The sequence below is a fragment of the Suncus etruscus genome, chromosome 2 (genome assembly GCF_024139225.1).
Source record: "Suncus etruscus isolate mSunEtr1 chromosome 2, mSunEtr1.pri.cur, whole genome shotgun sequence".
NCBI lineage: Eukaryota > Metazoa > Chordata > Mammalia > Eulipotyphla > Soricidae > Suncus > Suncus etruscus.
This window is the reverse complement of record NC_064849.1, coordinates 96,558,290-96,846,647: the sequence shown is the minus strand read 5'-3', so window position 1 is coordinate 96,846,647 and position 288,358 is coordinate 96,558,290. Positions and strand designations below refer to the sequence as shown.

Below are 288,358 nucleotides of genomic sequence, written 5' to 3'. Positions count from 1 at the left end.
TGTGAATGAATAAGGGAACTGGAAAGCCTGTCTGGAGTACAGGTGGGGGTGAGGTGGGATGGAAGGAGATTTGGGATATCGGTGGTGGGAATGTTGCACTGGTGAAGGGAGTTTTCTTTACATGACTGAAACCTAATCATAATCATATACGTAATCAATATGTTTAAATAAAGAAAAAATAATAAGAAGAAAAAAAGAGGAGAGATGCTGGCAACATATACTGTGGTACCATATACCCAGACAACATATTTGCCTACTTTTCATTTCTTGAACCAGAGTAATGAGCAGAGAAGGCCTAGAATACAATCCAGGAGCTGGTTCTGCTTCTACTACAAGGAGCAAGGGGAAGATCATCTTCCATTACTAACTGGGTTTCCTTTCAACACTTTTGAACTGTAGTTAACACTGGTCTTCCTCCAGGGTTTTCTTTCTTGCACCATCTCAACATTGCTTAACCTTAATTTTGATTTATGCTCCATGTCTTCTCTTACCATCTTATTACCCCACAAAAGTAGCACAAAATAATGTTATGAATCTCTTTCATCCCTCATATGATCTAAATTGATTCTTTCCTTAGGACTCCATAACTCCAATCATATATGATATGATAAGATAATATCTATTACTATTAGATCCTTTGATTTAAAAGGAGTAAAAATTTTCTTAGTAAAGGTAAAAATAAAGAATATATTTACCTTCATTTTTTGTTACTTTACTGTGTCTTTGCAGGGAGTTGAGGATATAAATGATGATTCTATATATTTATTTAACTGTAGTTGCTTATATACATGAGCTACTTTACTTGTTGGAATAATCACTATTAAGGAGTCAAAGGTGGCATCTTTCTTTGACCAGATCTTACGTGCTTAAATTCTGTATATTTGCATGTGCCTGAATCATGTTTTTAATTTTGGTTCTCTCCGGGTTTTTTGGGGGGGTGGATTGATTATGTAGAAATGAATTAATTCACAGGACTAGTTACCATGCTTCCTCTTTTCTCTAGATACTGAAAGATTCAGAACAGACTTAATATATTAGACTGTAAAAAAATGTACTACTTACATTGTAAGCCTAAATTGCATATTCCAAAGTTATGGGATTAGGTACAGTCTAAGAGTAAAGTGACGATACTATTTTCCATTTGGAATTGTTTCTTAGACAAAGTGTATTAGTCACATAGGACTTACATGAGATAAGTGGGAACTAGACCATGCAGCAGAAATAAGATTTTCTGAATCTTTTAATTAATATAATAACCTAAAATTTCTTCACTTCTCACTTTAAAAAGGAAACATATCCAGTCCAATACACAGTCTCTAAATGCTCTATTTGAACAGCATGAGTAACAGCGGAAGGAAAATTTTTAGATAGTAAGCTTCTAGTATATACTATATTTAAAGAGTAGAGTCAAAAGATAAAGTCAAACTTATTAGTGGAGAAAAAAAATAGGTATGAGCTGGCTACAAATGGCATAAAATGTTGATGTTTTCCTTATAATATTTATTCAATTGTGGTATAAATAAAGATTTTCAAGCTGTACCCTGAAACAAATAACACCTTCAATTTCAAATTAGAAAAAAAATTTAGTCCATGTTTTGTAAATCAACACAACTTTGTAATTAAAAGAAGTTAGCTCTTTCTTGCAAAATGAAAAATTCTTTTGGCTTTTGGGAGACACTTCAAAATGCTCAAGGGTTATTCCTGGCTTTGCACACAGGAATCACTTCTTGTGGGATTTAGGAAACAATATAGGGTGTTAGGGATTGAACCTGGATCTGCTGTGCAAGGCTATCACCTTACTTGCTGTACAATCTCTCTGGCCCCACAAAAAGTGACTATGTTTAAAAATTTGGAGAACAAATATTTTGTCTTGGAAAAAAACCTGTAGGGGCAGTCAAGTTTATAATATGCTTCATTGAAAAAAATGTTTTATTCTCTCATTCATCAGACTTTGCCTACCTCTCTTTTATTTGGTTTCAGGCCACACATGGGAGGCACTCAGGGGTTACTCCTGGCTCTGTGCTCAGAAACGGCTCTTGGAAGGGTCTAGGGACCATATGAGATGACAGGAATTAAGCCAGGGAGGGCACACACCCTCCCCACTGTGCTACTGCTTCAGCTCTAGACTTTGCCTGTCTCTTAAATAAACCTCTTCTTAGTCTATACCTAGCTACTTCTTGAATTTAAGTTGTCAGTTATTACCTACATTCTATAACTCCAGTCCCAATAACAACAGTAATTTTCAGTGTACTAAAAATTTCATGTTATTAACTTTGATAATAACCTTTGATTTGAAGAACAAAATAAAATATTAGTCTAACAAAGTTTTAGCAATCTGAGATCATCAGAATTTTTAAGGTAAGACACAGCTATGGCTAATATTAGAGCTTAAAAAATAGTATATGGGAGAGAGAGAACCAAGAAGATTGAAAAGAAAATCTGGTTTCCATGGCATTTGTTGGCTTTTTATTTCTATAGAAGAAATGCCCTCAAGATTTATCATCTTAGGACAATCATTTTATTTATCCTCTGATTCAGGAGAAGTTCAGCTGGGGTTCCTCACTTGTGACCTTGCATGCAGTTACAGTCCAATCTTGGCCAAGATTCCAATGATCTGAAAACTGCAGTGGACATCAAAATAACTCATTCACATGACTCTCAGCTGGCACCGAAACCAAGAGGAATTGCACATGGTCTGTCTGTGTGGTCTTCTCTTCTTACACTTTGACTATTGGTTCCAAAGAAGAGGGTAACAATGAGAAGCATCCAGACAATCATGTGCCCTACGAAGCAAGGCAAGATTTACATGATTTTCCTTTTCTAGTCCTAAACCTTAGAGTCACTCTCCTTGCATTCTATTAATGGCAAGGCCACTCTCCCTGCCAAGAGAGGAGCATTAATTACTAGGACACATCTGTGAAAAATAAATGTCAAAGAATGTATGATCATATAAATATGCCAAAATATGGTTGATTAAAATTCAGTTTATCAAAGTTCACAAGAATTCTATTCAAGGACTATAAAAGTGGACAAATATGCCTTCGAGATATTTCCTATTTACTTTTCCAAGGCTATATTAATAAAGCAATTTTTTTCATTGTTTTCATAGGGAAAGATAACAGTTCTTTCCTATGACTCTGTTTATAGGTGTACACACAGTGAAATTCTTGCATAGATTAAAGATACTGTTTTATTAGCAACAAAATCCAGGAGAAAATTTTCCATCTGCTGTTTTAAGTTAGAGATATTTTCTACCAGATGTGAAGGTTAAGTGCAAGTGGTCAAAAGTATCATGTTATCTTTCTGAATTGTTCTAATCCAAATATTTGTATTTTTAATGTAGTTTTGAAAGAAGACACCTTTACCAAAAATATTCTGGAAGCAAAATTATTGCTCATAAATTGTGATGCAACAATTGCACATGTGAAGAAATCTATGTTTTTGTTTGATATGCTCTGGATAAAAGATAGAATCTTACAACTTTGACAAGTACTCTTAGCAATTGTTGGTTTGTAATGTTTTATCTACATTTTAGTTTTCTGGGAAAACTTCAAATCTATTTTGATTTGTTTGATATAATATTTGAATAATGGTATTTGTTCTTGGTCATTCAAAAAAATTGACTTGTTTTAAGCTTGGTGGAAAAGTACTATAATAGTTTTTAATTTTAAGGTGAGGTTTAAATAAGGTTAAATAAATCAAAAACAGCAAAAGGGTAGAATAATTACAGTGCTGTTGTTTTTGGTCACTACTGACCCAGTGTTTCTCAAACAATAAAGTATGTACAAATCATGCAGAAAACAGCATGTGAATTCTTGTAGGTTTTGAATAAAGCTGGAGGATTTGCATATTTAAGTTTCCAAGAAATATTAGTGCCACTGATTAATGATCTACTAAAGCAGCAAGAGGTAATATAATTTGAACTAGGAAGCAGAAAGGAAACTACGGGCAGGGAGCTGCTAACATACTATATGTGGTAGGTCCAAGATTGAACCAGATTCACTGTATGTATGCAAGGCAGTGCCTGAATCTCTCCACTCTCTGGTCCTGAAGGCTTATTTTTTAAAAATCAATTAGCTTTATCAATGGTACTATAGATGAAAATACATTTCTACAGCAATGCTGATAGATTTTACTAGTTTTAGTAAAACAGAATTATGTGACATATAAAGAATTACATTTGCTCATTCCTATCACTTAATGTAGTTTTTAAAAATCCAGAACACTGCTATAAAACAGGAGAAATTTCATTTTCTCAGCAATAAAAACAAAGCTGATTATGATTAATGGTTATATATATAAAATTTATGTAAACTGCTAATATTAATAAAATAGGTTCAATAAATTCCTAGACTAATAATTATAGTTTCACAGACATAAAAATAAGGATTTTATGTATTTCCTTTAAAATACATATTTTATTAGGATGGCTTATTAAGTAGCCTCTAATTAAGTTGTTTCTATTTTTCACTATTTACTAACACTACATTAAAATTATGAATTGTGCATTTATCACAGATTTTCCTATTCTCTCTTAAGAATAATTTTTGTAATAGATGCTAATAGCTCAAATGATAGTTTTATTTCTAATTTTCTTATGTATACTAATGTTATTTCAAAAACACAACATAAAATAGTGCTTCTAATTTTTACTCTTTATAAATCACTACATTAATCTCTGCCAATTTACCATTTGATAAATGAGACTTTTTAATACTGGCAAAATTGCTTTTTAAAAAATAGATTCTCATACTCAGTTAATGGAAGAAAAAATCAGAAGAACATTCCTGGAAAACAATTTTTATCTGAGTATTTAGAGTTTTGATAAAGATGTAACCTTTGACCTGTTTCTGAGAATTTACCCTAAAGCACTAGCTGAAAATCTGAAGAAATAATCGCAGACAAGAATGCTTATTCATTTATAATTTTAATTTTAATGGCAGATCTTGGAAAAGGAATCTGTTATGTTAATTTTGCTATGAATATTTAAATTACTAGGTAAGGGTTAACATAATGTTTAGAATAAAGGTAAAATACACATACATTAATGAGATAAGTTACATGGATCAAATATGAAATAATTTTACTCATGTTTGGGCAAACAGAAAAAGGAACAAATAAATGAACAAAATAATACTTAGATTCTTACTATGTAGAATCATGGTGTCTACAAAGAAGAGCAATGGGGAAATGGATTGAATAGACTGGTAATGAATGGAAACTAGATTTTCAGGGAGTGATTGTAAGGAACCCTAGAGATATGTCAGAATACAAAGGTGTGTGTGTGTGTGTGTGTGTGTGTGTGTGTGTGTGTGTGTGTGTGTGTGTGTGTGCGTGTGTGTGTGTGTAAAATGGAGTGAATTAGTAAACAGAACAAAACAAATTGATAGCAGAGGCAAAGTGGAAAAGGGAAAGAGGAAATTTGAGGGCCCGGAGAGATAGCACAGTGGTGTTTGCCTTGCAAGCAGCCGACCCAGGACCAAAGGTGGTTGGTTCGAATCCCGGTGTCCCATATGGTCCCCCGTGCCTGCCAGGAGCTATTTCTGAGCAGACAGCCAGGAATAACCCCTGAGCACCGCCGGGTGTGGCCCAAAAACCAAAAAAAAAAAAAAAAGAGGAAATTTGACCAAAGTAGTCAATTGCATAGTTGAGGTCAGAAATTCTATTACAATGCAGTATAATATAGGGATTATAATGTAGTATATGAAAACTTGATGTTTTAAATTAGTGTTTACAATGAGAATAATTTAATATGGGACATAAGTAAAGTTTAAAAATAAAAATAATATATAAAACTTTACATTTACATACCTGCAAAAATGTTGTGTGAAAGAGAATGCTCAAATCTTTACAGTAGCTGTCCAGTCAGCAGTGAAATTTATAGTCCACAACTCAATGACACTCTTTTTACATGAAATACAATGTTAGTGTCACCTCTGGAGTTTTCAGTGAGAGAACATTGGTGAGATAATTGAATTTTTTTCTCACCTTGACTCCAAGCTTTTAATCCCTACTGGCTAGTGTGAGGACACCCAAAGGGAATTTTCATGACAGAGATACAAGACTAACAGTCAGCTCATGTGGTGCCTCAAATTAAAGAGCTGAACATCTATGCCCAGAGCTATTCTTAGAGATTTTAGGGAACAAAACAGATCAACTGTGGTATGGCTTACTTGTTAATAATAAAAAAATACTGCTACAAAATGGAACTAGTGTGCTATTTCAAATGACACATGATGTAAAAACTGAATCTTAATCATGTTTCAATTAATAAAATATACTAGCCTGAAGATTACATTGTAAATGGTGGATGTCTTTGGGGGTATCTGCCCAAATAGCAACAGGAAATCTTTAATTACCTTACCCCTTTTTTCTGGAAGACTATGTGTCATTCTGTCTTCACTTGAGAGATGTTTGGTCCTTATTGGCTCCCTTTCCTATTTGTATCCACTGAGTCTCAATGTACTGAGAACATTGCTCCTGTTCTGCTCTGTGTACTAGGCATTGCTAATTCAGAGAGAGAAGCTGCTGCCTGTGTGTGGCTTAATCTAATCTTTTCCTCCCAGCTCATGGAGGCTGAAAAGAACTTGTGATCACTCTTTTGCAACTTTTCTGTTGATAAAGTGCTGTGAGTAGTGTAGGTCTATGGGGAAAAGCCTCATTCCATGAATCTACAAGGACAAATGACTCTATCATTTCTCTTATGTGCTTGGTCTGAAAAGTACCAGGAAGAACAAATGGAAGGATGTTTCTTGGAAAGCATATTAGTATAGTAGGTAAGGCTATTGCCTTGCACTTGACTAACTTAGGTTCAATCCCCAGCATCCCTTGGACACTGCCTCTGAGCACTGTCAGGAGTGATTCCTGAGTGCAGTCAAGGAGTAAGCTCTGAGAACTGCCAGATGTGCCCTTCACCACATCCCATCAAGAAAAGGCATCTAATCTAGCTGAGATTCATCAAGATGAGATACTGTGTGACTTTGGATTCTCAAATGTATTCACAGCTTGGAAAGAAAGAAAAAAAGAAAGATAAAGAGAGAAAGAAAGAAGAAAGAAAGAAAGAAAGAAAGAAAAAAGAAAGAAGAAAAGAAGGAAGGAAGGAAAAGAAAGAAAGAAAATATAAAAAGAAAGAAAATATAGAAAGAAAAAAGAAAGAAAGGAGGGTAGAAGGGAGGAAGGAGGAGAGAGAGGAAGGAAGGGAGAAAAGAAAGAAAACGGGAGGAAGAAAGGAGAAAAGTATGGAGGAAAGAGGGAGGGAGAAAGGGAGGAAGAAAGGTAGGAAGGGGAAAAGAGATAAAGGAGGAAGGAAGGATTAGGAAAGAGGAAGAAAGAAGAATTGGGAAGAGTAGAGAAAGAAAGGAAAGAAGTAGGAAGTAAGGGAGGAGAAAGGAAGAAAGGAAGGAAGAAGGAAGAAAGGACCAAAGGGAGGGAGGTAAGAAGAAAGGAAGGAAGGGAGGAAAAAGGGGAAGAAGGAAGGAATGAAGGAGGAATGAATAATAAAGGAAGGAATGAAGTAGGAAGAAGGAAGGAGGGAGGAAGGAAGGAGGGAGGGAGGAAAAGAGAGAGGGTAGGAGGAGGAAATAAGGAAGGAAGGAGAAAAGGAGGGAAGAGGGAAGGAAAAAAGGAGGGGATAGGGAAGGAGAGAAGGAAGGGAGAGGGAAGGAGAGAAGGAGGGAAGGAGGGAAAGAGAAAAGAAAGAGGGAAGAGGAAAGAAGGAAGGAAGGAAGGAAGGAAGGAAGGAAGGAAGGAAGGAAGGAAGGAAGGAAGGAAGGAAGGAAGGAGAGTTTCAGGTTCAGTGTCTCTTTTCTTTTCTTTTCTTTTCTTTTTTTTTTTTTTTTTTTTTTTTTTTTGGTTTTTGGCCCACACTCAGGGATTACTCCTGTCCTGGCTATGCTTTAATAAATTATTCCTGGCTTGGGGGACCATATGGTACACCTGGGGGATCAAAGCACGGTCCGTCTTGGGTCAGCAGTGTGCAAGGCAAATACCCTACTGCTGAGCCATTGCTCCAGCCCCTCTTTTAATTTAAAAAAATTTTTTTAATTGTTTAATCTGTTTATTTTCCATCGAATACTAATATTTAAAACTGTGTTTGTGAGATTTGATACAAGTGTTTGGTTTTTCCCCCCATAATATCTTTATTTAAGCACCTTGATTACAAACATGATTGTAGTTGGGTTTAGTCATAAAAAGAACACCCCCTTCACCAATGCAACATTCCCATCACCAAAGTCCCCCATATCCCGCCCAACCCCACCTGTACTCAAGACAGGCATTCTACTTCTCTCATGACAACTATTATAACAATGTCAATGAGTGAGAGAAGTAGAATGCCTGTCAGGGTCTCTTTTTAATCCCAACTAGCAAACCTATTATTTGTTCTGTGGTGGCAAGACTGATAAATCTCTTCTGCCCTGGAAAGGTGATCCAGTGGCAGGACTCCATGCTGCCATCTAGAGGAACTCAGTAGAAGTTCCTGAAATCTTTCTGCACTTCACAAACAAAGCTTGCAGAAACAGATGAGTGGATTAAGATATTGTGGTAGCATGGAGGTAAGGCATTTGCCTTGCATCCCAGAAGGTCGGTGGTTTGAATCCCAGCACCCCATGTGGTGCCCTGCGCCTGCCAGAAGCGATTTCTGAGCGTAGAGCCAGGAGTAATCCCTGAGCTCTGCCGGTGCGACCCAAAAACCAGAAAAAAAAATAAAAATTAAAAAAAAAACAAAAACAGATATTGTGATATATAACAAGAAAGTCTTTCCTGGAATAAAAGCTCAGGGCAAAAAGATCTTGTAGCCTGACATTCTTACCCCAAATGCACCAGCAATATAATACAGCACCATTCCTTTTTGCAAAGGCATACTATAAAATGGGGGGGGGGGATTTTATATATAGAAACAAGATCTTATCTACTAGAGATAAGAACCCATACATTTTATAATTCAAGGAAGCCTCTCACCCTGAACATGTGTCATGTGGACCCAACTTAGACTCCATATGACCTGGCAGCGACCATCCAATCCTAAGACCTAGACCTCAGACACAGAACCAACACCATTCCCTGCAATAGCACCAGGACCCAAACTCCCCCTGGGAAGTTCCCAATACCTCTCTAGTACCAAGCCAGTTTTGATCTGAAATCCTGAAAAGAGGAAACGGCAATAACTTGATCCAAGTGCAGAACATCCTAACGATAAGATTAAATCAGAAGACACGTGGCCTTTGACCTATGCAAAGACCAAGATTAACAACTACCTAAGACTGACATTAACAGCCAAGACTGAGCAGTACTTACTCTGGGACCAATAAAAATGACACTAGCCTAGGCTTAAGCCAAGGATCTGTACAAAAATCAAGATCTCCAATCCCAGAAGTCTGCAATGGAATAGAACTTCTGGAATCATAATTTAAAAACTCTATTTCCAAGCTTTGCCCTAGGATCTGTGCAAAAACAGAGACCAACAAATATAAAAGTCTAATCACAACAATAGTGATGGAACAGAACTTCTAGACCTATAAATACTATTTCTAGGCTTCATCCTATGACCTGTGTAAACACCAAGACATTGAGTTAGAGAGGCTTAATTATATAATTTACAACTGAATGGAAAGATGCCTGGAACCATAAAAAGACCTTGGGGAGAGAATAAGAGCATGTACAGAGCTTGTAGTTGTTCTCATGACAGTATGCTTCAAGGGTGGTGAAACCAAAAATCTCTTAGGCCAAGGGAATTCCCTTTCTAACTTCCTCAATACTTACTATGCCTTTGCAAAAGAAGAAGAAGAAGAAGAAGAAGAAGAAGAAGAAGAAGAAGAAGAAGAAGAAGAAGAAGAAGAAGAAGAAGAAGAAGAAGAAGAAGGAGGAGGAGGAGGAGGAGGAGGAGGAGGAGGAGGAGGAGGAGGAGGAGGAGGAGGAGGAGGAGGAGGCAGAGGAGGAGGAGGAGGCAGAGGTGGAGGAGGAGGCAGAGGTGGAGGAGGAGGCAGAGGAGGAGGAGCAGGCAGAGGAGGAGGAGGAGAAGAAGCCTTTTTATAGTTGCCAGTTGGGTTTTTTTTTTTTTTACTTTTTTTGTTTGTTTTATTAGTTTTTTCTGTGTCGTTGTTGTTGTTTTTGTTTTGTCTTTTTTGTAGTTGCTGGCTTTGGTTTTTGTTTGTGTTTTTGTTTTTTGTGTTTTTTGTCATTGCTTGTTGTTCTTTTGTTTTGTTACCTTTTTCTTCTTTTTTTTTTCCCCTTCCCTATTCTAAATTGATATTTATCTTTTGTTTGTTTCTTTGGTTGGCTTTTGGGCCACACTCATTTAACACTCAGGGGTTACTCCTGGCTATGAGCTCAGAAATCACTCCTGGCTTGGGGGAACCATATGGGATGCCAGGAAATCGAATCTCAGTTCGTCCTAGGCTAGCGCTTGCAAAGCAGTCTAGTGCCACCGCTCCAGCCCCTAAATTGATATTTGTAACACCTAGAAGGACCCCTTCTAGTTTTGGCTTTTTTCTTTCTTTTTTTTCCTTTTCCTTTTTCTATATCTCCAACAGAACCATATTGCTTGAATCATCCTGTTCAGCTTCATAAATTGAGGGTGAAAATAAATGGTACCAGGTCCAGACACTTGCATGAACATTTAGTGGAAATAAAAAATGATCAGATCTGAACATCAAACCCAAAGTCAATGACAACAGAATCTATATCTAATCCACAACAAGCTGTACAAGTGTGGGGGGGGTAAAGGAGGGGGATATGGGATGCATGCTGGGAACAGGGGTGGAGGGACAACATCGCTGGTTGTGAGAATGCACCTGATTCATTGTCATTATGTACCTTAAATATTACTGTGAAAGATTTGTAATTCACTTTGGCCACAATAAAAATTAAAAAAAAGAAAAAAGATATTGTGGTATATACATACATGTGTATATGTGTGTGTGTGTGTATGCATATATATACAGTGGAAGACTACTCAGCTATTTGTTGCTACTGTTGTTGTTGTTGTTGTTTTTGGGTCACACCCAGCTGCGGCAGCACTCAGGGTTTACTCCTGGTTCTGTGCTCAGAAATCGCTGCTGGGCAGCACTCAGGGTTTACTCCTGGTTCTGTGCTCAGAAATCGCTCCTGGGAGGCTCAGGGATATGGGATGCTGGGATTCGAACCACCATAGGTCCTAGATTGGTTGCGTGCAAGGCAAATGCCCTACCACTGTGCTATCTCTCTGGCCCCCTACTCAGCTATTTTTAAAAGAGGAAATAATAAAGTCACTACATGAATCTATAGAGGGTATCATGTTGAATTAAGTCAGCGTAAAGAAGAGGAGCAAGACAGAATAAATTTTCTGTGTGGAATATAAAGAAATAGAGTAAAGGTATAACAACTGGCTAATAGAAGAAAAATCCTGAAAGTTAGTTGACAAAATTGAATTTACCAAGAGGGTAATATGGGAGGAATGTAAATGAATCTAGAGATCTCAATAAAGGGAGTAAAGTCCCTCTACCACAAGTTTACTGTGGGAACATTATATACCTGAAAGTCACTATGACAGTATTATATAGCATGGTGCCTAAATGTTAGAAGGAAGAAAATGTTTTTTTTTTTCCTTCAAATATTTCTTTTAAAAACTGACTACAGAGCTTTACACATTTATTAACTTTATAAAAGTTTTTTGTTTGTTTTATTGTTTTGTTTTTTGGGGAGCTACACCTGAAGATGCTCAGGAGTTATTCCTAGCTTCATACTTAGGAATTACAGTTGGCAGTGTTTGGAGGACCAATCTGATGCTAGAGAGCAAACCAAAGTTGACTGTATGCAAGGCAAGTACCCTATCTGTTGTACTATGACTCTAGCCTCTCTATAAAAGTTCTTATTTGAAAGAATCGAGGTGTATATCTCTAATTTTTAAAATATCATTCTGAAGCCGCCCAAAATGCATATATACAAAATATTCCAGAGCTCCTGTCAGCACTTCTCATGGTAAGTAAAAGTATTTGAGTAAATTTTCCAACAAAAACAACTTAGATTATTCAACTTTTCTTATTGTTCTGAAATAGAAATAAAAGGAAGATAATAGAAAATGCTTCTCACCTGGGGTTAGCCCCAAGTGGTCAGTATTATTGTTTTCTGTATAACACAATAGAAAAGACTTGTTAGGAACTGGTTTGGAAAGACTGTATTCTCCCCCTTTGTTTCTAGTAAAAAGCACTATGATCAAAATAAAAATTATATTAATAATAAAAAAAGAAAATATAAAAAAAAGCCCATTACATCATTAACTGTAGAGTTTGGGATCTGACTAACAACATGCGTGTTCTACAAAGCTAATCTTTCTCTAAAATTCTACTCTTGTAATCCTGTAAGAAGCTTTAAGGTGGTGCCATGACCTTGTCTTTGGACAGGAAGAAAGACAACATGTCTTTGAACTCAGAGAATAATCCCTCCTACCTCAACAAGCTATAAGTGCATATAAACAAAGGAATTTCCTCTGCAACTCTGATGTTTAGCTCTTGTGATATATTTAGTGGTAGGAAGTTAACCTCTGTCTGACTTTAAAAATATTAAAGCTAGGGGGCCGAAGAGATAGCACAGTGGTAGGGCGTTTACCTTGCAAGTGGCCTACCCAGGACAAAGGTCGTTCGAATCTTGGCATCCCATATGGTTCCCTCATGCCTGCCAGAAGTAATTTCTGAGCTGAGAGTCAGGAGTAACCCGTGAGCACAGCCAGGTGTGGCCCGAAAATAAAAAACATATATATATATATGTGTGTGTGCGTGTGTGTGTGTGTATACATATATATGTATATATACGAATATATATTAACGCTATTATTTTTTCTGAATAGACAATGCTTAAAGACTTATTGGTTACATGAAAAGCAACTTTCCAACCACATCTGACAAACTGAATTTTAAATCTAACATGGAATACTAAGGCCCTAGTTTTGAAAATTAGCAAAGAAATAATACCCTTAATTCAAATTTAATTATTATAAAGTACTTAATGAGGTGCTTTCAAAAGCATTTGGGTTATTTGGTGAGAATGGAACAGATTAACTAAATGAGTCCTTTTTTTTTTTTATAAATTTAATTAAATTTTCCCAAAATAAAAATGTGGTACACTCTTAATATTTTGTAATATTTTGATCACAACATACCTCAAATGAATTTTAAGTGTATTAGGACAGCATTTGGAAATTATCTAAGGAGGTAGAATGACTGTTTGTTATGTGTATTATTTGAATGTACTGCCAACAGTTAGTATTTAGATTTATAGCACCATGAGAACATTGTTTCAAACCTTGAGGGTATCAGCCAGTAAGGGTAAAACCTCTTCCACCTTCCAAATATCAGCCTCTGTGAAGCATTTCTCATGACAGTGTCTGAATCATCTTCATTCTTCTCTCAGTTTAAAACTCCTTAGACTTATTGAGCACTAACAACATTCTGTATTTGGTCCATGGACTCATTTGAACTCCAAGTTCTAGTGTCTTTTCCTTTATTTGGTAATGTAATCTGGTTCAAATAATGCATATGCTTCCTCTTCTGGGCTATTTTTTTTTTCACAGTTTCTTACCCTGGGAGCTCTCACTAGTTACTTAACCACTACATAGTCATATGACACATAATGTAGAATAAGCACTTTGCTAAGAATGTTCATATCAAGAAATAACAAATATGATGGCTCTGGAGCAATAGCACAGCACATCCAGCCTGGACCAGCCAGGGTTCAATCCCCAACATCCCATATGGTTCCTGAGCCTTCTATGAGCAATTTCTGAGTGCAGAGCCAGGAGTAACGCTGAGCATGGCTGGTGTGACCTAAAAACAAACAAACAAACAAACAAAAACAGATATGAACTAATTTTTTCATTAGAGAACTCTCATAGGAGTATTGCTATTGTTTTCAATTCAACCATAGAGATCATGTGAAAAATTATGTGAATTGGAAATCTGGGGTTCAGTTTAAGCAGGCTGATTCCAGAATCTTTACACTGAACTGTTAGGAGTCTATTTAGGAGTAGATGAGAGACAGGATGTGCTCCAAACAGTAAATTTTAAGCAATAAATATACATAGGTGCCATAATAGACAATGACCCATATTTAAAACACAGTTATTAATGAATCAAAAAAAATGGAATCACTAAAAACTGTTGTCCACTTTGTTCTGTTTTCTACTTATTCTCAGTTCTTCCTTTGTTTTATTGTTTTATTTCCAGTCTAATTTCCAACCACTTTTGAATTAAAAAATTGTTCCTCGTGTGGAATTTCAACCATTACAGAGATCAAATGAAATGTTCCAAATCATTATATTCTATTTTTGGGTTAGCTCTATATTGAAGTGCTTCTAGAAGGCTCTTTTCTCTGAATTTTTAGTCATCTAAAATTCTCTTTCTCTCTTTCACTTTCTCTCTCATAAATACAAACACACACCTCAGGACTCTTTATACTCTTTTAGGAAGTGTAAATCACACAATATTCTATTCCATTGGTGGGGGTGGTAGAGGAATTTTAACCACATCCAGGCAGTGATGTTCAGGGACTCTGCTTGACTTTGTCTTCTGGAGTGAACCTGGTGATTTGTGGAGGATGATATTTGGCTCTGGTGACAGAACCAGGGTATCTGCTGAAGGAGCTCATGCTTGACAATTGTTTTCTCACCTGTACTATCTCTCTGGCCTCAGTACACTCTCAAACATTAAAAAGAATTTCTGCTTTTGTGGGTAGAAGTTCTACTGAGATAGATGTAGAATTGATATTATAGTAGAAAACCTTAATGCTCATTTAATTATTCATTAAAGGGATAGTGATAAACTATAAAATATTAAGATAAATAACATATTTATGAAGAAACTAACTCAGGTAAAATATTTTATAGGAAGAATGGAATTATTTTGCATTTACAAATGACTTTTGTCTGGCTTAGGAGAGGACTGGTTTTCCCATCACTTCTATGACTTATGTACTCAATCTGACATAATATTCTAAATCGTATCATTTCTGAAAAATTCTGTCTGTATAGATGAAGATGAAAAGGTAAATAATATACTAGCATTATTAGGAAATTTTTATTTTACTTTATAGATCACCAAAAGGTCTTTAATAACATTTTATTACTCTGGTGTAGACAGAGAAGAAGCAAAAATATGGTTCTTTTGGCTTCTTGTACTGCCTGTCATCTTCCTTCTACAAAGTGATAAAAGGAAAACATAAAGTAAGCTAAGATTTTCTATATTAAGAGCTAAAATGCACTGTGACACTTTTCCTTAATTTTTAAAAAGAAGGGACTTCCTTTTTATCTTTTAAGAGAAATGAATTTTTTTCAGACCAGAATCTCATTAGATAAGTGAATATGAAACTGATTTAATAAGCTGCTTATCAGTTTAGCCTAGGAACATTTAACAGTAATATTCGCCATATATTTGCCTTAAAATGTCATAAGATTTTTCAAGAAAAAAATTATACAGAAGAATGCTTTTAATTTTAATGTTGATAATTTAGTCAGAAACTAATTGTGACCATATAAAGAGAAATAAAACAGTATATATTTCATACTACGAAATCCGCCTTCACTAGTAATAATAGTAGTAATAGTAATTGCAATCAATAATAGCATGGTTTTATGCCTTGTATAAATTAAGTATATGATATAGCAGAGCTTCCATTTTCTCATGTCTGTGCTGGTATTACATTAGATAACTGCACTCTAAAATTTGAATTTTATGTCAAGCAAATTGTAGGCCTCAAGAAAAGTAGAATTCCAGAGAGATAGAATTGGGGCCAGAGTGGTAGGACGAATGCAGTTCGATCCCTGGCATCCCATATGGTCCCCTGAGCCAGGAGTGATTTCTGAGTGCAGAGCCAGGAGTAACCACTGAAGGCCACCAGGTGTGCTGCCTCCCACAAAAAGAAAACTGAATGTAATTTTTTTCCAACTATTATTTTGGTATGTTAATTAGTCAAGGTCCAGAGGGTAAAGTAACTAGAGGGTAGAAGTGAACTAGATTATAGAACACCAGATCCTAAGTAAATAAACTGCATCTTCATCATCTTTCTAAACTTAAGTAACTGTAAAAATAAATATCTATTACCATGAGTTTCCATATACCACTCTTGTAATTTAATTTACTCAATTTGAAAAAAATAATTTAAATTAAAACATATTTTGAACTTGAATAATACTCTTCTTTAATAATTTTATTTAGTTTAATAAATTTTGTAAATATTTTTATTTCTTAAGAAATGGGCATTGAATTTCAAAATCCTTCTTTGCTAATGACTTCCTTTAGGCAATACATTTTCCTTTTTACTTGCATCACAGACACTATATATATACTTTTCTCATTGTTACTCAATTTCAATTATTATTATTATTATTATTTTTGTTTTTGAGTCACACCCAGCAGCACTTAGGGGTTACCCCTGGCTCCATGCTCAGAAATCGTTCCTGGCAGGCTCGGGGGACCATATGGGATGCCAGGATTCAAACCACCGTCCTTCTGCATGCAAGGCAAATGCTCTACCTCAATGTCATCTCTCCTGCCCCAATTCAATTATTTTATAACTTATGTAGTAATTGTGTTATTAATGTATTGATTGCATAGATAAAAAAAGAGTGCTGTGTACATTTGTGTGCTCACACTTGTGTGCCTCTAATTTTCATGTGCATATTTTGTTGAGTAAAGAGCTTTTAAAAATTCTTTTTTGGGGGGTTGGGGGGTTTTTGGTGGGTGGGGGCCACACCAGGGATTACTTCTGGGTCTGAGCTCAAGGAACACTACTGGCAGACTTGAGGGATCATATGTGGTGTTAGGGTGCTGGTGACTGAACCAGAGTTGCAGTTTGTAAGGCAAGAACCACACCTGCTGTACTATTGCTCTGGCCCTGGGTTTGTTTTGTTTTTATTACAAGGCAATACTTTATATTAACATTCAACCTTGATGCTGAAAGCTAATTTTTACTTTGGGTAAGTGTAAAAAGACATATTTTTACATTATAGTGTCTAACAAAGTATTTCATTTCCTTAAAGATCTTCTGTCCTGTTTTTCTTATTTATCTCTTAACTTCTAAAAACTACTAATTTTAATTACTATCTCCACATCTGTGCTTTATTTTTTGAATATCATATTTATCACACACATGGTGTGCAGATTTTTGAACTAATTTCTTTAATCTAAGGTTCACCACATCAACCATATAATTTTATTGATTAATCGCTATTTGTTTTTATCATTGAGTAATATTATAGTATTTTAGGATACCACAATTGATTTATCCATTCATCTATTGAATTACCTATTGGTTACTCCCAAGTTTAGTAACTATGAGTAAAGATGCTGCAAACACTTATGCATAGATTTTGGTATGGGTACAATTTTTAGTTAATTTGGAAAAATATCAAGGAGTGGGATGATTAATGGTATGGTAAAAGCATGTTTAGTTTCTAAGAAGTGTCAAACTTTTCTAGAGAGACTATTATTTTTTCATCCCTATTTGCAAAGAGCTAATGTATTTGTTTCTCAACCTTACCAGCATTTAATGTTCCATGTGATTTGAATTTTGGCTATTCTCATAGGTATACAGTGATATCTCACTTAGGTTTTCACTTATTACATATGTATTTAGACTGAATATTTTATGTTCCCTTCCATTCATATGTTGCTATTCTAATTTTCAATGTAAAAGAATTTAGGCCTATCTGGGAAGTAAAAAATTCATGAGGGTGAAAGCATTTTAGATGTAGTAATGCCCTTGTAGAAATCTGAGAGATAGAGGCAGGAACATGGACAAAGACAAACACACACACACACACACACACACACACACACACACACACACACACACACTTTAGAGACAAAGATTGTGGAGCAAGGGTAAGATAACTCTCTCTTTCTCTCTCTCTCTCTCTCTCTCTCTCTCTCTCTCTCTCTCTCTCTCTCTCTACTGTGTGAAGATACAGCAGCAGATACAGGCAGAAGAGGACAGAAATCAAGTCAACTATCACCTTGATATTGGACTTTTCAGTATTTATAAATATGAGGGGAAATATGTCCTTAAGCTATCTAGTCCATAATATTATAACAGACCAAATGGACTACAATGTATTTGAGGTTGATATCTCATTATAGGATTAATTTTCAATTGTATATCTTTAGAAAATTGTTTCATATTTTTAAATTAAACTACTTATGTTTGTTTTGTTGAGTTTTAAAAGTTCTTTGGCAAGTTTTAGATAATAGATCTTTTGGGGGCCTCTCCAGGTGGTGCTCAGGGCTTAGTTCTGGCTCCATTCTCAGGAATCATTCCTGGTAGGGCTCAAGGAACTGATGCAGTGCTGGAGGATTGAACCTGGTTTGGCTTCATGCAACTGTATTATTTGGCCTGAATTTATCTTTTGTAGAGCATTTTCAATTTTAATCAAGTCTAATTTGTTATTTATCTTTCATGGATATTTCATCAATATTTTCTTTTACTTATTTCAAAGGGCTTTATAGTTCTGCATTTTACATTTCATATCTGGTCCATTTGGGGTTGACTTTTGAAGTTAATAATAGGATGCAAAGTGATGAATGAAAAGTCTGAGTTGAGATTAATTTTTCTATGTGAATGTTTCGTTCTTATAGTAGCATATACTAAAAACTTTTTGCTTCATTGTATTAACTTGACTTATTTTTGTTTTTAGCTGGGGGTAGAGTGGAGAGAAATGGTGGGGGCTATACCCAGTGGTGCTCAGAGCTTATTCCTGGTTCTATACCCAAGGAACTGCATGCAATGTTTGGAACCAACACAGGTTAACCCTGTCTGTCTCACTCTACCTCTCTAGACCAAGTTTTGAGTTTAGAGGATGGAGATCATTATAGAAATTAAAGAGAGTTACTTTGGAGTAAATTCAGTCCCAATAGGAACATAAAGAATTATAATTTTACAGATTATTGTAGGAGAATTAATAGCCTTTGTAAATTTCCTGAATGTAGGTAATGAGATGAAATATAAATATAAATCTATACATATATTTTATATATATTAATTTATTCTTTTTTTTGGGGGGGTTGGGTTTTGGGTCACACCTGGCAATGCTCAGGGGTTACTCCTGGATCCATGCTCAGAAATCGCTCCTGGCAGGCTCGGAGGACCATATGGGATGCCGGGATTCGAAACAATGACCTTCTGCATGAAAGGCAAACGCCTTACCTCCATGCTATCTCTCCGGCTCATATCCTCATATTCTGAGGATAATATAGACAGCCACAGGAAAAGCTAACACTAACACTATTGTAAATCAAAATAGCTTAATATTAAAAGAAAAGAAATGCCTGTGCAAGGTACATGAATGTACAATCATGTACAATAAAAGGGGTGCCAGTAGGTATCCAGAGAACAGCATATTTTAAAAATTTAAATAAAAGAAGATAAATATTTATTGAATGGTAAAATGTATAATTATTTTAGTCGTCACTTTTGTCTTTTTTAATTAAAGCAATTATTTGTTCATGTAAGATAGCATGTTAATTTTTCTATTTTACATTCTGAGGAAAACTGCAACTTTTAGAAATTTATTCTTCTGCAAAATCCCTGATGTACTTATGATTCTGCACAGAACACCAACATCGCCATAAGTGAGAGATATAAAAACTCTTTTAGCAAAAAAAAAAAAATCTTAACAATAGAGAACTTCTTTAAGAGATGTTTAAAATTGGAATACCTGCCCTTCCTGGAGCAGGATTTTTGGCTAGCACGGGCGGGCAGCTGGCAGGCCTCCGTATGTGCCAGCGGCCTCTTGGCCCGGCTTAGGGTAGGGGGGCTCGGACATGGGTCACCCGACCCCCCTCTCCCCCTTTCCTCCGGATCTCCAGGTGGGTTTCTGGAAGGAGCTGATGGGACACCCTGGGTTTTCCCCACTCCCTGGCCCGGTCCGGACTCTGGCCTAGGGTGGGGCTTAAATCCCCTTCCTCCGGGCTTGGGAGGGTCTCTCTCCCTTCCTGGAGCAGGATTTTTGGCTAGCACGGGCGGGCAGCTGGCAGGCCTCCGTATGTGCCAGCGGCCTCCCCTCCCCCTTTCCTCCGGATCTCCAGGTGGCTACAGAGGTTGGCTAAGGGGGTGGAGATTGATCTGGGGGGTGGCAGATAGCTGCTCAGCTATACTCAGTCTGTCACTGGCAATTCCATACCAGTCTACATTTTGCAAACCGCGTGGGGGCTAGCGCCCCCGCGCGAACATATGCTCCTCCCAACCATTAGTATCCCATATTTACTCTTCTTAACTTCAGTAACAAACAGTTCTATTCTCTGACCAAAGACATACAGTAATCTAACAAATCCCAGAACTACTTAGAAGGACAGAAATTGAACACATATTGAACACATATATCTTTTGAATATTTTATGGGTATTTTCTTTAACTGATGTATCTCTCTATATATTCCTCTACTATGATGTTTCTATCCACTTTTCATCTTGTCTTTTCTTTGTAAGCTGTTCAGTAAGGATTGTTGGTGGAACTGTCCCTCAGTTTGATGCCTATGATTGAACTATGTCATGGAAATTGCTGGTCTTGTTCCCGTTGCCTCCAGATGCACCAATAACGCTTCACGGCATTGATCCTTGTTTGCATAGACACATTAAAATGGGAAAACACCATACATACAGATAAGTTCTTATCTAATAAATCTCAGTACAATGTACCTTACACCCTGAACATTGATATAATGACCTGGCACAGGCCTCAGAAGAATGGGCATCCTCCATTCACGCCAGAACCAGGCAAGCTATCTACGAAACATCCAAGGTCTTTTATAGCAACAGCTGGAAGCAGTCCTCTACCAGGAAAGACTCTACCAAGGGTCTGACATCGACCTCCTAAAAAGAGACTTCCGTTTACACTGAGAAGACTTGACAACAACAATGACCTGCTCTACAGGACATGGTTCTCTCTATTGCCCCATAAGTGTGAGGTGAAATGAGAGGATGCTCCGCACCATCCTGACTACAATATGGGATATGCAGATTCCAGGATCTTTAATACAGAAGCATGATACCAACAACAACAGAGACTAAGTGAGGAATGGAGGTGTATTGCCACTACAGAGGATGACTTGAATTGGACAAACTAGTGTGCCTGGAGCCTAGAGTCAGTCCTGTGCCAGGAAACTTCAGGGGTAGGGTCTCCTTGTATTTAGACCATAATTTGCCTTTCCATATCCCTTATGTTTTGGTGGGCCTATGCAAACAAATGCCACTTTAATACTGTTTTTTACTATGTTCCCTTGACTCCAATCCTTAAGAAAAACAACCCACTAAAACTTTTGAGGCTAACTTAAACTAGTAAGCATGTGCATGGAACTAGAGAAATGTACTTTGCCCTCAATGTTTAAGGAGTTATATAAGTCTAATGTCTTTAGATTATATTTTGTGCTGCTAAGTATGTACTACAACTGGGGATTTGAGGGACAAAGCAATTGTATTGTACATGGGTTCAGTTTTGTTTTTCTTAATGTTCTTTGGCTGAAAGTTCAAGGCTGGGATATCATCGATGGGACTACCGAGAATTCTGTTTATGGGTGATTGGGCTTCCACTATAACTTTACCCTGTCCTCTTTCTTTGCATCTTTGTTGTCATAATTAAAATAATAAAAAAATTAAAAAAAAAATAAAATAAAATTGGAATACCTGAGGTAACAAAGTAGCAAGTAATTAGTAAACCTAGTTTCATTTAATGTATCAACCAATTAATATTGTGTTAACCAATTCTTTGGATCTAGACAAAAAATTAGAAATGTTTTCATATTTCAGGGTAGGAATGCAGTGATATTTAAAAATTTACACTATATTCTGAAGGTCATTTGTATTTAGTTTATCTTAATTATGTTTATTGGTGTCATATCTGTGTTATTGTTTATGATTCAAGGTCTCTCTGGTTTATGCAGGTGTGACTCAGTATTCTTGCTTTTACCAGACATTGATTTTCTCAAAAAATTGTAGTCCACCATAACCCTAAGGAAGAAATTTCTATAGAAATCAACCAAGTATTCTAATCTTAAAATCTATCAGTGTTTTGCATCACTAAATCCCTTGTTGCCTAAACTCACTCTTGCATGAATTTTCATGTAATGTTTTATTCTTCAACAATATTTCATTTAGATTTCAGAGATGCAACATAAGGCAATAACACAATTAGATTAGAATTGTAAAACTTATATTACTCTTTTGAGGACTCTCAGGCCTATATAAACCACATAAACACACATTTTTAATTACCTTTTCTTTCTATTTTCAGGTATAAAGTCCTCTGTGATCCTCCTATGCCTATTAAACAGATGCTACATTGTTCTTTTTGTTTTTTCAGAGACCATGGGGCATGCATGTTGCCATTGTTATGATAACTGGTTCTCTCTCTCTTCTCTTTCTCTCTCTCTGCTTATTTCCAATGATTTTTGTATAATTCCTATGAGGAATCTGGAATTCTATAAAACTAAGGACCTAGAGTTGAAAAGAAGCTTAGAAGTCATCTAGTTCAACTGATTTAATAAATATATAATAAAATTGAGTTATAGAGATATGAATGATAATAATGTCCAAATGAGTAAATATAAACTCTGATGTCAGGAATCACACATATTTTGTTATTATTAAGTTTCTTTTTCTTTACATATAATCCAGCCATCTGCATGATTACCTTTAACCTGCACTGTAAATCCTCAGGATCTTACTTCCTAGGAAGTAAGATGTTCATTCAGCCCAGGTTTAACAGAAGTCTCCAAAGTATATTTGGAAAGAATGTGGCTTCTGTTTTCTATCCCTCTTGAGCATAAAAGTATTTACAGAAAAATAATCCATATAATCCCTATCTTTTGTATATCCATTGCCAAATAATCCTCATAAAATTTTGGCATTTAAATTTTATAAATTGTAAATCAAATAATAATTTTTTAGGAATTATGAACTAAGCAGAAATACTGATAATTCATCTATAAGATATCTTCATGTAATTTGGTACTAATAGAAAACCTTCACTGAGAGTTGTAACCCCAACCCAGTATCATTGGTTTAAGCTTGACAAAAAACAAAAATAAATACCATTACTTATGGGGCCAGAGCGGTGGTGCAAGCTGTAGGGCGTCTGCCTTGAGTGTGCTAACATAGGATGGAGTACAGTTTGTTCCCCCGGAGTCCTATATAGTCCCCCAAGCCAGGAGCGATTTAGCCAGCTATTTAGCTATTTAGTGATTTAGCGATTGAGTGCATAGCTAGGAGTAATCCCTGAACATCACCAGGTGTGGCCCCAAAACAACAAACAAAACATAAAACAAACAAACAAAAAAACCCGTTACTTGTGTTTTGTGATGTTTTGTATTAGCCGAAGAAAAATACACAGGTAAAAGAAGCTCACCACAAAGAGTGATGAGCTTAGTTAGAGAAATAACTACATTGAGAACTATCCTAACAATGAGAATGTATGAGGGAAATAGAAAGCCTGTGTAAAGTACAGGCAGGGGTGGGGTGGGGAGGAGGGAGAATTGGGATATTGATGATGGGAATGCTGCACTGGTGATGGGGGATGTTCTTTACATGACAGAAACCCAATCACAATCATGTTTGTAATCAAGGTGTTTAAATAAAATATTATTTAAAAAGTTATTAACCACACTTTCCTCAGTATTACTATTACCTTAATTTCTTTTTTTTTTTGTTTTTTTTTGGGGGGGCCACACCTGTTTGATGCTCAGGGATTACTCCTGGCTAAGTGCTCAGAAATCGCCCCTGGCTTGGGGGCACCATATGGAACACCGGGGGATCAAACTGCTGTCCTTCCTTGGATAGCGCTTGCAAGGCAGACACTTTACCTCTAGCACCACCTCAACGACTCCTATTACCTTAATTTCTATTTTTCTAAAGTAGATATTACTATGGAAACATAGCAGAATAATACTGTTTATGGAAGATTTTATCTAATTCAAATATTTTGTTTCCAACTGTTTCAACTCACATCTAAGTATTAAATTCATCTAATAAAATTTTCAAAGATGGTTTAATAACTAAGCAAGTGATTCCACTGTGGATTTCTATAGCCTATGTTAACCCTGCAGTTTTATAACCATGAAATTGCTAACCAAAATTGAAAGGTTAAAGCTTATATTTACTAGTGTTTTAAGTTAATAGTATTAGCTTTTTAGTATTAGTGATTTAAATTGTTAATAAATCAGATATAAAATTAAGTTGCCTTCTTTGTCTTCAAAATTGAGTTATAATAATAACTGTATTATAGTAGAATGCCAAAAGAAATATTAAATTGTGATTGAATAGAAGAGACTCAATAAAATAATTTTGTGAAAATTTCATGTGTTACAATAATTGTACTTTAAATACAAGAAGCAACTTTTTTGGAAAGGATTTTTTTTTTATTTCTTTGTTAACAAATTGACTTTCTTTTGAAAAATATTATATCTGAAATTTTCCAAGAGTAAAACATTATATCCCATGCCAGGCTTCCAGATGACATAAACCCAACTGCTCTGGTTAAGAGGACTTTCTTTATTATCCTATTTTACACCCCTTTTCTCTTCTTTCCTCTTTTTTTTTTTTTTTTTTTTTTTGGTTTTTGGGTCACATCCGGTGACTCCTGGCTACGTGCTCAGAAATTGCTCCTGGCTTGGGAGACCATATGGGACACTGAGGGATCGAACCGTCATCCTGGGTTAGCACATGCAAGGCAAACCCCTACACTTGTGCCACTGCTCCTGGCCCCTTCTTTCCTGTGTTTTTCCTTACTCCCTCCATCTACACTCTCTCCTTCTCTTTCATCTTTTTTTTCCTTTTCCTTTACCTCTTCCTCTTGTTATCTTTGTCTAGTCTTCTCAAACCTTTAAAGGAACTGATAATTCATATACGCTCAGATCAAATTTCCATCTGTAATCTCTCATTTATTCACAATTTCCATAACATGATTAAGCTATTTTGTTCTAGGGACCTTACCTGGCAGTGTTCAGGGCTTATTGTTGGCTCTAAACTTAGGGATCTTTCTGGTAGAGCTCAGGATATCATATATAGTGCCAGTTTTTGAACCAGCTTGGCTGCATGCAAAGTAAGTATCATAGTAAGGTATTTTAAAAACTACCCAGTCAACACAAAATTATTACTAATGTTTTTAGATGAAAAGTTTTGTGTCCAACTGAGTTTTTACTTTTTTCCCTTTGTTACATTTTTAACTCTTGTGTTTGTGACTGGAATGTAAAAAGCCATAGTGCATCAATCATCACTAATTTTTCCTGCCCATTTCATACCAGAAGATTCTGTGGACTTCCTTCTTACGTATAACACTGAGCAATTCATGACAGTTCAAAATGAATATCAATTGTAAGAGTCCTACTAAAGTTTAACCAGAATTTCTTTTTTTTTAATGTAAAATTTTATTTGCAAAGTCAGAATTTGCTTCTGTAAAATTTTAGAAGGAATAAAAGTATAATTGGTCTCTCCCACCTTCCTTATATCTGTACCCTTTCATTTATTTAATAGATCTTTCATTACACTTTACGAGTCCCTGCATAGTATTCCAATATACATATATCCTAAGAAAATTGTAGATAAGTATAATATAAATAGGATGAAATATAATATCTGATCACTTAAATCTCCAATAGTCTTCATGTCAAGAAAGGACTACAGGTTTCAAAACTTAAAAACTCAAAGAACTGCAATCTTTGAAGTTAAATGACAAACATTTCAGCTTTTATAAATTTTGTTGTCAAAGTGGGAAAACCCAGCAGAGCTCAGTTTACCATTCTGTTCTGGAGATCAAAGTTAGTACCTTGAACACACATGGTCCATGGGGTTTCTTACATAAAGGTGGCCTGTTCATTGTATCAGCAGCTGTATTTTTATTTATTTGTTTGTTTGTTTGTTTGTTTAGGATGGCAGCTTCTCAGCCTGCAGCATCCCCTTGAGGAAATCCACATTGAGGAAAATATTCACTGAGCACCTCAGAGGCCGGTTTGCTGGCCTGGGACTTCAGGGCTTGCAGCATGTCCTCAAGGGCACCAACATACTTTTCCAGGCGCCATTCGTCGGGGTCCCACTTCTCCGACGCCATCGCCTCGCAGCGGCATAGCAACTGCACCAGGTTCAGCTCCAGTCTGGACGCGGCCATCACTGCCCCCGGCTGTAGCCAGAGTTTTCCGCAGGTGCCATCTTTGGGAAGGGCAGAAGTCAGCAGCTGTATTTTTAAATACTTATTCATTCTCAAGCTGTACAAAGATCTCAGCATTTCTTTTCTTTTCACTCTTTATGTAATGTCTTGTACCCACATATGCAAAGATATGTGCATATCTTTATAAAGATTTATTTACATACCTAGCAATGTGATATGGAAACTGCTAGTTGCTAGTTTGGAAAGGAAAAAAATTTTATACTTCTTCCTGATTGTTGATCTTACACATTATTTAAACGTAGTATCAATAGACTTGCTTCTGTGAATATTTCATGTGATTAAAAATCCTGATTTAAGTAATAAAATAAATGTAATTTTAAGATTATAGAATTTAAGAAATTATTGCTTATCTATTCTTGGCTACTTTAGCTTACACTGTCTGATTTCTTGCTAGCAGTCAAAATCCTGTTTAGTTTTTGGAGATAAATATCTTTAAATAGAACTTATTATTGAGTCCAGCAGGAATTTAATATAAAAGATGATACATGTGGTTGACATCAAGTATTAGTGCTTGAACACTGTATTCCACTTTCAAAAAGCTAATTAGGCATAAATAATAAACTTTCTTAACAAATATAGATACATTCCAATTATTATTTCTTCATAGGAGGCCTTAACACATCTAAGTAGTTGAAATAAATTTTTTATTTTAACTTCGTGAAATACAGTTGATAACTAAATGAAAAAAGAAGTTAGCTGTATGCTTCATTTAAGTGTCTCCATTCTCTTTGGTACAGCTCATTCTAGTTTTATTATGCATATAAAGAATTCAATAACTCAGTTGGAATGTAGTGTGGTAATTGCTGGTAGTCAGAGCAGATATAAGCTTTTAGATTTGGCTCCCTAATGTAATTCAAAGTCACATTATTTAAAATATCCATATTAATACTAAATAATTCAGTACTATACAAAGGCTCACATAATCTGATGACACAGTTTTTCTCCTTGAGGACTTAATGTACTAAAGGTAATGTATTCTGAAATTGTGGAAGACTAATTTTACTATGAAAATTTGTACTTGTGGGTTCTTTAAGTTCTTCTTCAAATCCTATTTATTATATACTCTTCAGGGTAGTTATAAAAATATTCTCCCTGAAATTTTACTTAGCTCTATCTTCACTATAAACTTAATAGAATTTTTTAGAGGTTGTAGACAGATAATAGTCAAAAAGAAGAAACCTGTTTAAAATTTAAAAAAAATCTCTCACAGAAAATTTATTGCCACAAAATCGTACGCACACAGACAAATGTCCCTTCCAACTTTTTGACATTCGATAAAGAAGTACTGTGAATAATAAGGAGACTGGAAGCCAGTCATATTCAAATGTCTAGTTTAAAAATTCTGTAGCAGAGTTTGGCAATACTAGCTCAAATATATAAATACATCACCAGAAATTTATAGCACCCTGTAGATTTTCTTGCTTTTTTTTATTTTTTATTTTCATTTTCATTTTTTTTGGTTTTGGGATCACACCCTGACTGGGCTCAGGAGTTATTCCTGGCTCTGTGCTCAGAAATCACCCCTGGCAGGCTTAGGGGGCCATATGGGATGCCAGAGATTGAACCCAGGTTGATACCAGGTTGGCTACATGCAAGGCAAACATAATATTGCTGTGCTATCACTCTGGCCCAATCCTGTAGATTTTCATAAAGAATATTTTTCTTCAATTTAAAGTGCTTTTATTCATTCTCAAATATTTTGCTTCTAGTTCTTTTGTGATTTGCTCTTTCTTGTGTAAAACAACTGCAGCAGAGATGTAGTGTTCGTTTATATGTTCTTTCTTCTGGAAATAAAACAAGAGAAAATTAGCAACCTTCTGTGACTTTAAACTGTGGATTTGAGGGCCCGGAGAGATAGCACAGCGGCGTTTGCCTTGCAAGCAGCCCATCCAGGACAAAAGGTGGTTGGTTCGAATCCCAGTGTCCCATACGGTCCCCCGTGCCTGCCAGAAGCTATTTCTGAGCAGACAGCCAGGAGGAACCCCTGAGCAATGCCGGGTGTGGCCCAAAAACAAAAAAAAACAAAAACAAAAACTGTGGATTTGAAATGTTACAATTGGTAATATGCAAGAGTTTTGGTAATTTGGTAATCACTATGAATATGGAGTATGTAATTTCCTTCATCTTTGCTTAGTGAAAGGGAGTTATCTGGGTTTAAAACTGTTCCACAGGAAAATAATCATAGCTCAGTGTTTTATTTCTGGTGTTGCGATATCTCTTCTTTTGTTTTTAAATAGATTCCATTGTACTGCTGAGTACATCTGTTCACACAATGCATTCGTGTTTTTCTGTTCAATCTTAAATATTTATAATGTTTTTGTAATATTTTGCCAATTCATACATCTGTGTCATCTTCATTTCTCTTTTCCTTCTAGCTATAGGTCACACTTTCCTGCTTCTCAGTTATGTGTTTGAAACTCATGACACAATACTGAGACTAAATAGGTTGATCTTCCTACTCATATTTCACTTTTTATTCTATTAGGCAGTTAATTTATTGGTAAGTCTGCTTTGTGTTTACCACAGGTTTTTTGTTTAGATTTCTAAACCATCATGCTATAGTTAAAGTATATTTACAATAAAGCAAAATGAGATGAACATAAGTAAAATATAATTACCAAAATGAAATAATAATAATTAAAAAATAAAATGAGATGGAGAAATAGTGTGTGGATTATAAATAAAAACAAAGTCCACAAGTTAGGTGAGGATGCCCAGGCACCCTGTTTCTAACCCCTCAGGTGGATGGGTCTGATGAAGCAGGGTAGTAGCTGCGGAGAAATAAAATATAACAGTCAGAAAGATATTCATTGGAGTCAGCTCACTTTATTCCTCATGGCTTTTCTCTGCCATGAGTCTCTTTGCCATCTGCTTTCTTTTCTGAGCTCTTCCTGACCTGTGCTTCTAAGCCATGTCTTTTCCCCTGTCCTACCTATCCCATGTCTCCTCTCTCTATCTGCCCCAAATCACATTTCTTTTACTATCCAGAACCCCACCCACCAGTGACATGGGAAAGCTTTGGTCAGGTTGCATTAGAGAATTTCTTTGAATTTTCCCAGAAAAGTGGATGCACAAATGGCTTATGAGGAAATGAGAGAGCACACAAATCTATGTGGGAGAACAGTGTTCTAAATTTAATGTGAAGAATAAGGGGTATGTATATATGAAGGATTTAGCCAGTCACAATTTTTTCTATGGTATGAAAAGAATGCTTTCCTATGTTAAATTATAGCATGACTATCTTGTAAATGGAAAAACAAAACAATTCACATGGCTCCTGATGAGTAGATTCATTTCAAGTAAGAATTCAGAGTTCAAAAGAGAAGATAAATAAATCTTAACATCTTAAAGCAATTCCTGTCTGGCTAGTCCTTGATATCAATACTGCAAGGAACATGTTTGTCCTATTTTCTGAGGGAACAGGCTATGTTTTAGGGGCTAATACAGATAACTAACTTTCTAAGGTCTGACTAAGAAATAGTTTTTAGGAGAAAACAAATTTATATGAAAGAGATGCAAATCTACCTGGTGAATGTTTTCTCAATACCCAATGCTATTTCCTGGACAAAACTTTGGATGTAAGTTCTGAGACAAGAATTAGTTAGCAAATGTTCAGTCTTACAGAGATGTCCAAAAGGCAGAATATTGTTCAGTCTTATAGAGATGTCCAAAAGGCAGAATATTCCTTTCTGTTTAAAACTAAAAGGGTAAAATAAAAGTGTGTTGGCACTACAGACAATGTATTGGATTGGACGATCTAGCTTGCCTGGAGCCTAGACTTGGTCTTGTGCCAGGAAACTTCAGGGGTCTGGTCTCTTTGTACTTAGGCCAAGATTATTTCTTTCCATGTCCCTCATATTTTGGTGGGCCTATGCAAACAACAATTGCCACTCTAACACCATTTTTACTGTGCTCCTTTGACTCTAATCCTTAAAAAGAACTCACTTAAAATTTGAGGTTAACTTAAGCTAATATGCATGTATATGGAAATGTAAGAAAATACTATGCCTGTAATGTTTAAGGAGTTACGTAAGTTTTATGGCTTTAGATTGCCTTGTGTACTGTTAAGAAATATTATAATGTGTTACAATCTGGGGACTTGAGGGACAAAGTAATTGTACATGGATTCTGTCTTATTTATCTTAATGTTCTTTGGCTGAAATTTCAAAGTTAAGATATCAGCAAGGGGACTTCTGAGAATTATGTTATGGGTGATTGTCCTTCCACTGTAACTTTACCTTGTCCTCTTTCTTTGCACCCTTGTTCTCATAATTAAAAATAAAAATTAAAAAAAAATAAGCACAGAGAAAATTTGGATAAAGATTTATGGAAATAACTCATAGAAATATTATTTAATGAAAATAATTAAAATGTATTTAATGTCAAATAAAAATTCAAAGAAAAATTATTCAATGTCAGAAGAAACATAAACATACAATGGTAAAATCATATCAATTTCTAAATTAGAAAATAAAACTATGCTAAACCATAATAGACTAAATAGACACATGCATTTCTATAATCATGCTTTCTTAGTTAATCCCTGGATGAACTGAAATTTCTCTGAGACATATGTAACTTACAATGAACATGACTAACAGTCTTTTGTCCATTGGTACATTCATTTTGCCAAGATAGTGAGAAAAAAAAAAAACCTGTCTTACTCAGAGGTCTCCTAAATTGCATATCATTAAAAAATTTTATTTTGCCAAATATGTCTCTACAGAATTTGTTCAAATCATTAAAATAAAATAAAATAAAATGTGGTAAAAAAAAACTAAAAGGGTATATAGAAGACAAACAGAAATAAAGTTGGTTTTGGTGCTAAATTTTTCAGGTAAAGAGAAATTTATTCAAGGCTATATTTGCCTGTAAAATGCCCTTATGTTAGGATGTAAAATGTTTAACTATAATACATACAGTAGAAGGGAGAATCATCTATAGGTATATTAAATGTTTGTTATAAAGGAAGCAGAATATCAGTACCATAACATGAAACTCATTGTGAGATATGTTTTAGGAATTTTTGTCCAGCCATCCACACTGTGGGGGCGGGGTACTTCCCAGCAGGAAGGCCCTGTAATCCAGATGTATTTTTACATACCAAAAAAGAGATTAAGGAAATAAGAAGTTGGGGGAAGGTCCTTTGTTAAGCTTTTACCTAGGTTCACTTTACAATAGTGTAGTAGGTATGAAGCTAGTCTTGCATGTGACTGAAGCAGGTTGGATGCCTGGTACTACACATGATTCCCCAAGCCCCACCAGGAGTGATCCCTGAACATCACAAGGCACTGCATTACTTCCAGAGCATTTCTGGGGAGAGCTCTTGACTTAGAACTGGTAGTCTTCCCTGAGCACTATTAGGTATGGTCCAAAACTAACTAAACAAATAAATACACAAATGAATAGAAATGTAGAGTTCAGTGAATTTTGGGCATTCCACAATTCATCAGAACTAATTTTCTGGAAAATATTTTTTCAGAGAAACCAGAATGAAGCTGTAAAATGTTAACACTGATTTAGATAAGCTTGTTACAAAGCATAGTCAGTGGGAGGGGCTAGGTCAAGTGTGATGCTGCTATTATGCTAATAGTTTAGTTACAATCTGCAAAAATTGACATAATTTACTGGATATGTTTAAATGTATTGATGAATTTAAGACTGGATCTAAAATAGCAAAGTTTGATTTGGCAACACTGATAACAACTGATGAGAAAACAAGAATTCTGATAAATTAACTTTGACTTATTTGTCTGTTATAGAATATGACTCAGTTATTCTCCTATGAGACTATATTATTTTGTCTTGATTTTAACTTGATTTTGTTTCAGGGATGATTACTCCCTAAGATGGTAATATTGATGTTTCCCTGAGAAAGATGCAATCCATACATCACAAATCATGTGGGCTGGGTAGAGGCACATGGAAGAAAAGGTCAGGCTGATTTTAATAGCAAAGTCTCAAAAATTTTGAAATAGTTTTGCAGTGTCATTGTTATTTGCTGCAAATCACTGAAGCTGAATTGTCTATGATTATGAGGACTTAAATTAGCACTTTGAGAAAGTATTCATAAAGACATTAGAGGATTGCAAAACTAACTTGTTAGACAAGCTGTGGGCAGTTAGTAAGGGTTAAGTATCTTAGATAAGAGTCCAAATAAAGTCACTTATTTTGAGCTTTGGGTATAGGGAAGGGAATGAGATAGAGATGGAAATGAAGAGGAAAGGGAGGGAATAGTATGTCTTGGTGAAAGTGCTGATGAACAAGACTGACTAAATAAGAAGGAACCTATCATTAGTAGGGTCAAGATATAGAGTTGAGGAAGCTGAGACTTGATAAAGAACTGTGAGCAAGTTGTGCAAAGAGAATTCATAGAACAGTACTGCCTCCATAATTTAAGGAAAGTTAAAATCAGAAGGCCCACTGGACTCCCCCAGCATGGATGGCGGAGAAAAGACCTCAAAGAGAGAATGCTTCCTTAAAAAGTGAGGGTAGTATTTCTTAAGCTTAGTAATAGTTTCAAATAATAGTTGCAAACATATATTTGGCCTAATAATAATCTCCCTGCTGCTGTGCTAAGTATCTATATAGTTGAGCATTTACTTCCAGATGACAAAATTTTTACATACCAACATGGACTTGATTAAATATCATTTTACCTGGGAAAATCAGTATCAAGAGAAACATAAAAATAACTTTGCAATTATCAAAGTAAAGTTAGTCTTTTAAAAGATATTCTGCTCACTCAGATGAATAAAGCCCTTTGTAGGAATACCTGGAAAACTTGCTAATCTTTTAATTTATATCAGAATTGACACCCAAGGCCCAGCCTAGGAGTAAAAATCTTTGAGATGTTAAAGTTTGCCCTTAGATAACAGAGAAGCCTCTGACTCAACTCCCCTGTGTCTTTTAATTGGAACTTATTATTCAGAACATTTGTAACCCACACTAAAGGCCTGTGAATTATCTGTTGTGAAGACACTTATAGATCTAACAGTATGTACTGATAAGCTTGTTGCTATCAAGAAAGTACAAATATTTTTTTTGGTTTTTTTTGTTTGTTTGTTTGTTTGTTTTTTGGTTTTTGGGCCACACCCGGCGGTGCTCAGGGGTTACTCCTGGCTGTCTGCTCAGAAATAGCTCCTGGCAGGCACGGGGGACCATATGGGACACCAGGATTCGAACCAACCACCTTTGGTCCTGACTTGGCTGTTTGCAGGGCAAACACCGCTGTGCTATCTCTCTGGGCCCCAAGAAAGTACAAATTTTTTAACCTTGCAGGAAAGCAGATGTAGATAGTCTCTCACATGTAAAATTCATGTTTTAATACACCCTGTAGCATTCAATAAACTGACACACAATTATGATCCACCACAACAACTGAGTGTGTCTCCTTCCTTCACTGAACCCTGCACCCACTTTTCTGGGAACCCAGAGAACTCCCTGAAGTGTCTGGACAAGGAGGCCATGGCAGATCAGATTGAAATTAAGTCCTAAAGGAACTTCAGTGGACTCTTTATATTCCAGGACAGTATTCAACATTGTGGCACACTTACTCTTGCTACATAATGTTCTCTAACAGTTTCTGTTCTATTTTATTTTATATTGTTTCATTTATAGAGAATTCTGATATGACAACTGAAGGAATTAGTTGTCTGCTAATAAATTAGGTCCCACCATTCTGATCATTTACAAAAATAACTACAATGAATGAATTGGGAGTTTTATCTAAAGTTCCTATATGGATTTCTTACTGGCACTGTAAAAAATTATAATAAAGTTTCTTAATATAAATCACACACATATATTGCATATAGCATATTTAAAACAACTCACATATATATATAGCTTTGGAAGGCAGAGATCAAAATTAGTTTTACTGAGATAAAATCAAGATATTGGCAGAAGCACTTTATTCCTTCTAGAGGCACTAAGGAAAAATCCATTACCAGATCTTTCCCTAATTCCAGGGGCTGCCTATTCTCCCTGACTTGTGACCTTTAATCTTTACATCATACCAACATCCCCTTCCACCATCACATCTCACAGCTCCATTTTTTATTCTGATCCTCTTGTCTCTGTTTTATATCAATACTTATGTTTCAATTCAGAATAACTCAGACAAAATTTTGCATGCTAAAAACATTGGTTAATTTATTCTATGGAAGGACCCCCCCCTTTGCCATTTTGGTTAGGTAAAATAGTTACTGCAGACATCTAAGGAAGCCATTTTTTATCTGCTTGCCCTTAAGACAGCTTTGTCCTATACTTTTCTAGATAAACAAGAATATTCATACCCTTTACAAGAATCTGATTGTTATTAGTATGATTTTATTTTCTGTCTGTACTTGCATAATAACCCTATAGTCAACATTTTTCAACAATGAACGTTTCTATAGTGCAGAAATCTGATCATGAATTAGCAATATGTCTCAGACTGTCATAGACATCCTTATGACAAGTCATAAGATGTAGCTATAATCTCATCTGAAATTATGAATGGGTTGGGATCCATTTCTAAGTTTCTGATATTGTTGGTGATCCCCAGTATCTTTTATTTTAGTCACTTCATAGGGAAGTCTCACAAGATGAAAGATGAATTCTTCCAAAAGAATAATTCAGGGGAAGGAGGAAAGAAATGCCCATGATGGAAGTCAGTCTTTTTTTTTAAAGCCACTTAATTTTAGAAGTGATATATCATTTTAATTCTTTTGTTCACTAGAATGGAATCAATACTGCCAATGCATATTGAAGGGAGTGAATATCAGGAGGTAGAGATCACTGAAAGAAAAATTAGAAATTGCTAATTACAAATGATATACTATCTCGACTGTATGATCTTTAATGCCCAAATTGCAAAATTCTTTTTGCTTTCTCTGTTTTCAAGTCTTCTAATTATAATTATGAAAAAGTAAATCTAGAAAATTAAAAAATATTTTAAATGGAGAACTTCATAATAGGGGCTCTGTAATTGTATAATTCATTGATGAAGTGGGGAATGAATCATCCTGAATCTCAATGTTTTAGTTTAACATATTTTTAAATCTGACAATAGAAGGTGGAGAGGAAATATGTAGAGAAAAACACCTTAGTGGTTTTATTCAAATAATATGTAAATAACATCAAATTGTGAGGCAGATTATTTCTTTAATAACTAGAGTCTTGAGATAAGGAAACAAAATCTTGCCTATCTATTCTACACTTAATGATCTTCTGGATTACTTTAAATAAAAAATGACACAAAATGTACATTCCTCCCATTTCTTGTTATGTTTCTCTGATATTGAATAATTCAGTACAACCTAGGCATAATGTTTCATCATTACAGTAACAATCTAAGTTTTAACAAACAAATTTTCAATGAATTACTGAACGTTCTCTGCTGAAGAATTCCTGTTTCCAGCTACTGAAGAATTTTCTGTCAGACTGGGAGCTGAAAAGAGGTAAAGTGATATGTAGAATAACCCTTCAGTAACCATATTGCAAATCACAGTGTTTAGAAGGGTAAAAAAAAGGAGGGAGAAATGGTGGAATGTTTGCTATAGAGGCAGGCAGGGAGAAGGGCAAGGAGGAAAATTGGGGTAATGATGGCAGAAGAAATGTGCATTGGTGAAGGTTATTGAACATTGTTTGATTGAAACTCAATCATGAACACCTTTGTAACTGTATATTGTGGTGATAGAATTAAAAGTAATTGTAATTAACTGTATTTAATTTTTAAAAATTAATTAGTTTACAAAATGGTGATTAATGTTATTTATTCACTGAGAATTATTCACATTGTTTCCTACTCTTATGCCAGGGAAAAGTAATTCTGGCATTTTAGGTCAGCACATAGGATTAATTTATGTATTATATTTATATTATTCATAAATTTATTTTTAAAAGCTCTATAGGAAAGAGATATATTGGGAATTTAAGATAGAACACAAAATACAATAAACTCAACCAGTTGAAGTTAAGTATAAAATCCAAAGAAGTTAAATGGTACAAAGAATAAAGTAACAAAAGACAGCAATGTAAATGTATATGAATATAAATGTAAATAAAATTAATCTTAAGGAAGCTGATTGAAGATTTGAGAAACACATGCTTTAAATAAAAAGACATATACTTTTAAATAACCATTCAAAATATTTAAAAGAGGCATCAGGAGGAGAAAAAAATCAAGTGAGTATATTATTATTTATGACCTTTATGTATATATTTACATTATTATTAATTCATTTTATTTTGGTTTGGTGGGTACCATGACTGGCTGTGATCAGGGTATACTCAGGGTATACTCATTCCTTTTGGTGCTCAGGGGACCATATATGGGTTCAGGGATTAAACCTGGGATACCTACTTGCAAAGGCAAAAGCTTTATCCACTGTACTATTTTTCAGCCCATTTATATATATTTAATATACAAAGGTTTAGTCTGTTACTATTTTATTACTGCATATCTCCTTGAATTATCCATGTTGCAATTAAACTCCTTCAAACACAAAGTTAAAAATATCTTAGTAGAACGTAGCTTTTGAATACATTGCTTTTTGTACCATTACGTAGTTTCACCTTTTATATTTTACAGCTTGTAAAGTGCCTAAATAGCTCTTTGAGAGAAACAACAGTTTCTATAGATTGACTCAGAAGCATTTTATTCATTGTGTTAGTTAGAGTCATTGCTGGAGCTGGTTTCTGAGCTCAAGCATATTCTGCAGTGCAGCCTGGAGTTTGACACCTGTATTGTCTACCTTCCAATGTATAAAACTTTATGAAATTTATTTCCCCAGCTAGATCGGCCTTTAAGAATCTTATAATCTTCTGAACTCAAATCATTATAAAGGAGGTATATTGAAGGAACGTATTGACCTCCATCCTGTTGCCAAATAAACTTGCTCAGAGTTCCTGCTATGTTGGGAAAGAAGAAACTCATGAGATATAGATTTACATGTTAAGTAAAACCAGCAATGAGCTAAATACAAACCAGAAAATAAGATCATTAAGTTGTCACCTCTCAAGAAGATATAAAAGTACTAATTATCTGGCCAGAGTGATAGTAGGGCCTTGTACGTGACAGACCTGGGAAGAACCCAGGTTCGATTCCAGGCATCCCATATGGTCCCCCAGCCTGCCAGAAGCGATTTCTGAGTGCAAAGGTAGGAATAATCTCTGAGCCCCGCAGGTTGTGTCCCAAAACAAAAACAAAAAAAGTACTAATCATCCTAATTGTTATACTAATTATCCTAATTGTTGATTTTGACACAACACCAACACAAAATTTGTATACTTGTTGCATTCTAGGCTCTATCCCAGATGAATGACTGATTCTTTCATGCATTTTATGGTAGTGGTAGCAATACAAAGTCATTTTCTGCAAATCAACAGCCAAAACCACTGTCATCAGAATAAAGAAGATCCTTAGATTTCTTGAAAGACAAATGGGGTTGGCGGTGGGGATCTCTTCCATCAAGACCTCTTGGTCTTAGGAGTCCTTTTCCCTCTCCTCTTGTTCCCAATCCCAACTTGTTGCCTCCTGGGAAGTATCTGTGCAAACTTGGGGATGGATCTGGGAGTCTTTTGTCACTGTGCATCCAGGATGCTGGTGCAGGAGAATGTTGAAAGGGGAAAGTGGCAATGGAACTGAAGCACGTTCCGTTCTTACTGGCCAGCAGGGGCCGTAAGGGCAACTTGTTGGTCCTCGGACGACGGGCTCTGGCGTCCCTCTCTATTTCTCTACTTCTCTCCGGTCCCTAGTTGCGCCTTGGTTACGCTTTCTTAACAACAGTTGCCCATAGCAACGGGAGGACGCGGACCTGAAGGCTGCTTTTCCCGCGCCTTCCTTGCACTTGCTGCGAGTCCGAAGTACAGCCTGCAACATGTCGGAGATCCTGTGCCAGTGGCTCAACCAGGATCTGAAGGTGTCCCAGACCGTGTGTGAGTGACCCTGCCCGGTCCCGCGGGGGTCTCCCTGATGGTTGGTGGTGGAGGGCCTGGCCGAGTGGAGCGTTTGGAAGCCCGGGCGGGCCAGAATTGGGAACCAAGTTTGCAGAGTCCCAGCTCCCGCTGCTGCAGCCCCACAGCCCCGTCCCTTTGGGACTTGGGGCTTCTCCCAACCCCGCTCTTCGGCTCCCGGGCTTGCACAGTTCCCGTTGAACCCTCAAAGCCGCCGAGATTCACACTCCATGTGTGGGTCCAGTTTTCTGCTCTCTTCCTCTGTCTCCTCGCTGCTCTGAGTCGCTTTAACCCACCCACTTGTGTCCTATATGCTTGTCCTGGTTGAATTTCTTCTTTGCCCTTGTTATCCAAAAATCCAAACCCACTTTTCGTACCTAACTAGATGGAAGAGGGGAATGCATGTACGCACTGTGTTAACATACACCCTTTGTTAACATACAGGCTGTTTTAACTCAGAAGTTACAAGCGGGGTTATTTCTGATTATAGTTCTGGGTTTTTTGTTTGTTTTGTTTTTTTCCCCCTAAAGTTGACCTTTCCATTAACATGATTTCATCCTAACCTTGAAGTCACTCCCCAAAGTTTCATAATCAGCCCACCACTGAGATAACTGCTAGCCCAAACTTTTCTAAGTGTGAACAATTCCAGCACTGTGCCATTTCTCCATCTCCACTGCATCCTGTTGTTTCTTCAACAGGAATTAGCTTTTTCAACTGTTCGGGGTTTTGCCCAAGGCAAAAACAGACCATTCTGGTCTGTTTTTCCAGAAGTATTTTTTATATATTGCCAATTTGCTACCAGAGAAACCAGACTGCCAAGCTGACCTTAGGCTATCCACAGCTTTTGCCTGATCTAGTGGTGTTTCTGCTGAGCTGTTGTGTTTTTATTGTCAATATTAACATCTTTAGTATTGGGATGCCTCCAGTTTAATTTCTTGAAGAAAACCCAGACTTTTAGTCAAACCGTCACCCAATCATTTACGTCCTGGGGAACTGTAATAAGTTCTTTCCCAAGATTTATTGCTGTTCCATTGTGTGATTGTTTCTCTACTAAAATATAATACTGACCTCAGAACAATGTTTAGCCTTTTTTTTTTTGTTTTCCCATCCTTCTCTCATGATCAGAGCCAGAATGCAATACCATGCTCTTAAAAGGCTCTACCAAAGAGACAATTCCGGGCCTGGTTTGGCTTTAAAATCAAAAGTTTATTGGGGTCGGAGCGGTGGAGCAAGTGGTAATGCGTTTGCCTTGCACAAGGCTAACCTAGGACAGACCCGGTTAGATTCCTGGCATCCCATATGGTCTCCCAAGCCAGGAGCTTTTTCTGAGCATATAGGCAGGAGTAACCCCTGAGCATCACCTGGTGTGGCCCAAAAAACAAAAACACCCCCCCCAAAAAAAAACCCTAAAGTCCACATTCTTTACTCAAGTTTTCATGGAAAGTCTGACATATTGAAACACTTTTGAGAAAAATACAATGAATTTAAAAACATGAAAACAGTACTACGCAACAGTGGTTGTAACTTAAGTTATTTAGACTTTGGATTTGGAGATGAAAGAATGATTTCACTCTGTAAATATTTAAAAAACTGGAAGCCATTTACCTAAAAATTTTAACAACATAAGTTCAATTGGAAAAAGTCCCCATGCTGCTTCCCTGGTGTATAAATCTGGAAGTTGTTCGTTCAGATAGCTGCTGTGTTCTCTATTCCAATTATCCACAACACATACCCATACTTGATCCAAAGTATAAGGGGAGTTTCAGAAGAGACACAGTCCCCGGGTACCCAAGTTCCACATTGTAAAGGAGTTTCAAACTGTAAAGAATTGTGTGTTATTAGGAACCAGATAGGATTTTCTTAGGAAGCAAGCTGCCTATTGTTGATACCTGTTTTCTTTAGAAGATCAGCTCACAGGCTAAATAGTTTAGAGACACTATCTTGAAAATGGGTGCATCTTTCTGGGAAAACAATTTGAAGCCTCTGAATAAACGTTATGTTAAGGACAAGATTATAGTGATGGACTTTTCAGGTTAGAATTATTTATCTTCCTTTGGGGTTGGAGAAATAGTATCGCAGGTTGGACACTTCCTTTGCACTTGGTGGACTGATTTGGTCCTTGACATTCTGAATGATTCCCTACTTCCCAGTACTTTCTAGAGTAATTCTTGACTGCAGAATCTAGAATAATTCCTGAGCATTACTGGGTGTGGATCCAAAACAAAACAGCAACAACAAAAATAATTATTTACCCTCCTCTGACTACATAATAGTAAGTGCAAGTCAAGATTGGAGTAATAATGATACCTGACCAAGTTGGATCAAGACTAATTGAGATTATAAATATAAAAAGCATAAAATAGTTCTGAGGACAGTAAGTGTAAAAATCTCCTATTTTAAAAATCATACGCAAAAATAAACAATCAATAAGTAAAGGAGATATAAACAAGGATGTATATTGCCACATATATTTTAGGGTCAAAGAAAAGAAAAAAATGAAATGATTTTTGATACTGGATTGTTCAGATAAATTTTACATGATAAATCATTATACTATTATTAGAATGGATGAGCTGTTTTCTATAATTTTTGGCCTAAATATATTAATTTATTTTCAGTTAAGAAAAATTTAGTTATTTGACTACTGTAAATGTATGCAAACTAGTAAACACACAGTTATGAATATGCACATTTGTTTATGTGAGCATAGAGAAGTATGTGGATAAATGCTGATAGTCATGAATCTTTATGTTTGTGTACAATTAGAAAAAAATTTTATGCATGTATGTATTGATTACTTTGTAGGTATTGATTACCACTATGGGAGAATAATTTTGCTAACTTTTTTCTACACTGCTATTTAGTTGTTAAATTTAGTTTTTTAATTAAAATATTAATTTATTTTTAAATAAACATATATTTTTTTTAATTTAAAAATAGTGGGCTAGAGAGATAGCAGAGCAGGTAAGGCACTTGACCTTTCACGTGGCTGTGCCTGATTTGATTTCCCACACCCTATCAGACTTGACAACCAAAAGGAATGATCCCTCAGACCTCAGCGTTTACCCACTTCCAAATAAATACAAAACCCTCATGCTTTTGAAAATAAAATTTAATATAGCATTACAAATGAAGTATGGAAAAGAAAATTTGGGGGGGGGGGTTGGGCCACACCCGGCGGTGCTCAAGGGTCACTCCTGGCTGTCTGCTCAGAAATAGCTCCTGGCAGGCACGGGGGACCATATGGGACACGGGATTCGAACCAGCCACCTTTGGTCCTGGATCAGCTGCTTGCAAGGCAAACGCCGCTATGCGATTTCTCCGGACCCAGTATGGAAAAATGTACAATATAGACAATACCTAATATAATTAAAAACATTTAATAAATTAAATTAAAAATATTTAGGGGCTAGAGAAATAGTGCAGTGGGCAAGCCATTTTTCTTGCACAAGGCCTACCAGGGTTTGATCCCTGGCACTACATAATGATGCCACTGAGCAACCACCACAAGTGATTTTTAGAGCACAGAGCTGAGTCAGGAGTAATCATTGAACACCACCATTGACCAAAACCAAAAGAATACATTTATCCAGAAAAATTTTAATGGAAATATAATGAAAAAGAAATGACAGTAATGTTACTTAGGGCTTAGATCTAAAATTTCTTAAGGATATGTTATATTTCAGGGTTGGACCTAGGTTCAAGCCCTGGTATCCCATAGGGTCCCCTGAGCCTGCCAGGAATGATTTCTGAACACAGATCCAGTAGTAACCCCGCAGCACCCCTGAGTGTGGCCCAAAAACTAAAAAAAAAAAAAAAAAAGAATGTTATGTTTTAAACAGGCATTTACAAAACTTTGAACAGGTCAACATAGATGGTGAGCTGTGTTCTGGGCTGGGCAGAGGTTGTTTTATTTACACTCCCCACCTTCAAATCTATATAACATATTCTCCCAGATGTACTAATGAATACATGAAGTTAAGAGAGGAGAATAACGTGAGGATCATTCAACAAACAGATTCTATAATTCAAAACTAGATATTTATCTTCTCTAAGGTGCATGTGGAATATTAGTTTATATTAAGGAAACATTAAAGCAAAGAGCAATTAAGCCAAAACCTTCAACTCCCCCAAATATGTTCACCTGAGCTCTCCTTGTAAGAATCTGAAGTTATAACATCCAAGGCATAACCTAATTTCTAGGTGATTAAATAACAAAGGTGAATCTAGTAGTGTTTGTTTTGAAGTGGTTCAGACCACTTGTTACTTGATTAGTACAAAGTAAGCAGAATGCAATCCCTGCCTTCACAAAACTGCAGACTAATTTATTCATTAAAGAGGCAGCTAAAGCTGATTGACATAAATTTTTCTGAAAGGCAGAAGTCAATTTGGATAAAACCTATGATAGTGAATTTTGAGTTGCCTAAACTACCCTGAATATCAGCAGTAAAAAAAATAAACAATTAGATCTGAGTTACACTAATCCTCAACTGAGAAAAGTCTCCTTATATTTAATGAGTTCCTAGGCATCTCCAGAGACTTGATTATTCTCAACATATGAAGATTCCAATCTCTTTTTTACCAAAGCTAAGGAGTTTCAGTGAGTTAAATTTAAATAGATACATTCTTTTAGAAAATGATCCTTTGGTGGGTATGTTCATAAAATACCTTAAATTGCAAAAAGTTTCCCAATAAAAAATAGCATCCAAAATTCAAGTAATTTTTATAATGAAAAATAAGCCACAAAATGTTATTAAAATATTTGATGAAATTTTCTAAGAATCATATTATTTTGAGGCTGGAGCTCTTGCTCAGTAAATTTTTAGCCTTGTATAGTGAAAGGATCCAGGTTCTAGTTTCAATTCTGTATGCAATAAAAAGCAAAAGATTTCCAGTTTGGGGGCCAGAACAATATTACAGCAGATATGGCATTTGCCTTGCACAGAGCCAAACCAGGTTTGATCTCCAGCATCCCACATGGTCTCCTGAGCTGTCCAGAAGTAATTTCTGAGCTCAGAACCAGGAATAACCACTGAGCCCTTCTGAGAGAAAGCCTAAATCAAAACAAAAAAAATGAATCCCAGATTCTAGAATATGCCTTTCCTTTATTTGATAAAACTATTATTAATATTCAGTATAAGAGGACTACAGTATATGAGTATACATCAGACTGTCATACCTGTGTGTTCTCCACAAATGTGAATTTCCCATGCTACACAAAACAGGTCCTTTATAAAGCATTTATATAAGATAGTATTTAGCCATTTTTATTCTAGGTGTAGCATTATTGAAAGTTTAATGTGCCTTATGATAAAGTTGTTTCAGCTATCTTAAATGTTGTAACCAAGATCCAATAAAGAGAAAAATGAGAAAACCAAGTCTTTCTATTTTGGTTTAAAATATTTAAAGTAGAAATAATAATTGAAAATTCTAGTTTTGTAAGAATAAGAATAATTTTTATGTATTTAGGAAGGTATTAAATGGAATTATAAATAAATATTTGTGTGTGTGATTGTGTGTGTGTGTGTGTGTGTGTGTGTGTGTGTGTGTAGCACAAGGTCTAACATGTGACCCAGACACTGGATGTATAGTATTTCAACTTTTTTTCTACATTTGACTTTAGAACTATGCTTACAATAGAGCCTGACAATAACTGGCACTTAGTAAATATTTTTTTTATTTGGCATTTTGTGAATGAGGCAAAGCTGAAGTATTGTTTTTGGTTGAACCTATGACTTTACTTATCTTGAGAAGGTTACCAGAGTACATTAATTCTATTTTATTCTTTCAGAAGCTCTGTTTTATGTCGTTAAGCAAATTCATAGGGCTAATTTTAGTTTCATACTACAATTCAATTTTGCTGATTTTTAAACCAGGGTACCTATATATATATATATATATATATATATATATATATATATATATATATATATATATGTATGTATATATATATAGAGAGAGAGAGATGAAACAGATAATTTTAATGATTGAATGTAATGTGCCATATTGGTAGGGTAGTAGACACAGAAGATCAAATGTATAGATAACTTTGCTCATGCATGTTCATAAATTCAATATTACCAAGAAAACCTCTAAAAAAGAAAATATATGATATATAACATTGCTTCCTTATAAATATTTTATGTAAATATTGGTGACAGATTAAATTAGACCTAATCTACACTAATTAGGTTGGATAGGATTAAAAGATTTGGATTCTGTTCTCCCCTAATGTTAGAGAAAGTCTATTCATTGGTGATTTCCACTGTTCTCAGCTCTTTGAAAGCATATGAAATTGCAATATTTATAAATTTTTTTACTCATTAACACATACATTTTATGAGTAAATTCACTGAATTATATGATTATAGTTTACATGATGTGTGAAAATTTCAAATTGACAAATTATTATAAGTTTTGAAATATAATTTATACTACTTGATATCGGGGATGTTTTACTAAGGATTTCATAGGTGGTTGATTTTATCTGTATATATTTTAGTTTTGTTTTTCATTTTAGAGGTTATATTTTCTATTTGTCATAGATTCTAAGATGTTTTATTTTTCTTTGTACAGTAATTCTTGATTAGTTCTTATGTCATTTTTTCAAAAGTATCAGATTTTACTTTGCAAAAAACAGTACAGGGATTAAATATTTATTTGCCAATAGTATTTTATAATGTTTGTAAGATTTTCTTGGGTCATATCATGCCATATCATGCAGCCTTGGTTCTGAAAGTGAATCAGCTTCTTTGAGGATATGTTCTGAGGTTTGTTTATAGCAAAATAACTAGATAGTGTAACATCCTTTGCCTGACTTCTTTTTTCTAAACTGGGTATAATTAAACTGCATGTTTCTCATACATGAGCATTCAGTAATTAGGAAATATTCTGCTGCTCATGTACTGCAACAGATTTGCTATTTTGGGAACATTTTAGCATTTTCCTTGATTAAATTTTACTGTCACAGACCAGAAATTGAGACAACAAATTTAAATGATGTAGACTATATTAAAAGCCATTGTCAACATTTTAAGATAAGAAGTCACAAGAAAAGAATAGTACTTGGGATTTGGAGTGATAACATAGGGCAGGGTGGACCTTTAGTGAATAGAATTGGATTTCTTGATTTGGTGGAGTCAAAGAAAACATACACCATGGGAAAAACTGGGGTATGTCTCAGTAAGAGAATGTTAGAAGAGACTCCCAGCATCTGTGAACACAAATGTTCAAAGGGGCATTCAAAGAATCTGTGCTTGGTTCTGAATTATTTCCTTTCAAGCAGCATGGGAATGCATGACCAACACCATTTTTTATGTCTTATCTAGGAGGAGGGGAAAATGATTCAAGGAAGAGTCAGGGCTGGTAGGAAAGCCAATTCAATATAACCAGAACATCTTTTGTGTTTTTGGACAATATAATTTTGAAGTATACAGACATTACAGAAGGATTTTGCTTTGTTTTGATACATCAGGGTCACAGGGAAGGCTTGTCTGCTGTGCTTTAAAATTGATTGTACCCAGCAGGAAAATGCCAAGGCTAAGCTAAGTGCCTGCAGGGCCATGACCTAGAAACACAGGTCTGCTGGGGCCAAGGCAGTTCCTAACCCTTAGCAGCTCCTTTTGTTCCTCTCTTAAGAAGAAAGTCAATTTACTTGGCTTTTCATTTATAGATGTAACTTATTTTGCTGTATTTAAAAGTTTTTCCTGGCTTACTGAGGGGTTTTGGTTTTACAGCTGCTGCACCATGGCCACCAGGAGAATTAGGAACCTTCTGGCATTACTCTTGACATTTTAAAGGTGGATGATAATGCAAGCTAGGATCTTCATTCTTGGTGAAATTGGAGCTAAAACTTTCACTGTATCATTCTTTGATGTAAGCTTTCACCAAAAAGCTATTTGTTAAATGCCCAACTGTATTTATTGCAAAACCAAGCCAAACCCTCCTCCTTTTCAAAGCCCATAAAGGCACCATTAGATTTAGGTGGTAGTGTTAGATTAGGGCAGTCGTGTCCCTTAGTTAGGAGGGCAGCGTCCTTGGGCTACATAGAAAAGGTACATCCTAGGCAGTACGATAAAACTGACACAGTTACAGAGCTCATGTGTGTCATGTATTCTGCTTTCTCCAAAGGGGGTTGCTTCAAGAGACATGTAATTACCTGTTCTCTCTGATCTCTCTACAGTGAAATTGGAGTGTCACATTTAGTCACACTACTGGAAAGACAGATGAGCAAGAGAATCAAATCATCAACCCTGACAGAATGTACCATGTTTTTAAAGGGAGAAGATTCTGTCCTGAACAGTTTTAAATTTATGACAAAATTGTTCTGCTTAAGATAAAAAATTTTACTGGCTCAAATGATAGAGCTCATGACTGGCCTGGAACAGACTCTGAATTCTGCTCCCAGGACTGTGTTTTCCACTGCACCCAGACCCCCAGGAACATGGGGGAATGTCCTCTATTAAAAAAATTACTAAAAATATTTACAAAATCTTCGGTAACAGGTGCCAAACTTTAAACTTCAGAGTAAAGATATTGTCCCTTTTCTACAGTGGCTGAAAAAGTTTTAGATTACTGAAACTTTCATTTTCTTGGGGTATGAGAAAGTTTTACTAAAATGATTCATAGGTTAATTCATTTTTCTCCCTGATGGTTTTACACCCATCAATTTCTTTTTCCTATTATAAACTAAGGATACTATAACCCTAGGCAGAAGATTCTAATTCTAGGTAGTTCAGGAGGCCATCCTAAGCTAAATTGAATGTGTGGGAATCATTGACATCTCTTCAACTATCTTCCTAATTATATTTATTCAACTTAATTACTAAGTATTTTTGGGTGTATAGTATACTTGGAGAACAGAGCTTAGGAAAAGTCTCAGTGAAAGTTATCTGGGCTTGAGTTGGTGGGCTAAAATTAGATGTACAAAGCATTGTTTTATATAGTAAAAGGTACTTTTCTGCAAAAGATCTATGAACAGTGACCCTAATGAAATAATTCACCTTATCCTAGTGCAGCCACACATCAGTTCTGCAAACCTTAAAGCATTGCATATGTTCATAAAGTGTTATCCATATTTATTTCATCCCCTTATTGTGGCCAAATAGAAAAAAGAAAATTATCTGAGTTTGTGATACTGTGATGGCACACATTGTATTACCCTTTTATTGCTATGGACTGAAAGACCCTGTAGACACATGTTGGAAGAGTTCTAGAGAAATTTGAAATCATTTGAGAAATGCATAATTTATCCTATTATAACATACATTAATTTTAAACCCATCTTTGTATATTGACCTTTAATATAATTTAAACCTCTATTTTCATAAGAATATATATGTGATCTCAAACTGTGAACATGCTTAAATCTAGCAAATTCCACTTAATACATATTGAATTTTTTCCCTTCACTTATCAGTCTGTGTATGCTTTCTGACAGTAATAGTACCAAACAGTTCACCTCTAAACTTCAAAATTTCCCTACAGCACATACATTTGGTTTTCTTTTTATCTAGAGATGTGGAGACAGAGCAGTTTGTCAGAGGCAGCACAGCTAACAAAGGGAATTATTCCTCTTCACTGTCTTTATTACTGTTTGAATGAAATAGTTAAAGTACTACAAACTCCCAAACCACTAATAAAATTTTGTTCATGTCCTATAGGATTTATTTAAAAAGGTGCTCATCATTTAGTTAAATTTCCATTAAAGCAAGATTAAAATGAATCTTAAGGTTTAAAACTATTAGATTATACATCACTTGGACACGCTTTGCTATCACAGTTCATAGTTTTATATAACTGAAGTTTTAGAGTATATCTGAAAATAATCCTCAGACTTAGCTTTTACATGTAAGTATTTATTTATTTGGTTTGTTATGCTTTGTTTAATTTTCTCAGAAGTTGTCTTTTCTTTCAAGATTCTCTACCTAATTGCATACCAAATTATATTTCCTTGGGCATCCTTGTAAAATGTCTAATAGTAAACTTCATGCTTTTGGAGGTAATTCATGGCATTTTGAGTTCAAGCTAAATAAATTATAGCTTTATTTTATGAATACATACATTATGAAAAATGTATGTACAACATTATGCTTATTTTTTATCTCTGTTTTAAAATTCAGCTCCCAAGTCATTTGCAAAGGCATTTTCCAATGGCTATCTAATTGGAGAAGTTCTGTACAAGTTTGAGCTTCAGGATGATTTTTCAGAATTTTCAGAAAGCAGGTTAGTGAAATTGTTCCTTAATTTAAAAAGGTCAGTTCCTTTGGCATTTGTATATTTTAGCCTACAAAGTCAACTTTAAAGAATCATCAAATATGAGATTCCTTCCTAACTTAAACAAGCCAAGCAGACAATTGGTTTGAAAATTGTTGTTTCCTCGCATATCCAAGTCCCAGTATTTCAAATTAGAGTTATCAGTCTGCAGCAAGATCAGATTCTTAGATGGGGACCCATTAATATCTTCTTTATCTCTTCCATCTTAGGCCTCATTACTTTCTAATTTGTTCATTGCTTCTGCTTTCTCTTAAGAAGTAAAACAGCATATAGTGTCCTGGACATTAAGTAATTTTTCCTGTATTTCAAAAACATAGAAAAAACTTAATAGTGCTATAATACATAGTATATTTTGTTTTTAGTGATTCTTGGGATATAATTTACATACAATAATTCATTGTTAAATAAACAATTCTGTAGTTTAAATTATATTTAATTGTACCCATACCACAATCACTGTCTAATCTATTTCCCATCTATGGATTTGCCAGACCTTTTATTTTTCTCAATAAAATCATAAAACACGTAACATTTAGTAACTTGTTTTCTTTCACTTGGGATAATATCTCTGAGGTTAATTTGTGTTTAACTTCATCCTTTGTGTTGCTAACATCAGAACTTCATTCCTATTTGGTGAACTGCTTCAAATGGACACAACACATTTTGCTGCTTATTTCAGAATTGATAGATGAGAATGTTTTCCTCTTTTTAACTATTATGAGTAACGTTGCTATGACATTGTACTTTATACAGAAAAGTTTATTCCCTTTTAAGTATCCTTAAAAGGTATTAAAAAGGGAATGAAATGAAGCAAGAATCTCTGTTATATGGATAAAAACTATGCATTTATATTTGATAGAACAATTAAATTGTTTTTCAACACACATGAATTTGCAAGTATAATTGCATGTACCTAACATTATTGTAACATTCTCTGTGTTATTACAACATTAAAGTCTTTCTCTGCCTTTTTATTTTCCCCACACCCTGATACCTGGAAACCACTGTTTTTTTTCCCATAGCCATATATATATTTTTTAATTATGAGAATGGCATATGGTTGAAATATAACAGTTTGAGGAGCATTTCTTCTGATTAATAGCAATATATTGGATGTATCGCCATTCATAGTTTTTGAAACAACTTACTTTATTTTTAGGGCATGTAATTTAATAGGAAGGAAAGATAAGTGATAAAGATTTTTATACCAGGAAAGTAGCAGCGATCTACATAACCAGGTCCAATGATTAGGGAATTATCTCTAATACTTTTAGATTTTTTTCTATAAAATATAAAAGTAAATAAAGTCTATTGTTTTATAACTTAAAGTTATATATTGGAAATTACTTAATTTTAAAAAATAATGAATTTTGAGAGTCCCCTTTGAAAAATATCTTTAGTTCATTGTGTACATGGGAAATTATCACTACAATATTGTAAATAGCAAACAGTACCTCAATTAATAAAAAATAGTTTAAAATATCTTCAGTTCATCTCACAGGGTGAAATTATCATATTAATTTAAAAGATAGAGATCAAAGTAACATGGATTTTGTGGATAGCTGCTTCTGCTCACCCTGTAATATGCTTTCCCTCCCTAGCTACAGGGCAGCAAGGAGAAAGCCCTTGGAGAATAATAATTGCAAGTAGAGAGGGAGAAGTCTTTTCCCAGAATACATTCCTTATTCCTGCAGAGGTCATTACTTACATCATATGCTCTGTCTCCAGAGCAAAGATAATCCCAGTGGTTTTCCTGTGTTCAAAAACAACTGTTTATTCTTCTCTGATATTGGTAGCTCTTATTCCACAAGATAAGACATCCACCACTTTAAAACCAACCTTGATATATTGGCAGAATCTTGATTATTTGGAGATTTAGAATATATAAACTATTTCCAGATAGAAATACCATTAAAACTGGAAATTTTTGCCAGGCTATTAAAAATAAAACAAAACATTTTAAGACTAATGTGTTACAGAGCCATAATATTAATTGGCTGCCATCTCATCTGGAGCTATGATGTACAAAGCTAGAAAAGGACAAGTATTCCCAATTTTAGAGGGGTAAAGGGCTAAGCTTTGATAACATTTAGAAATAATGATTGTTGATGTTCTTCTTGGATTATGATGCCACTAGCCTCAGTAGGCCCAAGTACAAAGCTTATAAATAGGTTAATTCCATATCTCCCCGAATGCATATAGAACAAAGCTTAAGGGAGTGGGGTCCCTAGCATGTAACTTACAAAGGATAGGAAGTAGTGGTATCAGTTTTCTATTTTAGGAGAGTAATTGAAGTTATCAATGTGAATATTCTCTTTCATGATCAGACTTTATAACATGGTTCATTTTTACTTTACTTTAGGTAAAAAGTTTTCAACGCAAACTTAAGGTCGTTTGAGGGTGGGAATAAATTGCAAAACTGGATATGAGAAGACTACAGAAATATTTACTTTCTGTGCTAAGATTTACTTGTAACCTATATTCTCTCTTTTAATGATCTCTAAGCCATTGTCTCTTCATTTAGATTAGTTGAAGTTTGGGTAATATAATGTCATATTTTAATGACATTATGTTATTCTAATGACATTATATTCTAATGACATAACAGTACTAAATGTTTTGTTGCTATTAGAAGACCAATAGTACACTGAGAAAATAGGGTGATTCTTTACAGCAAATGATTAAAAACAAGAATTAAAAACAAGAATTATTGTATTGAAATTTATTTGATAGTGGCTACTTCATGATACAGAACTTTTATTAATTTTAGAAACTATTTTTTTATATTTTCTTATTCTCACTTCCTTATAGAGCATAATTTTAATTTATAAATTTTAGGAAACTCACAATCACCCAAATATGGCATTCACATGCCATGTACATGTGTCTTCTTTTTCATGGAAAAGATCCTATGGCTTGTATACAATTTTAGTGATACCTATAATATTTTAAATGGCCTAAAGTAACTAAATGAGTACAGTCTCTTGAGAAACAGTATATTAGCAGCAGTATATAAAGTTTAAATATTAAGTGATCTCTATAGAGTTTGTTTTAGAAGCTCTAACTTTTAATTCTGGTCGTTGACTTTCATTGTGTCTTATCTCCAAATAATTTAGAATTCAAAGTGAAATAATGGAGTAAAAATATAGTAGAAAATTGTAGGGACTCTTAGACACCTCTCTGCTCTAAAAGTATTATTTGAATGGCTGAAAGTGGGACTTAGATTTATATTCAAGTATATTTCTCCATTAAAGACTATTATTGAATGTTTCAATGGTAAGGTGAAGAGAAAATAGGATAGTGGCCAAACTAATATTTGCATTCAGGCTGATAACAGAGGAGTGTAAAAATTTAAATGCAGTACCAAATATATATATATGTATATATATATTATATATAGTACAGCAGTTATTGCCTTGCTCATGACTAAACTGCATTAGGTCTCTGGCATCCAGGATTTTCCTGAGTGCAGATCCAGGAGTGAGCCCCGAGCAAAACCAGGCATAGTCCAAAAACAAAAACAAAAAACTAGAAATATGTAAGTACTAGAGAGCTTCTACCTCAATAGGCTGGAATACATGCTTTGCATGAGGGAGACTCAGCTTTAATCCCTGGCACCACACAGGCCCCTAAAGAGAGCCAAGAAAGGAGATCATTGGAGGGGGAAAGAATGGGAGGTAATAGGGCCCGAAGAGATAGCACAGCGGCGTTTGCCTTGCAAGCAGCTGATCCAGGACCAAAGGTGGTTGGTTCGAATCCCGGTGTCCCATATGTTCCCCCAGTGCCTGCCAGGAGCTATTTCTGAGCAGACAGCCAGGAGTCACCCCTGAGCAACGCCGGGTGTGGCCCAAAAACAAAAACAAAAACAAAGGAATGGGAGGTAACATAGGGGCCAATGGTCAGAGAAAAATGGACATGTTCCGTAGTAAAAATTAAAATCATTATAGAGCAACCCATACTGTAGGTAGGACACTCAAAACTGGCTGTTAAGAAGTGGGGGGGAGCGTGGGAGGGAACCTGTGGGGGATGCTGATATTGGTGGTGGGTGGGTTTGGAGTTGGACTAGTTTATGCCTAAAAACCCTATTACAAAATACTTTTGTATTAGGCATAAATGGTGCCTAAATAAAACTATTTTAAAAAATAGACAAACAGTAAGGAGCAACCTCTAAGCACCAGGAAGAAAATAGTCCCTGATCACCACCAGGTGTGGCTCCAAAACAAAAAGAACAAGCAAAGATTAAAAAGCATGGGGCATCTTTTGCCTTCTTTCTGTCACTGGATTCATAGCTAGTTCTATATTCTATATCATTTAAAATATCTATTATAACACTTTCCTCAGTTATCAAACTTTTGCTTCATTCACCTAATTCTTCCATGGTGAACTGCTTAAGGACAGGGACTATGTATAATTCATATATGTAATATATAATTAAATTTAAATTTATACAAATACATCAAATTTAATTTAATTTTGGCACATAGTATGACTACTAATTGAGAGTAAATTAATAAATGATTAATGAAATTTCAGAATAACTTTTAACTTGTCACTATGTTGTTATTGTTTGTTTTTTTGTTTTCTGTTTTTTATTTTGGGGGGGCCACACCATTTGATGCTCAGGGGTTACTCCCAGCTATGTACTCAGAAATCACTCCTGGCTTGCGGGCACCATATGGAATGCCAGGGGGGAATCGAACCGCAGTCCATCCTAGGCTAGCACTTCCAAGGCAGAGGCCTTACCTCTAGTGCCACCACTTTCGCCCCACTATGTTATTATTAAAAAATAAATCTAGAAAGTCATTATAGAGTCTTAAAGCAATAAGAAAAAAAATTATACAGTGAAGTTTATATCATTCAGAAGATTGTTTAGTTGATATTCTTTACCATTTTTGATAACAGAATGTCAATCTATTATTAGCCTTGAGAAGACAATATTAAGGTTTATTTCTGACTCTAGAAGGATATCATTTTAAGAATTAATAATACTGGTTCATGGTAATATGTCACATATTTGTCATTCAATTTTAACTCAATGCTGTTGTCTAATTATGACATTTTAATACTTAGGATTTCAAGTGCAAAGCTTAATAATTTTACTCGCTTGGAGCCAACACTAAACCGTCTGGGTGTGCAGTTTGATCAGAACATAGCCCACAGCATCATCACAGAAAAGCCTGGGGTAGCAACAAAACTTCTGTATCAAATGTACATTGCTCTTCAGAAAAAGAAAAGAAGTGGACTGGCTGGTGTGGAGATACCAAGTGTGCAACCCCTGGCAAAACTTCAAAATATGAAAAGTGAGGCTTTCCGAGATGTAAGTACATAGGAGAAATTATAGCTATATTGACTTCTCAACAAAACTTTGGGCACATTATGTCCCTAATATGTATTCCTGGTCATACTTGGGTTTTATTTTTGTTTGTCTTTTCCATTTATTTATCCAAACTTGATGTCTTTTTAAAATCCCATCTGCATGATTAATGGTTTGTCAAATAGTTTGTTAAATATTCTTAGTTCCCAGCATTTTTTTTTTGTGGTTTTTGGGTCACACCCGGCAGTGCTCAGGGGTTATTCCTGGCTCCAGGCTCAGAAATTGCTCCTGGCAGGCACAGGGGACCATATGGGGCGCCGGGATTCGAACCGATGACCTCCTGCATGAAAGGCAAACGTCTTACCTCCATGCTATCTCTCCGGCCCCAGTTCCCAGCATTTTTGATGCCTTTTGTTCTCTTTCCTCTTCTATTCCCATCATATCTTCTCAACTATTGCTAACACTTACTAATACATTTCTTGATCTTTAGGCTTTCAACTAGAGGTTAATCAAATGCTAGATCATGCTTATTCAAATTTTTATTACATTGGATTTCTTTGATTTGAAACTCTTATTTCTTACATAATCTGAGTCCAATTTAAAATAACATTCAAAATGTTTCAATAAAGGATATATTAAATCAACCTTTATAACTTAATTTCCTAGTCTTAACATAAAAGCCTTTGATTCTTCAACATTGACTGGCAGCTTAAATAGAATTTGTATATTCACTTTCTCCCATTCCCATTAGCCTCATCTCTCCCACGCAAATTCACCTCATCTCTTCTCTCCTCCCCAACCAACTTTATGTAGCTTTCCAAATGCACTTGGCATCTTGCTGTGAAATTCATAGGTCACAGATAATTTTACTCCCTGATACTAACCTCATTTCTCACTCTCTGGTGTTAACCTCCTGATATTGTCTAGCCTTTATCATATGACCTCATACAAATTTTATTTCTTAAAAACAAGTGATATCCTAGTACAAGATTTTGAACACTAAATTTTTTTAAATATGTCAATTAATTGACACTTTTTTTTATTTCTCTAGTTCCTTTGTTCTTTCCTTTATGTAAACTATGTACAACAATCTTTCCAGACTTGTAGAGGAGTTCTACACTGATGCAGTACACTAAGTTGAAATGAAAAAAAACTTAAGTCCTAAAATTGTAATCACAAATAAACAATGATACAGTAGATAAGGGTCATTTATACTTCCAGAGCTGTCTATTCTTAACAGACATCCTTACAAGCATGGGAGCAGAATAAACTCAGCACCCATGGAGAGATAGAAATTATATATTAAGCTTACAGACCAAATAATAATATTGTACCTGCCTTCCTCTCTTACAAACTGATTAGCTTTAAGCCAATCCCTGGAACACTTTCTCAACTGCAAAAATAACTTGCCTGAGAGTTTGGTTTTCTCATAAGTTTAAAAACACAACAGACAAGAAAGTTATTTGTTTTATTATTTGCTTTTGTTTTGGGCCCACACTGGATGTGCTCAAGGGTTACTCATGGCTCTGCTCTCAGAAATCACTCCTAGCAGGCTTGTGGTGTCATATGGGATATAGGAGATCTTATTGGGATATATCTTGTGCAAGACAAACTTCCTACCTGCTGTGCTATCTATTGCCCCAATCCCAAGAAAGTTATTTCTACAGTATAACACAGTCAACAGTTAAACTTGCTACAGAGTTATATAGTTGCAACCAAAACAAAACACTGTTGGATTTTATGTTGATCATGGATGACTTCATGAATTAATAATTCAGTAATTGAACAAATATTACTCAGGCACTTAGACAATGAACAACGCAAAGAAAAATATTTCCAACCCACTTAATGCTTCCATTTTGTAAAGAGAAACATTTCAGCAGTTTGTTAATTGTATTCAGTTAAGTAAATTTATAATTTCAATAGAGTAGTGTGAATTGTATAGCATTGGAAAGGTGAGGAATAAAAGGAGTATGATCAGGTTTTTACAAAATGTGGAGTTAAGGAAAACACAAGAAGAAAACCTGAACGAAAAGCTCGGGAAGAATCATATAGTTGCTTGTTGAAAAACTGTAGTATGGGACCAGAGAGATAGCACAGTGGCAGGGTGTTTGCCTTGCACGCAGACCTTGGTTTGATCCCCACCATCCCATATGTTCCTCCAAGCCAGGAGAGATTTCTGAGCACATAGCCAGAAGTAACCGAATGTCACCAGGTGTGCCCCCCCCCAAAAAAAAAAACCCTGTAGCATTTGCCACCTTTGAAGTGTGGGAACACCAAGTGTGAAGAGATTCTCTGCAGAGAAAACAGTAAGAAGTGAGTCAACAGTTCAGATGGAGGAAGGATCTTAGAAAAGAAACAGAGAAGCCTTTTTTTCTATTACTGAATGGAAAAAATGCAGGGGTCTATTCCATAGCAATATTAACAACCACTAACAATCTGTTCAACAAATGGTATATCAGAAATGTCAAGTCCTGTCCGTGGTGTTTACACAAAAGTCCTATATATATAATATATTTATATATGTATATGTATATATTTGTTCTCTCCATTTTACAGTTAATTAGACTGAGATGTAAAGAAATTAAATGATGCCCAATTACATGAAACTTATTGGTGGTGGAGCTAAATGCAAACCTAGGCAGTTGGATGCTAGAATTTCTAACACTAGGGCTATAAGATCTGTGAGAATTTCCTGCGTAGGGCGGAAAAGGCATTAAAGTGCAAATGCAAATATGTGTTGAAGTGGAGAGAGATAGTATATTCACAGTCTTCGTATCTTTGTGGCCTGTGTGAAGGATGAGGCAAGACTTCCTCCTTTTAAACAGTGAGAATAGCAAGAAGGTGTTTAAGAAGAGCTCTAACCCAGACAATTTCAGGGAAAAATATTCAAGTGAATATTCAAGTGAAAAAAAAAATCAGGTGTGAGACTATTTTGTTAGAAAGAATCCCTATCTTTTCTTTTGTACTTATACCATTTAAGAAAACCAGTGCTTTTAACTTATTGAAATGTGATCAGTAATAATTCATACCATTTTTGATTTTCAAGACAAAATTTGTTTTGTGCCTACTCTAATGACAGCTTGCTCTTTATTCTCTCTCTTTAAATGCTTCTTTTTAGAGACTTAGAAACCTGATTCCACGCCAAACTGATTTCAATCTGATGCAGGTTTCACACAGGTTTCAAGAAAAATATAAAAAGAAGGAAGTGCACATGCAATTTGAGAAACTTGAAAACTTTAAACAAATCAAGGAAGATCAAAGATGTGTTGATGTCAACAAGGTTTTATACAACAATATTTCTAGACACTCAATAGTGCATAGTATATGATTCGTAATTTATGCCTATAGTACACATTGCATAAGAATTACTGTCTTAGAAGTTGCATGTTCTCTTGCATGAACCATTGTCTTTCCTGGTTTTCCCTTTCCCTCACTTTTCTCCTCTCCTACCCATTCTTGCTGACTCGGCAGGATAATGCAATTTTCTGAAAGAAATGAATGCATAGATGTTTTTGTGTTAAATAAATCTCTTGCTAGCTGTCCAGCTAATGCTATACATGTCTCTGTTATTAAACACAGAGAAGCTATTTTCTCCCTGTTTAGCCTCTTTTGTACCACCTTGGTCTTTTTGCCATGTCCATTTTCTCTCTTCCAGGCAAAGTGGGTGGATTTCTGCTCGCTTTGCTCAAATCCCCAGCACCTCTTTAACATCTTAACTTTTTCTGCTTTCGCTCCCTCCCCTGTGCTTCTCAAATTTCTCTGAAAACCTTTAATGATCTCCTGAACCATTAAGAGCACGTGATGATAACACTGTGTGGAGTCATTTAGGACTTTAAGAGAAATTCCAGTGGCTGGGAATAAGAAATGTGTCAACTATAGGCAAATAAATTTATTTCTCTCATTGCACTGTTAAATTATCTTTAAATTTAATATGTTTATATTTAAAAAAATATATCCCGACTGTAGTCTGCTCCTTTGAGGGAGATAGGAAAAGTTGAGGGACAAACTTTGGAAGAGTTTTTCATCTCATTATGTATCAGAGAAGGGGTAAGATCTAGGTTTCTCTTTGGCAATGCTCTTTACAGAAGAGTGTTGAAGGGGAGGTCAAGTACTGAACCCTGCATGGAACAACATCATCACTTTTATGTGCCAAGTCTAATGTACAATGTCTCCAAATACCTCTGGTAAATGTATAACACTATAAAATATTCTGAAATAAAATCTGCTAGTTATGATAGGAAGCAAATAGAACAAAAAGGGGAGCGATGGCGATGGCTTCTCTTTCACAAGATAAAATATAAACATGGCAATTAAATAAAAATTCAACTTCTGGAAAGTGAAATAAAAATAAAACAATTTTATGCAAGTTCTGACATCTTAATTGTAGATTACAGTCTCTTGTCTTTGGATGTAGTAGTTAATGATTTTATGTGCTTTATTATAATGCTTTAGTAGTTAATTTGTGATTTATTTTATTATTGCTTAGTTTGTTTTTCAGATATTTATTCAATTTTCATATATTCTTTCTTGCTTATATTTTTTGAAAATAACTTCTGTGTATAATACTTGCTATTGTAAGCTGGAATTGAGAAAAATAATAACTACGGTGGAATTGAGAAAAATTATATTTTTCTATATATTGGGCATACTTTTAAATATTATCACCTAGAATTAAGATATACACATTTAATAGACATAATTTGAGAATTCAATGATGAAATCATGACTCTAACATCATAATTTGATACTATAGACATTAAATTAGAGAACAGAGTATATTGCCAACTGCCTTCTAACATTATATAAATGTAATACATTGTTCAATGGTTAATTACTAAGTATTAAAAAATTTTATTTAAAAATTAAATATATGTGTACCAATGCATTCATAGCATTGCTTGTTTTTTCTGATGACTTGAATAACTAAACTAATATATATTGGGTTTTCAGCAACGTTTGAGCAAAAGACGGCAAAATGAAATAATGGCCCAAATCCAAGCAGCTATCATACAGATTCCTAAACCTGCACCAAATAGGGCTCTCAGGGCACTTGATGCCCAAAAAATGATGAAAAAGAAGAAAGAGGCTGAAGTAAGTGATCATCTTCTAATAGTGATCCATGTTTATATTAGTGAAAGAATGATCTTTACCTTTAACATACAGAGAAACCTCCCCCAGCTTTTATTCCTCTTTATTTTATCTCTTCTTTTGTCACATTTCTTCTCAGAATTTCTCCACTTCATGCATACCCAACTCATTCATTGTCTACTGTTGTTTGTTTAAAAATATAGAATGTAAATTTAGGCCAAGAATGGCAGCTTTCTATTAAAAGAAAGCCTGCCTAAACTGCTCTGTCTCTGACAAAATAGAAGAGAGTGGGTGTTGTCGTCATGGCTTCTAGCCCCCACAAAGTAGCCCGGAGCAATTGAGGCACACATGCCATGTATATCTCTCTTCTAATTTGATTTGTATTTAGTTTCTTCTTACTGTATTATACTGTATTTTTCTGTGACTTGTAGAAAATTTAAGTGATATGCATGGTAGCAGTGTATTTAAATTAAAAAAATTCTACCTAAGTGATATATTATTACATCAAACCAACTGCCAATTATTTCAATAGGATATAATCCTATTATATCACACAAGAGCCATAATTTGTTTTAATACTAATTCCTGAAATCTGCACTTCATACTGTGTCAGTGATAGCTCATTATGTTTTTGTGTGGCTTAGGAAAAACAATAATTGTTAACATTTATTATGTCTATATATGTTATATTTTTTGTTCAGATTGTAAGTCGTATTTAACATTATTTTTAATTTGTAAATAGTTTTCTAGGTACAGAATATTAGATTTCCCCATTTTGTAGTTTAGCAAACTTAGGCTAAAATAACTGATATGCGTTAGCAAAGTTCATGATGTTGGTAGAGACTGATAGATAGCTCTGATAACTAAACCTATTGTATTAATTATACATGGAGCCATTATTCTTTGTTTTGTTCAATATGAAAACAATATACTGCACTTGAATTCTAAATATTACCCCAGATATTTTACTAGACTCCATTTAAGGTAAATCATTTCTTCTATTTTCTTGATTTGATTAGCTTCATTAATTAGGGTATGCAGTAAGAAGATCAGGTAAAATGAATTTTCCGAAAGCAACTTGCATAAATAAATTGTATGAAAAACTCCTGAATTATTTTAATGAATCATTTATATCTTAAAATGCATTTTTCCCTTAAAACACTTTCAAATAAGAATGTATGATCTGACTAATAATCTTTGTTTTCATTATATGCACTTTAAAATGCAATGTTAGAGCTAAAGTTGTGAACTGATTTCAAGTTATGCATTGTTTAAATTTATATAAATACACTTAGTCAAGCATGTAAAAGACAGAAATTACAGCAACATTCCAAAATGTAGTATTTTAGACCTTCCTTAATTAAACTTAAAAGTGCATGCTATCTTACAAACTTTAAAGACTATGGTAAATAAATATTCTGAAAAAGAAAACTGATAAGTAATTTTCTTTAAAGGATGTTGCCAATGAAATTAAGAAGTTTGAAGCACTAATAAAAAAGGATCTTCAGGCCAAAGAAAGGTAGGATGTGATCCATTTTATTACAAAATTATTTTAATTAGAAATATTTTAAATATTTAAATATTTTAATCACAAAACTATATTTTATTTTACCTATGGCTTTTGCATATTTATAAAATTTACCTGAAATAGCCATTCCAAAGATATTTTTCACCTTGAATATTATTTATTAAGGGTATTTATAGGAAAGGAAATGACTAAAATACGGTTAACAATTTTTATAAAGCTTAAGTGGATAGTGGTTGTCATGAGATGTGAAATTAAATTTTATGCTATCTTTATGCTTCTAAGTTCATGTGAATATTCAAAACGTTCATTGAAATTGCTTCAGATTACTATTAATTTAATTTGTCACAGTAGATCTCTTATTAGACTCTAGTTTGGTTTCTCTCATTTTGCATCCTCAGCCTTTAACACGAGACCCAGCAATAAAGAGTGGCTAAATTAATTCATTGCACAGAAAAATATCTGTCATTAAGACAACTTATTTGGTGACTCCATTGTAAAAAGTGCCAGTTAATGGGGTGTTACTTTCAGACTACAATCTGCTTTCTTTTGGAGGTCACCAATTCATAGTAAATACAAAGGAGCAATTTGAGTTTGTCATATTTTCAAGGGCTACTATCCAACCTACATCTTATTGAATATAAAACAAATCATTATATAAAAAAAAAGAAGAGGGATGTGGTCACTCTGGATCAGGAATAGGTGTTGAAAGAGGTAAAGTGGCATGCATAATACCTTATCGGTAGCAGTATCATAAACCACAGTGCCTAATAAGGGAAAAAGAAAAAGGAAAAAATTATTGCCAGAGGCAAGTTGGGGGTAAGGAGGAAAACTGGAAATGTTGGTAGAGAGAAGTAGACATTGTGACTGGATTCATGTTGTAATATTTTCCACCTGAAACTCTAACATGAGTAACTGTAAGTTATCAATTCATGGTGATTTAATAATATTTTTTAAATAGAAAAAAATCAAATTATATACTTCCCTTTCAGAGAGTTATTTTTAAGGGAAGAGAATAAAATCAAATGAGAATAAAAGATGGGGGGAAATGATGAGGAAGGCCCTTGTGGAAGGAACACATATAATACCTTTCATCCTACTCCCTGCAGAAATTTCTCTTGTCCTGAGCTAATCCTCACCCCCATTTATTAGTTTTGCCCAGACATAAAAAATAAGAAACACAACCTAATCTGACCTGTTTTGTCACCTGTTGAACTCTTCACACCAACCCCAACCTTGGTTCTTGAACTTAGATATTTTTTTAATTTTAATTTTAATTTTTGAGGCCACACCCAGTGACACTCAGAGGTTACTCCTGGCTATGTGCTCAGAAATCACTCCTGGCTTGAGGGACCATATGGGATGCCAGGGGATCGAACCAAAGTCCATCCTAGGATAGTGCACGCAAAGCACTTGCCTTACAGCTTGTGCCACGGCACCAACCCCAGAACTTAGATTTTTTTTAAAACCTATTTCATTGGTAGCATACTCTGAGGTGAGAAAGAAGTGATATCACTGGAATCATTCTTTTGATGTACTTAAATTCTTCTTGCCACTAATGGGATTGTTTGTAACTCCTCTGCTAGCCTTTTACTAGGACCCTCCATTCCTAATTTAGCAAGTATTAATTACCAAGTTAATACTGAGCATGGTAGCATTTTATCATCCCTGAGCCATCATCTATTTTGATTGATTACTATCCTTGCCATGTCAGTTATCAAATGTTTTAAATAACCTGTCTACAGTACAACTGTGGGTATCCACCCTGCCTCTACTACCAATCCAGCCCAAACCCAGTAGCCTTTTTTTCCTGTTAGTGTTAGAAACACCCTAGCAGGCGTGGGTTAAGCTAGAAGATTGCTTTTTTTGTGTGTAATCATCAAAAGGTAGACAGCCTAGGGAGCTGTTGCAGTCTCAAGGACATCATAACTAATAATATCATCCTTTAGTTCCAGTGTTGTGCAGTTGTCCCATTGTATGATTCTTATCCTCAAGATACATGCCTGATACAAGATGAGAGTAGCATAGACCAAAAATTTGGATATTACGCATGTGAAATAATTCCATTAATAGATTTCTCAGAAGTCTCCCATAACATTTAACCTTAATTATTGGAGGGCAAAATTCAGTCACTTGCCAATGCTACCAGACAGTAGACTAGAAAATGGTGTTTAGCTGGGTACACCTGAATACAGTTGGAGCTCCATTTTGAAGGAAAATGGAGAGGACTAGAAGTGTCTATTACACATTTGTTCTTGGCAGAAGTCTTAACCTGGTGTCTCCAGAGATTTCCTACTGGAGGGGGAACCTGCAATATTGACATCCCTTCTTAGAGAAGCAGAGTACGACTAGGTATCCAAAGTCACCTCAACAGTCATCTGTTGTGAGCAGCCTCTGCTGAGAATACAAATTTCTTTCTGTGTGCTGTACAAGAAAATATTCTCCTACAGCCTCCACTGAAAAACGTTGGGAAGTGCTGGTCTAGAACAATGGCTGTGGTGCAATATGGATTTTCTTGTGCCCTTTTTAATAATCCAAGCTTTATATTTGTGTGCTTCATTCTGAAATTTTAGACTCAGCATGATCTGAAATCCCAAAATTCTTTCAGAAACTTTATACTGCTTATTCCTAGAAAGCACTAAAATGTGATAGGTTGGCCCAAGAAGCAGCCTCTGCTGCTGTATCTTACATATCCCCTTCCTGAAATAGTTCCTCTGGGATCTTATATCAGAGGTTCTGTTTTTTTGTCCTCTTTTGGGAGAAGGAAATAATTTCTTAATCATACTGATGCAAAAGGTTTCATGACTACATTTATGCACTTGTACAATTTTTCCTTTTTCTTAAGACAAATAATAAAAGATAGCTGTTTCTTGAGCTAAAGTTGTTGATGACTGCACTTAAGAAACTCACATCTAATTCATATAGCAAAATGGCAGGCTACAAAATTAACATGCAAATATCAATTACCCTCTTATACACAAATAATGATAAAGAAGAAATAGACATTAAAAAACAATCCATTACAATAACACCACAAAAATTCAAATGCCTTGGAGTCAAGTTAACTAAAAAGTGAAGGATCTATACAAAGGAAACTACAAAACACTGCTTTGAGAAATAAGGAATTGGAGACATATGCTTTGTTCATGGAATGAGAGGATCAACATCATTGAAATTGCAGTACTCTCAAAAGCATTATACAAATTTAATGAAATCCATCTAAGAATACCATGACATTCTTGAAATAAGTGGATCAAATACTTCTGAAATTTATTTGGAACAATAAACACCCATGAATAGCTAAAGCAGCCCTTAGGAAAAAGAATATGGGAGGCATAACTTACCTCAACTTTAAATTGTACTGCAAAGCAATACTCATTAAAACAGCATGGTACTGGAATAAAAACAGACCCTCAGATCAATGGAATACATTTGAGTATTCAGAGAATGACCCCCCAGACATACAATAAATTAATCTATGACAGAGAGGCAAGAAATGCAAAATAGAGCAAGGAAAGTCTCATTAACAAGTGGTTTTGGGGGGAGGGGCGGGGAAAAAAAGTGGTTTTGGAATGACTGGTCAGCCACTGCAAAAAATCGAACTCAGAACTCTAATGCCATGAACTAAGGTTAAATCAAATGTATTAAAGACTTTGATAGAAGAAAATGTAGACAAAACACTCTATGACATTGAGACTGAAGTTATCTTTAATGAAACACCACTGTCCAAAAAAGTGCAAGCAGAGATAAACAAATGGGATTATTTTAAACTGAGAAGCTTCTGCTCTTCAAAGGAAACAGGAACTAAGGTACAAGGTTATCCACAGAATGGGAGAAACTATTAACCCAAGACCCATAAGATAAGGGCTTAATATCTAAGATATACAAGGTACTGACAGAACTTAACAAGAAAAAATATCTAACCCCATCAAAAAGTGGGGAGAAGAAATGAGTAGACACTTTCTCAAAGAAGAAATACAGGTGGCAAAAGGCACATAAAAATGCTCCACATCACTAATAATCAGGGAGATGCAAATAAAAGCAATGAGATATAATCTCATGCCATTTACTGGCATGCATCACAAAGAACAAGAACAACCACTACTAGTGTGGATGTGGGGAAAAGAAACTCTAATTTACTGCTGGTAAGAGTGTTGTCTAGTCCAGCCTTTCTGGAAAACAATTTGGAGATTCCTTAAAAAGCTGAACATTGAGCTCCATATGATCCAGCAATATCTAGGATCACAAAAACACAATACAAAAATGCACTCTGCATGCCTATGTTCATTGCAGCACTATTTACAATATACAGAATCTGGAAACAACCTAGATGCCCAATAACAGATGAATGGCTAAAGAACTTGTGCTACATCTATACAATGTAATATACACTGCTGTTAGAAAAATTAAAGTCATGAAATTTTACTATGCACGGATGGACCTGGAGACTATTATGCAGAGTGAAATAAGTCAGAGTGTGAGAGATAAATACAGAATAGTTTCACTCATCTATGGAATTTAAGAAAAAAAACAATATATTAATAATACCCAGAGATAATAAAGTTGAGAGCCAGAAGGACCAGCCTATGATATGAAGCTTACCACAAAGATTGGTAAGCATAGTTAGAGAAATAACTACTCTAACAACTACCATAACAATGATTGAGAAATAGAATTCCTGTTTTGAAGACAGGCAGGGGCTGGGGAAGGAGGAAAATGGGGGGCATTGGTGATGGGAAAGTTGCATTGTTGAAGGGGGTTGTGCCTTTTATGCCTAAAACCCAATTACAAACAGGTTTGTAACCATAGTGCTTAAATAAATTATTATAGATAAGAAACTAACATCTAGAAAAATGGATATTCATGAAAATAAAATGTAGCTTTCTTTATGAAGATCTTTATTTGAATATGACAGTATATTAATAGACAAATAAAAGACAGAATAATATTAAGCATATTTTACAGCATAAAGGCAATGGAAGAGAGCTACTTACTCATGCTCAATCCAGGGAAAAATCTTTGAAAACACATCTAGGGAAAATATAATAATTTTGATGAATGATTAAAATTTATGACAATTTTCATAAATATATTAACTCTTAATAAATCGGGTTAAATTTTATCCTCAGCATTGCTGTGACTGTTACTTACATAATCTGCTCAGTGATTTAGGTGACATTATAAAACCATAGGTAGATTCCCCACTGATAAAATAACTGTGATTTTAGCGTACAATTTTTATAATTATATTATGCTGGTATAATGCTTTTAGTAGATTTTGAAATTAATAGACATCAAATACCTGTCATTCATATAAGTCACAGATACAGAAAATAAAGAACATAAGAACATAGCATACTTTTCTTATGAGCTTCGTGTTCAGTTGGGAGCCACAAACCTTTCAGTGGATTTTTTCTCCTCTACTCTCTTGACTCTGGATGTTTTGTTTCTTTCTTGTTTTGAGTCAAGATGAGGACTGAACTATGATATGTGCTATATATGTTTATTATTTAATGAAAATGAAATAATGATGCTTTCATAAAGTACTTTTCATAAAAGTACTGCATCCATATTAGAACTGATTGCAATTTTCTATACAGCACAGTAATGTGTTATTGTCTTTTGAGTAATATGTCATGTTTTAAATAAAATAGCTTATAACTTTAAACAATAATTATTATAGTATTAAATTGATCATTTTTGTAAGCATTAAGATATCTCTGCCATTGTTTATTGTCTCCTGTTTATTTTTAAGAGCTATCAACGAGAAGTTTTTTGTCCTTATTTACATAAAAATGTATCTTTTAATATTAACTTCATAATGAATACATAAATGTTATTCCTAATCACAATTTGTCTCACTTAACTGTGCTTGCTTTCTACTGGTGATATCTCACATATTCCTCCTGGTCCTCTAATTTTGGACATGAGTCCTGAGTTAGGTGCTCTCATTTACATCTCCAGAACGTAGGCAAAATGTGACATTGAATCTGAGCTTACTGGAAGGAATGGGTGGTATGATGCACAAGTTAAATTTTACACATGTGACTTACAGTAAGATTTGAGCCTCTGCCATAGGCAGTCAAAAAGTTATAAGGAGTTCATTGGGCAACTTTCATTTGAGGAAAGTGTAGCAGATGGAGTCAACATTTCAGCATGTACAGAATAGCTTGACTTTGATATACTGAGTCAATTCATAGAATTGTGCCTTCCATGACCATTGTATTATTAATATTGTTCCTTATCTTAACTCAAACAGTGGAGGCAAGATATTTGTAGTCAACATGAAGCATAGGAAGAGTGAGAGGAGAGAGAGAAAAATAGGTGCGAATGAGTCATAAAGGGAGCTAAGCAGATGGGGTTTATTGTTGGAGTTTATTGGAGTTTTAGATATTAATTGAAATCAAAATCCTAAACTATGGTCAGTCTAATAAGTCATCCTAAAATTATAATATTGGCTTTATTGAAATTAAAATCCTAAACTTTGGTCACTCCTATAAGTCATCCTAAAGTTCTAATATTGGCTTTATAGTATTACTTGATAGAACACTCAAAGAGCCTGCTAAGTTCATCCTCCTTTGTTACCATAGAGAAATGTTGATTGCATAACTTTAAAATATAAATTGAAAATTATTTTTTTAGTGCATCCAAGCCTTCTTTAGATGCATCAGGTCAGACAGCTACTGACTTGTTGAACACTTACTCTGATGATGACTACATAAAAAAAATCCAAAAGCGTCTAGAAGAAGATGCATTTGCACGAGAGCAAAGAGAGAAAAGACGGAGGAGACTGTTAATGGATCAATTGATAGCCCATGAAGCACAAGAGGTAAGAAAGTTGGAAACCATTTAATTAACTACTGAAAATTTTAGAAAATGCAGTGTTCTATATGTACATATATGTATCTTACAAATGTTACTTTTTATTCTTCTTTAAATGGCAATCCTCCAATCCTGGTAGCTAATATACTTAAGAAAATAACAACTTGCCTGATACTTTTACTACCAGCATCTAGAATCTGGTGGTAGTTTTTACTAAGCCACTATGACATAAAAATACAAAACAAACAAACAAAAGAAAACAAACAAACCTGGAACTTATGTCAACTATGTGTTTCTACTTTATTTAGGGATGGTTTGGAATACATGACAGGTTATTACCATATCTTGGCTATTGACTGACTGACTATATTGTGACTGATTAAAGGGGTGAAGACATTCTGTGATACAAGTTCTTGCAACCCCTTGTCTTTTTGATAACAGTCATTCCAACAGGGGTTGACATGGTAACTACCATTCACTTTGCTTTGCTCTTCCCAGGTGACTAGTAATGTTGGGTACTTTTTAAGACTATCTCATTTTAAGGAAATTTTTTTCAGGACCTTTGTCCACTTCCAAACAAGGAAATTTACTACTATTGAGTTTACTATAGAGTTCCTTGCATGTTTTAGATATTAATTGAAATAAAAAATTTTAAATATTTTCTTCCTTTACAAAGTTTGCACCTTCACTTTGTTTTGTTGTTTCCTCTGGTATGTAGTAACGTTAGTGTGATGTGATTTTGTCTTTTTCTTTGTTTTTGTTGCTTGAGCCATTGGGTCTTATTTTTTAATTTTCTAAGAAATTTTTTCTCTATTATTTTTATTTTTATTTATTTATTTTGGTTTTTGGGCCACACCCAGTGATACTCAGCGGTTACTCCTGGTGTTGTGCTCAGAAATGGCTCCTGGCTCAAGGGACCATATGGGATGCTAGTGTCTATCTTAGGTCAGCCACTTGCAATTCAAATGCCCACTCTGGCCCCATCTCTATGTTATTCTTTTTTTTTTTTTTGTATAATTTTTTGGTTTTATTTTTAAGATTATAGTTTTTATATTTTTAATGAAATGCTATTAAGAAAGTTTGGTTTTCATAGGATACTTCTAGAAAAAGAATATTTACTCATACATTGTCTTTTTTAATATCATAATAATTTTTATTTTCACTAAAGTGGATTACATATCTTTCACAATAATATTTTAGGTACATATTAACATTGAATCAGGGGAATTCCCACCACCAAAGTTGTCCTCCCTTCAGCCTCGTTCCCAGCATGCATCCCATATCCCCTCCTTTACTCCCAGGGCTGCTAGTATAAGTGGTCCCTCTGTGTCTAGCTTATTGTAGATTGGGTATCGATTCTGTTGTCATTAGCTTTATATTTGGTGTTTAAGTCTGGTCATTTTGATTACTACTTAGTGATCATACAACTGTTTGGTTTTGGTACCCTCCAATATTCCCCCCTCAATTTGAGAGGCAGATCAAGATGGTTCAAGTTGGGGCCGGGCGGTGGCGCTAAAGGTAAGGTGCCTGCCTTGCCTGTGCTAACCTTGGACGGACCGCGGTTCGATCCCCCGGTGTCCCATATGGTCCCCCAAGCCAGGAGCAACTTCTGAGCACATAGCCAGGAGTAACCCCTGAGCGTTACTGGGTGTGGCCCAAAAACCAAAAAAAAAAAAAAAAGATGGTTCAAGTTATGTGGTTCTGTTTGAAGAAAAGAAAAATAAAATAAAATGGGGTAAAAATCAAACAAGTACAAATGGGCGGAGTAGAGGCTCTAAACATCAATTTGAGAGAAAAAAGGGAAAAAGAAAGAGAAACACACAACAATACAAAAAGAAAAATCAAACAAAAAATTCAAAAAGCACTACAGCAATAAAGACAAGCACAACACAATAACCACAGTCCTGAAATAAAAACAAAACAGAGCACAAAAAATGAAAACAACAACAATAGCAAGACCAAAAACATTATTTTGTGCTGCTTCTTTTTTTTCCTGCATAGGCACAGTAACTATTGGAAAAATTAGAAAGGGAATTCCCTTGGCCTAAGAGATACAGGGTTTCTCTGCCCTTGAAGTATACTGTCCTGGGAATAACTACAGACTCCATATATGTTCATTTTCTCTAAGATTCATTTCCATAGGTCCTTTTGTGGCATATGGAAAATTTCTGCTCCATCAATCGTGGATGACAAAATAAGACCCCTGTATCTAGAGATCTATCATTTATATAGTTTCAGGTCCTATGAGTAACCTTAGAATAACCTTATGAGTTACTTATGAGTAACCTTAATCCATTTTTTCATTGAGTTTTGTATATTATGTAAAGTATGGGAGCATTTCATCCTTTCTCTTATGGATATCAAGTTTTCCAGTATATTGAAGATTCCATACTTTTCTCACTGTGTATCCTTGGCACCCATCTTGAAGATTAGTAGAATTTACATATGTGGATTCATTTCTAGGCTCTATATTCTTTTGTTATGTCTGGTTTTATGTCACTGTTATATTATTTTTTATAATCTAATCTTATAATGTAGTTTTGTAACATAATTTGAAATCAGAAAGTATGATGCCTGCACTTTTGTACTTTTTGGTGGGTCACACCCCATAGCACTCAGGGGTTACTCCTGGCTCTGCACTCAGAATTTGCTCCTGGCTTGGGGGATTATATGGGATGCTGGGAATATAACTTGTTTCTGTCCTGGGTCAGCTACATGCAAAGCAAATGCCCTACCTTTGTGCTACCACTCTGGCCCAACTTTGTTCTTGCTCAGAATGTTTTAATTCTTTGAACTATTTCATGGTTCCATATGAATTTAATATTTTCCTATTTGTGAAAATTAGAATTTTATAGATACTTTATTAATTTGAACACTTTAGCAATGTTCCCAGTTACCAGTTATGAAACAATATTTTCTTTTACTATTATTCTTTTTAATGGTATTCTAAATGGTTTTTAGGGTTTATTTTAGGTTTATTTTAGTTCATTGTAGTGTAAAGAATTGGAACTTATTGTTATGTGCTGGTTTTGTGTCTGAAAATTTTCTGATTTTAAATTAATTCAAATTTTTTCTTGGAGTCTTTATGGTTTTCTACAGATACATCATGTCATTTGAAATGACCATTTACTCTTTTCTTTCTAACTTAAATATTCTTTTATTTATTTTTCTTGTCTAAGTGCTTTGACTAGGACTTCCAGCCCTATGAATAGAAGTGAGAAGAGTGGGCATCATTTTTTTATTCCTAAACTTATTAGTTGAGCAGCTAAAAATGTTAGCATCAAACTGTTGAGTGTAATTTAATTGAAGAATTGGCATACATAGCCTTGACTAGGTTAAAATAAATTCCTTCAATATATAATTTGTTGATTTTATCACAAAGGAATGCTAAATTTATTCAAATTCTTTATTTCTATTGAGATGACAAGAAAATGAATTTCTTAATGAAATCAACAGAAAAAGTTATTAGTCTTCTCACTTGGATCATTGACCTACTAGTGTAGTTCAATGGTTCATTGAGCTATTGAGTTGTCCAGTAGTTTTCAAAGTATGATTCCTGGATGAGAAACGTCAACAAGGATCCTTTACTGATACCAAAATTTTGTTACTGATTGATTCTCATTATCAACTCTACTGAATCAAAGACTCTGGGATTAACAGCCTGTCTTATTTAGTGCAGCTGCAAAATGAGTATAATTGATACTTAATTCATTATAAGAACGTATTTATCAAGCCTTTCCTATGCTGTAGGTCATTGCATAGAGCCAAGGATACAACAGGGAACAAGAATAATGAGAAATTTCATCTTAGAGAACTTCCTTTTTGAAGGGAGAATACAGAAATAAATGCATTAGTGTAAAGGTATAAAATAGGTGAGGGAATGTGGCATATGGTAATAGAATCTGGGTTTGGCTTTGAGATGTTTTCTGGAGGAGGCTTATAGCACATAAGTCATAAGGAAGAGTCAAGAGCTAGATACTGACGGTGGACATAGTTGTGGTGAGATGAGAATAGGTCAAGTTTAAAGCAAAGTTTGAAATAGTAGAAGGTAAACTACTTCCAGAGAGACAGACATGTTATAAGATTCCATGTTTTTAATCTATTATATGATCTGGCAGGAGTTCCCAGAGGCCAAATCATATTAAGTCCCATAAGCCAAAAAAGAAGAAAATAGAGGATTTTATTCGAGTGTAAAGGAGGTCAAGATTGATGATATTAAATTTTATTTTAAAAATATCACTCTCGTTTTGATCTAGAAACAAGATTATAGAATGGCAAAATAAGCTATACCAGGTTCAGAAGTAGCACAGTGGTTCCATGGTACAGCCCAGTTTTGGTTCCTGGCACTACAAGGACCCCTGAGCATTTCTAGGGGTACTCCGAGAGACCCCTAAGTACCTCTGGGTGTGATACTGGAAGCCTCAGAACTGCCTGAGTGACCCAGGTATCCCCCAATTCCCCAAATTCCAAGCAGCAGATCATCTTCTGGCCCCTGGATTGAATTCCTGACTTGAATGACTGAGAGAATCTGGTGAGACCCCTAGGCCTCTAACACCATTTAAGATGGCCCCTTCCCAAAATGATCCCAGATTATATTTAGGGCAGTGGCAATGATGATGAAGGGAAGTGACTACAGGAAAAGTTACTTGAGAAATAAATAGGAATTAATTATCAAACATGAAACAATGAAAATAAAAAACCAGATGAAAGGCCAAATAAACAATGTCAGAGTTGTGAAAGACTAATCTAACTAATCACATCTGGTTTGTGCACTGGTATTAACAGAAGAGATATAAGACAGAGAAGTGAAAGTATCCATGAATTCTGCTTCTTAGTGAAAAATATTACAAAGCCCAACTACATTTTGTTGTGCTAAAATGTTATTTTTCAATCAGATTCATAATGATCTTTACCAAGTCAGCTTGATAATCTGTCTTTTAATTAGAAGAATTATAAATTATAAAAATAAGATCATTTGAAAGTAAGTTTTAAGATAACTATCTTGTCTGTGCAAAATCAGAAAACATGTCACCCTTTGACCTGAGCAAAAGCCAAGATTGCTATATACAGATAACTGGTTGTTACAACCAGGACTCGACAGTACACATCCTGGGACCAACAACAACAACAGCAACGAAAAGCTCTAGCCTAGCTTTTGGTCTACGATCTGTTCAACAAACAAGATCTCCAACTTCAGAGGTCTGATTGAGACAACCACAACTGAACGGGTCTTCCGGAAACATAACGAAAGACTTTATCCCAGGCTCCATCCTAGGAGCAACATAATGACCAAGACCACCAATTACAGAAGATTGATTAAAATGACACTGAAGAAGCAGAACTCCTAGAACCACAAAGAAAGAGTCTATCATAAGCTCCATTCCTTGAGCTGCACAGTCACCAATATCTCTAGATACAGAGGTCTGATTTTACCATCCAAGACGAAGCAGTAGTCTTCCATACACCACAAAAGCACCGAGGGGAGAGAAAATGATCATGCAAGGAGTCTACAGTTAATCCCATGACAGTATACTTCAGGGATGGAGAAACCTTGTAACTCCTAGGCCAAGGGAATTACCTCTATAATATCCCCAATACTTAATGTGCCTATGCAGGGGGAAAACAAAACAAAACAAAAAAAACACAAAATAATCATCTTCCCACACATTTATTTATTGATTGATCGATTTTTTTGACGTCTTTATTTTGGTGTAGATATTGAAGTTGATATCTCCAATTTTATTTTATTTCATTTCATTTCATTTCATTTTATCTTATCTTTCTCTTTCTTTTTGCACCCCGGCATGATTTGATTTCAGAACCAAGACTATTGTGTGGTGCTTGTCTTTATTGCTGTAGTGCTCACTGGATATTTAATTTGATATTTCTTTCTGTATTGTGGTGTTTCAATTACCTTTTTTATGTCCTCTCTCAAACTAAGGTTGAAAGCCTCTAGAAGGTCTCCGCCCATTTTCAAAGTATTTGACTTCATTTTTTAATTTATTTTTTAATTTTTCTTATTTTGTACCCCATTCTATTGCTTTTCTTTCCTTCAAACAACCACATAAGTCGATTTATCTAGCTCCACCTCTTAAAGAGGGAGGTACCAGGACCAAACAGATATATGACCACTAATAGTAAGCTAGACAAAAAGGGGTCCACCTACTCTAGCAACCTGGGGGGTGATGGAGGGGTATGTGGGTTGCAGAAAGGGAACTGGGATGGGGGGAGGACAAATTTGATGATGGGTATTCCCCTTATTCAATGTTAATATGTACCTAAAATACTACTGTGAAAGATATGTAAGCCATTATGATCACAATAAAACTTTAAAAAAAAAGATAACTATCTTGTCTGTGCTGACCCTGTTGGCCAGCAAGGGTCAAATTCCATCTCCTCAATGTATTCTGGTGTTCAGGGAACTGGGACATTTTCCTCCAGCTGATGACCAGAAAAGAATGGGTTTCAGGCTGATGACCAGAGACAATTTATTCCCTTTTATCAAGCTTATATAGGGCAAGAGAGCTGGGATAATTGCAAGGCTATAGCAGAAGAATAGCCTGGGAGTAGATGAGGCACCAGCTAGAAAATAAGCCTGAACAACAATAGAGTTTAGGAATGGCCCTAGAGCAACTCAGTTTTAAATAGGAATTATATCCTTTAACCCAAGCTAACTCTGAGGGAGGAGGGACATCCTGAAATCAAGCCCAAATAATCATGGGGGTTGGTGCCCCTCTTTGCTATCCTTCCTCAAGTGGTGGTGTTTCTAAAGCTTTTAATCTCAAGGAGAATCCCCAGAACAATTGCTCTATGGGTTCTTTTGGAACTAATAGCTCTACAGAGGTTCATCTACCAGGCAGTTCAGGAACAGCATCACAGCGGGCTAACCTACAGCTATTATTTCAAATTTCATTAACTAGCAGTAGGATTTGAACAAACTTCCCAAAACCCATATTTTGGTTTCTAAATTTGATGGTACTATTTTTATGTTAATAATAAGCATAGCCCTGATATTTATCTGGACAATAGGGTGAATTAATACTTCCTTGGTTACCTTGCTTTCCACCAGGATAGAAAGTAACATTTTATTAACTTTTAAAGACTCCAGCTAGAGTCTTTTTCTGAGTTCTAGCCATATCAGTGACATGGAAAGGCTCTACATATTTCCAGACAGAGTACTTTGTCTCTGCGAATCCCTTTCTGTATCTGGAAAAACATACTTTTCAAGAACTAGCATGCTGAGGCATGTATGTCACCCCTAGCTTCCACTCCTTTCCACTGCCTCCTTTCCCTCCACAGAGGATGCCCAGCCTCAGTACATATGGCATCAGTACCACAGTGCCATAGCAGGGACAGAAAATCTCCACTCACCCTTCTATCCTCCAGGGTACAATTGGTTTTGTAAGTGCTTGAATTTCTTCATCATAAAGAAAATCTATCTCTTTGGGGAAGAATGATATGAATAACATGCCAGCATTAGTACTGGTTTTTGCTTCTTCCTGCACATACACTCAAAATATTTCCATGTATTCTTTTCTAACCTTCAGAAAAGGATTGGGATTTTTTTTTTCAGGTAGAGTGGGTTATTTTCCCTAACAAAGGCTTATGTTGAGCATATGTGGGAACCTGACACTTGTGCTCAGGTTGGTATCTTGCTTAATGATTCATAATGAAAAGTAGTTACAACTGAAATGGTAGTGGTGATTTTTAGGATAGAAACATACTTTTATTTTTTTTTTGGAGGAGGAGATTTTTGGAGAATTGATGAGGGAAAGGATAGAGAGGAACTAATGTCCCTTAAGACATGAGGTAGTGTCAATAGCTACACAGTGGAGTACAGGAAGACTTAAACACATAGAATATAGGTAAAATGGACTACAATTTTAAAAATTGGATATGAAGAGTGATAAGAGAGAAATAAACTTAGGATGACTCTTAACTAAGGCCACGGAGTTAAAAGGTTTTTAGGATTATCTGCTGGGAGGGAGAAATGGTGGGTGGAGGAGCAGGTGAACTACTGAGTTAATTGTAAGACTTTTAAATTTAAGATTCTGCATGAAAAAAAGAAATGAAGACGTTCAGTCTAGGAGGCAGATTTGACTATTATTGGTATGCTCTGGTGGTTCTCAGAGTAAGACCTAGACCAGTAGCATCAACAAACTACATTTACAAATTTGACTTGATAAGCATCTTGTCTAGTTTGAGAATTCATGACACTGCAACTCCCAGAATATTTTCTATTTTATTTCCTTGGAACTTCATATCAGTACCAGACCATTTCCCACTTCGTGTTTTGTTTCTTGATTTCAGGCCACACCAGGAAGTACTCAGTGTGCTCCAGGGATCACTCCTGGTGGTGCACGGGGACTATACATATACAATACCAGGAATTGAACTGGGGTGTGCTACATGAAGGCAAGCAGTGATGCCTGTACTATCTCCAACTCTTTCCACTTCTGAAAACAAAACAAAACAAAACACCACAAATATTCAGCTTTCTTGTAGTGCCTCATTCCTCTACAAAGATTTGCAGGAACATCATAGGAGAAGAAAACAAAAGTATAGCCACATTTTGACTATGTACCTAATTCTTCACCAAATGGTTAAACATAATAAAGTAGTGGTATATATGACTCTGTAACTTGTTCATTGTAGACACTAAATTCCTGATTGATACTATGGGTTAAATAGACATTTCTAGGATACTGTGATCATCTAAAATATCTTTATTTTCATATTCCAATGAGACTTTTAGAAAAGGTCTATGTATAAAATGTGAACTATCTATACAATGGAACAAAAGTTGATTTTCTACTTTTGGGATCGTAGCTTTGATAGTTTGTCTTCATGAAGTGTCATTTATATAACACTGACTCAGCCCTTCAACAGTAATTCCTTTTCATCTTTTATTTTAATCATATAATCATCAAAGTAGTAATCAAAATGTATCTTACTAGTACAGTTTGTTCTTCATAAAGGTCAGAATGACCAGATCTCATCTCAAATTTCTTTGCTGCTTAAACACAGCCAAATGTGGAAACTGTTCTATATTAAGCACAGAATTCACTTAGAATAATAAAACAAGGTTATGTATATGTATGCATATATTTATATACATAAATATGTATATTTACTTATATATAAATGTTTATAAATACAGTATTTATTAGGAATGTTTATGTTTTTATATATGTGTAAACACACATATATAGATATAACTGGCAATTTGGGCTCGACTCAATGGCAGTTTTCTTTTGTGGGTCTCAGCTGGACTGGCTCATATCTTTGGTCAACTTGTGGATCATCTAGGAATGGTTGGCTTATGAGAACTATCTAGTCTTCCTGGCAAGACGAGTACCACACCATTCATTCGTTTCTGGTCATTCAGTTTCAGGATGACTAGAGTAAGCTCATGTTAGGAGTAGCAGTGTCACATAAGAAAGTCAGATTCCAAGTGTTTTAGTCTGTGTCTTTGTTCTTGGGGTTTTCATTAAGGTCCTATTGATCAATTTAAGTCAGTGAATGGAGTTCTAGCTTTTTGATGGGAGTATCGTCAGAATGACATTACAAGGCTTAAAAAATAAGCTAAAGAACATGTGTCTATTTTTACTTTCTACCTCATCCTTTATATTGGATCTTGAAATGAAATAATTGATTAAAATTTAAATTTATAATGAACTTATAATGAATTAAAGTTTTATAATGAAGGAGGTGTAGTTTCAAAGCTGTTTATTATTTTGCTCTTCTATTCTATATGTCTTATTAATAGTAAAATATTTAATGTATTATAGTTGAGTTTTATTTTTCAGATTTTGTTCTCATCAGAAGGTGCTCTGAGCTTTTCCTGGCTTTGCAAGGTTTTACTGTCTGCAGTATCTCCTGGCTCAGAAATCACTCCTGGCAGGGCTTGATGGACTAAATTCAGTACCAGGATTGAACCTGGGTTCAACAAATTCAAAGCAAGGGCCTTATTCACTCTACTATCTTTCAGTCCCTACTTGAACTACTAATCATTTCCATGCTCAGAGTTTTGACATTTGTCACAGTGTTACTGTTTTTATCTTGTACTTGCCAAATTTACATAATTTTCCTTTAATCTCATAATGGAGTTTTGGAAGAACTTTTCCCCTTTTTTTTTTTTTTTTTTGAGCCACACCTCTTTGATGCTCAGGGGTTACTTCTGGCTAAATGCTCAGAAATTGCCCCTGGCTTGGGGGGACCATATGGGACGCCGGAGGATCGAACTGCGGTTCTTCATTGGCTAGTGCTTGCAAGGCAGACACCTGACACCTTACCTCTAGCACCACCTCTCCGGCCCCAACTTTTTCTTTTTTTATTTTGATTTATTATTCATTTACAATGTAAAGAAGTGTAACTTAATAATACTTCAGATGTGTATTGAATTCATGACACCACCATACCACCCAAGTTTGTTGTTCTCATGCCATCAAAAAGATTACCCTTCCTCCAGTTTTCTCCTATTTTAACTGGTAATCATCGCAGATTTTACCAAGTCTAGTTTTTTGTCTTTTCAATTCTTTGCAAACTGTTTTTTTCATCTAAATAAACCATCCTAATTACCTTTCATTTCATTATTTCACTTAGCATAATCAATTAAACTTTGATTCATTTTGTTCCAAATGCATACTTAACATACCCTTTAATTGGCAGAATAATAGTCCACTGATTAAAACAGGCATATGTATGTGGGATATTATCTTTGTCTAGTCTTCTTTCAGTTGAAATTTAAGTCAATTACATGTTTTTGCTATTTGATACTAATACTTGGAGATGGAGTGCAAATATCTTTGTATTAGTGTTTTCATGTCTTTAGACATATACCAATATGTAGCATTGCTGAACTATATATATAAATATATACGTATATATATAATTTTCCCATTTTTAAAAAGAATCTCTATAACACTTTGCATTGAGTCTATACTAATTTACATTTCCACCAATGATATAAAAAACTTAGTTTCCTTTTTTTCTGTATGTTTGCTCTTGTTTATGCTCTTTTTGGTATAAAGCACTCTCACTGATGTGATGTATATCTCTTTGTTATTTTGATTTGACTTCCCTTTTGATAACTGAACAGCATATGAATGTCTTCTTTGGGTCTTCTATTTAAGCTTTTATTTATTTTTAGTAGGTTTCAATTTTTAACAGATATGTTAGTTTATATAGTTTGGATATTAACCCTCAATCAGAATATTATATAGAAATCAATTTAGTGAAGAGGTCATTAGAAAAATTATCATTAACAAGGTGATTTTTTGCCTCAATAGTTGAATTATTGAATATTAAATGAAAAACCAAGTTTTCAGATACTACTCTAGTTTTTCTCCTTGATTATTTTAATTACCTCCTCCTTCCACATGATGTCTCTTTTAGACAAAGTGAGAGAGCTTGAATGAGACTTGGAACAAAACCTATTTATCTAAAATACCCTCATTTTACTCCCTAAGACATAGGTCTCGAAAACTCTCTTGAAAACTACCCAGTTCAAGCCACACAGATATTTAAGTAACAACTGACCTTCCGCAGGACCTCTTATTCCCAGATTTATACCTTTGTGCCACTGTTTACTTGCCAGTGTCCGTAGTATTTTCTTAAACTGAACAGCCAAGAGCTTGGTTCCTGGCTTTTGTTTCAGGCTGCACTCACTTGGATTTTCTAAGATAAGCAATAATGGCATTTTCATTTCTCCTTTCCAGAATTTTCACTATCCTTGTTCTCCAACTTATGCTACCAGATTTTAGTTTCTTCTCACACAGAGTTGAGTTGCTGCCATTGGGGGAATTCTAGTCAGTTTGCAGATTTCAGCTAGATAGTGGTCCCATGTCCTGATAATTAGATGTCAAGTGTGCATATAGCACAATTCCAGATTTATAAAAAGCATGGTAATGAATTAAGAAGTAGATCCCTTGCTTAGAAAACTTGTCAAGTAGTTACGTAAGTTATTTTTTTTTATCAGATTTTAAGGAAAGTAATAATTTATTTAAAGTAAGTGAGTTGCCAGGCAGTAACCAATCTATATAACAATACATAAGTTTTGTTGAAATTGCTTTTGGGGGGCAACATCCACTGGTGCTCAGGGCTCTGTACTCAGGGATCACACCTGGGAGGTTCAGAGAACCACATAGGGTGCCAAGGATCCAACCTTGAACTGGCCAAGTGCAAGGCAAGTGCCCTAACCATCCTACCTAATCTCTAGCTTCCTTCAATTTTTATCATAATAGCTTGATTTTTGCCCAGGTAGAGTTTGAATCAGACGACAGGTGATTACTAGCACCTTTTCAAGCATCCTTTAAGTATAGGCATCTTAGCTCTTAACAAATCTTTGCCTGTCCCAATGATGTTTTCAGGAAGCTTATCGCGAGGAGCAGCTTATTAACAGACTGATGCGGCAGTCCCAGCAGGAGCGTAGAATTGCGGTGCAGCTCATGCATGTTCGGCATGAAAAGGAAATTTTATGGCAGAACAGAATTTTCAGAGAAAAACAATATGAGGAACGACGGCTTAAAGATTTCCAGGATGCTCTGGATCGAGAAGCGGTAAGCATCTCTCTTAAAATCTTTCTAAATTGACTCTTGATCTTTTCTCCAAGTCAGGGGTAACAGATCTGTGGTTGTAAGCCACTTACACCGTATTTTCCAGTGTATAAAACGAATGGGCATATAAGACAACCCCTAATTTTGCAGTTAAAACATAGGTTTAGTCCTATATTCGCTGTATGAGACAGAGCGTTCCTGTGCTGCAGCTGTATGTACCACAGTGAGCCAATCACAACAAGCAAAGGCTCAAAGGTTATACTGTAATAGACTTCCTCTCTGCCCCTGGCCAATCTGAGCAGGCTTTTTACAATGTAGATTCGGGTCCAGAACATTGTCTAATTTGCATGCATCAAAAGCCTGCTTGGATTAGCTGAGTTAGAGAGGCGGTCCGAGCAGCCTTGCAGTGATTGGTGCAGGATCGAGTAGGAAAATTTGTTGTGTGGCAATATTCAGACAATTTTCGTTTAGCGGCATATTGAAACATTTTTCGGGATACACTCGGCATATAAGACAACCCCCGATTTTCTGTTTACCTTTTTTTGTTTCAAAAGTCATCTTATAGGCCAGAAAATACGGTACTTAGATTATTTTCTTTTTTTCTTTTTCTTTTTTTTTTTCCTTTTTGGTTTTTGGGCCACACCTGGTGGTGCTCAGGTGTTACTCCTGGCTCTTTGTGCAGAAACTGTTCCTGGCAGGCTTGGGGACCATATGGGATGCTGAGGATTGAACCCAGGTCTATCCCGGGTGGGCCCACGTGCAAGGCAAATGCCCTATGGCTGTGCTATAACTCAGGCCCCTAATCAAGTTAATTTCATTGGCTCTATTTTTTTAACCTGTTTTATCTGATCCTTTTTTTTCAGGGGAGGACTGGTGTTTGGGTTTTAATCTGACTGCTCAAAGCTAACTCCTGGCTCTATCCTAAACAGTGATTCTGGGGACTTTATGTGATGCTAGGGTACCCTTGGGTCAGCTGCTTGCATTGTTTTATCTCTCCAGTCCTCATTTCTCTGCTATTTGATCTACTACAAACTAAACTGGTGTAATTACAGTCTATTTACTTACTACATTTTATCTCTTTACTCTTGATTTTTGTGAATAACTATTTAATGCTCATCATCATATAAGCCCAGGTGTTTCTGGTCATTTTGCTGATCTGGAACTCATTTTCCTGTATATTCCTTAGGATATATGTTCATGGGAACAATAATCCATAGTTCTTGTGTATTTGTCACAGTCTTTCGTTTTGCACTTGTCAGTTTTGCTATACTTAGCATCATTGGTTCACTTTTTTTCTTGAGTATGTAAATTTTATTGTTTTAAAGTATAAATTATTGATAATAATCTAGTTTTAATTCCTTTAAGTCATTGCTCATTGTTTTTTCTATATGCATAAGGAAATTTATTTTTTAACTCTACTAAATTTATTAGTTTAATTTATGCTATTTATTTACATGAATATTCTCAGGAAGGGTGAGCACCTCCAAACTACCCCCCTTTTAACAATATATATTTGATCTTTAATAAACAATTTCTTAATTTATGATTAAAAAGCCAAGATTTCTTGGGTCCATATTTTGTACTGATCCTTTCTCATTAATATAGTGCCATTTATCTGTGGTCCTCAGATTTATTGTATTTGAAAATGATATATACAAACACACCACCCAAAGATCTTGCTGAAAGATTTGCTATTGGCCATAATGATATTATTCTGTCTGTGCTATTTTATAGCTCTGAAAATTAAAATGTACAAGTATTTAAAACATAGTATATACATGTATATATTAATCCAGTAGCCAAATAGATTTATCTATGAGTTATATGGGTCATTTCTTATTTATTAGTGAGTGTATTTTAAATTTATTCAATCCATTAGTCTAGATTTAATTAAAGACATAAAAATTAACGAATTTTAGGTAACCTATCTCCACTGTAATAAAATACACATGCAATCTAGGTAGAAGAGAAAATCTAACAGAAAATAAGAAGCCAATGCTTTACTAGTTTCTTGATTTCTACTGTAATAATCCACGAAAATAAAAAAAATGTTGCTAAAATTATTCATTTTAGAAATGTCACTTGGAAAGCAGCATATTCCAGAGTTAAGAAAAGGGTACTTAGCCTAAATGTGAAGGCCAGGGAAACATACCCCATGAATCTGAGCTCTTCAAGTGTCTTTCAGAAGATGAATTGTCAGGATAATTTTCATTTCTCTTTTTTGATCAGGTAAATTGAGTGGCATTTGTTTACATTAAGTTTTGTGCTTAGGTTGAGAGATAGTATATCAGGTAGGGCTTTTGCCTTGAACATGCCATCCCTGGGACGCCATAAGGTCTGCCAAGCCTGCCAGGATGCCTTGCTATTCTTGGAAGCCCATATGATCCCCTGAGCACCTCCAGCCATGATTTTTGAGTGCAGAGCCAAGTATAGCCTATGAGAATTGCCAGGTGTGGCCAAAAATACAATCAAACAAAACCTCCTAAAGTGTTGTGTTAAACTAATTTTTCTAAGCGCATTTGAGAAAGTAATAATTTTTTCACAAATCAAGATAAGTGACTTGTAAAAAAAAGCATTAATGACGGGTCTGATCTTGCTGTGCATTGCTTCTTATCTGGAATTAAACTGATTTCAGAAAATTGAATCACTCAGACCTGTTACAATCTCAGAGACCACACTTTTGAGTTCCTAAACCTGAAAAAAAATTACACCCCTTTCATCTCACATGGTTGATTACCCGTTCCTGAAGCTTCAGAATCTGCTTCCTTGCCACTCCTCATGCATAATTTCACAGTTGCCTCCAGAAATGTTGAAGGTACCACCCACCTTTTCTAACAGTCCTGCCTGGAACATGAGTATGAACCATAAAATGTTGAATCAAAGTTTTTAAATTAATTAATACAAATGTTGTCGCTTTCTCCTTTAAGTTAAAGGAAATTAGCTTATAAAGTAGATTTTTGTTTCAGTATTTCAGAATAAAAGCAGCAATATTTTACTGCTTCATTTTACAAAGGACAAATTTTCAGAAATAATTATTTTTAGGTTTTTTTATTCTCATTGTTTAGATGTTTGTAGTGTGAGACTTCTAGTAGTACTCTTAAATATGTTAATATTTTAAAGTTTGATAAAATTCATTATTAACATTAATTATGTTGACTTCTACTATATAGGCACTGTGGAAAACTCATGTTTCTCCTACATCTTGGGCCAGTTTTTCTAGGCCATCTTTAAAGGCTTATTGTCATGTAAAAAGTATTCAATTTTTGAGTTCCTTATGCTTAATCCTAGGCCTCTTTTCTTCTCTATGTTGTTTCTCTTATGTAATGTCTCATTTCCAACCATAGAGGTAAAATTTGTGCAATTAACAAATAATGAATTCGTGTGTCTCATGTCCTCTGAGACATAGAATCTATGACCAATTGTTTTCTGAGTGTGTGTGTGTGTGTTTGTGTTGTTTGGTTTTGTTTTGCTTGGGGTTTGTACCTCGCAATGCTCAGGGTATACTTCTAATTGCACTCAGGGTTAACTCCTGGATGGCTCCAGGAACTATTTGTTCTTTCAGCCACATGCAAGGCAAACACACTACACTCTGTACTATCATGTCCACCTGGGTCAATCTCCTCTTATGATTCTCATAAGGAATCATTTAAAAAATTAAAAAACAAAAACAAAACATTAAGAATCTTGGAAATACTCCCAGGTCAACTTGTTAAAACCCAATATGTGATCCTTCTCACCCAGTCTCTCAACAAATCTTCACCTCTCAAAAAGTAGCATCCCATGAATTCAACTAGGTACATTACAAAATACGCAGACCCACTGAAGTTCTGTTTCACTGTTTCACTTTCAAAACCCCTTGCCTCAAGCACCATGAAGTACTGCTGTGTTCATTTACAAACTGCCTCTTCAGCCTCTTCAATTTATCTATGTTCGTCTGTGTCTACACCAACCCTTTCAATCTAGTGCTGTTGCACTGGCTGCTTTCATCCACTCCTAGTAGATGTAAACTGACAACTACAATCGGGGTACATGAGTACCAAAGTGTCTTTTTTTCCCTTTAAACCATCCAAAGCTATACTCCAATGTTCACCCAGATAGATAGTGACCTGACTCACAAGGCCCAGTAACCAAGGAAACACTCCCTCTCTCACTTCTCCATGTGCCTCTCCAGAGACCTGTGTACTTGATCTTTCTTGTATAGATAAGGCCTTTGCTCTGTACTACATAGCCCATTTCCCAAGTGATGTTGACCATGTGTATCAATTATGTATTTGGATATTTATTTGATGATAATTATTTGGATGATTCTTTGATTCTTTATAGGTCACGGCCTATAATCACCAAGGAGGCAGGAGCCTTGCTTGTTTTATGCATTCGTGGTTGCCCAGAACCTTTTCCAATGCCTGATACTTTTAGACATATGATAGGGCTTGGGAGGGAAAGAGGGAAAAAGAATATTGTAATTAATTTCTTTGCCATAGTTTTTATTTGGGCTTGTTCTTAGATTAAAAATGTTCATCTCTTCCATTTAAAGCAACTGGATATCTATTGAATAATTAGGTAGTTGCTGATCCCAAATTCCTTTGTTAACGAAATTCCTTTGTTAATTTTTTTAAATAATAATGAAATAAAGTACTTAACTTTTGAGCATTTGCTTTGTGTCAAGTATTAAGATATGTTCATTACATGTTATGTATACTGGTAACATTAAGCTAAAGTAGATACTGTTCTAATCTACATTTTACATGCAAGGCAAATGAAGCTTCAAAAGCGCAGGGTCAGAGAGGGCTGGAGAACAATCAATTCTAGGAGTCTCCGAGGGTCCAGTCTCAGAATGACTGAGATTTGCTACCTCCCACAGACTTCCTTTTTCTGTTTTTTTTTTTTTTTTTTTTTTTTTTTTCTCATTTAGGGCTCTAACCCAGTTTACTGTGATGCAACAGGAAATTGTGGTGGGTTCAGCACAGAGGATGGGGTCTGAGGGGGGAGGTTGAAGGCTAGAAAGGAGGAGGAAAGGCAGACTGGGGGAGGGGATGGAGACAGGTCATGGTGCGCATAGGTTTTAAGTTCTCTATGTCTTTTAGAAATTCTATGCTGTTTCCTGAATAATTTTAGTTCCAATTTCCTAGACACCCACATGGATTTTATAGGCAAGAAATAAGAGATAGACTTAGGACCTATTATAGTCATAGGCCTTTATATAAATTCCTTCTGTTCGTTTTTTATCTACGTATTTCTGCCTATACTATTCTTTCCTCTAAACTTCATACTTCATGAGGTGGGTTGTACATTCATGCAAATTCCTGAGCCTGCCAAAAATACAGAATGGTCCTTAGTGGTGACCTAAATTGGTTTCTTTTCCAACAAAAATAAAACATGCAGAATAGAACAATAATATCTAACCAAATAAATCTTTTAAAGTAATATCTTGTCACACATTTAGTCCTTTGTGAATAATATCATAATAAAAGTATTTGCTATGAAAATATGGTTCAATAGTTCAATAATTGATAAGGCATATCAACATCTTTTTTCTTTCTAATGAAAAAGTGAAGGCATAGAGATTTTCCCATTGCCTAAGATCTAGCTAGACCTTGAATTCTATGCACAAACTGAGCTTTTCTTAGGAACAAGATTACCTTCTTTGGATATTTCACTGAATTATGTTACAGGAGGCAAATCTGTTATCTAGATCCTGTTAGCACATGACAGGATTTCTCAAGTTACTTTTATAAAATTTAAAAAGCAATAATCTCTCATTGAACTCTCAGTAGGTAGGCATTTCTCTCACTTGGCTGGGTTAGGTATGACCTTTGAATGTAGAAAAGATTTTATAAGCAAAATCATGGTGCAAACCAAACAACAGATGAGGATAAACTAAGCATCCCATTTATTCTGCAAAAATAGAAATATTCCAATGGTGGGATTTTTTTCAACACCTAAGATGCAATATATAATTAATTCACATTAAAGTTTCCATGGTTAGGTAGTTTTTTTCTATACTGTATTTTGGTGATAAAATAAGATAGAGGTGGAATATTTCTAATAATTGTCTCAGCTTTATATTCTGTACTTAATATATTCAAGATAAAGTGCTTATACATGTTTAATTTTCCTCTTGCTTAAAAAAACTTTTTAAAATTTTGAGATGTTTTGGCTATTAGAATAGTGGCTTTATTTTTACTTCAATTATCACCCAATTATAGTTATTTAAAAATGTTTTTGTCTTCTTAGGCTTTGGCAAAACAAGCCAAGATGAATTCTGAAGAACAAGCCCTGAGAGAGAAAGAAGTTCATGATCAGATTGCAGTGGAAAGAGCTCAAGCTCGTTATGAAAAACATTATGCATTGTGTGCTGAAATTTTGAACCAAATACTTGATTTGTCTACTAAAATAGCAGATTATCGAATGTTGACAAACAAGTAAGCATTGTTTCTAAAATTAATATTGTATAAGAGCTCCAGGGAATTAGGATAAGATTATAGATACTAGATATATGATTGTTGATAAGAAAAATAAACAAGTTGAAAATAGAGAAATAAAATTTTTATATCTTTAAAGACTTAAATAATAACCTAAGAAATGGATTTCTGGCTACCTTGTTTAGGACTTACCTCATATATATAATATATATATGTATATTTGGATACAAAGTTTATATATATAAAATTCATACATACATAAACTTGGTATCCAAATTCTCTGCTATTGATAAGGAAAACTATAATCACTTATTTAAACAGGAGCTTCCTAGAGGGATGGCACCATTTAATGATTAATTTGCTCATAATTAAATTTATTAATTAAATGCAAATTTGCTAATTTAAATCTATGTGTTAACTAGATTTAATATTAAATAGATTTAATGATTAGCAAATGCAAATTAGGATTGACAAATTAGAAATGCAATCATACAAAAATTGAGAGTATTCTATCATCTTGTACCTAATACTTTTTCCATAGTTCCTACACATTGCCATGTTTCTGATATACTGCCATATAAAGAATTAGTAAGTGAAATAATTTAAGGATGAGCATATTTTTGAAATAAAGTGAACAAGGTACAAGGTTTTAAGAAAAAATTCTAAAAAAAATTAAGAAAACTAAGGAACAAATATTTTAAATTACATTTTAATGTAATGCATTTTTTGTTTATGTTTTAGAAATAGAAATACTTATTGGGAAGTAGATTAAAAAATTAAAAAAAAACTCCCCAGCTGGGAGGAAATATAGTTTAGGACTGAGTTATATAATACATATTTGAAGTTCAAAAATTATGAGGATAAAATTATTCTTTTTTTAAATTTATTTATTTAAGCCTCAGGGTTACAAAATTGTTTATTGTTGGGTTTCAGTCAGACAATGTACATCATCCTTCACAAGTGCACCCTTTCAGGTTCTGATGTCTCCTGTTTCCCTCCCTATTTCTATGGTAGGCAGTTTGCCTTTCTCTCTTTTTCTCTCTCTCCTCTTTTCTTTTTGATACTGTGGTTTGCACTGTTAATAGAGGGGTGCCTTGCCTGTTAGTTTCTCTACTTTCAGTGCTGAGTTCTTGTGCAGAGCAATCTATTTTAACTACCATTGTCCTAGTAGAACTTTCTCTACTCTAGTTACACTTCTCTTACTCTTGTCTATTTATAAGAAGCTAAACCTTTAAAGTGTTAGAATAAACAAGTGAAAAAATTATGATAAAAAATAAATAAAATTCCAGAGGATAGTAGTAGGAGTCAAAGGTTAAAAATGGGGGCTGGAAGGGCCGGAGAGATAGTACACCCAGGACCGATGTTGATACGAATCCCAGAATCCCATATGGTTCCCAGTGCCTGCCAGGAATTATTTCTGAGCACAAAGCCATGAGTAATCCCTGAGCACCGCCGGGTTTGACCCAAAAACAAAACAACAACAAATAGGGGCTGGTGAGATACTACAGCAGATATCGTGCCTGCCTTGTATGTGGCCAACCTGGGTTCTGTTTCTGGCATCCCATATGATTGCCCTAAGCACTGACAGGAGTAATTCTTGAGTTCAGAGCTAGAAGTAACCCCTGAGCATTTCCAAATGTGACCCCAAAACACCTTCCCCCCAAAAGGGGAAAATAAATTAGTAAAAATAGAATTAAAAAATAAAACAAAAGATCAAAGGTAGAATATAAAGCAACAGGAGCTGACTGTTCAAGCAACAGAAGTGCCTATAGAGAAAAAAATAGCTAGGAAGTTGAAAAAACTAGGAAGCTTTTGAAAAAGAATCACAGTTCTTATTGAAATACTACATAATAAAGATAGCCTTACTTCTCTCCAGCAAAGGTCAGAAGGATGTCCAGCCTATCGCCTTTATGGGGCTGTAATGAGAACTCAATATACCCATGGGATGGTGCCTGAGAAGACAATAGAAAGCATAGATTTCCTCCACAGCTAGCACAAATTGGACACCTTCCTCTTCGCAGAGGTGTGTGTGAGGAGGAAGTCCTGCTTAGGGAGAGAAGATGCTCACAATGGCCCAGCAGCAGCAAGGTCATTTGTGGAGATCAGAGCAGAGGAAGTAGTATTGCTCTCTCCTCTCATGAATAGCAAGAATCACTTTCCTTGGAAAGGTAAAAAGGCTAAGTGGGACCTTCCATATAAATTTGTCAATAAAATAATACTGTCATTGATCTCCTTGGCTACATTGTTGGAAAAGCAGCTAAGGCAGATGCAAGATCCAGAGTCTTGCAACATAGTATGAAAAGGTATAAATTATAGTTTAACTACTGATCAACCACCCATACCAAAACCAAGAGGAACTGGAATCAAAAGTAGGAAGACAATATTGAAATGCCATAATGTGTTTGAGTTGTGCAGATCCCTTACAGAAATATGTTTTTGAATGCTACCTTAATTGGAATTAGGCATTGCAGATTCACTTTCTTTAGATGAGTATAGGGTGGGACCTTAAATAAATGTAGCTGATGATCAGATTCAGTGAAGAAGAGAAGCAGAAAGAGGCATATGGCATGATAACAGGAGGACAAAGCTCTGCAATTTCATATCAAGAGCACCACTGAGCCTCTTCACCCAGTCTTGGAATAGTCTGGGAGAAAGATTTGGTAAAGGATTCCTCAAATGTCAATTCTATTGGCTTTTGTTGAGAACATTTGTGGAGACAGTTTCAGTAGTACAGATAGGCTGGGAACCAAAGTAGTTAAGTGAGTGGTAATCAACTTTTCTACAGCCATCTGAGAGCCTTCTTTATAGTCCATATAGTCCACAATTTCTATGCCAAATAGATGCCTTAAAATTCAACTTACAGAGTCTAAGTTATACTAGGACATTCTAAATGTCTATATTTGATTTGATTATTGTAGTATTGCACAGAAGTATATAGTAATGTGTCCTCTATTACTATATAAATTGCATTCTAAAACGTAATATAGAGAACATGTAGGTTATATAAAAATGTTTTGAATGAAAAATCACATGAAATGTGTTTTCCCATTTTATTACTCTTGCAACTTGACTGCCTCCAAGTTTCTCATCAGACCCTACTATAAAAAACCTGAAAAATAGTGTTAGTTTACAAGGTATGAAGTGACAATAGATATCCACATATGGTTTTTTTCTGTTAAATATTATATGTACATGTAAACCAACTGTCTTTTTAAAAGGGACCTGGAAACTGATCACTCTCTATTGTGCTTAGAAAAACCCAGAGACCAGAGAATTTATGTTACTTCTTAAGGTAGCACAATCAATTTCTGTCACATCTGGTCATCAAAGAATCTAAGTTTTATGATGACATTCAATATTTTTAGATAGATCTGTTAATGCCCATGTTATAAAATTGCTAAACATTGGAAGATGGTTTTAAGATTCATTCAGACCAACTAAATTCCAACCATCTTTCTAGTTTTAAAAATATAAGAGCAAGATTGGAATCTCTGACTTCAGACAGCAGATACTGGAAGATTATTAATATAAACATAAAAAGGCTAAGGTCTAATGTATATTTTTGGGTTTCTTTTGGGGGGCCATTCTGGTGGTGCTCAGGGGTTACTGCTGCTGTGTGTTCAGAAATCACTCCTGGCAGGCTTGGGGACGATATGGGCTGCCAGGCATTGAACTTAGGTCAGTCCAGAGTCAACCGCATGCAAAGCAAACACTCTACCCACTGTACTATTGTTTCAGTCCCTCTAATGAATATTTTTATATTTTATGTATTACATATACTATTAATAATTATTTAAGTAATATCAGTTAATTATATTAAGTAATGTATATATTTACACTCATCAATGAATTATTGATTTATATTTTATAGTTTGATTCCAGCTAAGATGATGAATGATTGGAAGGAGCTATTCTTTAATGGAAAACCCATATACGAGCAAGCTTCTATTAACACTCTGCCAGCTAAAATCACTGGAGATCAACTAGTAGAACTAGAGAAAAGGGACTTATTGGACCAAAATGATTTTGATGACTATAAGGTATAATGATAGAGTCTAAAGAGAGCATGCAACTTAATAAATGTTTCTTGTCAACATTAATTTGTGATATTTAATTTTATTCGTATTTTTATAAAAAGTTTTTGTGCCTATATTTTCCCTTGGTTTATTGTGTATACTTGTTATGTATTTTTCTGTCCCCTCTTGTTATGTATTTTTAAATTGCATAACATAATTTTTGTCTTTTATTATCTGTTTCCAGGAATATTAAACAAAGTAGTCTGAAAATAACCCATCAAATTGCATTGATAGGGCAGAGAGATTTGGATATTTTTTTAATGCTCTAACATACTCATTTATGTTTTTTATTTGTTTGTTTTTGTTTTGGGGCCACACCCAATGACGCTCAGTGGTTACTCCTGGCTATGTTCTCAGAAATCACTCCTTGCTTGGGGGACCATATTTCCACCAGGGATGGAACTGCGATCTGTCCTGGGTCAGTCTCTTGCAAGGCAAATGCCTTACCACTGCACTATTGCTTCAGCCCCATTTATTTTTCTTTATGTAAACTGTCTACATTTAAAAGTACTTTTTTAAAAAGAATTTTTATTGTGACCAAAGTGAATTACAAATCTTTCACAGTAACAGTAATATTTAAGGTACATGGTGACAATATATCAGGGCCATTCCCACCACCAGTGTTGTCCTCCCTCTACCCCTATTCTCAGCATGCATCCCATATCTCCCTCTCTTGCTCCTCCATTCCCCAGTCTGCTAGTGTTAACTGCTTCTCTATATGTACGGCTTATTGTAGATTGGATATTGATTCTCTTGACATTGACTTTGGGTTAAGTGTTTGAGTCTGATCATTTATTATCTCTACTCAATGTTTATATGACTGTTTGATCTTGGTACCTTCCATTTTCCCCCCCCCCTCAATTCATGAGGCAGAACATGTGGGGCCAGAGAGGTGGCGCTAGAGGTAAGATGTCTGCCTTGCAAGCGCTAGTCAAGGAGGACCCCGGTTCTATCCCCTGGCGTCCCATATGGTCCCCCAAGCCAGGGGCAATTTCTGAGTGCTTAGCCAGGAGTAACCTCTGAGCATCCAATGGGTGTGGCCCCCCCAAAAAAAGATGATTCATGTTATGTGGTTCTGTTGGAAAACAAAACAGCACAGACAAAAAAAAACAAACTGGGAGAATTCCTTCTAGAGTTTATAAATATTGATTTAAAAGAAGAAAGGGAAAAAGGAAAAAACAAACAAACAAAAAATAAAGAGAAAAAAATCAGCATCTACCAAAAAAAAAAAAAGAAAAAAAGACACCCAGCTACTAAAAACAATCATCATCATATAATAACCACAAAACAAAAGTAAATTTTAAAAAAATGAAAGAAGAAAAAGAAGAAAAAATAGAAAAGAGAAGAAAAGAAAATATGGTGTGACAAGGCTTTGTGCCTTTTTTTTTTCCACAGGCATAGTAAGTATTGGGGAAATTAGACAGGGAAGTCCCTTGGCCTAAGAGATACTGCCATGGGAACTACCACAGGCTCCATATATGCTGATTTTCACACCCCAAAATCTTTTTATGGTGCCAGGAAACTTTCTGCTCATTGTGGATGATAGCATCAGACCTCTGTAACTAGAGATCTTGTTATTTGCATAGGTCATAGGAAGAAGTCTAGATAGTCTTTCTTTACAATTCTAGAAGTTCTGTTTCATCACTGTTGTAATCAGTCTTTTGTAATTAGTGGTCTTTGTTTTTGCTCAGATTCTAGGACAATGCCTAGGGTAGAGTTTTTCATTATGGTTCCAGAAGTTCTCCTCAGTTGCAATTGTCACAGTCAAACCTCTGGAATTAGAGATCTTGGTTTTTGAATCCTAGGCCAAAGCCTAGGCTAGGACTTTCTTATTGGTCCCACGATAGGTTCTGACCAGTCATGTTTGTCAAAGTCAGTCTTCTGTAGGTAGTGATCTTGGTTTTTGCACAGAGGAAAGGATGACATGTCTTCTGATTTAATCAGACCAATAGGTGACGAGCTAGGACAACCCTTTCTTAAATCAAATTGTTGCCATTTCCTCATGTCAGGATGTCATATCAAAACTGGTGCAAGTTGGCGCAAGAGCAGTATTAAGAATTTCTCAGGGAGCAGTTTGGTTCCTGGTGCTGTTGCTGGGAACTGTGTTGGTTTTATGTCTAGTATCCGGGGTTCTGGATTGGACGATTGCTGTCAAATCACATGGAGTCTAAGTTGGCTCCACAAGACCCGACTTAGGGTAGGAGGTCCCCGTGTATTATAAAATGTATGGGTTCTTATCGCTGGTAAATAAGAGCTTGTTTCTGTGCATAGGATTTTCCCCTTTTTAGAGTGTCTATGCAAAAGGGGATGGTGCCATATTATATTGCTGGTGCATTTGGGGGTAAGAATTACAAACTACACAATCTCTGTTCCTTGGTTTTGACCTGAGCTTTTATCCCAGGCAAGACTTTTTCTTGTAGGTTTTTGTGTCAAGCAGAACCAAAGCAGGTGAAGTTAAGGAAAAAAAAAAATATATATATATATATATACATATATACATATATATATAAGAAATAAATAAAAATAAATTTGAAAAAAATGTAGTTAAAGAGAATAAGTGGTAAACGAAGCTGACTAGGAGGTATTATTACATAGTTATTAAACATACAGATGAGGGGCCGGTGAGGTGGCGCTAGAGGTAAGGTGTCTGCCTTGCAAGCACTAGCCAAGGAAGGACCACGATTTGATACCCCGGTGTCCCATATGGTCCCCCCAAACCAGGGGCAATTTCTGAACACTTAGCCAGGAGTAACCCCTGAGCATCAAATGCATGTGGCCTGAAAAACCAAAAAAAAAACCCATACAGATGAAATATAGACATCCACATTAAGTCTTTTTAGATATTCTTGGGCACATTTTCATCCCACACTGTGGTCCTGTTGAGTTTGAGAAATGACTTATAGCAGTAAGGGATCAGGTAGTGTCCTTGAGCTGGGGGTCCTTCTAGAGCTGAGTCTGGTGGCATGCAACAGTCCACATTTGGTGTGGGGGTGAGGAGAAGGGCCACATAGTATGAGTCAACAGGAGTGTTGGTTGTAGTTTCTTTCTGCGTCTTGAGATTTGGGACTGAGAGTGTGTCCTTTCACTTTGGGAGCGTGGTGGTGGTTTATTGGGGCAGGAGGTCGGTTTTGATACCTAATGAATTAAGAACTGAGGGTAAAGAGGGTTAAATAAGGAGGGATCATTTAAAAGTAGTTTTAAAGGGTATTTCTTAAGTAATTAATCTAAAATATATATTGAATTTAGATGCAAATGAAAAAGGAGGTTGTTTATGAATAGCATAATTCAAACACAAGTTTATTTAGATTAAGGTATTGGATGCAAATACCTTCTTTTCAGAAGAGTTTTGTGGTAGAAAAGATGCCAAATTAACATAACCAACTGCTAGTTGTGTAATAATGTGGCCACTGTCTTTAAAATATTTAGTTTTTTTATTTAAGAAATAGATATAATTTACCTACCTTAAAATTTGTTGTTGTGAAACATTTTATAGGTGGTAAATGATTACCCAGATAACCTTTTGGGTGCAAAACTGTACACATGTTTTGGGGTATTTTTCCCCTTAGTACTCTTTCATTCTTACCCAACTTACTTTGCCTTTAGTTTGAAAAGAGTCACATTAATACTGTTGGGTAAATGGTAGATGTTTGGATTGTTCAACAAGAATGGGATGAGGGAGAGATAATTAGAGTCCAACCTAATTGTTAGCTAATACTTAGGAAGCAATAGTTGTTGAAAGGATAAATCAATAAAAATGAGTAAATTACAGAGTCCAGAATGATACTATAGTGGGTAAAATACTTGTCTGGCATCCCACCTACTGTCCCCCCAAGTCAGGAGTTATCTCAGAATGCAGAACCAAGAGTAAGTCCTGAGCAGTGTCAAAATTGCCCCCCCAAATAAAGCAATACAAAATGAATAAATGTCTGTGAAATATGTAAATAACACAAATATTAAAAGGCCGAAAAATAAGGTAAAATATGATTTAATTAAATGAAAAGTTAAATGCATACCTTATTTCAATTGAACAAACATGTTTCTATCACTTAAAAGATTATATACTCAGAGATTACTAGAACATTAAAAGATGTACAGATTCATTATGCAGTGTTATAGTACGTACTAGATCCAATATGTCAACCTAAAAAAAATCATGCTTCATAGCAAAATGCTTTGACAGTATCAGATTATGTGCTAGAATTTCCATTGCAGATCAAAAAGTCATTTTGTTTGGCAGTTTTTGCTGATTAATGGGGTATTTGTTTCTAAGTTGTTATTTCTTAAACAGCTCTATCTTCTCTATTCTTGATGCAGTCATAAATCAGGAGATCTGCTAGCCTGCATCTTTGCAAAGATTTGTCTAACTTTTCTCTTGTTTGGGAAATCATTACCACAGAAACATGCTTGTCTTACCCACATCCTGAAGCATCTGGTACATTTCTTTTGCAAAAAATTGTAAGCTTTCACATTATCTTGTTTATAGATTTTGCTGTTTTATGATTGACATTAGGAATTTTTCTATGCATTTATATATTTTGTCATTTTATTTTACTGGATAACGAAAAACATATCATAAGCAGTAGGAAATACCATAATTTGTCATATTGCTATTCCTTATTATTAAAACTAATGTTTTCTTAGGAACTTACTGATTTCTCTTCAGGAATTCATTGATCGTTCTTCATTTGTATAAAATAAATGTAGTACCCTATAAAATAAATATCTGCTTTAAATATTATTCCCCAAGAGTCAGTATTACACCTTCTGGCTGAGCTAATGAGAAGTATTCTCCATATTTATCATAGGTAAAATTTGTTCAGTATTTTAATCCTTCAATTATATTTGTAACTTAGAAATTACTTGTCAAAATTTTATATGTGATGATTACAGACTCAGCAAATTAATAAGACCTTTATGTTTTATTCTTCTGAGCAAATAGTTCAGACAACATGACCCCTTGTAAAAGTATGCTGTCAGCACCCCTCAGGGCTGCTAACCTTGTGACCTCATGCTCAGTCAATGTGATGGAAAGAGCCATGGTGTTGTAAGCCATTACTAGAAACAGCTTGCAGCATGACTTACTGAACCCAAATCTTCTTCATTCCTGTCACCTTCAAAACAACTTATTCAAGAATTTTGGGTTTGTGGTCTTCATGACCTATTCATAGTTCAGAAAAGTTTGGCACTCTACACTGAAGAAGCATTGTTTATTTCTCCCTTTTCTTCTACATCATTACCACACCCATCAACTCAGTATTGACAAACAACTCTCTCAGAAATCTTCCACTCCACTGTCATTTGGTGTCATTGTTCCCTCCCACTCATTTCATTGAATAAGTATGTGATAATTTTCAGGCGCTTATTTACAAACTGGACCTTTTTTCCTTCCACATCCAGTGCCCCTCCTTACAAACTGGACCTTTAACAGTCTTTTGCTGTTACAAAGCTGTAGAAAGAAGCCTTGTAGGTGTAACAATTTGTACTTGTCCTGCAAATGTGTCTGTGAGATATACTTCCAGAACTGGTATCACTGAGTCAAAGTCTATTTGCATTTGTGATTTTTTACAAGTTGTCACCAAATTTTTCTTCACAAGGATTGTACTAATAAAAATTTCCACCAGCAAAAAAAAAATTATATTGTTAGCAGACTTTGGTTTTGGGGTCATACCCAAAGCTATTCAGTCTATACTCCTAGCTTTGCATTCAGTGATCAATCCTGGTGGGCTCAGGGGACCTTTATAGGGTGCTGGAATTTGAACACGTGTCAGTTATGTGCCAGGCTAATAAGTGCCCTACCCTTTATACCTTTTCTCCATAGACTTTATGTGCGCTCTCCCCGCCATCCTTAAGGACTGATTATTCTTTTTTCAGCATAGAGTTTTACAATTTTGTTATAATAAGCTATAATTTTTTAATAAATTCTTCTTAAACTTTTTAAATATTTTAGATGTTGCACCTAGAAAATGGCATAAAATCCATTTTTGTTGGCTTTAGTATGCGACGGCTGATTTTTTTAAATCTTACTCATAACATTATTTCTAAGTCATCACCTTCCTGTTAAAATTTGTTACAAAATGAGGGAGCTATGTAGTCCAGGAATTATTTCTTCATAAATAACATTTGTCTCTCTTTAGGAGGTGGCAGAAACAGCATTATCAAGCAATTAGACCCTGGAATTCCAGACAACCACACAGAATTACAATGCGTTATTTAAAGTAAAGTTGATGGTGGTGGATGTGGGGAAGACGGGAAGCCTTTCCTTCATCTGATGTCTTCATTTGCACTTTTTATAGATATATGTGCCCCCAAGTTGAGTTCTCTTCTCTTTGGACATTCACTAACCTTGCCAATGTCAGTTAAAATGTCATGTCCACACTCCTGGTTCCTCTGTAATCTCTAGTGGCCAGATTGTTTGGTAGGAAGGCAAGTGTGGCTCACAATATTGGTGATGTAGAAAAAGACTGTCACGATCTCTCAGCAGCCCCAGCCAATCTTTTTAACTTATTCAGAGACCAATTTGAACATGGGACTCTTCCATAGATTGTGCCATTCCAGGACAGCTGCTGTATTACAAGTTAAAAATCAATTGTACTTTGGCTATCTGCTCTCTCCTCTCTTCCTCCTGACTGAAGGTGCCAAAAAGGCAATCCTCATTCCTTCCATTTAACCTACCCATTAAACACATTCCCTTACATTAGTCAAAACCCCCATAGGGTTACCATGTTAAATGATATGAAATCCCTATAAGTCGACATAATCAACCACATTTTCTATTTCCCTTGAGAATACTAGGTTGATTTAGCATTTTCACAAGATTAGATGGTTTCTTTATATTCCCTTGGGTCGTTTGTTGGTTGGTGGAATTTTTAGTAGCTGGAGTAAAGAAATTCAGGGAAGGCAAAATAAAACAGACACACTGAAGGCTTACAAGGTATAGCTTAGAAGTTTCCGTTGAAATATTATATTTTTGATTGTCATAGTCCCTAAATACACTTATTAGACTATTACTGGTAGACTTCACGTGCAGTCTTAGTAATGATGTGCTTTTATGGTTTTTATTTCTCTTTGTACAGGACAGAACTGACCCAGAAAAAAATTAGCCAGAAGACCTAGCGCCAGCATTTGAATTCTTAGAACTAGAACTCAGTCAAGATTTATTTACTTTGCTTACTCAAAAAGAAACAAAAGGGTTAGAAGTAGGTTCAAGCCAAATCCTTTCAGAGGTCCAGTGTTTAAAACTAAGATTGGGTAAAAACCAGACTAAAAAAGAAAAACAACTAACAGCTTGGAGGTTAGGCAGAACTAGAAAAAGAACACTTTTTAGAACAATGACTTAGAACACTTTTTAGAACAACGAGGTCTCCTAGTCAGTGGCCATAGAGCTGGTATTTGTAGGGTTTTGTTTTTGTTTTTTTTTGTGACAGCTATGTGTATATGGTTGGGTCAACCCAATTTGGAAGACTGAACACAAATATCCAGTTAGAAAAAGATTAAATTAACAAGATAACATACAGCTAGGCAGAGTCAGACCTTCGGACACATTTATCAGACTAACATTGGCTCCTACAGAAAACTTAAAATCCCTACCAGAATTTTTACAAAGTTCCCAGTTAAAAATTGTAATGAATCATATTTTAATAAAGATGTTTTTGCTGCCATGAAAAGGATGCACTGTGGGCCTGAGAGATAATACAGGGGGTAAAGTGCTTGCCTTGCCTGTTTTTAATACCAGTTCAGTCTTTGGCATCCTACATGGCTACTTAAGCACCACCAGCTGTGATCCCTGATCATAAGGCAGGAGTAGCTCTTGAATACCACTGGCTATGGCCCCAAAATTCACCCTCCCTATAAAAAGGATGAAACTAATTTAATGGAATTTTCTCAGAATCATACCAGGAATTGTGGCTTCTATTAGCTAATTTCATACATGGTATACAAATTTTCACTTATTACCAACTGAACAGACCCTTTCCTTGTTATTAACTCTGGGTCAGGTGGTATCAGTCTTATGTGGATCCAGGTTCTGTCTGTCTAGATTGATCCACATGAACCATGTCTTCCTCTTTAAAAGGGTAGATGAGGAAGCTCTACACACTCAATTTTTAACTTTATAGGTGGTAAGAAATAAAAACAAGGTATTTTACTTCAGTCCAAGGGTAATTGTAGATAGATAACTAAGCCTCTAAGTTATCTTTTGAGAATTTTTTGAGGTTCTCAAAATCTTAGAATCTTTTGAGAAAACCAGGTAGTATCACCAGCAGCAGCATTTAACTACTTGAACAATTTTTATATTCTTGGAAAGAACTTGGGAATAACACATGGATGTTTATAGCCTTGGCCCTGGAATATGTATTTCAGTCTATATTCAAATACAGTCTTTTTTGGTTTGTTTTGTTTTTAATTTTTATTGTGACTGATGTGCATTACATCGCATTGTTTACGGTACATAGTGACAATGAATGAAGGGCATTCCCACCACCAATGTAATGCTTCCTCCACTCAAATACATAGTTTTTAGCTAGATGCTCAAAATGCCTTTAGTCAAGTCAGTCGCAGAGACCAAGAATGCTGACATAGGAAGTAAGATGAAGGCATGACGTAGTAAGAAGCTTATGACAGACCTAAAATTGAAGTCTAGGTAATCATAAAGTACCTCAAAGATGATACAAAAAAGTAACATGATCTGCAAAAATAGTAGAAGAGGTCTTGTGGTCTTAGGAACTTAGAATTCATTTTCTGGAGCAGCAGTCTAGGTCAGTTAATGAGAACAGTGCTAGTGAACTGGTTGTTGCTTTTAGCCAAGGCAAAGGTTATTCATGGTTATAATTCCATGATCTCATCAGTAATTGAATAACTAATAATTTGTTTATAGAGGTTATCACCCCTTGGTTTTGGTGAGTCACAAATATTATAATTATATATATAATATTACAGTTATATATATATATATATATTGGTTTTGGGGTCACACCGGGCAGCGCTCAGGGGTTATTCCTGACTCTACACTCAGAAATCACTCCTGGCAGGCTCGGGAGACCATATAGGATGCTGGGATTTGAACCACTGACCTTCTGCATGCAAGGCAAACCCTTTACCTCCATGCTATCTCTCCAGCCACCACTGTCCTTCTGTATGCAAGGCAAACTCCTTAACTCCATGCTATCTCTCCGGCCCCATAATTATAATTTTAAAAATGTGTAATTATGGTATTTATACAGGTCATAAAAATTAATTAATTCTTCATAATATGCATAAAATTTACATTAATAAAATGTTATCATGATGCACATCTAGTTAGAAGTATTGTGTTGAATCAGAAGATTTTACTTTGTGATGATAATGCCCACTAAGGTAGATATCTATAACAGTATCTTAAGAACTAATAAACTTATATTATCTTATAAAATTATTACTTGTTAATTACATATTTCTTCCTAATTATATACACTAAACTATATAAAATGGCAATCTTGTAAAAAAATGTCTTTGTTAATATATTAGTGACTCTCTTTAAGTCAAGTTAATTCTGCCCTAAATTTACCTCATTATCCAGTTGTTGTTTTCTATCAGGTATGAGATGTTTAGCTTGACTTGGTTTATTAGGCATTTTATCAATCATAGTTTTAAAGTAAGATGTGTTTTTCCATATCCTTGATTTGCTTATTGACACTTATCAGACTTTAATTCTTTCTATAACATAAGGATTCCGTTCTCACACTCAGCATTCTATCCCATTGTGCTTGACCACATTCTAACCACAAAGTTATAGAGGGAAGGAGAGCTTAATTCTGATCCCTTGATGAGGAAGCATGCCTTTCTGGCTGGGATGAAAGCTGAATTCAAATGTTCTCCATTAGACAGAAATAGAGATACTACCACTTCTCTGTTTATTATTGTTATGTATCAAGACAAAAGCCAAAGATAGAGACAGAATACTGAGAGTAGAAAGACCAAAAAAGGAATTTACATACCAAGAAAAACCCATAATATATACAGTATATTTATCAAATGAAACTCTCTAAGCCAGAAGTTTATGGAGACAAAAGAGAGGAGGGCTGGAAGTTACAGCCCACTTCATGAACCTCACCACAAAGAGTGATGAGTTTAGTTAGAGAAATAACTACATTGCGAACTATCCTAACAATGAGAATGTATGAGGGGAAATAGAAAGCCTGTCTAGAGTACAGACGGGGATGGGGTGGGGAGAAGGGTTATTTGGGACATTGGTGATGGGAATGTTGCACTGGTGATGGGGGGGTGTCCTCTTATATGACTGAAACCCAACCACAATCATGTTTGTAACCAAGGTGTTTAAATAAAGTATTATTGAAAAAAAAAGAAGAAAAACTCAGTGAAATGAATACCTCACCAAAAATACTCTGTCCTGCTAGATTATTATTAAGATTTGAAGACTAATACAGAGAGCTCCATGGACAGACAACAGTTTAGGGAATTAATAGCATTGAAACCAGTTTTACAAGAAGCATTAAAAGAGTCCTTCTCTAGAAGGATGCCTCTCATGTTTTGCTTGTTTGAATTTTTGCCTCCCCTTTTTTCTTTTCTTTTTTTTTTCTCTCTTACTTTCAAACAGAAATGCATAACGTGAACCATCTTGCTCTGCCTCACAAATTGAGGGGGAAATAATGGAGGGCACCAAGACCAAACAGTTGTATGAACATTGAGTAGAAATAAAAAATGATCAGACTTGAACACCAAATCCAAAGCCAACTATAACAGAAACTATACCCAATCTACAACAGGCTAGACACAGAAGGGACCACTTGTATTAGCAGCCCAGGAGGCAAAGGAGGGTCCATATGGGATGCAGGCTGGGAACAGGGGTAGAGAGAGGACAACATTGGTTGTGGGAATGCTCCTGATTCAATGTACCTGAAATACTACTGTGAATGATTTGTAATCCACTTTGGTCAAAATAAAAATTATTAATATAAAAAAGAAGCATTAAAAAAGCTTCTCTAAAGACAAAGTTCCCAAATATGTGTCTTTGAGTATGGCTCTCACTATGGTTGCCCTCTACTAAAATAAGGAAGGTATGTTTATTCCTAACTTGCTAAGAGATTTTATACATTTTCAATAATGAAATAATGTCTTATTGATATTGGTTAAAACCACTTAGCAATCAGTCATCACAAATTGACTTTTACTGACTTATTTTCTAATAATTCTACTACATTTTTTGAAAGTAATATGAAATAAATTTTTTATAAACATGCCAAGGAGGCAGGCTGGTGGGTGAAAAATAACCTGGCAATATTGATGTAAAAACAGGGACACTGATGGTGGGAGTTGTGTTGAAACATTGTATGCCCAAAACAACACTATTATGAACAACTTTGTAAATCACAGTGTGTAAAGAAAAAGAAAAAGAAGAGATCGATAGATACTTACTGAAAGAAGACATATAACTATAAAATATTATTTGAATATTTATTTGACTTAATGTTGGTAGTTCATTTTCTCTGCTTTCTAATAGAAAATTAATATTCATATTATATCTTATATAGGTTATTTAAAGCTTTTACATGTTTTTGTTTTTCATATTTATTTTTAATTTTAACTTTATTAATATTTCACTTTTAAGAAATATTTCACTTTTGGGGTGGTTTGGGTTTTGGGTCACACCCAGTGGTGTTCTGGAGTTACTCCTGGCTTTGTGCTCAGAAGTCACTCCTAGCAGGCTTGGGGGACTGTATAAGATGTCAGGATTAGAACCAGATCTGTCCCGTGTTGGCCATGTGCAAGGCAAACGCCTTACTGCAGTGTTATTGCTCCAGCCTGGAAATATACTTATCTCACTTTTAAGAATATTCATTGTTGTTGTTTTTCAGAACTTTCATGGAGAATGGACTATAGAAGGAGAGATGGCTGATAACATACCAGCCTCCAACAACTCTATATTGGGTCATATCATTCACAGGCTAATTGACAAATCTTTTCCTTCTAAAGTTGAATCAGAAACATCTAATTTACCTTCATTTGCATTGAAAGGGTGCTTACTGGGAAAAACATTCAGTGGAAAAACTACTGTTCTAAAGTTTCTACAAGAAGGTAGAATTTGTTTCTCTTCTCTTTTCCATTATATTCTTTTTACTTTGTATTTGCTATATCCATAAAAAATGTGCATGAGTGTCTGCTCCTAACTGTTCTATTGGTAAGCCGTTGTAAAGTTTTGTGTAAAGTATTGATCATATAATTAATTTTAAGACATACTTTTAGTGGTATTGAGTCATAAAGTAGAAATTTCCTGTATATATAATAATGATTCCTGTTTAATGAGAAATAACAAGTCAATCTTTGCACATAAATTTTCCTTACTTTACCAATTGATGAAGTAATGTGTCATAAATACAAAATACATGCACTTAACTTTTTTAAGTATTTTAATTTATATCTGTTTAGTTCTCTTGTTCTCTTTAGTAAGCTTTTAGCTTCTTTGTAGAAACTCTTTTAATTGAAAACACAATCACAGATTAAAAACATAATGTGGTTAATTGGAGATTATTCAGTAATACCTACCAGTGTTTATTCTGAAAGTTAGAATTTGCATTGAATATTATAATCCATCTTGTACCATTATCAGGCAAAAAATGATAGGTAGGAAATGAATGAGATATTAAATGCTTCTCTCTAAATAGTTTAAAGGAATTATAGATACCATTTTATATCCATTAAGATGACTAAAAATTTTTTTAAGCATAGATAAGAGTATAAAGAAATAAGGCTTGAAGGACAAAGGCTTTTGGGCTGGAGCAATAGCACAGGACAGGGCATTTGTCTTGAATGTGGCCGACCTGGGACGACCCGGGTTTGATCCCCAGCATCCCATATGGTTCCCCAGCCTGCCAGGAGTGAGCATAAAGCTAGGAATAGCCCCTGAGCGCTACCAGGTATGGCCCCAAAAACAACAAAAAAGAGCATAAAGAAATTGGAAATATCATGCATTGGTAGTGGAAATGTAAAATGGCACATGCAGTATGCAAAGATGTTTTATGACTCCTCTTTAGTTTAAATAACAAAATTCCAAATAACCCTAGCAATTGCAACAGGGCCGAACTGGCCATTGGGAGGACTGGGCATTGTGTGGCCGTTTGGGCACTCGGGCTCAAAAAGGTTAGCCATCATTGCACTAGAGCATATTACCAAAAGGATTCAAAATGAAATTTATATAGGAATAGTCACTAGAAGACTAATCTGGTCAATAAACTAGTAATAAATGTCCATCTAAATTTTTATAATCTGAATAATAGATATATTCACTAGAAGACTAATCATATTGGTCAAATTTACTAGTAATAAATGCCAATCTTGGGGCTGGAACATTTTCCTTGCATGTGCTAACCTAGGACTGACCATGGTTCTATCTCTTGGTGTCCCATATGGTCCCCTAAGCCAAGTGCGATTTCTGAGCACATTGCCATGAGGATCCCCTGAGCATCACCGGGTGTGGCCCAAAAAACAAAAATTAAAAAAGTCAATCTAAATTTTCATCATCTGAATAATAGATATGAAAATGTGTTATGTTGCTACAATGGACATACAGCAGAGACCTGTACAGCCACAAAAATGGAACTAAATAACTGGTGCAAGATATGACTTAGATGCAACTGGAGTGAATATGTGATATATGAAAGAAATCAGACACAATAGGCCATATATCATATAAATTTATTGATGGTATCTATATTCAGATTTCCCTAGGAAAATTCTTAGATACAGAAGCAAGTTCATTGTTACTATGGGGAGGAATAGGGAACTAGGACATGGCTGCTTAAAAGTATAGGGTTTCCTATGGAAGCAATTAAAATTTACTGGAGTAATATTATGGTGACTGTTGAACACATTGTAAATTATATAACGGCATTGGAATTGTATGTTTTAGAATGATTAAAGTAGTTGATTTTAGTGGATTTTATGTGAATTTTGCCACAATAATTTTAAAAAGCAGATTGAGTAAAAAATAAAGTTTTTAAAGGCTCCAAAAGGGTAATGTCATAGGGTAGAATCCAATCAGCAGGACAATAGTGTTGATTTCCTAAATGAAAGGCTAATAATAGAACTGTCTTTTGTACGTAGAATTTTCTATTCAAGTATTGTCTATTGATACTCTTGTCCAAGAAGCTATCCAAGCTTATCATTTCGGAGAAAAGCCCATTATGGTCCATTCAGCTGAGAAAGAATCAGAAGAGGACATTTTAACTGCTCCTCAAGACAGTGGTAAAAATGCCCAGGCAAGTGATCTGTTTTCTTTTCTCTACCTCAGCTATTACATATTAGAAATTGGTTGGAATCAAAGAGATAAGCTAGCCAGACATTGATAGATTTTCTATAAAATTCCAAGATGTAAATATTTCAAGTTTTGTGGGTAAAATCCACATGATTACAATCACTGATCTCCTTTCATCCCTCTACATACATACTCCAGCTTTTCATGAGTGTTCATTTTACATCAAAAGCAAACTGTTAGGTTACACTTTACTTCACCTAAAACAAAAATCATCTCTGGTTCTTTTGTATGTTTGTTTACAATTTAACCCCAGAGAATGTCTTATTTGTAAACCTGAGTAGAACTGGCTCAGGATAGCCTGAGCTATCTGGCCTTACTGCCACACCCGGGGGAGAGAGTGGTGTCTCTGTACTCAATAAAAATGGCAGTTCTGGCAGGCAGATGTGTGGAGATACAAGGTAGAAGATTGCCAGGCTATAAGTTTTTCACCCTCAGCCTGGTCTGGATTATTTCATGCATGACCCTGATTCAGACTCATTTGCCCAAGGTTGGAGATCCAGTATGTGGGGTGATTTTGCAGTAAATGTTTTTTGCTTTGTGCCCACTGCCCACCATTGAATATAGCCTTGTAAAGAAAAACCCATCTGAGTGGGTGCTAGGAGGTGAGAAGCATAAAAGGGATGAAATTCAAACGAACGGAATGAATAGCAGTGTTCTGAGAAACTTTGCCAATACCAAAGTGAAATCTCATTAGAGTCCTATAGTGCCCAGTAGCAAAGTTTCCTATTTTGGGGGAGACCACAGCTGTCCCTGAGCACTAGCTGAGGTGGACATTGAAGGGGGCATGAGGGAAAAGAGGTGCCTGGCTTATTACCCAGGTTCATAGAAGTATCCTGCAATGGGAGTAAAACAATCAGCCAATCAAATTTTGTCTAAGAGCTATAGTTTGCAGACCTCTATTCTAGACTAGTAGATCAATATTAAGAGCTGAATGTAGGAAGAAGATCGTCTCTTTATTGTCTGCATGATCAAAAGCACCACTTTCATCAAATTTCCATCCATATTCCATCTTAAATTATTTGCAATATTATCTAGAGTTATTGCACTAATTTTCCTAAGCAGGAAATAGGAGAGTGTTGTCCCACCTTGAGACTCATGATGTACCTCATCCCTCCCTATCCTCATTGTACAGAAGATAGTGAAGACTGTAAGCAGAGTTGGCTTTGAGTTAGATAGCTTGTTGATGATTAGACTGTTACTGGGGTGCCCAACTCTATAATCCAATACTCTGTGCCGTACCTTATGCTATTTCTTAACTGGAACAAATTAGTAGAGAATCTTATCCAGAGTTTTTGCATGTGTTTCACAATAAATGTATTTAACTATAAGTTAATTACTGGGGGGAGATTTGTATGGTTTTTATTTAATGTGGACTACCTCTTCAATGTTGTGGAATTCTATAAATTTTAGTTAATGAAGTGATAAGCCAGTTTGGTGTTTTATTTATTATTTCTCTTATGACTATTTCCAGTGCTTATGCTTTCTTTTTAAGTTGTTTTTCTGAAAACTATATATTAAGTATAAATATTTATATTAAATATATATATTTAATATATAAATATATATTTATATGTATATATCCTGTATATTTTCAAAATAGCAATTGCTATATTTATAGAGAAATTGAAGGTCCTTTGAGGGACAGGTGATTGGATGTTTCTAAAGTACAGTATTATCAATTTTTGTTTAGTTCATATATCACTAATGTTGCATTATAATAGTACAATTTTATTATCTACAACCTAAAGCAAAAATAGAAATAGGAGGGAAATAGAATGCTATTAAAATATGACTTAAAATTTCTCTGTGTTTTCTCTCTTTAGAGTTCTTCGAACATACTTTTAACTAACTTAGTTTCAGATGTATCACTAGAAACTGAAGATAAGACAATGCTTAGTAAGTAATATATCAAAATACTTCACCCATTGCTTACACTAGAGAGAGACAGATTACAGTTATGTAAGAGCATATACTTATGCCCAAATATGCTTTCTGGGAAATAACAGAGAGAGGAAGAATTGTCTTTGTGGTCACTTGTCAGGCAGAGAAAAGTAAATAAAAAGTAAATACAAAACTTTATCCTCAATTAGGGGAGAGATGAAAATTGGAAGGGAACTTTTTTCACGCTCCTTCAAAGAGATACTCAGTTTTGTTGTGGTTTTCAGAACATCTGGGGTAAATCAACTTCATTCTGCCTGGGTTTGTGGAGAGATGTTAATTCATTGTTCCTTCTCACCTCTCATTGTGGCTGCTGTTTCAACTCACTGTATTGAGGGAGGCTCAAGGTCTGGTCTCCCACACCCATCTGACCAATGATTCTCTGGATTGAATTTATTCCCAGTTTAGACAAAGCAAGTGAAATTCTCACACTTACAAAGTTATCCCCCCTAGGACCTCGACCTTAATCTTTCAGATACTATTTTGTAGAACCATTGAATAAGAACCACTTTAAACCTTAAGTATACTTTGAGCTTGTGTTTTGAAGGCTGGCAATGGTTTCCTTATGCTCTAGCCTGGAGTTCAGATCCTGCTGAGCCATCACCATTGTTGTCATTACCACTGAACAATGTGTAGTAATTATTAGCAAGCAGCTCTCTCGAAGTATTTGAGTTTTTTCCAACCTCTGAAAGAACATACGCTCTCCCTCATTGCAGTTGTTTTAAACAGGGTAATTGGGTTGGCTTTTTAAACTATTATTAATAATTTATGACATAGCTTGTTACAATAGTCTGATTAATTATAAACAGGCTCTCAGATTTCCTAGTTTTCTTCATAGAATCAAACTAAAAATGCCTCTGGTTTCTACTTTAATACAAGCTAATTACCTCTAACTTTATAATATAGGAAAAATGTTGTGCATTAAGAGTTTACTAGTGTTCTCAAGAAACTTTTTGCTTAAAAAGAAGGAAGGAAAAGGAAAGAAGGAATGAAAGAAGGAAGGAAAAGGAAGGAAATGGAAGAAGAGAAAGAAGAAAGAAGAAAAGAAGGGAAGGAGGAAGGGAAGGAGGAGACAGGGGGGAGGGAGGATGAGGAAGGGAGAGCAAAAGGTAGAAAAACACAAATTGTGATGCAGTATACCAGTATACCTAATGATTAGGAGTGAGCCACACTGAAGGGAGGAAGCAAAAGCATCAAATCAGAGTGTGACCAGGATCTTCCTGGTGTGGTGAAATGAAGGTGAGGATTCTATTACTTCCTGACTCTAAGTGTCTCAGGAATAGCAGATCCATAGCCCATTTATTCAAAACTGTAGATATCCAAATGTCGATACTGTTGATAATTATAAAGGCTGAAGTTTGATCTGTCTACAATCCTTCTATTACCAGGTAAGAATGGAATGAATATACCAAAAGATACAGAAGTCCAATCAAGTGAAAACATCTCTGGTGTATGTACTCTTATTTTGGCTACTAGTATGTTGAGATATATCATGAATTAAAGCTTTTTACTTGCCTTCAAATAGAATAAAAATGTACATTTCTCAGGGCAGGAGAGATAGCACAGCGGTGTTTGCCTTGCAAGCAGCCAATCCAGGACCCAAGATCGTTGGTTCAAATCCAGATGTCCCATATGGTCCTCTGTGCCTGCCAGAAGCTATTTCTGAGCAGATAGCCAGGAATAACCTCTTAGCACCGCCAGGTGTGGCCCAAAATCAAACAAACAAAAAAAATGTACATTTCTCTTAAGATATTTAAGAAAATTTAGTAATAAATATTATATTAGCAAAGTAAATTTTCTATGTTCTTTATGATCTTGATCATTTTATAATATTGATATTCTAAAGCAGTAAAAACTACTGCGAGTTTTTTAAATAAAAATACCGAATAATTTTTTAGACTTATACAAATTTGCATTATCTATTTTTTTGCCAATTAATTTGACTTTTATACATATTTTATCTATCTTTAAAGACTTTTTCTAGTCTTTTGCTTAGTATTACTGATGCCTTTAGAATTTTAAAATAAATGTTTGAAAAACTTTTACTATTAAATAGATTAGCTAGATTAATCAAGTAGGATTTTATTTACTTCATTTGTATTATATTTAATTACCTTTATTGTGCATTTTATAATGAAAAGAAATTTTATAATATTTAAAATTCAAAACTCATTAAAATTAAAATATAGGAATGTCTATGGGAAGATATACCTCCATATATATATATATATGAAGATATATCTCAAACTAAAAGGTATATATTTATAGTTACAAAGTTTACAACAAATGGGGAGAAAAAGTGGGTTAGAGAAAGTGATCGAGGTGAATTATCATTTTATTCTGTGTATTTGAAATATAAATTAACATAAACATATTTGTGTTTATTAGTTATAAGTTCTTAAGTTTTATTTTATATTTAATTCAGAAGACATCTATTCATGACGTTGTTGATCAGTTATGGATGACAATGTAAAAGTTTCTGATAAATGTGTTTTTAGACAATCTTTCATTGTGCATTGTTCCAGAATAGTCTTACATTAATTTAGTGACTTTAGACACACATAAATCATAGTGTGCATTTTATGTCTATTGAGGTTCAAATCTCTTTTTTTTTATATCATTTTTTCTTTATTTAAACATCTTAATTACAAATATGATTGTGATTAGGTTTCAGTCATGTAAAGAACACTTCCTTCACCAGTGCAACATTCCCACCAACAGTGTCCCAAATCTCCCTCTATCCCACCCACCCCCACCTGTACTCCAGACAGGCTTTCCATTCCCTCATTCATTCACATGATTATGGTATTTCTCAATGTAGTTATTTCTATAACTGCACTCACTACTTTTTGTGGTGAGTTTCATGAAGTGAGCTGGAAGTTCCAGCCCTCCTCTTATTGTCTCTGAGAATTGTTGCAAAAATGACTTTTATTTTTCTTAAAACCCATAGATGAGTGAGACTATTCTGCGTCTCTCTCTCCCTATCTCCCTCTGACTTATTTCACTCAGCATGATAGGCTCCATGTACATCCATGCATAGGAAAATTTCATGACTTACTTCATTTCTCCTGACAGCTGTATAATATTCCATAGTGTATATGTACCACAGTTTCTTTAGCCATTTGTCTGTTGAAGGGCATCTTGGTTGTTTCCAGAGCTTGGCTATTGTGAATAGTGCTGCAATAAATATAGGTGTGAAGAAGTTTTTGTATTGTATTCTTGTGTTCCTAGGGTATATCCCTAGGAGTGGAATAGCTGGGTCGAATGGGAGCTCAATTTCCAGTTTCTAGAGGAATCTCCATATCACTTTCCATAGAAGTTAGACTAGACAGCATTCCCGCAAGCAGTGGATAAGAATTCCTTTCTCTCCACATCCCTGCCAGCACTGATAGTTCTCATTCTTTGTGATGTGTGCCAATCTCTGTGGTGTGAGATGGTATCTCATCGTTGTTTTGATTTGCATCTCCCTGATGATCAGTGATGAGGAGCATTTTTTCATGGAGGCACAAACTTCTACAGACAATTATAACACAATATCATCTGCGCATATAATAATCATTTTAGTTAGAAAAATACAGCAAAAGAAGACAAAAAGGCAATAGAATGTTAAAACCACTATAATATATGTTTACTAAAACATTTTATGTGATACATGAGTATTCTTATTTGGAATAGATCTGTGAACAGAGTAGACATTTCTTTGGAGTCTATATTCAGGTAGAGGGAGTTTTATAATAAATGTAAGCATATAACTAAATGAATACATGATTCATTCACTAATAATGATGTTTAAAAACTAAATAAGAAGTACAAAAACACAGGCCACGGAATGTAAGAAAAGCTGCTGTATTAAATGGGGCCAGTCTTGAGATAATGGGAGTAATAGATAGAAAACTGATAGAACTACCCAATTACAGCTAGGAAAGAATTTCAGGCAGAATATCTGGATCACAGACATGATAAAGAAGTAATCTGGGCACATTAAAAGAGGATGCTAGATAGAAGACAGAAAAAGAAGACTTCTATAGACAATGTTTATGACATGTGGAATAAAGGGAGGGGAAGCTTTGCTGCGGACATGTTAGCATTCCTAAGCAAAACCTTAGTGGGTCAGATAAATTCCCACTGGGAATAGGCGGGAAGCACGAAGTGGACGAATATGAAATATGAAATAATGATACCACACGCAGTATGTGTGGGGTCAACACATCTCTGGCAAGAGTGTGACAAATTTAATTTTAGGCAAAGGAGTATTTAAAGGGAAAAGAGAGGCAGTCGTAACATGAAAGGAATGTAATGTACATCATTTGATTTCAGAACAAATACACATAGCTTTTGGTGTTTTAACCTTAGAATAAAAGGAAGACTAAACTCTTACATATCAAAGAGGTTTCTGGCTTTAGGTGTTATTACTGATGTAAATTAAGGGATAGCAGGAATCCTGGTTTACTCCTGATAACAAATATTCTTAACCTAAGGAAATAGTAATCTAGCTAGGGGCTAAAACCCACTTCCTATGATCTGATAATAGAAAGAGAATAACACTAAAGAGAGGGATACAATAATTATACCTAGTGAAATAATCTAATTCTACACTGACCAAACCTGTTTGCAAGCAGGTATATAAAGTGACAGAGAGTTCCCAAGACAGAAATCATTTGCTTTGAGGCTCAAAAGTAGGGAGAGAAGACCATTGCCTTGAAGATGGTATGTCTTGACTTGGCCTTCAGGGGTAAAGACTGACGGAAAGAGAGGTAGCTGGTGAGCTTTGAGTTGCAAATATACTAAGCCAGCAGGGAACTTCTGGCAGCTTGCTTTTGGTATTGAAATTCCTCTGTGAGTGTAGAAAATCTAAAGCCAAATTTCTGTAGTAGAAAAGAGACAAAATTCAAATAAAGAGAAAATGTAATGTCACAGAATTATAGCCAATAATCCACACAAAGGTTCAGTAATTGACTTGTCTGAATAGGCCTTTTGGCAAATAATTCTTGGGAGGAAAATTAGACACTGCATCAGGAAGGCAAAAGCTACATCTGGTGCATGCCCCCCTAAGTGGGTGACAACAAAACTTTACAGGGTTTTGAGTAGATATGCATCTCCTCTTGACATATAATACTTTTTGACTTACAAATTACTTTGGGGAAATATTTTTTGCGAATGGTATTTCTTTATTAGTTTAGTCTTCTCATAGATAATATTAATGTTGATCAAAATAGAGAAATTAACTGAGGATAAAAAGCAGAATCATAAAAGCAAAACAGTAATGAAGTCCGAAGTTAAAAGTTTAATTGAAAATGTGTGAAATTCAGCCAGGGACAATAAAATAACTTCTTTTTTAGGAGCCATGTCTAAATAGTTTATCCATCAATGGATACCACAACATCAGTGGCTGGAACTCAGTCAAAGGCCACAGGTCTTCCCCCATTTAAAGCATTATAAAAAATGTGGAGGAATGCCAGAACAATTAAAATAAGGCAGATTGTGGGAAAAGAGCTATAAAGGACAATTCCCAAAATCTATATGTACATTTTCATTAAATACTTGGATGCTTCCAGAATTTCACTCAATGATCAGTACCTTCACCAGAAAATATGACCAGTTTGATTTTTGTTTTCCTTTATATATCTAGCATCTGAGTTTTAAATTAGTTGCCCTTATTCATTCATTCATTGCTTATTTTCACAGCTCAGTGTTCGGGCAAGCCTTGGTGAAAAATCAGAACGTTTACTGAAGAAAGGAAAAAGCATTTCTGATATTTTGCTAGTTAGCATCATGGTAAATGCTATTAAGTATGTATTATATTTTCTTTGCTTGTATCTATTTCTTATCAGATAGAACTATAAAATTGAAAATTTTTTATTTTTATTATTTAATATGTACTATTACTCATCATATTTGAACACATAAAAGAAGGTAAAGGTATATCATTTGTAAACCAATGTTTTAGTTCCCCTCTTTAGTCAAATTTAATTAAAGTATCTGCAAATACAGATTTTCTCATTTCAAATCAATTCTTGGGTGAATTCAGGAGAAATGAACCAGATACCTTGAAAAAATCAAGGTACAGATTATGGAGAGAAACCCTGACTATGTGATTACAGGCCATTGTTTTTTCTCCTTTGCTGTTTCTGAAAAAGGAAGTTAACGATTCAATGGTTGTATAGTATGAGGCAGAAAAACAAGAAATTTGAGGATGCAAAGTAAAAGACTTAACATGTATGCATAATGAAGAGATCATGTGTGATAGGGATTAAAATAAAACTGAAAATTAGGCATAATTTTGTAATCTCTACTTCCTCCTTTTTAAGAATGAAATCTTCTCAACCTTCCTTTGTGATTCAAAAAAGGGAAAAGTGGAAAGAAAGCATAAAATCTTGATTGATCCATAAAATAAAGAAATGAGGTTGAGCCAGAAGAGAATGAAAGACACCAAAAATAGTATTAAAGTTTTGAGACCTTAAGATGTCTGAGGACATAGAATTGGGATATCTGAGTTTTGGGGGAAATACTGATATTCAGAAAAGACACACAGGAGGTTTTATTTGCAACTAGAATGGAATTCACCCTTTAGTATTTTCTTGAGCCCTTTTTAAAAACTTACTGCCCCAAGGGCCAAAGCAATAGCACAGTGGTAGAGCATTTGCCTTGCATGCAGATGACCTGGGATGGACCTCCATTTGATTTCCCAAATCACCTATAGTCTCCTGAGTCTACCAGGGAAGATTTCTGAGTAAAGAGCCAGGAATAACCTCTGAGAGCCACCGGGTTTGGCCCCCAAACCCAATAAATAAATTAATAAAATAGTAATAAATAAAATGAAAACTTACTTCCCCTTAGTTTATATGTAGATTAAATAATTTGCTTTTTGAGTGAAAACCTGAAGGAAATAGGCTACTGGGAAGCTTCACTCAAAGCTTAAGTTCAAAGGGGGTCTCATTCTAGTAGTTGTTGGAAATACAATAGGACTACCCAGAACTAAAATAATGTATGAGTGATCATGGAATGCCTTGTTTGAGGAAAATTCTATATAAATAACATGGACTGATCTGAGCTCTGGGTTTGAGGGAAATAGTGTCTGCACTCCACTTAGAGATCTCTACTATCTTCTTGCCATGTTTGTACCAGCAACATTGACTCCTGTATATCTTTAGAGCTATGTCACCAGTTTGAAATTCTTTTATGTAAATTAAACTCTTCCTTTTATCAGACCAACAGACAGACTGAGAAGAATAAAAAATAAAGCTGTGGAGTTCACTTCTCTTTCCCTCCATTGAAAGAGACAGATATGACTTCTAGGAAGATTTCCCATGGGAAAGCTTTGCATGTGAATGTCTTTTTCAAAAGTAAACTCCTTTAGACATTCACACACCTTCCAATGAAGTCAAATCTATTACCAAAGATAAGTTTTAGAGTGGAATATTTTTATTCTCAAAAAAAAAAAATCAAAACTTTACATACAAAAACTAATATCTCAATTTTGCATAAAAATTAATCATTGGTGTGCTCACTTCGGCAGCACAAATACTAAAATTGGAACGATACAGAGAAGATTAGCATGGCCCCTGCTCAAGAATGCTACGCAAATTCGTGAAGCATTCCACATTTAAAAGAAAATTAATCATTGGCTAAGGTTTTAGGAGAATGAAGTTCAAGGTTATTCTCTCTTCAGATTGGTTTTTCAATTTAAAGTATAGAAATAGGTCTTGGCTTGCCCACCCACTATTGAGGATGCCCATTGAGTACAAAAACCAAGAGCTACAAAATGTTTCTTTTAGATTATAGTGTAACTTATAATCTAATTAAAGAAAATAAGAGTCAAAGTGTTGTATAAGTCATGAAATATAAACATTACCAGTTTCCTGAAGTGAACAAGAATTAAAGCTCAGATCTGACTTCCATGCATTCAAGTGGGGTAGGAAGCTTCTCCTGATTGGTGCTTGATATGTGACACTATGTATAAGTTCTGTGCTAGATTTTTAAAGATGCCTCTGTTCAGTTAATTCTCACAAGTATGCACTGACAGTTTATATTATCCCCCTTATAAATAAGAACACAGCTAGAGAGGCAGAATAGCCTATAAAACACAAACTAGAAAGTATACCTCACACTCTCATAATAGCAAGATATATTATCTTTAAAGTAGTAATTCAAAATTGTGAAAAATAAAAAGATATGGGAAATAAGTTGTGGCCGAGTTAGTTTTAAATATTCTCTCTAGAAACCCTGGACTATATTTGGAAGGAAATGGGGAGATACAGAGTTATATTAATCCAGGAAGTGATTGTGGCACATTAGTAAACCTAATTTTAGTGGCAAAGTAATAAAACTCATGCTGAAAATGGTGGTTGTACAACTGAAGGAAAGTCAAGGAATATCTGCCTTGCATTGCATTCAGCCATAGCCTCAGTTACAGTCTCTAGTCAGCTACCAGTTTAGTCCTCATTTGGTCTCCTGAACACCGCAAGGAATGATCCCTAAGTACAGAACAAGGAATAAACCCTGATACCAATGAATATGGTACAAAAACAAAACTAAATAAAAATTAAAAGCAAGATTAATCATGTTATTACTTCCAAAGTATTTGTGTCTCCCATAATGTTAATGGTCTGTCTCTCTCTCTCTCTCTCTTTTTTTTTTTTCAATTTAGTCAGATACCTATGAATCAAAGTTGGATCCTTGATGGTTTTCCAATGACATTAAACCAGGCAAGGCTTCTGGAAGAAGCTCTCACAGGCCACAGCAGACTCTTCCAACAAGAAACAGATAAATCACCAGCATCTGTGTTGGCTGTTGATCCTACAGCCTCCAAAGAAGTGACTCTTCATCCTTCAGCATTTGATTTTGTCTTGTTGTTAAATATTTCTGATACTTGTTCACTAACTCGCATGAATCAGATCATGGGTAAGCTGGGTAGCTTTTCCCACCTTTTCTTCATATTCTTTCTTCTTATGAGTCTTTTTATGAAAGTTTTTATGGTTTATGAAAGCTTATTTGATTCAGTGAATATTCCCTTTACAGTTATTAGAATCTATTTCCTTGTAAAGAATTAACTGTCAGGAGCCGGAGTGATGGTGCAAGTGGTTAAGGTGTCTGTCTGCCTTGCCCGCACTAGCTTAGGACAGACTGATCATGATTAGATCCCCCCCGGTGTCCCATATGGTCCCCCAATCCAGGAGCAATTTCTAAGTGCATAGCCAAGAGTAATCATTGGGTGTGGACCAAAAATAAAAAAATAAATAAATAAAAAAAATTACCTATCAGAACACAGTTGCTGTCTGCTTTGACTACTAGTGTTATAAATGACAAATAATAATTCTGTACTTATCAGTAATTCTGAGTATTTCACACTTGTGAATCTCGTATACCATATCTGCTGCAAGAAAGGATCTGGCAATAAGTGTTCTCTGAAGTAACCCAGAAGTGCCTGTATCAGTTGAGTAAAATCTTTGCTTAGTGAAACTGAATAGGCTTGCATAAACCATTGTTTATTTAGTGACTTTAATAAAATTTAATGTTATTTTATTCCAAAAGTTTTGCATAAAAGCACATATACTTGAGCACTGACTTTAATGCATAGGAGGTAATTAACCTTAAGAAGATATTTCATTGATCTAAACCAAACTCACAATTTAGAAATTGGACATTTTCATGAGCTTTAGTCCCTTTTAACAATCTGCTATAATGACTCATAGATGTTAGGGAAATACTTTATTCGCAAAACAAATACTTTAATTTTTAAAGTAAATATTATTGGTTTATTATGAAATCTAAAAGATGAAAACAGACAGTCAAAAGAAGAGTTATGTAGGGAGAGGTCTGGAAAAATCCCAAGTTCATGTAGTTCTGACCCAATGGAATTGTTATGGTCCAGAGTAAAGAAAACAAAACTTATTATGTCAGCCACAAGTCCCAAACTGGCTAGCCAGGGCTGTCTTCTAGAGGAGACAACTCGTGCCAAGGTCACAAACCAGTTTATATAGGAAAAGGATAAAGAGGTTCTAGCTTCTGATGATCTTTAAACCAATTAAATGCTCTCTAGGATAACTTCCTACAGTTCCCTCATGTTCTTTCCAGATAGGCTACCTGGTATGGCCAGGTAGCTTGAGGTAGAGTTAATAGAAACTTAGGTCTGAGAAATAGAAGCCTAACAGGTTTACTATTGTGCTCCTTTAAAAAATAGCATCCCTCCTTCTTCAGAACCCAGAGCCCCACATAATTAGTAGGTGGGGAGTTTGTGGGGTAGTAAAGGACTGTCCCCCATTCTCCTGACAAGTGGATATGGTGACCATCTATGTTCTACACTTTTGTTGAGAAATTATGCAGAGGCTCCATTGTGTAATATGTTTTATTATATCATTGGACATTGGGATTTAATTCAGCCCCAGTTCCTTTCCTCTTCCTGGAAAATTAGCGAATAGTACTAATAGTTCCTACTATTTCTCACTGCTTCTACTGGCAACCTAGCCCTATTTTTACAGTCAACTCAGTAATATCACCTTATAAGGTACAGAGGGGTTTATTATTAATATACGAGTGGCGATGGCAGGTCTCTGTGTTGGCCAGTTAGTCCCAGGTTCCTTATTGAGTAATCAAGATGCTGAGACTCAGAAGGTAGAAAGGTATATTGTAGGGAAAGGGGAAGGAATTCACCATGTGGGGAAGGAATTATCATTGGACTAAGTTAAGTATGGCTTATTTTGTGGTAGAATTTTATAGGGAAACTGAGTCTTCATGTAAACCTTTAAAGGTTCTTTTCATTGCAATCATTATCAATTGATAAGAATACTAAAAACAATTTAAGAATTCTAGAGCACCATCTGACTGGTCTGAGTTCTCTGGGATTGGCTACTTACTTGTTTTAGCCATTTATATTATCTTATCTCTCTGTGAGCCTGAGCTCTGAGGCACAATTCTATGGTCCTGAGGAATTGTTAACTCCCTGTTTATCAGAAAGAGTCCAAGAATTTACAGGAATATTAAAAAATGTAGGATGGGGGCAATCAAAACAATGGGAATGCTCACAATTGGCAAGGGAAAACAGGCTTTTCTTTCATTCTGAATAATAAAGATACTCCTTTTGACACTAGCACTCAAAAAATTACAAAGATTTAAAAACTCCTCAGTCAGAAAAAACAACCTCTTATATATAATATGCACATATTATAACACAGTATAATAGGGATTAAGCCAGAAGTGTTAAATACTTAGAAAAGAACCTGGTACATGAAAATATATAATGGGATAAATGCATCAGAAAAAATATGAAAGACTAAAATTAACAAAAAACTATTAGATAAACTTTTAGCAGAAGGCTGAGAATTATATATAGGACATTTTACAGTATTTGATTCTATAGGGTTTGTACCCTTCAACTCTTCTGTAATTTTATAAGAACATAATGGACAGTTATTTAAATAAGTATAGTAAATGGATATGTGAATTTTTTAAATCAGGATATGATTAATTTTACTTTTTGACATATTTATTCCAGATATTATATTGCTCTATTTATGACAACCAAATTTTCATTAACATCTATGTAATAATTTGTGGTTGTCTGTAAACAAAACTATTGTACACATTCTCATTTAAATCATAACATTTTATTGGTACTCTCATTCATTGAAGAATTTAATGATATCCTGTTTACTTGTTTAAACAATCTAAATTTTTTTATCTTTGAAAAATGCTCTATAACAAATTATATTCTTTTTTATTCTCTTATTACTGCCATTATTATTAATACAATATTATTCAGATCAAGGAGAGATCTTGTGAATTATCTTTTCTGATGCAATTCAAAGCATGAACACTTAATTTGTTTTCAGCTGCATTTCTCTGTATTTTGAGTTTGTGTTACTTGAGATCTTTTTTTTATTGTTTACCTAAATAAGATGACAAAACGAGATGTTTGCTTCAACTGTTGACCACAGTCATTTAAAGTAGACACTGTGCATCAGATCTCACAAGGGAGAATTTGCTTCTTTTAGATGAAAGAGTCTATATTTCTCTCGCTCTGATTCTATTACATCCACTGGTATACTATACATCATCAGGGAAGAATTGTTTTTTGGCTGAGAGCACTGCCAGTTCTAAACCATCTGACGTCAGAGAATGGGCCTGAAATCAAGATCAATCTGAGTACAATGTAGACATGATAAACTATTATAAAACACACACACACACACAAACCTTTAAGGGATGACAGAGATCCTAAAAGAAGTCTATCCCCCTTCTTGTGGCTCTTGGGAAAGCATTCTATTGTGTGTTACAAGAATAGAAGGAAATTAGTTGACAAGAATCTTTCATGAAATGCAACTCAGCTTGAGTTTCTTTAGTTCCCTGTCAAAATTCAATGGTATTTGATACTAATAAATATATCAAAGCTATTATTTGCTTCTTAATTTAAGTTATTTTTCTTTTTTTCCTTCTTCTTTTTAAGAGATGGGGAAGTTAAGCCATACCCAGCAATTCTCATAGGCCATTTCTGGCTCTGCTCTCAGGAGTGACCTGTATGTTTCTTGAGGAGCCATATGTGCTGCTGGAAATTTAAACCTGGTTGTAACTACCACAGCTGCATCCTCCTGTCTGATCTTTCTAGTGTAAGACCCTCAATTTAGACTTACAAATGTAATTTGTCCTTTGTCAACATCACAGACATATACATGAAATATATTGTTCAGGGACCAGAGAGACAGCATGAAGGTAAGGCAAGTGCCTTGCCTGCAGAAGGTCAGTGGTTTGAATCCTGGCATCCCATATGGTTCCCTGGGCCTGCCAGGAGCGATTTCTGAGCATAGAGCCAGGAGTAACCCCTGAGTGCTGCTGGGTGTGACCCAAAAAACCAATATATATATATATATATATATCTAATCTGAAAATTAGTCTTAAAGTACAAAGTGAACTTTTCTTTTCATCACATGTTGATATCACCTATTTCTAGGTCTAAAGTAAAGTCAGTTGGTGCCATAGAACTAGTTAAACCCTGAAAATTGGCATGAAATTATTGATAATTATTTTTATTTTTATTATAACTACATTCAAAAAATGTGCTCACAACTTTGGAAATTAATCTTTAGTTTTGTATTCAAATAATTTTTAAAATCATGCTATTTCCTATTTTACAGTTTCCTTAAAATAAGATTTAAGTACCTTTTAAAAGATCATTTTGCCAATTACTCCTCTCATCTTAATACTTCCATATAAACTGCTAAGCAAATAAAATGCTATCATTCTAAAATGTCTTATTCATCCACATATCCATTTGATATTAGCTCCAATATTTGCTAACGATTAATTTCAATGCTAAGTTAGGTGATAGTAGAAAAGAGTTAAATTCTACCTCCAAAGAAATGAATGAAAATTGTAAATAAAAATTACAGTGTAGAGTTGTGGCTTTATCATAACAGTCACCAGCCATGCACAATTGAATATTAAAATTGTAATTCCTCAGTCATACTGATTACATGTAATGTACATGAGTACTAGTGACAGCCCTTACCAGAGATCACAATATAAAATGCTTCTATTATCTGAGAGAGTTCTATAGAATAAAATAAAGTGATGAGGGTTAAATGTCTCCACTAGTAAATATTTACTTTGCATTTTAATTTTCCAAGAACAGGTAGTATAGAAATGAAAGATAAGTATTTATCTTCAAAGAGTTGAAGTATAGTGTGAGAAAAAGTTAAATAAATTGATTTATCTTCATGTAGTAACTTTTGTATTGCAGTGGACATTTTGTCCCTTTCTAGGTGAGGGATCATTTACCAAAGAAAATGATAAATATCAAAATATGCATTTATATTACTGGGATGTGAGCCAGTACCAATGAAAGAGTAACAAGTCCTCAGGAAGACTAATAGGCAGGCAACTAAGGGCTGGAAGACTAGTTCCAGGCCACCTAAAGTGTCTTGTGCAAGCTAAGGCATTTGGACTTCACATAAAATTATGTGAAGATAATTTGTAGCTACATGATAATCAATTGATTTGGAACCTGCGTTATTTGAGAATAGTACTCAGGGACCAGGGAATTCTTCTGGAGATACTTTGCCAACGGGATCAGTTGATTCATTGCTAGGCCCCAAGAATGTGCTCCTGTTAGATTCTGCAGTTCTGATTACCATCAGGGCCATCCTAGGTATGTCTGGAGACCTGCTGGGTTATACTAGGCAGTGCTTGAGTATGTCATGTAATGCCAATGATTGAACTGGGGTCCCACATGGGCAAAGCATGATCCTTTGTACTCTTGAGTCCTTGAGCTGAATTTTGACCAAAGAAATTAGTGAGGTTAAAAGACACAAGGGAGGGCCCGGAGAGATAGCACAGTGGCGTTTGCCTTGCAAGCAGCCGATCCAGGACCAAAGGGGGTTGGTTCGAATCCCGGTGTCCCATATGGTCCCCCGTGCCTGCCAGGAGCAATTTCTGAGCAGACAGCCAGGAGTCACCCCTGAGCACCGCCGGGTGTGGCCCAAAAACCAAAAAAGAAAAAAAAAAAAAAGACACAAGGTTATATATTTTCTCCTTAGAGATACTAATTGGTAATGGTACAGTCTTTGAGAAAGATGAATATGACCTAATATTAAGATAGAACTTAAAATTATTAGGCAAGGGAGTGAAATTGAATTGTAGCTATGCAATTATCTTCAAAAATAAAGAGAGGTCAGGATAAAGCTGGTGCAAAGGGTTGTGGGAACTGAGGTCTTGGATGATGTTGGAGAGACACATAGAGATTATAGGAACGGTAAGAGGACAAGATAATCAGGCCCTTAATATCACAAGATGGAGCCCTTTAGAATGATCAACAAATCCAGAATGTGGCCATGGTAGTTATTAACCTACGTGGGGAAGAGACTAAGGCCAAGTTGGAATTTGGGGAGAGAAGAGTGATGATCCATAAGTAGTCTTGAGAAATATGAAAGAGTAACCATGAATAGGTGCATACGCCTGAGGAAAGCTCCCAAATGTCTACCTAGGTGTCAGTAGTTTGAGGGCTTTATATATAACCTAAAAGCAATACTCTATATTCTAAGTTTATTTCCTCTTTTTTTTGCATAAATGTAGATAGAGAACAGTTGATTTCTTTATCCTGAGAAGGTCATTCATTTTCTTAAGTGCAATTAATTAGATCTTTAGTATTCCCTTGCATTATTGAGTAATTCAAATTCCTTTTAATCCAGTTCAAAACTTTATATACTCTTCATGATTTTTCCATTTACCTTATGAGTGTACTGGACATTGTATCACTCATTATTCCCAAATGGTATTCAATTAAAGCTGTTTAAATTGGCTTAAATTGTTTCTGTTTTCTTGTTAATTTTGTTCTGATCGGTTCATTATATCCTGTCTCTTTTACAAGGATATCACAAAGTCTAAAAAAGAACAAATATTTTATTCTATTATATTGACAATTTTATTTAAGGTCTTCATGTTATTTAATTCTTTTTTATACCATAGTATTATAATTTCTTTCCTAGAAATAATCTTTGCCTCATCAGAGTCAATCTTGAGGTTCACTGCATGACATTATAACTAATTCTGGTCCCTGAACTATTTTCCTATGCATTGTATTGAATATTTAAGGTAATATTGAAACAATGCAAGCTAAAAGGTTTAATTATAGTGCATCAGAAACTTTAGCAGTGCTATAGTGTAATTTCGAAAGGTTTAGTAAACTGTAATTTTGTAATTTTCATATCCTAGCTGAAAGTACTTTAAACAAAACTCCTCAAGAAGATCTCAGTCAACGTGTAGCTGCTGAAAAGCAAGATGGAAATGAAGATAAGAACTTAAGAGCCCAAATACAGCATAGGTTAGTTGAAAGCGCACTGTCCTGATTCTTGTTTTTTAGACTTAAAACAAACTGACATTTTATGCTTTGTAATCAGATCTAAAAAAATGAAATATTTCCTACTATTAAGTATTTTATAGATTTTACAGATTGGACAACTTGTCATTATAGAAAAATATAAAATATAAAATCAAAATTAGTCACTTATGAAATCTTGAGGAATTTAAAAAACATTAAAAGTGAACATTAAAAGTGAATAATTAAAGATTTCTACTCTCAAGAAAGACTAGAAAGTTTTTAAGAATCACCACAAGGTGAATTTTACATAAAGCAAGTCACTATAAACCAGCTAGTTTTGCTCAAAAATCTCTTCAATTTTCAAGAAACGTGTAATAGCTGGAGGTCTCAGTTACACATCAACGGTGTACTGAATTATTCTACAATGAGTGCAGATGGTGTTTCCTTATGTTCTGTTACAATAATACTGAACTTCTCTAAAGGTTCTTGAATCATTGCCATTTTTTAATCTTATTTGGGGAAAATAATGTTTGTATTGAGCATAGTAAGCACTCTAAGAATTGAGATAGCATCCTGAAATAGATGAGGGAAATGATAATAAGATCAATGGTAGCAAAGATAAAGGTAATGTGGGCCAGGGCCATAGTACAGTAGCAGGGCATGTCTCTTGCATGCAGGCGAGCTAGGTTCGCCCCCATGGCATCCCATATGGTTGATGAGCCCTACCAGGAGTGATCCTTAGGAGTAAAGTTAGGAGTAAGCACTGAGCATGGCTGAGTGTGAATCAAAATCCAAAACAAATGAAGAAGACAAAAATAATATAAAAACAAAAAAAGGGATGGGTACTTGTATCCAACTGAAGCACCAGCTTGCTCTGTCTAGAAAGGCAAATCTGTGAGAACCAATAGAAAAATTCTGAGCTTCTGGAACCCATTCATTATGATTCAGGGACTGAAGGCGTTTTTGTTAAAAATAAAAAAGACCTCTAAGAATATATATTAAAAAAACATTTGAGTAAAATGAAATATTAAATCACATTATGAAATATATACTCTAAATTTTCTCAACTCTTAGAGTATTTTATTGAAAAGTTACATTTTCTCCAAGATTGGTTGAGACTTGATCCTCAAAGAGTTCTCAGAACGGGAAAGCTATTCCCAGGTCCCTGTCCCTCAGGGTGGGAAAGCAATCCTGATAATATCTATCAGCAGCAAATAATCCACACAAACAGGAAGATAAAAACATGATAAAGTCGGACCCAGAATCCTTTGTCAGCCTGCAAGTAGCTACACAAAACCAAGAGCCCACCAGCCGGCTGCCCCAAAGACCCTGACTTCCTAACTAGTCACCTATTTATTAGGATCTAAACAGTGCCCCCAACCTGGAAGGTCATAGGTAGGAAAGCAAGCAGGGAAACGAATATTGAGGAGAAATATTATGAAAGCCTCCATATACTTAACATTTTATATGCTCAATACAAACATTATCTACTTAAAAATGCAATCAGTTTGGGATATTTACAGAAAACTCTATTCAGAATTGTAGGTTTCTTGGACAACTGGCCTTCATTGGAGCAATGGTTTACAGAGCCAAAAAACATTTTGATACCAGTCAATGCTGAAATAGATGAACAGTCTTTATGCCAAAAAGTGAAAGAAATATTTATGGCTGAAATGGTAAAGAAAGAGGATGAAGGTAATTCTCTTTGATCATAATTTTTATGATAAAAAGTGTGGTTATAATAAATTTAGGAGGAAATGAAAGTAATTGTGAAGTTCTTTTCTTTATTTGAATTTTATTGTTTGTGTCTTCTGCCTTTGATTTTAGTTCTACTATGTTTCTTAAAGAAAATAATTTTGTGTCATTTAATAGATTCAAGTCATCTTTTTGAATGTATTTTTATGCCAAAAATAGATCAGTAAAAGTTAACAGAGCATAAAAATATTTGTTATAAGAAAGATAAAGATTTCTATTTGCTAGACTCAGCATTATAATTAAATGGAATCAATTATTTTAGAATGAAAATACTAGGTAGTATTTTTTTCCAAATATGTGCTGGTATGAATGTATTGATTATTAACTTTTCAGTTATAAATAAGCTGGCTTCTAGGCACATTAAACCACCCTGAGCTTCCTTCTTTACCCTCTAATTAATAATTGTACAAAAACTTTTCATAGTCCTAGTGAAATTTAACATATGCTGCCAATGCCAGGCTTCAATAAGCATTTTCACTTTTGAGAATTTATAAGAAAAATATACCCTTCCTTTTTGCTTATTTTTATTTTTATTATTATTATTTTAATATATTTATATTTAAACACCTTGATTACATACATGATTGTGTTGTTTGGGTTTCAGTCATGTAAAGAACACCACTCATCACCAGAGCAACATTCCCATCACCAATGTCCCAAGTCTCCCTGCTCCCCACCCAACCCCCACCTGTACTCTAGACAAGCTTTCTATTTCCTTCATACATTCTCATTATTAGCATAGTTCGAAATGTAGTTATTTCTCTAACTAAACTCATCACTCTTTGTGGTGAGCTTCATGAGGTGAGCTGTAACTTCCAGGCCTTCTCTCTTTGTGTCTGAAAATTATTATTGCAAGAATGTCTTTCATTTTTCTTAAAACCCATAGATGAGTGAGACCATTCTGCGTCTTTCTCTCTCTCTCTCTGACTTATTTCACTCAGCATAATAGATTCCATGTACATCCATGTATAGGAAAATTTCATGACTTCATCTCTCCTGACAGCTGCATAATATTCCATTATGTATATGTACCATAGTTTCTTTAGCCATTCATCTATTGAAGGGCATCTTGGTTGTTTCCAGAATCTTGCTATGGTAAATAATGTTGCAATGAATATAGGTGTAAGGAAGGGGTTTTTGTATTGTATTTTTGTGTTCCTAGGGTATATTCCTAGGAGTGGTATAGCTGGATCGTTATGGGAGCTCGATTTTCAGTTTTTGGAGGAATCTCCACATCGCTTTCCATAAAGGTTGAACTAGATGGAATTCCCACCAGCAGTGGATAAGAGTTTCTTTCTCTCCACATCCTTGCCAGCACTGATTGTTCTCATTCTTTGTGATGTGTGCCAATCTCTGTGGTGTGAGGTGGTACCTCATAGTTGTTTTGATTTGCATCTCCCTGATGATTAGTGATGTGGAGCATTTTTTTTCATGTGTCTTTTGGCCATTTGTATTTCTTCTTTGTCAAAGTGTCTGTCCATTTTTTCTCCCCACTTTTTGATGGGATTAGATGTTTTTTTCTTGTAAAGTTCTTTCAGTGCCTTGTATATTTTGGAGGTTATCCCCTTGTCTGATGGGTATTGGGTGAATAGTTTCTCTCAGTCAGTAGGTGGCTCTTGTATCCTAGGCACTATTTCCTTTGAGGTGCAGAAGCTTCTCAGCTTAATATATTCCCATCTGTTAATCTCTGCTTTCACTTGCTTGGAGAGTGCAGTTTCCTCCTTGAAGATGCCTGTAGTCTCAATGTCCTGGAATGTTTGCCTACGAGCTGTTCTATATATCTTATGGTTTCAGGTCTGATATCAAGGTCTTTAATCCATTTGTATTTTACCTTTGTAGATGATGTTAGCTGGGGGTCTAAGTTCAATTTTTTGCAAGTGGCTAGCCGGTTATGCCAACACCACTTGTTGAAGAGGCTTTCCCTGCTCCATTTAGGATTTCTTGCTCCTTTATTAAAAATTAGGTGATTGTATGTCTGTGGAACATTCTCAGAGTATTCAAGCCTATTCCACTGATCTGAGGTCCTGTCTTTATTCCAATACCATGCTGTTTTGATAACTATTGCTTTGTCGTAAAGTGTAAAGTTGGGGAAAGTAATTCCTCCCATATTCTTTTTCCCAATGATTGCTTTAGCTATTCTAGGGTGTTTATTGTTCCAAATGAATTTCAAAAGTGCCTGATCCACTTCTTTGAAGAATGTCATGGGTATCTTTAGAGGAATCATATTAAATCTGTACAATGCTTTGGGGAGTATTGCCATTTTAATGATGTTAATCCTGCCAATCCATGAGCAGGGTATGTGTTTTCATTTCCACATGTCTTCTCTTACTTCTTGGAGCAGAGTTTTATAGTTTTCTTTATGTTATTTATTATTTCAATTTAATTGGGAACTATAGTTTCTTGGTATAATTTTTTAATGATCAGAGTTAATAATGTCAGAAGGATTCTAAAATTGGTTCAGTAACATGTCGTCACTCAATTTATGACTTAACTATTATCTATCAATTATCTAATACCCACATAGCATAAAAATATAGGCACAATTAACAAGAGAATTTAAAAGCTCCCATTAAAGTTACCCCCCACACACACTCTTGTGAATCCTTTAAAAAAAAGAATGTACCAAGCCATTAAGAGATACGTTCAATTACTTGACAGTCAGAAATCAGACTGTGAGGTAGGAGGATGCCTCATAGATTTTAGTGTCTTTACTGGGAGAAGAAAAAGTAAACAAATTCTAGGAGTGAAAGCACAGTGCCTGAAATATCCCTCAGTACCACCTGTAAATACCCCCAAACAAAAAACTGCTATTGATGCCAAATTGCATTTTCAAACACCTACAAATTTACATTAGCTTGTTTTTGCTGGGGATCAGAATCAGTCCAACCTGTTCCTAAAGATTAGATATGCCAACACTGATTACATTTCAAGATCTGTTGGCATGGAAGGAATTTGTTAAGTCATTTCCTTTTTTCCCCTAATTTTTATTATGCCACTGTGATTTACCAAGTTATACATAAGACAGTCATTTCATAAATTAATTATTCAAACACCAATCCTACTACCATTGTGACCTTCCCTTCACCAGAATCCTTAGTCAACCACCCACCACCATAGCCTGCCTCCATGCAAGCACAAATTTACTTCATATTGTTTGTTACAACACAAAGGAAACTGGAATTATCAAATCTTAGACCAACACAGGTCAATTTGAAACAATCATTATATCTCTCCATAGTAAAACTGAAGTCATTGTTTAAGGGTTTGATGGGCTGTGGATTTGTGCTAAATGAGTCTTCTGTGCTAGGTTAAGCTCACTGAGGTGGGTAGATTATTATATAATTTTCCCATCAGATTCCCTGTGATACAACTGGGCTGACACTATAAGATAATGAGGTATCATGTGGTCCAGGATTTATAGATCTAAAACAAACTAGGAGGTTAGAAAGCCTGATACCATTAGGAGTTGTGCTCTTTTTGTTGGAGGGTGTCAGAGCTGGCATTGGGCTGCAAGGAGGGGTATCTGCCCCCTACTTTCTGATAATGACACAGAAGTATCAGCCTGACTAGACTACCTGGTAAGTATAGGCAGCCATTATTTTCTTCAGGCAAAGTCAGCTACTTTAACAAATATTTTGCCCTCAAAACATTAAATATTATTTCCTGGATACTCAGACTGGAGGGCATTATATATCCCAATTAAAGGAAATAAAAGTAGAAAGATGTGGGGGATACTTTTGTATATTCTGATGTGGGTTTTAATGGTCTAATAGACTGTTATGGAGAAGGCGGCAGTTTTAGTATAAAATCTTCTTGTTTTTTTTTTTTTTTTTTTTTTTCATTTTTAAATCAGTCTCCACAGTAACTACATGTGACACCCTCCCAAATAGTCTGGCCCTATACACAATAGACCAAGGTGGGGTAAGGGCAAGAACAAAAGAGACTCAGACTATTTCACTTTCTATTTATTTGTATAAATTATTTCACTTTAAGCAATTATCATTCAATTCATACTCAGAAAAAAAAGTAACATTATCCACTTTGGAAAAAAACAATCCTTGCTGCATCCTAGCATACAGCAGCAAAAAGAGTAACCTGAGAGCACTTGGCTTTGTGCACAAAGAAGAAAGCATTCCAGAGCAGGGTGGGCATTCTCCCCAGAATCCTGCAGGGTTGCTGAGGCCACTTATAGTGCAAATGTCTACAAAGACAAGGGAGGCCCTGAAAAGTACACTCCGTTGGAGAAGTTGAATCTGAAATGGCAAAGGACCTAGGAATAATATCCCCCAAATAAATGCAAACCAGACATGATACACTCCTCACAATTCTCTGCTAGTAATCCCTTTGCCTGGAGCACTCCATCAAAAAGAGCCTCATGGTAGACTAACTCCTCAAGTCTTTGCCTCAATGCTGCCGCCTCTGTGGACCTGCCCTGCTTGGCATTCTTGTTTAAAACTTAAAGGAGCCCTCATGATCGCCTTGACTCTGTTTTGTGTTTTTCTCCTTCATGTATATCACTTTCCATGCTCTGATATAATTTACTAAGTCTATGATAAATTACTTCCCACCCTAGTAATCAGTCTAAACTTAGATGTTAGGATGTTTCTCTTTGAGACACAGAGCTCAGATATACTACATAGTACTGTGTGAATGGATGAATTAATTGGTAATATTCAACCGAGTGATAAGCTCTATTTAAATTATTTTATATCAAGGGTGCTGGTGCTGTACCTTTTCTGCTATGCTCCCCATCTCCACCTCTCCTGTCATATTGCTCCTCATCTTCTCTTTACATTTCTTTCATCTGTTTTTTCCACTAGAAATGTTGAGATAATTCTGTTTTTATATTCCACTATATTAGTTACTTCAAAACCATTATATTTGCCTTTTCTCAGAAATCGACCTACCTGCCACACACACACACACACACACACACACACACACACACACACACACAAACATACATACATCCTTCTTACCATCCCTACCTCCACCATCAGAAATCAGAGAAATGGAATTTCTAACTTAACTATAAAATTTAAAATCTTTAAGGACTGAATATCTTAAGGGAGAGTATATGAATATGAATTTAGTATTAAATCTATAATGACAATTTATATAATCGAGGTTTGTCTTAGTTCATCTGAAAACACACAGGGTCTGGAGTCTATAATAACCATTACTTGTTCTTACCTTTTTGAAGTGAAGGCATACTTAGAAAAAAAGGAAAATGAGCTGAAAGAAGCTGTCCAGGAAGAGCCTTCTACACCTCCAATACCTTCTCCTGAATCAGAAAAAGAGAAGGAAATGCCTCCTCAGGGTGAGCGTGCCAGAACGTTGAAAGGAAGACAGCCATCAGGTGATTGATAGGATGACTTACTACCCTCTTTTTCAGTTTCTAACTTTCAATAGGAAAGAAGATAAACTTTAGTGCCAGTCTACACTGATCTAGATTCAGACTTGAAGCATATGAAACAAAACTTACCTACTCCATTGAACATGGAAAATACTTTTGTAGTAACCCCCAGCCCCCAGGAGGTGTCACTGAGTTCAGTTGTTTTGCTGTGCAGGTGGAATGAAGGGCTTCTCTCTCCTGTGTCTATTTACTGCAGTGTGACCACAGATGAGAATAAGAAAGCCACAGAGTAATAAGACGAGAGCATAAGGCAAATCAAGGACCTATTTACTGAAACAACCTAGTTCTAGAACTTTAAAGAATGTGTCCCTCTTAAGAAACTGAGCATTAGTATAGCCAGTTGTCCACAAGAATAAAGGGACAACAGCATGTCAGAGACCAGAATTTAGATGTCAATGTTCATCTTCAGCTCTATAGAAACAAGTTCTTAACAATACAGTCAACATACGTTTCTTCATAGAGTATATATATGAATGAAGAGTTTGAGTCTGGAAAGTTTTAGGTTACAGTCTTTCTGTATCTTAAACCCTAAGGGCTATGAGTCTAGCAGTAAGTGGTAGACAGTGAATACAAAGACAAGTCAAATGCCCATGGCTGTAATTCAGGATGTTGGGAGATGCCAGTATGAATTTGCTATATGACTAGGAGATAAATGCAGTTCTAATTTCTGGGTTCATTGTCCCAAGGAGCTGGTTGTGTACTCACTCAAGTTTACTCAGATTTTCTTGATCCTGGGTCATGTCTATATGTATGAACTACATAAATTTTTCAACTCAGAGATATTTGAGATAATTTAAAATATTCATGTATTTATGTTAGGGAACCAGAGTGATAATACAGTGAATAAATAGGGATCATTTCTTCCATGCAGCTGACAAGGATTTCATCCTCAGTACCACATATTCTGACCCCTGCCAGAATGATCCCTAAGAGAGCAGAGTCAAGAATAATCCCTGAGTACTGCTGAGTGTTTGCCAAAAAAGATACTGATTAAAGGGATTAAAAGAAATTACTCATGGGTTGGGTGCATATAAGGCATGCACAAAGGCCAGCACCACCTGTCCTCCCAGACAAAGCTAGATGTAAACCTGGAGTCTCATAAGACTACTTGTGTGGGCAGCACTGCATCGGTTCTAGCACAAAATGAGCTGATACAATCTGGCCAAGTTTGGATGGCTAGAAGTCCCAGGCCCACTGAGCACTGTTTAGGACACTTCCCCATTAAAAAAGTAGACATCTATTAAGCAAATTAATTTGAAGATTTTACTAAATTATAGTATAGTCATGATTTACTGAAGGGAGAGAGGGCTTATCTAAAGACAAAATTCATGAACTCTAAAAGAAAACATTTTTCATCATATGGACAATAAAACTATGAGTAAAAAATATATGCCTTTCTCTGTAATTAAATATGAAAAACACCAACAGTTTAATGGTCTGTAAGAAAAATAGAAATCTTTAAAATGTTGTTTAGAACTAAGAGAAACAGCTTTGAAAGCTGCCAAGTGAACCTGTAGCTATTTAAGACAGGCCTCTAATCTGTGGTCATAATTCTATCTTCCTCATCCTTGCCCAATTCAGCCTGCTCACAATAAGGAATATCTGTGTAATGGAACCATTTTCTGAAAGTAACTCTGGTGTTTATGATTAGGACAGAATTAGTTTGTGATTAAAATTTGTTTGCAATCTGAAATATGTACTTTTGCATACTATGAATTGGAAGAATAATAAAGCTATTGTTGATTCAAAGAGTTTGTACCTGTCTTTTTTACTACTGAGCGCAGGATTAGTACCTGATCTTTAAAAACATATGAAAGAGATCATCTTGAGAGTCCTAACTACAGTTATGCCAGCAATATGGCATAATGGCAAGGAGATTTCCATGCATGTTGGTTTGCTAGTGGGTACCAGTGTAGTCCCCACTACCATTACAGCTCAAGAGTGTAGAGTTAGTTAACTTTAGGCAAAAACATTTCCAATAATTGGTGTTTTTCTTTTCTAGAAATAATTTGTATTTTCTTTCACATGAGAGCATCTTCCGAACCCAAAACTTAAAGTTTTGGACATGCCCAACTCAAACTTCCAATTATCATATTTTTAGAAGTTAAGATAAAAATAATTATTTACTTAAAAACAAGTCTCTTTGGAAATAAGATAAAGAAGGCATAGAGCACTGAACACTAACATTTGTTCTGTTCAAGTCTAGGTCTACCTTGTCTCTGACTCTGTATTCTAGAGTTACTTCAGCCACACATTGGATTAAGTTAGAAAAGTGTCATTACTGCCTTCCATAAAGGATTTAGAAGAAAACTTACCACCAAATAACAGAACTCATTTTAAATTTAGTCTTTCTCAGGGTGACATAAAATAAAATTATGTGATCCTATCCATGTTGCCATTTAAAATTATATTTAAATATTTGGGAGTCCAATTTGGAGCTGGCCTTAAAAAAATGACTTCATAGAGTGCATTGCTGAGCCCAGCTGAAATTATATTTGTTCATACAATGTACAATTTCATGTCAAAAAAGTTTCTATTTTTGACTCCTTTTCTCTATTGTCTTATAATACACTTCAGTGATAGTTAATTTAAAAAAAATTTTTTTTTTGGATTTTTGGGTCACACCTGGTAGCGCTCAGGGGCCACCCCTGGCTCCATGCTCAGAAATTGCTCCTGGAAGGCTCAGGTGACCATATGGGATGCCGGGATTCATACCAATGACCTTCTGCATGAAAGGCAAATGCCTTACCTCCATGCTATCTCTTCAGCCCCTAATTAAAAATATTTTATTAAAGAAAATAGGAACTTGTATAGACTATTTTAATATTAAAATTTTTGTTTTTGGTGTTTGGTATTTTATTTTATTTTTTAAACTTCCAATTTTTTTTTTGTTGGAACACCTGGTGATACTCAGAGGTTACTTCCACTTAGGATTCACTACTGGCAGGCTTGAGGTCTATATGGAATTCTAGGGATTGAACCCTAGATGGCGACATGTGAGGCAAAAATCCTACCTGCTATACTATATCACCACAGTCCCTATATAGACCATTTTAAAATTATTAAATGTGTTTCTTTTTAAAAGGAAAGATAATTGCAATGTTTGGATAGTATTTATTTACAAAACTGTAGTTCTACTATTTGGAAGTTAATAGAAATTAGCAACGTTTTGAGGTTAATTCATCTATTTTTCACTTGTCATAATTTAAATTGGCTCTTGGTAGTTGAATCTAAGTTGCTAATTAAATAAAATTAAATAATAAATGATGTATGTTATTAATTTAGACATTCTTATAACTATAACTCATAAGTAGAAAGAATGGGTCAGATGAGGTCTCTCCATTATAAGAATTTAAATGCTCCTTCAATGAAGAAAAAGAAAAAATTTAGCTGCGACTAAGAGAGGAAGGTTTTAAACTTCATTAGTGAATAATGAAGGATGTAATAATTTTTTTCAACAGGATTTCAGTTGTTCCTTCCCCCCATAAAGTTTAATTTTGAGCTAGGTTCCAGAGAATTCAGTATAAAAAAAAACCCAAACCATCCTTTGATTGCCAGTTAGTCAATAAAAAATAGAATTGTGGTAGTTACCAGTCAACCATGCATGAAATCTAGAGAAGTTCAAAGATACACTAGACCCAGAGTCTTACTATTTAACTCTTCTTCAGGGTAATTTCCCATCATTCTTGTGACAGAGACAGGTTTTTTTTTTTTTTTGCATTAGAATAATTTAGTTTAAATAAAAGTAGATAAAGTCAGATACTTCAAAAAAAGTCACTAACTTTTAAACTTCTGGACTAAGACTTATAATCAAACCCAATGTTACATGTCAATGTTAAGTCAAGGCTAAACTTCTGTGTGCCAAGTAGAATAGCATTATCAAGGTCATTCAAGAAATTTCAATTCATAGTTTATATTTACATTAATTTTAACTCAAGTAAAGAACTGAGCCATTTTATGTGGTTCACAAATGTAACTGTGAGAAATACTATTTGTTATTTCTTTACAAATATTATAATTTAGTCTAGCTACTGAGGAAAACTATCAATGATATTTATGTGTTAAATTTTGTTTAGAACACCAGCTGAGTAAGACAGCCTCTCCTCGGGAAGAAAAAAAAAAGAAAGGTGATCCTTCACTAAAAAGAAAAGGTACAGCAGACAAGGATAGATTTGATAAAATGTAGTTATGGGTTTTATAGATGTCTCATTGAAAATAGCGATATTTGTATAGTAATGTATATTAAATACCTCTTTCCCCCTTCAGAACTCCCCCCTCACATACTTAAACCATACTTTTTGCCAAAGAAAGTAACTTCAGTCTATTATCATAGGTCCTGCTTGAAAAATATTTGTGAGGAACAATAGAATGCAGAGCTAATGTTCAGAATATCCATTTATTGTAGAGCTTGGACCTTTTATGCTTAGATAAAGCTATTTCATCAGAAAGCTATAGACTGAACCAAATTTGGAGGCTCTCTGTATAATTGTTTCAAACAAGATGTACTTCGGTATCAAGTCCTTAACTTCCTCCACAATGTAATATAGGCAAAATTTTGCTTATACCCATAGTAAATCAGTATTACATTTAGTTATAATTTTATTTTATTACTGAGTAGTAGCACAGTTTACAACAATATTGTGTTTTTGATATGTGAAGTTGCTGAATCTCCACAGGTGCTCCTCTAGTCCATAGTGTACCAAATCTGTCACCTATATCCCTTATAACCAGCCCCCAAACTTGGTGACCTTTATTTATTGTAAGAGTCTAGTGATTTGTTTTATTTGCCATGTCTTCCTTAATCTGACAATATGTCCCAAATATCAGTGGTTCTTATATAAAATGAGGACTAAAAATTTTCTGTTAGAATCAAGGGGCAAAAAACACTGTATTTCTTTTTTTTTTTTTTTTTTTTTTTTTGGTTTTTGGTTTTTGGGCCACACCCGGCATTGCTCAGGGGTTACTCCTGGCTGTCTGCTCAGAAATAGCTCCTGGCAGGCACGGGGGACCATATGGGACACCGGGATTCCAACCAACCACCTTTGGTCCTGGATCGGCTGCTTGCAAGGCAAACGCCGCTATGCTATCTCTCCGGGCCCCAAAACACTTTATTTCTAAGAGTACCTATATAATAAACTTCCTAAAGGATACATCATTTTTATCTATTTTCATTTCTATTTCATCTCTGTATAGAAGTTTACAAATTTGTGTCTCAGATTTAAAACCTGTGCACGCACTTAGCTCTTAATCGCTGCCTTTTCATTTCTCTGATCGTTTTGACCTTTTCTTTTGTCTGTTTCCTGACCCTAAATTAATATTTTTAATTTTCTACTTTAATACTCTGTGAAAGAGGATAGAGTTTTTAAAGCAATTGGTAGAAGAATAAAAGTACTGACTCTAAGGAATATATTATTAGATCTATGCTGAAGCTGCTACAGTAGTCAGTTAAAGATTAAATACATTATGGATATACAGACATCTCACTTGTCGTGGTGCAATAAAATAATTCTGACATGAAGGATATGCCTTTCTTTAACTTTTCATTACAAGTTGCTAATGTAATTGAAGTCCAGCAGTATGCAATATTCACAGCACAATTTGCTAAGAAAAAACTATTTGAGATATTTAAAGGTAGATAGACATATTAAAAAAACTCCATGCAAATTTTCTGGGGTTTGTCTCAATATTAAACACTTATTTTAGATGTATGAAACCCTGAACTTTATTTCTAGCATCACATATTCCCCAGTACACGCACACACACATAGATACAAGAACCTCATTTTTCTTTGATGATGGACTTAAGTAACATGAACCATTTGGTGAGTTAGAACTGAGAAAGAAAGGTTAGCTACAATGATAAAATTTTGTCCACACTTAAAATCTTACCTGTGTACTAATAGAATAATTCTTTAATTTACCTTTTATGGTCCCTTGTTTTCTCATTGTAATCAAAAGATGAAGGATCTTTGTGGGAAATAAAAATTAATTGACCTTGGCACATTAGCTAGTAAATATTCAAACAAGACATAACAATTTACATTCTCTGAGAGAATCCTTACAATTTTTCACATTTTATAAATTCAGAAAAATACAAGTTCAGCCAGTCCAAATATATTTATTGGATTTGTGTGGGTATCACAATTTAACACCAAGGACTTTCAAACATTTTATATTCTTATTTGATTGAAATTCTATTGTGTTTAATAATATTTGAAATGAATGAACTCTTAATCAAAATTAAAGAGTCATTTTGTTATGTAAAACACTAAAAATACTATCGTGTTTCCCCCAGAGTAAGACATCCTCCAAAAACAAGACCTACTTAAAGGTTTCCTTCTGGGTGAAATATAAGGCATCACTTGAAAATAAGGCCCACCCTAGGCTCTGTCTCTAAATGAAAATTAATTTTCTGTAAACTGGTTGCTAGAATGTCCCTACAGCCTGGTGTCTGTAGGATTCACAGTTTGTCTGGTTTGTGTTGACAACTACTATACTACTATATAATACACAGGTAATAAATTTTCTTTATTTTCATTTAATAATAAATGTGCACCATACTCTTCATGGAAGAATAAGACATCCTCTGAAAATAAGACCTAGTGCATCTTTGGTAACAAAAATTAATGTAAGACACTGTCTTATTTTCGGGGAAACAGTGTATAATTTGAAACTAGGTTTTCCTTTAAATTTTTTTTTGTTTATTTAGTTTGGGGGTCATAACCAATGCTGCTCAGGGCTTACTCCTGCCTCTGACCTCAAGGATCACTCCTGGCAGGGCTCAAGGGACAATATGTGGTCCTAGGGATAAATCTGGGGCAGACATGTACAAGACAAACACTGTAGTAATTGTACCATCTATCCTTCTCTGGGTCTTCTTTTTAAAGAGAAAGTCACTTCATTTGAATATTTGAATAAACCATGTGTATGAACACTTGCTTATTTACTTCACAAAATAGTGAATGGCTTTTATACTTAAAACCTCTTATGATTTAAGGAATTATCATATTTTTCCTTTCTTCAGACATACCTATTTCTTGCTGGTGGTATCTTGATTTATACAATTATCTGTATATTATGCTGATATTTGCCCTTCTTCCTTCAAATCTTGATGTCAAGATGCAGATTGCAGTGTACTTACATTGGTAAAGCATATCTTATGCTATCAATACATTTTCCATAGTTTTATTATATTTCTTCATAAAACAGTGACACCTTCACATGACTTTAATCAGGAGTTATTAATGAAGTTTTATATGATGAGCTAAATTCAGAAAATAATGCTTTGTGCCAATTAAAAAGATTTTAATGATTTAAAAATGTTTATCACCAGTGCAACATTCTCAACATCAATATCTCTTCTCCTCCTCCCCAACCCCTGCCTGTATTTGAGATAGACATTTTACTTAACTCATTAAGATAGTCATGATAGTTGCTAGTGTAGTTATTTTCCTACCTGCACTCACTACTTATTGTGGTGAGCTTCATATTGTGAGCGGGTCCTTCCAGCCCTCATCTCTATTGTCTCTGGGCATTATTACAATAATGTCCTTAATTTTTCTTAAAACCCATAGATGAGTGAGACTATTCTGTGTCTATCTCTCTCCCTCTGAATTCTTTCTTTCCTTTTTTTGGTTTATTTTTGGAGGGGACGCACCCGATGATGCTCAGGGGTTACTCCTGGCTATGCATTCAGAAATTGCTCCTGGCTTGGGGGACCATATAGGCACTGGGAGATTGAACCAAGGTCTGTCCTAGGTTGTTGTGTGCAAGGCAGATGCCCTATCACTTGTGCCACTGCTTTGACCCCTCCCTCTGACTTATTTCACTCAGCATAATAGATTTTACGTACATACACATATAAGAAAATTTTATGACTTCAACTCTTCTGATGGCATCATAATATATATACATTCATATATGTATATACATATATATATTCCATTGTATATCTGTACCATAGTTTCTTTAGCCATTCAACTGTTGAAGGGCATCTTAGTTTTTTCCAGAGTTTGACTATTGTAAATAGAACTGCAATAAATATAGGTGTGAGGAAGGAATTTTTGAATTGTATTTTTGTGTTCCTAGGGTATATCCCTAGGAGTGGTATAGCTGGATCATATGAGAGCATATGGTATCATATGGCATAGCTGGATTATATGGGAACTCAATGGTGATGGGGGGATGTTCTGTTTATGACTGATACCCAACTACAATCATGTTTGTAATCATGGTGCTTAAATAAAGATTTTATATATATATATATAGAGAGAGAGAGAGAGAGAGAAAGAGAGAGAGAGAGAGAGAGAGAGAGAGAGAGAGAGAGAGAGAGAGAGAAGCACAATAGGAAGGCTCTGTCTGAAAGTTTCTCTAGATGGCTTCTCATAGAAAATAAAAGATAAATCACTTGCTGACAATTTTGCTTCACAAAAGTAGAAATAGAAAGTAAACTCCACCGGGATAATGATCTTTACTTCTTAATTTGAGGAATTATACACAATGGTTTTTTGTTTGTTTTTGCCATTCCCAGCCATGCTCAGGTTCCTCCTGTCTCTGCACTCAGAAATCAATTCTGGAAGATTGGAGGGACTGTACAGGATGCTGGGAATCGAAGCTGGGTCATCCATGTGCAAGACAAATACCCTATCCACTGTGTTATAGCTCCAGCCCCATGTATACCTAATGTTCAGGAGAATGAAAGACATGTATTTCTCCTATAAAATAATAAATGAATAAATAAACAAAAATTTTACTTCAAAAGTAAAATTTTTTACCAGTTAACATCCCTTAAAAGAATGTAAGAGATGTAATAAGTAAAATTCCAAAACATTTCAGTCACAGAATTCTCTATTTAAGGAGTATCTAATAGAACTAGAGTTGTGAAATAACCATTTAAAATATATTGTTCTTTGTTCTTTTTATTACTACTAGTATTAGTATAAATAGTTACAGGTCCTACATGTCCACTTGTTAAAAAATGAATGTTATGTTCTAAACAGTCAAGTTATTTAATGGAAAAACATGAGAGAAGAGACATAAGATACAAGTAAGGTGAAATTCAATTTCTTTGGTGCACTATAAAAAATGCCCTCATAGCTTGGCCCTTAAACCAGCAGCAGTTTCCTCACCTGGGAACTTATTAGAAGTATAAATACTTGGCTCCACCCCTGAGCCACTGAATCTTGGATTCCTAACATTGTCTTCAATTTGTATTTTAATAAGCTACCTAGGGAATTTTAACAATCACTGAAGTTTGAAAAAGCACTATGTTGTTCCCCAATTTATTGTTCTGTTAGAGTCAGTACAGTATCAGGAACATTCAGTTATTTTTATGTATTATACATCATATGCCATTTACCCAAATAATTCCAGTTGGAGTCTAATTTTAAAATGTATATAATAATTCTTTTTAAAATAGAATGAAGCAAAATCTTACAGTGAGAGTTAGTATGTCAGCTCAAGGACAATGGGAGGAATATGGTAATTCATTAAATTCAGGAAATCCTGACAAATAACACAACAAAGATAACTAAAAAAATAATAAGCTACCGAATTCACATTTTCAGATAAGATATGTATTAATTCTCTATAAATAAATTAACATATTGAGGATTAATTACAATAGTTGTTAATCACATAGGACCTTAAATATAGGAACTGTAGTATTAAATGCCATGTACATGTCTCAAATAGATTTTATAACAAATATAAAACACTGGGTTTTATCCGAAGATTGACACTACACATCAGAAAATTTATTAACTTATTATCATGTTTCATATAGCAAAATACAGTGACAAATATCTTTTATGTTTATTTTATTTTTTGACAGTCATCTTTTATAATGTAAATCAAGACAACAATCTACCTCATACATAGTGCTTTCCACAAACCAGGCATTTTAAAATATATATATACACCTTATATAGTATTGTATATATAGCTATAATTTATATAAATAGTTTATATTTATAAATGTTATAAAACATTTTTATAAAAGTAATTTCATTAGACCATCAATATACAATTTTTAAATTGGTCATTGACTATACAAGGTAATGATGTGTTAGAAATTGTTAACCTAGGACTGAATAGTACAGGGGTTATATATTCCTTGTATGTGGCCAAACTTGTTTCAAGTTTCACCATTACATATGTCCCTTGAGCCCTATTAAATAGGCATGGTCCCTGAGCACAAATTCAGGAGTAATCCCTGAGCATCCTGAGCATCACTGGCTGTGGCAAATATATATATATATATACAGGTATATATATAAAAGAAATTTGTAGCCTCTGAAAAAGAAAAATTAGAGCCTCTTCACTCTTTGGAAACCATAATTTACTCTCATATTAACTTGCACCACTAAATTGCTTATCAGTTCCCTAGATTTTATTTTACTATTTTAGTATAAGCAGATTAAATAATAGCATAATCTTAGGTATGAGTCCCTTAATCAACATAATTCTCAGTCTATAGTTTTAAAAATATTACAAAGAATAGAAAAAGTTAATTAATAAATGTAGTGAAATCTTAAAAATCAACTAAAGCCAAGTAAATAATAGTATAAGAGCTGCTCTAAACATGTAAATTTTTGTGTACCAATCTAATGAACTCATTTCAATACAAACTACCTCAATAAACACTAAAATGTCTGACAGTGAAAAGCATAGACTAGCGTCAGCCTGCCCAGACTTAAAATCAACAGTGACCTACGGCAAGAAACTATTTGGCTGAGTGTGCTTCAATTTCCTCTTCTTTAATGTAATATAATGAAATTACTTCTCATGAGGCTTATATGAGAATTATGTAAAACACTGTAGGTAGAATATGGTCTAACTTAAAGAAGACAGGGCTAACTAAATATGAGATGATGATGATGTTGGACCCAGATCAAGTTGCTCACAACTGTAAACAGAGGAGTTTCCTTTGAAAAGTGACTTAGGAAGTTTCCAGCCCTTAGCATTGATCTTAATGATTCTAAAATAATTTTCCTAAAGACCCCAAATACTTTATGATTGTCTACATTCATTGTCTTCAGTTGCACATAGAATCAGAACATGGGTCTTAAGATATTGGTGAGATAATACATATCCCCTATGAACTTTTACAAATAGCTTCTTAATTATGAATTGTGAATTATGTTCCTTGTTCTCATTTCTGGCTACTTAGCTACCACTGAATTCCCCTTCTGTGCCCAAAGATGTTGCAACAGAGCTAGTATTATAAACTTATTATTGGCATTTAAAGGTTTGTTCAAACTTCATTAATGCCAAAACAGTAAGAAATTACTTACTATTAACCAGTGTATCTTATCTACAAAGGTACTTACTAAATTTGAAAGTATGGTAGTTTTCTTAATGTCCTCATCTACTGATAAAATTTAATCTTTTTTATTTTATTTTATTGAAACCATTGTAATCTATGTAGTCCTTCATAGTTAAATTTCATATACTCAGTGAATCAGGGCCATTTCCACTACCACTGTTGACCTCCCTCTATCAATGATCCCAGTACCACCACTCTTTGCCTCCTAACCTGTCAGTATAACAGGCCCATTTAAGTTTAGATTGTTAAAAATTGGGTCTCTTAAGTCTATTGTTATTGACTTTGGCTTGTATATTTAGTTCTGTCCTTTTATTTTCTCCATCAATGCATCAGAGACCACTTGGCCCCTGGATTCCATCTTTTTGTTTTTCCTTTCTTCTTAGTTTTAGAGAAAAAATGCAGAAATATGTGGTAAACAAAGTAATCTGTGTCCCAAGGTTCTAAGAAAAAATCAGGAGCCCCTATTTAAAAGATAAAAAAGGAGGGAAAAGGGAGAGAAAAACAAAAGAAAAAAGGGGGGTCATGGGGAAGTTTATTTTTTTCAAAAGCACAGCAAAATATGAGGGAAAATAGAAAGGAAAAATCTTTGGCCTAATAACAGGGACAATCTACCCATGAAGCATTGTGCTATAAAACTAACTACAGCCTCTGGAAATACTAACTTGTTTAACCCCAAAGTCTGCCTTTGTGTTCCCAGTAAAAGTTCTTCTCAATCACTGTTGTCATAGTCAGGTTTCTGTAATTAGAGATCCTAGTTTTTGTACAAATCCTATGTTGAAATCAGGATGTCATGGAGCATTTTCTGGTTTCATCTCACTGTTAGGTGGTGGTACAGGGAGCCCTGTCCTGAAAAGCAAGTTGTTGCTGTTTCCAAGTTGTCAGGATGTCATATGAATCCACTCTAGAGCAAGTCAGGGCAACATTAGGGCCTCCCCTGTTGGAAGTCTGATTCTTGCTGGTATAGAAAACCTTGCCAGTTTTATAGATGGGATCCAAGGTTCAGGGTGAATGCCATTGTCCAATTGTCTTAAACCTAAACCAAGTTACTATGACAAAGCAAAGAGAAAAGACCCCCTATAATATAAAATTTATAAGTTCCTATGTCTATTAGATAAGGACTTGTTTCTATACTTAAGATAAAATCTAATCTTATCTTTGCTGAACACCATTCTTTTATTCTGTTGTCATCTTTATTTTATTTTTTCTTAAAGATGATTAATTCTTCATTCAAAAAAATCATATCTTTTCTTGTACATATTTTTATTTTGACTTTTGTTCTAGTTCCAAAGGCTCTGAGTTTGTAACTAAAAATAAAAACTAAAATATATTTTCTACATACAAAACATTGATTGCTTTTCAAACATTTCATCTATAAAATATTATGGTAAAATGGGACTCAATGACTCAACTTTTAAGTGAAATCAATTATCATTTTAAAAAGTGGATATTTCATTTCTACTATTACTTAATACATATTTGTTCAAAAATGAAATTTGTTCAAAAGTGAGATGTATTTTAAATTTTTATTCATTTAAATAATTTATTCCTAACACTTTTATTGTTAAAAATTAGGTGAAAATGTAGTGGGTCCAGAGTAAATATTTAAAAACATCCAAGTAAATGACTGTTACTTAATGGGGAAAAAAATACTCATTTCAAATTTCAAACTCACTTACAAATTTCTCCTTCTTAGCAAATCTTTTAAATAAACATATCTTAGGTGATCGTAGTATATTCACTTTTATTTTAGTAAATATCCAGATGAAAGAATGAAAAATCATCCTATAGTAAATTATATAAAATTACATTTTATAGGTGTGAGCAAAGATCTTAAATGTTTAATATAAATAAAAAACATCTAGATCCAACCTCAGGATCCAAACTCAGGCCTGTGGATAATAGCCACTGCTTTTAAATATTTAAGCAGAAATTACATAAATGCACAAGTCATAATGAGCAATTTAACCTCAATTTGTAAGCAATATGTTTTTATCTAGCATAAAATTAAAAGATATATATGTATATATACTTTTCCAAACAGCATTATCGTTAAAGAACATACACAAAATATATGGGCAGTAGAAAGTGCTCCAGCTCTTCTAGGCATCTAGAAACTACACATAAAATTACTGTAACTAATCTGAAGAAAATAGAATTTAAACTGAATAAAATTCTATACTCTAAACCTGGATTGTTTAAGGATATGTTGGTTCTTTCAGAGTTAAAGTACATTAATCAGCCACAAATTTAGTCAAACCTTAAATGTGCCACTTAACTCTTGACAATGGCAGAAAAAGTTAACCATATACTACTTTTGGATTTGAAACTAAAAAGTAGATTTCTCTTTTTTTTTTATCCACCATCCTCCTTCTCTACTCCTTTCTTCTCCCCTCTTCCCCCTCCCTTCTTGTCTCACTTCTTTCCCTCTCCTCATCCTTTTTCTCTCCTCTCCCCTCCCCTACTTACCTCTTCTCTCCCCTATTGTGCTCTCCCCTCTCCTCTTCTCTTCTCACCTTTGTGTTCTCTTCCATACACTCTTCTTTCTTTTCTGCCTCTCATTTCCTCTCCTTTCCTCTCTTTTCCCTTTGCCCTTCCTCCCTCTTTATTTCCTCCCCTCATTCCCTCTTCTCTAACCCCTACCCTACTCCCCCTTCTCTCCCTCTTCTCCTACCCTCCTCTCTTTTCCTCTTCTATATTCTCTTCTCTCTTTACCTCTCCTCTCTTCTTTTCTCCTCTTCTCTATTTATACAAAATTATTCTATGAGTATGGCACAATTACCTTTAACTATTCTTCCCTACTGTGGCTAGAAATATATTTCTTCGCTTAGCAACTCTGAGCATCATGTATGGAATTTGGGGACCTCTTCTACCTTCACATCTCTCACACCCTGACTTTCACAAAATCTTTTTCTCTTTTATCCTTTCCTGGACTTTCAAGAATGCCAAGAATATCATTCACACAACAGTCACTTCCTTCTCTTTTAGAGTGGAAATTATAATTTGCCAGTGCTTGCAATAACAAAATGAAATAGAGTCCAATTTAGAGTCTAAACTTCATAAGAACCACATGTTCACTGCGGAAGCAAGTGTAAACATGATAATAAATTATCAAGTTACTTTTTATAGCCAGTTGTATGTGAGCAGTGAAATTGCTTTAAGTAAAATGTGTATTGGTATTATTGGTTAATGGGGATGATGGAGAAAGAAAATTGTGATTTTTTTTAAATTTGACTAAGTTGCCCAAAGTTGCTTAAAATTAGTAAATTATCTGAGTGCATTGGAATTCTGTTTGTTTATTCATAAGTACCTTGTACCATCCTTCTAATGGAGTGATTCAATGTGTGTATCTAAGGTTCTCCTAAAGGGAAATCAGCAGGAGCGAAAGCACCTGTAAAGACCGAGGCCTTAGAACTACCACCCACACCATTAAAACCACCAGCGCCTCAGCCAGGATCAGAAGATTGGGTCTATGTGAATGAACCAGTTCCTGAGGTATGGTGGCTTAGATTCATGCTCTTAGATTCTATTCTTTCTCTTGTTCCTAGTGATAAGTCACACTACCATTTGTAACCATTCCAAAGTCCATTTATACTTGGTAGGATTTCTATTCATCAAATGCAAAGGTGATTTTTGTGTGCTTAATTGAGCCACATCTCTTCTCAAACCCCTTGAGCTCCTGAGTCATGGTTTGAACTATTGTTGAATGCTGAAACCAGAGGACCAATTTTCTCCCCAAGGACAAGCAGAAATGCTGTTTCCTAGAATAATGACTTCCTCAGAAGATATATCCAGAAAATTATAGTCACACATCCATGTTCTCATGATCACTTCTGAATTTTTAGAAATAGAGGGACTTCTTTGAAGTTCTAAACTAATGCAACTTAAGAACAGACAGAACAGACAGTTATCCTGACAAAGAACTTTAAATTTGTGTGCTGGAGATACATCAGAGAGTCTGGATTGCCATCCAATTCTTTCTCTGACAATTACAAAATTCTATTGCTACCTAAGAAGGTTGAGTCCCTTTAGCAGTTATACAAAAATCACACACAATGTTCTTTCCTTTAAAACATTTTAAAAGACAAAGAGATCTATAAAACTGAGTGCCTAGCTGCTTCACAGCAGTTCTCAAGAATATTTTCTCTTTTGAACTAACAATCTGTATCATGCATCTGAGACCTAATCAAGAATGGCAGTGATTGTGGCATTGCTATGGTTATTATTAAACTTGTCTAGGAAAGTATCTTTAGTCTGCAGTTAGACTATAAACTTAGTGGTAGAGGGAGAATAGGAATGTATAGAATAGCTCACTGTATTTAGTTTAGAATCAAAACTAGTGTCTGGTATGCAACAGATGTTTTATGGAGTTTTCGTGGATTAATTAGAATTGAGAAGGAAATTGAAACAAAAACAGTTGAAGATGAGAACATTAAATGATACAGATATTATATCACATAGCAAAAAAGTTTAATTTTAAATAAATATATTCAAAAACTATGGTAGCTAGATATAGACATTCTAGGGAAAGAGATAAAATTTAAATATTATTTGGCCAGATATGGTAAATGAGAAAAAAATCCTAAATTCCTTAAATCCAAACCTTAAAATTTTTAGAGAAATAGAAAATAAGAGAAAAATGCATAGGAGATATTTTTTTAAAAAAAGAACAATATTGACAATGAATTATAAGGAACAAACTCATATAGATTTACTAGTCATCAGAATTCTGGCAAAAAACAGAAGCTAATTTTTGGAAAGTTTAATATGAGCCAAACAAGGAAATCTTTAAAGGATTGCCACCATGGAATAAGGGAAAACTAGGAATCAGCATGCCCCTAAGCCCAAGAAAGTGAAAGTCTGGCCCACATCTTTGAACATTTGCAGAAGAGGTATTTGATGGGACCTGTGACCTTGAAGCAACAAGGATACAGTCAATCACACTGGCATATCAGAGCAGAGCAGCAAGATACACAACCAAACTATTTCTTTCTACACTAATGTCTCTGACCCAGAAGTTAAGTGGTAAGAAACTTTCCTCGATTTCTGTTAACTTTCAAGGCACTAAAGGTTATGAATAAAGAATGGAAACTATCACAGAGAGACAAAGAGAAGACATGCAGCAAGAGAGATCTCTAATTACCAAGGCAAGACCAAATAAAGAACACATTTTTGCTTTGTCTGGGAGTGGAATAGAGTTAGGAAATACAGCAAACTGCATCTGTTGCTTTTCCTACTTTAAGCATCAACACATGAGCTATAGAGTATATAGGCAGATGCCAAGTTAAATGTAAATTTTACATGATCAACTAATTTAACTGGACATGCAGTGCATATCATTTAACCTTAGTTCTATATTCTTCAAAGATTCCAGATCTACCTTCACATAAACATATTAATGGGGAGTAATAAAAGGAAGGAGGGGGAAGAGAGGAGAAGAAAGGAAAGAAAAAGGAGGAAGGGATGGGGTGAGGCAGGGGAGGAAAAGGAGGGGACAGAAATATATTGTGCCATTCAGTGAGCACCTGCCATTTGCAAATTTTGTAGTAAATGTTGAAATAGAAAAGTAAGCAAAGTTTATCCTGAATACCTATCTAGTTTTTATTGACCCTTATATTCAAAGACCATAGGGAAGACTATGAATGTGATATTTTACAAAGGGCTCAACTACAGATCAGAAATAAAAACTACAAAAGCAAAAGAAATGGTGGGACCTCACCAAGCTGTTTTCAAGACAAAATCCTGACTCTTCTCTCAAAGATCACTCCTGGTGTGCCTTGGGGGACCATATGAGTTACCAGGGATTAAACCTGGGTTAGCACCCTGCAAAGCAAGCTGTATTATTTCTCCTGCCCTAGAAGGGTAGGGTTTTGTTTTGTTTTGTTTTGTTTGTTTTTGCTCAGGACAAAAAATTTCTAGTAAAATGACTTGAATGATATTGAAGAAGATGACTTGAAGTACCTTGTTTAATGTATGTATGAGCTTTTCATACTTAAATACACAGATGAAAGCAAATGATAAGTTTGTAAGCTTATTTTGAATATAATACATACCTACAATCCAATCTTAACTCAAGTTGTTCTTGGTTTTGATTGTATATTGGAATCCTTAAGTAGAAATAAAAGGAACATTCTGATCATCCTGGAGTATACAGCAAAGATAAAACCTCTGGGGAAATTCAGAGAAATAACTCATCATTAGCTTGACATGAACATGATATTCTCCATCGTAAGTAGTTTTCTAGCTTAAGAAAAATGTGATATCTGTGAAAATTCAGTTAGTTTACTTAATAAATGTTTCTTCATTATTTTCCATGCCCCAAACTTTGAATTAATTATCTAAAAAGGGGGTGAAAAAGACAAGCATTACTTGTCTTTATGAGACTGATCTTTCTTCAGATCAACAGAAGCAAATCAATAAACAGGTAAAATTCATCTCATCACTCCTGTCATGAAAGAAGAATAGAACATTAAAGAAGCTCTACATAACTTCATATGGTTGCCTACTAGATGAAATGGCATCTGAGCTGATTCCTGAAAAATTCTTTGGAATTTACAGGAATGCCTGAGAGGAAGCGAGAGCAGGATAAATCAATTTTTCAGAGACTACTTTGAGATGTTGCTGCTGCATCTGGAGTTTCTTGCTAAATACTACCCTCTTTACCCAGTCATGTAGAAAACTTTTATTCTGAAATGTTTTATATGCTTTTTCCATTTAACAGGAAATATGTTCATTTTTAGTACCTTACTGGCAATTAATTGAAAATACTTATATAGACAACATCAAAATAGTACTCAGACATTTGAGAGAAAACCAACATACTATGATTGCTCAATTGTATGATATAAGGTAAGTCAAGTATTCAAAGTTAGAATTAAGTGAGAATGTTCTAACTTATAGGCAATACCTAGAAACTCTATCTCCTTCTGTGACTACCTTACAGAACAAATTTCCAGAGATTTCTAAGACGTCCAGATCACAAGCAAGATTTTGTATCCCAATGGCAGGCTGACTTCAACTCTCTTCCTGATGACCTGTGGGATGATGAGGAAACAAAGTCTGAACTACACCAGAGAGTAAATGTAAGAGAATTTTGACTGGCTGTTCCAGAGGCTCCATATTCTCAATAAATTTTCTACAAAAACTAATTTAATCTCTTCTTAATTCCTGTGAAGTAAGGATGAGGAGGGAAAAGACTTGGGCATTGTACTTACCTACCAATTTTCAAGAGCAATGGCTCTCAGATACCTTGTATTCAGGATAAGAAATAATGAATGAGACTGAAGCTTCTGGAATGTGGAAACGATGCCAGTAAGACAAGAGCACTGTTGGCCTCTGTTTTGTAGACTCCTAAGTCTAATTTTTAGCTATGTAACTACAGCTATATCTATGCCTGGTATTAAGCACATATCTATCTTTAATGAGAATATAAGATTGGTTGATGTTAGAACAGAAATGTAAGAACTTCCTGAAAAAAAAAAAACAGAAAGTTGCCTTTATTTAATGGATTGTCTAAGAAAAGGTGCCAGATTGCATATATTCTTTTTATCAAGCACAGTTCATGGTGCTTAATAGACAAACATATTTTACAAGCTAATAAATGAGACATTATCTTGATATTTAAGAGCAAGATCTTTGATGTATCAGAACTCTGGTTTTAGTCTATAATGTTAAATACTTTGGGTTTCTTGTGTAAATTTATAAGTTTTCCTATCCTGAAATTTTTCTCAAAAAGAAAAAGAAGGGGCAAAAAAGAATTTTTCCTCTTGCTGCTATCTTAAATATAGAGTATTAAAACTTGAATCTCTTGGGGCTGGAGCGGTGGTGCAAGCCATAAGGCGTCTGCCTTGGTCACACTAGCCTAGGACGGAGGGCAGTTCAATCACCCAGTGTCTTATAATGGTCCCTCAAGCCAGGATCGATTTCTGAGCCCATTGCCCTGAGCATCACCTGGTGTGGCCAAAAAGCCAAAAAACAACAACAACAACAACAACAACAAAACCACCCTTAAATCTCTTTTTTGTTTTTTTGCCCATTCCTAACATTTATTTCTTTTCTTTAATATAATTTTTATTTTAATCATAGTGGCCTACATACCATTGACAATAATATTTTAGGTACATATTAACATAAAATTAGAGAATTCCCATCACCGAATTGTCCTCCCTCCACTTCCGTTCCTGTCCTACCTCCCATATCCTCCTCCCACACCCCCGGGGCTGCCAGAATAAGTGGTCCCCTCTGTGCCTAGCTAACTACTTAGTGGTCTTACACCTGTTTGGTCTTGGTACCTCCCTTATTTCCCACTCTAGTTGGGAGGCAGGACTAGATAGTTCAAGTTATGTGGTTTTGTTTGAAGAAGAGAAAAGTAATAAACTGAGGGCAAAATCAAATACGCTAAAAATGGGCAGAGTCCTTCTGGAAGATCTCATCCTATTTTTGAGAGACGAAGGGGATAAAGGAGGTGGAACACCACAACAGTACAAAAAGAAGTGCCAAATAAAACATTCAGTGAACACTCAAACAATAATGATAAGCACCACATAAAGGCCATGGTCTTGAGATAAAAAACATGGCAGAGCACATAAAGGAAAAAAAGAAAAGAAGGAAAAAAATAAATATGAATGGAGACAACAACTTCAATAACCACACCAAAACAAATAAATTGGCAAAAACTAGATAAATAAATAAAAAAAATTGTGCTTTTGCCGTTTTTTTTCTTTTTCTTCCCTCCTGCACAGGCACAGTAAATATTGGGGTCATTCTAAAAGGAATTCCCTTGGCCTAAGAGAAACAGGGTTTCTCCACCCTGGAAGTGTATTGTCATGGGATTAACTATAGACTCCTTTCAGGTTCATTTACTTTCCCCTTGGTGCTTTTGTGGTGTGGTGTATGGAAGACTTCTGCTTCGTCCTGGGTGATAAAATCAGACCTCTGTATCTAGAGATCTTGGTATCTGCACAGATCAGGGAGTGGAACTTATGATGAAGTCTTTCTTTGTGGTTCTAGAAGTTCTGTTCCCTCCGTGTCATTTTAATCCGTTTTCTGTGGTTGGTGGTCTTGATCTTTGCACTGATCCTAGAACGGGGCCTGGAATAGGGTTTTTCGTTATGTTTCCAGTTGCAATTGTCTCAGACAGACCTCTGGAATTAGAGATTGTGGTTGGTGTGCAGGTTGAGCTCAAACCCTAGACTAGGGCTTTTTTATTGGTCCCAGGATACATACAGTCCGGTCATGGTTCTAGCAGCCGGTCATCTGGCATTTGGACAGGCCAAAGGGTGACAAGTCTTCTGATTTTGTCTTATCGTTAACTGATGAGGTAGGATAACCTGCTCTTAGGTCAAGTTGTTCCCAGTTTCCTCGTTGTCAGGATATCATATTAGATCTGGCACTTATTGATGTCCGAGCAGTATTAAGGATGTCCCAGATGGGATTTGTTTCCTGTGGCTGTTGTGAAGAACTGTGTCATTTCTGTCTGGGATCCAGTGTTCAAGGCTGGATGGTTGGTGTCTAATCACCTGGAGTCTACGTTGGGTCCACGTGACATATTTTCAAGGTGAAAACCACCTTTAAATTTCTTATTCTCTCAGAGCTGCTTTACATAGCATGAGCAATGTTATACTCCATGATCCAGCCTTCTATTCTAAATAATTTATTGCTAGTCCCTATACCTTGATATCTATCCTAGCCTCAGCTTTGATCTAAGAGCCAACAGTTCAATATTGAACAAAAAGTCTCCATCCCTGCACACACATTTTTGCACTTGAATGGTCTATTTGAAGACAAAAATAGTCAATGAATAAGCCTACAAATGGTGCAGAGAGCATTGATAGTAAGAACTATGTAAAGAACAAGAAAACTAAGAGAGTTGTGACACCACTTTGCACAGAATGGCTGCAAGATGACATGGCAAAATGATATTTGAGTAAACTCAGGGGAGAATATATTGAGAGAATTCATGTAGAAACAGGGAAGTGAGACTGTCTCAGCCCCACAGAAAGGTTGAAAGCTTACTGAAGGCAGAGGAGGACTGTTTGCAAAATAGCAAGATAGACAAACTGACTGGGGTGGTTGAGTATGGCCAGAGTGATTAATGACCAGGCCATCAAGATGATAGGGGAACAGATTATCTAAAACCTTTAAGATCATTATTAGAATGTTGCCCTTTATCTGAAAGAGAATTAGGTTTAAAGAGAAACTAGTAGATGATGAAAGGTTGGATGTTGGAACATTGGATGATGATCAAAACTTAACTATCAACATATTTTTTAATAAATTTTCATGGTTGTATATCAGACATATAGTGACACAGTCATTTCTATCACTAGTGTTTATCTCCCTCCACAAAAGTTCCCAGAATGCATCCCATACCTCCACCCTTAGCCCTCTTGACTACCAGTATAACAGATCCACTTTAAGTTTAGATTGTTATAGTGTAGGACTCTTGATTTTATTGTAGTTAACTTTGGCTTTGGTATTTAGTTCTGACCTCTTTTTTTTTTTCCCAATAATGCACCTGAGATCACTTGGCCTCTGGGATCCATCCATTTATTTTTTTTCCATTTTTCCAATTTGTAGAAAGACAGAAATATGAGGTAGAACAAAATAATTCCTATCCTACGTTTCTTAATTATTATTATTTCTTTCTATCCCACATTTCTTAATTATGAAAAAGAAGTCCATTTCTAGAAGATATAAATAAAATTGAGATTATAAACATATTTCTAACTTTGTATCTCATAGTGATTTAATAAAAAAATAAAACAACAAACAAATATTTATAGTGAAAAGCCAGGGAGATAGCTCAGGGCTCAGGAACACATGCCTCAAACATGTTCAGCACCAAGTGTCCCACCTATAATATCTCCTTTTGCCAATGGGGTAACCCATGGCCTCAGAACTGCTTGGTCTATTGCTCAAGCATTGCTGGAAGTGGCCCCCAGGCCACTGAGAACTGCTTGGGAGGCCCCCAAATTGTTTTGAATTAAAAAAAATTAAACAAAAACATCTGATGATCTAAAAGTGGCAAAGAGACAGACAAGTTGGGAAACTAAAGAAGCTATTATGCGAATTAAGTGAAGGCATTATGATGACTTGGGGGTCTTTGGGGACATTTATAAAGACAGACACAGGATTTTTGTTTTATTATAGAGAGGATATTTGAGCTTTGAATTTAGTATCTAATAGTAATTTTCTCTTCTTTCTTTTATCTTTCTTTTCTTTTTTATTCCTTTCTTCCCTCCTTTCTTCCTTCTTTTCTTCCTTCCTTCTTTCTTTCCTTCTTTCCTACACCCAAGTGTTCAGGGATTACCTCTGACTCTGTGCTCAGTGACCACCCTGGGAGGCTCAGAGAACCATAATGGGGTGTTAGGGATCAAACCTGCGTTGGCCTTGTGCAAGTTTCTCACCCACTATACTATCTCTGTCTCCTTAACAATATTCCTTTCTTATCAGGATTTACGAGACCGCCTTTGGGACATTTGTGATGCCCGGAGGGAAGAGGCCGAGCAGGAGTGTGTGGATATCATTAATGACAACTGGTTACAGGATTTGACTGAGCTCACAATCAACCATTACTTCTCAATGATGCAGGTAAGTGCAGACAGTTTGTGGTGACATGAATACTTCCCTCCACTGCATGGCAGACTGCTGCCTGTATTCCCCCCAAACCCCAACAACCTAAGCCATCAAAGCCTGGAAAGCTCTGCTAAGGGCACATGCCATACCTGACTCTGTAGACCACTGAGTCCTGAAAAGAAATCTGTGTGTACACCAGGAAAAGTCTATCGAAATACACAGATGAGCAGACTAGGAGCAGGTTTGATTAAAATAAGATAACAATTGCTCTGGGTAATATAAGGTAGGTGTTAGTTTATTTCAAGACTATTCTCAACAATAGGGAGAAAGGGTCCAGGCCAGGTGTAAATACCCAGCCTGGTCAAGAGTAAGGGTAAGGGTAGAGTGTTTGGTTGTCACTTATTGAGTTTTGCCAGTGGACCTTTTCTACAGGAAACAGTGACCTATTCTTTCCTGACAGGAAGGGGTCTCTTTCTAGAGCTAATGCCCTTCTAAGTTAGGCTCCTGCACACCTGAGAAAGTAGAATAGACAATGGGTTCATTTCTTCAATGAAATGGTGTGCAGGTCTTTGAAAAAACCAATTTGGGATTCCAGAACTGAAGTTTTTATTTTTGTTTTAAATAGTTTTGCATCTGAAAGGAAAGAGGAAGGATCTGCAAATAACAACTTTGGTTTTGGTTTTGGTGTGTGTGTGTGTGTGTGTGTGTGTGTGTGTGTGTGTGTGTGTGTGTGTGTGTATCTTTGGGCTTTCTTTAAAGCACCTTTTCTAAAGGAGGTCAGAGCCTAGAGTCAGGAAGAAACTACTCAAGTGGGCTGGGAGATATAAAGCAGTCAAGGTACTTTCCTTTCATGTAGCCAGCCATGGTTCAATCACTGGAACTTCATATGGTCCCCAGAGCTCTACCAGGAGTGATTCCTGAGTTCAGAATCCTGGGCACCACCAGGTGTGGCCCAAAAAACCTCAAAGTCAAAGTAAAAAAAAAAAAAACAAGTAAAAAGGGGAAAAATAAACTTAGTTGTCATGGTGAATTTATATCTACATGAACATTATTTTTTCTATGATTATATTGAACTAACTTAAATGAAGAGATGGTGCAGAGAAATGGCAAAAACCCCAATGGGGAAATTTAGTTGACAACTACCAGAGCCAGTGCACAGTGCATGATCTCTTAAGTATCTGTTAAGCAAGTGACCAGGATGAGCACCTCCAGAATTAGAAGGATGATGGCCAGGTGCTAATTGGATCTCAAGAGGCCTGAAAAGTCAGTAGTAACACAAGCAGTTTCTGCTCACTAATTACTAGCTCTGAGATGCAGAGATACAGGCACCATTTCAGGAAAGGAACCTATCAATAACAATATTTTGACTCATGGTACTTCATTAAAATGGGAAGGGAAAAATGAGAAGAAAATAAAAGGATACACCCTCAACTTTTCCCATAAGCAACCAAAGCTAGTCTGGATGGCCTCACCAAGATGTTCATTTGGGCAAATAGATATTGATTCTTGGAACAGGTTGTGACAAAAGTTTATGACAGAAGTAGTGAAGGCAAAAAGAACTGATTTATTCACTAGTCTGAGCAATATGGTATAACCTTTACATCTCACTGAATCCTGGAAAAATTCTGCTTTTGAGAAAACAAATTCATATCTAGCTAAGAAAAAGTAAAGGGAGGGTGGTAAATAACAACTATAATTTATTAACCTCTACAGGTAAGATACAATAAAACTTCATGGCAACCAGAAGCTGTATATTCTTTTATGTCCTACATTTCACATATTAAAACTATAAAAGAAATTATTTACTCAGTGCCTTTTCCCCTCAAAAAAAGAGAGATAGGGGTCCAGAGTTATGGCACAGAGGTAGGGCATTTGCCTGCAGGCAGCTGACCCAGGACGGACCTCGGGACTATACCCATCATCCCATATGGTTCCAAGCCAGGAGCAATTTCTGAGCACATAGCCAGAAGTAACTCCTGAGCATTACTGGGTGTGTCACAAAAATTAAAAAAAAGAAGGATGGATCTTAGATTTGGACTGAGGGATCTAACTCCAGAGATGGATTTATAACAATTATATTATCCCCAATATGCTGAAAGAATGGAAAGCCGACCACAATGAAAAGAGTTTACTCTACAATGACCAGTGGGATCCTATTAGAAAAGCAAAAATTAGAAACATATTATATTTCCACTCAAAAACTTTCCAGAAATTAATAGACTTTTTTAAAGAGAATTAAGGTCAATGGGAAATCTTGAGCAGCACTTGCATATATTTGTGGAAAACTAGGGTGGAGGGAATTTTTATGAAAGTCTTCAGTGGCCTTTGGCATTGGGAACAGCTTGACAAATATTTTCCAAAGTGTGTTCCATAGAAAATGAGCCCTACTAAATGTTTCACAGATCAAGGTCTCAATGATGAAATGATGTTGGGAGGTACTATATGCTCTGGAGACTGAAAATGTATACTAAGACATCAAGATGGCACCCTGCAATAAAGAAACTCTGTATTAGTATGTTGTTCATCTTGGTTCTCACAACCTTTTCCTGACCCTGGCCCCTTCCAACATTGTTTCCTTGTGCCCACCCTGTCCTACTGGTTGGCCTCCTCATTTTATGCCACGAGACTCCATTTATGAGGTTTCACTTGTGGACTACTTGGAATATCCTGAGGAGTCCAAAGGGGTGCTATGATCCCTGGATAAGAAGTTTTGTGTTAATAAACCAGGATTCCTGAAACTGCATGGTATTTTAAAGAAAGTTTTGTATGTTATAGCCCAAGCTGGGTTATCAATAGCAGCCTATAGATACATTTTCTGTGCAATAAATTTAGAAAATGTCATAGTAAGACTTATTTCAAAATTAAATGACAAGGGGCCGGAGAGATAGCATGGAGGTAAGGCATTTGCCTTGCATGCAGAAGGACGGTGGTTCAAATCCCGGCTTCCCAATATGGTCCTCTGAGCCTGACAGGAGCGATTTCTGAGTGTAGAGCCAGGAGTAACCCCTGCTGAGCACTGCCAGTTGTGACCCCAAAAAACAAACAAAAAAAATTTTTAATTAAATGACAAAAAGAGTCACTCTCAATTTTATTAATGTAAGAATCCTGATATGGCTTCTTCACTGTTAATAATTTGATTTATTAATCAAGTTATGGGCTTTAAAATATATGAATATTCTATACTAAATAATTATATAATTAAATAATAATTCTAAAAAGATTTGCCACAGGCATTGACAACAACACTGCCTCAACATCAATTGTAGAAAATAGGTCCTGCTACACACAATCATAATTAGGGCACAGGACAGCTCTTCCCTAAGTTGGGGGGAAATCATGTCCTGGTCTCTAAATTTCTTTTCCATATAGTGCAATGCTTTTAATGATTTTAATGATATAATAACTAATACATTTTTATAATGTCAATACTTTTCTTCCATCCCCTCGTTATTTATCAACATTCAAGTTGTACAAACTGTTCGCATGTGTATGCTATTCTATTGCAAATGTAAATTATACATTTTTATGAGTATCATTTACAATACCTATTTCCTTCACTGTTTTAGCATACTAAGCAAATGCTTGTTGTCAAACTATGAGTTTAAGTGCACATGTGAATATTTTAAATCACACTTTTGTTTAACTCTGCTAGGAAAGTAAATTTTCATTTTCTTCATCTTTTAATCAAACAGGTTTGAAAAGTTATTAGTGTTGAAAATTCATGGAATGTTTTTAAAAGTTTATGTAAATTTTAATTTTATAACATTGCTATAAATGTAAATTAATTAAATTAATTTCTTCGCATCTCAGTAATTTGCTGGAAAAATTTAATAAAATAAGCGACAGCCTTCTAAAGAAGTCATCTGACTTGCTCTTTTCTGCATTGACAGCCTAATAAAGGGGCCTGGAGAGATAGCACAGCGGCGTTTGCCTTGCAAGCAGTCAATCCAGGACCAAACGTGGTTGGTTTGAATCCCAGTGTCCCATATGGTCCCCCGTGCCTGCCAAGAGCTATTTCTGAGCAGACAGCCAGGAGTAACACCAGAGCACCTCCGAGTGTGGTTCAAAAACCAAAAAAAAAAAAAAAAAAAAAAAAAAAAAGAAAGAAAAGAAAAGGAAGCCTAATAAAACTGTTTTTGCCTTTTGTGGTACACTATAACACAAAAGGAATCCTTTGCTCAATACTGTAAATATGTCCATATGGTCTTTATTGTTGTTTTCTTAAATTAATGGTGACACTAATTGCTTGATAAATGTTTTCTTTGTAAATATCCTTTGGTTATATTCAGTTAGAGGTTTTGTAGAGTAGTTTAGTTTTTGTATATTTTTTAGGCTCTGTGACTTACAACACTGTCAGTTATAAAGTTTCATACTTGCAATGTTCCAACACCACCACCACATCTTCTACCAGAGTGTCCCATCCCACAACCTACAACCTGCCCTCCCTAACCCTCCACAATGGTGAGCTCTGTTCTTTAGATGAGTTCTCAGATTTTGTTATCTTTGGCCATTTGTTATCTCTCCCCCATATTTCTTTCTATCCTGCATATGAGAGAGGTCATTTTGAATCTATCTCTTTTCAGATTTAGTTAAGTCAGCATGATACTCTCTATTTCCATCCACATAGTAACAAACTTCATGATTTTGTCTTTTCTTTTTTTTTTTTTTTTTTTTTTTTGTGGTTTTTGGGTCACACCCGGCAATGCTCAGGGGTTTTTCCTGGCTCTGTGCTCAGAAATTGCTCCTGGCATGCACGGGGGACCATATGGGACGCCGGGATTCGAACCGATGACCTTCTGCATGAAAGGTAAATGCCTTACCTCCATGCTATCTCTCCGGCCCCGATTTTGTCTTTTCTTACAACAAAGTTAGTATTCCTTTGTATATATGTACCACAGTTCTTATTCAGGCATCTATTCTTGGACACTTGGATTTTCTTCTGTATTTTGGCTACTGTGAATAGTGCTGCTTTGAACCTAGGAACATGGATGTCTTTTATGAATAGAGGTTTGATGCTAACTGGAATTTATGGATCATATCAAAGTATTGTTGTTGTTGTTGTTATTGTTTTAAGACAATATTTTTCAACCACTGTGCCATTGCACACAAGTGTTCCTGAAATATTGTCTGGTGTGCTGTGGGAAAAAATTCCAATTTCATCCGTAACATAGCTTCAGCTCACAAATAGACCAATCTAATGATTGTGAGCCAAAGCTGCATGTTATGGACTATAAATGGCTCTGGTGTCACTGTTACACTGACAGGAAGAGACAACGCAGTAGATCTCCAATGCGCTGAAGAGCTCCGATGGATCTGTACTCTGGAGGATTATCACGGATGCAGTACAAAAGAGCACTGAGTGATGGATCTGGAAGAGACATGAGCAGAAGAACACTGACTGATGAATCTGGATGGAGACATGCACAGAAGAGTGCTGAGTGTGATGGACAGTGGCTATCTGGAGAAGACAAGTGCAGTAAGTACTGTGTGACAGTGAGACAGGAGCCGATACTGCAGTTATGAACAAGCTTTTGACTAGGAAAGAACTGGACTCTGAACAAAATTCGAAGCCAGGTAAGAGCCCAAGTATTAAAATCAAAAGAAAGCAAAGATGGTTAGCCCAAGTAAATTCTCTGGCACAAGCTATATTTTATTTGGATTTAGTTTCACCAGAGATGCAAAGAAACCAACTCCACTCTGTGTGGTGTGTGGTGAAAATTATCTAATAGTGCTATGGTCCCAAGTAAACGCCATCTCAAACGTAAAACCCTTTGTTTCAAAACAAAATGCGGACTTTTATGTTCTCCTGCTTGAAAACACAGAGAAATGGGCAACTTTCATGAGAAAAATCACAAAGGTAAATAAAAGAGCTCTTAAATCTAACTATCAAGTTTCTGAATTTATAGCCATGTCAAAAAAGTCACACACTGTGGCAGAGAATAAGACTTCCCGCTTGCAAAGTTATTGTAGAGGAGATGCTTGGACCTGAAGCAGCTAAGGAAATAAGGCAAAGTCCCTCTCTCGGGCAATACAATTTCCAGATGTATTAATGACATGTCTGCAGATATCAAAAGTGTGGTTTTGGAAAAGATCCATATTAGTGAGAAATCTGCATTGTAACTTGAGGAGTCGACTTATACCAGTAGACATGCTCAACTCTTGGACAATATGTATTTTGTGGATGGTGAGGCAATTAGAGAAAACTTCTTTTTTTTTTGCAACACATTGCCAGAGAAACAACAGGAGAAAAAAAATTTTTGGGTCATATCAGAATACTTTGAACAAGGAGGACTTAATTGGGAAAACTGCATAAGTCTCTGCACCAATGGAGCTGCAGCCATTGTCAGGCACACCAAAGGCTTTGTAAGCAGAGTGAAGAAAAGAAATCAAGATGTGATTGTTATGCATTGTTTTACACCATGAGGCCCTCATAGCCAAGACTTTACCAGCAGACCTAGTTCCTGTGTTGGATGATGTTGTGCGCATGCTAAACTTTGTAATGGCACGACCCGTGAAAAGTTGCATGTTTGCAGCTTTGTGTGAGAAAATGGGAGCCAAGCATAAAACCTTGCTGTTTCATACGGAGGTCCGGTGGTTGTCCTGAGGCAAGGTCTTGATTCCTGTGTATGAGCTGCCGGAGGAACTTAAAGTGTTTCTGACAAATGAGAGGTCAGATTACGCAAAGCTGCTTGCAAGTGATGAGTGGTTTGCAAGGCTGGCCTACCTGGCAGATATTTTTCATCATCTGAATGAACTGAATATACGAATGCAAGGCACAAATGAAAACCTGTTTACAAGTACAGATAAAATAAATGGATTCTGTTCAAAGGTGCTACTCTGGCATCAACACGTGGAAAGTGGCAATCTTGAAATGTTCACGAACTCACCAAGCAATGGCAAGGTGTTCACACCGCTGCACTGTGTGAGATAATAGTTAAACATTTAAAAACTCTCAAGAAGGAGAAGTTGTCATTTTATTTCTCTTCAGTCTCCACTGAATGCCTTGACTGGATTAGGGACCTTTATAGCTCAGCATCAGTTGGTGGAAACGACATGACTTTACAGGAATAGGAGAAACTAACCAAAATGAGACAAAATTGTGGTTTCAAGCTAAGATATGCTGATCTACCTTTGGACAGTTTTTGGTTGGATACATCCCCATTCTGGCAATCAAAGGTATTTTGACATTGCTCCCATCTTCCACTACATATCTGTGTGAAATGAGCTTTTCAAGACTGATTGCTATAAAAACTAAAGACAGAGAGAGAGTGAGAACTGTTGACGAAGAGCTACATCTGTGTCTTTCTTTGATTCCTGCCAGAATATCAGCTTTGTGTTCAGCCAAACAGGCCCAGGTTTCACACTAAGTGAACAGAAATATTAAAAGTTATAAAATACTTTATTATTTCATAATAAAGTAATTATAAAAATTTCTTTGTGTTTATTTGATTGCTATTTAAGAGAATTACTTTATATATAGTCAATATAGGCACAAAGTTAAATTTTTTTAACATTTTCTAATGGTGGTGTGCCTTGTGATTTTTTTTTCATGAAAAAAGTGTGCCTTTGCACAAAAAAAGTTGAAAAACACTTGTTTTAAGAAATGGTTTTTGGGAGTTGGCGAGGTGGCACTAGAGGTAAGGTGTCTGCCTTGCAAGCGCTAGCCAAGGAAAGATCGCGACCGTGATTGGATCCCCCAGCATCCTATATGGTCCCCCCAAGCCAGGGGCAATTTCTGAGTGCTTAGCCAGAAGTAACCCCTGAGCATCAAACGGATGTGGCCCGAAAAACAAACAAAAAACAAAACAAAACAAAACAAAACAAAAAAAGAAATGGTTTTTTAGGAAAGATGTGTTATACAATTAACTATATATCATGAAATACATCTCATAGGCTCCTGGGAGGGTCTTTATACCCTCCCAGTGCTGGTTTAAGTAACTCACTATTTATAGCAAGGTCAAGATCTTGTATATATTACTAAGGTGAAGCACAGTTACACCAAATAACATAATACCAGATTGGAAAACTCCTGGTCTGTACTGCACAGCATCTCACTCTAGCTGCATTTCCTCATAAGAAAAAGTGATCTAAAAGGAAAGACAGGGATTTTCTGATGAACAACAGCAGCCCACTCTGCCACTGATACCCTTGATGTATCTCCCTCAGGCACCAGCTGGCAGAACCAACGGAGGGTTCTATGTTAGTAAAGTACCAAAATTCTCAACTATCCAATAAGCAAGAACCTAAACAAAAATTAAAAGTATTCACTATTACTTTAACTTACTATTTGACATTTGTCACAAGTTAAATAGTCTAAGAACAAAATTTAGACATTATTAGTTCTTTATATTTATATTCTATTATATTACGTTATATATAATATACATAATATATATTTTATATTATTACATTTTATTATCTATATTCTATGTGCCAAACCTTTGATATAGCCTAAATATAAAATGTCACCAATGATAATACTCTCAAATGTTTGTTAATGTAGTGGTTGGTTTAATACCCAACACATAATTCTTTATGTCAAACTAATGAATAAAATGTACTACTTCAAAGATTCTACTTACTGTAGTCTTTTGTCAGAATTTCAAGAAGCATAAAAAGGACATTTCAAGTGGAATTACACTCAGTAAATATATGAAATGCAATGTCACTGGGTAATTTTAATTTTGATGAAATTTTAACATTTTTTCCTTTCTTAATTTTCAGAAAATTGATTTCAACCTGCATTTTAAAATAGTACTTACATAGCTTATTTGGAAAATATGTATGAATCAGCTTGTTCTTGAGTATTAACATTCGTTCTTACTATTAAAGGCAGAACTGAACCGTTTCCAAGATACAAAGAGATTCCTTCAGGATTACTATAGGGGAATGGAAGGCAAAATCCCAACAGAAGACAGTAAGAAATTTACTCGAGTCCCACTGATCCAACCAGAAAACAAAGACCTTACAGAAAGCCAGGTTAGGTAAGGAAGGCTATATCATTACTCAGTGGAATCATGTGAGTATAAAGATTTGTGATTGTTAAACTGAATGCCACTAGAAAGACACATTTCTGTATTTGAGAATCTAAAATCCAAAGAGTTCTAAGAACTAATTTTCTCTCTAACTTCCATGTAAGTATCTATATGCATTATTTTATTCCATTTATAAGAGTATTTACTCATTTTACTGCAGAACTATAGTGCATTTTATTATGAAGAGATTCTAACAAATTTTGCTAAGTAGAAACATATTAAAATGTATAGTAAATTTAAATTCTGTATTCCAAAACACTTTTGACATCTAGGGTTTTCCATAAAGGAAAGATATCTTAAAGTTCAGTTTACTATGTTTATGTGTATATGTGTCTGAGTGTGTGTGTGTGTGTGTGTGTGTGTGTGTGAGAGAGAGAGAGAGAGAGAGAGAGAGAGAGAGAGAGAGAGACGGAGGATAAAATGGTACATGCTTTTAACGAGGCATAGTTCAATTTGATTCCCATTATCACATGATCTCCAAATCTGAGATCAACCCTCAAGCACAGAGCAGGATTATACACTGACTACAACCTTGTGTGAGAAAAAAGTAACTATGAAGAGGGTGGGAAGGAAAGAAAATATATTTTTGGAATGATATACAAAGACTATAGTTTATATTCACTTAGAAATGGGTTATTTATTGAAGATAGCATACACATTATATTTTACAAGCTGGCTTAGTCAATACATATGTTGCAAGAGTTGTACAAACTAAACATATAGTCTATAGATGCTTTGAAGTCATTTTTTTCAAAGCTAATTCACTTAATTTACTTATATAATTATGACATGTTAATCACTAGTTTTTATCAAGTTGATAATTGACTTGTTTGGGAAAGTCATCTTAATCCTTTTAACCCTAGCTTTTCTTACCTTTTAACAAGTAGGATAGTTGTGAAGTTTAAAGAAAAAAAAATTGCTCAAAGTTTGGGAAAGGTGGGCCATTCCAAGCGTGCTCAGGGATTATTCTGGGCTCTGGGTTTAGGGATCACATGATGGGGTTAAGGGAACCATGTGGGATTCTGGAGATCACACCCAGGTTGGCCATATGCAGACAAGCATCCTGCCATACTAACACTCCAGCCACAATTTCCTCTCAAAATCTTATATCTGGTCTAGGAATCAGATTTGTGGTCTAATCCCAGTAGCAAAATTATGATTACTGTATGAGGTAAACTTACTATCTGTCCTCATTTATCTGCATTGTTTTAATTGTTCATATGACTCGTGCTTGCTTTATTTGCTCTACCCTTTCTTTTCCAAGATGTATTTGACCTGAACGCTGTGTCCTGGGGTCTATTTTTTTCTCTCTTTGGATTTTTTTTCCATCCCAGGGGTCTCAAACTCGAAGCCCACGGGCCCTTTGCGGCCCTCTGTATAACATTTTGTGGCCCTGCCCTAGAGGAATCTTTTTTGATTTGTTTTGTTTTAGTTGCTTGGGTCACACCCCCCAATGTTCAAGGCTTACTACTGACTTTACACTCGAGGATCACCCTGACTTTGCCTCCTGCGGCCCCCAGGTAAATTGAGTTTGAGACCTCATCATGTTGCTATTAGAATAATAATTTTGTACGGGGTCTGGGAGATAGCATGGAGGTAAGGCGTTTGCCTTTTATGCAGAAGGTCAATTGTTCGAATCCCAGCATCCCATATGGTCCCCTGAGCGTGCCAGGAGAGATTTCTGAGCATTGAGCCAGGAGTAACCCGTGAGCACTGCCGCGTGTGACCCAAAAACCAAAAAAAAAAAAAAAAAAAAGAGTAATAATCTTGTGTAAGAAAAAAATTCAGAAGGAAGAGTATGCTCCTCTCCTTGCTAGTAATGTAAAGGAACTGGATTCAGCAAGCTGCTGGGGGGAAAAACGTTGAAATTAAAAGCAATAAGAAAAGACCAAAGGCAATATAAACCGTGAGAGTCATCAAAAGCAGTCAAGGTTTAATGTCTAGAGTAGTTGCATATTCTGTTCTTATAAAAAGTAGCAAGTCGGGCATAAAAGGGAAGTTATTAATGTTGGTTAATAAGATGAAGCAGGAAAAAGAACAGCAAGTTCTTATTTTCTGCAAAACAGCTCTGCACTGATATCAACCTCAGATACTATTTTATTATATATAAGACCCTATAAGACCCATTGTATCAAAAAAAAAACCAACTAAACTAGTAACTGCAATCTTTCTTTTAACATTTATCAAGAAACAAATGCAGAGTTAGCAATTTCACATTACCTGACATTTACTCTTACAACAACCTAATAATGTTAATCGTAACTGACTGTAAGTTAATAGCAAATGATCAGGAGTTACTAGTAAATAGTAGTAACCATAATATTAATTTGTCCATTTATTTGTATTATACCAGAAGAAACAAAGCCTCCTAACAAATCCTAGTCCTTAACTACTGCTAGCAGTAAAGAGAGCTAGACAGGAGTGTTTTGTTTTTCAGTGAGTAGATTCTAAATTCAGATGCTTTTTCTAATTGATATTCTGCCACCACTGTCCTCCAAAGGAAGTTGTTGAAAAGTGTGTGCTGTCCTTTTCTAAACATTTAAAAGTCATCACACAACCTTTAAATTAGGCATCTCTCATGTCTCAGTGATTGAGATCTATTATTTTATTATTATTAACATGTACACTGTCCTCATGGATTGACCAAGATAAAGTAGCAGGTTTCCCAAGTTATTGCCTTTATAGATAGGGATACTGTTACAAGTACTCTAATAAGCTGAATCATATCTAGGAAGTCTCTTTGATGCCTCATGACAAAGCCAAGTTGTAGACTGAAGTTCCTGATCACCTCTGAACTACTTTCTGCCCCTTGCAATTTAAATCTATTAAAGCAAATGTTCTTTTGCTACTCCTAACTCCAGTTTCAAGGACTCCTTGGGACTCTTCGCCACATACCTTTTCCAAGTTGAAAGGGCACTTTGCATTTTATATTATCAATGTGGAATCCAATTCTGGGAAGCTTTTGACCCTACAGTTCTTTCCCTGCTGGTGCTGTTCTCCCCTGACACCCAAGTCTTGTTGGTTTCACACTAACAGTCCTCATGCCTGGCATATTCTGATTTCTTACTGTCCATCTTGAGAAGTCAAAAGATTCTAGTTATCTTGAAGTGATGTATAGGGGCTGAGGATATTCTAATATTAAGATTACGATGCATGTGTTTTATGCACCCAGCCCAGATTCAATCACTGGCACCATACATCTCCTAGTGCCCTGGTGACCCCACCTCTGTTGAGCCCCAACATTACTGCATTCTTGGTCCTCACATTGTAACATTGATCCAGTTAGCCAAAAATCATAGAGAGTTGTCCCTAGGCCCCCTGAACACTGCTTGGAGGGCTCCTAGTCAAGAATTAATGTCTAGCTCTGTTTGGCTTCCTGTTTCATGCCTACTTATTCCCTTGATAGAAGTTGATGATCTGGATAATTTTGAACATTACATTTTTTAATATTTGCCATTTGTTGCCCGTTCCTTTTTCATAACCACTAAGATTTAAACCTGAAAATTGTATTTGTTTCCCCTTGTTAATAAGGCTTTCTAATCTACAAAAAGATACAGCATCAGTTTTCTTTTATTTTTTTTTTCTCTTGTAAAGAGTTCTGTCAGGAGAGCCTTGAAAATTGTAATTAAAAATTTCAAAAAAGTAGCATGGTCTCAAAAATAGAATTTTCATTAATTAAATCTTTCTGTATCTTTGTTTCCATTTGTTTTCCAAAGACTTCCTCTAGTTCCTCGAATATCAATTTCTCCAGAATCAAGTCAAACCAAACCCAAAACAAAAATTGAGTTCTCTCTAGATAATCTAGAGACAAACTATGAGGCAGATGAGAAATTAATAACAGATACATGGCAGCAGACTTCTTTAGCAGTGTCTCAGATGGTAAGTAGGGCTTAATACTACAGTTCCTTCTGGTAACACATGAAAGTATTATTTTTAGATATTTTAATTCCTCTGGTAAGTCAGTAAGTATCAATGTTGGCAATATGTTATGAATTGGTATGATTTTTTTACACAATGTTTGTTAATAAGCATAACAAATTTTTACTGCCAAAACTTTCTCTTTACCAGAAAGAAAACAAGAAAGATTGAATTGCAATCTGCAAATGTTTGAGATCAAAAAAGAGCTAAGCAACATTATTTTCTATTCTAGGACAGGATCCCCATTAAAGCAGCCTAAAGGGCAAAAGGTCTATGTAGGAGTTTATAATGTAGCCAGTACAGCTAGATTTTCTAAGAAAGGGGAAGAGATTTTTATGTGAAACTGTCCAAGTTATGCCTGGTAGAAATAAAATCTAAATTTTAAAAGTTTATAGAACAAAGAGCAAAAAACAACACACAAACATCTAACTTGTAAGTTTCTGGCTCACAACTTTGACTAGGCAATCTACTTCAGTCATCTTTAGGTCAAGTATTGTTGTCCTCTCTACAACGGAAAACTAATATCAGAAGGACTTAAAATGCATTCAATGTCACCCAGCAGGTAAGTCTCAGAGATGAACTTTGGTCTTGGGTTTCTAAGATTTCAAATTGAAATTTGTGTTCATTTCATCTTTGAGAGATAAAGTACTGATAGTTTATTCATATAAGGAACCCATGCCAAATCAAAAGAGAAAGGAGCAGAGATTTAATCCAAGCTGAGATTTCACTCAAAACAGTAGGCTTTGATGATTATTGTTTCCTCACCTTCAAATCCTGAGTTCTCCAATGACATTTTCATTGTTGTTCTATGCCATCTCCTTGTTTCCCTGAATATCTACAGAACGATAACTTCAGTCAATGATGAACCACACATATAATGGCAATGCCCAAATTCCTCATGTCTAATGGCTTCCTAGCCCATCGAATTAAAAGCAGTAAAAAAAAAAAATCATAGGTGACTTTTTAAAGATGTCCTCTTGAGTTTTAATACCAGCAAAATGAAGGAGAGCTATTGGGGAATAATCTTACAAGCGCTCTAGGATGTCCTCACCATATTTAGTTCCCTAAATCTACATTGCTCAGAACACATCACTGACCTGAAACAACTAAGGTTATATTTCATTTAAAGCAATGACAATTTATCTTAATAAAAGATTAAATGGAACTGTAGGGCAGAGCCATAGCACTGCCAGTAGGGCTTTTTCCTTGTATGTGGCCATTTAGGGTTTAATCCAGAGCATCTCAGATGGTCCCCAAACCTACCAGGAGTGATTTCTGAGTGCAAAGCCAGGAGTAAATCCCAAGTGCCCCTGGGTGTGGCCCAAAAAACAAGTTCAACTTTGTTTATTTTATTAATATACTGCAATTTATTTAGCGAGTTTGCTTTAAAATATACTTGGATTTCCACTTTGGTGCCGTCATGAATTCTGGTCTGAACAACATTGTTCATGTTCACTCATGTGCATACGAACACAATTATGCACATGTGTGAGTGTAGGAGTATATAAACTTTCTTTAATGTCAGTGAACAATACTTCAACTTTCCCCATTTTACAGAAGCAGAATAAATTAAGTGACTAGACATCACAAATTATGTCTGCAGTTTTACTCAGTCTTTCCTTATGCCCAAACCACACAATTCTTTACCACTTAATTGTTTTCAGCATGAACAAATCAACTCACCTTTTCCTCTTTCCAGAGCACTTTAGCTTTTCTTGGCTCATTGCCTTCCCATATACATTTTCAAACAACTTGTTAAGATCCATGAAAATATTGACTTGTAGAATTTTTACAGAAACTATTTATTAGAATATAAATATTTAATTTCTTACTCAGTTTTATTAACAAATTATATTATCAATAAATTTTTTTGTTTTTGTTTTGTTTTGTTTTGGGGTCATACCCGGCGGTGCTCAGGGATTACTCCTGGCGTTATGCTCAGAAATTGCTCCTGGCAGGCTCAGGGGACCATATGGGATGCCGGAATTTGAACCATCGACCTTCTGTATGAAAGGCAAATGCCTTACCTCCATGTTATCTCTCTGGTCCCTCAAATAAAATTTTTTATCCATAGAAGTTATCATGGTATTTTTTTAATTTTATATTATTCTAAAATATATTGATCAGTTTTCTAATGTTGACATTATATTGAATTTCCTGGAATAAGTCCACTTAGAACAAATAATACATTATAATGAAACAGCATATTTCTTGTATAATTGCTTAATTTTGGGACTAATTTTTAGGATTATGAAATCTTTGTTTATGAGTACAGAAAGTTATCTATAGTTCCTATCTGTCTAATACTGTCCTGAAAACACTTAATATACAGCTATAAAAAAATAAACCTCATAAATCATGTTAGAATATAGTTCCTCTTATTTTTGTTTTTGGAAGATTTTATAAAAACTGAAAATCTTTATTTCTGAGCTAGTCTCTGAAATGTGACATTTGCTAAGAAATAAGTCTATAGTTTTGTAGGAAATTTATAGAAGGATTTTTGTGATCTCCTTTCACCCACAGATCCATTTTTCCATAATAGTATAAGATACTTTAATTTTCTCTTTCCAGAAGAAACTTGGATTTTTTTAAAGTTATATTTTGCTTTAAAAGGGAAAATTTTCCACTTTCAATTTTTCAAACTAGGCATAAAATTACAGAAAATGTGCTCTTAAATTTGTATAAATTACCACAGTTTACATAACCTCCCTGTTAATTCTGATGCTGACTGTTATTAGTCCTACCTTACACATTTACCATAAGTAAATTTATCAATTAATAATCATTTATTTGAAGAACTAACTTTATGGGGTTTTTTTTGTTTTTTTGGGGGGGCCACACCCGGTGACTCTCGGGGGTTACTCCTGGCCTATGTGCTCAGAAATCACTCTTGGGGGCCGGAGAGATAGCATGGAGTGGAGGTAAGGCATTTGCTTTGCATGTAGAAGGATGGTGGTTCTAATCCCAGCATCCCATATGGTCCCCCAAGCCTGCCAGGAGTGAGTTCTAAGCATAGAGCCAGGAGTAACCCCTGAGCGTCACTGGGTGTGACCCAAAAACAAAAACAAAAAAAAAAAAAGGAAGAAGAAGAAGAAGGAAGAAAGAAGAAGAAGAAGAAGAAGAAGAAGAAGAAGAAGAAGAAGAAGCAGAAGAAGAAGAAGAAGAAGAAGAAGAAGAGAAGAAGAAGAGAATAAGAAGAAGAAGAAGAAGAAGAAGAAGAAGAAGAAGAAGAAGAAGAAGAAGAAGAAGAAGAAGAAGAAGGAGGAGGAGGAGGAGGAGGAGGAGGAGGAGGAGGAGGAGGAGGAGGAGGAGGAAGAAGAAGAAGAAGAAAAGAAATCGCTCCTGGCTCGGGGAACTATATGATACTCCAGGGGATCGAACTGAGGTCCTTCCTGGGTCAGCTGCATGCAAGGCAAACACCCTTCCACTTTGTTATCACTTCAATCCCAAGAACTAACTTTTAACATTATTAACTCCTTCTACTTTTTTTTCCTTTATTTTATTCTAATTAGTATCTTTGGATCAATTTAGTCTTCTCTAGAGCTTTGAAATAGAGGTTATTTACTTGTTTTCTTGTTTTACTATATTTACTTGCTATAAATTTCCCTGAGACTTGCTGCCATGATATCTGAGAAGTTTTGTTATGATTATTTTCTTATTATTTTCCAGTTTAAAACATTCTAGAAGTATATGTTTAATTTTTAAATTAAATTAATATTTTAATTTTATTACTTTTATTTATAGATTAATTACCTTTTAATGGAGGTGACTCTTTGTGGTACAATTTTTATAATAAATTTTATTATGAAATGTTCTGTGTGTATATCTTGAGATATATTTATACAATGGCTACACTTTAACCTTCTACAGTTTTAGAAATATAGCTTAATCTCTCTGTGTCTTTCTTTCATTATCCATACCATGGGAGACATTCTACTACCTTTACTTTCTAAAATTGTTGCAAAGATTCAGTGAAATAAAGTACATACATCATTTTTAGAAATTGTAACATAATTCTAATATGTCAGATTATTTCAAAGTTATATTCTTTAATGATTTTTGCAAACCAAATAGAAAGCTCAGGAGAAATATTTTATCTCTAGCCTTTATATCCTGAATTTTTATGTGTTTAGAAGAGATTTATAACTTTAATGTTACATCATCTTCTGGGAACTTTGAGTTCTAAATATGACCAAAGTGATTCAGTAAATTATTGCAAGGAAAATAGTACCAGCTGAGATCAGTTAAATTGCAATTGGAAATCCATTAAAATAGGTTTTCTTCTACACAGCGGTTTTACTAAGAGTTACCCATTGAGTATTCTATGTTAATTTTTAGCAAAATTTTACTTAATTAGCAGATATGCAATGATTTCAAAGAAATAACTCATACTTAACGCCCACAATGCCAAGGGATTATTTCTAGAGTTTCTCCAGCTTTAGAAGCTAGATTGTTGGATGTATTGTGAACTATGTTAATTTTTTGAGACCTAAAGGACTTGGAGGTAGGTGAACCAGAAAAACTATAAATGATAGCAATTATCATCATCATCATCATCATCACAAGATTGTTTACAAAGGAGAAAAATCCAATTTTAAAGGAAATTGCTAACTTACTGTGCTTTACAAGAACAAATTCAAAAATGAATTGCTTGCAATTTAAGGGATAAATGTTAACAAGTTTGCTTTCAGCTTTACCAAGAATTTGAAAGTACAGTATGTATCATGAAATCCATTTTTTTATCAAAAGGGCATCTGATTTAAAAAAAAGTTTACTCTCTGAAGCTTTCCTGTATCCCACAAAGATTATATTGACATTGAAGAAGCTGTAGCTATAGTCTAATAGAATATTATTTTCTGAAGCAGTGTCGTTAATAATTATTTCCTGGGTATCCCCTCCGAGCATGGCAGCTATAAAGAATTCCAAGAAATAGAACTGGGTCAGCTCTTGGGAGTAATAGAGCCCATCCAGAAGGTAGAGATGACAAGCTCATAGAACAGTTGAAGACACTTCCCATGAATGTTCAGTATGGCAAGAACTTGGAGGGGGCAGAAATTGTTTGGTCTAGTTCACTCACTTTGTTGGTGTTTTCTTTAAAGCTAGATACTGTGCTTCTTGTATCTTTTCGTTTATACCCTTCCACCTGCCTTTTTCTTCTTACCTCTCAATCAATTGTCCCCAGAAATAATGTTGCATTTGTCATTATGTAAATATATAAATGCTATATACTACATATGTCTACAAATAACAATTTTTATTTATTCAATTGACATTTTTATTAGTAAATACATCACTGTGAACCTGCAGTTATTAACCAATTGTTTTTTATGGAGATGCTAAGGTTACAAGTCATATGTGTCTAAGGTTTCAGCCTCTATGGAGCTGTCTTGTGGTGTGCCAAGGTTTACTTTCTTTCTCTGAGGACATTGTTTTCTCAGCCCTCACTTTTCTTGCATTATACCCAGAGATGCTACTCATCTGCAGGAGCATTTGGATCAAAGAGGGCAGTCATTCCAAGTACAAGCACAGCCCTCAAGAGTAGTATTCTTCACTGCCAAAAGCTCAAAATACAACTGAGTGTAGAGATGGAGCAATCTCTGCAGAATCTACCCTTCCTCACTGACCGCCTGCTTCAGGGTGACCACACAACTCATCTTAGAAACCAGGACATTTGGGAGAGTAACTGGAAGGGTCTGCTAAGATGAGAAGAAGCTAAAAGTTTTCAGAGAAGAGAAAGCTAAGAATCTATTATGAGGCTAGCTGGTGTAAAAGGCCACCTTCAGAAATGGCACATCTGGATCAGAGCAATAGGACAGCAGGTGGAAGTATATTTCTCATTGACACTTTCAGATTGTGACAACTTCGTAGTTCTTCAAACATTTTTTTTTTGGCTCGGTGTAGGTTATGGGGGTAGCAGGGAGTTGCTTTCAAGTGGTTCTTGGGAAATCCTGGGACTTTCCCAGAGATTCTCAGAAAACCCTGACCAGTAGTTTAGTGTAAGGCCCAAGGATACCATGTTGCTCAAAATCTGTGCTACCAGGACACCCAGGTAAGCCTGGCAATGCACTAGGTCCACAGCAATAGGAATGCAGTCAATCCATGTTAAGTCTCCAGCACCAAAAATCATAATGTAAGCCCCACCAGGAGTGAACTCTGAGCACACAGACAGGAATAAGCCCTGAGGTCTCCTAGGTATGGATCCAAAACTAAGTTAAAGGGTATTTCTCTCTGGGATAGTGTATATAGAGGGAAAGCTCAGAATTCAAATGCGTACAACCCATAAATTGCATGAATTCCTATAAATTGGTAGGGGTGCTTAAAAACCCTTACACATTTTATGTTCAAACTACCGACTTGAATAGCACCTATAAGCAGACACTAGCAGGATTAAAATTTCATGGAGAGATATGATTAGGAGGAACTGTCTTAAAAACCCTATGGATTGTAATAATATAAAAATAGTAATGACAAAAATGAATATTGAGAAACACTGTATAAGGGATGCTCTATTCCAAAGGCCAAGAGACAATAGGCATCTGGAAGACAAGGCATTTGCATACAGAGAGTATAGGCATAAACTCTACCTGCATTTGATTCTCAGCACACGTAGCTCCCCAGTCATTGCTGTTTGTACCCCTGGATGCAGCTATGTGAAGTAAAGTGTGGGCCTGTAGAACTAGTGCACTGCCAGGCTCACCTGGGTATCCTGGCATCACAGATTTTGAGTAACATGGTATCCTTGGGCCTTGCACTAAACTGCTGGTCAGATTTGCTGAGAATCTCTTCTCCCTGCCACCCCCTCACACCATGCCTGGCCAAAAGGGAAAAAGAAAATGTTTGAACAACTCTGAAGGTGTCAATGAGGAAAACCAAGAATGTTTTGCAATATTGAACTGGCAAAATTTAAGAGTCTTTAAATGGTTGCAGAGAAATCACTTTTTGGCATGGATCAGATTTTCACCTGAGTAAATTTTCCACTGTGAACTCCATTAAGTCTGATGTATGGCAGGACTTGCTTGTTTGCAGTGATGAGGTCCTAATGGAACTGGGTGATGATAAAATTCAAATAGCTCTCATATTTTGTAAACATCACACTCACTAAGATACTGCTCTTTTATACAACCAGTTGGCTGCTGAAATCCATCAAAGACTAGAAGAAGAAAAAGAAATCCAGCAGGCAGAACAAAAGGAGAGATCTCCTCCAGTGAATATAAATAAAAAAGGCAAAAAGGAGTCACCCAAAGCAAAAAAAGAAGAAAAAAAAGGAAAAGGTATTTATTTATTCAGAGCCTGTGTTGTCCAAACTCAGAATACTTTGGCCTTTACTTTGTAGGAAAGAGGCATTTAACCCAACTAAAATGCCATTCCTTCTGTTTAACTTGAAGACCTAGTCCTCTATAAATTAGGCTGTTGCTTGGCAGATAATAAGGAATCCAAGTCCAGCATAACCAGTTTATCCATTAGCCTAATGTATCCAGAGTAAAAATCAGCCTCAAAAACAGTTTTGAACATGTTAAAAGGGTCCTAAAATGGCTGCAATCTGAAAACTGTGCAGCAGGAGGCTAATAATTGCTCTAGAGACCAAGAGCGGGTGTTGTAAAAAGACTGAGTTTCAGATGCAAATTAATTCAAGCAAGTACTTCTTCCTTCTGCTTGGAGTCCTTGTGCTGTGATCTCTGCCTTAGAGACATGATGGGAAAAAAAAAAGATAAAAAGATAAAATGTTTGATCCAGGGAAGACTTCCCATTAACCTCTTTTAATTCATTTTTTTTTTTATTTTTTTTGTTTTGGGCCACACCCATTGACACTCAGGGGTTACTCCTGACTATGCTCTCAGAAATTCCTCCTGGCTTGGGGGGACCATATGGGACTCCAGGGGATCTAAGTGCAGTCTGTCCTAGGCTAGCACAAGGCAGATGCATTATCTCTAGCAGCACCACTCCGGCCCCAACCTCTTTCTTTTTAAATTGTTTTATTTTAATTAAATAATTTCTTTATTTAAACACCATGATTACAAACATAATTGTATATGGGCTTCAGTCATAACAAAAACACCCCCCTTCACCTATGCAACCTTCCCATCACCAATGCCCCCATCTCTTTCCTCCCCTACTCCCCCCCCACCTGCATTTGAGACAGCAGATCCTCTACATTCCCCACTCACTGACATTGTTATGATAGTTCTCAGCGTAGCTATTTCTCTAACTGCTCTTACCAGTCTTTGTAGTGAGCTTCATATCTTGAGCCGGTCCTTCCAGCCCTCAACTCTGGGAATTTTTCAATGTTTTTAATTTTTCTTAAAACTCATAGATGAGTGAGACTATTCTCTGTGTGTCTCTCTCTCTGACTAATTTCACAGAATAGATTCCATGTATAGAAAAATTTCATGACTTCATCTCTCCTGACAGTTGCATAATATTCCATTGTGTATATGTGTTGCAAGTCAGTCCCTGATGGGGTTGACTGATGGAGGGATGAAGGATGAGGCCTTTCTCCTCCAGCTCGGACCACATATCTGTTACCCTGTTCAGCCGGTGGTTCTGAGGTGAATGCGGCGGGAAGAAAGCCAAGAGGCAGTCAGGCTTCCGAAGAAAACAGCTCTTTATTCCGTGAAGAGGCCGAAACCAAAGGCCCCAGAATAGGCCCCAGGAAAAAAGCCCTTCGCCTTTCACAGACCCTTGTTTTATACCCCAGAATCAGGTACCACCCAATGGTGGGAGCAGAATCAGGTGCCACCCTAGGGTGGGAGCAGAATGCCAGGTCACACCTTAGGGTAGGGCACAATCACCAATCAGGGTAGGGTCAGTAACATAATAATCCCATTGAAATGTTTACATACACAATATATATGTACCACATTTTCTTTAGCCATTCATCTGTTGAAGAGCAACTTGGTTGTTTCCAGAGTCTGGCTAATGTGAAAAGTGCTGCGATGAATACAGATACTCCTCGATTAATGACCAAGTTCCGTTTCAACTTGGTCGTTAAGTGAATTGGTCATTAAGTGAGGAGCTGCATGTACCATATACAGTAATACTGTATATGCATAGTACTTGACAATACAGTATTCTGAATAAGTAAAATAATGAGAATGAAAACTTCCACTTGCTTTAATTTGCATAGGTTGTGTAATTTACACAGAGTACTGCAATGTATTACAGAACATAAAGTTAGTAAAGTAGGTACATTGAAGCACCAAAAACCACAGTATTGTACTGTAAAGTGTACAAGGTGAAAAAAGGATATTTAAAATAAAATAAAATAAAATAAAATAAAATAATGGTGAAGAGATGGTCGTAAGTGCGAGCAGTTGCTAAACAGGTAGGTGTTAAGCGAGGAATATTTGTATAGTTGTGAGGAAGAGATTTTTATATTGGATTTTTTTGTTCCTAGGGCATATCTTTAGGAGTGGTAAAGCTGGAGCAAATGGGAGCTCAATTTCCAGTTTTTTGAGGAATTTCCATATTGTTTTCCATAAGGGCTGGACTAGATGACATTCCCACCAGCCGTGAATGAGAGTTCCTTTCTCTCCACCTCCCTGCCAGCACTGATTGTTCTTATTCTTTGTGATGTGTTCCAGTCTCTGTGGTGTGAGATGGTACCTCATTGTTGTTTTGATTTTCATCTTCCTGATGATTAGTGATGTGGAGCATTTTTTCATGTGCCTTTTGGTCATTTGTATTTCTTCTTTGAGAAATTGTTCATTTCTTCTCACTTTTTGATGTAGTTAGATTTTTTTCTGGTTAAGATCTGTCAGTACCTTGTATATCTTAGATATTATCTGATGAGTACTTGGTAAGTAGCTTCTCCCATTCTGTGAGTGGCTTTTGTATCCTAGGCATTATTTCCCTTGAAATGCAGAAACTTCTGAGCTTAATGTAGTCCCATTTGTGAATCTCTGTTTCAACTTATTTAGAGAGTGCTGTTTCTTCCTTTAAGATGTCTTTAGTTTCAATGTCCTAGAGTATTTTACCTCCGTGTTGTTATACATACCTTATGATTTCAGGTCTGATATCAAGTCTTTAATCCAATTCAGGGGTCCTCAAACTTTTTAAACTGGGGGCCAGTTCACTGTCCTTCAGACTATTGGAGGGTCTGACTATAGTAAAAACAAAACTTATGAACGAATTCTTTTTTTTTTGTTAATTCTAAACATGGTATTTCTTTTTTATTTAAACACCATACTTATAAGGTTATTCATAATACAGTTTTTTTCACAGATAAAATTGCTCATGATTGAATTACAGTCATACAATGTATAACAACATTCACCAGTGCACATTTCCCCCTGATAGTGTCAACAGTGTCTCACCCCCCCTGATGCTCTCTTCCCTCCCAACCAACCACCCTCTCCCCCTACTTTGGAGCATGCATTTTACTTCACACACACTCTCTCTTTCCCCTCTCTCTTTCTCACTCAGCATAACACTCTCCATGTCTATATATGTATAAGCAAAATTTATGACTGCATTTTTCTAGCAGCTGCATAGTATTCCATTGTGTAGATATATCACAGTTTTTTTTAGCAATTTATCTCTTTTTTAAAATTTTTTTTATTTTTTATTTTTATTTTTTTAAAACTTAAATATATTGCTATTTATTGAAAATATTTAATTCTACATTAGCATATAAAATTTTATTGATGAAAGCTTGATTTTAAGTATCTTTAATTTTCTTTTTTTTAATATAATTTTTATTTTGATCATAGTGTCTTACATATTGTTGACAATAACATTTTAGGTACATATTTACATAAAATCAGGGGGGATTCCCATCACCAAATTGTCCTCCCTACCCTTCCGTTTTTGTCCTACCTCCCGTTTCCTCTTCCCTCACCCCCAGGGCGGCTAGAATATGTGGTCCCCTCTGTATCCAACCCACTGCTTAGTAGTCTTGCACCTGTTTGGTCTTGATGCCTCCCTTATCTCCCCCTCTAACTGTAGGCAGGACTAGCTAGTTCAAGTTGCGTGGTTTTACCTGAAAAAGAGAAGATAAATAAACTGGGGTAAGAGTCTAATACTCCCAAAATGGGCGGAATCCTTCTAGAGGCTCTCATCATCGATTTGGGGGATGAAGGAGAGAAAGAAGGTGAAACACTCCACCAGTACCAAAAAAAGTGTCAATTATCCAGTGAGGACTCCAGCTATATCGATAAGCACCACAAAAAACAGATGAAAAACAAAACTAAAAACAAACAAACAAACAAACCAAAAACACGCCATGGTCTTGGAATAAGAAACATAGCATAGCACATAATGAAAGAAAAGAAAAGAAGAGAAAAAAATAAGTATAATTGGGGACAACGATTTCAATAATCACACCCAAACAGAGAAATCGACCAAAATAGCTAGGTAAATAAAAATAATAATAACAATAATAAATGAAGGTAAAAATATATATATATATATAAAATAACCAAGGTTTTGTGCTTTTTGTACTTTTGTTTTTTCCCCTCCTGCCCTGGCACAGTAAATATTGGGGTCATTCGAAAAGGAATTCACTTGGCCTAAGAAATATGGGGTTTCTCCGTCCTTGGAGTATACTGTCATGGGATCAGCTCTAGAGTTTGCTCAGGATCATTTATCCTCCCGGTGGTGTTTTTTTGGTGTGTGGAAGACTTCTGTTCTGTCCAGGGTGATACACTCAGAGCTCTGTGTTTAGAGGTCTCAGTATCTGCACAGATCCTGAGGTGGGACTTATGATGGAGTCAGTCTTTATGGTTCTAGAGGTTCTGTTACCTCAGTGTCGTTTTAATCCATCTTCTGTGGTTGGTGACCTTGGTCTTTGCACTGAACCTAGGATGGCACCTAGGATAGCGTCTTTCTTTGTGCTTCCAGAAGCCCCATTCTGTTGCAGTTGTCTCTGTCAGACCTTTGGGACTGGGGATCATGCTTATTGTGCAAGTCATAGTTCAAACCCTAAACTAGGGCTTTTTTATTGGTCCCAAGATGTATACTGTCTGGTCGTGGTTCTAGTAGCCAGTCATCTGTAAGTCACGATCTTGGCTTTTGGACCTACCAAAGGGTGCCTAGTCTTCTGGTTTTGTCTTGTCGTTAGCTGGTAAGGTAGGCTAATCTGCTCTAAGGTCAAGTTGTTCACATTTTCCTCGTTGTCAGGATATCATGTTAGAGCTGGCCCTTGTTGTTGACCCCGCAGTATTAAGGCTGTCCCGGATGGAGTTTGTTTCCTGCAGCTGTTGTGAAGAGCTGTGCCGATTCTATGTCTGGGATCCAGGGTTCAAGGCTGGATAAATGGTATCTAATCATCTGAGGTCTAAGTTGATTCCACATGACATATTATCAAGGTAGGAGATATCCCTGTATTGTAAACAACTATGAGTTCCTATCTCTAGTAGATAAGAGCTCTTTTTTTATAAGTAAGATTTCCCCTTTATTTAGTGTGTCTTTGCAGGGGGAAGTGGAGCTACGTTGTATTGTCGGTGTAGTTGGGGGTGGACAGAGGGGATAACAGACACAGGTCACATACCCAAAAATGATAAAAAAAATAAAATAAAATAAAATAAAATAAATAAAAATGTATGTGCTCGCAAATGTATATATAGGACCAACATTTAAAAAAATAAATAAATAAATTTAGGGGAAAAAAAAAAGAACTAAAATGAGTTAGCGAAATTTTTAAAGGACCAAAGTGGTGCAAAAGACTACCTTACATTTGGGTGAGAGCAGGTAATGAGGTGGTGTATTACAGGTCTTATGCCTATGTTGGAAGTACAGTTTTTCCCATTGTCTTTTGGGTTTTTCTTGTGATGTGTGGGTTCCCAGGCATCTTCCTATCACACCCCCTGACCTTCTTCAGGTTGGTAAAAATTTGCGGCAGGGAGGTCTTGGAAGAGTTCTTGCATTGGGGATACTTTTGGACCTAGGTCCGGTTTCAAGAAACAGTCCACGTTAGGGGGAGTTGGTAGGGAGGGCCTCGCAGCATGAGTCCACAGGGGAGTTGGCTGTCTTTTCTTGCCTGGGACGAGGTGTGGGTTTGACTGGGTGTCCCTTCTCTTGGGTGCTGGGTACTGGTTCGTTGGGGTAGGAGGTCGATCTTGTTGCCTAATAGATTAAGGACTGAGGGTGAAGTGTTTTAATATAGAGGGAGGTCTGGATGGGATTGAGGGGTGGAGGGATAGTTGGATTTCCAGAGGGGGGAAAGGGTAAGGTGTATGGAAGGGGTAGGGAGGGAGAAAAGAGAAAAATACATTAGAAAGAAAGGGAGAAGAGAAAGGATAGAAAGTAAAGAAAAGAATAGAAAAGAAAAAAATAGCTAAGAAAGTGGTGAGAAGAGAGGAGAAATAGCAAGGGAATGCTAGTTTGCTTGAATGTGTTCAGTGAATAGAACATGTAGTTTGGGCCAGTACGTCGCTGTTACTGCTTTGGTGGTCTGACTGGTCACGTGCTTGAAACCCTAAAAGAAGGTAAACCTAGAGATAAAGTGTATGTTAAAGAGTTTTCTCGGGGCCATCTCATAGTGCAAACTGGGCATGGTATCTCGTGTGGTATCCCGAGCTGCCAACTTAGCTTGTCCGCCCTTTGTATCCAAGAACGCCTGTGGACAGAAAAGCTGAGAGGTTATTTTAAATATAGTAAGATAGAGGCATTAATACGTATTTTTATGGGATGTTTCCATTGGAGTCAGTGGTTTGGCATAGTATTCTTTACCTGTGTTCCTGTATACGATCTCTACAGGATTATTATGGGCCATTATTGTAGAAGGTTGATTACGTACCTGTTCTCTCTATGCTGCTGTTCTGGTGTTGCTGTTTTCTTTGTGGTATAATGTGTAGTCGAGAGTTTGTGTTGTTCCTTTTTCATGTGTTTTGGGCACTGTTCCCAGGTATATGTTGACTATTACAATGATTGGAGTTTCTACCCTGTTAGACCCTGTTATTTGATTGTTAAGTATTAGTTGTGATTGAGATGTATGTTCTATGTGCTTCAGAATAGTGCTACCATTCTGTGTTTATCTTTTGTCTTCTGACTTACTTCGTTTAACATAACATGATCTAAGTCCATCCACGTTGCTGCAAAATCTGTGATTGTATCATTTCTGACTGCCATGTAATATTCCATTGTGTATAGATACCACATCTTAATGATCCATTCATCTGTTGTTGGACATCGAGGTTGGTTCCAAGATTTGGCTATTATACTGAGTGCTGCGATAAATAGTGGGGTGCACACGTATTTTGGAATGAATGTTCTTCCAACTTGGGGGTATATACCTAGGAGTGCAATTGCTGGGTCAAAAGGGAGCTCAATTCTGAGTTCTTTGAGTACTCTCCAGACTGTTCTCCATAGATGTTGGACTAGGGGGCATTCCCACCAGCAGTGGATGAGAGTTCCCTTCATACCGCATCCACGCCAACAAAGATTGTTCTCAGTATTTTTGATGTGAGCCATCCTCACTGGTGTAAGGTGGTATCTCATTGTTGTCTTGATTTGGATCTCTCTGATGATGAGTGACGGTGAGCATGTTTTCATGTGTTTGTTAGCCATCTTTCTGTCTTCTTCAGAGAAGTGTCTATTCATTTCTTCTCCCCATTTTTTATGGCTTTATTTGGTTTTGAGGGGCTCAGTTTTCTGAGTGCTTTGTAAGTTCTAGATATCAGCCCTTTATCTGATATGTCTAGTGAAAAGATTTTTTCCCATTCTGTTAACTGTCTTCTTGCATTAAGTAAGGTTTCTTTCGTCATGCAGAAGCTTTTTAGTTTGATGTAGTCCCATTTGTTTATGTTTGCTGCTAAGGTTCTTGCCATTGGTGCTCCATTCTCAAAGACCTTTTTGATATATAGGTCTTCGAGTGTTCTCCCTATTTTATTCTCGATAAACTTTATAGATTCAGGTCTGATTTCAAGGTCTTTGATCCATTTTGAGTTGACTTTTGTATAAGGAGTGAGGTATGGGTTGATTTTCACTTTCGTACATGTGGTTTTCCAGTTGTACCAACACCATTTGTTGAATAGGCTTTCTTTGTTCCATTTCAGATTCTTGCCTCTTTTATCAAATATTAGTTGGCTGTATATCTGGGGGTTTATGTCTGGGAATTCTGTCCTGACCCACTGGTCTGAGGTCCTGTCTCTGTTCCAGTACCATGCTGTTTTGATTACTATGGCTTTATAGTATAGTTTCAAGTTAGGTAAGGAGATTCCACCCAGCTTCTTGTTTTTCAGTATGTGTTTGGCTATCCTGGGTCTTTTGTGGTTCCAGATGAATTTTATGAATGATTGTTCTAATTCTTTAAAGAATTGTGTCTGGATTTGGATAGGGATTGCATTAAATCTATATAGGAGTTTGGGTAGGATAGTCATTTTGATTATGTTAATTCTACCTATCCATGAGCATGGGATGTTCTTCCATTTCTTTAGATCGTCTTCAATTTCTTTCTGGAGTGTTTTGAAGTTTCCCTGGTATAGGTCTTTCACTTCTCTTGTAAGGTTGATTCCTAGATACCTGATATTTTTTGATACTATCTTAAATGGAATTGTATTTTTAATCTCTCTCTCCTCAACTTCATTTTTTGTATATAGAAACGCTACTGTCTTTTGTGTATTGACTTTGTATCCACCCACTTTGCTGTATTGGCTGATAGTTTCTAGGAGTTTTACTGTGGACTCTTTAGGGTTTTTGATGTATATCATCATGTCATCGGCAAATAGAGATAGCTTGTGTTCCTCTTTCCCTATTTGAATTCCTTTGATTCCCTTCTCTTGTCGGATTGCTATTGCTAGGACTTCTAAGGTTATATTGAATAAGAGTGGAGAGAGTGGACAGCTTTGTCTAGTTCCTGACCTTAGTGGGAATGCTTCTAGTTTCTCGCCATTAAGTATAATGTTGGCTGTAGGCTTTTCATATATAGCTGTAACTATCTTGAGGAAAGTTCCTTCTAACCCTATTTTGCTGAGTGTCTTTAACATGAAAGGATGTTGGATTTTGTCAAACGCCTTCTCTGCATCGATTGATATGATCATGTGGTTTTTGTCTTTCATGTTGTTGATGTGATGTATCAAATTGATTGATTTGTGTATGTTGAACCAACCTTGCATTCCTGGTATGAATCCCACTTGGTCGTGATGTATGATCTTTTTGATGAAGTGTTGGATTCGGTTTGCTAAGATTTTGTTAAGTATCTTTGCATCTACGTTCATTAGTGAGATTGGTCTGTAGTTTTCTTTTTTGGTGGTGTCTTTGCCTTCTTTGGGAATGAGTGTGATATTAGCCTCATAAAAGGAGTTGGGGAGGATTCCTGTTTTTTCTATGGTTTGGAAAAGCCTATGGAAAAGTGGTAGTAAGTCTTCTTGAAATGTTTGATAGAATTCACCTGTAAATCCATCTGGGCCTGGGCTTTCGTTCTTAGGGAGTTTTTTAATTACATCTTCAATTTCCTCTGAGGTGATTGGTCTGTTTAGGCTTTCTAGATCTTCCTTTTCCAGTCTTGGAAGAGGGTGTTTGTCTACGAATCTATCGATTTCTACTGGGTTGTCTAGCCTAGTTGAGTATAGTTGTTCATAGTATGATCTCATAATATGTTGTATTTCTTGGGGTTCTGTTGTAATCTCTCCCCTTTCATTTGTGATCCTACTGATTTGGGTGTTTTCCCTCTTTTTTTTTTGGTGAGTTTTGCCAATGGTTTGTCTATCTTGTTTATTTTTTCGAAAAACCAACTCCTGGTCTCATTGATTTTTTGTATTGTTTTCTTAGTTTCGATGTTGTTTATTTCTGCTCTGGTTTTTATTATTTCTTGCCTTCTGGTTGTGGTTGGATTTCTCTGTTACTGTTGTTCCAATTCTTTGAGGTGATCTTTTAAACTGTTGGTTTTGTTATTTTCTTGTTTCTTGACATAGGCCTGTATTGCTATGAGTTTCCCCCTAATTACTGCTTTTGCTGTGTCCCACAAATTTTGACATGTTGTCTCTTCATTGTCATTTGTCTCAAGGAATCTTTTTATTTCTTCCTTGAGTTGTTCTTTGATCCAGCAGTTATTGAGCAGCATGTTGTTTAATCTCCAGGTATTAGTTTTTCTCCATTGTTTCTTCTTGACATCAATTTTGACCTCTGTTGCATAGTGATCTGAAAGGGTACTTCTAATGATCCTTACCTTTGTGATCTTATGTAGGTTGGCTTTGAATCCTAAGACATGGTCTATTCTGGAGAAGGTTCCATGTGGGTTTGAGAAGAATGTGTATTCTGCTTTCTGGGGATGGAGGGCTCTATATAAGTCTATTAGCCCCAATTCTTCTAGTTTTTCATTTAGGGCTTTTATTTCTTTGCTATTTTTCTGTTTGGTGGATCTGTCTAGTGGTGATAGTGGAGTATTTAGGTCCCCTACTTTTATCACATTTCCCTTCATGTGTTTCTCCAGATTGGCCAGTAGTTGCCTCACATATTTTGCTGACCCTACATTGGGTGCATAGATATTGACCAGGGTTAGTGTTTCTTGGTCTAATGTTCCCCTGATCAGTAAGTAGTGACCCTCTTTATCTCTGATCACTTTCTTGAGGTTGAATGCAATTTGGTCTGATATAAGAATAGCTGTCCCTGCTCTTTTTTGTTTTCCATTGGCCTGAATAATTACTTTCCATCCTTTGATTCTAAGCCTATGCTTATCCTGTAGCTGTAGGTGTGTTTCTTGTAGACAGCAGAAGTCTGGTTTATTTTTCCTAATCCAGTTCTCTACTATGTGTCTTTTAATTGGAGAGTTTAGTCCATTAACATTTAGGGAAATTATTGAGAGAGAGGACTGTTGTGCAGTTGTGTTGTGTAGGGTGGTTTTTGTTACAATCGGGGGTTTGGATTGTGTAGTTCATCTCTGAGTAGGTTGTTTAGGATCGGTTTTGTTTGCACAAATAGCTCTAGTTCGGTCTTGTTTGAAAATGTTTTTAGTCTGTCCTCCCATATGAATGATAATTTTGCTGGGTATTGGACTCTAGGTTGGAAGTTTCTTTCATTCAGTCGTTTAAATATGTCATTCCACTGTCTTCTTGCTTGAATTATTTCAACTGGGAGATCTGGTTTGATTCTTATGTCCCTACCTTTGTACTTGAGGTTTTTTTCTCTCTTATTGCCTTAAGAAGTTCCTCTTTCTCTTTGTTTTTTGCCATTTGAATTACTATATGTCTTGGTGTCGGTTTATTAGGATCTATTTTATTAGGGACTCTCTAGATTTCTTGGATTTGGCCTGAAGTTTCATTCCAGAGGGTGGGGAAGTTCTCTGCTATTATCTCTCTGACTACTTGTTCTTCCCCTTTCCCTATTTCCTCCCCTTCTGGTATACCCACGATTCTTAGATTGTTTCTTTTGTCCTTGTTCATTAGGTACTGGACTTTTCCTTCCAGTGCTTTGCCTTTTATTTCTTTGTTGGTTTCTTGTTCATTTTTTTGTTTGCAGTTTTCCTTCGAGTTCTTCAATGTGTTTCTCCAACTCTGTGTTTCTGCTAGTAAGGCTTGTTACTTTGTCTGTTAATTCCTTCACTTCTTTTTGTATGGACTCTCTCATGATCTTTAACATTTCTTCTTTAATTTGGCTGATTCGTTCTTCCATAGATATCTTATACTCTTTAGCTAAGGTTTCTCTCATTTCTTTTATTAATTCTTGTGTTTCCTTCCTCATTGCTGCTTTTAGGTCGCCTTCTCATGGATCTGTGCGTTTTGGCGGACTTGGAAACTTGTTAGGGTTTGTCTCTGTATCATCAGATCTTAGGGATCTCTTTGATTTACCCATAATTCTTTGGTTTATTGGTGTGCTTTGGAGTGCTGTTCCTTCCAGTGTCAGCCTGTTTCTATCACCTGTGGTGTGGGAATGGGTCCCCTCCCTGAGGATGGATCTAGTGGTACTATTGGGTGGGCTTGCTGCGGTTTGGGTCCTCCTGTGGTCTTTCTGTGGCCTCATTTGTTGCTTTGCCCTATTGTTGTCAGCTAGTGCTGATAGGTAGGAGATAGGTAGGGCACGTTCGTGTGGTTGGCGTGGGTGGGCATAGCTTCCCTACCTTCCCAGGGGCAATGGAAAACCAGCAGGAGCAGGGTGGTCTTCTGTAGCTTCCCTACCTTCCCGGGGGCAAGGGGAACCCGGCAGGAGCAGGGCGGCCGTCCACGCAGTTGGCGGAGTCTCCCTACCCTCCCTGGGGAAGGGGAACCCAGCAGGAGCAGGGCGGCCGTCCACGTGGTTGGCGGAGTCTCCCTACCCTCCCTGGGGCAAGGGGAACCCGGCAGGAGCAGGGCAGCCGTCCACGCGGTCGGCGGAGTCTCCCTACCCTCCCAGGGGCAAGGGGAGCCCAGCAGGAGCAGGGCGGCCGTTCACGCAGTCGACGGAGGTTCCCTACCTTCCCGGAGGCAAGGGGAACCCGGCAGGAGCAGGGCGGCCGTCCACGCGGTCAGCGGAGTCTCCCTACCCTCCCAGGGGCAAGGGGAGCCCGGCAGGAGCAGGGCGGCCGTTCACGCGGTCGGCGGAGTCTCCCTACCCTCCCAGGGGCAAGGGGAGCCCGGCAGGAGCAGGGCAGCTGTTCACGCAGTCGGCGGAGGTTCCCTACCTTCCCGGAGGCAAGGGGAGCCCTGCAGGAGCAGGGTGGTCGTCCATGCGGTCGGCAGAGTCTCCCTACCCTCCCAAGGGCAAGGGGAGCCCAGCAGGAGCAGGGCGGCCGTTCACGCAGTCGGCGGAGGTTCCCTATCTTCCCGGAGGCAAGGGGAGCCCGGCAGGAGCAGGGCGGCCATCCACGCGGTCCTATGAACGAATTCTTATGCACACTGCATATATCTTATTTTGCAATGAAGAAACAAAACAGATACAAATACGATATGTGGCCCGCAGGCCATAGTTTGAGGAACACTGATCCAATTGAATTTGACCTTGTTGCATGGTGTTAGCTAGAGGTCTGAGCCTTTTTTTTTTTTTTTTGGCAAGTGGCTGACCAGTTTTGCCAACACTACTTGTTTAAGAGGCTTTCCTTGCTCCATTTTGCATTTCTTGCCCATTTATCAAAGATTAATTAATTGTATATCTGGGGAGCATTCTCTGAATACTCTAGTCTATTCTGCTGATCTGAGGGTCTGTCTTTATTCTAATACAAAGCTGTTTTAATGACTATTGCTTTGTAATATAATTTAAAGTTGGAAAAAAGTGATGCCTCCATATTTCTTTTCCCAAGAGTTGCTCTAACTATTCTTAGGTGTTTATTGTTCCAGATAAGTTTCAGGAGTATTTTATCCATGTCTTTGAAGAATGGTATGGGTTTCTGGGAGGGGAAGTGAAGCATGTGCGTGGTCAGAAGCAGAGATGACAACGGTTCCTCCTCCTAACCCTGCAGGACAATTCTGTCCCACAGGTCAATGGCGGGTTGTGTCCACCCCTTAAAGAGATTGCATTAAATCTGTACAATGCCTTGGGGAGTATTGCCATTTTAATTATGTTAATCCTTCCAGTCCATGAGCAGGGTATATGCCTCCATTTCTGCATGTCCTCTTTTATTTCTTGAAGCAGGGTTTTGTAGTTTTCTTTGTATAAGTCTTTCATATCTTTAGTGAAGTTGACTCCAAGATATTTGAGTTTGTGTGGCACTAATGTAAATGGGGTTGTTTTCTTAATGTCTATTTCTTCCCTCTCATTATTGGTGTATAAAAAGGCCATTGATTTTTGTGTCTTAATTTTGTATCCTGCCACTTTGCTATATGAGTCTATTGTTTCTAGAAGTTTTTTGGTAGAGTCTTTACCTTTATCAAGGTGATATTAGCTTTGTAAAAGTATCATGTTATCTGCAAACAGTAAGAGCTTGACTTCTTCCTTTTTTATCTGGATGTCCTTCATATCTTTTTCTTGCCTAACCGCTATGGCAAGAACTTCCAGCACTATGTTAAATAGTAGTAGTGAGAGAGGGCAGCCTTGTTTTGTACTGTATTTTAGAGATAAGGCTTTTAGTTGATCTCCATTGAGAATAATATTTGCCATTGGCTTGTGGTAGATTGCCTCTACTATACTGAGAGAAGTTCTTTCTATTCCCATCTTGATGAGTTCTTATAAGAATGGGTGTTGAACCATATCGAATGCTTTTTCTGCATCTATTGATATGATCATATGGGTTTTATTTTTCTTTTTGTTGATACGATGTATTGTGTTGATTGATTTATGGATGTTAAACCATCCTTGCATTCCTGGGATGAAACCTACTTGGTCGTGGTGAATGATCTTCTTGATGTGACATTGGATCCTGCTTGCCAGAATTTTGTTGAGGCTCTTTGCATCTGTGTTCATCAGGGATATTGGTCTTTAGTTTTGTTTATGTTTTGTTTATGTTTGTTTGTTTTTGTTTTGCAGCACATCTGCCTGGTTTTGGTATCAAGGTGCTGTTAGCTTCGTAAAAACTATTTGGGAGTTGTTCTGATTCTTCAATTTCATGAAAGAGCCTGAAGAAGATTGATAGAAGTTCCTCTTGAAAGATTTGAAAGAATTCATTAGTGAATCCACCTGGGCCTGGGCTTTTGTTTTTGGGGAGACTCTTGATGACCATTTAAATTTTTTCAGTAGTGATGTGTCTGTTTAGATATGCAATATCATCCTGGTTTAACCCTGGAAGATTATAAGAATTTATCCATTTCCTCCAGGATTTCATGTTTTGTAGCATAGAGTTTCTCAAAGTAGTCTCTGATTACCCTTTGAATCTGAAGTATCTGTAGTGATCTCCCCCTTTTCATTCCTAATCGGGTGTATTAGATTTCTCTCTCTGTTTCTTTGTAAGTTTTGCCAATGGTTATTAATCTTGTTTATTTTTTTTCAAAGAACCAACTTTTGCTTTCATTGATCTTTCAAATTGTTTTTTAGTTTTTCATTTAATTGATTTCTGCTTTAAGCTTTGCTATTTCCTTCCACCTACCTATTTTTGGTTCCTTTTGGTGGTCACTTTCTAGTTCTGAAAGCTCTGTCATTAAGTTTTTTATATATCCCCTCCTTCCTTTCTGATGTGTGCTTACAAGGTTACAAATTTTCCTCTTTGTACTGCTTTTATTGTATCCCCAAAACTCTGATAATATGTGACTTCATTGTCATTTGTTTCCAGGAATGTTTTGATTTCTTTTTTGATTTCATCTCAGACCCACTGGTTGTTCAGTAGTGAACTGTTTAGTTTTCAGGTGTTAAAGTTTTTCTTCTGTGTTTCTTTGTAGTTCACATCTAATTTCAGTGCCTTTTGGTCTGTGATGGGAGGTTATATAATTTCTATCCTCTTGACATTATGGAGATATGCTTTATGGGCCAGCACATGTGGTGTCTATCCTGAAGAATGACCCATGTGCATTGGAGAAGAATGTGTATCCAGTTTTCTGGGGATAGAGTGGGGATAGACATATATATATATATATATATATTATTCAGATGTGTTCCTTGTAGGCAGAAAAATGTTGGATTTACCTTTTTAATCCGCTTTGCCACTCTGTATCTCTTTTTGTTTGTTTTTGTTTTTGTTGTTTATTTTTGTTTTGTTTTGTTTTAGTTTGGTTTTTTTTTTTTTTTGGTTTTTGGGCCACACCCAGCGTTGGTCAGGGGTTACTCCTGGCTGTCTGCTCAGAAATAGCTCCTGGCAGGCACGGGGAACCATATGGGACACCGGGATTCGAACCAACCACCTTTGGTCCTGGATCGGCTGCTTGCAAGGCAAACACCGCTGTGTCATCTCTCCGGGCCCACTCTGTATCTCTGAACAGGTGCATTTAGTCCATTGACGTTGAGAGAGATAATTGTCATGGGATTTAGTGCCATCTTTGTGTAGACATTTAGTGTATTATTGGTCTTTCTTTCCTTAAAGTAGACCTTTCAGCTTTTCTTTTAGGGCTGGTTTTGAGTCTGTAAAATTTCTAAGCTGTTGTTTATCCGTAAAGCCATGCATACTTCTTTCAAACCTGAAAGTCTGGCTTGGCGTAATATTCTAGGTGAAGCACTCATTTCATTTTATTGTGACACTATATCCCACCACTGCCTTCTGGCCTTGACGTTTTCGTGTTACAGGTCTGCTGTAAATCTTAAGGATGTTCCTTTGAATGTAATTTTCCTTTTTGACCTTGCTGCTTTCAGTATTCTATCCATATCTGTGGGATTAGTCATCTTGACTAGAATGTGTCTTCGGGTGCTTTTCTTTGGGTCTCTTTTAGCTGGTATTCTTTGGGAATGCAGTATTTGGTTGCATGCTGTCTAGTTCTGGGAGTTTCTCAGTAATGATTTCCTTAACTGTTGATACTTCCTGGGGATTTTCTTCCTGGGTCTCTAGGACTCTAATGATTCTTACATTGTTTCTGTTGAATTTATCAAAGACTTCAATATTTATATGCTCATATTCCTTGAGTATTTTTTTTATTGTCAATCATTTGCTTTCAGGTTTTTTTTTTTCAATCTCTTCTGCTGTATTGAGCTGTTCTGTATCTCATATTCCAGCTCATTGATTCTGTCCTCAGCTTCTGTTACTCTGTTGGAGAGGCTTTCTATTGTGTTTTTTATTTCATCTACAGAGTTTTCAGTCCTGTTATTACAACCTGGAGTTTTCTGATTTCTGTCTTTGTGGTCTGTTCAGCTCCATCTATACTTTCTTTGAGTTCTATGAACCTCTTCCATATTTCTACTCTTAAGTTCCTTATCTGAGAAGCTAATTAGGTGGTAGGCATTTTTTGGATCATCAGAACTGCCATCTTCATTTAATATTTCTGATGTTGGCTTGCATTGTTTCCTCATTGTCATGTTTGCTGTGTGTTTTTTTCTACGTTTTATGGCGGAGTTCATTTACTAGAGATTCACTTCGCTGCCACACTCCTCAGGTGTTGGTTTCAAACCCGCAGCAATCAGGCGCCCTCAGTAGTGGCAATTTCAGAGCACTTCAGACTTCCTTCGGGGATTCTGTGCTGAGTTGGTCTCAAACCCGCGGTGCTCAGGTACCCTCAGCAATGATGTTGGTGACCTGGACTCACCCTGTTCAGGCATGTCCAGGGCACCTCAGTCTCTCAGCTTCCTTCCCAATAACTTCATTTGTGGCAAATTCTACCATAAACTTTAGCCTCCGTTTTTAGGCTACTAATTGAACAGTTTTTGACAAGGCTACAGCTGAAGAAACAGAGGTACATGGGCAAAAGTCACTCCACCATAATGGATCATAGTAGTTGTTCAGTGCCTACTACATACAGTATACCATGTTGAATACTATACAAAGGTGAATTAAACATACAAACATGGTCCCTAATTTTCAAGACTAGTAGTCTAGCAGCAGAGATAAACATTTGACACCTCCCTTTAGGCTCTATAGACCCACAGGCTCTTTTTGCCTCTCATCTTAAATAGAAACTGGTCAAGGATATATGCAGGCAGATATAACTTCTGCCTAGGCACAAGGGATACAGCAAAGGACAGGGTATCTTGGCAAGCTCTCCCTACTCTGTGAAGGCCAGGGACAGTTGTTAAAGAAAGAGAAAATGGAAAATGAGTGACATCTAAGCATGCAGGGGTGGGTAGAAGTAAAGGGTTTGGTATGTAGAAACAATAGAAAGAGTTTGATTCTTCAGAGAACATGTGTTTCAATAGCATGTTGTCTTCACCCTTGGGTATGATTTTTAGCTTTAAGAGATAAAGTCAGTAAAGAAACAGCACTGGGATTTATCTTGGCAGAAGCTGTTTTGGTTCAGTTCCTTCTGATGGGTTTCTCTCTCCAGTAATATTTCTGTCCTGCCTTTCTATGAAATGTGCCGCTCAAGGACTATAGCTTAGCCTTTCCTTTAGAAGTGAGAAGTACAAATCATTGTTCCCAGTTCTGAGTCCCAACCACAATCTCATAAGAGATATTTGGTTATCCTTGTAAAATATTCACCAGTCCCCAACACAGAAGGCCACCTCACTTAGGGGTCTGAAAATGTTTCCCAGATTCCATATATGTAAACAACCATGAGCAACATTAAGAAAAAGTACTGAGGGGCCGGAGTGGTAGCACAGTGGTAGGGTGTTTGCCTTTCACATGGCTGACTCAGGACAGATATCCCCAGCATCTCATATGGTCCCCCAAGCCAGGAGCAATTTCTGAGTGCAGAGCCAAGAGTAACCCCTGAGCACCGCAGGATGTGGCTCAATAAAGAAAAGAAAAAGAAAAAGCACTGAAGGGCTGCAAGAGAGTTAGTACAGTCAGTAGTACACTTGTCTTGCATAAAGCCATCCCAGGTTTGGTCCGTAGAATCCCAGATAGCCCCCAAACATTCAAGGAGTGATACCTGAGCACAGTCAAGAGTGGTCCAAACCCCATAAAAGGAAAAATGCACTGAGGGTAAGGACATCTCTATCAATAATTCAAAGCAAATAAAGTATAAAACACCTACCAGGAATATGCCTAATGAGTCCACCTCAGAAAGTAAAAATAACAAAATCAGAATTAGAAGGAGTCTTAATTTACTTTACTGGAATAACTGATTGAGCCCAATCCTTTAATTTTATAGATGGTAAAAGAGAAATCCAGATATCTACCATTGAAGCTAAGTCTTTTATTACAATTGCTGGTTTTGCCATGATTCCTTTGTTTCATTTTGCCTTTCTTTATAAGATTTAAGCTCCTTGTGACAGCCCCTCAAGAAAGATTTACAATACTATAAAATGAGACTGTAATTCAAATCACACATTCGCAAAGACTAATAAGTTCTTTTAAACTCTCTTTTGGAATCACTGCAGAAATTGTAACTCAGTGATAGTTAAAAGAAATTCAGTAGCTGAAAAATATTTTTGATTTTTGAGTCATAACCAGCAGTACTCCACCAGTTTGCTCCTGGCACTGCACCCAGGAATCACTCCTGGAGGTGTTCAAGGGACCACATGAGGTGCTGGGAACCAAGCCTGGGTTGATCATATGCAAAGCAAACACCCCACTCATTGTACTCTCTCTCTGTCTATACAATAGATTTTTGATCATGGCAACATTTTAGCCATAACTTCTTTTAAGTTCTTCTCTGGTTTTGATGAGGGCATAGGAAACACTTTGCTAGTGTTACTGTACTTATTCACATGGCATAAAGGCATCCACATATATTGGGATTTGTTCACTTCTGTTACCATACTCTGATTTGAATCTCTTTGAAATATAAACTTGGGTCATAGCTATACTTTCTGCATTTTTATTTTCCCTTGCTTCTACACAGGTGGGACAGGGGAGTTGATATACCCAGTCAAGATTCCACAGGGAGAATTCTTATGGAAAGATGATGAAAAATTCATTTAGCTTGGATTAGTGATGTCCAAATACCGGACGCATTCACTCACTCACAGACTGCCAGCTGATTCAGCATGTTTAATTGTCATTTCAGGTAAACAACCAGTTTCAATGGAAACATCCCCTGTAACACTTACAGCTGAGGAGCTAGATGAAATGGAAAGGAGAAATGAACTGAGAACCAAAATAAGGGAAGAACATTTTGCTGCACTGCAATTTGAAGGTAGAAGTTGGAAAGAACCCCAGTGATCATTTTCTCTATACAATAGATGTTAGGCTAACCTACATAGTAAACTCATCAATTGTCTTAAACTATATGTGAGAAACAAGGTGAATCTGATGAAAGTGCAACATTTAGTTGTTTGAATTCATGTTAATTGTAGGAGAACTAGAAGTGAATATTGTATTATTTTCTGCTGGTGTTTCCAGTGAAAAAAATCCAGGTAAGTGATAGAGGAGCACTGGCAGTTTAAGTTTCAAAGAACTGAAACAAAGTATGTTAAGGAACCTATTGATTTTTTTTTCTTTTTTTTTTTTTTTTTTTGGTTTTTGGCCCACACCCGGCGGTGTTCAGGCGTTACTCCTGGCTGTCTGCTCAGAAATAGCTCCTGGCAGGCACAGGGGACCATATGGGACACCAGGATTTGAACCAACCACCTTTGGTCCTGGATTAGCTGCTTGCAAGGCAAACGCCGCGGTGCTATCTCTCCGGGCCCGAACCTATTGATTTTTATAGTTAAAAGGAGGTCTATATGAAGTAATTCTTTTAGGTTATAATAATAATTTGGTTATCTCACTAAGAAAATTATTTTTAAGGAATAACAAGCCATAAAGGATTGTTCATTTACAGAAGAACCAATCATAGATCAAAAACCTTTAAGGACCTCTTTTATAACAAAAATTCCACATGACACATTGTCCGTAGGATTTTTCCAATTATTTTATAATCCAACTTAAAATATAATTTTTTTCATTTTGTTTTCTGATGTTTTGTTTTGGGGCCACACCTGGCAGTGCTTAGGGGCTTTTCTTAGCATGGAGTGTGGTGACTTCTCCCCAGTAGTGCTCAGGAGGCTATATAGCATCAGGGATCAAACCTGGGCCTCCCAGAGTCAAATTATGTGCTCTAGTTCATTGAGCCAAATATTCATCTGGTTCTCAAAATGGAGTTTTGAAATATTAGACACTAAACTAGAGTATCTCAATTTTAAAGAAAGTGTGGTCAATAAACATTAGATGACAAATACTTAAAAAGCAACATTTGGTAAACTGGAATATTTTAACTTCTCAATGACAATTAATGTTTAAGGTCATTCGTTGTTTCTTCATCTCTCTTTTTCACCCCTTCATCGATTTATTTTTATAAGTGTAGGAATAAAATGTGGAATATTTTTTCCGCAACAGCAGAAAAAGACAAGCACATGAACCTCCTCTCTGTCCCCATAACCCAATTTCAGTCATTCTCAGTGTACTTCATCTTTCCTTGCATTTCTTTCAGTATATAATGCTTAGGGCAGCTAGTTTAAGATGTTAAAGGTTGCCTGAGATTCCGCAGAAGCATGGCAGGTTTGGTGGTAGTTGCAGACATAGATACACAATCACAAAATAAACAAATTCAATTTACAAGAATAGAAATAAAAACATCACTTATATTATGATATTGGGATGGATATTTAGGACAAAGGCAGAAAAGGGGGCATCAAGAAAGTAATAACCAGAGTATAGTAATTTGGTCAAATTAGGGGGAAATGTGGCTTGGAAAAATTTCTTCATTTAAAAATAAAGTATCATTAAATAGTAACAGTATTAACACTTTAGGCATATGCCTGCCACGAGAATGCCAATATCCTGCCACTATTCTCACTAGTAATAGGAGTTTGAGACCCCACAGACAAAGAAATCCCAAATTAAGTAGCATTTGAGCCCTGGATGGCATTCCATATTGTCTGGGGACGGGAGAGATTATACATACCAAACAGATGTGAGGTAGTTCTCACTTTGGTCTGCCATACAAATTTTCTACAAGTCTATCAAATTACTGATGGGTACAATCTTATGTTAATTAGATGAGCATCAGCCAAGCAATGATTTGAGACTGAACATGTCTAAGGGTGCTAGGACAGAATTTTCAATAACTCTTCAGTGTTTATCCAAAGTCAAATGGCTTTCCTTTCCTTTTAAATTGTCTAAAGACTGTCTTAGAAGATGAATTAACACTTGAACAAAACTGAAAATAAAACATAGATATGTTGTAGAGGGGTTAAATCAGGATGAGATAAAAAGAATTGCAGGCAAGTAGGTTAGGAGGAGATTTGAAGCATATTTGAGCAAGAAATCAATGATGAGGGGGATGTGGAAGTGGCAATAAAAGTGCCATGTTCCTGAGGGCATTTTGGATGAATATTAAGGAGAGATGCCACTATAATGAGATGTACAGGTGAGGCAGGTCATTTCAGAGAGTTTGGAGGTGAATTTAGATTTGCTAGGGGCAACAAAATTTAGTGAGAACCTTATTGTAATGACAGAACAAGCAGTAAAATTGGAAAAGGTCAATAAAGTAGATTAGATATTTTAGAAGGAAAATTTTCAAATCTTGTTAAATGTCAACAACAGAGATAAGCATTGGGATTTAAAGGTTTTATCCCAATATTACCAGGGCTGAGAAATACAATGGCTTATCGAGACTAAAGCAAGGAGATCATCAAGTGATTTTAGACACTCTCCTTTTTTGATATTCAGATATTATTTATATGCAGCTTCCCATTCCGATTTGACAAAATATGTCTATAAGATATGGTAAGTGTAAAGAACAATAATGTCAAATAATACTGATACACATTACATTTTTGTTTCTCAATGATTTATTCACATTACATTTTTGTTTCTCAATGATTTATTTATTGATATACTGAATGAACATCCCAAAAGGCTTCACAAAGTTATTGTTAGTCTAAAATTCAAATTGGTTAATACTTATAAAGTAAACTATATAATAAGTATGTGCAAAAGAAACCACATTTAAAAATTCTCACTTCTATTTTTTTAAACAGAGACAAACACACAATTTCGACTTCAACTGATAAAGACAAAAGCCTTGGTTTTCCTTAGAGATTTAATAACAATGGCAGTTAATGTATATAAGCAAATGGAATATTGGTTTGCTCAAAGGTACTTGAAAGAAATGGCCAGGTAAGGGACTTTTGGTTTCTTCCCTACCCTCACTTCCCAGTTTTGTACATTTAAGTTATATAGTCTAAAGAGAGTTAACCTTTATGTGGAAAATGATTATCATGACATTTACTTTTAGCACTCATCATATATAGATGAAAAGCAAGAGAAATAAATGTCTTTATTTAAGATGGAACTCTTACATTTTTAAACTTTCAAATATACTGTACAGTAGTGTTAGCTATAGTCTTCATGTTTTATATTAAACCCATAATATTTATTTACCTTATAACTGAAAGCTTTTTCTTTTGATGTTCCTCATTCAAAGCCCCCCACCCAGATTTGTTTGTTTTAAAATTTTGATTTTTATTTGTTTGACTTCAATTTCTACCTATAAGTGAGTGAGGTTACAGAAGAATTGGTCTATTTCTTACTTGTTTACTTGGATACTTTTTTCTACTTTTAGTCATTAGATATCATTATATGAAATCTTTGGCCCATTTTTTAAGTTGGATTGTTTTTGTCTAATTGACTAAAAGAGCACTTTATGTATTTTAATATTAACAACTTGATAATGAATAATCAATACTTAAATGGTTAAGAAATATTTTCCTCTTTCCATAGGCTTTTGTTTCATTTTATTGCTTATTTTACTGTGCAGAAAATTTTTCATCTTATTTTTTGGTTATTTTTCATTTTTGTTTTTATTTTATTATTTTATTTTTGTTGTTTGTTATTTTGTTGTTTGATACATAACCACCCACCAAAAATAACCATTGACAAAATTCCAGGGCATTTTTTTATCTGTTTTCTTCTAGATATATGGTTCCTAGTGTCATTATCAGTCTTGAATCTATCTTGTTAATTATTGTAAGTGTGTAAGTAAAGATTCCAGTTTCATTTTTTTACATGGAAATACTTGATTGTTTTTTCCAGCACTAGCTTGTGGAGACAGTCTTTGTGCCATCGATCTTTTTCTCAGTGAACTTCCTTATTGTCCACAAATTAAATCTATGCCTACTCACTGTATGTCCACTGCTTCATTTATAAAACAAAACCTTCAGCAAAGCTATTTTACTGCCACCTTGTTTATGATATACTATATATGTATTGTAATAAATTTCAACTAAAAATTTAGTAGGATACAAATGTCAAGTATTCTCAGAAACAAATACCAAGTAAAATGCAGTTGTGAAGGAATGTTTATTCCAACGTTTGATTTATCTTCAGCTAGTTGTTTATAGATGTTGTTTCATAGTTAAACACAAAACCAAAAGCACCCTATCAGAATGGTGACTTTGAGCAGAAATACCTACAAGAATTTTCTATTAAACAGTTATATTATCAGCATTATAAAACAGTGTTGATCAGTTCCAATTTTTCTCTTCCTCTTACACATTAAAACACACTCCATCATTTTTAAAATTTAAGGCTCCCATCTATATGATCAATAAAATTAAAATCTGCTTGTCTTTATTAGGATTCATATTCTCAGATTTATGGTACATATTATTAATATATTTTAATTACATGAAACTTAAAGTATTTTATATTGTTATATTTCAAGTTATTACAATATATGAAATAGATTTTTATATATTTACATAACTATAATGATGCATATATTTTATGTAAGTGTAGGTATTTCTATTATCCTGTACCTCTGAAGAAAGCAATTCAAAAAAATCGTAAGGGGTACAAAGAGATAGCACAAAGGTCAGGATGCTTGCCTTGACAGCAGCCTACCCAAGTTTGAATTTTGCATCAACAGGGCATGTCCAAGCATGATTGCTGAGTATAGATGCAGGAGCAATCCTAAACATTGCCAGGTGTGGCCCAGAGAATAGATAAATAGATTAGATAGAAGGATGGATGGATAGAAAGAATATAGAGAGAATATTAAAACATATTATTGTGATCATATACTTTGATTCTAGCAAAGATTTTATTGATTAAAAATGTAGTTATTAGAATTTTTTGAACTTTAAATCTTGCTTTTTACATCCCTGCATTTTTCCCTCCTATTTTTGAAATTGTATTGTAATTGTCCACTAGGTGGCGTACACCTATTTTGATAAAGGATATTGGGTCTCTATTTGCTGTCCTTCCTCTCTTTGATAACTATGTGGTTACACAATGGCCTTCCCTCTGCCATTTAACTCACAGATGCTCAAGGATAAACTCTAATACATGTGAACTTCGCATACTGGAGTTGAATTCAAAGGTCTCTTTTGAAAGAAAGCAACTAAGACTATTAAAATGTTTATTTCAGCCCATAAATATTTTGGTGTTCTTGTGTCAAATAAAAGCAGACTCACTGTGCATTTTATACAACATCAAAATTTTATTGCAAGATATAAACAAGATACTTTTCATAATAAAGTGTTATTACATCTATTCCTACATAAAACTGCTCTAGCCTTCAAATAGGCCTTTAATTAGGAGTATAACTATAACCCCCACCCCTCAACCCACATAGCTTTTGTGTCTTCTGTGGTTTCACAGTAATAGTCATAGGGTGCATGGAGTCATATGTTATTGACTCCTTTACAAAGCTAAAGGTCTTTGGAAAGAGAGTGACCAGAGATTCATGGAGCAAGAGCTAGGCTTTCGGTATTCTCTGAATGCATAAACATTGTGATCCTAACAATGATTTAGCCAGGAAGTGTTAAACTAAGATATCATAGTTAAAACAGCACAGATGTTACAGTCTTATACTTGCAGTTTACATCATGTGTCTATCACATATTATTCCAAAGTTCGTTCCCCCATTATTTCTCTTTATAGTTATATTGGCAATAATTTTAATTGGAAATTATTTTATCCTTTTTACTTCTTTACATTCTGCTTAAGGATGTGTACATCTGATCTTTGACTTTGTCTTTCTGACTCATTTCACTAGCATGATTGCCCACCCCCATCAGAACCATCCAAATTGCTGCAAAAGGCAAGGTTACATTTTTTCCCTAAATGAATAGTATTTTTTAAATATCTTTATTTAAACACCTTGATTACAAATACGATTGTAATTGGGTTTCAGTCATGTAAAGAACACCCCCCTTCCCCAGTGCAACATTCCCATCACCAATGTTTCAAATCTCCCTTCCCCCCACACTACCCCCACCTGAACTCGAGACATGCTTTCTACTTCCCTCATTTATTCACATGTTATGATATTTCTCTAACTGTACTAAGGAGAAAACGAGACAAAGAGAAGTTAATCACAATTTCTTTATCGTTGGGCAATTGTGTTGTTTTTTGATCTTGGCTCTTGTATATAATGCTACCATGAACATAAGTGTGCAATGTCCTTTAAAATTAATGGGTTTTATTTTATGTTTTGGGGATAAATCTCAGAATCAAGTGGAAATTCTTAATATTGTTCTAGAATGGAGTCTCTATTTTGTTTTGCATAAAATGTGAGACTTTTAGTTTTGTATAAAGCATTTATTTTATTTTTAATCTACATTTCTTAATACCTTTCCTTTTTAGAAAATGAACTTGAGGAGAACTTAGAATTTTTAAGCATGACAATGGGATTATCTGGTGTAGCTCTACTTACAATGTGTAAATCTTGTGCATGTCTTCTAAGCAAGCCTATTAATTAAAGTGTACCTTTAATACAGATAACCACATTCACTTTTTTTCTACTTTAAGTGTGGAAAAATTAACTGAAGTAGCTCGTTATCACATTGAAAAATCTACACGAATTCAGAATGAGCTGTATTTAGACCAAGAAGACTTCTTCATCAATGGTGATATCAAAGTCTTTCCAGATCCCCTTCCTCCTAAACGTCCTCCCACTGTTGAAAAGGAGGAAAACATTACCCTGACCATCGAACAGCTTGAGAACATTCGAGATCAGTTTTTAAACATCGCTCCTAACGGTAGGAAAAATAATAATCATGACAAGAACACAAAAATACTGATATATACCAGGCTAGCAGCCATTTGTTCACACATAGAATCAACTTCCTCAAGCCGTGCAGTTCTAAACTCTCTTTTGATTTGTTCTAGTTTATGATCATCTACTAGCTTTGTATCTCATAGGTCTCATTTAAACAAATGGGAGATGGAATACTACTGCTTCAGGAATGTGGTGATCAAATTCAAATATGAGACTAGTGCCCTAAGGACTCTTCTGTCTCTCCCCACCCCCCACTTTCAGATAGTCTTCAATAAACACCAGCAATTGACACCAAAGTAATTGAGATTGGTTATGTGAGATTGTTGTCACTATTGCATAGACTTCGCCCTGGAATCACAGGGAAATTGAACAATTTGTCACTTGTCATTTGGGACTAATCAAATTTAAAGTTCACCCCTTATAGTGGAATTAATTTCCTGAAAAAGTGGCTTTTCTCTTCCAAGCATCTCTGTTGAACAAATCATGACATTTTCCTAGAGAAATTAATTCTTTAGTACTAATAGTAACTAAAGTCAGTAGCTTACTATCACTGCTAGTAACTTACGGCTTACTAACTTCATTACAAATTATTATAATTGTTATACTTGTTTTTTAAAATACCAGTATTTTTCACAGTTCAGAAACGCAATCAACAGAGCATTGCTTTAAGTCTGAGGTCTTTCTGTATCTCATGTAACCTTGGGTCACTCACTAAGTGAACCCTTTCCCTAACCTGTATTCACTCTCTTTGTCAGCTTGGGTAAATTCTGCCAAGCAAGTTTAGATGCACATACTGCAGCTGTGGCTAGACACAGGTTTGTTCAGTTGTCAGTGATTGTTCCAGAAGGTATATCACCATTTGCAAGAGAAAAATAAATCTCAGAGTTAAAAAGCAATGTCACCACTTCAGGGAGGGAGAGTCCATCCCCTTTTTCCATAATGGGGCTTGACTCTACTCATTGCTCCATTTCCTTTTAAGGGTTATCTTATCCACATTATTCTGGGTTCAGATATAAAATTTAAAAAAGGACATTTGATAAAAGAATATATTACAGGATTCTATATACAAAAATGATTTGCCTTCATCCTACCCTAGAGTCATTTAACGAAAATTCCCCTAAATGTAGGTTAAAAATCTTTGGGGGGCATTTAAACTGGGTTTTGAAGACTATCAACCACTGTAATCCCTTTCAAAAGGGAGGTTAGTATTCATATGAACAACTGCAATGCTTTCTTCAATCCAACTTCAAAACCAGAGTTTGTCATCAATTGAAAGGTTAAGAATAACTAACTGCAATTATAACTTCACACAGAAATGTCTCAGAAAATGAACTCTGGAAGCTCTTGGGACTTAAAGGTGCCAACTGGCATATCTGTTTTCAGATTTGGTAGAACTCAACTGCTTTCATATCACAGTGTGGTCAAATAGTAAGGAAAGATGGAAAGGAAAAGAAAAGATGTGACAGAGAAGGTAGATAATATTTTTTTAAATAAAAGCAAAAGGAAAACCATTTACTCTATGGATTTAGAATGTAATTTTAAAAGGCAAACCATGAGAAATAAAGTGCAAACTTCTTCTATACAGGCCTTTTTTGAGACTAGAGTATAAATCTAAAGCCTTGAAGAATCTTGGTGCCATGAAGTTAGTTAGGGAATATTTTGAGGAACAATATCTTGCAGACAAGAATTAGAGGAAGTTCATAGTAATTTTATGATAACATCATAAAAAAATGTTTAAAGCTGGGGGAGAAAGCTACTAGGATAATGTGTCAATATGAGGCCTCAGTATGAAAGTTCTGGAGAAAGTCAAGAACTTTCTGCTTTCCTTCTCCAGCTGCTTCAACATCTAGAAGGGTGGTGAGACCATTTCTGAAAATACTTCCACACAAACTAAGCTGGTTAACTAACTCATATTTAATAATATAAGTTATAATTACTGCTAAGAGATTTGGGGTCTTGATGGTTAAAAATGAGTTAAACTGTATTAGGTAAACTTTTTAAAAGTCATTAATTAGTTTACTAAATATTCTTTATAAAGCAGATTTTTTGTAGAGGTTTTCCTTTAATATGCAAAACACTCAGCACTATATTGGATATTTAATCAAAATAAGAAATATTTGTTTTTATTATTTTTATTTTACAAAGGGGGAGGCAAAGTAATAAGCATCCCATTTTCTGCATCCCAGAGTAACAGAATTAGGGGTTGTCTAAGGATACTTCCAAGGCAGGCTACCAATCCTAACATTGGCCCACTCATACTACCTAGCTGAAATAGCCAATAATTATTAGTCACTCTTCTTTCATCTCACCTGGACCCCAAAAGTATCCCCCCATTTGAGTCTTTTTTTTGTTATTGTTCACTGCCTCGACAGATATATACCCATTCATTTCTAAATAGTTAATCTAGCAGAACTTTCTAGAAAATATGAATATTTTTAAATAATATTTCTTCTAGATCTGTGAGCTTATGATCTTTAAGATAAAACTTTCAAGAACATTGAAATATATTGTAATATGATGAAATGATAAAAATATCTCTAGGAAATAAGCATATATAGTTACACATAATAGTCAGCATATTCACAGGGAGATTTTATTTAATTTATTTTGGGGATAATTTTTTAAATTTATTTAAAGAAAATATATCACATAGTTGAGACAATTGGTCATAATACATTTGTTTCAGGAAGAACAAAACGTTATTAAAAAAATAGAGAAACTAACGAGATGGAAGAGAAAGAAAAGGTTCAGTGTCAAGTATATTTTTGAAAATCATTAAATCACCAATTATCTCCTTATAAGCATAGCAGAAGGTTTAGTAAGCTTTTCTTCTTTATTTTTTTTAGGATAAGAGTTAAAGAAATACAGTAAAAATGGTGTTAAAGTGGCAATTGTTGTTTGCATAGGCACAGCAAAATGTGGGAGGCATGGAAAGGAAAAACCTTGGTCTAGATATAAGGAGAACTCACCCCTGAGATTTTCTGGCATAAGACCAACTCTAGGCTCTGGGCATACTAGGTTGTTCAACCCAGGTCATTGTCTGTAGCACCAATAAAAAAATTTTTTTTTTCTGCACAGTTGCTGTTGTTGGTGTCAGGTTTCTGTAGTTAAAGATCCTGGATTCTGTGCATATCCTACATTGAAGTCAGGATGATGTGAATGAAGCGTCCTCTAGTTTCACCTCACAATTAGAGGGCAATGTGGATAGCTCTGCCCTGAAAGCAGGTTGTTGTTGTTATGTCTTTTCAGTGTTAAGGGACCTCTCTTTGGAGTAGGTCGATGCTGGGCAGCAGTCAGTTCTTCTGTGGTAGAGGATTGCTCCCAGGTGATGTTATAGACAACCGTGGTTGTTTTGTAGATGGCATCCTGGTTCAGGGGTGAATGGACAATACCTGTTCTTCTGAGGCCTGAGCCAGGTCATTATAGCAATGTTCAGGGTGTAGGTCGCACTGCATTACAGGATTTGTGTGTTCCTATCTCTATTAGAAAAGAACTTGCCTCACAGGAAGATTTTAAAGCAAATGTACAGGAATACTGATGTCAATATGTTACACCTTACAACTTTTGGTTATACAATCCAACATAATCAAAAGATTTTATATGATTTCTTTAAAATGAATGATTAAACATTTGAGTAGCTAAAATATAATATATGCATATATTAGTTTATATAAATAGGAAACTATTTCCTTCTGTGCTTTGATTAATCAACTTAAAAATAAAAATCCTTTTATATAATGATTATTGGATATTACTTGGCTATAAGAAAAGATGAAGTCATGCAATTTGTCTCTCCATAGACTTCTCTAGTGTATATCATGCTAAGTGAAGTCAGTCAGGAGAGGCACAGATACAGCATTATCTATCATAGAATGAACATAAAGAAACATAGTAAAGGAATAACAAATGACCAAAGGCAGTAGAAACTGAGAACTGATCTACAGAACAGAATTTACTAAGGGCAGAAGGTAGAGATGGATGGAAGGTAACCCTGAGACAACGGTGGGGGAAGCAGTTGGCGGATTTTCTGCTGGAACTGTGTATACATAAACCTTCCTCATTACAGTATTATAAATCTCAATGATTCAAATAAAAATTAAAGAAAATTAAGATCTTTAGGGCTAGAGATAGAGCTCAAAAGGTTGAACTACAATTTGCATTCAAGACACCTGGATTTAGCATCACATGGTGACCTCTGCTTCTGACTGGCTATATAAATAAATCAGTTTTTCATGACCCCTTACCTGAGTCCAATTAATTTGCTAAAGTCACTCGCAGAAGTGGCTGACATTTTAAACAAAAGATATATAAATTATGGATGGACAACCACATGGGAGACATGTGAGGGAAAGGTATGAGGAAGAGGCAATTTCCATGCTCTCTTTGAAGATGCCATTTTCACCAAGTCTCCACTGGCTGCTTATCAAACCAGAAACTTTCTGATGCCTCTCCTTATGGGATATTTACATAGCTACTACTCTCTAACTTTAGGTGGCATCTATCAGTGTTCCTCTATCTCTACTTAAGCCAGAATAGCTCCTTATTCTGCCAGGGGTCCTCACACTTTTTAAACAGGGGGCCAGTTCACTGTCCCTCAGACCATTGGAGGGTCTGACTATAGTAAAAACAAAACTTATGAACGAATTCTTATGCACACTGCATATGTCTTATTTTGCAATGAAGAAACAAAACAGATACAAATACAATATGTGGCCCGCGGGCCATAGTTTGAGGACCACTGTCATTAAAACTCATCAACTATCTACACAATATCTAATATTTCAGTTTAGAGCCATTTGTGAACATTCCACACAAAGTCCCTTCTGTTGATGTTGCTATTGAAATGACTGAGGTTTGCACACAGGCTTGTGATAATCACACATTTAGTTGTGGTGTTTGCTATGGGTCTTAGTCCTTAACTTGTGCCTGCCCCTATACAGGTGGTCATCTCTATGCTATACACAGAGGTATAGCATTATTTAGTTGCAAGGCAGAGAAATTCTGACTCCTGCTGAAAGGCTATCTGAAGAGAATAGTTCAATATTTGTGCCTGCCTGCATTCTTCAAGAGAGACAGCATTTGGTTGTTCAAGGCTTGTGATGTCTTAAAAACTTGTAAAGACCTCTCCTTGGGGTCCCCAGATCTCCCATCCTTTATTCAGTGACAAGTTTGAGACAGTGCAAATTCAGAACTCTAAGCAGTAATGTCTAAGCCAGATCTTTCAGTTATGTGAATTCTTAAAAAATTTCAGTGGAGAAAGGAAACATTATCACTGTTGGTATGTGTGAACATAGCGGGTAATCCAGAGGATACTTCTGAAGGGAAATGTTCCTAGAAAAGAAGATGGGCAATATATGCCAGACACTGAGAAAATGAAGTAGAAATTAAAATTTGAGGTGGCACGACATGTTTAGAGAACAATAAACAGGCCAACTGGAGCAACAAAGCAAAAGGAGGAAAGTGCTTGTGGTCAGTTTGTGAAGTCCAAGTGTCTCACAAAAGACATGCAAGGAGAATTGTTAAAGGTATTTAGAGTTAAATAATGTGGAGTATGAAAGAGAGAGAGAAAACATATCTGTCAGAAAGTATTAGAACTATCTTGCCACAAAGCCTCAAGATCAGGAGTAGGGCATGTGAAAGGAGTGACCAGAAAGTTCCGTGATTTTTTTCTAGACTTAAAATTTTCTGAGGGAACTATAAAAATAGAATGCACTGTTTTCAAGCAAAACATGACCCATATTTTTATCTGAAAAGGTGCTTAAATAATTCAGGTATTGATATAAAATATTAAACAAGGGAAGATGCCTTAGAAAAGTTCTGATAAAGACTGAGGTTACTTATGATAACCTTTCCTGATGGAAAAAACCTGAGAATTACAGCAGCCTAAAAGATTATGGCCCCCACAGGCCCTACTTATGGTTCTCTCAATGAATCTCTTCCCCAAGGTCAGATTCAGATCAAGGAAAATAGTCATAAAATTAGAAGTCTTTAGACCTGGTAAACCTGTGTGTAGGCAGAGTTTCAGGTAGTCTTTATAAAGAAACATTTTTGGGACCAGTAGGAATTAATGCTAGGCAAATAAATGTATATTTGATAAACCAGAGAAAAAATCTTCTGGAAAATCCATCAAAGCTAAAACAAAAAAGATAGCTAAAACCTAGAGTGAAAAGCAAAGTCACTGTTTAGCAACAAAAGACTTACTTTTTCATTTCTTCATGTATTTATCAACATTTATTTCAGTAGAATTGATACCCAACATGATAGCTAATATGTAAGTCACAATTCAGGAAAGAAAATAAAGAAAACAGATACCAAGAAATATTCTGAATATGAAATGAAGTATGCCTCCATTTTAACACCTGAAAAATATTTTTTTAAAAGACAGTATAAGAATTTAGTTGCAGGGGCCAGAGCAGTGGTGCAGTGGTTAGATCAGCTAGCTTGCACGCAGCTGATCTAGGACAGACTGCGGTTCAATCTCTCAGCGTCTCTTATCGTCCCCTGAGCCAGGAGCAGTTTCTGAGAGCATAGCCAGGGGTATCTCCTGAGTGTCACTGGGTATGACCCAAAAATCAAAAAAGAAAAGAAAAAAGAATTTAATAAGAACAGAGGTTGATTAATAAATGTCAAGATTTTCTATTAGAAGTTTTTAAGACACATGAGACTATGAAAAACATCAGATGTGTTTTCTTAAATGTATAGCAAGTGTTTTAGCACATATCCAAACACTATGGAATAGTAAAGATAGAAGTGGTTGTGTCCCAAAAGTTTAAAATCTCTTTGGGAGCCATGATGAATACTTTCTGTTGACCTAAGAGATATTAATATAATATTACACAAAAGTATTCCAGATTTTCATATAACATATCAGTAATAAATGTGCCTGGAGTTGTAAGAAGGGTTTTGAAAAAACTGAGGTCTAGGTTTTCTGCCTGCAGGGAGAAATTGATATTTCAGGATATTGCTTGGTATCATCTTAATTTTTTATTCTCTAGCCAGATAAAGATGTATCCCTCTTTCTGACACATAATCAAATCAAATGTGTGTAATAATTTAGACCTTTGGAGAAAAGATCAAGATAAGACATGAAGCTAAGCTCCTTCAGAAACCCCCTTGGGAAAGTCCTCAGAACCTGACACCATTATGTCAGTTAACCAGCATGGTTTCATCACACTCAGAAAAGGGAAGATAGAAGCAGTTAGGAAGAGCTGACACCAGCCAACCTTAGGAAACCTTGTCCTATGTGGCCATTACTCTTTCTTCTTTCTCACCCTGGGAAGGAAGTGATAGCAAAAAGGCAATCTTTCTTTTCAGCATGCAGAAACTGGGTCAAGAAACAAGTGGGCCACACTACCATTTCTATCAGAGAAACTTATTAACAGTGAAACATAGAAGCAGGGGGATTGTGGGCAGTTCTGCTTGTAAGGGAACTTGACTCCACTAAAACTCCCAGTACCAACTAATTTGGAAAAACTAGTTAACCTCTTAGTGTTCTTGGTTAGTTGTTTTAATCCATAAAATGTGGGTAATAAAAATTGGTGCACATTTACAACCCTGGTTATGGAATGGCCCTGATTCATTGTCATTATGTTATATTACTGTGAAAGATTTCTTATTCACTTTTGATCACAATAAAAATTATATTAAAATTGGTCCACTTTAAAAATATATATATATATATATATAGTTGCTTTATAGAAGTATTATGGCCACAAAATTGTTGATGGTTGAATTTCAGTCATAGAATGCATATTTTCCTTCCCCAGTGCACATTTCTTGCCACATTTCCTGTCCTCAGTTTGGTTCCCATCAACCTTCCCTGGAAATTGATCCACTTTTAAAATATAAAATAAAGATAATAGAAAGTAAAAAAATTAATGCTATAACATGCTCGAAGAAATATTTGTGCAATAAAAAGTAGGCACTTCTATTTTTTCAGAGTCAATAAATAAATACATATGTTGTTGGGGGGACGTAGGATGCAGAGATTAAATAAAACAGCATAAGCATTGATATTACTACAAATAACAATGTGGAGTTCTTTTAAAGGCCAGAATACTCTAGGTGATGGGAGCCAGGTCCTGGAAATGCTGAAAAGGCCACGGAAACTTGACCACTACATGCCAAAGAGGAGCAATCAGTTTTTGAAAATTTGGCTTAAAAAGTACCCTTGGCTCATATATGATGAAATATTAAATCTTATGTTCTGCGGCCTGTGTCGTAAGCATGGTGTGAAGTCAAGGGGAAGTCAAGTAAGTCTTTTCTATGGCACTGACAACTTTAGAACTGAATTCCTCAATGCCCATCATCTCAGTGAGGCTCATGCCAAGGCTTCCTTAATGGAAGCCACCAGTGGTTCTCCAGTGAACAGGGCCACCACCGATCTGATGGTGAGGACTATGAGCAAGGTCACCCTTGGCAGAGTGGAGAACTTATTCAGATCGTGCCATGCTATCGCCAAGACTGGACGCCCCCTTAAAGACTTCATCTGGATGTGCAGCCTGGATGATATGAAAGGTGTGGATATCGGCCCAGTTTTCAGAACCAACAGATCAGCACGTACTTTTACATATTTCATTGCTGAAGTAGAACGAAAAAATCTAAAAGAGAAGCTAGAAAAAAGCAAATTCTTCTCCATCATCAGTGATGGCATCTCAAATGGTCCAAGGGAGGAAGCAGAACTGGTGTACATACAATTTGCCCTTGCAGGAAAGGTGCACTGCCAAATTGTGGGGCTGCAGACCATAGAAAAGAGGGATCCTCTAACAAGAAAGTGTGCCATTGAGAGCATCCTCGAGAGAAATCTTCAACTCAGGTTGTCAAACCAAGACTGGGCAAAGAAATTGGTGGGTTTTGGAAGTGATGATGGTGTCCCTTGCTCTGAAGGAGAGAGCAACAGGATGACCTCACTTTTAAGAGAAATCCAGCCTTGTGTGCTGACTGGCTGTTGCTTTGCACACCATCTTGAACTATCCTACAAAACCGTGTTCCATAGCATTCCTTTATACAATGATGTCAGAGACCTCCTTCAGAGCATTTATCACTTCTATCACAATTTTTCTCTTCATAAGAGCTCTCTAATAAATGCTTTCAGAGACCTTCACCTTTGTCCTGTCATGCCATCCCATGTAGGAGGCAGAAGGTGGCTCCAGGGATTACAGACAGCCCTCCAGAACTTTCTCAAGGGTTATCCTGCAATTATACAACAGCTTCACTCAGTAAGTATTCCTGGAACAGCACACCATTTTAGTTTTTCACAACCACAGGAATTACTTCTATTGAGAAATAGAAAATGATTTCTAGAAGGCTAACCCACCACTGTCTTCCCAACCATGTTTCAGGCAGAGGAAGACAAAAGCAACACCAGTTACCAGAAAGCCAAAGAACTTCTGCAGTCCCTTCTCCAAGCAGACATTGTTAAATTTATCCACTTCTTAGTGGATGTCATTAATGTCCTCAGCATCCTTTCCCGTGTCAGCCAAAATAGAAATTCTTCCATTGCTGACATATTTGCTACGTTAGAGTCAACACTGGAAATGCTCAGAATATATCAAACAAGGTGAGGAATCAGGGATGCTCTGAAAATCAGTTACACTGGAGAATTCATCTGGGGAAATAGTTTACCGGTGGACTTTTCATTTCTTTTTTATTATTATCTGGGGCATTTTTTTTCTTTTCTCAGACCAGGACCAAAAGAACGTAGGGTAAATTCAGACATACACTTTCCTACTAATTGCCTCACAGGAAAGGGGAATATTTCTGATGTGAGAAGCATGGTTTTAACACTTCTTATCAAGAGGCTTCAAAGCTGTTTCAGAGATGCCAGCCAAGATGTGGTGAAGGCAACCATGATTGGAAGCTTCAGATTGTGGCCAGCAAAAATAAATCAAGGTAACCACTGTGTCTGATTCAGAATTATTCTTTGATTATCTCTAAAAAAAATGCTTTCATTTATGTGACATGTTTTTGTATACTGATTGCAGAATTTGGAGAAAAAGAGGTATCTATCCTGATTGCACATTATGAACCAGTACTGGAAACTGCCAATGTGAAAATCGATGAGGTAGATACTGAATGGAGCATGTTGAAGATAGAGATTTATGCTAAGTAAGCAATGATGACCCAGTTGACATTTATAACAATTTGTGTGAAACTTGGGAGTTCCAGTCTTTTAAATATTTTTAATTTCCTCTCCTAGATTTCTAAACATCCGCAAATTGACCTGGGATATTGTGAATTCTGTTTACTTGCATAAGTATCCTAATATCCTAACACTGGTGGATCTGGTGCTCACCCTCCCAGCATGCTCAGCAGAGGCAGAACGTGGCTTTAATCAGATGATGCGCACCAAGACACAAATGCAAACCAAGATCAGAACAGATAGTATGACAGATCTCCTGGTCATCCAGTTAAATTCTCCAGACATTAATAACTTTGACCCAAGGAAAGCTATCCATTTATGGAATACAAGAACACCATCTTTAGTTCGTGAATCAAGTTCTAATTCAGATTGCTCTTCAAGCACAGAGAGTCACTATTCTGACAGTGATGAGTGATGTGATAAAATTTTGGCATCATCAATGATCATCAGGATAAGAAAAAAATTACTTTCAAAAACCTTGAAATTGAAAAATAAAATAACTTCCTGTCTCCATATCAAACATGAAAGGCATCTAACATGTCCCAACAAAAAGCCAAAGATTTGTTTTCCCTGAAAACTTCCTAATTTTACTATGTTTCTGCATTCTTTGTGTGGGTGTAGTGGTGCTATTTTTCTGTGATTTCTTTCTAGGAGTTACCAGACTAGAATTATGGTCTGAATTTCTTTAGCATGGAATATGATTACCTAATTTTTTTCTATATAATCTGAAGCAATATCACACTACATAATGTAAGGTCAAATTGAAAGATTTTTTTTTCAATCCATGAGTAGAATTTTAAGTGTACTTGCTTCTTTTATTGTATTATATGTCAAGATCACATCACATGGGCCCAGAGAGATAGCACAGAGGCGTTTGCCTTGCAAGCAGCCAATCCAGGACCTAAGGTGGTTGGTTCAAATCCCGGTGTCCCATATGGTCCCCCGTGCCTGCCAGGAGCTATTTCTGAGCAGACAGCCAGGAGTAACCCCTGAGCATCACCGGGTGTGGCCCAAAAACAAAAACAAACAAAAAAAAACAAAAAAAACAAAAAAAAAACAAGATCAAATATATAATAGATTACATACTTCATACCAACTACCCAAATCATCAATATTGATAAAAATCAAAGTATTGTATCAGTACTCTGCTTATACTGTTGTTCTAGACATGGTGGAAATATCGCATACATTTGCAAGGATTTTTAAATGCTTTGAACCTTAAAATAGAATTTACTTATGGTTTTAAATCTTGAGGAATATAAATTATTTCTTTCCAACTATTTCCAAGTTGGTATGATAAAATGATCATTTTACTTATAAATTTTACTCACTGTAAAGTTATTTTCATCTCTATTAATCAGGTTTGATTGCAAAGAATAGAGAATTTATTTAGGAACTTCCTGCAGGATTGGGGTTATCAAGTGAAGATAAATTTTTTTATTCAAACTATCTTCTAAAACTAAAAATTATCTATTTGGTTTAAATCATTGGAATTTAAAAAATATCGCATTTTCCTAAAGGTTAGAGGAAATCACATTGAAATGTTAGATGTAAACAGAAAATTTAGAGATGCTATGCCTATGCTTTACTCTTCTTACTCCTAAACAAAGAGTAGCTATATGCTCTGGACCTGAAAGATCCCTGAATTTACAAAGGAATTTCTTCTGGATCTAAAAGGTACCTCTGTCATAATTTATCCAACTCATTTTTTAAGCCAATTAATTTATTTTGCTCCCCCCCCCTTTTTTTTGGGCATGTGCATGTGCATGTAATTTGAAGGGAGTAGCATGCTAAATGTATATCATTTTTGGACAAAGTAAATTAGTGTATAAGCAAAGCATTTAAAAGGTTAGTTATCTTTTACAAAATACTTAGTAATAATAAGTAAAGTAAATGATTAGATAGTACTTCCAATTTAAATTTAACAATTTAACTCTCTCCTCTAAAAAGCCAATTATGCTATGACCAAAAAGCTAAATGAAAATCAGTTACTTTGATAACAAACTTGATTTGGTTGCATTTAAAAAACCTTTCTTCTATATTTACCAAAACCTTTTTCTTAGTCCTAATTTATTAGAAACAGAGTATCTTTGTATGCTTCTTTGTTTTGTTTTGGTGCCACACCCAACAGTGCTGAGGGCTCTGCATTGAGGGATAACTCCTAGCAAATTTGGGGATTATTTAGGATGTCAAGGGTTGAGTCCTGGTCTGGGCATGCAAGAAAAGTACACTACTTGTTGTTGTACTCTTTCTCTGGCCCCAACAGTAAAAGAGTACTTTTAATCCAATTTATTCTGGATAAAAGACCAAAAAGGATATCAAACTAAATAGTAAGTAGGAGTATTTTGTCCAATCTGGAATAATTTATTACTTGCTCAGAAAAGGACATTTTAAGAAATAATCATGGAAGACAGTCAATCATATTTTTTTGTTTTCAAAATGTCTTTCTGTAGAAATTATAATTTTAAATAATAAGAAATATGTGATTATACAAATACCCCTTTTTATTTTAGGAAAAGAAACAAACTGTAGTCATGTAATATAATTGAAAATTAGCTTTCCCTTTATTTCAGGCATGATAGGAAGTAAAACCTTCACTGATATTCTGCTTGACTTGATCACCTTGAATCTTGGCTCAAACTATTTCCCTAACACTTGGATGCACTTCACTCAACCTGATGTAAGCTTCTGTCTTGTTTGGATTTGAGAATTTACTTTGAGAATTTCTATTTTTATCAATAAATCTGTAGTTTTAAGAATGACCAGCATTTTGACTAGGTGTCAAAGAAGCAAAAATGAAACACTTTCAAGGTGTCGTGTAGACTGGTAGAGCCAGAAGGAACAAAAGTCAGAACTGATTCTTTTAATGAATATACAATCATTTCCCTTCAATTGAATCTTGTGCTAAGAAGCATGAGTAGGCAGGGCTCCTACACAAAGTCATATAAATATTACAATGGTCTTTCCTGTTGTCTTGTAGTTGCAGGAATTGACATATTCATTGATTGTGAACTCTGAGTTTGTGGACTGGCGGAAGTTTCTGTTAGTGACCTCAATGCCTTGGCCAGTCCCCACGGAGGAAGAGCTTCTGGAGACATTACAGAGGTTCAAGGCAGTGGATGTGGAGCAGTCAGGCACCATCACGTTCCAGCAATATATGCAGGTTGCTAACTGGTTATTCTAATAATCTAAGGGTTCTTTTGACCTAACACTAGTATTAAGATATTCTATTTTATTTTGGGCCAATATTCTATCCTTTTGCTGTTGATGTCTAGGAATCCAAATATAACAAAGTTCTCATTCAAGGCAGAATTCTGGCTCTAGCTCCCAGAAAAGTATGTCAAAAAAAATGAGTTGTTTAGAGAACTGTTATGAAAGAACTCACCTAAAAGTTCCTGTATGTATCCTTATCACCTACCCAGGGGTCTTCACCATGATTACATATTCAACTGAACACTGATTAACTGTAGTAATAACAATAGTCAGAAGCAGGATGTTTTTTGTTTTAGTCATAGAATATCCAAAATAAATTAATATGACATGCCTGTAGGAAATGTGACAAATACTTTATCTGATATGTCAGATGCAGATGGAATTTTAAGTTACTATCATGTATGCTTGTTGTGAATTTATGAATGGAGAATCATACAAAGGGAGAGTATAATGCAATAAACAATTCATTCGCATAATAATCTGGTACCTGGTTACTGAACATGGCAGGCAGAATAGAGCTGGCGACTTTATCAGAACAATTTTGATGGAGTGAAATATCAATGTTGCAGAGGATTGATAAATAGGTTTTAGAAAGTAAAGACAAATTTCATATCAATTCATATTTGAAAGATGTATGGACATAACCAAAAAGGCTTATATTTTTCATTCATTTGTTTTTTTGTTTTGTTTTGGGGCCACACACGGCGGTGCTAGGGGTTACTTCTGGCTCTGAACTCAGAAATCACTACAGGCAGGCTTGGGTGAGAGCCATATTGAATGCCAGACCCTCTGTGCTATCCCTCCAGCACTAGGGTTTGCATTCTTACTTTGTGCCTATCAAGGGAATGTATCCTGTAGTTCACCATCTCCCATTGCTTGTAGATGCAAAAGGTAAAAACACTATGTTTATACTGATTTTGAAATAAGATGCTATTCTCCAAGTGCTTGTATATCTTGTGTATATTTTACCATTGAAATGTCTTCCCGCTTCTTTTCTCTTCTTTTCTTCTTTCTCTTGGGTAGTAAATGCTGCTTATAGAGAGCCTGATGTTTTCTAAACTCCTACAATTGAGCTAGAAGTAGCATTCCTGTAGTGAGGAGGGATATTCCTTCAAGACAAAGGCTTAGTCCTTTGGCTTTTGATATGTTTACTTCTTAAATATCACAATTTAGGAATTCTATCTCTGTTCTATATGATTATTTTGTTTTAAGAGAGGCAGAGGGACCAGGACGATAGATAGCACAGTGATAGGGCGTTTGCCTTACATGCTGCTGACCCAGAACAAACCTCAGTTCCATCCCGGTGTTTTATATGGTTCTCCAAGCCAGAAACGATTTCTGAGCGCAGTCAGGAGTAACCCCTGAGCATCACCAGGTGTGATCCAAAAATAAAAAATAAATAGATATATAGATAAATAAATAAATAAAAGAGAGTGTGAGACACAGAGCAGAACAAAATTATCTTTTTTTTAATCATTAACCTAAGAATTTAAGAAGTGGGTACTTGTGAACTTACCAATTTCACTATTTAAAGTATGTGCCAATTAACACAGAATATCAAGTTAAACATCTTTTTGCCCAACCAGGAGGCAAAAAAATGGGTGTTGGTCAATTGTGGTGCCCAAACCAGAAAGGTGTGAATTTCTTAAGAGAAAGTTGGCTGTCACCCTTAATGGAGACACAAAATACCTATTTTAACACCTTCATTTGGGGAGTAGCTGATTCTAAGTTCTGAGCTCTACCTTTACCCACCTAATTCTTATTCCTCAGGAGTGTTGGCACAAGGCCTAAATACCCCTTTTTACATCTTTCCAACACTTGCCAGCTCACATACACAGAAGTTACTTTATAGAAAATTAAAACAACTCTCAAGATCAATTTCTATAAGACTTGTTGAAAATGCTGCATAGAATCATAAAATAGTATAATTGCATTGCCAAAATGGAGTTGCCTGGGAGAAAAGGGCTCTCTACTATGATTTATGTTTTGTCTTTTTCTTTCCGTCTGACTAATTGTGAATTCACTGTAACAACCACTTGAGAGTATGCTGTTTTTTAATTTACTTTTTAAATTTAAAATTTTTTCATTGACTTACCATTTTTATTATGAAATTTCACAGGCTCAGCTTCATACTTTAAGTGAATAAAAAAATTATGGTTAACAAAGGAATAGGCTGTTACAGGGTTTTGGAATTGGATGAAGAGAGTTTTGGTTCAGATTTCCCAGTTAGGAGATAAATTAATGCTGGGAATCTTGTGCAATATGAAGACTATAGTTAGCATGACCCCATGAGAAATATAAAAGTTGTTACAAGTATAGATTCTAAAAGTCTGAGTCATAATGAAAGGACATATTTTTAAGTTTTATTTTTATCTATATGACAATTAAATTCACTATATCAATCATTTTGCAATAAAGCTAAGAAAAGTGATTTGTTTAACTTCCTCAAAGCTTACTCAATGTTATATGTCAGTCATAACTTAGTAAAACATAATGGATTGGGGAAGGGAGTTTCCTGATTTCCCCTTTTGTAAATGAACCAGTGCCTGGGTTGTGAAGTCAGCGGGGTTAAATTTAGTCTAACTCTGCTAAGCATGTGATCATCAAAGACATGTGCTTACCTAAATGTGTACTTTGTATACTCACTTGGAATTGCTTGATGTTGAAGTCTCAGCTCATTTTTTATCAATCAAAATGTATGTTATTAAAATTTACATAAGGCAGGTGTTGTAAGATTCCAACAGGGAAACCCCTTATCCTCTAAGAAAAAGTAAAATACTCAGAATTCTTTGTCTTATTGTGAACAGAAAGTACAACGAACACTTCTGTCTTTTTAATAACAAATTGCCTAATAATCAAGTAATGTTGGATATAGCTGAAGATATTCATATTATCAAATTACCATACAGGTTTACACCCTGAATTTCACATTCCTAAAATTTTCATGATTGACTTTTTTAAAACTGTCAGTTGTTTTCCAATTAAGTTAAGCTATATACTTTTTCCTACCTGGTATGTGTAGATTATTTGTATGTTAAGTACTTTAAGAGTTCAATAATCTATTAAATGGTATATATATGTTAATGTGTGTCGTATGTATGTCATACACATATATTTGAAGCTAATAATGCTTGGTTTTAAAATTAAAAATATATTCTGCATGGAAATAGCTGAAAATGAAATAGACTTGCCTAAAAATAATGGGAGAAGTGATTCATTTTCTGTACCTTTCCCCCCATCTAGCTTTTAGTATTTTATCAATCATTTTTATCAGTTTTATTATTGAGTTCTTCATGAGATATTTTCCATTGCTTTTTTCCTTGTGGTCCATTAAGCATCTTGAATCTGTGATTTAGTCATTTTCAGAATATTTTTCCACAATTTGTTTCTGTATCCCACCCCTCAAAAATATTTTCTTATAGTGTACTGGATTCATTCTCTCCAGTAAGTTCTTGCTATGTTTTATTTGTATACTTTTTTTCTGTTTCTATATCCTCAATCTCACTGGCATGTCCCTTACTTTCAAATGTGTCTTGAATACCATTCAGTGTTTTGGATAGAGTATTTATTTATTTGTTTGTTTATAACTTTTGGTCCACACCACACCCAGATGTGCTCAGAGACTGATTCTGTTGTGCAATCAGAGGTCACTCCTGGGTGCGGGGAATTAACCTGGGTATCATCTCTATCACCCTAAAGTTTTTTATTAGTAGGAGTTCATTTTTTGTTTTCCTACCTTTCACTTTTCTCTTCATTGTGTGCCTGTTTTTTCTTATTTCTGTGACTAAATAAAATGCATATGGAATAATTAAATAAACATCTTCATCTGGTTATTGTGTCTTCCATGTCATTTCTATGTTTTTTTCTATTAATGGATGTTACATCTTCTATATGTGTCATATTCCCTACTAATTTTATGTTGAATTCAAATTTGGGGCATTTTCTATTGTTGGATGTAAAATCTTTAAGTCTTTAAGTCTTGTTAAGACTTAAGTCTTAACTTAACAAGTCTTAACAAGACTTTAAGTCTTGTTAGATTGTGTGGATGATCACCACTAAAAGCTGGTCAATGCCTTAGGCCCTGAGCCACAATCTGTCATAAAGGTACAGCTTTGCCTTATTAGTTTAATATCACCTCCCCCTAACTTTATTCTTTATGAAGTTTACATATACATTAATTACAATTGTTATGATATTTAGGATATTACAATCTCCTCTTCTAGTAAGACATCCCATGCTTCAACACAGGTTTGTAACTCTGATTGTATAAACTAAGCTAAAATAGTTTTACTCAGGTACTGTCTGGGATTTGAGGTTTTAATTATGGGATATGATTTTCCACAATAAGGTGGGTTTCCCACAGAGCAGCAATTAGTATAGATCCAATCACTTCTTATTACTTAAGGCAATATTTTCCATTGGGTTCTATGCAATACATGTTAGAGTAGAAGTTCTTTCTGCTGTTTCTAGTAGTAACATGAACCATCTCCAGCCTAGTATGCATCTCAGGAATTGTTTAGGACACTCCTTTCTTAGTTCTTTTTTGTTGTCTTTAGTGTTAGATATTTTCTACACATATCTACAGATTGCCTCTCAGTCCAGACTTAAGGAGATCCTTTCTACAGAGCCATTTTCACTTCCAGAACTAAATAGTAGAGCTTTTCCTCTGCTTTCTTTAATTTAGTAATTATTGTTCCATGTTGTTTCTTTGTTTTAGCCTTTAAAATAATATTTCTATATAAAATATTCATTTTTCATGGTTTTTGAGACAGGGGTAATCAAAGTTTGATTGCTTAATAATATCCTGGCATGTAAATTTTTATATCCCTCTATTATTCTATAGTGTGTGGCTAATCCTCATAAATCAGTCAGAGTGTGAGTGGTTTTCTCCTTGTCAACACAAAAGAACTTAACATCCAAAACTTGAGCCCATATTAAACCTTAAACTTCCTCTGATCTTTCCCCTCATGAATTCCACTTGACCAATGTGTCTTTTGCCCATAAACTCTTATTACAAACAGAAAATCAGTTCTCACCTCTTGGGATTGCTTATCCTTTAAGATACCCACTGTCATTCTCTGGTCTTCTGTAAAACACCATTGATATTTGAAAGAGAAGACTACATTAAAGTGTAGACCAGAGTTACGTTAAGAAGTTATGAAGTCAGGTTAAGAAGTTTCAAGACAGAAACTGGCACTGAGAGTGGGCTGTTACTGTGGAACATAGTAAGGAAATAAGTTCTAAAACAAAATACAAACTTAAATTTGGCAAGAATCCTGTGCATCCATGATATTTGTACTTTCAACACAGACATAAAGGGCAAGGCCAAAAGAATGAACAAAATATTAAATATGTAGTATAAACACAATAAATTAGAGTTCAGGGGAGAGATTAAGACAGGCCTATCAAATGTAATCTGAGTAGGGTATGATCAGTAAGTTGGTTTACCTAGGTATACAGGAAGGCAGAAGTTACTTTGTGCTGCAGAGGGGATGTCAGAAAAATAGCAAGAGTAGGAAATTGTACTAGGTAGAGACTGATAAGATGAGATTAAAGTTCTAAGAGAATTGATATGGTTGCCTGGTACAAACTGAAACAAAGAAGTGGGAAGACTGGAAACAAAACCATCTCTTCAGTTATTGAAGTAGAAAGTTCCACCAGGGTGGTAGCAGTAGGAAAGGAAGAAAGAGACGACAGAGACATTGCCAAGTGAAAGTGCAGAGACATGTTCACTGGTATTAGATATGGGCAGAGAGAGAGAGGGAGGAATGCCATTAAAACATAGATCATTGAGTTCTTGAGTGAGTGACTCATTCACGCAACAAAGACTTTCCAATATCAACAGTGTTTACCAGGCTGCAAGAACAGATAGCACAGGAATAAGACATACAGAATAGGAGCCAGTATTACCATGGAGTCCTCCAAAATATCACTGTGCAAGCAGAATGTAGGCCAGTGATCTCCAAGCTTTATTACAACAGTATCAATAATAAAACTATAGCGAATATCCCCTCCCCAATTTATTGCTTTTCATTAATAAACTTTACACATGCATTACTTAATTGATTTAATATATACTCATTTTTAAATAAATGTTGCATAGTAAGAGATCAAAATACACATGAAAGAAATCCTAGTATTTTGTTTTAACATCCCTCTTCTGCACTCTGTCTTAGAGACCCCTGCTCTAGGATATAATACGCTGTGTTTGATCTCTATGGGTTTAAGAATGGTTGTATCTTGGTGTAACATTTTACTGATTTTCATTATAGGCTGGTCTATGGTTTAGGGGAGAAGAAAATATAAAAATTCCAGAAGATCCTCTTGAACCCTTGCCCTTCAATAGGCAAAAGCATCTTATAGAGGTAATTACTGAGATGGATAAAAGAAAAATTTTATGCAATAAAATTTCTTTGTTTACTTCCAATGTATGTAATTTGCTTTATACTCTAATCTACATTTCAGGTCTTTTTTATCCCCGAAGTGTAGACTTTAATATTCATTTTACTGTGCACTTTAAATTGAGCATAAAGTTGCTCTGGAGGAGAAAGTAGGAGACAAAAATCTTTAGAGCCCATCTGATTGTCTGCTCTCTGTATGATCTTGAACAATTTCCATCACCTCTTGGGTTTCCTTGTCTCATCTCTAAAATAATCTCAGGTGTTACTCAATACATTTGCCCCCAAGTATCCTTCCAACACTAAAAGCTTAAAATAGGATTATTATTTTTCAATATATATTTTTCTTTTTCTTTGAATTTTTCTAACTTATGCAAGTAGCCAAGTTTGCTATTAAATTACAAACTATAAAATATAAAATATATTATAAAATATTACTATAGAAGTGGCACATTAACCAATATATCTGACATCACAATGTAAGCAAGAAAGCTAAAAACTATCTGACCTACGTTAGGGTAAGTTATTATTATTTTTGTTTTGGGTCTGTACCCAGTGGTACTCAGGGTTTACTCATGGCGCTGTATTCACTTATTATTCCTGATGTGTTCAGAGGACCAGATGGAGTGCAGGGGAATCTAACCCAGGTTGGCTACATGCCTTCTGTATTATCACTTAAGTCCCTATATGTATCTTTTTTCATTAATTGAAACATTTAAGACATCACTATAAGTGTATAAAAATTAAAATATAGGGCCAAGGCAATAACACAAGGGAGTTTGCCTTGCACGTGGCTAACCCAGGTCCTGGACCTGGGTTGAATCCATAGTATCCCATATGATCCCCCGAACCTGCCATGAGCAATTTCTGAGTGCAGAGCAAAGAGTAACCTCTGAGCATCGCCAGGTATGGCCCAAAAACCAAAAAAAAAAAAATTTGTTTAATATACCAGACACAGTCAAATTCTCTAAGAGATGAGATAAATGAGATTTAGATAAAAACAACAAGCCACTTATATTGATTATTCTATTTTCAGCTAATCACTAGTTCAAATTGACTATGACTCCAGTTATCAAGTTAAAAATAAGCAATTCCCTTACATTGGGTACATGTTTTGAGCACCTATAAGATGCTTATATAATAACAAGTGAAAGAAAGGAAACGGACCAATAAGCCCAAGATAGGGATTGGCAGATACAGTTTATAGATGATGGTTGTTGGTTGTTGGTTTTCTTAGAATGTGAAACCAGAGTCCTTCGGTAGCTAAAGAATGGAGAAGTTCATCTCTGAGAGTCTATTTACTCCCTGCCACATGGCCACTGGACTTCTAGAATCTTCATGGAGAACAAAAGACCAAGTTTCTAGCTTAAAAGTTTTCTTTTAAAGGTTCCAATAGATGCAGGGGGAAAGATATTTGTAATTTTTCTTGTATTTTGATGTGCCCACTTTAGAAAAAATGTGAGAATTTTCCAAGTACCTATACACTAATGTAAATTAATTTTATCTCAACAACATTTAAAATTACAAATAAGTTTCTTTCAGACTTTAGTCTTAGAGGGATGCATCTCAAGGTACTTAAGCGTTATTCCTGAATCTGCTCAAGACAGAATCTTAGTAGTGCTCTGAGGAACACATGTGGTGCTAAAGATTTGAATATGGGTTGACAGATATGAGGTATTCATTTTACATTTTATTTTATTTTACGTGTTTTTATCTCTCCAGCCCACGACTTCTTTTTCTTAAATGACTCACCCCATTAAGTCAAGCAATATATGTCTCCCTTTGGATTCCCTCAAAATCAATTGATGCCAAATTCCATTACTTTTGCTATACAAGAATGCCTACCCATGGAAGCAGTTCTACTATTACACTCATAAGACTCACTCAAACTCAAAGGAAGCACTACACAATATGTTTGTGGCAGGAAGTGGGCTTAGAATTCTTCCTACAACATTTTTAGTGTTCCTTTTTTAAGTGTCCAACCACTGATTTAAAAGGAAGTCAATATAATCAGAGAAACTTTATGAACTTATTTTATTTTGTAGATCTTCCATTGATCTGTAATATTCCATTTCTTTGTTAATAAAATCTTTCATGCATGGCATTTAGGAAGGCAACTCAATGGAAATAATATTACCGTTCAATGCCTCATGTAAAAAAAACCAAAACAACAACAACAACAACAAACAAACAAAAAAAAACAGAAGCTCAGCAACCAAGCACAAAGCTAAAATTATCTGTTAACTTTATGTCCTCCACACCTGCTGCATCTAAAATTCCTAATTTCCTACTCACAGACAAGAAGGATGATGAGAAAAACACAAAGTCCTGAAAGAACCCATAACTTGAATTATAGCTCCAGAAACATCAAAGACACCTCACTGTCAGAACATCCTTTTAAGTGACCCAGTCTGACTCTGGTCTGGGTTGCATTTCAGACCAAGGAAAGTGAATGAATAAATGAATGTTCAGATCCATCTACCTCTCAGATTGTTTTTCTGCTTTGCAGCAGAACAGATTCAATACCTTTTTTCTGCTAAAGTCATTTTTATTTAAATTTCTGTTAGATATGCTGAATATGGAAAACTTATTTTCTCTTATTTATCCTGACTTCTATCAAATGTTGCTCATCTTTGTTAGCATCATTGATAATAGAGAATGACACAATAGAAACACCTTTGGATTCAGGAAACTACTCAAGGTGTGAAGCAGGATAGCAATACTGAAATTGCCTTGGAGAATCCCAATCATGCAAAAATATAACCCACTCCAGAACTAAATACATGATTGGAATCTATGTTCTGAAAGTTCTCCAGATCACTGAATACACTTGTTTCAGACAAGCTGGTTCAGGAAGCCAACTCCTCCTCAAATGATCACTCAGATCTTAGACAAGCTTGACTGTGGCCTGTGATCTTAAATTTAGCCTCAGCTTCAAAGGACTCCAAGGGATACTGGATTATTAACCACTACCCCTACTGCCAAATGTGGAAGACACGTGCCTTGCAGTGTTGATAGTCAATTTAGTCCTCTAGGAGGAAGATTTTCCCAACAGACTAGAGTTCAGGGGTTTACTAGATTACTCAGTGGTGTGAATCTATATGGGAATAAATCACATTACTAGTCATACATTCTATTTAAAGTTCAAAGTAGCATGAGCCAGTTTCAAGATTAGAAGGATAAAGTTCTGGTGATTTAGGGCATCATATCCCAACATACTACCCCCAGAAAAGTTTGCCAGGATGGTATTAAGACATACAGAATGTGCTTACTCGAAGGCTCTGTTTTCCTGCTTAACCTGTGATTTCCCGGGAGGCTAATCAATTTCCCTACAGGTTTAATCAGTGCACCTTTCCTGGATATATCAATACTATTGATTCACTTGCAATTTTCACTAACAACAGAATCTCAAGTTGTACTTTTTCTCTATTTGCTTGGTTTTTATTGTTTTCATTCTCATACCATTTGGAATTTGTCAATTTTCCTAATTCAGTCCTCTAATGCTACTCCATTCCAGCTCTCTGACAAACCCCTGGAATATCTGCATTTTATGTCAAATTGAAATTCTTCTTGTGTAACAGTTTTTCTTTAGGCTATTTGCTGACTATGAAAAAGACCCACCACTGCTAGATTACACAGAGATGCTGCTTTATTATGCTGCCCATCCAAACCCCACAGAAGGAGTCTACCGAGCACTTAGTGTGGCTATTGGGACTCATGTCTTTCAACCGATTGAAACTATGCCTATTGCTGTAAAGGTAATTGCATTCCAGAGAACCGGGACTAAAGTCAGGAGGGAGTGGCCAAGGAGTTTTGTTTGTTTGTTTGTTTGTTTGTTTTCAGCCACACCCAATAGCACTGAGGAGTTATTCCTGGCTTTCCCCTCAGAAATCACTCCTGGTAGGATTAAGGGACCATACGGGATACCGGGAATCAGGTTTGGCAGTGCGAAGGCATGCTCTACCTGCTGTGTTATCGCTCCATGGCCAGAGATTTTAACTTTGAACAACAGATCCCTTTCTCTCTGCATTTTTCTGGGTCCCTTAACAGAAGTCATTCCATATCCTAGGTCTCCAATAAAACTTATTCAATTGGATCAAACACTGGGACCCATTACTCAAAACATTTCTGTGGTAAAATAAAAATAAACCCAAAGTTTCTTAGTAGAATCAAAGTTCACTCTGTAATGAACCAACTTTATTTTGCTTGTTTTCTTTGAGGGCCACACCGAGCAGTTATCAGAGCTTACTCCTGGTTCTGTGCTGAGGGATCACTCCTGGTAGTGCTCAGGAGATATTATGTGGCTCAGAGATCAAGACTGGGTCAGCCACTTGCCATGCCGGTTGTTTACTGTCCCTCAGGCCTGCTCATCTTTACTTCACACCCATAATAAATTAATACTAAGTGGAAGATGAGCAACCCAGTTTATTTACAACGTACAGAAACTAAGAGTAAATCAATCTCAGGCCTCGGATACATCCCAGATCTATGGGTCACTTGAACATTTCCAGCCAAAATCATGATGTAAAATCCACAAGCATTTTACCTGCACCCAAAGAAAAAGAAGGTTGTATCGAATACAATTTAGGACTACTAAAATTATTTTATGTATAATAAAGAGTGTATGTCTGATAACATATTCTTTAGGAATTCTAAAGAGTTAGTATTATCTGGACTTTTGGGGGATGGGGGTTCAGGCTCAAGCTATCAGAACAAAAAATTAACCATTATATTTAGTTGTCCCTTTGCTTGACTTCTTACATCATGAAAGAAGTACTGGTGGCCACTAGGAAATGCTGCCTCCTCAGACAGGAGGCGAGTAAGCGTTAGATAGGGACAGCTTCAATGGGACTTCATTTGCCCTTTTCCCAGAATCTCTCCTGTGCTCTTGAGAGCACACTGTGGGCTGGGGGTGGGAGTGAGATAATAATGGGGCAGTGCAAAAGTGGGAGGTAGTGAAGCCTGGTCTTTCTATTGAATTTATTGAATCATATTTCCAGGTGATTTCTACCTTAGGTTGAGGACAACATACCAGCCATCTTTAGGTCCGCAAAGTTGCCGCCATCTAGCAAGTCCTCAATTAATGCTATGTGAACATAACCTAGACAGATGGGAGGAAGAGGGATACAGGAATGTGGAGTAGAACCCCGTTTCCAAGTACAGTGAAGTGCAGACATTCCAGGCAGTGGAAAATAATAGGATCCAGGCACTTGCAGCAAGCTTTAAAGAACAAGGAAAAGGAAGCTTACACTAGAGCTGCTGCCATAGCAACAGACAGCTGCCTGGGTGGGCAGCAGCTTGACCAGCCAGCACAGGAAGATACAGTATCCTTCTTTGTCCCTGAACCTCCTCTCTGGAGCCCCACCAGGAAGCAGCTCCACTGAGTGCTTCTCTCAACAGGACTTAAAAAAATTAATAAAGTAAAATAAAATAAAACCTCATATGTACTGCACAGGAAATGAACCAAGGAGATGTAACAGGAATGGGGGAGAAAAGTAGGTTTGGTGCACAGAACCATCACACTGCAGACAAGAACCTGGTCCTGACTTGGAGTGAACCCTGGGACATTCTGCAATACAGGACCTTCTCACCACCCTCCTTCTTAATCAACCTTACCCTCACCAAGCTGCCTCCAATTATGCCATTTCCAAGTGTGTTCTTGTTTCCTGGGCAACCTTATCCCAAGAAGTCATAATGAGCCTGCTTAGAAAATAACACCTCTGAAAGATCCATATTCACTCCCAAGACATTTAATCAAATCTCCATTTTTTTCTTTTCTAACAAACAACTGGAAATCTCCTGACATTTCTGCTACTCATACTGCTATTTAATGTGAAGTCGGCCTTCTTTGAAATCCATGGATTCATGGATAATTTAAAAGATGCTCAAGAGTAAAGCATTTGCTTATAATGTGCTACCTCTGGTGAAGCTTTAAGTTAGTTATCATTTAGGAAGATGGTTGGTTCATTCTGGTCTACGTGGGATGGGGTATTAATGACAAAATTCCATAAATTGTGAACATGAATCTTTTACATTTGAAACTCTTGTTAAAATATCTTGGCAAAGTGTTTAATGACCCGGGAGTTCAAAGCACAACATTTTTTGCTTTATTTTTCTCATAGATGCTTTGCCCATATTAGGTCTAAGGTTTCCCCTTCTATTCTGTCTTCTGAAATTGGTACTAAGCTAGCTGTGGAATAGAAATGCAAGATTAGGCACCTTTCCAAGCCTGCTTCTGAGAGCAAGTCTTGCGTGGCATAGAACGTGCCAGCACCACAATCTGCCCTGCCATGGAATTTTGAAGTCACTAATAAGTGTCATAATACAAACATTCAAAAATGAGCTTTCAGATGTGTCAGCAGGAAAGAGGCCCCTTCTCCTATACATCTTGTGGTCTCACCAAAATGCTGATCTTTGTCCTTTGGCTCTACTCTCTGCTTTCTCTCCTTTCCCTCTGACACTGAGTATATTGTGCTCCAACATCCTCCAAAAATATATATTTTGCAAATATTTATGTATATTTATAGATATATATATATATTTGGTATAGCAAATATAGCAAAAAAAGTCTTTAAAACTATCATAAATAGGTTAAGAATATTATTACTACAAGTTTTTGAATGTTTAACATACTCCTTATTGATTAAAGAAGTTCATGAGCTAAAGAGACAGTATAAGGACTCAGTAGTTACAGTATATTTAGCCAATCCTTGGCACTATATATGGTCGCCTAAGAACCTCCATTATTAATCCCTGAGCATAAATCCAGGAGTAATCTTTAATCATAGACAAGTATGACTCAAAAACTAAAACAAAGAATCATTTAGCTCACTATGATTATATAAAGTCTTTGAGAAGTTAGCATCTTAATTATGGCAATACTGAAAACAGATTGGATTCCTCCTCTGTTTCATTCTGCTAGTTACACCTCATACATCCCAACAAGACTTTAATCATTGATAACTCTTTATATCTTTATAGTTCCACTGAGGTACTCTGAATAGGAATTCATACGTCCTTCATTTACTCAGTTAAATGCTTCTCATTTAATGCTTTTTTTTTTCATTTAAGCTATGTTCTCCAGTATAATAAGTGTCTGCTATGACTAGTAATTTACTAATATTATTTTGTGTTGTTTTCCTTTGCACATTTTCTATGGCTGTTTTCTCATATTATTAGCGACTTTTCTAAGTCATAATTTTAAACACAGTACAGAAGCACATTATAAATTATGCCACATTCCCCCATTTTTGGAATCATGAGTTTTATTTTTTTGATAAATAACATTTAATCCATATGTAAAAGTCATTGTGAATTTGAATATATCTTTAGAATCAATCCTAGATCTATAATTGTTGGTCCAAAAGCAGGGATATTTTTCAACTTTTGATAAATAACAAGTAATTTCAGAAGAAATTTACTCTTTCCCATGTTCAAAATGCCAGCTCCTGGCACTTTGCCAAGTTTCAAAAAGCATGATAGATTCACAACCTGACTTTCTATGCACAATTTGATTTCTATTTTTCTTTCTAAATATTTGGTAGAGACCAGGCGGGGAAAATCCATGAAAGTACACCGGCCCAGTGGGGCCCAACTGTGAAAAACTGTGAGTTTGACCTATATATGTCTGTCTACTGTCCTCTTGCGTGAAACTCTTGCGAGTGGGGCAAAAAGAGGCTCCAGAAAACTCGCTCACCCAGAGGCCATTTTCAGGGAGGGACTACAGAGCATGAAAACCGGCAAGACTTTGCAAAAGCCGGCTCCCTGTGTGTGACACCAGGCAGGGAAAATCCATGAAAGTACACCGGCCCAGTGGGGCCCAACTGTGAAAAACTGTGAGTTTGACCTATATATGTCTGTCTACTGTCCTCTTGCGTGAAACTCTTGCGAGTGGGGCAAAAAGAGGCTCCAGCGGAGCGGCCGTGCACTCTTTCTAAGAAAAGATCACCATTGCAACAAGAAGGAAAAATTACACTAAGAACAGTGCTATATCACAGAAGCAAACATTTCTCTCCGGACTGTCTTCTCTGTTGCATGCTAGGGCGTAAGATTTGACCAAGTGTGAGGCTTCATCCACGGAGGACTCCCCTCCCTTAGAGGCAAGTCAGCCCATACAGAAAGGGCAGAGCCAGAGGAGTGTGCTGCCTGCATCATATAGACAATGAATACCACCACAACACGTAGAAAAACCCACAATACAAGTGTGACAATGGGGAAACAACGCAGGCCAGCATCAGACATAGAGAATGAAGATGACAATTCTGAGGACCAGATAATGACCAACCAACTAATCAACCTCTCAGATAAGGACTTTAGAAGAGCAATATGGAAGATGCTCAACGGACTCCAAGAAACCATGGATCGAGTTGAACAGAACACTAATAAGAACCAAAAAAATATGAAGACAGAAATCACAAAACTCCAAACTTAAATAACATGTCAACTAACAGGACTGAAAAAGTCAGTAAACGAAGTGAATGACAAAATGGATAAGCTCTGGGACAGGGTATCAGAAGCTGAGAATAGACTTGCTGCTGTGGAAGATGAGATACATAACAATTCCATACAGCAGGAGAGATTGGACAAAAAACTTAAAGCAAATGAGCAGACAATGGAAAAATTAGTCAAAGAATGGGAACAGATGAAAATAGAAGTCTATGATAAGATCAACAGAAACAACTTAAGAATCATTGGAGTCCCAGAGATCCAGGAAGAAAATTTCCAGGAAGAATCAACGGTCAAGAACATCATTAAAGAGAAACTTCCAGAGCTAAAGAATATATGTGATCAAATCCTGCATGCCCGAAGAGTACCAACCAAAAGAGACCCCAGAAAAACCACCCCAAGACACATCCTAGTCACAATGACAAATCCCACAGATAGAGACAGACTTCTGAAAACAGCAATATCAAAAGGGGAAATCACGTTCAAGCAAGCTTCCCTTAGATTTACAGCAAACATGTCACCAGAAACACTCAATGCCAGAAAGCAGTGGTGGGATATTGTGACAAGACTGAATGAAATAAATGCTTCACCCAGAATTCTATACCCAGCAAAACTCACTTTCCGGTTTGACGGAAGAATACATGGTTTCACAGACAAAAAACAGCTCAGAAACTTCACAGACACAAAACCAGTCTTAAGAGAAAAACTGAAAGACCTAATCTAAGACAAGACTACCCAAAAGACACTCCAAATTTCATAATAAAGATGGCGTTAAATCCCAGGACAATTCTTTCTCTCAACGTCAATGGACTAAATGCACCAGTTAAGAGACACAGAGTGGCTAAATGGATCAAAAAACTCAATCCAACCTTCTGCTGCCTACAAGAAACGCACCTGAATAGTCAGAACAAACATAGACTCAAAATAAAAGGCTGGAGAAAAATTATCCAAGCAAACAACACCCATAAAAAAGCTGGAGTGGCCATACTAATATCAGATAATGCAAACTTTATACTCAGGAAGGTTGTAAGGGACAAAGATGGATATTTTATATTAATCAAGGGGTACGTAGAGCAGGAAGAATTCACTCTCCTAAACATATATGCACCGAATGAGGGGCCAGCAAAATATTTAATACAACTGTTGACAAATCTGAAAAATAATATCAACAACAACACAATAATTGTGGGGGACCTTAACACGGCTTTGTCAACACTGGATAGGTCAACCAGACTGAAACCCAACAAGAATATACTAGACCTGAGGAGAGAAATGGAAGAAAGAGGCCTAGTGGATATATATAGGACACTCCATCCGCAGTAACCTGGATACACATTCTTCTCCAATGTACATGGGACATTCTCCAGGATAGACTACATGCTGGCACATAAAACATACCTCCATAAGATCAAGAGGATAGAAATTTTACAGACTACCTTCGCTGACCACAAGGCTCTGAAATTATTTGTGAACTCCAAAGGGACTCAGAAGAAACACTTTAACACCTGGTAGTTAAACAGCCTCATATCAATAACCAGTGGGTCCGAGATGAAATCAAGGAGAAAATCAAAAGGTTCCTGGAAACAAATGACAATAAAGACACAAACTCTCAGAACTTATGGGACACAGCAAAAGCAGTACTGAGAGGAAAATTTATAGCTTTGCAAGCACACATCAGGAAGGAAGAAAGAGTTTACCTGAGTAGCTTAATGACACAGCTAATAGAACTAGAAAGTGCTCAACAAAAGGACCCAAAAATAGGGAGACAGAAGGAAATAACAAAGCTGAGAGCAGAAATCAACGAAGTGGAAATCCAAAAAACAATCCGAAAGATCAACGAAAGCAGAAGTTGGTTCTTTGAAAAAATAAACAAGATTGATAGACCACTGGCAAACCTAACAAAGAAAGAGAGAGAGAGAAACTTGATAACTTGTATCAGGAATGAAAAAGGAGAGATCACTACTGATATGACAGAGATTCAAAGGGTAATCAGAAACTACTTTGAAAAACTCTACGCCACTAAAAATGAGAACCTGGAAGAAATGGATAAATTCTTGGACTCTTATAATCTTCCATGGTTGAAGGAAGAGGATGTAGCATATCTAAACACCCCCATCACCATTGATGAAATTAAAACAGTAATCAAATGTCTGCCAAAAAACAAAAGCCCAGGTCCAGATGGATTCATTAATGAATTCTATCAAACTTTCCAAGAGGAACTACTGCCAATCTTGGCAAGACTCTTTCACGAAATTGAACAAACAGAAACACTTCCAAATAGCTTTTATGAAGCCAACATCACCTTGATACCTAAACCAGACAGAGATGCTACAAAAAAAGAAAATTACAGACCAATATCGCTGATGAATGGAGATGCAAAGATCCTCAACAAAATCCTGGCAAATAGGATTCAATGCCTCGTTAAGAAGATCATCCACTACGATCAAGTAGGTTTCATATCAGGAATGCAAGGCTGGTTTAACATCCGTAAATCTATCAACATAATACACAACATCAATAACAAGAAAAATAAAAACCACATGATCATATCAATAGATGCAGAGAAAGCATTTGATAAGGTCCAACACCCATTCTTGATCAAAACTCTCAGCAAGATGGGAATGGAGGGAACCTTTCTCAATATAGTGAAGGCCATCTACCACAAGCCAGTGGCAAATATTATCCTCAATGGAGAAAAACTAAAGGCCTTCCCTCTAAATTCTGGCACAAGACAAGGCTGTCCTCTCTCACCAATCCTATTCAACATAGCACTGGAAGTACTTGCTATAGCGATTAGGCAAGAAAAGGATATCAAGGGAATCCAGATAGGAAAGGAAGAAGTCAAGCTCTCACTGTTTGCAGATGACATGATACTCTACTTAGAAAACCCTAAAGACTCTACCAAAAAGCTTCTAGAAACAATAGACTCATATAGCAAGGAGGCAGGCTACAAAATTAACACACAAAAATCAATGGCCTTTCTATACACCAATAGTAATAAGGATGAAATGGACATTAAGAAAACAACCCCATTCACAATAGTGCCACACAAACTCAAATATCTTGGAATCAACTTGACTAAATATGTGAAGGACCTATACAAGGAAAACTATAAAACTCTGCTCCAAGAAATAAGTGAGGACACACGGAAATGGAAAGACATACCCTGCTCATGGATTGGCAGGATTAACATCATCAAAATGGCAATACTCCCCAAGGCATTATACAGATTTAATGCCATCCCTCTAAAGATTCCCCCGACATTCTTCAAAGAAGTGGATCAGACACTTTTGAAATTCATTTGGAACAATAAACACCCTCGAATAGCTAAAGCAATCATTGGGAAAAAGAATATGGGAGGAATTACTTTCCCCAACTTTAAACTGTACTACAAAGCAATAGTTATCAAAACAGCATGGTATTGGAATAAGGACAGGTCCTCAGAGCAGTGGAATAGGCTTGAATACTCAGAAAATGTTCCCCAGACATACAATCACCTAATTTTTCATAAAGGAGCAGGAAATCCTAATGGAGCAGGGAAAGCCTCTTCAAAAAGTGGTGTTGGCACAATTGGATAGCCACTTGCAAAAAATTGAACTTAGACCCCCAGCTAACATCATGTACGAAGGTAAAATCCAAATGGATTAAAGACCTCGATATCAGCCCCAAACCATAAGATATATAGAACAGCACATAGGCAAAACACTCCAGGACACTACAGGCATCTTCAAGGAGGAAACTGCACTCTCCAAGCAAGTGAAAGCAGAGATTAACAGATGGGAATATATTAAGCTGAGAAGCTTCTGCACCTCAAAGAAAATAGTGCCCAGGATACAAGAGCCCCCCACTGAGTGGGAGAAACTATTCACCCAATACCCATCAGATAAGGGGCTAATCTCCAAAATATACAAGGCACTGACAGAACTTTACAAGAAAAAAACATCTAACCCCATCAAAAAATGGGGAGAAGAAATGAACAGACACTTTGACAAAGAAGAAATACACATGGCCAAAAGACACATGAAAAAATGTTCCACATCACTAATCATCAGGGAGATGCAAATCAAAACAACGATGAGATACCACCTCACACCCCAGAGAATGGCACACATCACAAAGAATGAGAATAAACAGTGTTGGCGGGGATGTGGAGAGAAAGGAACTCTTATCCACTGCTGGTGGGAATGCCGTCTAGTTCAACCTTTATGGAAAGCGATATGAGATTCCTCCAAAAACTGGAAATTGAGCTTCCATATGATCCAGCTATACCACTCCTAGGAATATACCCTAGGAACACAGAAATACAATACAAAAACCCCTTCCTTACACCTATATTCATTGCAGCACTATTTACCATAGCAAGACTCTGGAAACAACCAAGATGCCCTTCAACAGACGAATGGCTAATGAAACTGTGGTACATATACACAATGGAATATTATGCAGCTGTCAGGAGAGATGAAGTCATGAAATTTTCCTATACATGGATGTACTTGGAATCTATTATGCTGAGTGAAATAAGTCAGAGAGAGAGAGAAAAACGCAGAATGGTCTCACTCATCTATGTGTTTTAGGAAAAATGAAAGACACCCTTGTAATAATAACTTTCAGACACAAAAGAGAAAAGAGCTGGAAGTTCCAGCTCACCTCAGGAAGCTCACCACAAATAGTGATGAGTCTAGTTAGGGAAATAACTACATTTTGAACTGTCCTAATAACGAGAATGTATGAGGAAAATGGAGAGCCTGTCTAGAGTACAGGTGGGTGTCGGGTGGGGAGGAGGGAGACTAGGGACATTGGTGATGGGAATGTTGCACTGGTGATGAGTGGTGTTCTTTACATGACTGAAACCCAAACACAATCATGTATGTAATTAAGGTGTTTAAATAAATTAAAAAAAAAAGAAAGAGCATTCATGATAACTATCTCATGGAAAACAAATAACAACACTTCCATTTCTCCATGACTCACTCAAAAAGCCTTTATTGCCAGTGCTGATTTCATCTCTGGGAATTTCTTACCTAAAATTTGAAATTACAGTCTAGCTAACCTTAAAAAATAATTTATATTGGGTAAGAATGATAGTTTAATATAGAACTGGTGAATAAACAAACAATGGGAATGATGTGATTAGCCTGAATCATTCAGATTTATGGTTCTAAATATGTTCATAATATAATAAATTCTAATATTTAAAAAATATTTGGTAGAGCTTGATGCACAATTTCGAAGTGAATGGTTCTAGATCTCTTAGAAACTATCTACTTAAGAAATTAACTGACCACAATCTCTTAATTGCAACAATTTCCAAGAAAATCCTGCTGAAAACTAGCAATCATGCCAGGAAGTTTGATCACCAACTATAGTCACTCATTTCAGTACTCATTTGTTAGAATATGGGATACCTTGTAGTATAAAAGCCAAATCAAACAAGATGAGTAAACTATACCCCAACTCTGCAACCATAAGCTGAATTGGTTGGGCTTCTAACTTACTTCCAAAGAAATAAGTGAGGATATTGTCATTAGGCTGTGAGGGTATTGTCTGTAGGCTGTGTTTCTGGTGCCATCATCCCAGCATCTAAAAAGCATAGAATAAGCTTAGTTCTTTCTATATTTCTGGAAAGGTTTCAGAATTACATTGGGTTCTTTTCATTCAATTGTGCAGATTGACTCCTTTTCCCATGTAAACACAACTGAGAAATATTCTGAAATTTATGAAAAAAATATTGAGAGAGAATCCAAAGAGGAACTAGAAGAAATGGAAGAAATAGTCCCTGAAAATTTAAACACAGAAAATATTTCTATAGAAACACTCCTCAAAGTGTTCCGAGGAGGAAATGAAGCACAAGACTCTAGCAGATTTGTCAACCACCTAAGGAAAAGAAATATTTATTTAGAGGTTGGTTATGTTACTTTATAAAAGAGCAAATATACCTATAGAAAAAGTTTTCTATAACTTATAATGTATTTTCATGCAGTTGCTCTCAGATTGTTTCAACTGAAGAGAAATTTTGGTGAATTATCTTAGAAGTAAGTTCATTTTTAACATGTGCAGGATTGTAAAGTTAACTCATTTATTCTTTCCTTCTTTTTTAAAGAGCTTTCAAAAAGTCTTTCATGACCTAGGTGTCAATGATATGGAGTCAATTGAAGTCGCTGCTCTTTTGAAACATCCTTTTATTCAAGACCTGATTTTAAGTTATCCAGATTATAAACTTCCTGTGAGTATTACCCTAATTAAGTTGCTCTGAGGTTTGAGAAATTGCAGGACATCGGACAGCTCTAATTTTGACTAGCACAGTGGGAAAAGAAGCTGGACTTGTATAGAACTAAGTCTGGGGGAAAAACGGAGCTGGTCATAGCATCATTTGAGAATGGCCAGCCTGTATACTCCAAAGGCAGAAAGGTCAGGCACAGAAAGATATGTGCCAGAATGTTAGTGTGTACCAGAATTCTATCATTTTCGGCTAACAGTATTAGTACCATAGAGCTCCTGCTTTAGAACTATGGGTTTACATTGGATCCACAAAAGAAAACTGGAGATAGATAATTGATACTGGGTAAGTGACAGTTGAGTTTTCTGTATCATTCCAACCCTCAAACAACACTACTTTATGATTAAACAGTACTAAATAAGTTCTACCTTTCAAATGAAGAAAAAAAAACTCACATAATTCCTCAACACCGACATATTTCTTATGTGCTAATCATGGTACACATTGCCTTCATAATGCTAAAGTGACACTACTTAGGAAAGATTGGATTAATTCAGAAAAACAGCGTTGAAAATGGGGGAACTGAGCAGAATACCAATATATACAACCAATCAAGCAGAAGAAAGGAAGAACTAAACCTCAAAGATTACATCGTAACCCAGTAGGTCTGAGAGTAGAGCTGAGTATGCATTATTGCGGAATATCAGGACTCTAGCTGTTGGGGGCTAAGGAAGAAGAAGACTCCCTTTTGGAGTGCAAGAAACTCTGATAATCCTTCCATTCACCATGTCAGCAGCATAAAAATCTCCTTTTTTGCCCTGCTAATTAGACTACAAAGGCTTTTTCTCAGTTTTGGGTGAACACACTTTCATTTTGATGAAGCATGGGTGTTACATGACTGAAACCCAACTACAATCATATTTGTAATCAAGGTATTTAAATAAAGATAGTAATAAAAGAGAAGATGCTTTCTTCTTTCTTCTGTCTTCTCAGTAACTGCCTTCCATATCTCCATATCAAATGGGCCAGGCCTAAATATTTTTGTTTCTTTATTTATATGTCCTGAAACTTTGTCCTTTTATATGTACAGCATTTGTATTGTTCACAAAATTTTATCAAGTTACTATTTTATTGAATTTTAATTTCATTAAAATTCATTTCAATTCTGATGTGAAGTACACTTATAGCATTTAAGGTCACAGACTTTGGGATTAGAAAGTTATGGGACTGAATCTCAGGTCTATTATATATTTGGTCTTAGCTGTCTCTTGATTCTATGAGTAAAAGCCATTCCTATTCAAGGGGTTGAGATAAATGAAATCATGCATCTAAGGCACTAGATACAGCATCTGACACATGGCAAATACTACAGAAATGAAAGTTGTTAAGATTGCTAAGTATTTGTTTCTGAGGCCAGTAGCATATAGTTCCATGGAACTATAACAATGAGTATGAAATTCATTTATGACTCTGAAGCAAATTTCATTCTGCCTGCAAAAGACTTTTTTAGTTTTTTGGGCCACACCCAGTGACACTCAGGGGTTAATCCTGGCTATGCTCTCAGAAATCATTCCTGGCTTAGGGGACCATATGGGATGCTGCGGAACCAATCTTCATCCTGGATTAGCCATTTGCAAGGCAAACACCCTAACTGCACTATCTCTCCAGCCCCTGCAAAAGAATTTTTAAATGCAGGATTTACAAGAGATTAGGTAAACTACCTCAGAGTAAAACTATAGAAACTTAAACTGTGGGACATTTTTGTGTGCAAGTATCAGCTCTCTTCAAAAAATGATAAAAGCACGAGAGAGGGGAGGTCAAGGTGGATTTTGCTTTGATTAGAAAAGAAGCAGCATCAGAAGTGCAAGAAACTCATCAGCATCTCAGAAACATTGGGAGCAAAGCTTCAGGAGAAGGATGGGAATACCAACTCCTGGAGTTCAATCTGCAAAGGGTTTGCAGTGATCTCACTGAATTAGTAAGATTCAGCAGACTTCAAGGGATCCTGATATCACATGGGGAGAATTTGCATTCAATTAGATAAGTGATGAAAATGAATAGATTTCTGAGTAGGGACACAATGTAGTGTTAATTTCTATACCCTAAAATATTTCTTTGTCTTTTAACCAAATAATAATGTCTCTATATTTAATAAAGTTCTTTCTTTAAAATCATATTTTACCATACCCAGAATATTTGAAAATTTGGCTACTGATTATTCCAAGCTGCTATATTCATGCATTCCAGCACATAAATTGTTTGCCAAAAAACTAATATGTCCCCTTTTAGTATTTGTTTATCTTGTAGCATCATGAACATAGACCATATTTTCTCACTTAGGAGGAAGAGGCATAAATCGGTGATTTTAAATCACTGGAACAGTAGAAAGGGGAAAAAGCAGAAGAGGGAAAGCCAGTCGTTTCACATAATCGGATGGTTTAGGGACACCAATTCTTAAAATATACATCCTCTTTTATCATTGTGTGTAAGGTGGGTGGCAGAGGTCCGTCATTTTTAGAGGAATCCTGTTGTCCAGCTTCACCTTTTAGAGAACAGCCCTATTATTTAAAACTAGTAAAGTCCTTAGAATTTTCTATTACCTTGGATTTTTATATATTAGGATGTACCTTATATTACCCAGAACAAATCATATCATAAACAATCAAAGTTATCTCTTCACTTAAAAGGAGATAGACTTCCAAAAAAACAAGGAGAATTCCTTGGCCAGAATGACAAAATATGAGTAACTTGCATTAAATAACCAACTCAACATTTCCCAGGAAAAGAAAACAGTCAACAATTGGTTGATTTCAAGTGTCAAATCCTTGAAAATATGCTGAATTCTAGGAACACATCTTGTCTATATTTCTCTCCACTTGAAAAAAGTTTCAGTACTTGTAATATACCTGGTATGTTGCTCAACATACTTCTTTGAGCGGAAATGTGCTGTGTGTAGCAAGAGGTCTAGGAATTGATGACTTTGTAGTCCAAGAGTCCCTTGATAACCACCAATGCCAACTTTGCACAGTTCACAAATATTCCCTGGTGCACAGAAAACCCTGTAGGTGACAAAAACTTGGATGAAGGTTTATTTCCAACCAGGCTTTTGATAACAGTATCACCTAACACTATTCCAACAGAAGAGCCTTTCTGTAAGTCTATCCTTTTATTGGTGTATAGATCTTCTTGTAGGGATATACTTTAACCCTAATTCTCTTTTTCCTTCATATCTTCCCACATCCCCTCTTTTCAAGAATCAATAAAGTCCTCTTTCAAGGGTCTTAACCCATGAGAGTTTAATCTATGACCTGAAGATCTCCAGTTCTAAGATGCTAAAATTAATAAGGTCTCCTTCCAAGTAAGAAAATTCCACTCATATTTCTCAAGATATTTTTATGTTCTTATTTTTACTAACCAAAAAAATTAAGAAGGAAAGAACATCTCTAAAGATTCAGGAATACATATAGCCATCATTTCATCATTTTTTTGCTCCATATATCCAAACACAAGTAAATAGATCACATTTTAAAATGAACTTTAACCACAGAGATGTTATTTGAAGATCTTTCCAGATAAGTAGAGCAAAAGCTAAGAGTGTGGTTTTCAGGTTAAAAAGTTGTTTGCTGTTATAAACAGTGGGAAATGAAGATTGTTACCTGAGAGTTCTGTGTTGACAAGATTCATATTTACAAGCAATATTTGAAAATACATACTTGGAAGGAAAAACCAAGTATGAGGAATTATTATCATGCTTTAGTTTTTCTCCTAATGGAAAGTAGCCTCTTTTGGAGCTCTGGAGTGGACTTGGAGCTCCTCTTATTGAGTTCACATCTCCAAATGGTGTGACCTTATACAACTGACCTTCTTGTGTCTTGGTTTTCCCATCTGCAAAATAAGATTTACTGTCATGCATACCTCATAGACTTCTTGTATGGATCAAGTAGCTTAATGTTCATTTAATACATGTTTGACACTGAGGAAATCTTTCAAGTTGACAGATAAGTAGCATTTAAGAACTATAGATTTGATGATATTGTTTTTTATGATAGTGTTACTACTACTACAACAACAACAACTACTACTACTTGTCTGATGGTAGTTACAGCAGATATGAATTATTTCTAACCATGTACAGTTATATATAGAGGGATGAATAGGCCTGCATTTCATTTCTATGCAGTGTCTCCTCTTTGGAAATAAAGGACTGTCATGATGACAAAGGATTTGAAGTAAGGTCCCAGAAGGTCAAAGTGGTCAGTTTCTCTTTAAAATATTTAGCTTTTGTGGTGAATTTTTTAGTGGTTTGGTCATAGTCATTTATTCAACTTCTTTTTCTCATAGACTTATACAGGTCAGTTTTTCCAAAAATATTCCTAAATTTTTATACAAATGCTTTGGTTAAATATAAAAGAATCAGTGGAGATACTAGTTTATCTGCAAATTAGGTAAATTTACCCTGACAAATATATTTACAAGTGTAATTGAACATAATATTACCTATACGAATTTCTCTTGGGAGAAATGCATGCTGGATAAACATACAGTTCTTTAATCATATATACTAAAATTAAGATTTTCACTCAATGTGTGATAACAATGTCTTCTACTGCTAAAATCAGAAAATCATAAAGAGTTTCTTAAAAAACAATGATTCAGGACCAATTGCTTGAGGATGAAGTGTCTATGAGACTTGAAGTGGCTTTCACACCACTTTTTCCTCTAAAAAGAAATATCAGACTTTAAAATAATCTCTAATCTCCTTAAGTTTTATAATAAACATGATGACTGTTCCAATGCTTTTCAGTCTAAAAGACATATATGTCAAGTATTGTCAAGCTCCTTCAACTTATTCTCTCTTCCTCACTGCTACTAAAAATTGTGTTCCCTAATTTTAGCCATAAACTTAGCTACTACTGCTTTAAAAATCTGGAATTTAGAATTCCTTTATTCTATGGAAGTTTCAAAAATTTATAGGTGAGCTCATTCCTTAATCCCCTAGTTAGCAGTCAAAATTTCAGCAGTGGTTTACCAAAGAATGCATATTATCAAGAACAGTAGATCCAAAAAAGGTCAATGGTGAAAATTGTCCTTTTTCCATTAGTTCACTCTACAATGACCTTTTCTTATAGAAGATATATGTTTTTAAAGAATAAGGTACTTCAAGAAAATGATTCATTTTGATTCCTGGAACTGCGTGTATTATTCAGCTACTCAGATGTGAGCTAACTCATCTTCATGAGTGAAATGACCATAGCCACATTAAAATCTGTGAAAGTCAGCTCTAGGGAAAAGAAACTTACATTATTTAAACACTTCCCTAAAGTTGTGACATAAAAAGCGAAACTATATCACTTCAGCTCCACACATTTTTATATCTTTGGATGTATTTTACATTGTGGAGATGTTTTATGTTTACTCTAAAAAATATCAGTGATTTAAAATGTGGAATTGGGCCAGAGTGATAGCACAGTGGGATGGGCATTTGCCTTGCATGGTGCTGACCTGGGTCTCCAAAATCCCCTATGATCCCTTGAGCCTACCCAGAGTAATTTGAGATTGCAGAGCCAGGAGTAACCTATGAGCAGTACAAGTTGTAGCCCCAAGCCCCCCAAAATAAAATAAAAATAAAATTTGGAATTGATAGACAATTTAAATAGCTGAATAATAAACCATTCTATCCATGGTATTAAAAAACATTGTGGGGGATTGGAGCAATAGCACAGCAGTAGTTTGCCTTGCAAAATTTTGCCTTGCACATATTAAAGTATAAAGTAGTTTGCCTTGAAAACTTTTGCTTTGCATGTTTGCTTTGCACACAGCTGACCTAGGTTCAATCTCTGGCATCACATATTACCCCCCAAGTCTACCAGGAGTAACTTCTGAGTACAGAGTCAGGAATAGCCCCTGGACACTGCTGGCTGTGGCCCCAAAACAAAAGAAAACAACCCCCAAAACATCGTGAAACAAAATGTTTCCTTCCCAAACCCACCTACTGTTGTAAAATTCTGAGTCTACAGATACAGACATAATTAAATTAATAGAAGGCAAACACTACATTTTATTTATTAAATAAAAATAAATTATTATCATTAAATAAAAATAATCTTTAACTATGTCCATTAAATACTAGACTTTATTCAATTGCTCTTAATGGAGAATCCATGTGTATAACTAGTAAGTTGCAAATATTGAAACAATTTCTTCAAGAGAAAAAATTAAAACTATTCGATCACTGTTATATATTAATAACATTTTTTTTGGATTTTTGGTTTTTGGGTCACACCCAGCCCCGCTCAAGGGTTACTTCTGGCTCTATGCTCAGAAATTACTCCTGGCAGGCTCAGGGGATCATATGGGATGCCAGGATTCGAACCACCATTCTTCTGCATGCAAGGCAAACACACTGCCTCCATGCTATCTCTTCGGCCCCTATTAATAACTTTTAATTATAAATCATTTACCTATTTATAATTCCTTTTTGAATCTCTTCTTTTAGGTTATTAAAATTATTTTCCAAAGATATGTTTATGGCAAGGAAATGATGGAGAAAGCTCTCCTTCAAGACTTCCAGAGGAAAAGAAACAAAAACAAAATATATAATTTTTAAAATTGGGAAATGAATCTTCCATACACCAAATATTAACCTGAGGACTATTATTTATTATCATTGTGAGAGTAGAAACTACCAGGTTGATCACTACCAGGTTAAGTTTTGAGAGTACTAAAAGAGGATCCTACTTAAATTGGAAAATGTACTATAATAAAATTTAAGTTTTATAACAAAATAACAAAATAAAGAGGAATGTATTTGAAATGGTTTTAAAAATAAGAGAAACTAGAAACTAGAAAATAATCACACACAAACCTATCATCTGTGAGAACATCTGATATGGCAATTCCTATCAGACATATTTTTTCTCAAAGTTTAATATCAGGGATATACTGTTATGTATATTTTTTGTTCTTGTTCTGTATGTAGTAACATTTCCATGCCACTTCAAAAGAAGGCTGCATTAAAAATTGCTGGTATATTCATTCTTGTACCAGTTACTCATAATTCTTTTTAATATAGGACAATGTTGCCTTTATAAATGGATATACATGTACTCGTATATCATTTTACCTTATAAGTTAGTGATCTGAATTCAATAATGCTTATCTCAAGAAAGTATTATTTAAGTAATTAATAATGAATTCTTAATTACTAGATTTTTATGATATCCTTTCTCTCTCTTCTACTCAGACTCTAAATATTTATTGGACACAGAATTTAGCTTTGTCAATTCACAATCAGTTGAACTTTTCTGGCATTTCTCTCACTTTATGAGTATTAAAGGGTAATGGTAATTTCACCATTTCTATTCCTACCTTTCTAAATATTAAGTACTTTTTTTCCACTTAATTTCCACAAAGTTCATTAACTATTCTCTGTCTCAAAATGTCAAAGCTAAATTCTTTATTTTTATTATCCTCAAACTAGATTGTTTCAAACAACTCTGCTCTTATTGTTTAGGTCAAACATCTTGTCAGCATCAATGGCTTCAATTTTTCTCTACAGTCTACTCTTTAGTTGATGGGTAGGTAGGTAGGCTGGCAGCACTATCTAAATGTATCCTGAATATTCTCTCCCAAACTCCTTTCCATAAGCACTATGGTTCAAAATATTACCAACTCTTGACTGGATTTTACAGTATCCCTACCCATATAAGTTCCCTTGCTCTTATTCTTTTTAAAGGCTGCAGTTTTTACAGCTAACAGAGAAAACCTTTGATAATGCAAATCTGATCATGCCACCTCTCTTCACATTTCCTGCATTGTTTAGTCCAAGTACATCCTTGCTCATGCTTCTGGAGGGGCAATCTATCTTGTTGATCCTGGAACATATAAAGGACTTTCCTATCTCTCTAGCCTTTGTGCTGTTCTTTGCCTGGAATTATAGTCTCCTAAAATATCTGCATACCATATCTCTTTTTTTCTTTTATCTTTCATTTTTATTAATATTTTTATTTTGACAAAAGTGGATTAAAATCATTCACAGTAGTATTTTAGGTACATAGTGACATTAGAATCAGGGGCATTTCCACCACCAACGTTTTCCTCCCTCCACCCCTGTTCCCAGCAGGCATCCCATATCGCCCCTCCTCTTAACTTCCTCCAGGTTCTCAATTCTCAGGTCATTTTGTCAAAGGCCTAACTTCCATGAATACCTAAAACAAAGCAAAATCAACCTATCACCTCACACATACCTTGCCTCCAATTATTTTTACCATTGTACTTATCCTCATCCAACAAGCTCCCTATTTACACTTGTGTTTGAATATCACACAATAAGGTTGTAAGTTCCATGATGTAAAGGATATTGCTTTGCCCCAGAACCAAAGACTAAAATCACAGCCAGCTTTTGGTTGTTTTGATTCATTAGTCAAAAATGGGTGAACATATCACCTTTACAATAATTACTTAAACTATGAACAATTCAAAGACAATTTCTGTTCTCAGTGGGAATTACAGTCTGTACCTAGAGAATGACATTTCTGAAGTTTTCCTTTTTCCTTTTATGAGTTAATGTTCCAATAAGGCTTTATTCTTAGAACTCTTGGTTTTTATTTATATAGTACTGAATAGTGACCTTAAACTGTGTTTAGGACATGGAAAGCCAGATATTTCAAAATTTCAAGCTAGATGATTCATAGGTAATTCTGGTTACTATCATGTTTTTGCTTATTTTAGACAAGGAAGCAAAAATGTCTGAAAATAAGGTTAAGCAAAAATATCCTGAGAAAAATCAGTCAGTAAGCCATGGAACACTATTAAACACTAAACAAGGCAAGACAACATTATGTTGCAAAAAATAAAATCATAACCAGCAGCATTCCTTCCTGTAATATCTTTCTTCCATATGGTTGTTAAATTAGAAAATGGCAGAATCTCTTCTTGAGGTCAATTAACTCATCCAAGCAATAGGAAAGTAAAACACCACCAAAAGGTATTTCTGGTAGTAAGTTTACATTAGGTCCAGTAGATTCATTACCAATATCAATATTGAGAATATCTGATAACAGAATGACCCAGAGAGATAAAAAGTTCTGGTCTTAGAGATGCTGGGGAACAGAGTATGGAATTTCATACTGATACCAGAGGTATAGGATTTTTCTAGCAAAAAAAAAAAAAAAAAAGAATGTAACTGAAGCTATTCTCCCTTTTAAGACATAATTCTAGTGAATTCCCAAACATCTTCAAATAATTCCAATGACTGCTTCACACAAAATATTAGTGGACGGGGCCGGGCGGTGGCGCTAAAGGTAAGGTGCCTGCCTTACCTGCGCTAGCCTAGGACGGACCGCGGTTCGATCCCCCGGCGTCCCATATGGTCCCCCAAGCCAGGAGCGACTTCTGAGCGCAATGCCAGGAGTAACCCCTGAGCGTCACCGGGTGTGGCCCAAAAACCAAAAAAAAAAAAAAAAAAAAAAAAATATATATATATATATATATATATATATATATATATATATATATATATTAGTGGACATGTCCAAGAGCTATTGCACTTGTAGATGGATCACAAATCTGTGATCCTGGTTTCTCTTGTCTGGACACTTTCTTGACACCACTCAAAAGTGCCTAGGATATTAAAACCATCTTTGATTGTGTATGTGCAAACTCACACACATACAAATATGCATACACTAGATTTTTTAGAGTCTTTGGTAACCAAAAGAAATATGATTTAACTTATAAGCAACAAAAACTACACCATTGTTCCATGTGTTTATTTAAATCGCCAAAATCCCCCCAAGCACTTCATTTTTTTTTTGTTTTTTTTTTTTGTTTTTTTTTTTAATTTTTATTTTGATCATAATGGTTTACATAGTGTTGACAATAATATTTTAGGTACATATTTACATAAAATCAGGGGGGATTCCCATCACCAAATTGTCCTCCCTACACCTCCATTTCTGTCCTACCTCCCATTTCCTCTTCCCTCATCCCAGGTCGGCTTGAATATGTGGTCCCCTCTTTATCTAACCCACAACTTAGTAGTCTTGCACCTGTTTGGTCTTGATGCCTCCCTTAGTTCCCCCTCTAACTGGAGGCAGGACTAGCTAGTTCAAGTTGCGTGGTTTTGTTTGAAAAAGAGAAAAGTAATAAACTGGGGTAAGGATCTAATACCCCGAAACTGGGCGGAATCCTTCTAGAGGCTCTCATCATCGTTTTGAGAGATGGAGAAAAAGAAGGTGAAACACTCCACCAGTACCAAAAGAAGTGTCAAATATCTAGTGAGGGCTTGAGCTGTATCGATAAGCACCACAAAAAAAAAAAAAAAAAAAAAACAGGCAAACAAACAAACAACAAAAAGCAAAACAAGCAAAAACAAACAAACAAAAAAAAACACACCATGGTCTTGAAATGAGAAACATGGCATAGCACATAACGAAAGAAAAGAAAGGAAGAGAAAATATAAGTATGGTTGGGGACAGTTTCAATAATCACTCCCAAACAGAGAAATCGACCAAAATAGATAGGTGAATAAAAATAATAACAACAATAATAAATGGAGGTAAAAAATATATAGATAATAACCAAGGTTTTGTGCTTTTTGTATTTTTATTTTTTCCCTCCTGCCCTGGCACAGTAAATATTGGGGTCATTCGAAAAGGAATTCACTTGGCCTAAGAGATATGGGGTTTCTCCGTCCTTGGAGCATACTGTCATGGGATCAACACTAGACTTTGCTCAGGAGCCTTTACTCTCCCGGTGGTGGTTTTTTTTTTTTTTTTTTTGGTGTGCAAGCACTTCATTTTTATAGCACAATTCATGTCATTCAACCCACAGTCATGTAATCATCCTCCTCTTTATACCTTTTGTTGTTGTTGTTCTTGTTGTTGTTTGGGGGGGGCCACAGCCAACGGTGCTCAGGGGTTAATCTTAGCTCTGCATTCAGAAACCATTCCTGCTAGGCTCTGGAGACCATATGAAATTCTGGAAATTGAACCCAGGTAGGTCAGATGCAAGGCAAATGCCCTATTCTCTGTGATATAGCTCTGGCCCACAAGGCAAGTATCTTAACCATTGTACTATCTCCCCAACCCCAGGAAAATTCACTTAATTTCCTGAAGGTAGTCTTCCTCTCTTTCTCATAATATTTTTCATTAATGTAATGATGCAGAGAATTATGTATTTTTTATTTTTTATATTTGTTTTATATATGATTAGCTTCTAATATTCTTTGTTTCCCTTTATAGAAGATTGTATGTAAAATTAGCTTTTATCTCTTAAACACTAATTGAATTTCCAATCAAGGCATCTTAAACTTGTTTTCTTTGTTAGACTTTTAATTGAGAACTTAATGTATATAATCGATATTGATTAGTCAAATTAATCTAGTTTTTTTCCCTTGGGTGAACTTTGATATCCCTCAATGTTTTTATTCATTATGGCTAAGTTTGTTAGTAAAACAAAAACTGTCTATAATATATATAGTATTATTAACAATTATTTTTTGGTTTTGGGGGCACACCCGGCAACGCTCAAGGATTACTCCTGGCTCTATGCTAAGAAATTGCTCCTGGCAGGCTCGGAGGACCACATGGGATGTCGGTATTCAAACCACCATCCTTCTGTATGCAAGGCAAAGTCCCTATCTCCAGGCTATCTCTCTGGCTATATTATTAACCTTTTAATGTTAGAAGGTTACATAATAAAAATTTCCCTTTCCATGCCTGATGTTAGTAACTCATGCACTCTTTTTCACACTCTGGTTTGACTAAAGATTCATCAATAATGTTCATTTGTTAAAAAAAATTATGAAAAATCCATTGATATTTCTCTTATTTTAAGCTTGTCATCTCTGATCCTTCTTGTCACTATTTTATAGAAATTTACCCCCAAAATTTTCTAAATAAAATAAAATTTCTTTCCATCTTTTTATGCTATTAATCACTCTTCAATAATCTCATCTCTCTTTGGTTTTATGATAATAAAGACTACTAGCTTTCCTCTTATCTTCTTGGTTACTCCATCTATGGCAGGGGTCTCAAACTCAATTTACCTAGGGGCCGCAGGAGGCAAAGTCAGGGTGAGGCAGGGCCACATAAGGAATTTTACTTACCGAATATTCGCAATAAAAATCGCATTAGTAGGAAAAAAATCTCAAAAAATCTCATTAAACATTTGCATACCCCGAACGGAACTGCTCGGGGTACGCGAATGTCTAATGCTATTTTTTTTTCTACTAATGCGATTTTTATTGCAATTCTTCAGTAAGTGTATGTCAATTGGACATTTTTACACAAACTATCACAAGCTATGGTTCTCAAAACAGGAGTATAGAGGCAGCAGATGAAACACACTATCAAATGCAAGACTATTTGACTTATATAAATGCAGTATTTGACTGTAAGACTATCTTACATCTACCGCTGAGATTCTCTAGGAAGACCCTCTCCACCTAATGTGGTTTTCTTGTTGCCCAAAACAATCTAATGAAGTCTATGCTTTCTTATTCCCTCTTCTCCCCTCATACCCATGCATAACTATTTTCTCTTTTCAGTTCCCATAGTCAAAAAGCTGCTTCAAAGACCATCAAATCTTTCTTCTATATTCTTGCAGTAGAGCTCAACTGACTACCCTACTTTCTGTTTCTTCTCCAAAATTTTCTTTTTTCTTTTCTTTTTTTTTTTTTTTTTTTTTTGATTTTGGGCCACACCTGGTTATTCCTGGCTATGTGCTCAGAAATGGCTCCTGGTTTAGGGGACCTTATGGAATGCCGGGTGATCGAACCATTGTTCATCCTAGGTTAGCACGTGTAAGGCAAATGCTCTACCGGTGCGCCATCACTCTGGCCCCATCTTCTCCTAAATTTTATATGTTTTTAATCTAATCTAATCTAGACTCTAAATTATGCAAAATAATCTTCCTGAGACTCTGTTTAGCATGTATTTTTACTGAAAATATCTTCCATTTGGCACCATAGAGAAAAATAGGGAGTAAGATACTTACATACATGCAACAGACCCTGGTTACATTCCTGACACATATTGTTTCTCAAATACTATTGGGTTTGACCACTGAGATCATAGAACATCCAGGTGTGGCCTTGAAGGTACCTGAGCATCACCAGAGAACCTGACATAATCCTCAACACCACTGGTTGTGGTGATCCTCCAAGAAAATAAATGTCCCCTTCGATCCCTGCTATTTAATAAATTCCATAGTTCCAACTATTGTTCAAAATATATTCCATCATTCTATGGCTTATCTTCTCATTTAATCTCACACAGGCTCACTTGTGGCTTCTGGCACTTAACAGATACTCAATATAGGGAGAAAGGATTAATGAGTGAATTAAACAAAAATTCTAGAAGGCATAAAGAGATGTTTAAAGGTGTTTCTATATTATTATTCCTTATGCTAAGTAGAACTATATAGATTGAGAGAGAGAAATGGTCTGATCATTGTGGATAGTGTCGTGGAAGGTAAATCACCTTCTCCTCTTTAAATGATCTTCTGAAACTCTGAAAATATTAGGTTAAATACCAGCAAACAATCCACAGCCTGACTCATAGCTGTAAATTAAAACCAAGAACTTCATAGAAAGTTCCTTTCAAGACTTGAAATCTGGTCTAAATAAACTGGGTCAGCCTGCAGATAAAGTAGGTAAGAGCTCATGAAGCCCCTTCTGGAGAACTTCTCCCTTTCTTTACCCAAATAAAACATGCTCTGTACCCCCAATCCCTCATGCAATATATTCCCTGTTCTTCTGTTTTATTGACAGCATATTTTGTTTAGTTATGTGGCTTGAAGGCCATACCAGAGGTACTCAGGATTTATCCCTCCCTCTGTGCTCAAGAATCCATTATGCTGGTCCTCAAGGGATTATATGTTGTGCTGTGCACTGAACCAGAATTAGCCAATTGCTAGGAAAGAGGCTTAATCCCTGTAATATTTCTTCAGCCTAGTGAATTTAATAACACATTCTTGTGATGGGCTGCAATAGCTTTTCATGCTTCCAAAAGTTTTTCTCTCTCGTTTTATCATGTTCTTAGACAAAAAGACAGCAAAAAAAGACATTAAAAAAATCATTCTCGGGGCCAGAGAGATAGCACAGCAGTAAAGCATTTGCCTTGCATGCAGAAGGACGATGGTTCGAATCCCGGCATCCCATATAGTCCCCTGAGCCTGCTGGGGATGATTTCTGAGCATAGAGCCAGAAGTAACCCCTGAGCGCTGCTGGGTGTGACCCAAAAACCAAAAAAAGAAAAAAATAAAATGTCTTTCTCTTCTTAATAGAGGCCTCAACAAAGATTCTGGTAAGCAAGAGATAAACAAATCTACCAGCACATTCACTCTCACTCTTAGCGTAAAGGTAGAGTGAAGATCTGTTTTCAAAAGCTTGTGTCAAAACAAATCTGGAAAGAGATGTCACTAGAGTTTTGTGGCTGCAGTTCAAAGGCCCAAAGGGCCACAATGGGCTCAAAGCAGCACCTTGAGCTTCTGAGCTCCAAGTGAGCCCTGTTGTGTCTTTGCTCGCTTCACACTAACCACAGGGAGACTAAACACCGAGCTCAATTTGAAGCAGCCTCACCTGGCTGTGCCCCCACAAACCAGGCTGAAACCACAGCATCCTTCTCACGTACACCAGACTCAACCTTGCACAGTGAAGGGTGAGAGCCACTGTCTCTCCAGTCAGACACACTGAGCATAATTCAGGGCAAAGCCCAGAAAACTAAGAAAAAACTCTGAAACCAAGATTCTTGCAGAAATACAAAAAGATGAAGGTAGAAGTAGAAGGCCACACCTGTTCTTCTCAAGCTACGATGCCCCTTGACAACCCCAGAGTAAATAGTTTAATCCTTCACAACATTGGCCCACCATAACAGTGGCATTGATTGGAAGGTTCCTTGAGAAGGCTAAAGAGTCACTTGTAGAAAGAGGCTCTCATATTTATCTCTTTTGGGCTAGTTAATAATTATGTTTCACTACATCAGTAGTTGCTACAGGATATGGAAAAGTAGCAAGCATGTAGTAGTGAAATTTGTGTTGGCTATTGACATGTACCAGCCATTATTCTAAGCACTTTCTAATGATAAACTCACTTAATTCTCATATCTAGGCAAACTTCTAAGGTAGATATATTACTGTGCCCATTATATAAAGAATGAAAATAAGACATGAAGGGGTTAAGAAACATCTAATTCACACTATTAGGATTTCTACCTAAAGAAAAAAACACCTCCAGAATCTTTACCCTTACTGCCTTGCCTAGGCTGTTTCTCTCTCATTTGTGAGACATGTTGAGATATTACACGAAATAGTCACATGAACAAACTTATATATCATCAATTCTCTGCTCTTTGACCATTGGGAACATGTTTCCCCAAAGTTATGTCTCATCAATCCTCTGATCTCTGATGATTGTCTTTCTACATAAAACTTTGCCATCAAGACTTTGGTTGATGGGGTCAGACTCATAGATCTTCATGCTTGAATTTTTTGGTGGTAACCTTGCTTCCTAACTTCTCTGTCCTCTCTCTGCCATTACACCCCATATATTTGATCTCACTATTTTTACTTAACCCTCTAGTCATACCATATATGATCCATCCAGTCACCAGTTAACCTTCCAGAACAGCAGAAAAGTTCCACATGTGTTGTTGTTACATCAGTGTAGATGGGTGAGTCCCCAAAGTACATTTCTGAAGCTGAGAGCTCTACTGCAGTAAGATCATGAGCCATTAAGCTTCCTTAGGCAGCGTAAAAGTAACCCAATGAAGTGACATGTGCTTTAACTGAGTTTCTCTAATCTTTTCAACTGCATGTTTAGGAGACACAAGAATATAGACGATAAAAACAAGTGTGAGGGGAGCTTGGCAGGTCATTAAAATATGTAAAGGGCCATATTTTTTAAAGATTCTTATTTCAGTTTTAATGAAACTGTTTTAATAGATAGTACAGAATAGATTTTTGCTTTTCATTATACTATAAGAAGGCACAAGTACCATGATAATCAGCAATTAACCTTCATCCTCTGTGCTGGAGAGGTCAAAGGACATCCTAATTGGCTGCCACCAAACATTTTTTGGAAATACCATGGGAAGTCAGAAAAAAATCCATCCTTGTGCAAAATTTCTGGCCTTGTAAATAATAGCCACTAGTTTAAACATCAAAATGTTGTATGGTCAAAAAAAAAATGTTGTATGGTCACCTCTGTGTAAGCAAAGCAATTATTTTCATGGCCTGATATTTTCATGGCATGTGGCTTATTTGATTACTACTGTAAACTGTTACCAAAGGATTTATTTCAAGCAACTCAGAAGAGCTAGTATTGGGTGTCCAAGACCCCACAAGCTCATCCAGCACCTCCTAAGACACTCTAGAACAGATGCTTCCCTCCATGTAGATTTTCCCAAATTAATTTGACCTGCTTCTTTTTCAAACAAAAGTCACTCATTACATGCCCCTCACCCTTAGAAATCTACCTTCTTTAGGCCAACAAATCCCTAGTAGCAGAAGAGGTTATTGTCACCTCCCCGAGATTGTTCCAGTAAACCCATGGAGAAATTTCAGCCACTCCTGGAAACACTGCTCCATATTGCCTCAACCCCACAGAAGACTGGTAAATAGGGTTCAGTCTCCAATAGTCTCTCAACAGGTTGCTTTTGTGGAACACAAGAGATCTAATCTTGTGCAGAAATCAAAGTCTGGCTTCACCCAAGATATTTGGATACTTGAACAATGTGAATTAAAAATTAAAGTGGAGATCATAAGAAGACCAGTTCCTTCAGCTTCTTCACAGCCTGCTGACATCTCCACCTACACACTCACCCTTGAGGCTAGATGTGCGCATAAGACATTCAACCATTGCTACAATGTTTCTTCACATCACTTGCATCTCCCACCGTGCTAAGTGTGAATGAGTAGAAGATATTTCATTTCTGTTCTTTGGATGAGACAAAGCAGATCTTCAAGAAAACCTGGAAGGGTGGAAGCAAGACAGGTTCAATAAGCACACACACTTTTCCCAGTCAGCAGAGGCAAATGCTCACACGTGCTGAAAACCCCATTGGTGCATCTATTTCCATGTTCTATGCAGACTCACTTCATCAATCAATGCTTTTTGAATAATTTCTCAGAAATGGAGGAAAATGGATTTTCAAAACAAAAATTTTATTTCACAAGAGCAACTTATTGCTCCATCTCCTATTATTGCCCCGTCATGTTCCTTTTGCTCTGGGAGCCAGAAAATAAAGTTTCATAGGACAATCTATTTTGAAGCAGCCTAGGAAGAAATGGAGGAAATACCCTTGTTCTTCCATCTTCAAGTTGCGCTTGTTTCTCCCAGAAAACCTACCAGATACCCTCACAACAGAGCTTGGCATAGGCCTTAGCTCACAGCTACCACTTAACCTGAGTCATGAACCATCTCTGCTCCATCGTTTCCCTGCAAAGCAATGTGTGCTATCCCTTTCAACACATCTGTAACTGATGATGTCCACTTTCCCATAAGAGACCCAGCAGGAATGTCTAAAGACTGACTAGGGTCCTGGCCATGGACAGAGAACTAAAGAGCTGATTGGTCTCCTGCTCCTATAAACCGTAGCAGATTTGAGCACATGGCATCTGCTTGCTATCAGAACCTATTATTTAAAATCTGGACCCTAGAGAAGTTTAAGCAATCAACATTGTTTCTTATGAATCTATAGTTTCTTCTGGAGGTGTAGGAGGATCTCAAGTCAACTTAATCTGAGATTCAAAAATCCATAAACAGAAGTAAACATCTTTATTACAACAGACACCTTGAACAGAGAAGGAGAAGGAGCTCAGCAGCAATATTTTAGGACTATCTCATGGCCACTGTGTTTTATGTCATTTAGTTTTTGGGATACACTCAGAAGCACTCAGGTTACTCCTGCCTCTATGCTCAGAAATCACTTCTGGCAGGCTCAAGGCACCATATGGAATGCTGGGATTGAACCTGTGTTGACTACATGCAAAGTAAATGCCCTACTCACTGTGCATCGCTCTGGTGTTTTCTATCACTTGAATTTATTTTTTGGTTAGTGTTGCTCACACTCATGGCCTCAGGAACAAGGGGATGGCAAATTAATATCAGGAAGGTTAATTCACTAAAACCTTGAGAAAGACAGAGCCTACAGTGTACAATACCCAAAAAATGACAAGATTCTTTCCTCCCATATTAAATAACAGCATGCAGTTTTATCCTCATCCACCTCCCACACACTACTGGACACATTTACCTACTAAGTAACACAAGAAAAACTCTTGGCATGAGCAGTGGTGCTCAGAAAAAGGAGGCCAAGTTGGCGAAAAGTAGAATGCGGCAGGTTCCCCAGTGCAGTGTTTGAATAAAGGCACACTTTTATTTTCACAAAAAAAATTACACGGCACATCACATTAGAAAATGTAAAAAAAATATTTTAACTCTGTAACTATATTGACTATATATAAAGTAATTCTCTTGAATAGGAATCAAATAAACACAAAGAAATTGTTTTGTAATTACTTTATAATGAAATAAGGAAGTATTTTATAATGGTTGGTCTATTTGTGAACTGAAGCCACATGTTATGGATGAAATTGGAATTTTTCCCATGACACACCAGACAATATCTTATGGCACACTAGTGTGCCACGGCACAATGGTTGAAAAATACTGCCCTAGCGGACAGTCCAATCTGTTTGTGAGCACAAATGAGACAACCTTCACCCCCAAAAAGAGTTTTCTAAACAATTGTGCAGCATTTTTAAGTGACAGTAATTCTGAGATCATAGGTAGGTTTGAAGACCTAAGAAAAAGATTAATTATTACTATTAATATGAAGTCATTGAGAACCAAAAATTGGTGGTAACTGAAGGAAAATAAAATGTATTTCCAAAATTTTTGTTTTAACTTTCAGAACCTCTTTAGTAATGTAGTCTCAAGAGAAGCAGCAAAAACATTTTCTAAGAATTAGCTTTGTAGCAGGAAGTAGAATTGAAGTTGTATCATTGTATGCCTGAAGCAACTCTACCATGAACAATTTTGTAAATCAAGGTGTCTTTCTTATAAATTAATTTCTTTATTTAAACATCGTGATTACAAAAAATTTCATATTTGGGTTTCAGTCATAGAATGTATACCACCCCTCACCCATGAGATCTTTTTGCCACAATATCCCATTTCCCTTCCCTACTCCAACCCCCTGTCTGTCTCTTAAACAGGCATTCTGTCTCTCTCCCTCACTCTCATTGTCATGGTAGTTATCTTTGGGGTTAGTGCTCTAACTGCACTCAATGCTCTTTGTGGCAAGTTTTATGTCATGAGCTGGTCCTCCTGGCATTCAGCTCTATTGTCTCTAGATATTATTGCCATAGTATCTTTCATTTGGGGGGGGGGGTTCACACCCAGCAGCGCTCAAGGTTTACTCCTGGCTCTATGCTCAGAAATGGCTCCTGACAGGCACGGGGACCATATGGGAAACAGGGATTTGAACCACCATCCTTCTGCATGAAATGCAAATGCCTTACCTCCATGCTATCTCTCTGGTCCCTCATTTTTCTTATATTCCACAGATGAATGAAACTATTCTGTGTCTATCTCTATCCTCTGGCTCATTTCAGTTAGCATACTAAGTCTCCATGTCCATCCATGTATAGGAAGATTTCATGACTTCATTTTTTCCTAACAGCTGTGTAGTACTCCATTATGTAGTTCTACCACAGTTTCTTTAGCCACTCATCTGTTACTGGACACCTAGTTTGTTTTAAGATTCTGGCTATTGTAAATAGTGCTGCAATGAATATAGGAGCGCAGAGGGCATTTTTGTATTGTGTTTTTGTATTTCTAGCATATATCCCTAGACGTGGTATTGCTGAACATCCAGATTTTTGAGGAATATACATATTGTTTTCCAGAAAGGCTGGACTAGATGGTATTCCCATCAATAGAAATCACCTTGTCTTAATAAAACATTTTAAAAAAGGAATTAGTTGTATAGACTATTGATCCTGAGATAGAATGAGAAAGAGATACATTAATAGTTATATGATATGCCCTTGCCACTTACAGAGGCAAGACTGCTGCCCCTACTCTTTCAAGCTCCCCCACAGTCTTAGTGTCAGTAAATCTACGGCAGAGTCTGGAACTGAAATGTACCCTCCTGGATGCCAATTAATTTACAGAACCGTGACTCAATACTATCTTGAGAAGCTTTATCGATTGCTTTTAAAGAATAGGACATGAGGAATCATTACTTAATTGCAAAGTATGGAATTGTGGTTATTATCCTAGTTCCAGTTATAGAGAATCCTGCAAAGTTCAAAGGTTCCCTATGACTTTGACTCACTGTCTGGGGCCTGTCAAATGTTCCTTGGTCAAATAAACCCCGGCTGACATCATCACATTTTCATATCCTCAAAATACAAGCCATGTGGTCTGAAGAATACTGTTTTCCCACTAGGCATCTTAAACTATACTACACTAATGTGATACCCCTCATCATAATGGGTGAGGAGGTGATTCCTAGATGCCATCTCCTTAGAATATATGAGGGTGGGAATTAACTATTATTCTATATGATGTTCTTGCTTTCCAAATTTTTTAAGATAATTATGCCTAAGGGAAGCAGAAACATAATGAAAACAAATCTCCATCCCAGTTCAGTCACTAAAAGTTAACTACTGGACTAATTTTTTAAATATCTTTCCCTTAAAGAAACTCATTAAAATATACTTTCCTCCAAAATGAACACATATTTCAGAGTGACTTAAAAGTTTTTTGTATCAAACAGTAGAGTACTTATGAATAACCCAACCATCTTCTTTATTAAAATCTAGATTTTTGAATCAATACATCTTGAGTTGGGCTAAGATCCTGTTTTTCCAACAACTTCCCAGATGTTGATGATACAGGGATCAATATTAACCATCAAGTATTTAGAATATTTCATTTATTCTTAGAAACATGATGCTTTGGGAAAAGCAATTTTTAAACATTTATTAAAGGCATAGTATGTCTTCAACTCAGTAATGTTACTCTCGAGGATCTCATCTCATGAAAAGGAAAGCATTACAACATGCTTGTACATATTTAGATCCATTTATGTAAGCACAGAAGCATGTTTATTTATAGAAACATAGCAGATTGTTTATTGCAGTGGAAATAATTAGGGCTCACATATAGGAAATTATGGGAGTGTGATCTATCTACCTTATGTGGAACTATCTTTATATTATCTATATATTAGTGTGATCTATCTATATTATGGAACATTGTAGGACAGAGAGCTGATATCTCTATTTGAGTCTGAGCATTCTACACAGTATATAAATATGTAGTACAGTTACTTTAGTGAAGAAGTATATATAAACCTATTTTTGCAAAATCAAAGCTAAAAAATGAAATCCATGTTGATTTTAGGTTTTGTGTGCATCTGATGTACAAGAACATGTATATGCACTCTCTATTGTTCCCTGAACATTTAAAAACTATGAGATGAGGGCTGGAGTGGTGGTGGAAGCAGTAGGACATCTGCATCTAATGCACTAACATAGGATGGAGCGCAGTTAGACCCCCTGGCGTCCCATATGGTCTCCAAGCAAGGAGTGATTTCTGAGCGCATTGCCAGGAGTAACCCCTGAGCATCATTGTGTGTGGCCCAAAAAACAAAAAAAAAATACCTGTAAGATGACACATGTTTAGTTATTAACCTAAGTTTAGGGAATAGAAAGTTATTATGGGTAAAGGGACAGATTAAATAAAAATGAGAGGGGTAGAGAATGAAAAAAACTTAAACTTATAATTAATATAAAATTGTGTATATATTTATACATAATAATATTAGAAACACTTTATTTTATAGTAACTTAAAACCTGCTGTTTCATTTAGAAAAAATATATACATTTTAATCATGAGACTTCAAGGTACAAAGAACCTGGTCTTCCTCTTAAATTTTTTTTGAATGACTGGGATAAATATTTGAGAATTCTTACTTAGAACTTTGGTGCCTATGTACTATTCTTGCCACTTTTAAGCAATAAAGAACAAAGCAATAAAAAAGATGAACAACTTAATAGTAACAGGAAATGATTTAACTTTCCTATCATCAATTGTTCAAAAGAGTGGGTACCATGACTATGATGCCAACTGTGAACCTTGTATTAAGGAAGTCCATTCAAGTGTGAGCCAAAAGTGCAGATACAGCTCTGATTTGGGTGTTAATGTGTTGTTAATTTTAAGAATTTAAGAATTTAATTGTTCTGCTACTATATAAAAAAACATTTTTACTTTAAAAAATAATTCCATTGTGACAAATTTTACTTTAGGTAGCTCAAAAACTGCTAACTACTTATAATGGCATCTTCTTTCCCTGAATAAGTGAACACCTAGTTACCAGTAGCTATTCCACACCATGGAGCCGAATGTGGGGCAGGTTACCAAACCATGGGAGGTGTAGCTAAGTTGAAACAATTTTTTAAGAAACATTATTTTTTACTCCCCACCACTTACCCACATCTGAGCTCAATCAGACGCCTAAAATACACATATGACAATTTAGCTAGAAAAAAAATGTAAATGGCCCCAATTGCATTTTGTTTTGGAGATTTTCAGATAATATCAAAGACTATTGCCAAACCACAGTCCTGATTTTAAAATTCAAGGCAATGCATCAACCATTTTAGAAATGGGGCTGTGTATTGCTTTCTCATTTTTTCTCCTTGTCAATCCAAAACAGATTTTAATCTGACTTCAATGATCAAACTACTATATTTCCACCAATAAATGTAGGTTTGTGTGTGTGTGTGTGTGTGTGTGTGTGGTGTGGTGTGAAAAATAAAAAAACATCAACATCAGCGACCTTTCTTTTGTATTAAGGAATTTTCTCCCTAAATAAAGTTTCTAGCCATGAATAATAAATAACAAAGACAGTTTACCTTGTCTCACTTTTCTTATCACCTACATTAACTTTTCCTACAGCCTTGAAAAGTGGTCTAAGTTTTATTTACCACTTAAGAAAAGTCCGTTAGTATTCTAAAGACACCAGTTAACAATATTTAGTCTTCATGGCAAATAAACGTGTGTCTCCTTTGCATTCTTTTGTAAGAACCAATGTCTTGTACCAAGTAGGCAAGGAATCCCTAAGCCTGCATAAAATAATAATAAAGAGAATTATTTGGGGGCCACATTTTGCTTTTGGTCCTGACTTACTCATGACTCTGTGTGCTCAGCGTGAGGATCTGGGGGGCTCTACATCATGTTGGTTATGACATTCAAGGCAAAACCATGTTTACAACATACAAGGCAAGGACCTTACTTGCTGTCCTATCTCTCTGGCTCAGGAGTGGAGAGTCTTTACCAGGGAAATAGAATAACCTTTGATACCTTATAATTTCTTCTCTTGCCACATATAGACCAGGTTATGGGCAGTCAGTGTCAAAGCCATTGTTCTTGCTTCCCTAAGAATGCATGACCTCTATGTGTCGTATTAAAAAGGTACAAGGCACCTCTGGAAAAATTTAAGATAGTGGATTTTATATTAATGTAAAGTTAAAAAAAATGTAAAAATGCCCCTTCATGAGCAAACTTTTGAGGACATGCTTATAGGATTTCATATATCTGATCATTAAACTATATACATTAACTATATGCAGGTTTTTTATCAATCATATCTCAAACCTGTTATATTAAATATTTAAAAACAGAAGATACATGGAGAAAGTCCTATTCTGCCTTCTCTCCAGAGTCTTAAGACTATTAAGTTCAATTAGAAATTCAGGGTTCTAAGCCTGTTTCTGGCTCCTGAAAATGCAGGCAAACAATCTTGCAGGAGGATAAAGGGAGATTCACAGACTGGAAAGGACACCCTATGATGAGACAGAGATGTAACAAATAGAACACAGTTACGTGTTTTGCAACTGGATGCACTCCCTGCCTCATGACAAGAATAAGCAATTTAATATTCTCTAAGGAGTATTAGTCTAATGTGTGTAAGTATCAAAGACATGCATTTGTAAATAATAGGGGAGGGAATAGTGCTTACTGATCAAAGGTCATATTTCATAAGATGAGCTTTTTTCTTAAGTTATTAAATTATTCTTAATTAATATCCCTTACATCAAAATAAACATTAGAGTTAATGTCATCTTATAAATCTATATGTATTTTGGGGGTTTTTTGGCCACACCCAGTGATGCTCAGAGGTTACTCCTGGTTATGCACTCAGAAATCGCCCCTGGCTTGGGGGACAATATGGGACACCAGGGGATAGAGCTGCGGTTCGTCCTAGGCTAGTGCATGCAAAACAGACGTCTTGTGCCAACTTGTGCCATGTTCCAACCCTCTTATATTTTTAAATTATAATATTTAAGTATACAATCAAGTTCCTCTTGATTGGTGTTGGCTCTAAAACAATTATATCAATGGTGTTGGTTCTAAAGTTAGAAAAATATAGTTATAGTTAGCAAAATTATAGTTAAAAAATTAATTTGTCTTTATTAAATCCTTCCAGATTATTGTTTTATTTTTAATGAGGTACTAGTCTAAGGCAGTTTTATTTACTTTTAAGTACCATACCATAATAAGCATTGAATATCAAGAACCTAATTAAACATTCCCTTTAGGTTACCTAATTCTGGATTATTTGGTGCCATAGCTAATTTTTACTATAATATTATCACTGACTCAAAACCTCATTGGTGGATCCTAGCATTCTACCCAATTCTATTTGAATGACATGCAACTCATATCTGATCATTCTAAAACATGATCAAAGGGAAATATATAATTCTTTTATTGTCTTCCTTATTTTCAAATGTTACATAAGAGCTGTTTGTGCATGTATGCAAATGTGTGTGTGTGAGAGAGAGAGAGAGGAGAGTGAGAGAGACAGGAGAGCGAGAGAGAGAGAGAGAGAGAGAGAGAAAGAGAGAGAGAGAGAGAGAGAGAGAGAGAAAGAGAGAGAGAGAGAGAGAGAGAGAGAGAGAGAGAGAGAGAGAAGGGGGGAGAGAGGAGAAAGATCTGGATATCTTTCCCAAGAAGATTGTACTCAGCTGGACACTGGCCTGACCCACTTTGATGGGAATATATTGCTCAATGCTAATGATTTACCAATATAGGCTGACCTATTTCCAGTTATCTTGGGCTTCTCTGAAACACTTAATAAGCTTAAACATAGATTGAAATAATTATTATACTGTCTCTTCAATTACACAAAGGAGCAAAATAAAAGAAAATATTACTACTCCACTCCATAGATAACAAGATTTTTTTCCATTTTTTCCCCATAGGTTTTGTTAATGGTTAATTAAGAACTATCCTATGTGGGGAAAAAGATACTGGAAAAAAGAATAATGCTTTGACTGATAAATTATAATCAAGTACCCAGAGACAAATCCTAGATCCATGGTCAACTAATTTTCAAGAAAACACTGAGTTCTTGGGGCCAGAATCATAGCACAGTGGTAGAACATTTGCCTTGCATGAGACCGACCTAGAATAGATCCAGGTTTGATCCCTGGCATCACATATGATCCCATGAGCCTGCCAGGAGCAATTTCTGAGTGCAGAACCAGGAGTAACCCTGAGTGTTGCTGACTGAGCCCCCGCCCCCCCTAAAAAAAGAAAAGTAAAAAAAAATGGATTCATAAAAAAAGTAACAAATGAAGTTGAAAAATTGATAACCACACGTGAAAAAAATGAAGGTGGATATTAATTAGGTTATTTTACTCCTAACACAAAATTCAAACTGGATAAAAGACCTTGAGATCAAATAGGAATCCATGAAGTATGCTAAGAAAAATGCCACAACACTCCAAGATTTGGATCACAAGGGTGTTTACAGTATGATTTCAATGAGAAATACAACAGAAATGAAAATAAGCAAATGAAACATCAAAGATTTCAAAGATTTTTTATGGCAATTAAAAAAAAACAGGCTAAAACTAAAAGACTCCTAGTGGAATGGAAGAAAACAAATGCAGGGCCAAAGCGGTGGCGAGGAGCAGTAAGGTGTCTGCCTTGCTGGCACTAGCCTAGGAAGAACCATGGTTCAATCTCCTGGTGTCTCATATGGTCCCCCAACCCAGGAGTGATTTCTGAGTGCATAACCAAGAGTAACCCCTGTGCGTCACCAGGTGTGGCCCCAAAAAAAGAATAAAGAAAAAAGAAAAAAAAAAGAAACAGATGCACTTGATACATCAGATAACGATCTAATATCTAAGATTATATTTAGGGAAAAATAAAACAAAAGTAATCAAAAACTATCAAAAAAGGTAGAAAAAATGATTATTCAATTTTCTAAAGAAGATAGATGAATGGCCAATAAGATTATGAAACTATTCTTTCATCATTTATGATAGGGAAATCTAAATCAAAACAACAATGAGATATCATTTTATTCATATCATTGACTACTGATAATTGCACATATTAAAACATGTATTGGTGAGTATTCATCCACTCTTGATGGGAATGTTGTCTGCTATAGTCCCTATGGAAAATAGTATACTGATTTCTCAGAAAAGTAAGAACAGAGTCACATATGTATATTTTTTTCTGGATCACTCCCGGGTTACTCCTGGCTCTACACTCAGAAATCGCTCCTGTCAGACTCAGTGGACCATATGGGATGCCAGAATTCGAACCACCATCTTTATGTATGCAAGACAAATGCCCTACCTCTATGCTATCTCTCCGGCCCCACCATATGTATTCTATTCTATTCCAGAAGTTCTTTTTTTTTTGGGTATCTAACATAAAATCATTCCTTCAGAATTGTGTATTTACACCATTATTAATTGCAATACTTAGTACAATGGTTAGGATATGGAATCAACCTAGATGTCTAATAACAGATGATAATAAAACTGTAGTGCATGCACTAGTGAAGGGGATGTTCTTTACATGACTTAAACTTAAATCAAGGTGTTTAAATAAAGATATTAATAAAAAAACTATAGTTCACAATGAAATACTATGAGGTTGCAAAAAAGAAATTGGAGGAGATCATGATAAGTGAAGTAAGCCGGAAGAAGAAAAACAAATACCAGATGATCTCACTTAGCTGTGGTATCCAGAACAACAGGAAATAGAATTAAAAGTATAAAAGTGGAGAAGCATAGGTAACGCTGGTCTCTAGACTAAAGAACTGAGAAACACAGGGAAAGAAAGAAATCAAGGAGAGAAGCAAAAAGAGGTGGACAGTATGGGTAGAGTGTAGGGGTCTCAGACATACTTGAGTAGAGGACAGAATAGCTACATACCAGAATACAGACCTGAAAGCATGAAGTTTAAACTATAACAACCAAACTTTAAAATGTGCCTGTCAAGGGATTATACTGGGGGCTGGGAGGGAAACTGAGGACATTGGTGGAAGGAAGCTGACATTAGTGATGTGGTTGATGTTGGAAAACTGTATGAATGAAAATTCAACTGCAAACAATATTGTAAAGCATGGATGATGCCTCAATAACATTTATTTTTAAAATTGGAAAACATGAAGTGTAGTCTCTAAAATAAAAATAATTGTAAGGAAAAGAAGCTTTAAATATTTATCAGTTAGCAATGGCAATGCAATTCAAAATGATAATAAAATAAACTTTGAGAAGGTCTAGTATTTAAAGTTCTCTAAGTCATATTACTTGATTGTCCAATAATTTTTCTCAAGTTGCCAAAGTGTTAATTACCTGCATTTGGGGTGTTTCCCTCATTGGGGAAAATGTTTTTGACACCTATGAACCACAGACAAAATATCAGATTAAACAGTTCTTTGTTCAAGAACAACTGGTGCCTGTAAACACAACCTGATATCAACATGGTTTTAGCCCAAAGTGCTGACTTAGTTGGCTGACAGTGCAAAGGGTGAAATATTCATATAAATAATGGGGGTAAAATGTGCTAAGCCTTAGAACATAGCATAAGAGTAGTGTGAAGAATTCTTATCATTTCAATTCAAAACTAACTATAACTTTTATTGTGCTTTTATTACTTAGAAAACGAGATGGACTTCTGCAGGTTTAAATACAGTTTCATAACATACTACTGCTTCAAAGTAACTCAAGTTCTGGTGATTTTCGCTTCATGAAATAAAAGACCATGAATCAAGGAAGAACTGTTGTCTTATTATGTAAACAGGAAAACCTAATCTTTCTGAAGCTTCCTCCCCAGCACCTTTTTTAAAACTTGAAGTCAACCTATTTTTATACTCTAAATATTTAAATAAGAAGTTCCCTTATTCTTGAAAAACCTGTTTGTTCTTTTACTCCCCAATAAAATAACATTACCATATGCTTTTTCCCCCCAAGGGGAATACAAGAGTTTTTTTCCAAGTCAAAGCATATGATATTTCAAGAGAATTAGTATAAACATTTGCTGGTATCCCCATCCCATTCTAGATTCTTTAATATGAAGCAGAAGTACTTGAAGAACATCAGAACTCTTCAGATAAACATGTGAAAGATGATATATCAATTAAAAATAAGAGAATTGGAAGGTCAGATGCACGAATTTATAAAGTTCTCCACGAATATATGAAGACTCCTATGAAAGCTCAGGAATATAAATTCCTGATCTTTATTGACAACAGAAAATGAGCCTGAACTACTACATGAAGCAAAATTTTATGAATAATTAAACTAGATAATTTCTAATAAAGTTCATTCTATATGGTTCTGATTCTGACTACCACTTTACAGTTAGTGCTACAAATATCCATCCCTGCATTTATTCTTTAATATATAGTTTAAGTATTTAATATTTAATATATAGTTTAATTCTTTAATATATACAGTTATCAGCTATGTAACTAGTTCCATGATGATTTGAAATGGGCAAGACATCAAGAGAAAAATTCCTAACATTTACTTAGAAATGTCCTGCTTATTTAAGACATTGACTAAAAAATAGATTATTGCTCCCCTTACCCATAAGAAACAAAGAGGCTACTGGAATGCATCAGAAGAACAGCTAAAGTGTGTGTATGCTTAATATTGAATGAAGGTTAAGAATTGGAACAGAAGTCAATTATGCAGACTTTTTCCAGAAGGTAAAAGAGGCTTCGCTTATTAAAGTTATTTAGAAAGTTTTTGCTAGGTTCAAATGTTTAGAGTTTGGATTCATTAAGGTTTCTTATCTAAATTGTACTTTCTGAGGGAGTTTTGTGTAGCAGTTATAAAGTAGTGGGGGATTGGAAGCATACAGAACTCCATCTTCCTTAGGGAGTTATTAAACATCTCAAAGGCTCAATCTCCTACTCAATAAGGTTGTTGTAATAACTAAATAAATTAAGATATGATACTCAGCGCTGATGATGATGGTAGTGGTGGTGATACAGTAATGATGGGAGGTAGTTCTATGTATGTGTTTTTGTTTTTTCTTTTGTTTTTTGTTTTTTGGGCCACACCTGTTTGATGCTCAGGGGTTACTCCTGGCTAAGTGCTCAGAAATTGCCCCTGTTTTCGGGGGGACCTTATGGGATGCCGGGGGATCGAACCGCGGTCCTTCCTTGGCTAGCGCTTGCAAGGCAGACACCTTACCTCTAGCGCCACCTCTCCAGCCCCCCATGTATGTGTTTTTATTCTCTAGACTTTTTACAGGTGCTACTGCTCATTTTAAGACTTAGTAAGAGTTGACTTTTTTTCTTTGCAATTCTTTGAATTGCTATTTTTATGGTATCTTTCAGATTATGAGCTGTAATCTCTCCTACTCAAAGTCCTTTCTATTTACTATTCACAACTTTTAGATTTTTCTTTTTAATTAAAGCATGTGTGATCCTATAATCATTGGCATTTCTAATTACCTGCTTACATTCTTAATGGAGTCTTACTTTACATCAGGTTATTCCTTGTTTCATCATAACAAATATTTTTTGTAGTTGAAAAATAACTGCCTAGAAATTTGAGAGAAAAAGATAGTGGCACCAGCTTCTATTTTTAGAGTTATTCAGAAAAAAAAAAAACACGAAAGTACTGCTTTTTGACTAAATCGTTGGGGAAAAAAGACTCTGTGTTGATGACAATTTTATCTGGCTACTTAGCCAGCACCTACAGACCTTCAACTTTTTTCATATTGTTATGACTAAATTTTTAGACTTAATTTTCTAAATGATAAAAGTGAAAGCCTCCAAGTAATTGTATCTTTAAACCTAAAAATATGAATGCATTTGAAGCCCATTTCTCACTTTATTTGTGAATGTGAAAACACAAAAAAAAATGATTATTTTCTTTATTTTTTAATTTTTATTGTGTCCAAAGTGCATTCAAATCTTTCACTGCATCATTTATGGTACATAGTGATGAATGAGGGGCATTCCCACCACCAGTGCTGTCCTCCCTCCACCCCTGTTCCCAGTATGCATCCCATATCTCTCTCCTCTACCCCCCAGTATGCTAGTGCAACTGGTTTCCACTTTACAGTTTGTTGTAGATTGAGCATCTATTCCAGCATCATTGGAGATAAAAAGGATAAGAAAAAGGGGAGGAAAAAAATTTGGTGACAACTACCAAAAAAGAAAGAAGAGAGAGAGAGGAAAAAAGAAAAGAAAAATGGAAGAAAAAAGAAAAAATATGGACCCAGCAAATAAAAATAAAAATAAATCTTTAAATAATAGCCATAAGAGTGAAAAAGAATGAGAAAAGTGGAAGAAAAAAGAGAAGGAAAATAAAGTCAAATGATTAATTTCTAATCAAAAAAGAGATAACTTTCTGAGCAGTAGTGAACCAAAGTTCATGAGAACACAAAGGGGAAAAATCTATATCTATGTACAGAACAACTAACAATAAAAACATTTTTACCCAAGTAAGGGATGATTAAAATTTTATATAAAGTAAGAAGAAGAAAAAAAGCTTTAAAAAGTAATTTTTCTACCACACACAAAATAAAAAAAACCACTAAAATCAATGGAAACTATGAATGACTGTTCACTTCATATCTTCTTTCTCAGCAAAATGAGGAGTTTTATTGTATCACAAATATCCCATAGAATAAAATGCTTTGTTCTTTCTTTCCAGAGTACCCATTTCCTCCAGCATGCTGGGACAAGGCGAACTTGAGAGAGATCATTCAAGAATGGCAATAAGTAACACAAAAATGAAAACTAAAAGCACAATGCTTGGTGCATTGTGCACTGGAACTCTCAGAATCAATTTTCCAGCTATTATTTTGGTTTGGTTTTGGAGATTGTGTGGAAGACCCCAGACTTTCAGACTGAATCTTTGTCCAAAGGATAAGAGCAGATCTGATAGGCCAGGCAGAAATAAGAGCAACTACTTGCTTGCTGGATACCTTTTTATGTGCCAGGACCCTGCTAAATGTTTTATAGCTCATAGTTCCCTTAGCAAAGGCTTTATTAAATAAGTTTGTAAAATCAGAAAGTTAAGATTCAGAGGAGAAACTTGCAAGGACAAAATATCTCTCATGAGATCTGTAACTTTAAGGTTCACTAATGGCACTTAGTCTTTTCTATGTTATATTTTAATCTTAACTGTCTTATCTGTTTAATATTCTTATCTCCCATGTGAAGAATAAATATGTTTTTGAAACCTTTCCATTCACTTAGAGCTACTCTCCATCACTCAATGAAATTTTAAAAAGTGAATATTATAATTTAGTAATGTTATCTAGATAAGTTAGATAGATTCAATCCCCAGTACTGCATGAACCCCCAGCTACTACTGGGAGTGAACTCTACTCACAGAGCAAGAAATAGATACCAGCATTGCCAGATAAAATTTTAAAAAAAGTTAGCTAGAAAAGCATTACCTAGAAATAGCTTTCCTACCAAATTTTTATTTACTTAATTCTTGCTATGGGTATTCTAATTTGTAACACCTAGTTGTGACATCAGTAGTTTAATCCTAAATTTTAGATATTTCATATTTTTTGTTTTCTTTTGATGTTTCATATTTGTAATGAAACAAAAGTACCATTAAATGGCTGCAGAAAATAATAAATAAAACAACTAAACTTTTATATAAGTAAAAGAAACAGCAATATCATTTTGTGGAACACTTTGTCCTATTATTTAACTGAAAATAAGAGAAATATTATATTTATTAAAAATTATAGCCTAAACATTTTAATTTACAGATAATTATTGTATATTTGTTTTTTGTTATCTTGACATAAAACTGAAAAGTTTTATATCTTTGTTTGATTTAGATACAGTGTGAGAGTTTAATATTGTTCTCATGCATATACATCAATAAATTTAATATTTATGTTTCTTCTAAATGAAGAATGAATTCATTCTTCTAAATGAATTAATAAACTATTAATACTTAAAACATAATGGATATTATTTTTAGATATTTATGATTATATCACAACTAATATGATTGCAATTTTAAACTTCAATGTAATGAACAAATCATCTTTATTTTTTATGTAGTTCAAATGCCTAACAGATAGAATTTTTGAATTGTATTAAACGTGTTTTAGTTACCTGTGTAATTAAAAGAACTAGTACATCTGGAATAATTAATTATGAGGCAAAATTCCACTTATCTTCACTAAATAAGCAACTCCCCTTGTCCGAGGTCTGTCTTGGCTAATCAATGTGACCTATAATTCAGCAGTGTTGTAGAGGAAGTAGAGACCCTTGAAGGATCAGTTAAAAGAAGATCAGATAAGAGAAGTTCTGCTATAAAAGGGTTTTTATGGTCTTTTTATCACCCAGTTTAGTACAGAATATGTTAAATGCTCAGTTTGAAACAGAGAAAATAGCTGAGTTTTGCCATATTGGATCAATTAATAGGGTACTGGAACATTTGTACTTCTGAGTTTCACTTAATAAGAGAAATGTAAAGACAGGCTGCTGGGATAATGAAGGCAGTGCCAAAACTTATCTTGAATAAAAAAACTAGTTCAGGATACCAGAGTCAACTTGGGAGGAAGGGAGGAAAGGAGGGAGGGAAAGAGGGAGGGAAGGGAAAAGAGAGGGAGGAAGGGAGGGAAGAGTGGAGGGAGGAATGGAGGGAGGAAAGGAGGGAGGAAAGGAGGAGAAAGAAGGAATGGAGGGAGGGAGGGAAGGAGGAAGGGAGAGAGGGAGGGTTGGAAAAGGGAGGGAGAAAGGAAGGAAGTGAAGGAGGAAGGTTGGGAAAGGAGAAAAGGAAAGAAAGAAAAAATAAAAGAGAAAGAGAAAAAAGAAAGGAAGAATTAAAAAAGAGAAAAAAGAAAATAGAAAGGAAGGAAGAGAGAAAGACAGAAAGAGAAAAAAAGACAAAAAGAAATGGACAGGAAAGAAGGAAGGAAGAAGAAAAAGAAGGAAGGAAGGGAGGAAGGAAGAAAGAAGGAAGGAAGGAAGGAAGGAAGGAAGGAAGGAAGGAAGGAAGGAAGGAAGGAAGGAAGGAAGGAAGGAAGGAAGGAAGGAAGGATGGAAGAAAGGAAGGAAGGAAGGACAAAGAAAGAAAGAAGAAAGAAGGGAATAAAAAAAGAAAGAATGAAAGAAAGAAAGAAAGAAAGAAAGTAAGAAAGAAAGAAAAGAAATAAATAGAAAGAAAGAATGAATGAAAGAGAGAGAGAGAGAGAGAGATGAAAGAAAGAAAGAAAGAAAGAAAGAAAAGAAAGAAAGAAAGAAAGAAAGAAAGAAAGAAAGAAAGAAAGAAAGAAAGAAGAAAGAAAGAAAGAAAGAAAGAAAGAAAGAAAGAAAGAAAGAAAGAAGAAGAAAGAAAGAAAGAGAAGAAAGAAAGAAAGAAAGAAAGAAAGAAAGAAAGAAGAAGAAAGAAAGAAAGAAAGAAAGAAAGAAAGAAAGAAAGAGAGAGAGAGAGAGAGGAAGGAAGGAAGGAAAGGAAGGAAGGAAGAAAGAAAGAGGGAGAGGAAGGAAGGAAGGAAGGAAGGAAGGAAGGAAGGAAGGAAGGAAGGAGGGAGGAAGGAAAAGGAAGGAAGGAAGGAAGGAAGGAAGGAAGGAAGGAAGGAAGGAAGGAAGGAAGGAAGGAAAGGTAGGAAGGAAGGAAGGAAGGAAGGAAGGAAGGAAGGAAGGAAGGAAGGAAGGAAGGAAGGAAGGAAGGAAAAGATTGTGTGTATCGTCTAATTTCTTTACCTTATTAAGGTATTACTTAAGTTGCAGTATTACTGCAACTACATGGAACTGGCATTAAAGTTCACTTAATTCTACCTTTTTCACTCAAAAATTCTCAGGAGCGAAATTTTTTTCAAAGGGGAAATTTTTAAAGTTGTCTACTGGTGGAGGGTGTGTGAAAACTCTGAAAATGGGTGTTGAAACAATATATGCATAATATGTAAAACTAACAACATTCTACAACAACGACCTGCTTATTGGACAGGGCTTTCTGCATTGCCCTTTAATTGTGAGTTGAAAGTAGAGTATGCTTCTCACCATCCTGACTTCAATATAGGATATACAGATTCCAGGATCTTCAATACAGAAACATGATACCAACAACAGAGACTGTGTGAAAAATAAAATTGTATTGGCACTACAAAGACCTGGTTTGGACAAACTAGTTTGCCTGGAGCCTAGAATTGGTCTTATGCCAGGAAACTTCAGGGGTAGGGTCTCCTTGTATTTAGGTCAAGGTTTTTCCTTTCCATGTCCCCCATACTTTGGTGGGCCTATGCAAATGATAATTCCACTCTAACACCATTTTTACTGTGCTCCTTTGACTCTAAACCTTAAAAAAAAAAAACCACTTAAACTTTTGAGGTTAACTTAAACTAATATGCATGTGCATGTAAATGTAAAAAACTACTATGTCTTCAAGTTTAAGGAGTTACATAAATTTTATGGCTTTAGATAGCTTTGTGTACCGCTAAGAAATAGTATAATGTACTACAATCTGGGGTCTTGAGGGACAAAGTAATTCTACATGGGTTCTGTTTTATTTTCCTTTGATTGTAAGTTCAAAATTAAGGTGTCAGCAGGGGAATTTCTTCTGAGAACTCTGTTTTTGGGTGATTGTCCTTCCACTGTAACTTTACCTTGTCCTCTTTCTTTGCATCAATGTTTACATATTAAAAATAAAAAAAAATTGGGGTAAAACAGCAAAAAACAACCTAGCAAAGTTCTAAATCATGGTACCTTAATAAAAACAATAAAGAGTAAATTAAGTCACAAAAATATAAAAATAATAATAAAAGGACCTTTTCTAAAGGAAAAGGGAAGCAAGTGATACCATTGTCACCCTCTCCACATGTCTATCTTCTGATGACATCAATAAAAGCAATGTATTCTAGAAAAACAAAATATCGTAGAGCCTTGATCCTGCCATACAAGAAATCTATAAGACTACACACGAATGTGATACCTAGTATTCTGTGATTAGTGCCTATTTGGAGCAGAGTTAATATCTGGTACAACACATAACATAGTCTACAACAACCATAACTTAGCCTCAGATTCTCATTTTATCCAGACATGTATGTAGACCATATGGTAATTGTTCACATCAGTTCAGCTCTTCCCTTAATTTCTCACCCCTTCTCTTCCCTGGTTACTAAGAAATGAAAATGAGACCAAACATTATGTGTGATCTTAATTGGTGAGACAGCATTAGCAAGATTTGAAGATATTTTGTTTGTTGAGGCTACCCCCTTTATCTAACTTTGCTATGTAGTGTTTGTTTTTCCAAAATAAGGAAACAACTAATATGGCATTCAGTGATTCAACCAGAACCTTTCTTCCCTGAGTCAAGTCCAGAATGGGAGCTTTTGTATGGGAAAAAATTGTTGAATAGAGCCACCCACCAAAAGGAAGTGAAAACTATGGGTAGGAATTGGGAGGGGCAGTAGAAAGGGGCAGTGAATAATATATCACCAAGGAGAACCTAGACTCACGTGCACAATGGCTTAGCTTCCCCCACTCCCCTCCTAGGTGACCCCGAGACCTTTGTGAAGAACCCCCAAAATCTTGAGAGCAGAGTAATGAATCTGAAGAGAATCTGAATTTTGATTTACACCCAGGATTTTGCTCTGACAGTGACACTATAAAGTGACCAGGGCAAGCAGAACCCAGATTGACACAATGAACAGGAGAACTCAGGGTTCCTTTAGTAAAAGAGTTCAGTATACGCGCTGGTACAAAATCCAGAGTTTCCAACCTGCCTCCTGACATCCCTGCATTCTTCCTTTTATGAACAGAAACTAACCCCAGTTTGACTCCTGAACATAGCTCTCTTTTCAGACTACATTTTCCTTTCTCCCTACAGAAACATAGTTACTCCTTTTCAGACTTTATTAGCCTTTCTAACTGACAGCTAAAATGGCTATGGTGAGTAATTTCTGACGAATAGAATGAGAATAGTAGTAATATATGCAACTTTCAATTTATCTTTAAAAAGGAAACTGGAACAGCAATGGAAGGAAACACTCTAGCGGAAGATGGTGCTAGAATGTTTTATATATGAAACTCTACCATTGTTTTTGTAAACAACAGTGCCTCCATTTAAAGTCTTTTTAAAGGAAGCGGTTTGGGAGTCAGAGATAATAAAAAGGGTAGGTCACTTACGTTGCACACTGCTGACTTTGGTTCAATTCTGGCATTCCATATGGTTCTCCAAGCACAGCAAGAAGTGTATCATTAGTGCAGAGCCAGGAGTGACTCAGAACATAGCTATGAGAACCCCCACCACCACCAAAAAGAAGCCTTTACTTTTCTATATATCTAATATTCAAAAGCTAAAATGAGATCAAATTACTAGGCAAGCTTCAAATACATACATTAAAGTCTTAAGAAATGGGAGGATAGTGGATTCCTAATGAACTCATATTGCTTCTAACTGTGAAATGCAAATTTCTATACCAGAGAAATAAACTCACATCTTTGTCAGAGTCACACATTCCTGAGTCTCCTTGTAGCCTGCAGTATTGCCTAGTGCCTAGTATGTACAATAATAACAAAAATTTATATCAACTCCCAAAATTTCCTGAGAAAATTGATAGTAAAAGCATACAAGTTTGCATGTGGGAAAGCAAAAGTAGGTGACTTCCCAATTTCTGAAAGTGACAAATGCATCCTTAAACTTAATTCAATGGTGTAAAAACTGGTGAGTCACATGTGACCTAATGAACTCAGGTTTTTATTTCACACCATGGTCCAAAGTCGGTTGAAAATGGATTAAATATCACATTATCAGACTTGAATTCATAAATCACATTGAGAAAAACATGCAGAGCCCTTCATAACATTGAATTTGAGGCATCTACAATGATCTAATGCCTCTGACCAAAATGGAAGCATCAATTAGCAAATGGGGCTGCATCAAATTAAGAAATTTCTGCATTACAAAACAAATCACTACTGTAATAAAATATTACCTCACAGACTGGGAGAAAATATTAACTCACCATTCATTGACAAAATGTTAATATTTAAAACATATAAAGCACTTTTAAAACTTAACAACAACCAAAATGTTGACAACCCTATTTAAAAATGAAGAGAATAGATGAATCAACTCTTCTCTGAAGAATATAATAAAGATAGCTAACAGGCATATTAAAATATGTTCTCCATCACTTATCATCAGAAATATGCAAGTCAAAACAACAATGAGTAACCACCAGTGAGACTGGCATATATGACAACAGGGTAAAGCAGACAGAGTTGTCATAGATGTGAGGAAAAGTTCTCCACTATTAATGGGAATGTCAATTGATTCAACCACATTGGAAAACAATATGAACATTTCTCAAAAAGTAAGAATTGTGCTTCTTGTAGAACCTAGAAATTCCACTTTTCGACAACTACCCCCAAGGGTCCTAAAGCACTATTTTGAAAAGTCATTGCATTCCTGCATACATTGAAGAAATGTTTGCAATACCTAAAATCTAGATAGGTCTTAAAAAGAGATGCTCAAATTAAGAAACTGTGATACGAATACACAATGAATATATACGGCAAAATCACGCCAGTTGCCACTATGTATTGAACTGTAGGGTATCATGTTGAGTAAAGTCAGTCAAAAAGAGAGACAAGTAGAGAATGACCTTTTTCTAATATGATCTATAAGAAAATGAAGTGTAGGAATAAAAAGGTCAAAAACAAGAGCTTGAGAACTGGTTTACAGAAATGAGCTTATGACAGACAGCGGAGGGGTTGGCTGAGAGGGATCCCTGACAATGGAAGTAGGCATCAGGTAGAGTGTATGGTGTTATATGCACAAAACCTGTCATTAATAGTCTTTTAAAGCACTGTATCCAAATAGATATCTATATATGCATGAATATATTTAAATACTTATGGTCCTTTTTACATAATAATGCTTTATATTTAAATACTCAATTCTTTTATTTCTCCATTTAAGAAAGCATGCTGGTTCTTTATGGCAGTTCCATGTACAATAGCATCACTTAGGATGACTTTAAATGTTACTGTACATGGGTACATGGTTCACTGGGAAAATTACAGATAATTAACAAACTTTGTGAGGACTCTGAATACAGAATGCTTATAAGTTCATTTCCGAGTTCTTACCAATTTTCCCAGAATTGAAGATTTGAGCACAAATGAGGCACTGAGATTGTGAATCCCTCACAAAATGTCTCATGGAGGACAAGAGCTTAACTAAAGAGACATACCATCATAAGGTCAGTATATATGTAGTGGCTTTGAGCAAGTAGGCAGCTTTATGGCAATGTTTGTAGATCATGGCACTTCTATGGGCAACTGGAGCAGGGTGTGGGTTTATTTTCAACTCCAAATATCCTGTTCAGGTCCTTCTAAGAAGACACTTCACAACAGGCTTATGATCACAACTTGAGTGTCAGGCATAGTGGTCTATAGTATTTTTGAGAAAAATATGGTGTCACTAGTGATCCTACCCAGGTTCTGGTCTTGGGTGGCAGTTTTGATAGTGTCCTGTCCTCAAAACTCATTTTCTCACAGGAAAAATGTCTCCAACAAAAAAAAATATGGAAACATTTCTAGTTGATTAGACAGACAGATATAGACAGAGACTATAACTTAATAGAAGCAAAACAGCAGTGACATTTTACACTGTGCCCATAAAGATCACAAACAACTGCGAGGCATGGGGCTGACAACATGGGGCAAGGAGGAAAGGGAAATGAAAGAAGAGCCACAACAAGGAAAAGATTATGCTCCTGGAAATGAAACTTCATGACTCTGGGACTCCCCCTAAGAACTCTAAGGACTGACTCAGCAGATGCTGATAAAGATGCCTCATTTAGGACTAGTGAGATTAGCTACCCTCCACCATTTACAGCTCTTTGACACTCTGAAATGTTTTAATTCTTTTTTAACTGACCTGAATTTTTAGTTTAGTTTTGTTTTTGTTTGTTTTTGTCAGGTATTAAGATCTAATACAATACTTGCAAGGCAAATATTGTCCCATAAAGCTTAGCCCTAGACCAGATCTTTTCCCACCAAAGTACAAGTAAGTGCTCAGGATTGTTTTCTTGTGGGTTAAATGTATATAGAAAAGTAAGTGAGCTAGAAGGAGGGCATAGAGAATGTCAATTCGGTATTAATTTTTTTCTTATAATGTACCTCAATAATATCCTTCTATAATACAGAAACTTTAGTATAGAATATGTTTTGAAATTCCGCGAAAATGTTTCAACATCAGATTTTACCCTGGATATTTCTATAACAGCAATTACTGCTGATTGTTGATGCTGTTATTGTTTCAATCATTGTCCTTCAAGAGCCATCGCCAGGTGAGTGTCCTTTAAGTCTTTTCACAAATTTAGCACAAATTACTAAGTAGTTAAGAATTATTGTATATACTATATATAAAAAATCAGAGAAATATGTTTTCTCTTAAAATGGTTTTGCATCGTATTTAGGTTATTGTATTTGCTCCACTAAATTTATGATTTCTGCCAACAATAGAAATGAAGTGTTAGTTCCTAAATAGCCAATTCAAAGAATAAAGTTTCAATTTTTTTTTTCAGGAGTCACACTCAGAGGGGCTGGGGATGAATTAAAGTAAGCAATGCCCAGGGCTGTTACATCTGGCAGTACTGGGGGGGGGGAAATGCCACAACGCACTGGGAATCAAATTTGGGACTATACATTTATTATAAGGCATATGGTCTAGCAGTTAAGCCATATCCCTGTCTCCTGAAGAGTAGTTTTAAATTTAGATGTCCAGCATGAATTTTTCTTGAAGATCTTTATTTTTATCTGATTGGGAAAATGGGGATACTTAGAACTTACCAGAGTAGCCAAACAAGGGATGAATATTCTCCAAAATGAAAGTTCCTGAATCTTAAATCTTGCTAAAGGGTCCATTCTTAGAGTTCCTTCAAACTCTACTAGTTATATGTCAAAGGCACCTAACTCATTACAGCATGGAGAGGATAGAAAATATTCTTTATGTGCTTATTCACAAATTGAAAAATTTGAGAGGTAGACAGAGAAAAAGAGAGTAGTATTGGGAGTGTCACTGGGTGTCTGTTCTACTTGAGCATGACACAATAAAATATCTAACATTTTATGATTCACACCATAAGGTTCTCATAAAAATACAAGATAACATATAAAAAGGGAAAAGAAAAGGTCATGATTAAAAGAAGGAAAGTGAGAGAGTCCAATAAAGTCCAATCTTCAATAAAGATTTGCTTTGCTCACAGTCTAATATTAAGATCCTGGAAGGCAAACAACTTAATGAGAGACCTTTGCCTTGCAATATGTGATCTCTCTGAGTTAGATCATAGCAAACACACAAAAACAATGCTCAAGGTTCCTGAAAGCAGATTAGGGAATTTGGATGCTCTGGAAAAACGTGCCTATCTACTTTTTTTATCGCTGCACTCTGTCTTGACCTGTAAGTGACACAGTACAGACTCTCATTAGAGAACAGTGGAGCAAGGCATTTCTCCCTAACTTTGTACATTTCTAAAGGACTGAAGTGACCTGCAGGAAGAAAGTAGAACAGATACCAGCTTCTCCCATAATCTCCATCCAGATACAAACGTTTCTCTTTCCTTTGAGCTCCTCATGCTTTTTCTGAGTTTCTCTCTGAGGTCTTTGGGTATCTCCTGCCCCACCCAAAGTTGGCAAGCACCCCAGTGGAAATCCCCTGAGCAAACTAGCACATGCTGTACCAAAATATTGTGTCTTGGCTTTGTTCTTTTACATCTTCACAACTAAAGGAAAGAGATACAATCAAAATGATAGTCCACTCAAATGATAAACAAAAGAATTTTAAAAAACATGACCCAATTATTCTTCCATGGAGAATTAACAAACCACTCATGAGATCTACCTTGGTGAATAGATAAATTAGTGTGGTTTCTGGAGCCCTGACTTAAATTATGGGAATTTATAATTATAGCTTTTCTGAAAAGATGTGAGATCAAAGCACAAAACATACTAATTTCATGAATCAGTCTTGATTTTTCAAACCAAGTTTTCAAAACAAGGTTATAATGAGAGCAAATACTATCAGATGCAAAGAGTTGTCACTCAGTTTGATTTGGCAGATGTTAGGAAACGCTCCCCAAAGGCTAGGTTGATTTCTGGCTCTTAAATATCGTTGAAACTTTGTTTCCAAAATGGAGCATATAATTAGGGCACTAACTCCAGTCCTGTTGTCTCAGAACTAAAAGAAGGCTTCCTGAGACTGGTAACGATGTTCATCTTTTTTCTTAGATTATGTTATTGGCACAATGGCTGTAATGAGGAGACAGGAAAACTCATGCAGCTTTTACACTCTGACATGCAGTTCATCTCTGCTTTTGTCAGCCTTTGGGCCCATAGAACCATAGTTCTATGAACTATTGTATATGAACGATTGTATATGAACCCAATTGTAGTTCATAACAACAATTTTCTCTGTATTCATAACCTTACAAAGGCAGTTAGGTGCCCCCCCCCAAAAAAAAAAGCTTCCTGGTGAATCAACCAAGGTTTCCTACCTAGAATTCAGCTTGTGTGAAAGACAACGAAAGATTCAGTTGTGTGAAAGACAACGAAAGATATTGTATGAAAGACAATTATGTGAAAGAATATTGTGTAAAAGACCAGAGTGCCTTTCAGGAGACATTGGCTGCTGGATTTAGGGCTGTTGTCAGCCTGTCAATTGCTCATCGTTTAAAGAAAAGCAACCAAGAGTTAGTGAGAACTCAAGCAGGACTAACATGTACTACCATGAGCTATGAGGATCTTGTGGCAACATGAAGGAGAGCCTGAATTATCTGCCTTTTGTCTAAAACTTCTGCCAGGATTTATCAGTACTCATGTGGTTTGCACATTTTATAGGTTCCTGAAATAATGTGCCACTCAGATTTCCAAAAGTAGAATACTATTTTAAGTACACTACATTTTCTATTAAAGGAGAACTTGGCAGACTTTCTCTTCATAGGGATGAAGAAAAAAGATTTTACATTTTTGTGTACCAATAAAGTCATATTCACAAAAATAATACAAGTAATATCTCCTAGGCTATAGTTTTTCAGTTCCTAAATTACTTCTTGAATGCCTACTTTGATGAATGAGATAACAGTAATAAAGATATACAGAAGACAAATGAGAAATATTGTCCTCGTGAAACAATCTAGTGTTTATATCCTGAGATTGGAGCTGAGCTATTTTTTAAAACTTGCAATAAATTACTTCGCAAAGTGCAAAGTGTTTCTCTAAAGCAAAACTGACCACAGATTGATTACCTTGTAAAGTTAGATTTTTGTCTCGCAAGTGTAGTCCACACTAACCTGAAATTACTTGAGCCCATATTTGAATGTACATCTTAATCTTGAATTAAGCACAGTGAGTCTGGAATTGCCAGGAATAGCAAAGTTATAATCATTTTAAATGTCAAATTTCTTAATTTTTTTTCTCCACCTCTGCTAAGAGCTGCAATACTTTTACTCAGACTTCCTGTTTCTGACATTGGCCTTCTTTTTGCTGTGTTTATACTTCCCCCTGTCTGTGGTTAAATAAGTATAAAGTCTTGAAGTTGTAGGTCTACATCTCTGTGTGCTCTCTCTCTAGCTGTTGCTCTCTCTCTCTCTCTCTCTCTCTCTCTCTCTCTCTCTCTCTCTCTCTCTCTCTCTTACACACACATTCTCTGTGTGTATGTGTATCTAATTCATTCTACACAAGGCTAATGGGCCTGATCCCTCATTTTCCTCTCAGAATGACAATTCTAGGTATAGGTTTTGGTGTGTTTTTCTATTTACTTCAAAGAATTTCTGGAGAAAGTGGATTTGCACAGAACGGTGAGTCATTTCTAACTTTTCTTCAGGAATGATCTCTAGCAGATTATTCAGTTTGCTCAAATCTCTAACAGACCTGAGCCAGAAGCTAGGTTGGAATGGATTCTGATAACTTTCCATGTATTCTATCATTTTGTATATGCTAAACACCAGGAGGTCTTGAGAACCCTTCAATGCTCAAACCCAAAGGATCATCATTCAAGGCTTAGATTGTACAAAATGGAGTTGTAGGAACAACACTGTGTATGGTTTATAAAGTCTTAGAATAGTCAAGGAAAGTATACATTTGACTCTTCTAATGTGGCTCTTACATATTGATAGACGCCTCTAACTTATAAAAAGAGATGCCTATTATAGACCCAACAGTTGTGCTTGTTAAAGAATTTACAAGATAGATTTACTTGTCCACACGTTTGTTTAGCTTTTTAAAAAAGATTTAAAAGCATAAAGTTTTGTGTGATAAAATAATGCCCAGAAGTAAGTCTTATCTAGCTGATTATCATTCTATTTTCAGCACCTAAAATAGTATAGAACATATTAAAAATTTGCTAAGTATTTTACATGTCTTCAAACCACTCTCATCTTGATATATTCATGTGAGTTTCTTTATGATAAATAAATGATGAATTATTTCATTGGGTTGCCTCAGTGAAATATATCTATATTTGTATCAACAATTTACCCATAGTATTTGCCTTGGTATCCTTAGAATAGTAAATACATTGTAATTACAAATCAACCGTAGACAAAAGGGGAAGCAGTAGCAAATGCTACTTAAGAACTTCAACTATCAATTTACTCCTGAAAATCAAACTCTCACTTTAAGAGAAAAAAAATGTCTTATTGACTATATCAGTCACATCAGCCTGATGATTCAGCTTAGATATCATGTAACTAATTACTAAAGATGGAAATCCCTAGAATGTTTCCAATAACAGAATTGTCAGAGGGTAACATTTTCAGTGTGGGTATAAATGAATCACTTTGTAGGGAATGGTCATTATTATATGACAAATGTTGCCTTGTGTCTGACAGATCTATGTTTCATAGTAATGCATAAAACTTAATCTCGAGTGTTTAATAAATTACATCAATCTCTTCCTAGTGCTCATCTTAGTTTTCTTTTAATAATTTTAATTGAAAACTGAGTTTTCATTTCATTTTCTTACATTTGATATTTTTAGGATATTAACTACCCACATGACCCTATCAGTATATTGCTAGTCTGAGATGCCAGAAATTCCAAAATAAATAACTGCTCTTTCATTAAAGAATAAGTTAGTTTTCTATTAACTACAAAGATGACCAAAGAAGAAAGCAATGAATTTTAGAGAACAATTTTTATTCATAATTAATTCTCAGCATATAAAACTTGTAACCCATACTTGTCGACACTTTATTCTTCCCAAATCAAGTTTTTAATAAAAAAAAACATGCATAGTCAGTATTCAAAGACTAATGGGTTACACTATTCTATTCAAAATCTCTGTGTAAGAAATCTCAAAACCAAAGTAATAATAAAACCTCTAATTTATATAGAGAACTCTGTTTCAAAGACACTTTAAAGGTCTCAAGCAAATTCTCAGAATTTACAGTATTCTCAGTATTATTAGTCATAGCTAATCTTTATGGAGTGTTTATTATACTCTATATCTTGGTATATATTAATTTAATGATTCCTTAAAATAATACAAATCAGACTGAGGTATAGAGAGGTAGATTTCTCTGACTGAGTCCCAGGCCAACACAAAGTAGAGGAGCCAGATTTAAAACTATAACTATCCAATTCTGAGATCTAAACCATTGTATATATTACTCTCCCTTAACAAATATTTATGTAAGACTGTTTTATAAGAATATAATTTTATATATTATTCTTAACTAAGAATTTCCTGTTTGATACTGAAGTTGCAGAGATAGCACAGCAGTAGGACATTTGCCTTGCATGCGGTATACCCTGGACAGACCCAGGTTTGAGTCCCAGCATTCCATATGGTCTCTCAAGCTTGCCAGGAACACACACACACACACACACACACACACACACAATAATTTTCTGCTTGATAAAGATAACATTCTCCATAGAACTGCTGTGTAGTTTTGCGGGTTTTTTGTTTGTTTGTGTGTTTGTTTGTTTGTTTTTGTTTTGGGGTCACACCTGGCAGCACTCAGGGGTTACTCCTGGCTCTATGCTCAGAAATCGCCCCTGGCAGGCACGGGGTACCATATGGGATGCCGGGATTCGAACCACCGTTCTGCATGAAAGGCAAATGCCTTACCTCCATGCTATCTCTCTGGCCCTGCAGTTTTGCAATTTAAAGTGATTTCTCTCAGCTGCAATGCACCTTTGACCAGTAACTTCTGCTGGAGTCAAGAAATTAATCCTTAAATATGTCCACTCAAAATGCAGAAAATCTTATTGATCAGTACTTTATGTCTCATACAAAAATTTACAGCAGACCAGTTGACCTGATTGCATAGCTAAGAGCAGCTAAGATAATTAGTTGGTCCAGCAACTGCTGGAATATTCTCTTTCCTGTTTTATGTCTAACAACTTTGGTTAAGCTTATTCACATGTATGAACCCAAATAATGGTATAGGCTTGGTTAAGAAATGGATAGCTACAGAATTATCTTTATCATATGTAGGATATAAAGAAACAGTAAGAAAACAATGTATGGCCAGAGGCAGCCAAAGATGAGAATTGGCCTATAAGACTGAGGTTACCACAAAGAGAAAATGATGAAAGGCTAGTCAATGGAAGAAGAGGGGTGCTGAAATAATGATGAAGGAAATGGATACTCTGGTGGAGGGAGTAGTGTTGGAGTGTTGTATTGTGAAACCCTACTGTAAACAAAATTATAAAACTGCAGTTTTCAAAACAAAAAATTTTAAACTCTAAAATAATAACTTCTTGATAAGTAATGACAAACTGTATGCAGTGTTATACTATATATACGCATGTATATGCATATATGTTTATGTATATATAATTAACTAAATATATAATTATATACAGAACTAATTAAAAGTTCTACATTTTCACAGAAAAAATGATAGATTCTGTTACATTAGATTGGTGTAAAATCAAGAAAGAAGGCAGCCGTGTCAAGGTAGATTAACCTCATCAGGGTCATTGCATAGAGAACAGTGCCATACTAGGAGATGAGACTTAACTCTAAAATATTAGAAATGAAAAGGGGCTGGAGTGGTGGTGCTAGAGGTAAGGTGTCTGCCTTGCAAACGCTAGCCTAGGACGGACTGCTGTTTGATCCCCAGAGTCCCATATGGTCCCCCCAAGCCAGGAATCATTTCTGATCACATAGCCAGGAGTAACCCCTGAGCGTCAACAGCTGTGCCCCCCCCCAAAAAAAAGAAATGAAAATATCTTAGGGGCCAGAGCCTTACATGAGGTCAACCTGGGTTTAATCCCTGGCATTCCATATGATCCCCTGATCATAAGCACAGCTAGGAGAGATTTCTGAGCACAAAGCCAGGAGTAACCCTTAAATGCTGTTGGGTATTACCAAAAATAAATAAATAAATAAATAAGAAATGAAACTATTTTAAAATATAACCCTTAATGGGTTATAATTTAAATTTAAAATTTTTTAAAAATTTAAAATTTTTACCAGAAAGAGGCCATAAATTATTGGCAATATTGGCAATATTGGCAATATTGGTGGCAAAATTATGAGCTGATAGATTCAAGGAATGTTCAGAAAGAGCAGTGCTGACTGTTCTTGTCTACATGTGGCTTTTCAAGATTTGTTGCTTTAACCAACCTGTCATTCAGTTCACTCAGAACCACATATTTCTGCCTGGCCCACAAACCTACAAAGTTATTTAAATAGAGTGATATGTCAGGGACTTGAGACCCTGAAGCTTTTTTAAAATTCTGTATCTTCTCAAAACCCTAAAAACTTCTCATTTCAAATATCTTTAGATTATAGTGCCTGGAGGTAATCATAGGCTCACATTTAACTATTCTAAGGATGATTGGTTCTTTCAGTGCCCAGTTGGTGTATACTTTCTGATAGATTTTTTCCCAGCCTAGAATTACTATTAAACATGGAGAAAATGTATGTTAAAAGTGTCTAATTACAACAGAATAGATATCCAATCTACAACAAGCTGTGAAGTGGAGGCCAGTTACACTAGTATTCTGTGGGGTAAAGGAGGGAGAAATGGGATACATGATGGAAAAAAGGGGTGGAGGGAGGACAATACTGGTGGTAAGAATGTTCTTCATTCATTGTCACTATGTACCATAAATAATTCTGTGAAAGACTTGTAATACACTTTGATCACAATAAGAATTTATTTTAAAAAAGTGTCTAATTATAGGGTCCTCACTCCAGTTTAAGAAGTAGTATCTGTATGAGACTATACTTCCCAAAAATGGATGCAAAAAAAAAGTCAGATTTGTTATTGAAGAATGTTGTTAGAATCTAAAAGATCCTGTAGAAAGGGATAAAACATAGATTAAACACTTCAAACAGGAGATCCAAATTTAAACAAGCACTTAAAAATGTGCCTGTCACATCAAAACAAAAACAAGAACCACCAGTGCTGGCATGAATGCAGAGAGAAAGGGACTCTCATTCATTGCTGGTGGGAATGTCAACTGGTCCAACCACTTTGGAAAACAATATGGATATTCCTCAAAACAGTAGAAATTGAGCTTCCATATAACCTAGCAATACTACTCCTAAAAATATACCTTCATGACCCAAAACCACAATGCAAAATAACTGCTCTACATTTTTATGTCCACTGCAGCTCTACACACAATAGCCAGAATCTGGAAACAACCCAAGTGCCTGAGGACAGGTGATTAGATAAAGAAACTATGGTACATGTACACAATGGAATATTACACAGCTGTTAGAAAAATGAAGTCACAAAATTTGATTATACATGGATAAATATGAAGTGTATTATGCTGAGCAGAATAAATATGGGGATATGGAAATAGGAGGATAGACATAGAATGATCACACTCATTTGTGGTATATTAAAAAATTAGTATGGTAAGACTATCTAAAACAATGGAGAAGAGAGCCCAGAGGACTAGTATATTATAGGAAACTTGCTACAAATAGTGGGGATGTTCATTTACCTCAGAGAAGGGTCCACTACTACAATGATACATGGAAATGATCACTCTGGACAAGAACTGAATGCTAAAAGGAGATAAAGTGATATGCATAATACACCTTCAGTAACAATATTGCAAACCATATATATATATATATATATATATATATATATATAAGATAAAAAAGGAAGAGAGAGAATGTCTGCCACAGAGGCAAGTAGAGAAATGGGAAGGAGGGAGGCCAGGAAGGATATTGGGGACATTGGTGGGTGTGAAATGTGCACTGGTGAAGGGTGTTGTGCATTTTATTGAAACTCAATCAAGAACAACTTTGTAACAGTGATTCAATTAAACTATTTATTAAGAATACTACTTATCAAAAAGGTAAAATATATTATACTTCAAATTTATACTGAATTTCATCTTTAAGAAAAACCAATGTTCCTGTCAAAATGGGCTGGATGGAGGTGGTGGGGTAGAGAGGTTGGAGAAAATCTGGGGACCCTGATGAAGAGAAATTGACACTGGTGATGGAATTGGTCCTGGAACATAGTCTGCCTGAAACTCAACCATAAATAAGTTTGCAAATCAATCATGGAGCTTTAATAAAATAAAATAAAAATTTTGAAAAGAATGTGATAAAACAATGTCAATAATATTCATGAAAAAGTCTATCTACCAGTCTTGTCAAATATGTTCTTTCTAATATTATGTCACATTTAATAGCTTAAGACAAATTGCCTCAAAGTCACACATGGAGATCATCAATAAGACCTTTACCCAGGACACCTATTTAGGCAAAATCTAGTTATCACTTTAAAAAGTTAACTTTAGACTATATTATTTTCCTTTATTTAAAATGAACTTGGGAGGTGGGGGGGACCAGAGAGATAGTAATATATGACTCAAAACTTGCCTTGCAGGAAGATAACACCAGTTTGATCTCACACATTGATTATGGTCCCCTGAGCACTACCAGGAGACACACATGAGCACAGAGTTTGAAGTAAGACTTAAGTACTGCAGTATGTTGTTCAACCCCTATTTTTTATCTAAATAATTCATTTTTAAAACTTGAGAAGGAAAATAGGTTAGTGATAAAGTCCAGGGATAAATGAGTTTGCATCTGAATAATAAAGATAAAATCTCTTAGTTGAAATGTGCAGCCTATAAGAGGGATTGCCATATTTAAAAAAAGTGTGTTTATTGTATTCATTCTAGATTTTGAATGCACTAACCCAGTGGCAGAAATATTCAGAGGTTGTTGTTTCTTTTCTGTTAGAAAACTGCTCATTGTCTTGTTAGGGTGTGTATGATGTGCTTGTGCATATTGGCCTCAGACTTTCCTTCTTTCAGTAAACTATAATCACACCCTCAAGGCTGCTCCAATAGACTATCATCCCATCTTTGTCACTCCAGATTTCAGGTGGATGCATCTATTTGCCTCATTAACAGCTGAAGGTTTGTTCCTCCACAGGAGAATTTGAAGATGCAGAGCAGGACGACTATTCCTTCTCCTGCTACAGTCAGTTGGAAGTAAATGGACCCCAGCACTCACTGACCTGTAGTTTTGATGACCCAGATATCAACAGTACTAATCTGGAATTTGAAATATGGTGAGAAATGGGGACTTCCAGTGCTTCTTAACAATTTTTGGCCTTTCTTCTCTTGGGCTTCACAGCCATGACTACAAAGGAAGAGCATGGAAACTAATTATTATTACCAAAATAAAACAAATCCCCTAAACTGTAAAATCCCCATCTGTAAACAAGATTCTCAAGCAAAGAAGCACTCATTGACTCACTTCTCAGATTTTGCTGCTGCAGCCTAATGATCAAATTACCTTGGAGATCACAGGTCCCTTCCCACTTTATAGCCCACAAAGGATACTGTTAGCATAAAAAATCTGACTATCTAATGAGACAACCTGATATTCTCAGCTCACTCTGGAGCTTAGTCGCCTTATTTCTAATCCCAATAATTTCTAAATCTGAAATAAATATAAAATTTACCCATACCTTAACTTTTTTACCTGTTCAATAAGACACACTACTTTACTTTATAAGGAAGTTGTGTTGACTAATTAATACATGTAAATCACTTAGGAAAAAATTTCTACTATGCAATACTTAATAAAAAGTGACAACAAAAATTCTATAAATACTCATTTTTATCATGTGACACAGTTTGACTTGAGATGATGCTCTCAATATCAATTTTCAAAATAATTCCAGAGAAATAAATTGGCTCTGAATTTATGAGCCTCAGAAAAAAAGCAAAGCAACAGCAGGCTTTGAGGAGGTTGGAAAATGATGACAATATGGAGGAAATATTATACTGGTGATGAGATTGGCATTGGAATATTTAATGTCAGAAATAACTTATTATGAATAAATCTGTAAATGATAGTGTCTAAAATTAAAAAATAGTTTTAAGTTAAAAGAAAAAAAGGCAAAGGAAAATGTCTTTTGGAAAACTAAAGGAGCTTTGTTTTTTCCCTCATCCTCACATTAACTCTATTCTTGAGGGTTATTATATCCACAGACGTAAAAAAAAAAAAAAAAAAAAAAGTGCTCTAACATGAAGTTCTATCTAGGGACTATCTTCTAGTTCCTACCAAATGATCTAATTTTAGCTATCTAGTAAAGAGAGTCAGTTAGGGCCCAACAACAGTAAGAGACTACTTAAATTCCATAGATACTCAGCCAGTGCCCCATTACATAGAATTGTGCAGACATATAAACCTAGAATTCCATGTCTTAGATCAATCTACCAAAACATTCTGCATCTGTTAACACAACACTTTTTATTTGGATAAACGTGAATCATGAACTTGAATTCAATAGTTTTGTTTAAGTGTGCCTCTACTGATCACTTGAATAACAACTTCCAGGAATAAAATGAATCCAGACAAAAAGATCATACAATCCTAGAATCTATGCTGCTATTCATCTACCATAAAACAAGTCATTCAAATGATGGGCTCATTTTTATGAGATTAAGGTTTGCATTCTCCAACCAGTTTGGTTAGTGGACTGCAGCTTTTACCGTGGTTTCACCTAAAGAGGCCAAGGCTGACCTTTTGTCCACTTTCCTTCATTCTTTGACCACTTCCTTGCCCACTTGTACAAACTTTCCCACTTTATTTAAGAAGTTTTTTGCTTTTTCATGTCATATATAATCTTCTGTTGGGTTGTTCTGTGGGATTTAGATAATTCAGTTGGAAAGGAATTGTCTTAAGACATGTTCAATGGATAGATCTGGAGAGTATCATGCTGAGTAAGAGGGACTGAAAGAATGATCTCACTCCTATGCAGGATATAAAGAAACAGAAGAGGGAAATAATGAACACCCAATGGTAATAGAAATAAAGAGCAAGAGAACTTGTTTATACTAGAAAACTTGTCACTGTGGAGGAAATAGATATAGGTCAGGGAAAGGAGCACTAGAACAATGATAGAGAAAAGGCTGAGAAGAAAAAAGGAGGAAAACTGGAGACTATAGTGGAGAAAAAGGAAAGAGGACACTGGTAAAAAAAATTGATGCTGAAACATTGTACACCTAAAATTTAATCATGAATAGTTTTGTAAGTAATTGTGACTCAAGTAAAAATTAATTTTATTTTGTTTTTTGGGCCACACCTGGCAATACTCAGATGTTACTCCTGGCTCTGTATTCTAGAGTTACTTCTAGTGGGCTCAGGGGACCATATTGTATGCCAGAGATTTAACTCAGGTTGCCCCATGTAAGACAATTCCTTAGGACCTTATGGACCCTACCTGCTGACTATTGCTCTTCCCACCCCAAAAAAATTTTTAAGACATGCTCAAGTGTGAAACAGTAAATATAAACTTATGAATAAATTAAGATACATATGGAGTAGCCATTTTGTTTTATTTAGCTTTTTATTTTTGGGTCACACTTAGCACTGCTCTAAGCTTACTCCTGACTCTAAACTTAGGTGTCACTCTAAGCAGAACTCTCAAACCCAAGTCAGCCACATGTGGAGAATGACAGTTTACATAAACATATCTACACCTTGAGAAGGGATCAGTGTAATGCATAATTCAGAGCCAGCCCTGTAGATCACATCAAACTCATTTAAACGTTGGTTAGTTTGAGTTTCTTTTCTGCAATGTAACTGATTTGATTTGAACTATTTTCTGGTAACATGAATTTATAAAGAAGCTAAAGATTATACTTTTGCTAAAATCATTACACAGATGGGATTATTGAGATTGTTGACAGTAACCAACTCTATTTCCCATAAAGGGTCATTTTCCTAGATGACAGTTTTAGCTGCTTGATCTGGTCATTAAGTCTACCAGGGTTAGAAATAAGTAAATGAGAGTTCAATGAGAGAATTCAACTTTTTAAGATGGCTTTTAATTCGCCAAACTGAGAGCTGGATTGCCAACATGCAATACTGACAGATACAGATCTTCATTCTAGGTTAAAGTTCTACATGTGTTGTTTTGAAGGAGAATGAGCAGAAAGAGAGAGCAGTAAACTGAATGTCAGTCCAGATCTGCTCTTATGAGTGAACCTGAAATGTTGTCATTCACTAGAAATTAGTGAATTTTAGGTCGCTCCTAAGAATGATAGTATGGGAAGGTAAGGCACTTGCTTTGATGCCACCAACTCCCATTCTAATTCCTGGAACCACAAATGATCCCCAGTATCACTAGGGGTCATTCCTGGGCACATAGTTAGGAACAGCCCCTGAGTATTCTAATGTGTCCCCTACCTCTCTAAAAAAAGAAATGCATTGGATTTAAGGCTGGATGGATAGTAAAGCATTTATGGCCCTTGTATTGCTTGTACCCAACCCCAGTTTGATATCCAGCACCAAATACTATCTGAGCACCGCCAGAGGTCACTCCTAAGTATGGAGCCAGACTAGCCCCCTGAGCACAGCTGAGTATGACCTAAAGTATCCCCTCACACAACTGAAAGAAAAATTTTGAACCAGCTTCCAAGCAGCTAAAATGACAGTAGAAAGTTGCTGGGAAAAGACAGCTAAGTTGGAAGCTCAAGAACAATTATTTAACATCTCTGTGATCCAGGAAATGCTTTAAATTCTCTAATCCTAACAACTGCCTTGCACTGGGGTAGGATTAGTTTCACGCATTTAGTAAGCACCTATAAATGGTACTCAATCTTCTAAGGGTGTCTTAGTTCAACTTTTATTTAAATATGATAAGGGAGGTGAGAGATAGTATAGCAGATAGGCCACTTGCTTGCCTCCTCACCTATGAGCTCAGACAGGAGTGATACATGAACAAAGAGTCAAAAGTAAGGCTTGAGCACTGCTGGATGTAACCCAAAATTAAAACCAAAAAAGTGATCCAAAGATTGAAAAATGGAACAGGAGTTCACACTCTGCATATGTGGAACTCCAGTTCAATTTTCAACATAACAGTCTATATATTTTATAAATTTGTGCTTATTAAAATACACATTTTAATTAAGATACTGAAATATTTTCCTCTTGCTCTTTACTTTTAATGTATCTATAGTAAATGTACGTGCTTGCAAATTAAGATATTTTCCTATTCTTCTAGATGGTTTTTAATTTAGTTCCTATTCTTGGGTCTATAATACATATTCAATTAATTTGTATGAGATTGGGATTTAAATTTTCTATACATTTGCTCTATTGAGTCAGAAAATTTGCTGAAAATATTTTTGCTTCCAATTTAATTTATTTTTGCTTATCCTTATTAATTATTAATTTGTTATTGATTTATATCATAGAATTTTGGGAGTGTAAGCTTCATACTTCTTCATGTATGTCCAATGTTTCAGTGCCCCTTTGTTCTTTCCTCTCACATTCCTCTTCTCTTCAGTAAACACTATTGTGTTCATTGAATTTGTAAGTTAATTTTGTGGACATTTTTTATTTATTTGTTATTTACATCTGTTATTAAGCCAGTGTTTTCCTGATATCAGAATTTGAAATTATGCTCTGATTTGGTCTATTTTACTTTTTAAATGTTGTTTTGACTATTCTGAATTATTTGTATAATACACACACAATTAGAGTCCACTTTAAATTTTTCCCAAATCCTGGGTTGGAACGATAGCACAGCAATAGGGCATTTGTTTTGCACTAGTCAACCCAGGAGAGACCCATTTCGAATCCTAACATCCCATATGGTCCCAGGTGCCTGCCAGGAGCAATTTCAGAGGTCAGAGCCAGGAGTAACCCGTGATGCTGCTGGGTGTGACCCCCTCAAGCCTCCCCCCAAAGTAAAAAAATAATAAATTTCTCTCACATCCTACTGAAATTTTCATTATATATGTCAGCTTGTGGGAATAGCCATCTTTCCATTGACTTTACAAATACATAAATGCAGTGCTCTATTTATTCAAATATCTTTTAATAGCTTTCAGGGATGTTCTACAATTTCTAATGCAAATAAAATAAGTATATTCCAATTGAATATCTTCTACTAATTTTATTTTTAATCACTTTATGTCTTTATTTTTTGTGTGTGTGGTTTTTTTTTTTGGGGGGGTGTGGGTTTTTTTGGGGGGAGGGTCACACCTGGCAGTACTCAGTCCTGGCTCCAGGCTCAGAAATTGCTCCTGGCAGGCACGGGGGACCATATGGGACGCTGGGATTCGAACCGATGACCTCCTGCATGAAAGGCAAATGCCTTACCTCCATGCTATCTCTCCAGCCCCTTATGTCTTTATTTTTAGTGTAGATGAAGCCACTATTTTAAAAAAATATTTTCAAAGCTATTATTTTCCAAACTTTAATATGATACTTTTAAATTTTTAAGTTCCAATTGTTCAATACTAGTCTATATAAATATATTTTAATAAAGAGCTTGGTGAATTAATTGTATTAGTTACTATAATTATATTATACTGACCTTGATGAATTCACTATATAAGTTATTGTAATTGTATTGGAGATTCTTCATTTTCTATGTGAACAAAGATGCCTGCAGTCAAAAGAGGTCTTTTTTGGTTCTTTTCTAATTTTAGTGCCTTGTATTTACTCATCTTGCTAATATAATGCCTAGGACTTGACCTCTAGTACACCGTTAAATATAAATGTTGAATTACCATTTTGTCCTTTTATAGGAGCACAGTTTTTGTCTTATTCTTTTTCATAATTTCTGTGTTTCAACTGATTA

General features: G+C 35.7%; 2 protein-coding genes and 1 non-coding gene across 3 annotated transcripts in view; all 3 read left to right on the top strand.

Moving 5' to 3' along the window:
- The first annotated feature begins 48,084 nt into the window (after positions 1-48,084).
- SPEF2 (sperm flagellar 2) lies at positions 48,085-239,573 on the top strand. Its single transcript, XM_049769039.1, is given in 37 exon segments — positions 48,085-48,115; positions 48,237-48,339; positions 53,461-53,707; positions 58,658-58,798; positions 60,250-60,314; positions 66,963-67,149; positions 79,514-79,702; positions 85,934-86,121; positions 89,993-90,161; positions 102,047-102,266; positions 104,292-104,446; positions 106,326-106,398; positions 107,829-107,890; positions 112,126-112,233; positions 115,092-115,341; positions 122,143-122,251; positions 123,786-123,943; positions 129,207-129,362; positions 133,496-133,570; positions 144,098-144,237; positions 147,464-147,591; positions 147,686-147,824; positions 152,197-152,334; positions 161,152-161,303; positions 165,071-165,233; positions 172,399-172,543; positions 191,579-191,707; positions 194,535-194,673; positions 198,310-198,539; positions 211,274-211,380; positions 211,681-211,863; positions 218,186-218,278; positions 221,893-222,069; positions 232,424-232,657; positions 232,857-232,979; positions 239,470-239,500; positions 239,503-239,573. Coding segments are annotated over 37 exon segments (5,208 nt in total).
- On the top strand, positions 113,941-114,047 carry LOC126003219 (U6 spliceosomal RNA). The gene has a single exon (XR_007493752.1). It is a non-coding gene; the product is annotated as a U6 spliceosomal RNA (small nuclear RNA).
- A 36,454-nt stretch (positions 239,574-276,027) lies between the features above and the next one.
- The window catches only part of IL7R (interleukin 7 receptor), a 21,721-nt gene continuing 9,390 nt past the window's right edge, over positions 276,028-288,358 (top strand). Inside the window, exons 1-2 of the mRNA XM_049767692.1 lie at positions 276,028-276,109; positions 282,685-282,823. Of these exons, the coding sequence (XP_049623649.1) occupies positions 276,028-276,109; positions 282,685-282,823 (221 nt within the window). The remainder of the gene's footprint in view (positions 276,110-282,684; positions 282,824-288,358) is intronic.